Below are 265,147 nucleotides of genomic sequence, written 5' to 3' on the forward strand. Positions count from 1 at the left end.
AAAAAAAGAAAAAAAAGAAGAAATACTACTAAGCCAAACAATGGCTCTTTTCGCCAGCCACAAGGGACAAAAGCAACACTCTTCCACTGTCTACAGGAAACACAGCTCGCTTTGCTGCACGTTGATAACCACTGAACGAGAAAGCTTGCTGAAAGCCATGTGCTTGCTGGAAGGCAAACGTGAGGACGTCGGCCAAAATAAACATTAACGCATGCCCATGGAGCAGCAAATGCCAACAGCAGATGCTGAGCAATGGGTAACAGCCTTGGGTCCTCCTGCATCGTGAGGAGAACTGCTTCTTAGGCAAGAAAGGGTTTGAGGTTCCTGGATAGCAAAGGCTATCTAAGCAAGAAAGCTGACAGAGCACAAGCTCAGCAGAATTCCAAATACAGGCTTTTAGGTTGTGTTTTTTGTTCGCTTTGCCAATACGATGCAGTTTGTATCATTAAACCAAAAACTTGACAAATTGATTTTCTCACTGCTTATTACAGAAACACGGGGAGGCATGAGGAGCAAATACAAAGCAGAGTAATGCACAGCTCTGCACTGAGCACTGGGGTGGGAAAACAAGGCGAAGGCTGCAGGAGCCGGGTCAGCCTGCACAGAGGGGATGCAGGAGGGGCGCAGAGGGAAGGAAGTAAAGCAGGCAGCCGATAAGATCACGCTCTGCACTCAAGAATCTGAAGTGACTCCAGCTTTCAGCCCAACAAGGAACACCTTCAGAAGGCTACGGAGAGAGAACAAGCACAGATCGTGCTACAAGGCTGGCTGTAAGCTCTGCTACTGAGGCAGGAAAATTAACTCTCATCCCCTGCCCACCGCTAGGACCGAAGGTGCCTGCTGAGGCACACTGATGAGATGACAAGTTGCACTTAGGATTTATTTTCCCAGAGCAATTCCAGCGAGCAGTAAATACACTCACTCCATTTCCCAAAAGCCATTTAAGGCAGCAGAAAATACAGAAACATATAATTTCAAATATTAAATTGCCACTCATCTCATCTTTCTGCGGGACCTCATCTTCACTGAGCAGAGCCCACTAGTGATTCTGACAGGGCTGGAAGGGAGCCCATTGCCAGGCAGCTGCTCTGCTGTACTCACGTGTAGGCTCCCAAAGCCTGACAGAAGTTCAGGCCATACAGCAACAGCAGTGGTCCCAAAATCAAGCAGATGGCAGTTCTGGTTGCAGAAAACATGCATTTGCTTTCCTACACATATTAGGATATTCTGTGATTCCAGTTGCTTAATAGGAGTGCGGATGTGCTTTGGTGGAGGTCAGGAGGTCAGATCAGTGGTTGGACTGCGTGTTCTTGAAGTCTTTTCCAACCTAGATGATGCCGTGCTATGAAACATTTCCCATTCCCCTTCTGTAAAGTTAGACTGCTAGCATGCTGTACATTTTTAGCTCATCCACATCATTTTATGACAGACAACACCCCTTACCCTCATTCCACACCTTGGACTCACATAACTTAGTAAATGACTTTTTTTTTTTGCAAAAAAGAAAAGTTCCACCATCTCAAACTCAACAAATACCCATAACGCTGCACAAAAATACCACTGAAGGGATGGGAATCCCCCCCCCCCATCATCCTGGATGTGAAGCATCGTTATTCATACTGTGTTTGCTTCAGTGCTGAACACACTTCAAGAAGTACAGCAGCTACTGTATAGACAAGTAGTATTTTAGCTCCATATTCAAAATTAAACTTCTGTTTACTTTCATAGAGAATTAAAATTGAAAGAAGATTGCCTTTACATGTAAGGGATCTAGGAATCCACAGAGCACACAAAATAGCCAGAAGGCAAATGCTTCTAAGAAGTAGGTCAATCCTGCTGCCTCAAAATTATTTACAATCCCCCAACAACACACTGCAAACGTAGCAGGCATTAATGTTAGAGGCATTATGGTCAAACCAAGCTCGCCTACTTAAGGATAAGAAACAAAAGCATCACATTTCAAAAGCCATTCTCAAATAATGCTGGCTGACTTTAAACAGCTGCTTCTCTGACAGCGCTGCGTGCGCATAACAGCAGTTTGTGTTACATTTCAGCAAGATGCTGGTCAAACAAGCCACAACTGTCACAAGTGCATTATACAGAACATCTGTGTATCTCCATACAAATGTGTTTTATTAGAATTTGGATCAGTGCTTTAGAGAGACTACATTTGACCTCATGCAACTTTGTATTTTACTACTTCTCGGTGTCTTTTAGATGAGAAAAAGCACCTCCTTCCAGCCTCCGCTGTCGAAGAGCTGTGCAGATTCTGCCAGCTCCCAGAGGCTCTGCTGATGCACCCTGCCTCCCCTGCTCCATCAACAGCAGGATGCCAATGCCTGAGCCTTCACTACAACACCTGGCTCCATCTTACCAGGCGGCACTATGCAAAAATCCCTGCTTACAGACAGCCACGACGTGCTGAAGGCTTACTGAAGCCAGTCCTTCCGAAACCTGAAGTAACGCTGATGTAACACCTGGCTCTCATTCAGCCCCTAGTCTTTACTAAGAACACCGAGCAGATACATGGCTCAAAGCAGCAAACCACGATCACCTCACAGAAGACACACGACTTCCTAACATTACATTCACCTGGCAACCCAGAATGCTTATGCAGCTGCAATGCCTTTGGATCTCAGTCACATGCATGTTTCCACTTCCCAGCCAACAAGCAGTATCTTTTCAGGATGTAGTACTAGCAACGAGGAAAAAACATGTCACCAGTAGCATTTATCATAAGTAGGATGTGCACACTGTTACCTGGGATGACCTCTCCTACCACACTCACAGGCACCAGATGGGTTTTAAACACAACACTCTCCTTAGCCTAATACTACTTAAGCATTTCCCACTGTGGAAAACAGATGAAGTGGTACTTGCTAAGAACAGAGGAAACATGGTTCAAGCCAACTCCTTCCTGAAATGGTTTTAAAAAAAAAAAAAAAAAGAAAAAAAACCACCAAAATCCTACGGTTGTACAAAAAGCTAGCGCAGAATCAGTCCACAACAACGGCTTCAAAATAAATCCCTTACTTCATGAAGCAATACTGAACTCACAGCTACAGGAAGCATTAAGAGCAGCTGTGCCCAACCTCAGAGCCTGCATCTGAGCAGTGCTGGGTACTGCTCACCTTGCACCTCCCCCAGCCCCACGCTGTACACAAGGCAGCTGGGCTACACAGCTTCTCACAGCAACAAGTGTGGTTTCAATGCATTCAGACGGCAAGAAACAAAAAGCCTATATATTTTTTTTTAAACATATTTAATAATATATTTAATATATATATAATATATATAATAATATATAATATATGTATATTTAAGCTACCAGAACAAAATCCCAACAAAATGATGTTCTATCAGTCAACTGCTGGCTTAGGCTCCCCCAGCTCCATGTGAAGTCAGGTCTGCCTGTTCCACAATCACAGCTGTGTATTCTATTTAAAGAGCAGTTTTAAGTCCCTGGGATGTCTGTTGTTGTTTGGCTTTGTTTTGTTGGAGGAAGAATTAAGACTTCATTTACTCTTTTGCAGAAGGATTTATTTGCAGCATTAACCAATCAGGTCTTTAAAAAAATTTATCAATTTCGTGTAATTCTTGAGTGAGAACATAAGCAGGAAGGACTATATTTAATGCTGAAGGATGTTAAAGCAGACAGAAAATGCCTGGCACGTTTGAAAGCCAGGTATCCCATTCTTCTCTTCATGGCTGGAGGCAAGAAGGGGAAATGCCCTGACCCACTTCTGTAGAAACCAATATAGCCAATTCATGGCTGAGGCTCGCAAAAACAGAATGCAGTCCTGTTAATTCATTTCTGCAGAACACAGTTGGTTTCCAATTCTCACACGCCATATACACTCAAAGAAGTCAGTTCTGACAAAATACTTTAAGATCAGTGGTGCGAGCAGACAAGAAGTACCACCACACATTTTACTAGAAGAGCCTGGAAGAATAATAACACTCAGAACTGACTTTCAGTCAAGGCTGGCAGGTACAATCCCTGCTAACAGCAGTGCCTGTGCCATCCCCACAGTTACTGCGCTGCAGAAGTAACACAGCACCAGCATACACATGGTGTGCTGTGCTGCTAAGCTTTCATATTCTCAAAAGAAATTATCAGATTAACTAAATTACAATAGGAAAGGCAAGGTACTTACATCTATTTACCCTTTCTTTGCATCCGGCTTTGTCCTTATTCTTTCAGCAACACAAACTGCAGCATTTTTATTTAATTACGATAGCAAGGAGCTACCGACACTCCAGCAACAGGTAGCTCAGCATTCAAGGCAAACATTTCATCTTTGTAAAACCTAATACGTACTAAGTAACAATTCTACTCTGCTCTTTCAGATTACAGATGCTGAGACACACGCACCCTTTAAATACCTTGCATTCATACCAGAGCTTTCTTCTGTCTCAGAAGATTTAAAGCCTGACTCTTTCTTTTAAGGTCAAAAGCCAGAACTGCTTTCCCTGTTCTGTCCGCTGCTGACCCGAAGACTCAACACATACAGACAACTGAGCAGAAACTCCATCCCTCACCTAAACTGATGACCAAAGAAACTTCCCTGGGTCTCCCTTCCCTTCACATACACTGTGCTGTAAGTGTAGATGTGTTTGTGTTTATATATCCCTGAAAGCAGTCTAACCATCTGTATGAAAGGGTAATTGGGAACTCAACTTCAGAGCACCCAAGCATACCGTTCTCAACAGAAACCTATCATCAGATACATGAACACAACATTACCCAAGAGACACGCCAGCACCAGCACAAACCCTCAAGCCAGTCACCACTGCTTTAGGATGGAACACTTCCCATGACCTACACACAAGCAGTACTGCTTTCTGCTATGAACACTTCACATTGCTGACTGGAAAGCTCACAATTAGCAACAGACTTTGAGCAAAAGTAGTTGCTCATCGCTTCTCCTGCACACAAGCTCATAAGAAAAGCATGCCAACAGGTGGAAACAAAAGCTTACTTCACAATTCCTTACCTCTACGCCGTGTTGGTTGTCGAACCTAACACAGGTTACTTCATTTCTCTTCCCACAGTTTGCCTAAAGGCAGAACCAAAACTAACCAGCACTGCACTGCTAAACATGTAATGGCTACAGAAACAGATGCGACCTTTTTCCATCAACACTTTCCTCATCCTTCTGAAGTCATAGAAAGTCCATCACTTCCCATATACTTGTGAGTCTTCCTCTCCCCTTCTAAGAGGATTTTCATTTTCATTAGCTGTTCCAAAACCACAATTTAGCTGTGTATCTCTCCCTGTGTCAGTTCCTGGGTTACAAATGCTAACCCAGGAGCAGTACTCGCTTGCTCAACCAAGCTGCAACAGCCAAGGCTGTTTCAAAGCCGAGGCAAGGCACTGAGAAACTAGAGAAGCAACCAAAAAACTTAAGGAATGTCCTCCCTCTCAGCACACAAATCCTATTACCTACTAAATACTTGTCAGATTAAATGACTAACAGCAAAGAATATTTCGCATATCATCTGGAAAGAGCCGAGCCCCTGAGATCTCATTATCAGGACTGAGTGCCCCAGCTGACATGAATTATTGACTGTAAAGCCATGCTTTTGATTATGCACATGCATTACATGCTGAAGGTGCATCTGTGCCCCAGTTTTAAAACAGTCATGTGAAAACAGCCAGAAACCAAACTAAAATACAACATTCCTTCCACAAAGCGAAATGATGCTCTTGGCTGATAAGCTAAGTTTACGTGTGATAGTAACAGATGCTTTCAATACAACCTGAGGTTAAACAGCAATAGGCTGGAAGATACCAGCATAGTTTCTCCTTTTCTCTTGATGCACTGACAGAAAGCAGAATTCACAGTTGTAAGCACAGGTACCCAAAGCATGGGGCAATGTTTCACTTATCTGAGTCACAGCTTGCAGGGAGACAGTCATTAAAATGCACTCATTCTCATCATGCTCACCTGTTTCTCCCCACTAAAGCATGACTTCAGAAAAAAATCTGCCTGTTACAGACAGACACTGACAGTTTGTGGGCTGCAGCACTGCAACACCAACAGGGCAATTCTGGGTGTCTTCATAGCGCACCTTCATGCCTGTGACAGCCATCAAGGTGATCAACGCATATGGATTTCCTATCTTCCATTTTAGTATTAAATCCATGTCCTCAGCTGAGACAGAGCCACAAATTTCACCTAACGCATTGTAGAATACTTGCAATGCCAAAACAACTCAAGTATATATGGACGCACTGTGAGAAACGGATAACAATTATCAATCACATCAATACCAGGGTGCTCGTTCCAATTACTTTGTTATGCAGACTTCAGGTACCAGAAGCTAAATGGCCATACAACTGAGTTCACTGAAGAAAGTCTCATGAGTTATAGTAATAAGCAAAAGAAATGAGAACCAAGCAAAACCAAGTAGAGGAGGAATGACCTCTAGCCTTCCTGCATCAAAACCTGGTCCTTGGAAGAGAATATTGTTTAGATAGCATGTGAGATTTGAAGAAATGAAGCAGATTAACCCTGCATTTCACAGAATTCAGACTTCTTTTTGCCAGCGCATCCATTCCATTCCCTTTGCTCTTCACAGCAAATGCCCAGAGCTGTGGCACAGGAGATCAGGAGGAGAAAGGAAGCCAGCACTGGCCACACCACAGCTGAGCCAGGAGGACCAGAAGGAACATCTGGTTACTCCCTCACAGCTCCTTACCACAGCTGAGATATTTACAACCATAATACAACAAGGAACAATTATCTTCTTTTATTTTTGTCTCTTCTAGTTCCTACCATTCACTTTTGAAAGCCCTCCCCCCCCAGAACAGCAGCTAACAGCCCCATGTCAAGCCCTTTCCCTTTAGAGGCTGGCATCCCATCCTCTCCTGCTACAGTCACCAACTGTTTCCTTCAAGCCTTCTCCCAGCAGATTCAATTAGCAGCCAGCTCACACTCAAGCACATCTGGAAGGTACACTGCCACAACTGTTCATACGTGAGGCACGGGCTGTCTCTGCCCCAGCTCTACAGGAAAGGAGGAGACTGCTGAGCTCAGCTACTGCATCTGTAACAGCTGTATTTCCGCAGTGAACTACTAGCCTTGGTCAATGTTAAGAACACCCTGTGATTCAAGTGACTGTTTCATTGAGCTTCTCAGCATTGCTACACGTTAATGAGAAATATGATTCTGTTACTGAGCTCCAGAGCCAAGCCAGGACAGAGAGTATTTCTCATCTATTACTGCAAGTTGACAAACAGATTAAACAAGTGCTATTAAAACAGAACTCTCAGAAATACCATTGCTTTCCGTACAAAGTTTACACAAGCAGGAAGTAGAACTTGAGGTTCCTCTGACCATATCAAAATCCACAGCTGAGACACACAACAAGGCTGGTTCCACATAGAAGCTCTCCTTATCAGATCACCAACCCAAACCCACACCACATTCAGGTGTCTGTTATCATTGGGGACTACTTTTCCCTTACCAGCAAACCTCCAAGCCCTAAGAGGCAAAACAAATACAAATGAGCTAATAAAGCTACTGAAGTTTGAAACTGGAATTTCTATGCCAGTTTGAGTTCGGTGTTCAGAAACTTCCATGCATTGAGCTGCTACTGTGTGCACTATTTGGTACAACGTTAAAGAGAAAAGACTTGGCAGGAAAGACTAATTATCTCTTATATTTTTATGGCAACAATGTTCGTTTATTTCTGTCATTCAGGCTCATCTTAAGTAGCTCAAGTGCCAACATGGGAAGCGTTTCCCCTTGAGACTCCTCTTGGGACAGCCAGGACATAAGTGAATTCCACATCAAGATACCCATGCACACACGTGTACCCTGCCACACATCAGCATGCTGAGAGCTACATCCCTAAGTTAGAATCTCATCTTTCCCTATAGAGTGAAATTCATTTGCAAAAACATGCCCAGATGCTGCCTGCACAGTTACCATGGCTCATCTCCAATGGGAACTTTCCACACAGCCATATACAAGTCATGCAAGTCACAGGACCATGTAAACCAGATAGATGGATGGCAGTTCTACTTTTACATACTGAGAGTTAGTACTCACCAATGTAATCCATGACAATTTTAGGCAAATACCATTTCCTTTTCAGGCACGCACTTTTTCTTCACAGAAAGTCTCTGAAGTCACACTCACAAGCATCTCACTAATTAAAACTGGTCTGGGAACATTCAATTCCTTAAACATACAGCTCACTTGCTGTCTGAAATCCCTCTAAAGCCTTGCCCTCTAACAGTAAGTCATACATTCCCTAATGACTCTCATGGAAACAGTTTTAATAGTTGGAGATGGCACTGGAATGTCCCTCCAAAGCATAAATCAGCATCTGTTGCAGGACATCAGTGCTGTACTTAATGCCATTACTTTTCATACCTCTTGGTCATTTTCCAGTAGCTCAAACCCTGTACAATTACACAAAGGGAGTTCAGAATAACCTCAGATTTTCAAATAGAAAATCAGTGGGGCACACGAAAGAGTTTTATGCATTAAAGTATCCTACAGTCCTCTGAAAACCTTCACAAAACTATGCAAGTTAATTGGTTCTTGCAGAATCAATTGAAAGCATCTCCCCAAGACAGAAAGCAGCCACGGAACTGCAACACACCAGCTTAATTTATAGGGTCATCTGCAAAAGTGACTTACAAAGATTGTCCTGATGCCCTTTAAATAAAACCAGCAACACTACAGTGGCACAGCTGCTGTCATCCCCGAGATTAAGAATGTCCTGCTATCAGAGAGAAACGGGGCCATAATTTGATGATTTTTAAGTAAACAAGAGGATATTGTGCTGTAAACCAGTCACAAAGTCTTGTCCCACAAGCTCAGCCTCTTCATACTCAGACATGCAGTCTAAGAGCCTCAACTCTGCTGAACCCAGCTCCTTCCTGTTATCTAATTTTAAGCAGCTGGACAAAACGTTACAAACCAAGAGGCATGCTAGAAAACTGCTGTACAAGAACCAATTCTCACCATGACTCAGAGTTCAAAGAGCTCCAAAACAGAATTACAGCATCTTAATGACCTGCATAAACCAGGAAAGAAGCAGAAGAAAACCTATAAAAATCCACACACACAGCGGGTCGAGTTCAAGCCCTACTAAAAACAAGCCTCAATTTCTTCTCCGAGTCCAGTGAAATGCAGAGTGCCAGTTTCCATGCCTGCTGCACATACACTGCTTCCCTCCTACTCCATCCCACGGGACTGGTTAGATTTAAATATCTCATTACCTCCACCTACCGGTAGGACTCATCACTCGAGTAAGAAAAAAGACTGCGACACTAACAACAGAAAACAAAACAAACAGTGCTATTTCATTTTTAAAAAAAAAAGTTTTTAATTTCAGAAAAAAAATCGACAGTGAACGTAGTAAAAGAGGAGAAGGCAGAAATTGAAATTAAAAAAAAAAAAAATGAAGACCCAGAGAGGTTGTGGATGCCCCTCTGCATCTGCAGGCATTCAAGGCCAGGCTGGATGTGGCTCTGGGCAGCATGGGCTGCTGGTTGGTGACCCTGCACACAGCAGGGGTTGGAACTGGATGAGCATTGTGCTCCTTTTGAACCCAGGCCGTTCTGTGATCCTGTGATATGATAAGATGCACGCTGATACAGCTCACAACACACCTTTCTGAAGCGTGGGATCCACTCACTGCTACCAGTGCAGGAAATTTCTCAGTTGAAGCTTAACAGCAGGGATCAGCCAGATGCTGACTCTATTTGTTCCACAGTTAATGCACACCTTGATTTAAGAGATAGCATTCAGCATTCAGCTTTGCAGCCTTTACCAGTAACACATTAGATGTGTTACTCTCCATATAATGCCACTAATGACGTGGTTCTTTTTACTCAAGAAAGTACCATTAGCCTTCAGTATTCTTATGCCTTATTTTTCTGTGATAACCCACACATAATTCATTGCTTCAGCTCCAAATCCTACATTTTTTTAAACTCATGCCCACATTGAATGCAACAGAATACACTAATGTGCTGGTAATCCAGCAGTACCATACTAAAATGATAGACAACTTCACCACTGTAAAAAAAAAAAGTCATAACCATTATTTTGTTAAGTAGTTATAAGCAGTTATCATATTTACTTACTCTGAATTCAAATCCTAGATTATGCTCAGAATGTCCATTTGCAGTGGTTTCTTTCTACAAAACTGAATGGAAATATTCAATACACATGCAGAGCCTCAGGATTAGACCTATTAGACCCAATCCTCCTGTGCACCTGAAACATTTCTTTATATTTCCAGTATTGCCGACTCCTAATTCACCCTCCTCCCATCCACAACCAATTCCCAGTGCTGTCACTAACCAGAAGGGGGCAACATTTCAAACAGTATATGAAAAAACACTCGTTTTCTCAATGAACACTTACAGAACGAGCATTTTTCCAAGCAGAAGTGTTTCAACTTCCACAGCAAAGTCAGAAACTACCACCTGTGGAAGCCAACAAAGCCAGAACCTTGCTGCAGAACCTTACTGTCTTATGAGCAGCTCCTTCAGCTTATTTATCTTTGTATGTCACGCTCTGCCCAAACCATTTCAGGATGGTACCTTTGGCTGATTCACCAGCTGAGCTGCAAAGGTCACCAGAACACTGCAATGGTTATGTCCCTGGTGCCCAGATGCCCAGCAAAACACTGCAGAGAACAGTGGTGAGAAGCTGCCCTGGTTTGCAAATAGTTTCATGGATTTGAAATAGGAAAGTGAAGTGACGGCAAAAGGACAATGGAGTTTCAGAATCTACAGGCACAAAGAATTTGAACACTATCGCAGACTTTAAGCTAGGGTTCATCATGTTATGTTCCTTGTACCTTCCCCCTCCCCCCCACTTACCCAAAAAATTAATCAGGCTTTACTCTTTCACCTTCAATTTTAGAAAGCATGATAAACAGCAACTGAGAACTTGCAATGGAGCACCGTGTTCACTTTTGAAGGCAAGAATACTACAGCACACACTGATGGTAATCAGTGACTGTTTCAAGCTACTCCCCACGCCTAAAAACAAACCTGTGCCCATGAACTACAGCTCTGCCAGAGCCACAGAGAGCCCAGCTTCAGGACTCCAGCACCACTCAGCTGGTGGCAGCTGTGACAGCACACAGCAGAGCAGCAGAATGAAGTGAGGTGCATGTTTCTCAAGGCTCACGGAATAACTGCAGTCTAGGAGAAACTGACCATTTGGAATTGGGACCTGTGCTAGGCAAGCGGCTGGATGCATTCAGTAACGCTCGCATCTGCTGATAATGGTGTGAGAAAGAAGAAAAACTGACACGCTGAGTTTTAACCCTTCTCAAAGAACTATTTTTAAGGTGCATCATAAGAAAACATGAATTTCATTTCATACTCAGAACATAAGCCAACATGCCAGGGAAGCAGTCCATGTTTCTAGAGCTCAAAGTTCTCCTCCTGGCACAGGGGAAAGAAGGAGGCACCAAATGAGGTCAGAAGCTGAAGCAAACAGGCCACGCTGATTTCCTACTGCTGGTGCGGATGCTCTAGTCCTGCTTTCATCTCTCCCCACTGATCCACTAAGAAATTCAGAATACAAACTGTCCTCTTCCTTTCTGGCATTACACCAGTTCAAAATCACCAGAAGCTGAGGACATGAACTCACATATTTTCCGGTGTGTCTGCATAAGATGTCCCTTAAGGCTGATAAGGAGACAGCTCTTTTAGGGAATAAAAACATCACGAACCAAAACTAAGATCAGAACATCACAGTGGTGTATTTCTATGATCCCTTCCAGCTGTTCTGACAGAGCTGCAGTTCTGCTGCAAACTGCACATGCACTTACAACCAAGAGCAGCAAGAGACTGTTAACGAAATATCAAGCACAGCATCATCTATCATAAATGTAACATCTATCATATTGAATGCTAAACTACAGTCATTATTTTCAGCACAACCAGCGTGTCAGACAGGCACAGGGGGTGTTCGAAATGAAGCCAACACTCCCTAACAGCTTCATCATACAGCTGCCACATTCCCCAGCAATTTTCTCCTGCAAACAGCGCTGTGTCAACAATAAAATAAGTTGTTCCATAAATATTGCTACGCCAGACATCAATCTTGACTTAAAGAGTCCTCCACTAATTTGAATTTTGCAGTTCTCACTATCCACCAGTTCTAGATATTATTCTTCCTTTTTAATTGAAGTATTGATATTATCTTCTGCTTCTTTTGGCCGAGAGATCATCATCAATGTAAAACGAAAGCCTACTAAGAGTAGCCGTCATAAGTTACAAAACCAGTGCTAAGAAATGAATTTCCTTTCTAAAAAATGAATTCAAATGAACGTCAATGTTCAGCTTCACCAAAAAACTCAGCATCTACAGTTTGCATCAGCTGTAGAACCAGCCATCCTGTAGCTATATGATCAGTTTGCATTGTGATACACACCTGAAGTTTGTGAGCAATTCAATTTAGATTGAGGTTTTTAACTTGGTCACACAAACCTGAAAGAGAGTAATGCTGGAGTACACTGAACAACTCACTCTGAGGGAACAAACTTTCCCCTAGAGACCCACCTCCAGTAGCTCAAAGGAATTCTCCAGGATGAGAAATGGATGCTCTGCTGGAAGCCCAGCACCACCGCTCACAACACCCTGTTCAAAGGCTGAAGTTCCCAGCTCCACCAAACACAGCGTAAACTAAAGCTCTAAGAGGTCATCAGAACCAGCTTTTAATCACAGAATAGCAAGCTTGCTGAGGGCACACTCAATCCCATTATCTTTGTCATTGATAAAGATGCTGAAGAGCACCGGTCCCAAGATGGACTCCAGGGAACATCACTCATCAGCAGCTTCCATCTGGATGCAGAGCCATTGACTGCAACCATCTAATTCTTTATCAACCAGATAGGCAACTCTTCAAATCTGTATCTCTCCAGTTCAGAGACGAGGACATGGTGAAGAACCATGTCAAAGGCCTTACACATGTCCTGATAGATGACATCAGTTGCTCTTCTTTTGTCTAATGATTGTCTGTTGCCTATCACAGAAGGCCACCAGATGGGTCAGACATGATCTGAGCCAGCCAGCATGGCTTTACCAAGGGCAGATCATCTCTTCTCCTCACATGTGCCTTAACATCTGTTCCATGAAGACATGCTCCATGTTATTCCCAGGCACAGACACAAGATGTGGCTCTTGATCTACCTTGTCCTAACTCACTTCAGCAGAGACAACCCAAGCAGGGTGCCCAGCACCAATCCAGGTGGCTCTGGAAGATCTCCAAGGACGAGATCGCACAAGTCTCCAGGCAATCTGTGCCAAAGCTCCATCGTTTGTACAGCACAGAAGAGCTGCCTGATGGTAAAAGAGAACCTCCTGTGCTCTCACTTGGGTGTCACCTGCTGACTGAGGGTACGCTCTACCTCACCATCCACATCATGAGCATTTTAAACAGGATGGCACCCAGTATTTTTGTTGGACCTCCTCTAACACGGGGACAGACTACTCCTGAGCTCAGAAAGGTCATTCTTGAACACTAACTACTGAGTATCTCCCTGTAGTACATGCTTAAAAGCCCTCCCCCTCAAGAAAGTCATACTCTTAGCATACTGGGTTATGCTACACTAAAGCAGCAACATTATTCTACATCATATGTATCTAATCTGCTAGAAATCACTAAACTTAAATGTCTGTTTTGGAGAGTGTAGATTAGGAGAGCCACCATAGATGTTGGTTTTATTATGCTATACCTCTATTTAAACAATGACTTGTTTTGTCTTTCTCAATATTCTTAAGTTATTTTGTGCCAGTTTTTGTCATTAGCAGCACAATACCTGAAGGAGCATCCAACCTCAAATGCCTGGTTGAAAGGATTAGTACAACAACAGCTCCACACAGCCAGTCCTTGGTTGAACAGCATGGTGCTTTGAGTTCTCACCTGTATGGATCTGTACACTGAAAATAATGACCTTGAGAAATGATTCAGAAGTGGGTAGCTAGGCATTCTTAATCCACTGTGTTTTAATCATGGCTGAACTAGATAATCTTAGTGGTCTTTACCAACATTAATGATTCTATCTGGATCAGAAAAACTTGTAAAAAAGATTATGAGGCCTGGAGCCAACAGAGAGGGCTGGGGGAGTCCCACCCCACAGACACCCATTAGCAAATTATGTTCCCCAATAGCATGTTGCTGGAATAAGACCTTAACCTCAACTGCTAGTTACTTTTAGAGCTCTACTACAGTCACTCAACAAAGAAAGCCTCTCACCTGAACATTTACCTGCTTCCAAACGACATCAGTACTCTTGGTACAGCAGCTCCTCTTGGACAACCCAGATGCAGTCTTTCTGCATTTGCTAACATACCAATGATTACTGCTAATTATCCCTATTTATAGAAGTTCATGCCTGAGGATACTGGAATAATATGAGTACACAAAGTTCAACTGAAAATAGATGCATGAGCCCTTCTGTTCACTTTCTTAACTGCATAATTAGCACATGTTCCAACAGAAGCAGTGGTAACTGCTATTTAGACAAGGATTTTCACCCTATCGTAGTTCTTCCTCACATAAGAGACACCTCATAAGAGGAATCAATATTTCACCATGAAAGATCACAAGGCACATTTGCCTTCCTAACTGCACAGGCACATAATCTATTAAAGCAGTCTGACCTGCCTTCAGCACATCATACATCTTGCCTCTGTTGTACCACTAGACATTACTTATATATTGTCCAATTAAATAACAAAAAGAGCAGGATGACATTTTGTTAGCAGTATCCTTACAACAAAAATATTAGAAATATTGCTAATCACAGTAGATAACTCCATCCCACCTTTAAGTGCCACATTTCATCTGTAATTAACATGAGCAATGAGTTGATTTTTTTAAAGCATTAAACATAGAAAATTGCATTAAAGCTCTACATTAAAAACTCTGACAATACTGTAATGCTCTGCTGCTCATTAGAGCTCCCTCTTGCCTTAGTTTACTGTGCAGATACCAGTATGCAAGTACCCCCAATTAATCACGGAAGTTCCTGCAGAAATGAAATGCTCCAATTCTTCTGAATAGCCTGAACATCCAGAAGTTCATCAAAATTCCTCTCCCCATTCCCAGAGACAGGATGCTTCTAGCAGCTTGACAATATTCCTTTTGATACAACAAAACTCAAAATTCATTTGTAAATCCACTATTTATACTTGAGACCAGCCCTTAACACCGCCTCATGCTTTCAATCCTAGCAGGCATTTGTAATCTGCACAAGAAAACAAATGAAAAAAAACTATATAACTTTTATATTGCTGTCTCATCATCTAAGCTTCTGAAAGCGAAGAAATTCCTTAGAAGCGTAAAGAACTCTGGCTGTTGAACTGATTTATCATCAAGATAGGAGGTAGCAATGCTGCTGAGAGCTGCAGCGCCAAAAAACTGATATAAAAAAAAAAATCCACAAAATGTTTCATTCCATATCACAGTGACACACCAGCTGACACAATCAGATTATCTAGCCACGCTACCAAACAGAGTAAATAGCATCAGCAAGTACTTACATTCATCCACAGCTCAGCAAAGAACTGATAACAGCATTAGAGCACTGATGGGTTCAAATCTCCCTTTTTCTCTCGCACTGTACCACACAAACATGTTGTTTTGACCAATGTGGCCGAGGGCACGCTGTGCGGATGGTAATCAGTGCTTATTTCTGCCAACAGCAGAAAAATGTGAAAGGTCAGGTTTTGGATTTCTTTGGCATGCTTATTTCTAAAGTTTCCATGTTTGTTGTCACAGAGATGACTTGAAGAAAATACCACGAGAAGTGGTGCATTAGCAGGTCCTGCAGCAGGCTGGAAGTGCTGTTCCATCCTTACTACCCCTGCATTTACTCCCACCAGTCAGTGCTGTGAAGAACCTCTGCACGTGAGGCTTACAGGGCATGTCCTTTGATACCAAAAAGGTACCAAACTAACACGCTGACTTGGATAACTCTTGACAGCAAGTACAAATACCCTGCTGCTGACTGTTGCATAACCTGCTCTACCTCATTTACAGAAACATTCCTTTGTGATACAACCACTGAAATATGTAGAAGACCCAGGGAAGGGACAGCAAAAACAACTTTCCGTTTTTTCCTTCAAATATTTTCAGGAGAATCTTAACTCTAATTGCAGTGCTGCTCTCCTACCACACTACTCCTTACAAACATCCCATTTTTTAGCATTAAATTAGTCTGGGCCAGCCAGGTAGAAACAAACAAATCTTCCACACGTCATTTCACAAGGAATCCAGTGCTGGTGATTTCCCCTCGCTCCTCAACAGATCAGAGTCTGACTGTTCTCTTTCTTTGGTAGCAATCATTGACAGTCTAGGTTTCAGTAACATCTTCCAGTAACTTGGAAGAACAAGGACCTTTTAGCTGCCAACCTGAACAGAAACATCCTACTTCCACTGTTCTGCACGACAAACTACAGACAACCAGTTGTTTATCAGAGCTACCCACAGCAAAGAGATTCTGCTACACAATCATGACTCCATGTTTGGGTAAAGTTCAGAAATACAGCACTATTTAGCTAATACACATCACAGCCACCTGCAATACCAAAAATCAGCCCTTCCCTACAACTGGCTCTACCTGGACACAGCATGCACAGGGTACGCCTTAACAGGGCTTTAAGAGGAGGAAACCTTGCCACATAAAACCAATATTGTTTTCATTACCTCAGAAAGAAATGCTGTGAACAAATGGCACTTCTGAAACATTTCACCAAATTCTGTACTTTTTCTCAAGTTTGATGAGAACACTGACTTCTATATCTTTGTGCAGCTCTTTCTTACCAGAGGTCTGAGTACTTCCCAAGCTGTCCACGCAACGCGATGAAGCCAAGCATCAACTTTATTTTGCTAGAATAAGGAGAGAAAAGGCTAAGGAGCATCAAACAGGAAGCTTAAGGCATCCAGAGTCTGAACACAAGTTCATGATGCCATGATTTCCTCTGAAAGCATCTTGCTTTGAAAACTACTTTGGTCCCCACCTTGGCTGGCATCTGCCTGCGCTAAAAGCCTTTTTGTATGTAAAGTCACGCTGAGGTGGTCTGAACACATTTCAGCACTTGCTCTTCCTAAAGCTGTAAAAATAACTTCTTCGGCAATAAGAATCTCAATAGCATTGAGAAGCAAATCTCTCTGCTTCTTTTCTTCCAAATATGAGCAAAACAAGCACCTGGGCAGAACACGATTCCATTTCAAATCCCTAAAAATCATCTGTTGGACACAGAGCTTTACTGCAGTAAGAAGATAAGGAATCCCCCTAAACTGCCCTCTCAAACCAGGCTCACAGAAATAGGGCAGGCCAGGAGTTTTCTGTAAACTGAATTGTACAAGCCCATCAAATATTAAAGGGCACTGCAGATGTCTGCAGTCATTTCTAAAAGCTTCTTCCAGACAAGCAACAAGGACACATAAATTACACCAACTGCTTCCAAACGCTCCATTTACTTTTCTCCAGATGTTTTTAACTGAAAATAAGAGTGTTTCTCCTGAGTTTTTAAGCTCAGAGCTCTTTTAAAACTGCTAACAATGCATTTACTGTCCAGACTTTCAAAAGGCTCACCCAAGCTTCACAGAAGTCCACTGCTCTCTGCACAATCTTAAGCAATAGATGTATCCCAACAAAGCATTCCTGAAGGCCTCTAGACATCAGCCACATCTTCAGGTTGTCACTTCCACAAGCAAAAGCCTCAATACAAACATAAAATTACACACACTACATGTATTTGATTTGCTATCCTCTTGAAATCCCTCTGCAGAGTTGCATCCTTCCCAATAAGAGCTGCAGAAGTCATCTTGTTCATTACCCGCATGCACATAATGCTGCTTCAAACCCACTGCAAAGACTACAAATGATGCTGTCAGAGAATCACAGAGCTCTTCTAGATTGCAACTTCAGCCACCCAGTATATGCAGCTTCTTTCGCATTTTCCTCTTGCATAAGAAAAAGAATTCCAAGTTATCACAGTTCCTGCCCACGCTCCTGACCATGCAGTCAGTCAGCCAGGTGCTCTGCAGCCTTGCTGCATGCCCACAGTGGCTCACACAAACTGACCTAAAAGCTCAGCAGCTTTCAGACCAAGGCTCTCCAGGGGGTTTTGAAAGCAGAACACAAACTGCTATTGGCATCCATGATCAGCGACGCTGGGTATTGAGCACAAGCCCCACAAAAGGCCTCCTATTTACTTAATCCAGTGATAAGCCAGCTTTACATTGCAGTCAATACCTCTTGGAGAACAGCTGCCTACTATCAGTGTAGTACTCAGCCCGATGACCTGTATGAAAAACGCTTCTCAGCACAGCACTGCATTCCACTTGTCTCTACCTCAAACTTCAGAAGGAAGAAAACTGCGTCAGGCTTCCAGAAGCAGCCTCACAGGTTAAAAAAGGTGCAGGTTCCACTCAAATACCACCCACATCGCTGCCAAGGGTTATCATCACTGCACAGTCCTCACACTGACTTCACATACAATCATTGGTTGACAACTCAAATTGATGTTTTTACACCTATAACCTGAAGTTGTGAATTCAGTTTTCAATTAACCAGACTTATCACCACAGCTGTGAATATACAGTCTTAGGAACCTCACATTTGGACTGTGACCTACTGTTATCTTGCACATTTAATCTGCCAAACAATCCAGTACAAAGTCCAGGTCATTACATCTGCTTAAGCAGAAATCTACATTTGGCAATAAGCCTTCAGCATCTACTTTGTTCAGATGTTGGTTATGCTTCATTCAAGTCATTATAGCTTCTTCCTCTCTGGAATAGCAACTGATACTGCCACGTCTCAAACCTCCGAAGCCTATCAGGTTCCTCAGTGTTCACAGTTTCACAAACAGCAAAGTTAAAAGGTATATACAGCCAGCACCACTGAGGCTTACTATTGTTTAACCAGTCTACACTAAGTGTAATAGGGATATTTCATAAGCACTCATCACCACTGCTTGAGCTTCTTAATACAGGTCAAGCCAATTCCTGTTCTGATCTGTTAGCTTTTATGTTTCACCACCTGTATCCTTGACAGAGAAGTTTAGAGCCACTTTATGTATTTTTACTTTTTTTTCAGTCCTGGCCTCTTGCACATCTCAGATCAGGCAAAGTAGACAAGAGGATCCAGACCTGGACAAGCAAAGCCTATCTCCAAGGGGGCTGTTCAATTTAGGCTAAGTTGAGCTGTTCAATTACTCCATTCCCTACTGAAACCTGCTCTTAATAGCAACAATTCCTAGAGTTTCAGTTATTTATTTCTGCATTTGCTCCCTAGCTAACAACCAATTCACTACCTCTTCTACTAGTGCACAGCTACAGATAGAAAACAACACACTTAGCACGTGTAATGCTATAATGCGATGGAAAGTACAGCAATAATGGCGGGGTGGCACAATCCTAAGCTGCAGCAAATGAAGATAAGCCCAAATGCAGCAGCCATAGATGCAGAAACAAAGGAAGAAAATCTGCTTACCTTTAGAAGGCCTGAGGTAGACCAGGATCTCCAGCAAGATGCCCTTGCATCCACTGCCAACCCTTAAATGAGGTCCGGGAAGGGGTGGAACCTGGCCCAAGCCCTTCCAATCACTCAAATGCATTGCATGCATCTGAGCTCCCCTGGGCTGGCTCTGCCTTCCCACCAGGTGTTCAATCACTGCTTCAAGCCATGACTTAGCATTGCCACTACAGAACATTTGTCTTCAATAATCCATTTTTAAGATCTCACAAGCTTCCATACTTCCCATTCCACCCACCCAGCTTCATTAGCTACAGCACAAAAAAGCCACATCAAATGAAACTCATTCTGAGAGGTGGGTGGATCGATACAATGGCATGGCAATTGGTTGCTTCACCCTTCACAACAGGAAGAATCACTGGCAGCAAAAAGGCACACCACGCCAGTCCCTTAGGAAAAGGTCTCAAGGTTATACCTAAGCCTAAAAATAACCCAAGACATCAAATTCTTACTAACCACCTTAGAACCAATTAGTGCACTGCTCTTAATACCAAACACAAGTTGAAAACACAAACTCAAAGTGGAGCTTCGGTACATTGGCATTTCTCTTAGGTTGTCTTTACCAGTGCTTTAAAAATAACAATCTGACATTCCCCCACAGCAGTTATTATTAATATTAAACTTAAGGAAATGCTTAATTATTAGCCCAATTCTGTCATTCCTGAAAGAAAAAAAACACAGCCATGAAGCTCCCATTAGTTATGGCAGTACAGGAGTCTCCTGATATCTTGAGTTTGAGCAACCTAACTGAGCTGTTAAAAGTCAATGTAAGCTCTTTCCACTGCACAATTACTAATCCAATAATAAAACTCTTCTTCTTCCTGCTCTGTCACAATAACTTGTTCTTCATGCCTCTCCCAGAACGCTATGAATTCAATACATCACATAACAACTGCTCAGAGAATGTAAAGGGATCCGGTTGCTTTGAGATATTTATTATTGCAGCTTTTATTGCCAGCAGTTACAGCCAAGCGTGCCTCTAACAAAGGCTCAGAACATATCACTGTTTTGCTTACAACCTCCTCCTGCAAGCTGCTCAGTCACAAGCAATCATCCTTAGACATCTCTCTCTCAACAAGCAAAGGAGTTCTCTGGATTTGCAGAACCTAATGAAAAAGAATAGCTCTGAGCAGCAGGCAGCAGTAGGGTCACAGCAATGGCTGCCTCTGATCTGCTTGTGTGATCCACACACAGACCTGTAATCACAGGCTAAAAAGGGTCTGAATGTTTCCAAGTAAGTTATGGCTTTGAACAGCAGAACCTGGTGAATGCCTGTAGGGTGGTATTTCAGTTTATAGATAGGTGATAATTCACTACTGTTCCCTATCCAATCTGCCCAGTCCAGAACCAAAGCAGAGTCAGAGTTCCAGCTCTGAATGAAATACCTCCACTAGAAAACGCTGCTGCTTCTGCCTGCCATTCTCTCACACAGCTTAGCTGCTGCTCAGTTCACATTTAAGCCAGGAGAATTGTTTACCCTTCAGATCGTGTCATTACGAAAGCGATCCCACTTCCAAGGCTTCCTGAAAGCAGCTGCTACACCCTTCCAGCTCCTAACCAAAGCAGGGCATGCAGGACTTCCATTCATTCCTCCCACAGCCAGAAGCCCGCATGTAGCAACAGCACACTGCAGAGGGGAGCGCTTGGTGGAAGCAACACTGCTCAGAGCCTGCACAACAGCAGCAAGGGGCTGTAAAACAGCAGAGACCAATTCACACTGTTCTAAAGCCCAAGATCAATAAACTCCCATCAGGGCTAACTACGGTGTCTGCAACCGGCGGCACGCAGCACCAGCCTCAGGGCAGGGCTTCCAAGGAGCTGAGCACATGCAAGGTGCTACAGCTCCCTCTTACAGCGGCACGCAGACACCAGAGCAGACAGCCACCTGTCTCTGGTCTCCATGAACTGCTCTTGACCCTCGATAGCAAGATCATAGACCGCATGCCCAGCTGTTCATCCACTGTGGGACAGCAGCACACAAGTTCATTCTGCAAACATCACCAGCTCCCAGGCATAGCGCAACCAAAAAAGCCCGCACACAAACCACTGTTTTCATCTCACCTAATACCTCATGGCTTGCTCTCACTCTTACACCAAGCGAGGCATATTAAACAAACCTCCTGCAATGCCTCAGAATCCCATAAAGGCTGCAAAACAGACGAACTGTTACAGCCAGCACACACAGAAACCCAGCAGTACCATCACTCCTATTTACAAACTAAGACAGCAGCAACCTGCCATCAGTTTTTCCCGTTGCTGCTCATGACAAATAGAATTCCAATTCTTTTAGTGCAAACAACACAAGTTGTGAAATCAAAGTAAGTTTACAATATGCTAGCTCATCTTTCAGAACATATGCACATATACTAATTCCTACTGCATTTTCATTGAGATGCCGACACAAAACTCGTTTGACACACTGAACCCTTGTCTCCCAGGATCAGTTCTGGCATCTGCTGCACATTCACACACAGTTGTGTTGCCTTCGTGCTGCACAGAAACCTAACAGCAACGCTGTCAAGAATTCCTGAGCATCAACCAAGACAGAATTAAGCAATTCGACACATACACATGCAAAACCAAACCGAAACAACCCCACACCAAGCGTCCAGGGAGTGAAAAGTGCATTTATTTTCAGTTTACTATGCAGCTACTGCTGGAATTTCAAGAACACACATTCTAAAATTAGCAGAAGTGAATAACATGCATTTAAAGAAGGCCCACAGATGCCATCCTTCCCCAGCTGATCCAGCATGCCCAAGTTTCTCATGGAGTGGAAGGAAAGGCAGAACTAGAATTTATCCAGCCTTCAGCTATCTTGGATGCACTGGAACAGGCTGCCCAAGGAGGCTGTGGATGCCCCATCCCTGCAGGCATTCAAGGCCAGGCTGGATGTGGCTCTGGGCAGCATGTTGGTGACCCTGCACACAGCAGGGGGTTGGAGCTGGGTGAGCACTGTGCTCCTTTTCAACCCAGGCCATCCTATGGTCTTCCACAACACAATCACTGCCACATCTGAAATCACCGTGTGTCACATGAATGAAGTCTGACCAATGCCAGTAAGAACACTTGGAACTCTTCCGACTTACTTCAAAAGAAAAGCAGGCATTTTGTCTATAAGAAATCATTTTAGACAAGACAAATTAGATTAGATGGAACTTTGATTTCTTGCTTGCTCTGATTTGATGCGACTCTGCCAAAACACTGACTGGATAACTAAAAAGTATTACATCAAGAAGGCTGGTCTAAGCTGGACCCTTATCTTTTTTCAGCCAGTGAAGTTTTGTGGGTTTTTTTTGGCAAATTGTTGCACGCAATGCATACATTGGCAGAACTCTTCTCTAAAACATGCTATGCCCTTCCATGCTAATTTGCAGGAAAAAAAAACCAGTAGTTCCACAGCAAGCTAGTTCTGTAGTAAAGAGATGGGGGCAGAGGAGGGGCTGTGTGCAAGGAGACCAAGACTAATGCATCTGGTACTCAATCACTCCCCCACTCTGGGATAAATAAGCATTTCCCATGAAATGCTAACAGTCCAATGCATTACAACTGAAAGCTCTGCCCAACAGTTACTCCTGATGGCTGTTAAAAGCACTGCATGGTTTACTACAGTCACCCATCACACAGAAGCCGGCCTGCATTATGCTACACAAAGTAGTCAGCAACAAGCAGTGTTTTCATAACAGTTCAACTTCAGAAAAGCGTCTCTTGCTTCATTCAAGCTTGTACTTGCAAAATGCACGAGCACACAGTACATATTCACCAAGTTTTAGAGACCTTCTGTTCTTCACTGCAGCAGGCATCAAGTTTATTCACCCTGCCTTCTGAAGGGGCCCGCTCCCAGCTCACACATCCCAGACAAACAGCTGCAGATCACCAAGGTCCACCAAGAATTCACAACAACCCAGAAGTACTGAAGACGACCGTTCCTTAATATTTACAAACATTAGCAGATACTTAATGAAGGCAGCAGACGCTCAAGTTAGCAATAACTTCAGCCATGCCCCACTGTGTTCACCTCAATATGTTAAGTATCTAAGTGTGTGTTTTACTGTTTTCTTGGCACTTTCCTGAATGTTAGAGCTCTTCTTGCTGAAAGAAAAACTGTTCAGCTGCATGACTTAGCATCATCATAAGGATGATACATAACATACTAGCCTTTGGGAAGATAAATTGAAACTTTAGACTGTTAGTGATACAGGCAACTCTGGTTCAACACATGATTAGTCACAAAACACACAAATTATTTATTACAAGTTATTTTGTAGCCTGTAGATCAGCTCAGTGGCAATAGCTTCTGTGTAGCATTCAGCTACCTTCCCCACTGCTGCTTAAGGAAAACGAGGCTTAGGCATGGGCTAATGACAAACTGAACAGATCCAGCAGCTCTCCAACACCACAAAATGCTATCCCAAATCTTGCTATGTGATCCCACACCGGTGATAGATCTGAAGCTCACCATTTTTCACATTAAAGCTTTAACCTTTGCAAGAGTAAACACAGACTAAGTTAATTTGGTTAATTCCTTTTTATGCGAGTCAGCTTGGCCACTGCATGAAAGCCATCACGTTAAGGTAAACTTCATAAGTTACCAGGAAAGAGTCTTATATCCAAGTAAGCACTGACTTCTCTGCTCACTTTTAGGCTGGTCTGACAGCACAGGCCTACAAAGTGCACTGCTCCACAGCACAGAGAATGCTTCACCCAGGCTGCAGCAGACTCCCCTGCTGCTTGCCATTAGCTAAGTACTTTACACAGCTCTTCATGCAAACATGCCTGTCACATTTCACTTCAACACAGCATAAATTGCTGTTTTTCTTCCCCCAAAAGTTGCATCACACCCAAAGTCACCAAATCTTTTAAAGCAATTTGTGAAGCACACTGGTTTGAGTACCTCTGATTTATTACAGCAAGTAAAACAACATCTGGCCTCACCCACTGACTAGAATTAAACAAACCTAAATGAAAATACACAAGTAAGGAGGAGCCTTACAAATGTACACAGCTGTGCTATCACCTGTTTGTAAGCACTGCTCTTAGGGCCAGGGACTCCCCAAAACTCAGTGCCACCTCCTCTCAAGATAATAGCATAGCCATACCCAAGCTTCCAACGAGGAGCCACTGAGCAAACCTTCCTACCCACACACTAATTCTGCTCCTCCCCCAAAAAGAAGCTGACACAAAGCCCATAGGCTACCTTGCTGCTCCAGGCTCTTTACAAACCCTGGCAAAACTGATTTCTCCCATTTGCCTACCAAAGTGCTTTAAAAAAAAAGACACCACCTATTAGACTGGCCTAGTGAGCAAATCAAGGGATACATATATTAGTACTTTAATTCTAGTAGCATGCCATTACCTAACATCAAGTAATCCCTAGTGGGGCATACTTGCACTTTTTAGGTCACTGAGGTGCTTTGTCTCTTGCTGTTGACAGCCCCCATTCAAATTACAGTCAAACAGCAGTATTTAAGTGCATTATTTTTCCTTTCAATTAAGTAGTTTCAGCTGTCTGCAGTCTCGTTTTAGTGATTACTGGCTTGTTCCCACAGCAAGCCTCAAATTAGAAAACTTCATACTCATTAGTGTCTAAATCACCTTGGAATATTAAAGTTCAAGGTAGAGGTGATACGTTTTGTCAAACAGATCAGTCAGGGATTTTCAGCAAACACATCCAGATATTTTGATTACACCACAAACATTACCTGACAGAACTACAGGTGCAGAAGAAAGGAGATTCTGTCCAGCTATTTCATACACACAGCCAGCAGCGTGTGCAGCTCTTGACACTAAAGAACCAGCTATTGCACTGCTCTCCTCAACCAGGTCTTTCTTTATTTAGGTGAGAGTTGTCTCTAGATTATCTCTAGACTCCCACTAACCAATTTAACATTGGAAATGGTTTTAAGTTGAAGGAGGGAAGATTGAGGTTGGATGTCAGGGGGAAGTTCCTAACCAAGAGAGTGGTGAGGTGCTGGAACAGCTGCCCAGAGAGCTGTGGATGCCCCGTCCATCCCTGGAGGTGTTCAAGGCCAGGCTGGATGGGGCCCTGGGGCAGCCTGGGCTGCTATGAAATGTGGAGGTTGGTGGCCCTACCTGCAGCAGGGGGTTGGAGATTCATGATCCTTGAAGCCCCTTCCAACCCAAGCCTGAATGTGAACATTCAAATTCCCCCACCGGCCTAGAAATGCAAAGACCTTTCAGCTTAAGAGCTGATTGATTTGCCCAGTGAACAGTTAGCACACACTTCCTTCACCAGAATCAGACACAGCCAACACATTCCGATTGCCTCGACACCACTAAATAAATGAGCCTTGTTTTATTCCCATGTTTTACCCACTGCAGTTTCTGCTGTACTGACTGCCCTATTTGCCTGAAGACAAATTCAAATACAACATCTTGTCTCTTGCTACCCAAAAATGCACAATCGCGTACCATGTGCATTCTATCTTTACTGTAAGGAGAACACAAATAGACAAGTTGAAAAAAGGTACAAAAAGACTTCCAGTTCTTCATGCTGTTTAAACAGCCTCTACTGTAAGGCTGCAAAACCACTTTGCTTTCCCTGAAATGCTACAATGACTAAAATGGACCACATTTCGGCATTTAACAGCTGGTGGTTTTTTGTCTTGCTCATGTTTGTACACTGACCAGATTTACAACACATGTAATGCCTCACTTTAAAAGCTTTTACACAATAATTTGGAGTTGACCAGCAAGCGAGTATTACGTACATGCAGTTCACATCAACTCTCTCCTCAATTAGCATAATAAAGCAACCAGCAACCCTCTAACTGAATTCACTCCATTATGCAGGAAGCAAGATGTTCCAGTAAGCAAAACATAGCCAGAGAAGTTTCATCATTTCATACATGCAAAATAGTCTTATCTAGGTCTCCTGGTGTCAGCTTAAATACCAGCTTGAAATGGCATTACACACTTATCACAGCAGGTGTCAGCTGTAAATATTTGTGCCTCTACCCAGGCTAGCACTGTTACTCAGTGGATTAATGCACATCACTTCCCACCTCCCTTCCCTGGCAGAGAGCACAAGGTCATGCACCTGTGCACCCAATACATCTCTAGCCTCAAGCAAGTTGTGCCCTTTTAGTCAGCTCCACCTTACAACACAGTTTAGCAAGATGAGTCCCACCCATAAGCCAGTGCATCATTGTACATCTCAATGCTATTAAAGGCTGCAATCCCATAGCAGTGAAGTAGCATCAGAAAGCAATGACGCAGATGAGAGGCCAGCAAGGTGCAGGAACAGCTTCCCACAATCTGCCTTCACATACTCACCTCCAATGGTGAGCCTGCAGATTCACACCAAAGTCACAGAACTGCCACAGGAAGATGATAAACATCCATAGGAAAGCTGTAAATGCAGGTTCAGTGTGTATCAGCTTCTCCTGATACTTTGAGGACTGCAGTAACATTGTTGATTTTGACCATTTCACACAAGGCAAAGCAGCTATGCGCTGTTAGCATCCTATGCAAAAGGATCTGATGCTTGCCCAGGAACCCACAGAAGCCTTTCAACCCCAAACTCAAGCAACAGACACACAAATTCTCCAGAGGCTTCTTTCATTGCAACCAAAACAAAAGGAAAAACCCTACTGTAAGACTTGAGGGTACCCTGGAAATACTATCGAAGTTACAAAGCTGGATGCATCACCTAGTGATCACACAGCTCCTGCCCGGTTCTTACAATAGGAGGGTTTTCCAAGAGCATCCCACCTTTGCCTGACCATAAGCATCCCCCAGCTCTATTGGTGCTCCCAGCAGTACAAAGACCACAGGAGCTTACGGAAATATTAGTTATCTCATCTTTGTGAAGCACACACGCCTAACTCATAACATTACATTAGGCTTAAAGAGAAGATCTATCAGTATTTAAGCAGGACATCACATCAGCTGAACTACCCCTTCACACCCTTTCAGAATACCCAAAAGGTTTTGTTTTCAAGAGATCTTTTCTGTGATGTTTTTTCCATCTCCATGACTGATTTTGCATTCTTAGCATTTGCAGTTTGAACAATAGTAATTAAGACAGCAAAGCCCCTGCTTTACAGCTAAATTCAGTTAGTATCATCTTCAGAGAGCACCATCCATTACCTTTTTTAGATCATTTTCTATCTTAGTGCAAATCTTTAGTCCCCAGTTCCACCCATCTGTCCTTCAGGACAAGCATTGCAAGGAGCTGAGCTTCTATCCTCTGCCCCAGGGTAATCCCACTGCATTAAATGATGCTTCCAAGAGCCAAGCACTTTCAAATAATATCTGAAATGTCTCCTTGTGTCTCACTCACAAACCCAGAGAAAGTCTTAGTGTCATCAATTATGGATCTCAAGAATAACACATTAAGCGAGCAGAACAGAACATTGCAACTGCAGTAGTAGGAGGTCATACTGGGTGACACAACCATTCCAGGCTTTTGCTATGGAGGCACCCAATCACCAACAAATGACCAATCTCACAACTGCTTCAGCACTCACCCATGCTACACTTGTCATCCCCTTACCTTCCTTGCTGCCCACAAGATCTGTTTTCCATCACTGCTATTTATTCCTGTGCCAGACTATCATTTCAGTATCCTAAAATCACCAGATTCATTCTTTTTAGACTCTGATGACAACATAAACAATTCCGCACTCAAAGGCAACTACTTTTATGTGTCAATAATGAGGAATGACATCTGCTGTCCAGTTATCCAAGAACTACTATTCTGCATATAAATTATAATATAAACAACTCAGATAAGGCAGCTGAAGTCTAACTAATTTGTCTCATTTTTTTCCACTACACTTATTTTCAACATTAATTAGTACAAATGTCAGTCCTCATCTTATTTAAGAACCTATGACATCTTTTTTGAATTACTGACCAGGTGATGCCTTGCTTTTCATAGAATCATTAAGGTTGGACAGACCAATAAGATCATCTAGTCCAACTGTCAACCCATGCCTGTGACCCCCACACCACAGCACTCAGAGCAACATCTGCCCTTCTCCTGAACACTTCCAGAGATGCTGACACCACCACCTCCCTGGGCAACCTGTTCCAATCACCACCCATCCTGAGAAATGTTTCCCAATACCCAACTTGAACAACTCCTGGTGCAAGTCGAGGCCACTTCCTCTCTTCCTATTGCTTGTTATGTGGGAGAAGAGGCCAACCCCAGCTCACCACAACCTCTTTGCAGGCAGTTGCAGAGCGATGAGGTCTCCCCTGAGCCTCCTCTCCTCCACACTGAACAACCCCAGCTCCCTCAGCCGCTCCCCCTCAGACCCGTGCTGCAGACCATCACAGCTTTGTTGCCTTTCTCTGGACACACTCCAGGTCTCAGCGTCCTTCTTGCAGCGAGGGGCCCAACACTGAGCACAGCACTCCACAAGGGGAGGTCACCTCCTGCTGGCTGCACTAGTGCACATACAAGCTGGGACGGCACCGGCCTTCTTGGCCACCTGGGCACTGCTGGCTCACGGTCAGCCAAGGTTCACAATTAGTTAACTCACATACAAGAACTTGTGAAGATAAGTGGCATAGATTTAAATGGCTGCTGCCTTGGCAGCCAGTGCCATGCTTTTAGCATATTTCCTCTGGAGAAGACAGTTGCCGTGATACCTAAAAGACAGGCTTCCTGGCTTTTCTTCTGAGCATGCTAAGCGGAAGCGGTGAAATAACAGAATTTGTACATTCTCACACTACCAGCTACCAGAAAATTCTGCAACAACGACTACCTTGCTGTGTCTGCTCTCCTGCTGGTTATGTTACTGGGAAACATAGAATCAGAGTGACTTAAAACAGAGAAGAACTTCAAGATCATTAAGTCCAACATCAATCTGGCTTACCAAGCCCCATCACTAACACACATTCCTCAGCAACATATCATACACCTCCTAAACATCTTGCTGCTGGTCATGTGGTTTTGGATACAAGCTGGGATGCCATCAGCCTTCTTGGCTGCACATTCATGTGCGGATGCAAAATACAGACAGAGGTAAAAATTCATAGAAAACATCCTAGCAGGAAGAATAGTTGAATTTAACAGAACATAAGCACTACCAACTTAAAGGCAAAATGGATTTTTCTCCAGGTTTTAATGTTAAATTACATCAAACAGATTTGGTCCAGGCTGTGAACAGTCCTTAAAATAATGCAAAAAAAAAAAAAGAAAACAAACAATCATCCAGTATGAGTCAGAAGCTTCTCATAAACAAATAAAAAGCCCACAGACATACTGCAATACAGCCAAAGCTACACATTCAATTCCAGTAGTGCTAAGAGTCACTTTCCTTGCCTGTATTTACTTTCTTAAGTAAAGGAGGGGAAATTAGCAAATAAAATAGCTGTCTAATGATTAGGCTTACATTCATTATCTGACTATGTAAGCAAATAAAGCTGCTAAACAGGACAATTTATACAGCTCATTCATACCCACCCTGCGTTTCCATACTCGCTTCCACAAGCACTGAAGCAACAGGGAAGAAAAACCCACCAAGTTACTCAGTGTTAGAAATGCACTGTCATTTTAATAACCCTTCATTTGTGGCATTAGACAGGCTCCAGGTATATCACATTCCCACAGTAGCCCAAACGTGTCAAAGTAAGAGCCTGTTGTTATTTTATTCCTAACGTTCATCACAAGATTCGCGCTACATCTATATTCTTACCACAATTAAATCAGAACTACACATTCACTATCAACAACTCTGGTTCAAGAGCCACCCAGAAGCTTAAGAAGTTGTTGGTAAAGTCATTCCATATATATTCTCAATGTTAAGAGCCTTTAAATTCAGTTTAAATCTTTTAACTCTAAAAGCTGTTCATCACACTCTGCTCACAGGCTAGAGAGTTCACAAATACAGCTGAACTTTACCTGCTCATCACATTTAAACACCACATTTTACAGGACAGCAAAAAGGCTTGATATCAGTGTAACGCTACAACGCAATGGAAAGCACAGCAATAGTGAAGCAGCAAAGGCCTATACTGCAGCAAGTGAAAACAAGCCCAAATGGAGCAGTTACTAATACAGAAACAAAGGAAGAAAGCTTGTTTACCTTCAGAAGGCCACAGGTAGGCAGGGATCCCCAGCAAAAGATGCCCTCACCTCCACTGCCAATCTTTAAGTGAGGGCTGGGAAGGGTGGATCCTGGCTACAACCCTTCCAATCACTCAGGTACATCGCTCGCACCTGAGCTCCCTTGGGTTGGCCCTGCCTTCCCACCAGGTGCTCAATCACCACTTCAAGCTGTGACTTACTATTTCCACTACAGTCATGTGCTTTTCTCATTGGTAGAGACAGAAATTCTCTGTTGCAATGCCATAGAAAACTGAATGTTGTTGAGATTTGGAGAATTTTTATTTTATTTTATTTTACTTCTCAGGCACTGTTCCCAAACTCCATCATTCTCCAAAATAGAAAGCGTTGTTTTCCAGTCCCTTCTTCAGCTTCACAGACCTTGTCTGAACTCATCCTTCCTGCAGTGAAAGGCCAAAACTGAACACAATATTTGAGGTGCAGTCTCACCAGATTCCCTACGTCTCATTCATCTGATTTAATTACATTAATTTAATCCCCCAGCACAACAAAGCCCTTGCCCTTGCTCTCACAAATCTGAAGATCACTGTGCTGTGAAACTGTTCCCCAGACACTGTCTCAAGAAGTTACCCTCATGCCATCATCAGCCTCCAAAACCATTCTTAAATGTTTCAGACCCCAAGCGAAGTGATTTTGTATCATTGATTGGAACGTTTGAAGCATTCCTTTTATCACTTCAAATCCCATGGAGCGATTCACAGTTTGAAAAGTCACAACAATAAAAACTCTTCAACCCTGTGAGTGCTACTGAGGTTTAAAGGTGGCACTGTCTTACATAATACTCTCTTCCCCAGGCTTAATTATTTGCTTGCACGGAGATCCATAGATACAACATCTCTTAAGTCTGTTTCAACACAATAGCTAAGTAAAAGCAGTGACTGGTATTTAGTATTGAGCATGACCATAATTGTTTTCAAGCTGCAGCTTTGCTACAGCTCTTAGCAAAAGCTGATTGTAGTACAAGCCTTGGCAGCTTCCCACCAGCTATTCGTAGGCCTGCTGGAAGGCTCAGTTTATTAAAGAGAGCAGACTTTACAGCAGCAATTCACCTCTCCTTATCACCAAGTTGGTAAGTTAATGAAGAGAGTCCATATTTTCAATAAATAATCAGAATCATAGCATTATCTAGGATGGAAAAGACCTCAGAGATCACAAGTCCAACCATCAGTCTGACCTACTGAACCCCACCACCCAACCATGTCCCCAAGTGCCACATCCACACATCTCAGACATCTCTGGCAATGAGGACTCCATCACAGCCATACTCCAGAGAAAATACCACCAAGTCAAAAGGCTGCAAGGAAAGCATGGCCTTGGCAGGTAACAAAACCAGACTGGAGTCCCATGCCAGTCAGTGGCAGATGCTAACTACCATTCACAAAACATTTATCATTTATTTAACAGGAAAGTTAGCAGAAATCTCTGGAACACAGCTCTTCTAGGCTGCATGCTGCTTGCTATGACTTCCTGAAGTTTCAAAGCAACAATCCCCCCAAAAAAGCCTCAAGAGAAAAAGAAAAGAAAAACCAAACAACCCACAACCCACAGACCACAAAGGAGATCTTCAAATCGTTTTCAGGGCACTCTCAAAAGAGTTATCCTGAGTCTGGTCGCTGAGGTTTTGTTTTAGTAGTAGAGATCTGAGATACTACTTGCCCTCTCTCTAGTTAGAAAGATCTGCTCTGACCCCACAGTGCAGCAGGATCTGTTTTGCTGGGCTCACCCCTGTGTGAAAGGATGCAAACTATCCTTGCTCAAAGCCCGAGGTATCAGTATTTGTTAGTAACAAGTATATCAGCAAAAGTATTTTGATGGACTCTCAGACAAGAAAATGTTGACACTTCAACTGTTTTAAAGCCCCCTTGTGAAGGATTAGAAATCAAGTTTTTGCGGCGCTTCACTTCCTTTCTCTGGGTTTGCATCATTCTTTGAACCTCACAACAGCACAGCTCTATCGACGACCTGCCCTTACACATCTGTATGCACAAACCAACAATGCAGCATCTTGAAAACCCAAGAGGTTTCTGTCAGTTTAAAGACCGCTGAAGTCTATTCATGTGTTTGTTTTACACGGTTTCTTCTTCCTCTCCATTCTAAGTACATTCTTCCTTTCCATTCTTAAGTACAATACATATTTGATATAAGAAGCATCAAATTCTGATCAAGTGTTGATGCATCTATTTGTGGAATTCAACTCACAAGCCACAGAACGCATGAAGGCAGTTTTCACTTAAAGGCAACAGCCTAACTGACAGCATCTAAAATGTTTCAACCACTTATTACACGTTTCATACAAAGGAGCCCGTTTTTCTATTTGATTTTGCAGCTCTGAAATGTAAAAGCCTGAAAGTAAGTGCTTTCAGAATTCTTATACGTGGAACAACTAGTGAAGCAGCCCCACACTTCATATGTGCTTTTACCTATCATCACACCTAAGTCAGAATAATACAAGGAAAGAAACCTCTGCGCAAAAAATAACAAATAAAAAATACTCAGGTGTCCATTCAGGACCCAGTTTAGGAACAGTCGGCAGCAGCTGCTCTTTTAAGATTATTACCTACAACTCCTGTATTTGAACAGAAAGAACCACTGCTGTTGTAAGACCCATTTAATGTTGTATTATTTCAACTGCCACTGATCCAGCCAGCGTGCTCAAACACTTCTCTTACAGAGCTCAAATCCTAGAAAGGAGTTTGCACTGCCAATGAAACTTTTTTTCTTTTTTTAAAGGAAGGCCAAATAAGTCGATGACACCGTAATGAAAAAGAAAGGCAGTAAATAAGTAATGTCTTTCCTTCAGCAGAAGTCTCAAACTGCTTGAGATTCCAAGCATGTACTCTTCCAGATCTGTAAAACGTCTCTCAAGCACCGAACTATTACATGAGCTGATCAAGGAGCATATGTTGGTTGGAGTTACAGCTTAAAGCAGCCTGAACTAATGAGGCTACATTCTTTAAAGGGTACGGGTTTTTTCCCCACTGGAAAAAACTGCTTCAGCACTTCGTATTTTCTCATCTCAGCCTGTGCCAACTACACCGCAACTCCTCACTATCAGTGAAAAAAGAGCAATGCCCTGAGCTTAAAGGGCTTTGCACTGCTTGGGAACCAGCACTGCAACATCAAACTCTGCAAATCAGCAAGGACTTCCCAGGCAAAACAAACCCTAACTCCCAAGTTCTTCTCACATGCAATAACAAAGAGGTTTAGCACAGCGTGCAACTTGGTGGAGTTATAACCCAGGAGCGAAGAGGATTTCTGGGGGCTTGTTGAATATATGCAATTTTCACATATTCAGAGTTACTTGAAGAGCTCTCAGAACAAAACAAAACAAAAAAAAAAAAGAGATCTAAAATAGACACTTTTTCTAGATAAATCTTTCCCATGAATCAGATCTACTGGTTCCATGACTCAGTGTACAACGCAAGTTTGACAGCAAATTGTCTACAGAAATTTTACTCATCAGCTTTGCCTTTGAAACACATTTACAGGCTGCTATTTTGGTTTTACAGCCCCTGAAACTGACAAAGGAACCAAGTTACGGTTAGGTAACAAATCAGCAATACATGACAAGGCTGACAGCAGTCACATGCTGTGAAGATAACTACACACAATGCTTCACATTCTCCTCCCACTTCAACACAGACCTGGCTGCACCACTATATCCCATGCACCAACACATCTACAAGCACAAGAACAGGCATTAATTACCACTAAACAGTTTTGGTTATTTGCTGAAGGACATCCTTTAGCCCACAGAAACCCAAACTCCAGGGATGCTAAGAAAGGAACAGCAGTGCCTGTGTTGTACTTCCCACAATATAAAGTTTCCAGCTCCTCAGTGAAAGAGGAGAGGGGCAGGAAGGGCTCCCAAGAGTTGACAGCCGCTCACCATCGTTTCGAGGAAGTAAAAGTACATAGGCAACGTGCATAAACCTCCAATGCCCATTCAGTCCCAGCACAGCGTGCCTCCAGCGCTGCTGTTCAATGTGTGACAGGCACTGCCAGCCTTGCTGACCCGCTGTGTGCGATGCTAAAGAGGATTTCAGCCCCCCTCCCCCCTCCACAAAACGTTGTTGATGGTATTAATGTTTAATACCACGCTGTCTGTTTGTTCGTGCTGCGCTGCTTACCACCAGGATGAATAAAGCAGTCTTTCAAGCAACAATCTCAGCCACTTTTTCGTGACATATGCTCTAAGGACAAGACAGGCCAACAAACCGAGATCGCTTTAACCAGCTCTCCATTTCAGATGTTGTGCATCTTGAACGATGCCTGCTAGCTCGAATACCAGAGCTGGGCAAGCTGGTCTGGTATTAAATGTGGAGGTTGGTGGCCCTGCCTATGGCAGGGGGGTTGGAGATTCACGATCCTTGTGGTCCCTTCCAACCCAGGCCATTCTCAGTTCTGTGAATCCCTTCCAAGCAGCGGCAGGCTACCTCCACACACAACGCACAGCCTTACATTACTATGCAAAACAACTCCAATCCCTTTTTAAAACACGTGCTCCTAGCCAACGCCGTCCACTCTTTTTACCTGCAGCTGTAGTTCAGGAAGACACCCGCACACTGCACAACGCAGGCGATTTATTTCGCACACGCTGAGCAGTTCTTTGGGGACAGACGCACGCAGACCTGAGCTCACGAGGCTGTTGTCTGCCTCCCGCTTTCACAGCCGCCGTTTTGCGCTCTGCAAAGCAGCCGCACACCTCGTTTACCCAACCGACCGAACCGCGGCGCGCGGCTCAGAGCCCAGCACCCGACGGCCCCCGTTTTCTCAGCGCCTTCCGCACCATCCCAACAACTTCGCGCTGCCCATCCCCAGCAGGCCGAGGGCCCCGAGGGAAGGCGGCAGGAGGGCGCACGGCCCGGCCGCCCCCCGACTCACCCTCGATGGCGATGACGTGCTCGCGGATCTGGTTCTGCAGCACGGGCTCCTCGACGCGCTCCAGCAGCTCGTAGATGGAGTAGATGTTGGGGTGCACCGATTCGAAGCGCTGGATCTCGGCGCGGATGGCTGCCGAGTTGGCCAGCTGCTGCTGGTAGTTCATGGTCCCCCCTTCCCTTCCTTTCCTTTCTTTTTCCCCTCCCCTCCCCGCGCCAGACCTCCGCTCGGGCTGCGCCCTCCGCCTCGCGCCCCGCCGAGGGGCTCCGGGGCCGCGCGCGCCGCCGCGCCCCGCCCCCTGTCACTTCACGGCGGCGGCGGGGCAGGGCGAGCCGGCAGCCCCCGGCCCCATGGACGGCGGCGGCGGGGTGGGGCGCCTCGCGGCTCCGGGCCGGCCGCCTCCTCCTCCAACTCCCCTCTCAGCCTCGCCTTCGTGCGCGGCGCCGGAGAACGGCGGCAACGGCGCGCTCCCTCTCCGGGACCGGTTCCCCCACCCCCCCCCGCTCTCGCTCCGCCGCCCCCTACGTCTTTCTCCTCCGCCTGCCTCACGCTCACGCAAGCCGCACCCCTCGCCTTACCTCACCGCGCTGGCCGCACCGCCCCGCGCGCGCGGAGTGAAGGTAGGTGGCTCTGGGAAATGTAGGCGGCAGCCGCCATCTTGGCCTCCCCCCTCTGCCGCGGGGCTGCCCTGAGAAGCGTCAAAGTTGGGCCAAAAAGCGCGTTGGCCTAATTACTGATAGTTACAGTAATTGTTTCCCCGCTGGCGAGGCGCTAATTGGCGCGCTTGCAAAATTATCCTCACACAAGATGCTGTATTGCACCAAAAGCTTCGTCTCGGCCCCAGCAAAAGAGAGAGCGATGTTCAAAACAACAGTGCGCTCAGTCAAAATCACCCTGTAATAGTAATAAATATCCAGTCAGGATCAATTCCGGGGTAACAAAACACTGCTGTCATTAGTGCTAACGAGCTTTAAGTAAAACAAGCAGTATTACTTTCACACAGGCTGTACAGGCAGTTGGGAACACACCTCAGGGAGTTCATTTCTGCGTTCAATGTTTGATGGATTTCAGTCCCAAAGCTGTAAAAATGGAAAGTACAACTATCCACCTGTTTCACCAGCAGTTAACTGAGTAACATCTATAACAGACTTGTTTTTCTCCAAGTGCTCGAGCAAATTATTTGCAGACACGACTCTGCAACAACAGCCTTGCAGAGCTGTTCAGGTTTTCAAGAAAAGTTTTTTGTCTTTGGAACCATCTGTGAATTTGGGCTGAACCTGGTACTTCTGAAACCGCTCTGGATGTAGTGCAATGAAACACTGAGAATTGCTAGTGTCTTTGGTGTCTCCCTCGCATGAATACGACACAAACTGCCCTTATGTCAGCAACCAGTGAAGAGGACAGAGTTGGGGACAGAGAGGAGAGGCCTTGTCCCTGGTACACGGTGGGTGAGGAAGCAGCAACCAGCAAGCTGGTTTGGTAATTTAAACCAATGTTTTCGTTACCAAAGAAAACTTGGTTTCCCTCAAACCATTATATACTGCCAGTTTTCTCATTCTGATACCCAAATAGGGAAGTCTTAAATTCAAGATGAGGGTGTGTTCGCTGCTGCATGAGTTGTCTTCTGCTCATTTGAATAACTGGGGGAAGAGAGAGCATATGTTCATAGCTATCTGTGTTCTCTTCCCTCTTCTTTCTCAATAGAGATTAGTATAATTCTTGTTAGCTTTCTTAGCTCTGTTTTCTAATCCCGGTAGGAAACTCCCACTATTTCAATCAGTTAATGGTTTGCAAAAAGCTACTAAATGCAAGCTGTAACACTCATTTTCTTCCCTCTGTCCAGTTCTGGAGCAGAAGCATTACCTCTTATCTCTTGGTGCTTCCAGAAATGCCAGAGAGCAGAGAAAATAGTGAGACAGCAGCTTCCATTGCATGTGAGGCTGACCATTTCCACCGCAACCATATGTGTGTTCTAACAGCTCTAAAGTGTATGATAGTCTAAGACTTGATTATAAATGAATGCAACGATTACACACAAATAACTGAAACATGAGAATCCTGTGTTAATATCAGTTTTCTAATTGTGTAAAGCAGTGGGTACTATGAAGGTCATAGAATCATTCAGGTTGGAAAAGACCTCTAAGATCACCTAGTCCAGCTGTCAACCCATCCCACTGTTCCCTCTGACCACGTCTGTCAGTGCCACCTCTCCACTGTTCTGGAACACCTCCAAGGTGACCCTACCACCTCCCTGGGCAGCTGTGTCACTGCATCACTGCTCTTTCTGAGAAGAAATTGTTCCTAATATCCAACCTGATTCATAGACCTTCTACGAAGTTTTATGTATCCTGATTTTTTCTTTTTTGCTGCAGAATAATAGCTTGCATATAGTCTGTGTAAAATTAAGGCAATCAGGCTACTACTGCAGTTTACTCGGTAAGAATGCCATAACAGTAAGTGATATTTTCCTATGCTTGTAGCTTGTTTAGCTTTAAATGCTGCTTGTGTTGCGCAGAGTGATGCTGGATACGTTCCTTAGCCATAAAACTCTGCTTTAGGGAGTCTGAGATTTGAAGTTCTCCATCATCCTTCAATGTGGGCTGGGCTTTGGCAGCACTGTGTGAACATTAATAAATCTAGATGTTTTCCTTTGGTCTGGGCCAAGGCTAGCTTGGGTACTTGACAGCTTTTCCTTCCCTGCTTTTGCCAAAGGCAATATAACCACTGAAACTGGGGCTCATCTCTTAATCTGTGGAGATCGTGAAACCCAAATAGTTTTTTTCTTACACGTGTAGAAGGGCCAATGGGCTTTGTGTAAAGAGTACAGAGTACATTTCCAAGGCAGATCAGTGCTACGTGCTGGAGGTGGGGCAGGGCCCAGCTTTCCTTTCTGAGAGTGAAAGCTTCCCAAGGATGGTCTTCCCATTGCACCATGCTCCCACAGAGCTGGCTTTGTGGTTAGATACATGAGCAAGTGCCATCTGTGCCAACCTCCTACTCCTCCTCCCTATCTGACAAATCCAGTCATTGCCGTGACTACAGAAGGCTAAATTGCATGGTTTCGTTATGATTTCAGTGCTGAATACCTTCAAAGAATAACAATAAGCGGAAAGCAGCATTGAATCAACATCTCAAACAGATCTCACTCCTCTCGGATGATTTTGTTTACCCACTTCATTCTATTCCCTGCAGTCTAAACTCTACAAAAAATATAGGAAAAATGTTGAGGAGATGCAATTAGTAAACCTGGTCTTAAAACTTGTGCACAATTAAATTTGGCTTTTGGAAAGGAGCCCAAACATGTTAGTAAAAACCAGCAGCAGTGGGACCTTAATGAAAGTATGGTTGTAGGAAGCCTCTGTAGAGAAGTTACAAATTGGGCTCACAATCCATGAAGCTGATATTTATGTACATGTAATGAAGAATTCTCATGGAATTTCTCATGGCACACTGTTACTCTAACACCGTTACATGTTAACTGAAAAGAGTTGAAGCATCCTGATCTGGTCTGTAACAGGATTTAAAGTACATACACTCAAAAATCACAAATAAATAGAGACAGGGCTGTTTGCAGACCCAGCTGAAGGGGATTTGTTGATAAATGGAGAACAGGAGAACTCCCAGATCATCTGAGGGAGAGTGGCTGTAAGAGAATTCTAGCTGACAGTCAGAAGCAACATTTCAGTTAATTTGGACAGTTTCACAGCTTGCTCATGGTCATACACCCTCACCATTCACGTGATGACCATAGGCATGAGCAGTGTTGTTTTCAGTATGCAGGGTGTGTCAGGAAAAGTATGGGAGATAGGGTGTTAGAGATGCATCATTGTGCCTGCTAACACTGATGCTGCCACAAAGACTGAAATCAAAACCAAACAGAAAGCAAATATGGAAACATCAAGTTTTCCAGAATTATTTTTGTCATATTCCACAGTGAAATGTCAGTATGAAACTTAAATAGGTTAAGCATCCTCTGGTAGTAAATTATGTTATTTTACTGGGTGAAGATTTGGGTTAGTCAGTTACTATTACAGAGTGATTAGATTGCTCAGGAGGCTTTGAAACAAATGTAACTAATGAATTAACCTCATTCAGCGTGCAGAATCTATTCTAGGATAATTGCCAACTAGTTCAAACAATACTAATTATGGGGTAGCAACATCAAGCATTTCTCAAAGCAGTAGCTCATTCCTCAATGTTCCTGTCATAAAGGGGAAAATGCTATTCTACACTAAATCTGCTTGGAAAAAATAAAAATAAAGATGGGATGGCAAATGTAACCTGCATTTCTGAAAGTTGGAGCAGGAATCAAATCAGACAGGACAGAGCCAGGCTCCTGTCAGATGTGCTCAGTGCCAGTACCAGAGGCACTGGGCACAAATTGGAGTGCAGAAGGTTCCATCTGACCATCAGCCAGCACTTCTGTGCTGGTGACAGAGCAGTGGCAGAGCCAGATAGATCTCTGGCTGTCCAGAGAAGCTATGCAGTCTCCTCCTTGGACATGTTCAAGAGCCACCTGGATGTGGTGCTGGGCACCCTGCTCTGGGATTCTCTGCTGGCCAGATGGATCCAGAGGTTCCTACCAACCTCATGTTGTAGGTCATGAGGTTGTGACTATGATTCTCGTTAACCTAAGTTTCATTGTAAAATTAGCTGCAGTATTTACAAGTTCACACAGCTATCATCTGCAACAAATCAAAGACATTGATCTGGAATTGTGCTGTAGCTTCACTCAGGCTGATGATCTCTGTCTTAAAGCAAGGACTTAAAGTGTTCACAGTGAAAATAAATGACTTCTTCAGATAAAGAAAGATATTTATAAGAGCTAAGTTCTACCCATGCTATCTAAAGCATAGACAGCTTCATTTTAGCAAAGACTTAAATTGCATGCAGCAAAAGACTTGTTCAATTGCAGGTTACGTATCAAATGCTATTGATACCTTTTAGTCAGGGCTCCATCAATGTCCTGAGTTTTATACTAGGATGGCTTCAGTGACAGCCTCACATCCCAGTTCCAGGATACTCAGCACACCATAGAGCTTTCATCACTTTATTGAGCTCCTATCGTGGCTAAATATGATTACTCTGGAAGTGTCTGAGTTTGTTCCTGCTGTCACATTTCTTGACAGACAATCAATATTTGATTCACCACATAATTCCATGTTACGCTCAGATCTCACTTCAGTGGTGTATATGCTGACAGGGCTTTAAATGTTAAGGAAACTGTAGGCTCAGCTGTTACCTTTGAACTTTCAAACACGCTACCGACTTCATGCAGAAACAACAGGGGGGAGGTCACTCCCCATGATCTATTAGAAAGCTTTCCTTGATTTTGAGTAGCATGTACATGCATAAGGATGTAACATCATGTCATAAGGTCTCCCTGGCTATCTACCCCTGTGCTCCCATCCCTTTCCAGAAAGGACAGTAGCACAAGAGTCTTCGCAGTCTTTCTACTACCACAAGTATTTATTTTGGTCTGAGGACATGAGAGAACTCAGAACCGCATGCTCTCTTGCCAGTGAAGATCACGTGCAATTTAGCCTATAGAGCATGACACTACGAAAGTGGCTAACTCAGTATTACTTAATATGAAGCCCAGGTGACAGATTGCACATTTTAGATACTAACTTGAAACATACAGCTGCAGAACACAGCTATGCCTCTCAGCATTTGTCATATTCTTTCTGCCCTAGATACTTGCATGTGCTGCTCATCAATATTAATACCAGAAAAACAGCCAGCAATGAACTGAAATTATCAGGCACTTGGCTGCAGCTGTACAACGGGCTGCCTGGCCAAGAAGAGCTCCGTGTCAGGCAACCCCAGGTTCCATGGGAAATCACGATAGATGAGCAGAGACACCCACCTTGGTGCTTGTGCTCTCAGGGTGGCTATGGACTCTGAGCAACAGCACCAGAAATCCACCCTGCTGCGTGTCACAGATGGGTTTGGCCCTGTATGAAAAGCAATAATTTATAGAATAGCTTAGGTTGGAAGGGACCTTAAAGCTCATTCAATTCCAGCTGTGGGCTGGTTGCCCCCCACCAGATCAGGTTACCCAGAGCCCCATCCAGCTTTGAACACCTCCACGGGATGGAGCACCAACAGCTCTGTGCAGCAGTGCCAGGGCCTTGCTGCTCTCTGAGTAAAGAATTTCTTCCTAACATCTAACCTAAATTGCCCCTCTTTTAGTTTAAAGCAATTCCTCTTTGTCCTATCACTACTGGTCAGCCTTCCTCCTGCCAAAAGCACCCTTCAAGCACTGGAATGTTGCAGAGAGGTCTCCCCTGGACTCTTCTGTTCTACAAGTTTTAAAAAAAAAGCCCACATCCCTCAGCCTTTTAATTCTTTTGATGGTATTTATTCCTGTACTTGATGTATGTATTTGACATCAGCATAACTTGCAATAGTCTCTATGTGGAACTTGCCCTTCAAAATCTACCCTGGCAAAATAATTCCAGTTTTCTAGCTTTTAAACTTGAGAAACTCCTTCATGGAATGACCTGCATGCTCTGCAAGTGGCACCTCCTTCCCAGCACTCAACTGGGAGTCAGAATCACAGAGCGGTCCCTCCAGGGCCATCAGCTGTAATCTAGGATGCAGTTGCCACAAAAACTGATGGGATTTACTGTGTGCCTGTCTAAATTCTCTGAGCTGATTAATGGCTCAGTGGTAACTACTCACATTTTGGCTGTGAAAGAGTGTCTTAGCAGAGACAGGGCTCCTGCGGCTTGTTTGCACTGCAGTGCGGTCTGTGCAAAGATCCTGGGAAGAATTCCCTGAGAGGGGGCTGGTATTCACTGCTTGTGTGCACCACCTTACGTGCCCCCCTTTCAGTACCTATCTTTTTCTCAGAAAGACATAATAAAATGTCTTGGCTATTTGTCTAGATACAAGGAAGGGCTGTTGGCACATTTTCACCGTCACATTTTGCTTATGGTTTGAGCAGGTTTGTCTGACCTAGTTCTGGGCTTAACAGGGGAGTCCTGGAAATGTTCCCAGCTGCTCAAGTCAAGCTATTCCTTCAGCAGTAATTAATTGCAGTTCAAAAGTCCTTCACCAGCCACGTATCATAACATTAACATAAAAAACACGTTCTCTGTGATTCTAAGATTTGAGCATCCTACATTTGAGCAAGCTCCTTATGGCAGCAGGACTTATATTCACTGTCACAGTGGCACTATGGGACCCTGGTTGTTGGTTTCTTCCCACTAAGTACATAGTGAACTGGAAAAATCTGTTTCCTGTGTACCCATTACTGAACGTTATCACAGGATAGAAGGAAGCCTCACATCGTTTTTCATCAGCTGGGCAAGATTTTTCATTCTAGTGTAACTTGCCATCATTTACAGCAAAAGTATTTGGGAATGAATTGAAACACATACACAGTAGTAACTTAAAAACCATGACACTCCTGCAGAGTGCTTAGCAATTATTACAGATAGGAAGGTTCATCAGTATGAAACAACTAGCAAAGAAGGAAACTTTGCTTGGAACTAAGGGTACCTAAATCACAATCATTAGATCTAAATCATGTAAAGGATGTGCTACAGAAATGCCCTGTTTTCGACGTAGTGTTGGCTTTATCCAGACCCATACAACTTTCAGTAAGTTCAAACTACACAAGGGACCTCAGGTCCTAAACTTTGACAGATTCCCTTGCTCTTACAGTTTACAACCCAGGTTTTCACACTGCTCTTGCTTGTTAAGAATATTCAACCTGCAATTTAAAATGTTGTGCGATTCCTCTTAATATCTGAACCATCTCAGTATGCCATTTATTACACACATCCTTAACAGACAGCAGGATGCTACTCTAACACCTATTGATTCTACTGCATTATAAATAGCTAGAGGCTTGCCAATGAAATTCTACTGGAGCATGTATGCTTAAATTAGCTACCAGAGAAGTGAACCACAGGGGAACTCCTCTTGGCTCTGTAGGCCCCCTGATGGTTCCTTGGAGACTTTCCTGGACCCGAATTGCATCAGCTGTCCTTGGTTCCAACTTACTGACAGCGACAGAGCCAATACAACAAGCTGACACAGCGCTCAGACTGGAGCTGCTGGTTACCTGCCCTGGTGAGGGCTGATTTTCTGACACTTGCATTTTGAGGAAGGTCAGTTGCTCCTAGCCAAGGTGCACAACCTGAGATGTGTGTTTGGTATAATGGAAGAGCAACTCAATCAGCGCAGTGCCTAGCTTCACAGCAGATGCCAGAAAGCCTGTGTAATGAGCGCTTCTTTATCTGTGAAGAGACTAGGACTGAGATAATTATTTGTTTAAGAAGTCACAATGAATCCTTCCCTTCATAGTTTACATCCCTTTCTTGGAATCAAACAGCTTAATTTCCTTAATGCCCTGGCCTAGCCTCTCAGAAGCCAAATTATTTCCTTCCCAGTTGTTTGCTTGTGTAGAATCAAAGCAGTAAGCTTCAAAATGAAATTTTTAAAGCCTAGTGTTACAAAAGACAGCATTAGCTATAAGACAGCTTTTTTTTTTTTTTTTTTTGAGAAGGTCAGAGCTCTGCCTCATTGTGCCAATGGGCACCAGACATCCTTCACCAGAGAGGCCCTGTGTAAAATGGAGTTGTCCTGCTAGCTAGCTGCTAACAGAAAGGCAAAAAATACAGATGACTTAACAGAGTACTCAAAAGGGTCTTCTGCTTGGATTGAACATGTGTTAAGAGAAACAAATTGGTTAGAAGTTGTAACACTATAATGCAGTGGTAAGGACAGCAACAACAGTAGAATAGCAGAGCCCCAGGCTGCAGCAAGTGAGGATGAGCTCAAGTACAGCACCTATAGGCACAAAAACAAAGTTAAACAAACCAAAACAACCTGCTTACCTTTAGAAGGCTGTAGAAACACAGGGATCTCTAGCAAGATACCCTCATCTCCACTGCTAACCCTTAAATGAGGGCTGGGAAGAGGTGGATCCTGGTTCTACCCCTTCTGATCACACAGGTACACTGCATGCACCTGAGCTCCCTTGGGTTGGCCCTGCCTTCCCACCAGGTGCTCAATCACTGATTCAGGCTGTGACTTAGCATTTCCACTACAGAAGTAAAGAGCAATAGAAAAGTTTGAAAAATAAACAGAACCAGGTACTTAAAGAACTGTTAGCAATTGAAAAAACTACTAACGCTCTATATTTGAAAAAGAAATCTCCCAAAAGATGAACGTTGCTCACAGGGAGTTTCTGTAAATGCTACAATAATCTAATACAGTAATTTGTCAGAATTCAGATGTACAGATTCAGATGTATTCTCTGTGCTGATAAATGTTTCCACTCCTTTGTAGGGACTGACTCGGTCATTTTGGCTGCCCTTCAGTTGTTTGCAAGAACTGCCTTAGTTTCCTTAGAGAAGGTAGGACTTGTCTCCTTTGTCTGCATCTGAAGGTGGCTGGTGAATTAAAAAGAGAGCTCAACTGTAGTCCAGTAGCTGCCAAAAGAGGTCTTAGGTATTTTGGGCACAATGCTTCAGTTAAAGTCAAAAAACATGTGTTACAGCCTTCAAAGAAAGCAGAGTTGTTAATTTTAGAGCAGCTCCCGTGGCTCTATGGTCTTCAAAGTGTTCCTAAGGTGACAAAACTACTACATAACCACAGAGTGAAATGGTTTTATTTAAGGCAATAGAAAGCTGAAAGACCTCAAAGCTTAATTTGGAGGGGACCTGAAAGATCACCTAGTTCCAATCTGCTGTCATGGACTGGGCTGCCACCCACCGGATCAGGCTGACCAGGACCCCATCCAACCTTGTTCAACTTAGCCTTGTTAAGCCTTAGATTCTCACATGCCTACTTTTCAAGCACATCCGGGTCCTTTTGGATGGCATCCCTTCTTTCTGTTTTATCAACTGCACCACTCAGATTGGTGTCATCAGCAAAACTGCTGAGGGTATGCTTGATCCTAACAACTTTGTTGTTGATAAATATATTGAAGAGCACTGGTCCCAAGACAGACCCCTGAGGGACATCATTCATCACCAGCTTCCACCTGAACATAGAGCCATTGAAAACCACCCTCAAGCTGCAACCATCCAATCAATTCTTTATCCAGCTTGTTGGGGAACTGTTAGGCCATGGCTAGAACTGGTGATGAGACACCTGCTGAAGGGGAGTGGCTGGCCCAGGGAGTACAGGCAAATTATTTGCACCTATGCTCCCCACCTGACCAGAAGGGGTGGACCCAGAGGGAAGCTACCCTGAGCTCATGTAAGAGCCAGCCACTGAAGGAAGAGCATCTTGTACAGCTGGGCTGCTTCTTGTAAGGGAGTGTTGTATGGCTTGGGAACTCCTCCACCAGCTGGCTGAGTTTAACTTTTGTTTCTGTATGTAGTTATTGGTTTATGAATGCTTTAGTGCTGCTAAGAATTTGTTAGAAGCAATTTTGTTTCTTTGCAAGTACAATGCACTTAGAGGGTTAGCTTTCTTGATTCTGTTCTTGCCTACCATGAGGCTATCTCTATATCCTTTCTAGGCCACCTTCCTTGTTTCCACTGTTTTGCTTTTCCTTTTCTTCTTTTAGCTACCACTTAATTGCAGCAGTTTCATGCTTTATCTGCCTAATTTCTTATTCTGGGGGTAGAGAACTCTTGTGCTTTCAGAAAGCTATCCTTGGAGAATTACTAGCTCTATTCAGTTCCTTCTTATCTGAGGATGGTTTCCTGGGGGCTCTCATTCACCTATTCCTTAAACAGCCTGAAGTTCAGGGTTCTGATAATATTCTTTGCTAGGTCTATGTTCCTTGAGGTCACAAACTCAACCAAGGTGCTGCTGCAGCCTAGGCTGTTTCTAATCTTAACCTCTTCTATGATCTTTTCTGTGTTGGTGAGAACAAGGTCCAGCAAAGTATCAGTCTAGTGGTCTGTCCAACACCTGAACCAATCATCAGGGGATTCTAGGAGTCTCCTAGATTATTTGCAGATTGTTTTCTTGCTTTCCTGGCAGGTATGTGTGTGGCTGGAAACCCCCTGCTAGGATGAGAGCCTGACTGTGACTCCTCTTGCAGCTGAAGCTCATCAACAGTGTCCCTTGACATCAGGTGGGCTATAGTAGACCCAAACTGCCAGATGTCCTTTATTGTTCCAGTTCCTAATTTCAACCTATGTGCTCCTAGCCTTTCACAACTGTTTCTTAAAGGCAGCTCCTTGCAATTTACCCCCTTCTTAACATAGAGGACAACTCCCTCACCCTTCCTGCCTTGTCTATCTCTTCCAAATATCTCCTAGCCTTTAATCATGGTCTTCTAGTTATGAATGTCATCCCACCATGTTTCTGTGGTAGCCTAGGATCATAGTTTTCCAAGTGCACCACAGTTTCCAGTTCTTCCTGCTTACCTGTGCTGCGTGCATTGGTGGGCTTTCAGCCTCACTGTCTTCTTGGAGGAGCCTTCGCAAAAACCTCTGGAACAAATCTGAAGCTTTCCTAAAGTACCAGTGTTCCCTGGCTCTTTTCTGTTCCTTAGCAGTGTATCCCCATCCCCCACCAAATCTACCTCAAAGCCCTAGTGATGAGCCCTGCCAGCTTGCTGCCCAGTATATTCCTGCTCCTCCTGCTCAGTTGTGCCCCATCCTGTGTTAGCCTTCCTATTTTATCTGTTGTGTTTCGGATCGTAGAAGCCAAAGCTCCAGATGTAACACTATTAATGCTGCCATTCATTTAACTGATCTGTTCTGCTTCTGCCTGGATCCCAGTTTCCAGAGAGGCTGAGGAGAATGCTTCCTGTGCTCCTGAAGCCTTCTGGCTATTCCCATGCGATGTGAAGTCTTTTCTGATATTTCTTATGAAACTTCCTAGCTGTATCTTATCCTGGCTTCCTAGTTTTCTTAGCGTCATCTTGTCTACAGTTTTAATTTGTGCTACTACTCTGAAATGAAAGATCAAGTGTAGACTCGGTCTCCTTGAACTCAACTGGCTTCAGGAAGCTACTGACAAAATGGAGTTGTATTTTGTAGGTGAGGGGCTCGGGACAGATGTGTCTGTGCCATTTGCCCTTACTTCAAAGTAGAATGCATCAGGCTTCTATTGACTCAGATCTTAAGGCTGAAAACCAGTGGAATTCTGGTAGTAGTTCTCAGAACAGTAGATGGGATGAAGTAAGAGAAAAGTATGTTGTGGATTGTTACTTTTTTCAGTCATCTTAACTTACAGATAGCCCAAGGATGGCAATGTGATAACAGCTGAATTCTGATGACCTCCATAGGGAAAGTTTGAAGCTATCACTGCGGGCTCCTCAAAGCTCCTAACAAGGCTGCAAGTCCTGGATCAGAAAGGCTTGAAGTCAAATCAGCCACCATGAAACTTAAAGAGAAAAATATCTCTTGTGGTGTCTAATAGCTTCAGGTGTACTGTCATAAGAACTGTAATCAATTTATCTAGTCAATATTTGATTTTAAAAGGTGCGGGGGACCTTTAGGTATTCCCTGAGCCAATATTTTTTTAGAGATGACTGTACTGTTAAGCCATATGTAAGGTTAAATATGAGATTAGATAATGCAGTAATTCTTTTAGTTCTTAAGACCGGAAGATGGGATTGGAAACCCAGTCTTACAGCTGGTAAACACTTGCACGTTTGCAGGAACTGTGCATGCTAAACAGACCTGAAATTGCTGTTGTCTTGAGAATGTTTAATCTGGATGGTGAATGGTAATCTTATGTAAGATACTTGACTGAAGTCTCAAAACTTAATTTCAGTTTTAAGATAAATAAGTTTTATTGGAAGTAAATGCTTTTGTTAGTAGTACACTGCTCAGAAGGACAAGAAGGTTGCTATTTTCTAGGGTTCCTTAGCTTTAGTAGAAGTGTGACTGATTGGAGTGGGTATATGGTGTGAATCAGAGACCCCTTGTGTTATAAAACCTAGGGGGCACACTGTGCTGCAAATACACTGATTTTTTGAGTCATTGCTTCAGGAGTATGATTGCTCAGCAAGGATCTCTGCAAGATGTCAAGGTGTGCTAAAGTGAAGGAAAATGAAGAGCACTTCTTCAGTGTGGGTTACAGATGCATGGTATCCTGGGTTCTTAGACTGAATCAACTGTTCCTGCATGAGTATTATCTGTAGGTTTGTTGCTGGGATTCATCATCTGTTACAGAACTCATGGCAGCACACTGTTTTTTAGGTGCCAAACATCAAGAAGAAAGCATGATGCACCAACTCTGCATCTTAAGTCTTTTGAAAAGGTACCAAAAAGTCCTTTCCAACCCCTTCAATTCTGTGAAACATGCCTCTAAATGAAAATAGGGAAATAGCTGGGGGGAAGACAGAGTAGAGCAAAGCAACTTCAAAATGGCAGCGTTGTGAAGAAATAAAGGGAAGTGGGAAGCCACTTCCCAGAAAGGAATTCCCTTTGGGGCAGTCAGGCCTTTTACAGGAGTGCGTAATCTTAGATTGACTTGAAGCTTCCCCTGTCAAAGTAACCAAAGCTAAGATAAAGTAGTGTTCCTGCTTCCTCTAAATAGTCTGCTTAGAAACCTTTCAAAGGCATTTTTCAATTATGTTGCAGTAGGGGAATCCCTGCTATCTCTGACCTTATAAGCAAAGTTAGAATCAAGTTGGAAGTGTGGTATTTGGGATCTGGAGCTAATTGTGGTAACTGGTAGCATGGGGCTGTGTGTAACTGTAACTGCTTTTTGGTTGAGACTCTACCAGGTCTGGAGAGATGATCAAAATTTGATCCAGACTTCTGGTTCTGTGTTTAGATATTTGTGGGCATCACTCACAAAATGAAGTGACAGCTGTGCAATACTTGGATCTGTGCTGGCTCTGTAAGGAAAAAGCTTGGTCCATAAAAAAGCATGGCAGTGTTCTGGTGACTATGAATCCTCAACTGCAATGCATGTCTCATGGATCCCCTGGCACAAGTGTGCTGGGAAAGAAGTCTGAGCTGTCGTGGTCCCTTGGACGGAGCTCTGGATGGTGTTTACCTTTGGAGGGCAAGTTGACTTCTATCACTGGACAGCTGAGTGGCAGTAAGTGAATTGCTGTTATTCCCTTTCAATGCAGGGAACGCTGAAATGCTTATAGAGTGTTTTAAAGTGCACCTGACTTCTTGCTGTACAATGTAGTTTGCAGGTATGGTTTTAATAGCACCTATCATATTTGATATATATATAGAAACGTGGCATGGGAATGGGCAATATAAGGCATGAAACAAACAGGAGTGTTATCCAAGGGCGAACACCAACAAGTTTGCTTCTAGCTTTCACCTGTCTACTAGGACAATTGTCTGGAAATAGTTAATGAAATGCTTTTTGGAGGTGTATAAAGGGCTCAATGTCCAAGTTGTGTGGCACCTGGGTGTTATAAATCGACACAATGTGAAAGAATAAACTGTAAACCAGCCAGAAGTGTTGAAAGCTGCTCTCAGCTGCTTCAAAGTATGTGTGTAGTAGCAATAGAAACATGGCTTTGTTGTGGAGGAAAGTGACCAAAACTTGGCTGGTAATGAGAAGAATATATATAAAAAATGGTGCAAAGTGGGGAATAGCATCCCCATGACCTCTTCACCCTGAAGAAATTAATTCTGCTCCAAGAGGTTACTGGCCTCCTGACAATTGGCCTTAAGAGACTGTGTGGGGTCTTCTGTGACTCAAGTTAAGGCTGATGTTAAGGTAATGGCCAACTCTTTTATTCGTGACCCAATGGGCTTTAACAAAACTATGAGTTTGTCATATATTTGAGACTGCAGATTAATCAACTGTGCAATTGTAATGAGTTGCTATAATGTGTGTGAGAGAAGAGCAGCTTTTGTGTCTTGTCAAACTCCTTGTGTGGCTCTAAGTAAGGAGTGTCAGCTGTCACTGTGTGGTACAAGCTTCAGTAGGGTGTCCGGTCAGTTGGCTGCCTTCTGCAGAGTTCTGGCAGTGACATTCACTTCAGTGCTTGTTTCTTTGGAGTAAAGGGTATAAGTGTGTTAAAAGGTGATGGGGCCACTTCTAGGTGAGCTGATGAGATCTTTCAAGAGAGTACTTATCCCCCTGAAGTAGTTTATGCTTGATTCAATTGAAAGAAACATCTCTGTACTTTACCTGAGCTCTTGCTTTGAGACTTTCTGCTTTCTAATGATAAACATCTTTGCAAAGACCAGAAGAATAGAGTTACTTGGATAAGTCAGTTTGGAGTTCAACGTGTTTTGATGTTTTCTATGGGTAGATTTTATTGCCAGTAAGTCTGTTGTGAGGATATAACTTTACAACTGGAAGGAGCAGATTTGGAGAATACCAGAGCTTTGTCAGGAAGCTCTCTGAATATAGCAGAACCTTGTAGAGGTCCTCACTGGTTTTAGTTCAGGCATTATTCTGTGCTTGTCCCTGGCAACTGTACTGCTGTTAGGCCTCAGTGGCACTGGTTGATACTGAAGGCATTCAGCAGCCATCAGGCCAGGAGCCTTCTGAGCTGAGCTGGTACAGTGCTGATCACAGAGCTTCGACCCCAGTGTGGAGATAGCCATATTCTACTGCAGAGTTATTTTGCTTTTCAAATCTGGCTTGATGTCCTTCCTGCTTAAAGATTCTTGACACGTGTAAATCGAGAAGCCAGAGTGACGAATTTGCAGTTCTGTTAGTGAAGTTTATCACTGTATTTTTTTCTACTTGCTTCAGATCACTTGTGAGATTGGGAGAGTGAGAACTGAGGTTAACAGCTGAAGAGCCAGGTTTGCAGCCATGCTGCATGAACAGGAAAACAGACAAAGCAATGCAGTGTGGTTACCTACTTAGTTTTAGTTTCCATGTGCAAGGAGCTCTCTTCAGATGATTTAGCATTCTGAATTGAGCTTATGGTTGGTTCTATGGAAACACTAGCTCTCTGGCAACCAAGCAAAAAGGAATTGAATGGAGAATCATACTGCTTTGCATAAATCATTGTGTGTGTGCATTTCAGTACTGCATCTTGAGACAGGAAGAGAAGTTGCTCAATGAATGGAGCTGTTAATCTACTTCAATATGAGTTTGTTTTTTTTTTAAGTTGGGACTTATGTAAGTTACTAAATACAGAAAACCATATCTGAACTGAAACTGGATGATGGGGGAGTCATGATGTAATTTCTTTGTGTTCTTCCCTAGGCAACTGCTTTTGGCATCAATGAATTTGGATGTTAGAAACAGTGACCTTTTCTGTGGCCTGGCAGGTGTGGACAGTGATGCAATGATATACTCTTGAGAGCACATCTAAGGGTTTAAAACAATAACTCTTTGGTGTTGGTGTTAGGTTGGGTATTGACTAAATTGGGTTGGCTAAAGGAATAGCAGTCATGCCTATTTAAAACCAAGCAAGATGCAGCTTGCCATCACTAGCTAAAAGGACATGCTCATTCTCTGCAGACTTGGGAGAAGGAGGTGGTACTACAGCCATGCACCAAGAGAAATATGCCCTGTATGAAAATGTATGTACTTACTAATGCCCTGATAAACTCATCCAGGCTGATTAAGCATACAGAAACATTTGACTGACCTTGTCTGCTGGAGGGGTGAGTGGATAGAATAAAGGAGATTTAAGTCTCTGAACTGAACGTATTTAATACATTGGATTGGAAGTCAGTATCAGTCATCCTTTCCATTTGCTGGATGACTTGGTCTCTGTAGAGAAATATCCGTCCCTCTGAGGGTTTCAGGAGATGCAGTGATTCTTGTTATTTGAATCCACTTAAAGCTCCTTTCCAAAGGGCTGCCTCTTTCTGTCAGTTTCAGAATGTGATGCAGTGCAAGTAATGTGGGTCCCTACAGAGCAAGGATTTCCCCTTTATGTTATGGCCAGTAGCTGATGGCATTCCTTAATGTGCCACGGATTGCTGCAGCTCAAGATCACCCCTGTCTGGGTTCTGCATCCCAATCGTACAGTTGCTGTCTTGAAGGTACTGTAACCTGCTCCTTAGCTAAATGACAATGCCCTGAGTGTGGGCAGTGGCATGCAGCTGTTGTGCATAATCAAACACTGCATCTGATTGAATGAGACTGCCTGATGCTATGCTAGGCTTGAGGAAGGTAGCGGGCTCAGTGCAGGTTTAGTGCTGCCCAGGTAAGAACAAACTGAGGAGAAACAGTAATCAACTAGCACTGAAAGCATGCCTCAGTGTAATAACCTGCTTCTGAGAAAGGACCCTGAGGAAAAAGTAAGTTGTGGATGTAGATCTCTGTAGGAGTTTAATTAGTAGTTAGTTGTACTAACTAACTTAGAGTCCTTCAGAGAAGCATAGTTGCCTTTTCTCTTTAAAAACTGGGCTTCTGCTTTCAAATTATCTTTTTCTTCCTGACTGGGACTGCTAATGATGATCTAATCCAGGTAAATGAATGCAATGAAGTGATGTTCATAAATGCAATCAGCCACTCATCACTTGGATGAGAAGTGTGGTATATAATAGCACAGGGTCGCAAGAGACTGACAAGAATGTAAGCATGGTACAAATCTTTTTGTAACAAAAAGTCTTTTTACAAACTCTAGCCTAGAAACTAAGTCACCTTTGCCCTGTAAGGTTAGATAGGTACTTTGTGCTTCAGCTGGAGCTTCCAGTGACTTCTAAATGAGCATAGCATCAAGTGAGCAGCAACCTAGTCAGTAATTAATAGATCTAGTTGCATGTCCCTGTCACCTCGCTGTCTCAGATATGCAGACCAGATTGAGGCACTGAGCCCTTAATGCAGCTCCTAAGTAGCTTTAACTGTAGTGCAGGGATGTTGAAGGTTTCATTATGCTGGCGTTTATGGAAGCTGAACACTCCAAGTAGTGTGATAATACAGAGGTCAAAATTCATCCAGCACCCAAACCTTATTAGCTGGCACAGGAAGGCAAAATAGAAGAAGGATGACTGAAGGGTTACTGTATGTAAATAGCTTGTTTTTGTTTCTAGCTGTCTAGACAGCTAGGCAAATGCTAAGGTATTCTCAAGGCACTGGCTGTGAGATGTTCTAACTCTTCCTTCAGCATGTGTGTGATTTTCCCAGACTGCCTTGTAGTTAAGAGTTCTACATCCAACACACTTGAAGGTTTTACAAGGTTGTGTCATTTGATAAAAGGTAAAGATGTCCAAGATTACAGCAGGTTTGGTATGCTTCTAAAGCGGTGCACCACGTGGGGAGGTAACTAAAGTTTTCAAAATAAAAGCACAGTGGATCCCTTGACATATTTGTTTGAATGACTGCTCTAAGTGTGGATTCTACTTCTATTACTGTAAATGTTCTTGGACTTAACTTGGAAACAAAACAGAAGGAGAGTTCAGAAAAATGTGATACCCGTCATTAAGGTACACATACTGTGTTGGGGTGACAGCACAAACACGAGCATATTCTCATAGCTGTGCAACTGTCTTGCTCTTTTCCCTCCCAGTTCCACTGTTCATGTCAGTCTTCTCCAATCTGGTGCATGAAGTGTTTTGTAGGTGTGAGAGCAAACACCAGACTTCACCAATATGTTTTGCCTTGCCTTACGTCTATTGCTTTGATGCCCTGCTTACAGCTAGCTAAGGCAACAATCCTATTTAGGTCTTAGTTTCTGCCCCTGACAGACTCTGCCAGCGTTAGCATAAATGATGACTGAATGCAGAGCTGGTGTAGGGGACAGCTTGGCTTGCTGAAGCATTCAATTGGAAGATGGCACCAGATACTGTGTGCTGCAAGTAGATGATCAGGCTTCATACACAACTAGAAAGTGTTCTACTAAGAGCACTCCACTATCCTTACCCAAAAAGAAAACTACTACTTGAGTACAGAGAAAGTAACCCTAAACAATAACTTCAGTTATTGCCATAGTGCAATACAGGCACAGGAATGCAGCAGCCTGACCTAAATGAAATGACATGCTGAGCTGAAAAGCTTGTCATGTTGTCTGTTCTGTATCTCTCATTGAAACTTTCTGTCCATTTCCTTGCATGGGCTCTGTATTAAGGATCTGTCATGTGAGATGCCAACTGACCTCACTTGTAGGTGTTAACATGTTATATTACTTGATACTCAGCATTCCTTCAGCCTCTGCCCCCATTAATTGCTTCCACTATTTTCAGTGAGCCTAGCTTGCACTTCAGCTGGAGTTTTGTGTTCCAGCTGTATTCCCTGAACTGTTAATAATAGCTGTGTTCTGGATAGGCTGACTTGTAGTGGAGCTGTATGCTTTTGTCAGAGGGAATTTTCTTGCTTGGGGGCACCCAAGAAATTAATTTCTTCCATTCATTTTCATAATCATTGAATAGAGGCTATTCTAAGTAGGATTCTGCAGTGACTTATAGGAGTTCACTTACACTAAGGGAAGTAATGTTTATTACTCAGTCAGGAAACAACTTAATCTCCCATAAAGATGCTTGAGTGATGTGAGCAGAGAATCTAATCTCCTGTATAGGAATGCTATGGTGGTAGCATAGCTTAAATCTGGCTGGCAGGCCTGTCTCATAACCGTATCACGAGTTTCCTTTCAAGAGGGATTAGTAAGTGAAACTACTAAGGGTTTATAAAATGCTCAAAACTGTCTGAGAAATGTCTGTGTCTAAAGAATACATCTGTTATCCACATTGGTTGGCCAGTCTGCCTGACTGAAGTTGCCTTTTCTTTGGCTGTACCTATTTTTAACCAACTTTGCTTGCAGTGGGCATGTCAACTTCAGTCTAACTGAATGCTGAAAGTATTTTGCAGTTATCGGCATCTACTCACAGCTTCATTTGGACCCTTTTTTTACTGCATTAAAAAGACAGTGAACAAAATGGATTGGTTCTAAGTTTTGGTGCACTTAGGAATGTGAGCACAAAACTCTTCCTTTTCCAGCTTTCTTTCCCCTGACATCATCTTTGAATCAACGATTCTTCTCCGAATGGAACCATCCCAGCACAGGCAGGGCTGTCAGCTATCTCTTCAGTGCTCTTGAAATGCTTCTAACTCACTTCCCACAACCATATGGCTGTCTGGAGGCTTTAAGCTCTGTACTCAGTTGCGCTTTCACTTCCACAGGCTGAAGAGAAGCTTGCTGTCTGCTATTCAGGCCAACAAAACAACCGCATCTTCCTAATATCAGAGAAGGGTGCAGGCTGATTTCTCAGAAATGAGCTGACTAAAAGGCTAACTACAGCTTGTGGAAAACAACAAAAGGTTTCAGAAGAAAACTGAAATGCATCTCTTGGCAAGAGCGATGAGGCTTTTCAATCAGTGGTGGAAATACTGGTCAGTAACTACTGTAACAAGTGGCTCCAATGTATGAAGTCAAATGCATCATAGTACCCTGGATCTGCTGCTATCTAGTTTCTTACAGTTCCATATCATTTTTTAAAGAGCATTATCACAGTACAGCTCTGCATGCTGATAGCTAAGCTTTAGCCACTGTAATGGGGGCTTGAGGCACAGATAAGTCGTTTTATATGTTTAATTCTTCAGGCATATGTTTGTTAGGTAACCCTCACGCTGGGATGGCACTAAGGAATATTCTTCCCTCTGTTTGGGGCTGTAGTACAGCAGGAGGCTTTGAGTGTACTGCCAAGTAGGGGTGTCATACCTCTGAGCTCTGTAATTAGTGAACTGCACTGGTACAGAATGCTACAAGGCTAGTACTGCTTAAGGAAAGGCAGCACTAATCTAGGTTTTATGTAGTAGGTTTTCCTTAGTGTTGGAAGTCAGTGAGTTGTAAGAAGTTCTGGGTGTAGCATTTTGCAGCTATCATTGTTGCCACGTAGCTGTGCTGTAAAAGAAGCCACACAACTTTGGGTTTAGGTTCAGGCAGAACCCAGCTAAGTGCTGGCACTGTGTAACACAACAGCGTTCTGCTTTGTCTGCATCATTTATATGGGCTGGGAGGAGTGAGAGCAGCATGTGAGTGGAGAATGCCATATGTTACCTATCAACTGTGGTGTTTGCTCACTGCGTATTTACTGATAACACAAGTTACTTATTGATCAAATGGTAGCCTTGAGTGTGAGATGATCCTAGATGTCACACCAGAGGCTAGCAGCAAGAAGAGCAGTCCAAGCTTTTACCAGTGACTTCCTGCAGTTTAAAATTTATTGTCCAAGACGAGCAAGCATGATATACAGCCACACACAACTGTCAAGGCAAGAAAGCAACTATCCAGAAGGCACTTGATGTAGGAAAGCTGTACTATTCAACAGCACTTAATTGTTCTGTTTTTTAAGCTTTCCACAGCCCTTTTGCAGAGAGAAAGATGAAGTAATGCTTGAGTTTGTCTAGTAATTTCTTTCTTGTGTTGGAAATTATTTTCCCTGTTGCGGTTCCCCTATGTGTGTATAAGTGTATGTTTGTGCATGTTTATTTTTTGATAGTGACACGTGACTCCTGTTGCTACTGTGCTGGGGACCTGCTTCAAGTGATTTCGTGTTGACTTTGTTCAAAGTCAAGCGAATGCTGGAAAGAGCTGCTTGTTGGTACTTGTGCTGTACAGCAGGATCTGCCACTTGCAGAGAAAATGGTATGTAAGATATGGACTAGAAAGGTCAAAGTAGAGATGGCCCACTGAATTGCACCATACTTATTAAGAAGGCAAATTCTATCAGAAGATGTAGCAGAACACCTAAGACTCTGCCTTAGAGGAAATAGAGCAGCTCAGCTTCCCTAGGCTATTTTTCTCTTTGTTATTATCTCACATCAAGAAGCTTGCTGCTAATTATAACTTGAATTCAATCTTTGCTAATTAACATGGGTTCCAGCGTTGCAAGATAATAATGAAAACTTCTCCTTTATGGCTCCGAATTCTTTGCAATTGGCTTTTTGAACCATACCAATTCTACAAAACCAATGTCAGCTATAATATCAGTTAGGAACTGAATCACAACTAGGATTCAGGACAGAATAAATGTGTTATTGAAACTTAAATTTAAGAATAACCAAACAGCACTGGTTAGATTGAAAAAGAAATTATCTGAGCACCCATTTTGTGTTGCCTCCATTAGGAAATTTGACTTCAGATGTGTCTAAGCATAGTATTTTACACAGGGGAACAGCATGATAAATGATTTTCAGATTTGAAATAGCAGTGCTACTCTTCAGCTGCTCTTGGAGTTCCTCACTAGCTTTTCTCTTGAGACTTAATTAAACAGAATTATACTGTCCATCTTCATAGGAAAGTAAAGGTATGCTAGAAAGATCTGTTGGCTTTGCTTTGATTGTTACTTAAAAGGCTGCAGTACTCAGGTGTGACACAATACAAATTGCTATAAGAAATCAGCACTATTCATGACAACTCGTGATTCTTGGCTTCGTAGCCCTGTGGAGCTGAGCTGCAGGAGGTGCAGCCTCAGTTCATGGGCTTGGAAAGCGTATCTACAATAAGTAGTTCAGTGTAGTCGGTCGCTGCAAAGAAATTCCTCTGCCCACTCCTTCCTGTTGCCTTCTGGATGGGAGATGATCCCTGTGAGATGTTGCTCTTAGCTCCTCCTCACAATGTTTTTTCCATCTGCCCTTATGCTATTGCTGTGATACAGATACATGATCTGGTCATGTAGATGCATGAGGCACACTCAGAACTCGGTGTGCCCGTGGGCCGGGCCAGAACTGCCTCTGCAAACATGGTGTGCTGGTGTGGGTGAAGCAATTGGACACCTCAAGCTGTTTTTCAGTCCCAGCTGTGATGCTCTCAGGATACTTCTCACTTTCCTGCTGTGGCTGGGCAGATTGGAAGCTGAAGATGGCCGTATCTGGCAAGTCTGTTCTGCAACTTCCGAGTGCTCGAGGCGTTCAAACCTTATTTCGCCTTAGAGTGTGAGCAAAAGACTTTGTCCATCAGGCTTGGAATTATGAATAATGGTTCACGTGTTCGTGCGTTGAATTGGTCATATTAGGAAGTCCTCAAGTAATCAAAGTCTTTAAACAAAAATTATAAGACTGCCATCTCGGTTGTTGAGTACCTCCATTACTGCTGTGCAGATTTCAAAAGTATTTATAACTACCCCTGTGGGTGGATCTGCAGAAAACCACAGCTTAAACATAGATCATTAACAATGAATTTCTGGCAGTTGTTCACGATATGTTTATTTTTGTAACTTCTGATGCAATCATTGAAAAACTAGACTTTTCATGACCTTTCTTTCCCAGGAAACTGCTTAATCAGCTTTAGTATCAAGTCTTTTTTGCTGGTGGGTGGTGTGAAGGTGTTGTAGTCTGCTTTTAGCTCTTACTGCTCTAGCCTGGTAGTAATAGGCAATAAATTACATTAATCTCCCTGTGCTGAGTCTGTTGCCTCATGATGGCAATTGATGAGTGATTTCTCTATTCTTAATCTACGAGCCTTTTTCATTCTGTTTTTTTCCTCATCCTTTTGAGGATGGGAAGTGAGAGTGTGGTGTGGTGGAGCTTGGCCACCCGTTGGCCTTAAACCACCCCATATAGAAAAGGGAAATGGAATCTAACCTTTCTCAGCGTTCTGCTACCATCTAAACCTGAGTTCAGATGCTGCTCTCAAATAATCTTCTTGTGTTCCAGCTGTGTTCAGAGAGACCTTTTAAAAATCTGTTAAATTGTGGCATTCAATTTCCTCCTTATCTGTGTCAACAGGATTTCTTAGTCACTTTTCTATAGTAGTTATGTTTCTTCCACACTTCAAAATATAATGCAGACCACGATCCAACTTTAGAAGTATATTTCAGAAAGGGGTGAGAAAGTGTATTTTTGCTGTCTGGACAGGACAAGGATGGGCCAGATAAATAAGTGAAAAATACAAAGCAGTCTAAACTTAGCAACCTTTGCTCTTGGTTTGGGTTTCTGGAGCTGAAACTCTGCAACTTGATAGAATGAGAAAGCTGGGCCTCGGGCAGAGCTGTGTAATCCTTCTTACTGTCCTCAGAGGCCTGGCACACTGTAAATAAGCAGACAACTTGCTTGGGTTGTGCATCCCAAAGTAACTTTGTGTTCTTGGCTATCTGAACAGCACAGCTTGTCCTCGCTTGCGCTGAATGGTTTAAAACATGCCATGGATGATGATAGCTCTCTTCAGTTGGCCAGACCCTCAGGTAAAATGGCCAGAGCTTGTTAATCTTTTATCTTAATTACCCTGTGAGACGCATTGTGCAGTTGTTTTCCTGATTCTGTCTGGTCTTCTGAAGGCTCTAAAACTGTGTGACAAAGGTTATGTCATGGACCAAATGTATTTCTTGGGTCAGTGCCCAGGAAGCCAAGTCTGGCACATCCTGCCCTTAATTTGGATGAAGAAATGGAGAAGTTAGTATGAGGAATTGTCTTTTATGTGAGAGACACAGGAATATTCATCCAATATTCATAAAGACTAGAAGAGAATATTCTGATTCATCCTATGTGTGTGGAAGGAGAAAATCAAAAGACAAAAGGGTGGTTTGTGCTGGCCTTATTTTCCTCATGCGGTCAGTGCTGGAACTGGGCTTTGCATTAACAAACCTGTCAATAAAATATTCTGTAACAGCTAGAGCAGCTCATACTTAGTGGGAAAACATGAAATGTTCCATTTGGAAACAACTGCCCTTTATGTAAGACACATTTCTTCTCTTCCCCTTTTGTTCGAGGAATCTTACTTGAAGAATAAAAAAAGGCCTTATCTGTTCAGACATCCTCTGTTCATGCTGCTTATCCCCCAAACCAGGATCATAATCCCTTGTTTGGACAACGTAATCAGTTGCACAAATATCAGTTGAGATAGCACAGACAGATTATAGCTTCCAGCAGGATGATGGAAGATGGGTCAGGCTTTAAATACCTCTGCCTTTATGCAACTGTTTTTTTTCCTAAGGATAAAGTGAGAGGGATGTAAACAAGAATTCTTTAGACAGATGGCCTTTAGTAACCTCTCCATGAGGCACTGGTTGCTTGTAAGTAAGGAGTGGTGTGGAGAGGAAGCCCTGACTGAGAGAGAGGGCTTCCCAGACCTGGGGTAGGAGGTCTTGCTGCATAACCTGGGCGAAGCTTTGAACCTTAGCTGACAGCTGACTCTTGAGGCTCTTTAGTGCAATGGTTGTTAACTTGGGATGATGGAGGGTATTTGTAAGAGCTGTTAACCATAGGTTGCTTTATTTCCTCATTTGACATGGCAGGAGGGTCATCCAGTTGTGAGTTAAGTATGGGGTGCAAAGTAACATGACAAGCATGTGTTTCTAGTCCTGATTCAGGAATAAATCCTTGATGGTCTCTAAAAGTCCAGCCTGTTTTCCTGACAGATCTCTCTCTGGATATGCTTCTTACTTTAAGTGAGAACAAAACCTCTAGATATATCTCTAGAGACTTCACCTGGAGCATGCTGCAGCTGGTATGGCTTTAAGCTAGCTCACTTCAACTACTATCTGTTTGTATAATGGTGCAGTGGGCTGCTATCCTTGTCAGCTCAGCTGCATCACTCACTTCCAGCTTTGTGGTAGAGGTTTGGGGTCAAAAAAAAACTATGAAGATTTCAAATATATTTCCTTTATAGCAGCACTATTAGAAAGCAATCTGCCTTGCTGTGGTTGATGTGAATTTTCTGACAATTGTCTGAAGGACTAATACTGCTGCAACACTTAGTTGAAATGGAATCCAGCTATTCTAGACCATTTGTTTGCTGACTTGAGCTTGATGATGTTTTTTTTTTTAAGGTCCTCCTTTAAACCACAGTTGGTTTAGGGAGGTAGATCAGGGAGTGGGTGTGAACGGGGTGCTGGCTGCATTGCTGCCTCTTGGCAACTCATGCAGTAGGTGTTCAGAATATGATAGATACCATTCTTCAAGATTACCAGGTATCCAGAACTTCCTTCTGTAGTGCAGCTGTTTGACTTGCTACTTCAACTTAAGCTTCTGTAATTGTAGGAGACTGTGGAAGAGATCCTGGTCCTGTGCAGCAGCTGAGAGCAGTGAGTGATTTCAGTGCAGACGCAGCTCAGCTGTGAAAGTGCCCGTGAGCATAGGACAACAGCCAGGAGAACAAGTGAAGTGTGAAACTGAAGCAAGTGGGAGTGTTACAAGAGGTGGGTATGCCATGAGTAGCACAGCATGGGGCAACTTGAATATTCACTCCTTCCCTTATAAGAGGGAAAAAAAGAAGCAGATGGGTCTGACCTTTCGGTTTCCTGTGAGATGACAGATAAAAGCTAGAGTGGCAATGTGAAACTAACCATAATTACAAAATGCTGAAGTAGATATGACTGCTTTGGGAAGTTAGTTGCCAGTGCTTGGCTACAAATGCTTTTAAGATTGTCAACTTAGAGGTAAAGAATATGAGTTGGTAACAGAACTTGCTTTCTAAAGAGTACCTGCCTCTTTCGCCTTGTCCCAGTGCCTGTCTTGCAGTACTGTTTTGTGTTGATGAAACAAGTGTTTTTGAATATAGATGGTGAGCTAAGTGACTCTAAATGCCAAAGAATGGCACCAGCCTAGACATGGCATGCAGAATTACTCTAGGCTGTGAGTAGACTGCTGGTAGGGGAAATAATGTGGAAAGGAGGGGGTTGGTTAGGATGAAGAGTAATGTGTTTAACCCTTCAGAGAACTAGTGTGGGCAGAGCTCTGGAAATGCTTACTCAGCCATCAGCAAATGTGAATGCAAAGCAGGTAGCATGCAAATTATCAGCTGGGTTGCTGTGAACAAATGCCTTGTTATATTCTTAGATATCTTGCTGGAAAAAGGATGCTGTTCTTTGGAACCTAACAATGAATTCATTTGTGTTATGGGTTTCTAGCAGCTGTTAAAGCCATTGGCTTTAGGTACTTGTACAGCAAGCACTGCAGGTAAAATGAAATGTCATTCTTTGGTCTTACTGATAAGCTCATCTCCTAAGCCTCACACAGGAGGCATTGATGGAAGATAGAGGCCAGAAAGAAATAACTTGATTTCACTTGTGCTATCAGACAACTGCTTTTGTATGATCACTGAGGGCCTTTTGCAGAACAGGACTTGGAGACAACTGCTGCATCTTTAACATTGGTGTCTGACATATACACAGCTCTGTATGCTCGCAACTCAGGTGCTTCAGTTAGATAGGAAAAATGCAGCAAGTAACCATTGCCCTGTTGGAATGATTGTCACTGGAAAAGAATTAAATGCATAAATGCATGCAGTTAGTAGATGAGCACTTTTGCAAAGTGCTTCTGTACTCAGTCGAACTATAATGAGTAAAGATACTCATTTTTCCAGGGGGAAAATAAATAAAAATCAACAAAAACATGGTTTGACTGCATTTAGCTAAGTCTTTGTGAGATGTAGTTCTAAACATGCCTTTTTATCTTCAGCATGTCATAATAAAACTGGGCACATGGGGAAGAGATTATGAGCGATGAATTAGGAAACTCGTCTGGCAAAGCGTTTTTTCACCTTTTACCAACACACATGTAAATTGTGTAGGCTGCATGCCCAGTGTGGGTGGAAGGCTTGGAGATGATTCAGCTACATGGAATGTAAATGAAGTCCTCTGTAGTGAAATAAGTGGGAATGTTTTGGGCTTTCTTTAACTTTATGCTGTAAAAAGGTAATTCAAAAGCTGCTTCTAACTCCTGAAATACAGTTCTCAAAAACCTTATTAGGGATGGATGGAGTTGAGGCTTTTGTTAAACCTTCACCACAAAATGTTTGTAAATCCTTGTTGCTAAGCGTGACTTGTGAAGTGAAATCTTGAGTGTCTGAAAGGCATTGCAATACTGAATTTAATGTGGAAAAGTTGCCAGCCCTAAACCAAAGGGCTGTGGGCAGCTGGCTTGTAGTGAATTCAGTATTTGGGTAATGGTGCTTTAATAACTTCAGCTAAGGACTAAAGAGAACAGTGAACAAGACGGATTACTAGAAGTTGAGTGTGAGTCACCTGGGCTAACTTGCTGCCCTTGTAGCTCTGAACTAGTGATAGGAACTCAGCCATGAGATCTACCCAAAGCAACAGTTGGACATCTGTCAGTGTGTACTCAGCAACAACGAAACCATCGGTGTATTAGCAGCACTGCTTTATTCACAAATGCAAAGCACAGCACCGTACAGTTATTATGAAGAAAATGTATTCCATCCCAGGCCAAACCAGTGCAGATGGTTAGGTGAAAGCATAATGAGCAGCTCTGGTTTTGGCTTTCAACATAATAAAATGTTTTGGGTTCCTGTGGGTTGTGCCTATGTAGGAAAAACAATTCAAGCTGGACTAGATGTGATAAACTTCTGCTCAAGGGATCATCATAGTGCATGAACAGGAGAATACCTTTAAGTGAGAGATTGTTTTCTTGCCAACAATGCTGTGTGTTGCAAACTCCTGAAAAATAAAACGGTGGCGTGCAGCTCTGGTGTAGGGTCAGCACTGGGAAGCAAACACATGTCTGCATAGGTGTGCTGTTGCAGTGATCCCCATCGGTCAGTATTCATCCATTTCAGCAGAGCAATGTGGGGAAACAGATCTGGGCAGAGCAGATACAGGAATTGAGCATAAATCCTTGATTCTCATTACAGCAATACCCACAGAACAAATTCGTAGGTCCTTAAAATACGTTATTTTTCACTGTATTTTTCAGTGGTTGATTACTGAAATGTTAAAGCTTCCAGAGTATGAAACTTAAGTAATGTTCACAACATAGTATATGTTCCTTGTGGTATTTTCTTTTGGCACTGAAATAATGTCTTATTCTCCAAAACTGCCCCAATGTTTTCTTCCTGTGGATTTCTGAGAGCAGCTGGATCTGGACATAAAACAATTGCAGCTTTTGAAAAGAGAATGGGTTGGGAGCACCAGTGTCATGAGGCACAGCCGGAAAAGAATTTCTGCAGCAAAAAAGATCTGTTAATGAATTCTGGGTATTTATAGCTCTGCAAGCTTTCCTGCCGAGTTTATCTCCATGGGAAGTTATTAGCTCAAAAGTGAGCTTAGTCACAAGCTGCTTATAGGGAATATTTCTATTTATAATATTCTTATGTCAGTAGATGATGCTTCTATGGATATTTACTAGTCGAGGTGGCCAGCATGGCTCAGGTCAAAATTCATTCCTTTTTACATAACTGTCTTAATGGGGAAAGAGCTCCATGGCCATGCCAGGTGGAGAAACATGTGCCCTGTGAGACTGGGATGCAAGTGAAGAGAGAGATTGAAGCCCTCTTGCTTGCCCAGTAACCCTGTATTTACACTGAGCAGCAAAGCAGGGGGTTCCCATGGCAAAGGGTGCAGAGTAATGGGAAATCTATCAGTGCTGATGTTGTGTGTGTTATTTTCTCATCCATTTACTGCTTTATCTGATTGGTGGTTGGTGGAGCAGATATTCCTTTTGCAAGGCAGAATGACTGGGCTGTCCATATGTCAGCAGAGGAGAATGGCTCAGAGCATGAATTGATATTTAAGGCTGTTCATGCATGAAATAATTTGTTTTGTAATAGCAGTGGAAAGCCTGCTTATGCATCAGTGAGATGCAGCAAGCCTGTAGTTACAGAGGAAATAAAATACAATTGTGACTGTGTATGTTCACAAATATGAATTTAGGCCCAGATGGATTTTGGTGGGTTTCTGTGCGTGCAGAACCTCCCTCCTGAATCCTTAGCTTGTTTTTTGGAAGCATCTTGCAAAAACTTGATTCTTCCATCCTAATTCTAGCTTTAGAGCTCTGCTTCACCTTCCTATCTGCTGGCTCCTTTAGGTATCCTGGTGAGGCTCGACTTAGAGGAAGGCCTTAGGTCAGTGATATCCTGCCTTCCTACAGCATCTCCTGAAAAGAGGTATCAGTGCCTCCCTGCTAAATGCAGTCTGTGACCCAGGCACAGATAGGTGAGACCTCCTAACCCTGAGGGTGTGCCTGATAGGTAAGGCTGGAACCACGTGTAGATTTCCAGTTACCAGGGAGGAACGCTTGTAGTCTGTGTCCCCAAAGCTGTCACAGTTGGCTGCATGTCTGGCTACTTAGCCTCCAATGCACCAAAGCTTTGGAGCCATTTTTCTACTGTTTGTTGAATACCAGATGTAATTTAGAAGGAAGCCTGGTCTCAGGAGGCTTGCCGGGCACTGCCAGCTAGCAGTAGAAAAGCAGCCTAGCAGTTCTAGGAACTAAAACAGGAGAAATAGAGTGGTATTTGGAATGCTATATTACATGTGGCTTTTGATTTGCTAACCAGTCTGACAGATACTGCAGCTGCTCAGCTCTGTGTGGGCAAGCAACTGCTGTGCTAAGCAAGAAAAGTCAACACCTGGCCGCAAAGCCTGGCTTCCAGAACAGCAGTGCATGCTTCAGCACCAAGTCCTGGGCTCCAAACAGTGCAACCCTCTCGGGGAGGACATGCCTCAGGGTTTCAGTACCTCTATAACCAGAAAGTTGAGGTTGTATTGAGGGCACCAGGAATCCTGTACTGGGCAGCAGCTGTTGTGCTGAATTGTACTGAACAGAAGAATCCAATTAGCCCTTCCAGAAGGTGCGATGTCACAGCAGGCTCTCCTCCAGTTCAGCTCATAGCAGTCTCCGTCTGCTGTGGTTAAAGTCATTAGTTGGGCTCCCTTACCAAAACCTCTAGAATGCCACTCATTTACTGTCACTGGTTAGTATTAACTGCTGCTCAGGACTCTGGAGGGTGCATTTTTCTTCTATTGCATATGCTAACTGGCATTCTAGGGAGCCCTTAAGGAAGCTGAGGTTAACTCGAGTTCTTTGCTGGTGATGCAGCACTGTGATTCATGTAACCACAGCAGTTCACCTAAAGCATGCACTACAGTGCCTAAGGTTTATGTCAGCGTGTCTCTCAAAAAGAGATGTGATTCATGAACCTGAGAATCCTGTGCTATTATCTCCCATTTGAATGAGCCCGATTGAAATGTTCACAAGAGCCTGCAAACCCTGCTGCCGGATTGTTGGGCTGTAAAGCATCAACAGTGTGATTTATTTTGGTTTTGATGTAGACTGGGGGCTATGTGGTCTCTTAAGCCTCTTTGAGGACATGATTCAGCCTTATTTCAGCAAGAAGAACTGGAGCTGTAGATGTCTTCATTGCTGAAAAGCCACTGGGAAGCCCTGGCTGCTGTAGACAAACCCTGTCATAAGCTGACCTTACTTGGGATGTCTGTACTGATGAATCCCTGACTCCAAACAAAGCTTGATCTGTGAAGCCATTGCTCTGATGGTCAGCTGGGGTTGATGAGAAATAAGGCTTCTAATCCCCCATTTATCTACTAGGTATTTCCTTCTTTCAAAACCAGAAGAAAGTTGGTACCACATAAATGGTACCCAAACTTCCCTTACCCAAAGTGCTGGGAGATGTCTGTCAATCTGCACCAAGCAATGCTGTGTCAGTCCTGAGAGTGAGGAGCTAACAGCTCCAAACAAAACAAGGCAGTGACAAATTTCTAATGCTGATGTAAACTGCTTTGGAACTAACCATGTCAGTGTGTTATGTGGAAACGTACAGTGATGCAAACAGGACACAGGAGCTGGCAGTATTTCATGCTTTATTACACTCCTCCCGCATGGAGCTGGCTTTAATTCTAGCTGCACATGCAGTTTTTGCCCCCCAGCCTCTCTGGTGTCTCGTGTTGATATCAGTGGGAGCCTTCACCAAATACATTTGTCTTTATAGTGATAGGTTTTATAGAATTTGGCTGTGTGCCACTGAAGGACCTCGTGGTTTCAGAGGAGTTCAAGTGGTTCCTCTGTATAATTACTTCTCCGAAGAGATTAAGAAAAGCTTAAATCTGGCAGCATGAATGCCTTGTTCAAGAAGCAGTGGGTCTTTCTTACCCAATCTGACAGGGGAAAATTAAGGCTCATTCTGGTTTCAGTGGAAACCAGAATGCTGCTAAATATAAATCCGAACTTTAGCTGTCTTCTGCGGAGGAGAAGCATCTCAGTGTCAGCTTTAGATAACCACTGTTATTTGCCCTGTTTAACCCCAGTCTGAATTGGTTTGGACTGCATAAACATGCAAGAGGACTGCAACTTGTTTATTCCCTCTGAAGAGGAAGCTATGAAATGTTCCCTTTCTGAATCACACTGAAGATGTGTGGAGGAGCCCGGGGCAGGCATCATCAGACAACTCATAGTTCTGTTTTTCAGTGGAAATGTAAGTGAATTAAAGTGAAAGTGGTTATCTGTAATCCGTCCAGCCCATGCTGCTAAGTTATCACTTGATGGAAAGGAAAAGGCTTGTACTAGCAGCTGATGTTTCCTAACTATTACCAATGACAAATTAAAGCTGCTTGTAAATGCCTGAGAGGTTAAGTAACTTATCAGCTCTATGATGTTGAATGGTTCATATTAGGGACAATTAGATGCCTCCAGAAACAGACAGTGACATTGAACTTGTCCAAATGTTATCAGAAAGGAAAAAGTATACTTCTGTATTATTCCAATATTCTTGTGCTTTTTGCCTCTTTTTTGGTTGGAACTGGAAACTTAATTAGGGGATTGTCTTTTTTTTTTTTTTTTTTTTTTTTGTTCCCCTGCAGAGATTGTTAAGCTTTTAATTGGTACAGAAGAAAAATAGTCTATGCTGCCACATAGAACTGTTCCAAATAATTCAAGGAAGCGGGGTAATTGTTTGCTTAGCTGACAGCTTGAGGAATGGAACTGGTCTCTCCAAAAGCCAGAGTAGTGCTTCAGGTGGTAAAGGGAGGCCTTAACTGTTTGTAGGCTGGAAGAAAACATCAGAGAAAGGGATAACGGGAAATGGAGCTGGTATTTCAACATAATGTCATATGAACCCCTACAGTGTGTGATTGTCCCTCAAAGGCTGACTCTACTGCACTACTTTACTTGAATAATTTCCTTGACAGACGAGACTATCAATATACCAATCTTGGAAGTGCTGATTTAACTGCAGGACTGTTATCTTGAAGTTCTTAAAGACCAACCTCCTGTCTCGCATTCTCTGATCCTTACATAAAGGCATGCTTTCCTGTGAGCCAGCTGAGAACTAAGCCCCAGACCTACTTTGTAGAGGCACTTTGAGCAGGACTCACTACGTGTTTGTGGCTGAGGATTTGCACTTGCTTTGCTCTAAATTTCCAAGGATTTCAGTGTTTAGAATATATTCAGTTGGAGAGGACCTGCAAGGATCATCAAGTTCAGCTGCCTGACGTCTTTAGGGCTAACCAAAAGTGGAAAGCATATTATTAAGGACATTACCCAAATATCTCTTGTCTGGCATTGGTTCCAGGTGTGGACCCTGACATTTACCCCTGTTGGAACTTCATACCATTGGTGATTACCCAATGCTTCTGTAGGTAATCATCTAATCAAGGTCTCTGCAAGTTCTCTCATCCCTCCAGGGTCTGGGCAGCACATCCCAGTTCAGTATCATTGGCAAACTTCTGAAGGAAGCACTCTGGTCCTGTATCCAGATATTTTATAACGGTGTTGAACAGAACTGGCTCTAGGATAGAGCCTGGGGAACGTTGCTAACTAGATGTAGCCCCGCAGACTACAAGCTTTTGAGGGCTACTGTTGAGCCAGTATAGTGTGGGCCTATTTATCTCACAGTTGGTCAATTTGTCGAGAGGGATGCTGTGAGGGATTGTATCAAAGGCCTCCCTGAAATCCAAAATGATTACACCCACCTCTTGCCCTTTATCCACCTAGATGGTGACCTTATCACAGAAGGAGATAACCTTACTAAGGCAAGACTTTCATTTCATGAACCCTGATAAAAGGCATGCACAGAACAAAGCTTTTAGTATTCCTCAGGATAATTTCTGTGATGTGTCCAGGGTCTGAGATTAAACTGACGTGTTTGTTGTTTCTTGGGTTGTCTACGTGCCCTTCTTGTGGATGAGAATAATGCTGCCTAGCTTCCAGTCAGCAAGGACCTCCAATATCTCCTAAGATACTTGGTAAATTGTTGAGAGGTGTCCAGCTATAACATCTATGAAATCCTTTAGTACTGTGGCATGAATGCCCTGTGGGCTTCTTAAATAATGTGTCCAATACAGCTGCTCTCTCACAACAGCAACCAGTGATGGAAAGTCACTGCTCTACTTGTCATGGACATCCTATGTCATTACGTACATTCTTTGCCAGCTGAGCTCTGGCTTTTCTGGTTTTCTCACAGCAGGTGTGAACTGCAGCTCTGTATTCTTCCTGTCAAGTCTGACCTCGCTTCTGGAGATCATATTTTCTCTTTCAGCCCTACTTCTACCAGGAGTTTCCTGTTCAGAAGGTAGTTCTTGAAGTGACCAGCTCTCATGGACCTCTAAACCTGATTCCCAAGGGACACTGCTAACCAGCTCCCTGTTTGCTCTCGAAGTCCAGCATGTTTACTCTGCTGACCTTTTCTGCTTTCACAGCTGAGATTTTGAGCTCAACTATTTCACAGTCACTGTGCCTGGGACCATCACCTGTCCCACAAGGCCATCCCAGTTCTCAAACAACAGAACTAGGAGAGCACCTTTCCTAGTTGTCTTGCTCAGTACTTGTGACAGGAAATACTCTCCAATATGCTTTAGGAATTTCCCACATTGCTTATTGCAGTGTGGTATTTCTTGTTCATGTGTAAATACACAACATGCTTTTTTATTTTGCATTAGCCCTACCAGCTGGCAGAGGGCATGGCTGTAGGGTGAGCGTCGGTGCTTCCTTGCTGCCACGACAGAATGGTGTTAAATGTGCTGCTGCTGGGTGAGGAGATTCTCAGGGCTGTGGCCTGAGCCTGCTGGTGGCAGAGCAGGCAAGCAGAGAGGCCGTGTCAGAGGGGCAGCTGGGACAGCATCCATAAATCTGAGAGGTAGCACCAGTGCCCTGTCACAAGATGAAGGCCAATTCAGGCCTCGCTGAAGAGTGAGGTTACATTGTACTGCTATGGGAATCAGTTCATAGGCCTTCTTCAAGACTTTGCTGCCTCGCTATTTAAAAAAAGAAAGAAGTGAGCTAAACTGTGCAGAAGTGTAGCTGTAGACAGTGGGACCATTGAGCTGCAGTGCTCAGTCTGTGGCTCAACAAAGTTCAAGCCTGGCTCATTTTGTAACTTGTGTTTTGTCTCTTCTCTCAGAAGAGGTTAAGCTGGTATGTTCTTTTTTTTTGGCATTCAGAGAATGGAATCGAGCAATTTGTGGACTGGGCGGGAAAAGAATCAGTAGCTCAGTTATAGTTCTTTATTGCCAAACACCTTGACAGCAAGAGATCCCCGGACACTCTGGGTTCTTGCTCCATGTCTAAATTTGATCGAATCTGCATAGACTTCAGCATGGCAGCTGGCACCAATGGGGCACACAGGGCACTGCTGTGCCAATGGCCGAGCCCCTGAGTGCAGCTGGACTTCATACAGGTGTAGGGTCTCTGTGGGTCTCTATGGCTCCCAGCAGCCAGGTAGAAGCACAAGCAAATAAAAACATTTGTCCTGGCTTTGATCTATGGCCAGGGAAGGGGAGCAAGACTTTTATTGTCAGTTCAGAGAGTGCGGAAGAGAAGCTATAAAATTTTTGTAGTGAAAATAATACATGGAGCTGTCATGATCTGTGCTGTAAGAAAGCACTCGCTGCACACACAGAGCTGCTGCCTTCCCTTGCCTCATAAAGAGGCTCTTGTTACAGCTCAGGCTCTCTGGGCAGCTCCCTCTCTCTGGGATTCAAAGAAGCTGCTGAGCCATGAACAACACAGGTTAAGGTGACCCTAGGATGAGAAAGTGCCACAGCTCATAGTCCCAACATCTGACCTGCTTTTGTCTTGTTCTCCATCCATGCAATGTGTGTGACTTTCTGGCTGTCCTTGGATGATGTGCTCTGGTGATGCGTTCCATCACTTGAGGGTATCCACTGCATGAATCTGCACTGCCTACAGTACAGCTTGCTATGTGACTCTTTTCCCGTCTGTGGGCATTAGGTTTTAAAAAGGAAAATAAGGGAAAGAAGGAAAAGAAGACAGAAGTACAAGTGTAGTAAAGGATGATGACAGCAAATGGGGGAAAGGAAATGTTAGGTAACTATTGTCCTCTGAAATGGAAGGTAACTAGTCTGCATGGCTTCCATAAGATAATATGGAGCCAACAGTGTGTGCTGCAGCTGGGAGGGCAAGAAAAATGCCAGAACAGAAGCATAAGATTCTTCTGCTTGTTCTCAAAGAAGGCTAGCTGGGATCTCAAGTGTGAACCAGGAATGGAACTTGCTAAAGTGAAGCCACCCCAACTCTTTGAACTGGAATGGATGGTAAATGGAGGGAAAAACCCCAAATGAAACTAAACAGAGTTGCCCAGGTTGGGCTGTGGTCCAAGTTTTTGCTTTTGTCTTCTAGTCCAGATATATTAACAACTCAGAAAACAGATCTAGGAAGGGCACACTGTGCTTTTTGTGTCTGGGGAGGCAAAAATAGGTAGTTATTAGTAGTGAGCTAAGTAGCCTTGCAGTGAGCAGATCAGGTTTAGAGGGGAAATTTTCCTTTTTGAACAGAAATGATTATTTTAACTGTATATCTCAGTTGATTGCACTAAAAACCAGTTCAGTTGCAATGGGGAGTGGCTGGAACATGTCCCCATACTGCTTGCCCTAAGTGACCCCAGGGCCAGTGCGTGGGTTGGTAAGAGCACACTAATTAGCCTCCTGAGTGACAGAAGATGTATGTAGAAAAATCAATTTAGGCTTCTGTGAAAAAGATTTCCATGGTATGGGAGGTAGCAGAAGGCAGAGGTGTAGCTGGAGGATAAGGGCAGGCAGAGAATCATCGGTATGAGGATGGCAGACAAGCAGCAGAGATGGGTTTCCTGAACTGCAGACTTATGTGGCTTTGCTAAATGCAAATTTGCATGCTTTGCTGCTGAGAGATCAGTTTGGTTGTTACAGGCTTTTTTTTCTGGACAGGAGGAGGAGATGACTGTAAAGCAGTTTGAGGGACAGAGGATGGAAGGCAGGTCAGAGCAGGTCATGGGTAAAATCTGCAGACCAACTGAGACTGAGCAGAGGAGAGCCGGGGAAAAGAGAACAACCAACAGGAAATGAAGCTACAACAATAAACCTTATCCTGAAAAATGCCAGATTGTTTTTCATTCCAGAAAGAATATCTGTCTCCGTTCTCAGGGTAGGACTTCATTTGGTGGGATAGTAGAGAAAACAGCTAGTTCACTGGGGAAAATGAGACGTGCCAGATGTCCAGATGCTGGTGAAGTGCTGTGCTCATCCTGCTGAAGTCAGATTTAGCATACGTGAAAGTTAGATTTCTGGGACTAAAGATCTGAGGTAATAAATGATTTCTGCAGACAAAAGGATATGCTAGTCACTGCCCTATGCCTGTGAAGCTGGATAGGCTGGAGCCCAGCCCCCTTTGCACGCACTGTTCTGCAGGCTCGGTTATACAGGGAGCAGCATTTGCTTCACCCAGATGTGCATGTTGTAGCAAGAACTATCCCTGTGTGCACTCAGAAGGAAAATACTTGCTAGAGGAATACAGTCATGAAGCTGAAGAGTGAGAGAACTGCTGGTAGTTCCCACAGCTCTCTTGAGACTGAGGTTTACTTGCTTCCTGTCTTGATGTAGCAGCCCTGTGGTTTCGTTGGGCTGGTTTTGGTGCAACATATGCCTTTCTGAGGAATAAATAGTTATGTGTTAGCTTGTGTATAACACAATAGTAACGGCTCAGTGGATTTTAACAGCCTTGTCAGCTGGAGCACAAAGCCCTTTAAACTCCACATTCTAATTCTAAGAACTTTTCAGAAATGACCTTGTTACCTCACTTACAGCAGGAAAAACACAAGATTCAGCAGTAATGATTTATAGCACAGCAGTGTTTTTAGGCGCTGCCTGGCTTCGTGCTTAATGCTTTCTTTCATTCAGAGGGACTAAGACAACTGATGTCTTAGCGTGGTCTTTGATGGTCTTCCCATGAGTTGTAAGGATTACATTTTGATCACAGTGTTGGATTAGGGACTGAGGTTTGTGTGTGAAGATGTTCTGGTGGATTTAATAAGAAGTAGAACCAGTAATTCATACTATGTAATATGGTCATGGCAAGACTTAAAGGCTCTGAAAGCTTTGCCAAGTCAAGCTTTGCCTTGACAAGGTTGATGTACTTGCTGGTAGGTGACTCCTTTTTGTTTCAAGATTTGCTTCTGGAGAAAGGGGAGATGGAGCGACTCACGTAGTGGGTCAAGCCTCCTTTACCCATTTGGTTGTTGTCACTAATGTAAAATAAGGACACTTGAACTCCCAGGCTGACAAATGATTTAACTATCTGCCCTTTAGACAGAGGGCTGTTTGTTCTGCTTTGCCAGCTATCTGTACATTACAGATGCAAAACATTGTGTGACTTACAGAAATGTTGAGTCATTTCTCTTTGCTGGTCAGCTTTGGTGACTTTATAGCCTTTGCAGTCATGGTGTGACACTGGGAGGACTGCATCTTGATTTGCCAATCTTTGGACCCAGCCTAAAATGTATGACTTTTGGGATTGAGGCTTAAAGGGTGTCATGCCAGGACAAAGGAGCTCTAGGAAAGATGAAAATACTTGTGGTTTTATGAAGAAACGTAAGGAATGTGGAGTATTTCGCTTCGATTAATGTCAGTCTCCAGCTGCCAGCTCCCAACAATTTCCTCTAACCTGAGCAGAAGTCTGGCAGGATAGCAACCAAACTAGCAAATGTTGGCTCTCAGCCTCTGTCATGATGTTATGTGTTGTTTTTTCTTCCTAGAAATTCCATCATCTTTGAGATAAACTGGTTAGTAGTATAAGATAAAGGTGACTTAGCCTTTCATAGTCCAAACCTCACCCTTAACCCCGAGATAATGTACAGTGCCACAGAATCTTTTCTACAGATGGTCAATGGCAAAATATACAAAAAAGGGCCCAAACTGCAACTGCAAAGCATAAGAAATTTCTGCAGAAGAGCGAGCTGGGGCCAAATTGGTTGGAAGAAAGGATAAGGTTGAAAAGGAAAGAAAGAGCAGCAGAGGGATGTCAGCAGAGGTGAGCTGCCACCCCTTCCCTGCTGATATCTTCAGCCACAATGTTGAGTGCTTGTCCTTGAGGAGCCAGAAGGATATTTCCCTAGGTCATGGTGCCCTTCCCTAGCTGCTCATTGGGAAGTTTTTTTTGTATTTATCGTCCGTTGCCAGAATTAATTCCCATCATCTGTTCTCAGTGCTTACCTACTGCTGGCTGTCAGAGCCAAATATCTCCTGCGTGCCTATGGGACTTGGGAATGGGGAGGTGCCTCTGTAGTCCTGTGTGTTGCAGAAGTAGCTGCCCTGCCAGAGCACTTGGGGTTTTGGCTTTCCATGGCAGTCAACTAGGAGTTGCCACTCTGTGGTCAAATGGTACCCAGACGGTGAAGGACGTTTTAATACCAAATCCACGAACAAATCAATTTGCTGCAGTAAGCTACTTAGTGGGCCCATCTGGTAGTTGCTAATTTACAGACTGGGCCATCTGCCACTGTCACAAGCTGGTAAGACTAGGAAAGTTACCCAACACAGCCAACAGTTTAGCTTTGTTTTCGTTTTTTATTCTCCCCAGCGCTGTGTTCTGTTTCACTGCTGGCTGATGGGAATGGCAGTGGTTTCTGTTCTGAAATTGGATTTCTCAGACCTCGGATAATCTCGTGCAGCGGGGAACCGCTGCTGCTGTGACTCAGCAGCTGCTGCTGATGTGTTTGTGCAGCATTCAAGCTGCTGACAGTGGAGTGCAGTGGTTTAGGAAGCTGTGTCTCTATGCAGTGCCAGCATATTTCAGCTTGCTGTGACAGGATATGTGGAAAACTTACTTTAAATGCGTGTTATTAAAGCTGGAGTCTTCTCAGCCACAGAGTAACTTCTGCTCTAATGGAAACAAAGAGATAAGGCTGCTGTGATGTGGAGAGCAAACGAATTAAAAGCTGTAGATGTGATCTCCAAGTTGGTTTTGAATATGTGTGAGGAGTGAGAGATGGAAGTGCGTTGTAAATTCTTCAGTAAAGGTCAGCTCTGAAGGGAGACGTCCCTGCAAAACATGCTATGGCATCACAGGACCAAGTGCTGCTGGTGCTTTGGAGGCTGCAACAACTTCAGAGAACAGCTGACCATGCCTGGAGTAGGGTTGTTTCTCCTGGCTCTGTGCGTATTGCCATTCGTTTTCCACAAGGTAGTCAGCACTTGGCTAGTTTTCCTTCAGATAAGAATGCAAAGCAAACACCAGCTGTTGGGTGTTAGCATTTCTCTGATGTTGTGCCTGTGCAATACTTAGTTAAGGCCAGCTGATGGGCGCTTTCCACTATGGGAGTGAACTAGTGGTCATTTTTGCTCGAGGTCTGCCTGGCTAGGTCTTGGCAGATGCTGACTCTTACAGTGCTTACAACTTGGATTTAATTTTCCATCTGAAGATGACATGGTGAAGCTCAGCTAAGTCTCTAATTGCAGTAGGTTAGGGTTAAGGTTAGCCTTAGTCTGAAAACCATTTTCCTTTGAGAACATCTTGAAGTGCCCTTCAGGAAGGATCAGAATTTAATCCACACTTGTTTCATTCTAATTAACTAACATTCTAGACTCTGACAATCTGAGTGGTAGAACTGGAGGTGCACAGGATTTACAGTCATCAGCCGTTAGCTGTTACAGACGGTGGAAAGTGAGGCAGTGCAACAGACCAAACACTGATTTTCTGAAGGTTTGACCCTGGGAACTCCTTTGAGCTTCCTTGGATTAGGATGGTAACTCATCCTAGAAGGGAAAAGCCCTCAGCAACAACAGAGCTTGCAAACCCAGCTGTTCTATTGACAAGGTGAAGACACAAAGCCTTTCCTTACTGCCAGAAACTAATGATACTCTCCCTACTGGGACAAAAGCTTTCTACTTTGGAGCTGGGATTTGTTTTTCATCTGAGCGTGTTTTTCGTCACTTACTGTTATTGAACGAGTTATCCTTGGGGGGAATATTAATTGAATTCTCTGTCAGCCTCTGCTTTAAGAACTGGGAGGACCCAGAGGAAAGATTGCCAATAGGGTTCCTATGTCTAATGTGATTAAAAAATATTTGGCTGCAGAAGAGAGAATATTGTTGTTCTTGCATTGTATTTCTCTGCGAGGAGATAACGTGGATGCTGACTGCTGAAGAGACAGGTCATACATGTTTAATTTGAACAGCTATAAAAAGTAGCTTGCAGTAGGGCTGCCTATTGGAAATTTAATAAAGAAAAGTTATTACTATGGCTCAGTATAATCCCAAGGATATCTCTTCATGTACTCTTCTTGGAAACTAAGCTGTCAAAGAAGTTAAGCTAGGAAGTTGTTGTGTGAATAACACATTAGATCTGAGAGGCAGAATAATCTTTTTCATGAAGGGATTTGGGAGCCAAGCACTGATCTTTGCCGTATTCACAAAGCTCACATATCAGTGCTGCTGGACTGTTTCATGGCTGGGGACTACAGGCTCCAATGAAGCGACCAGCCCAAGGCTACCACAGCTCCTTGCTGTGGTTGTGATGGGTGCAGTGATCATTAAGCCCTCCTTATCTCCTGATACTTTCCTACTAAAGACATAATAAACAGCTGTAAGACTACTAAATGCCTTTCAAGGCTTTAGCTTGTGTTTCTTTTTGAAGCCAGGGATATGTTTTGGCCAGAAACTTGCCCCTGGGAGAGGCACCATGCTTCCAGCAGCACCTGAATCTGAGGAGATCAGCCATAGCACCAGAAGCTGTGATGTCCTCTCCTTGTGATTTTTCCACCTCTGACTGTATGTTGAGAGCATGCCATTGAGGCTGTGGGCAGTTTGGAAATGATGCGACAGGGGCTTCAATCTCATTTGCGTGTATTCTGCTTGCTTCCTTCAGTGAGAGTGTATCAACATATGGCCCTGCATTTCTTGCTCTGGAAGATGCAAAAATGCTTAACAGTACTCCTTTGTCTTCAGATTAACTTAATCATTGACTTATTTTTGTGGTTATTACTGCCTTGTTGTAAGACTGTTTTCTCAGTAGAATTTCAGGTGTGTCTTTAACCGATGTTTTTCACTTATAATTTCCAAGAGGTAAAATCTTGGCGTGTTTAGAGTATCCTCAAAAGTTCTGAGGGGAGGCGTATGCAAGCTGTGCAAGCTTTTGTCATTGCTGCTGTGTGTGAATAGCTTGCACGTGCCTCTTTTACAGTGGCTTGTAAAATAACCAGATAGAAGCTCAAGCGATAGGCAGTTAAAATCAGTCTATGAATACATTCCAGGATATTCTTGAAGCTAAAAAGTTGGGAGGACCTGAACACTTGGTTGGGTGTCGGGTAATAGGTAAGCTCCATGGCAAAGCTCCATGGATGGGAATGGAAGTCCTAGACACAGACCCAGGTGAGAGGTGCCTTGTTCAAAGGCTGGAGTGGTGGTGAAATGGTGTGCTTTGTTGGAGACGAAGCAATGGAAGGTTCAAAAGTCAGCTGAGTCTGAAAGAGGGAGCAGGGAAAATCTGAGGTAGTTTCTTATCTTTCTGAGTTGACACTGGGTTCATACACCAGCATTGGGAGGTAGAGCCTTAAGAACTGGGAATACCCCATCTTCTCTCAATTGGGTACTTTGAGACATTTGGCATGCCTTTCTACAGGGTGGAGTGATGCTGTGCAGCCCATAGTAGAGCTGGGCAAGGATGAATAGGGGACAGGGCTTAGCTGAGAACAGCCAATTTGGGAAGCTGTCACTGTATTTGTCCAATAATATTTTAGAAATAAACCTGTTATGACATAGCTTTTCAGATTTCTAAATACAGACACCTCCTGGGAGTCACAAGGCTGTTTTTCAGAGGCAAAGAGCAATGAACTATTAACTTCAGTCATGTTTAGACATTAGAAAACATTTCACCCAATGTAGTATAAAAACATCTATGTAAGAAATTGACTTATCTTTGGGTTTATGTAGAACTTGAAGTGAAATTATTCAGCCTAATGAAGCGATGTAATGCTTTGATAGAGGTGCCAAGTAGGAAGTGAGGACTGTGTTTGTATCTGTTTTTGCATTGAATACATCTCCACAGCTCCCTGCAGAAACAGGGGCAGAATAGAAGACAAGCTGACTATTTCTTGGCTCAAGGCTTTAAGACTGGCTGCTGCTTGCAGCCTCAAAAAAGGCCTCTTGAAAGGTGAATGGGACTGTGGCTGGTGGCATTTAATGCGTTTCACATGGCAGGCTCATTAAGATGCCACACAGCAATGCAGATGTTTGCTGTGCATCTTGTTGTATTACAAAAAGGTACGTCCCTGAGCAGTGGTAGGAAGGATGCACCTACTGTGAGAGCAGTGCCTTTCTTTGCAGTGCAAAGCTGCAGTTCATAGGGACGGCAGGCAGGTCTTTGGGGTGAGAAGGACTTTGCCTGACAGCTTGCCAGAACTTGGGCTTGCATCTGAAATCTGATATGTAGCAGCATGCAGCGACGAGGTTCTGCTAACGTTAAACACACAGTTGGTAATGAACATGGTTGTGCTTCAGGGAAGTGCAGCAGCAAGGGAGAGCAATGCTTCTGTAGCACAAAGCAAAACCCTTCTCTGTCTGCTAAAAATGGTCATCTTTGTGTGTGGTCACTAAACAGAAGTGCTGATCCTGTCAATATAAGGCAGAAGGCCCTTGGGATGCACCTTCCTGGCATCAAAGCCCAGCACTGCAAACCAGCCAACCTTCCCTGTTTTATCTCCGTATTAAACCTGACAAAATCATGAGGTTGGTTTAAGGGCTGTGTCTGCAGATCTAACATCCTCCTTCAGGAACCTGTAAGTCTCCTCACTGGGAGGATGATAATGCTAGAGTGGTTTTCTGTGTGTCCTCCTCATTCTGTTTCCTCTTTTAATGGCTTTCTCACTAGTGCCTTTTCCTACAAGAAAGTGTTATGCTCCCCAGCAAACAAGATCAATGGATGGCCATGATATTTTTTTATGCGGGGGAAGGAAACATTGCTTGCCTGGTTGACAAGGCTCTCCTTTCCTGCTCTGCTCTCTCATCAGCTTAGCCTGTAAATTGGCAGCCCTCCAGGCTTTAATTTCTATTTAGCTACTGTGTTTTGACATTGCCGTGCAGTGACAAATGTTGTGCTCCTTGTGAAGCTGGTGGCTTCTGATGAACTCTTTCAAGTCCTACATTGACAGGTGGGTTCCTGGGGTTTAACTTGCCCATCAGTTTTCCCTTTGTTAACTACCAGATGGCACTAGAAAACACAGAGGAAAAGCATGATGGAACATCTAATGACCTGTAATGTCACTGAAAGTACCAGAGAGTGATGTTAGTATAGGGCTGCCTCAATGACTAACACATTTGTGCTAGGATTGAAGCTTAAATCAGTGTGCTAGCCCTTAGGAGGGCATATGTGCACCATGCAATGTTGAGCAGGCTTTCCTGAGCAAAGCCTCGCTCCTCTCCCTTTGCAGAGCTGCTTGCTGCCTGCAGCCAGGTGCGGGCAGCAGAAAGGGGGTAGGCCTGAAGGCTGAGGGCTGTAGCCTGAATTCTTGCTAACCTGTCCCAGCCAAGTGCTTTTATGTACTTACGGCTTCTAATCATGTCTCGGAGACAGAGCTTTAAAGGTAGAGTCGGCTATTTCCAAACTGCAGTTTGAAAGCAGTGTTATATGTAGCTGTTTTTTTATTACTAGCAACTTCAGCAGCTGAAATTGGACCCCAGAGCTTCAAAGCAGCTGCTCAGCTGAGGAAGTGCTGCTGAATAAAAGCTCCCCGCTCTGCTACCCTCCCCCTGCTTTTCTACACTACCAGCTGTGTGAGCCCAGCAGCAAGGAAGAGAGTTTGGCCTTGAAGTGAATCTAAAGAGGAAAGAGAGAAGAGGAGAGGTGGAGTTAGCAACAGCAGCCTGCAGCATGGGAAGATGAGAAAGCAGAAGCAAAGAGACAGATGCTTGAATCTCTGTGTGGGTGAGCTCTGAGGAGCAAGGTCTGAATAGAGGGGAGGGCCAAGGAGTTTAAAGAGTGAACACACTCAGTGCAAAGGCAGGGATTGTGTTCCTTTCTCTTTCTGGAGGATCAATCGAAGGCAAAAGGTAAGGGGGACAAGGAGGAAGCGAGTGAAATCAGTGCCAAATTCCAGTTACAATATGAACATTTAACAAACAAGGACTGTGAAGTGGGAAGAAATGCTGACATCTTCCAGTGTAATGCAGAAAGTAAGGAAAAATAAAGAGGTACATTAGAGTATGGTAGGCACGATAGTCCCATTTTGTGACAACCTGGTTGTGTAGCTCTGTGCAGCTCTCACTGGCAATACTTCTCTTAACCCCTAATGCAGCTATTAGTGCAGTGTCAAGCATTATGGTCTTTCAGAGGATGAAACTAGCTGGCAAATACAAATACATTTTTTTACTTTTTTTTTTTTCTTTTGAACATGGATTTAGCAAAAACCTGGAGACAAGAGGATGGTATTTACCTTTGATAGCACTGCTGGCTTCTGCTGAGAAATGTGGCTTTTAGCTAGGTTTAAGAGATTCAGGTTGAAGCTTGAGGCAAACAAATCAGAACCATCTCTTAAATACACGGAGTAAAAACCATCAGTTCCCTTTGAGATGCTGCAAATGACTGGATTGCTTCTTGTCCTGAAGTCCCAGAGGGGATGGAAATTAGGGAGCAATCTTGTTACCTCTTAGGGTAATGCCATAGCCAGTCTGCAATCCCATTCTGTCAGAAGTGCTGCTGTGATACAGGCAACTGCTCCCCTGCTCCTACTTTTCCTTTTCATCCTACTTTTCATAGAGCAGTATTTGCCCCCGTGGGAACTGGGGAACACAGAAGCAGCTGGCTCAGCTTTTCCATGGTGGTGAAGCAAGCACTCAGCGTGGGGTCCTGTGCCTCAGCCAGCATCTTACCACGAAGACATTTTTATCTGATGCTTGTAAGGCTAGTAATAGGTTTGGGGTTGAGTGGTTGTTGGAAGTGAGTGCTCAGGGGGCTGGGGCCACTCTCTTGTCATGCTGTGGAGCAGCCATGAATACAGCCCCTCCAGTCCAGCTGTATCAAGCTGGGGTTACCAAACCCATGACTGCTTTGGTAATTCTGGGTAACCACGGTGCTCTGCTTACCCTTTCTTTCCTTTGGCAATGGCAACAGACCAGTGACTCACTGAAAGAAAATACCAGTGTTTCTTTAAGGATTTTGAGGATTTAATGTGTCTCTGGATTATTTTGTTCTGTCAGGCAGGTACTCCTGAGGTGTTAATAGGAAGGGGCTAAACCTCTCTCTTATTATTTTAGTGTTTTAACTGAGGAGTAGAGAGACAAGTTAGTGTTGAGAAGTCAAAGATAATGGGACTTTAAGGTGCACAGTGCTAGCGAAGCCATGAGCATCCTTTTGGAAGAAGGTTAGCTTTTTACTAGCTTGGTAGTGGGGTGGGAGAGCCTGGGGAGATCTGAACAGCATGAATGGCCTCAAGTTACACCAGGGGAGATTCAGGCTGGACGTTGGGAGGAATTTCTTCTCTCAAAAAGTGGTCAGGTGTTGGGTGGCACTGCCTGGGGATGTGCTGGAGTTGCCTGGAGGTGTTTAAGAAATGTTTAGATGTTGTACTGAGGGACATGGTTTAGTAGGAGAATATTGGTGATAGGTAGATCGTCGGACTGGGTGATCTTGGAGGTCTTTCCACCCTTGGTGATTCTCTGATTCTATGAGCTGGTCCTGGGAGGTGGACTCCAGACTGCAAAGCTGCCAGCTGGAGGGTGTGAGGAATGTGGACGGATCTCTGCATTAGCAGAAGGAAGCAAAGCCGTTCCTTCGTCTAGGTACAGCTGTATATTTTCCCCTTTTTAGCAGTGAGTTCTATTTTCAGAAAGGCTTGCTGTCCCTTGTGGTTTATCTGTTTGGTAGGTGGTAGACACAATAAACCAAAACATATTACTTTCTTCTCGCTTCCTGGAGCCTGTGTATTACAGTCTCCGGGAGCAGAGTAACTAAGCTGTAAGATCTGCTTTCAACATACTGAAACTGTAGGCTTACTTTTAATGTGGCTGGCTTAAAAGCAGCACAGTTTTCTTTCTGCCTTGTCTAGTGGCAGGACGCCAGGCCCTCCCAGATTCTGACTGTGGTTGTGGTGGCTTTTGGAATTACAGAATAAATCTCCATTTTTCCTTTCCAGCTCTTCCTTGGGGAACTCCTGAAAACTCTGCTCTCTGAAAGGCATGTTAGAAGCCTTAAAATGCCCCCATAAGAGTATCAAAGTGTGACGTGAGAGAATAATCTGCATAATCAGATTTTTGGTTTTGTCTGGGCTTTTTGTTCAGAAAAGGCCGCGTCCTTTGCTGAAATCTGGACTCTGACCTCTTACACCCCTTCTTCTGTTTATTTAACGTGCAAAAACAGTCTCACGCCCAAACAATCTGTGAAACCTTGTGGATTCTTGAAGTTGTGAGGGCCTGAAATAATTGATTTTAAGGCAGAGGTACTGAACGGGAAAAGCAATAATTCAATTTGACTGAAAAGGATTCAGGAGTCACTGGATTGTCTGGGTGAGGTGTTCTCTCTCCTGTGACTTCTTGTTTCTGCCAATATGTGCCATAGGTGGGTTTGCGTCATCTCTTGGTTTGCTTTGGCAGCTCACAGCTCCCTCCTTCTTTCCCCCGGTTTTATTGCTCAGTATGATGCCGTGTCCCTTCCCAGCCCATTTTACACCCCCAGCTCCTTGCTAGCAAAGCAGTATGAGAAGCAGCAAAGTCACTGGCATGGTGTAAGCACTGCTCAGCAAAGCCGAACCATTTCTGTGTTAGCAGTGCTGTTCTCGCTACAAATCAAAATCATGGTGCTGTATGAGCTACTGCAGAGAAAACGAGCTCAATCCCAACCGAAATAGAGCCCTGGGATGGAGAAAGTGGGTGATAACGGATGTTAGCAGGCTTGGTTGATAGCAGATTGTGGTAGATTCCACTAGAGGCTTTATGGGAGGTGGGCAGAGGGTACAGACCTGTGAAATATGGGTACATACAGCGTGCAGCTGAGACTGAGCCTTGCAGTTCTTTGCCCGTGAGATCTCAAAAGGCAGGTGGTGACAAGGTGATCCTGGTTCCCCACAAAAGCAGTTTGGAAATAAAACTGCAGTGTGATTGGACACAAAATTTAAGAAGCAGTAACAACGTTTTGTGCCATCTGTGGCGTGTTAGGTAATACAGTGAAAAGGGCAACCAGTATTTGACAGCTTATTGTCTCAGAGAGCCTGGGAAATGGTAAATCCAAGTTCATACTGCTGTGCTTTGCTTTGGGAGCATCGTGGAAGGTGTATGTCTTCAGAAGGAGTAGCAAAAGAGTACACAGTGCTTTCTGTAGTTGAGCATGTTTGTGAAAGTATGGCTTTTTGGAAGCCTGGCCCTGAACACAGCTCAGCTTTGAAGCTCACCCTCTGCTGCAGGTTCAGCTCTGCTTCAGTTGCAAAAACAGCATTTACTCTTTAGCTCTCTGGAGCCACGTATTTTCTTGAGAAATGTGGAGTGAGTCCTACTTACAGTAGTAACTCTGATGTGTATTAGTATAATATAAAACTTAGGCTGTCCAAAGGTTTGCCGAGGGGCGAAGCCTCCTTCTTGCTGTTACAGCTTTTTAACAAATGACCTTGGGAGGTACACCCATAAAGATTGGGTTTCCACCGCTGCAAACACCGTGCAATAGGATTTACACAGGCATCCCAATTCTGGCTGAGTTCAGTTTCCTTGTTGTAGAAGTGACCTACTTGAATATACACTGAGTAATGTAATTACCATCTGGAAACAGCTCACCTTCTGTTGCTTAATTATGTTTTCCAAGTATACTTAAGTCGATTTCAAAGGAACTGTGTTGGTTGACATACTGGGTTTCCTCTTCACTGTTGTATGAAAATTGCCATGTAATTACACTCTAATATAACGTGCGTGTATTATTATGGGGCTGTGATTTGGGTAATGTCAGTATATTTTATAAGTGTTATGTATGTTCTCCACAGAGAATCAGCAATGCCTTTAATGACAGCAGTCTTTTACAGCTATTCATTACTTTGATTCTCATACGCTTAAGGTCCATAATACTCCTTCAATCATCTTGTTAATTTTCTGGAAATTGCTCTGCTGGTTGAGGTGAGGTGTCTAATGATTGTCATCATGCTTGCAAAATAAAATTGTGCTGGTGCAGAAGCAAGGCAAGCACACTAATAACCAGCTGAAAAACTTCAGGTAGTGGCATTCTGGTACTTAAATGTGCTTCAAGGTGTTTGCTATATGTTGGTTAAAAGAAGAAATTGTCAGTAATCCCATTACTGAGTTGATACAGGTTCAATTAAATATGTTAGAGCTCCACCGGTGCACGCAGGAGCAGCAGCTCTTTATGTAATCTGTTTCTTCTGTTAGGCTTACATGAGAGGCTTGCCAGGGCACTTCTCAAAATTAAATCTAGCCTAAAAGGATGAAGCACCTCTGGAGATTACCTTTGTGTGGATTACTTTCCTAAATAGGCAGTGACCCCAGAGGGGCAATGGGAGGAGCTCTTCAGTCCTCTGCTGTGATGAAAATGTGTGGCACTAAAAACCTTACGTGTAATTTTTGCATTGCTAATCTTGGTGCCAGACTTAAAGGAGAGTTTTGTCTTTTTTTTTTTTCCCTCCTCCATGATGCTTAACCTGCTATGTGATTTCCCTGCTCTTAACATGTTGCATATCAGCCCCTTTTCCTGGTGAGCAGATTGCTTTTTTCCTCTGTGCTTTATTTCTCAGCAGTGTGTCACTGCCTGCTTTGGTGCAGGTGTGGAGCCAGCTGTGATCCTTACTTGATTCAGCTTAGGTGCTTATGTATTGTCATCTTCTGTATGCTCATATTTCAATACAGTTCTGTGCTGAATTCCTTTGCCTCTCTGCGTCTGGGAGAAGAACACAGTGGCAATGCAGTACCAGCAAGATTCTACAGTGAAGAAGGCGATGAATTTTAATGTAACACAGAAAGAAAAGTATTACAGAAAACAGAACCTCTAATTCATTAGAGGATTTGCATTTCTTTTTAATATGCTTTTTGACTTGCTGGACCACTGCACTGTAGAGATAACTAAAAACTGTACTGTAGCGTGTCTAAGTGCTGCTCATTGAGATAGCAGTGCTAGCTCTTGCTGTCCTGTCCTCTCTGAGTCCCAGAGATCCATGGCTGAAGAAATAAGTTGCAAAGAGAGAGATGGGGATTTGCCAAGACCTTTTGCAGCAACTACTATGTGATGACTGATAGTGAATTGCCTGGGAAGGGCTTTCTGAGCAGCACAGTTCCTGGAATTTAGAACTGTACTGTCTTATTTTCATCCTTCCAGATTTCTGTGGCACATCTTGTGTAAATGAAGATGTTCTTGGAAAAATAAATCTCTAGTTATGTCTTTGTGCTAATGAAAAAATGCTACTCTTGCCATATATTCCTGAATTTAGCCAAACTGAAGTGACTGGACACAACAACCTCATCTGCTTCTGAGCTGTGCAGAGCCAAAGAAGATGAAACTGAGTAGGACTGAGCCATGCAGAAAGTGCATTTTTATCATGAATTGAAACATCTGTATGTGGCTTTGGCTCAGTGCTATGCAGACAGAATGAAACTGGCTGTGAAGAGGACAAAGAGCTTGTCACAAACACGTGTGATTGTTTTGTGATGCTGCACAGCAAGGGCAATGGCTTTGCTGACACTGGGCCAGACAGCTGCGTCAGTTGCTTTTCTGCAAACATGCAGCTAATATCATTAATGTCATAATATCATTACAAGCTTCTGTGTGGTTGCACTGCTGTTTTTATACTGTTCTAGTCACAGTTCAGGCACCAGGCAGATGCAAGTCAGACGTTCATTGTCTTGCTGGCTGCACACAGCTGTGTGCCTGTTTGGAGCTGGGCAGAATATAGCAAGGGATCCTTGGCAGCATTGTCATTATTTTCCTGCCTCTTACTCCTGTAAGGCCAGTTACTGTCTGTCTTGCATCTTCTCTGTACCAATTTCATCTCTCATAAGACTGCAAAGATTGGTTAATTAATATCTTTTAGTCTTAAATCTCTTGGGAAACTGTCCTTAGGGACACAGGAACAGAATTGAGCTGGCAGTTCTTTAAAGGACATGCTCTGAGAGCACAGCAACTCTCCATCTTCCACCAAAGAAATCACATAGAAGAGGCTTCCCTTGCTGGGAAACCAGCAAGGCTGAACAAAGACCTGCTGGTCAAACTGGGGGATAAGAAGGAAATGCAGAGGCAGTGGATGCAGGGATGTGGTGCCTGGTAAGAATACAGGGATGCCGTCTGTATGTGCAGAGATGGATGCAGGAAAGCCAGAGTGCAAATGGAACTGAACTTGGTGAGTTATGTGAAAAATAACAAGAAAATATTCTATGGGTATGTTGAGAAGAGACAGGGAAATGTATTCTCTCTGATAAATGAGAAGGGAGAAAACGCTTCTACAGACATGGAGAAGACTGAGATACTCAACGAATTCTTTGCTGGGGAAGATCATGGAGCAGATCCTCCTGGAAGAGATGTCAGTGCACATGTGAGATGAGGAGGTGAGACAGTCTGCACAGCTTCATGGAGAGCAGATTGTGCCTGGCCAATCTGGTGCCTTCTACAATGCTGTAACAGCATCAGCATACATAGGCTGGGCAGGGGAGATGTTCTCTGCCTGGATTTGTGCAAGGCTTTTGACTTCTATTAATGGGAAAGAGATGGGTTTGAAGGCTGGACTGTTAGGTGAATAAAGAGTTGGTTGGATGGTCGCAGCCAAAGGGTTGTTGTCAATGGCTCTATGTCCAGGTGGAGGCAGGTTACAAATGGTGTCCCTCGGGGCTCCATCTTAGGATTGATGCATTTCAATATCCTTATCAGTGACCTAAGCAGTGGGATTGAGTGCACCTTCAGCAAGTTTGCTAGATGACATCTAGCTGAGTGGTGCAGCTGATACAACTAAAGGAAGGACATCATTCAGGGTCTGGATGAGCAAGTTATTGCACTTGATTCGAGGCAATCCCAGATATATGCACTGAGTGGGAGAACTCCTTGAGAGCCCTGCAGACAAGGATTTAGGGGTTCTGGTGGATAGTAAGCTGGACATAGCCAGCAGTGTGTGCTCTTGCAGCCCAGAAGGCCAACAGCATCAACAGAGGGGGTGACAGCAGAGAGTGGGAGAAGATTGTCCTCTACTCTGCTCTTGTGAGGCCCCATCTGGAGTACTACAGCCCGGATGGGGCCCTGAGCAGCTTAATTTGGTGCGTGGCAACCCTGCCCGTGGCAACGAGTTGTACCTAGATGATGTTTAAGGTATTTTCTAACCTAAGCCATTCTATGATTACATGTACACAGTATCATGACTTTCCTCCTGGGCAGAGTACAGAAAAAAACCATCTGAGCTTCTGTTTATTTGGTGCCTTATTATTAAGGCAATCCTTAAAAATAGAGCAAACCTTAAAATCCTTTAGCGATCCTTCTTCCCTGGGGAAAACTGCTTTCTTTCAAGCCATTCATCTTCTAAAATATTTGCCTTCTCTGTTTCTGACTAGAGCGTTGTTTTCCCTTGGGGAGCATTAACCACTGCTGGCTGCCAGGAGCCACCAACCTGCTGTCTCACTCCCCCCCAGCAGGACAGGTGGAGGAAACAAGATGGAAAAGCTTGCTGGTCGAGGTAAAGACAGGGAGATCCCTCACCACTTGCCATCATGCTTTGGTCTGCATGTCTCCTCTGATATCTCCCCCGCGTCTCCCTTGCCACCAAAATCTTGCCATGTCAACCTATCTGATCTTAGTATTAATGTAGCATCCTGGTAGGGATGTTTTTCATGTCCTTGGTCAGAAGGTATGGAAACAGTTTCTTAAATTCTTTCCTGCTAGGAAGGACCACTTTGAGCCCCCACAGGCACAAACACCTCATGCTATGTCTCTATGTACTTCTATCTGAGATGATTGTCTCTTCTACAGTCATCTCTATTTCTGTAGAGCGGATGTTTTGCCAATGCTGGGACAGTCATGGCTTCCCTAATGACTGTTTTCTGTGCTGCAATTATGTCAGCTTGTGTAGGAGTAGCAGAAAATAACAGCTATTTAACATGAGATGATCCATTCAGCTGCAGTGTCAAGAAGTCTTAGTGGTGGGCTCAAGTTGATGAAAAAGGAGGTTTTCACAGAGAGATGAAATGGGTAGGAAGGTGGGGGGTAAATAGCATTTTCCAAATAATCATTTGACTGTTCCCTTTTAGAAACTGAACACTTGGCTTAAATAGCATCCCTCCCACAACATATTTGCAGTAGTAAATACTATGCCATGAAATCTTATGCCTTCAGAGATGGTCGCTAATGCTATTGTGATTGCAGGAACTTGACTGTTCTGGTCAGCTGTCTTGAAGTGAGGCTGCAGTCTATGCTGCTCCTTGCTAACAGTCTTAATCTTCTGTTTACAGTATGAGCTCAATCATCTGTCACAGAAATAAAAATAGAGTTGAGAGGAGCAGGAAAGAAACAGCTGTTGGCTTTGCACTTGCCCTTTCGTGCTCGTTTTGATCCTCATATCCTGCTGTTCTTCATGATCCCACCCCTCCCAAACAAGTATCAGGCTTTCTCAGACTCACACATGCAGATTATTTCAATAGATTCCCCATGTAGTTTGCAAATATTTGTGGATGTTGGAATGAGCCTATAAAACTGAAGTCTTTTACTCCTCTTGCAGAATTGCAAGTTGCAGTTTCTGAATCTTGTAGTTTATACTATTAAGTATAGAATTTACTGTAGAATTTGGGATCTCAAAGCACGTTTTTGACTTGTGAAATTACCCTTAGGTGCTGTCTTCTGTATGATAGGTGATAGGCAGTTTTATCTCCACAGTGGCAAGGTACCTTACCTGGCTGAGGTTGCTTTCTTAGTATCCAAAAGTTCCTGTAATAGCCTTCTAGAATGTTGCTAGTGGTTTCATACGATCTGTGCTGGCATAACTTAAATACTTAACTTTTGGAAACCGTGAGGGTAGTTGCCTTGCAGTGAAATAAATGGGGAGAATAAGACTCCAGGTAGAGTCTGGCAGCAAAGAAAGAACATGGGAGGCCTGGTTCTCTTGAGTGTCCTAGACCAGTCTGAAATCTGAGGTTAATGCAGCTCAGTTAGACTTCTGGAAATATTTTTTTTCTTTACCTGAGAATAGGAAAGATGAGATCAAAACAGATCCTTTAACGAAAAGCATTATCCTTGAGTTGTCTATCTAGAAGAGTGGTATAAAAAATTAAAACAAATCTACTGTACTTGTGTTCTGATGTATAGTGTTTGTAAATAGAAGTAGCTGTGCTTTAATCAGATTGTACAGCACTCTCTTCCTGGTGCTGGAGCAGGGATTGGTGCATAACCATCAGTGTGCTCTGAACAGGCTTTTATGCCATTAGGGCTAGATGCCAGAACTCTACAATGAGCCATATAAACCCAACAGGAGAAGCTGTTCCACTGTACTGCACCCCAAATGGCTGCCAACTGGTGGCTTTATAAAGCAGCCATCGCGATGTAGTTAGTGTGGTTGGCTCAAACAGGCTATTTGGGCAAATGGATGTGAGAATTTGATTTAAATGCAGGCTGCAAATAAGGATTAAGCCACTCAGACCTTCCGAGTGGTCTCCAAATCACCTCGGTTTCAGTGCATTTTAAATGAGCATCATCAGTTCAGTAGGAAGAGCTGAGTCCCCATCGTTCAGCAACGCAAATAGCTCTAACCTCTGTCACCTTTCCCTGTTGGGATGTACTTCTGTTTTTTAAATCCACATGGCTGTTTCATTTAAACTTATGGTCGTGAGTTCACTTTTATGGTCTGAATGTTCTTTGGGGATTTTGTTTATGTTTTCTCATGAGGAAAGACATAGCTTGTTGGATAGCTAAGATGAGAACCTACAGGGAGAGCCATGCTTTGAAGAAGGAGCTGCGATGAGATCAGCATATAAATGTTGAGATGAGAATATTTGGCGTTTGAGGTTAGGATACTTGTTATAATGCCAAACAAAGCAGACTGTGCCTGGGATTGCAGAGGTAATGGCACTGACTAACCTTAGCTCATGTCTTTCTGTGCAGAATTGCTTGGGGATTTATATTACATCTGCTATTTGATCAGCTTTTGTATTGAATGATGTCTGGGCTAGGTCAGACAAAGGTACTTCTGTGGCTCAGTGGGTCTGAAATTCCTCACTGGGTCTTCCTCCTCTGTGCTGAACCTGGAGACTGACTTTCCCTAAGGGTCAGCTGGCTCAGAAGGATTGTGACAGCACTGCTCAGCTCTTGTTTGGAGTGCAGCAGTAAGAAATCAGATTCTAAGTGCTGTGTCAGACATGCTTTGAGTGGGGCTCCATACTGTATCACTTCTGGACCCAGGCGAGCATAAATCCACTTCCTTATCTTTTATGGGCTTCAATAGTTATAAATAATGGTGACCAAGCTGAGCAGTTTTTTCTTGTACTTGCACTAATGGATAATATAAAGCAGGCTGGGGGAAGTGAGCAATACTCAATATTGCTATGCCCAAACCAGGGAGAAACTAAAACATTTAACCTGCTTTTTAGCTGTTCAGTTCCAGAGATAAAAAGAAAACGACAAAACAACAAAGAACCAGTTGCTAACCTTCTTTCCCTGGTATGCATTGGACGCTTGATCCTTCAGCCTGCAGCTCTGGAGTGTTCAGTATGACTGATCATAGAATCTTAGAACGGCCTGGGTTGAAAGGAGCACAGTGCTCATCCAGTTCCAACCCCTGCTGTGTGCAGGTCACCAACCAGCAGCCCAGGCTGCCCAGAGCCACATCCAGCCTGGCCTTGAATGCCTGCAGGGATGGGGCTTTAAAATAAAATAGGTGCTAGGTTAATGGGGACTACTGTGTCCTCTATGACTTAATTGCATGCGATTTAAGGTGGGTGTTTGTGAGTTTTCTTTTCCTTCAAATGTGAATGAACCGTCTGGCCTTGTGTACGTCTCTACAGTAGGAGAAGCAGAGTTCAATTCCTCGTTTCAACCAGGGCGCATTGAATAGGATGGTTGTATCAAGGTTTTTAACCAGCTTTGGCACACTCTCTAGTGGCATGGCTAAGCACGATTTACTGCTTTTAATGTAGCAACTTTGCTGAGTAATTGCTGTGCGAGCTGGACTCAGAGTCGATAGGTTTGATGCCTCACGGGCAAATGCTTCCACGAATGCCATCCTCGGAGTGTGAATCCTAAGCAGCTGGAAGGCTACACCATCAATAAATCATGTCATAATAAAGCTGGCATGGTTCAGTCTTGGTGAACTGCAAGCTTGCTGCCAACTAGGTAATCTGTGCTGTTTGGTGTGCATCTGATGAAATGTCTGCCCATCTGCTGAGTGGGTCCTCCAAAAGGCTAAGGGTAAGATGGAGGATTAGAAAGAAATGCAAGTGGACTTTCATCCCGATTTATTGTGGCTTTCTTGTGTGGTGTTCCTGGAAAGATTTATAGAGGAGAAATGTAATTGGATTTCCAAAGAAGGCAGAGGATAAGGCAAGCAGGAAAAGCCTGTCTGGGAGTGTTATATTGCTAGGGGAACTGGAGGCAGTCTGGGTGAAGACACAAGGGGGTAAGTTCTCTTCTAAGACCTCGATTCAGGATTTGGCATTTACAAAGTAAGCATCTTTCCTGTTGGCAAATACTCTGGACCTAAAGGCTCACAGTGGAGAAGAAAATATCTTAAGAATGTTCAGAAGTTGCCTCTGGCAATGCTTCGTAAGCAGGTTCTCAATTCAAGCTGTAAGCACATTGATATAGGTGGCAACTACTCATTCCTTAAGGCAGATGTGTGGCACATGCTTCGTCCAAAATGTTGACTGGCTAAAATATCAGCAACTCAGTGAAGGAAAGCAAAGAATGGCAGCTGTGTGAAAGGGAATTTAGGCTTTCCTAACGACTGCCTGTCATTACAGTGTGATGGTATGTGAGCAGATATCAATCCAGAATATTCTGGGCTCGCTTGCTGCCTCAGAGCAGGCTCTGAAGTTGTGATCCACTCACGGAGTGTTGAATAGCTCAGAGCCTAAGATTTCTTCTTTTTGGACTGAAAGACCATTCTCTGCCAGTAACATCCTCTGCAATTATCATCCTATGCTCAGCTCGGTGAGGTAAGTGGCATAGGAAGCCTTGTGATGCCAGGAAAGTGCAAGTGCTCTGTAGATGTAGGCTCTTTTAAATCAGGTCTAAGCTACTGAGCCCATTAGTAGGAGGATGGCAATGCCATTCCAGGTAGCAAATAAGGATATGAATTACAAATGAGGATATGACTCAAAGGGCAGATGCACCTGGAGGGTTCTGGGCTTCTGAGGGGCCACTGCCTTGTGATGTGCTTTGCCCTGTAGAGGATGCTCTCTGGAAGAATAACAGAATGCTACAGATAAAATTTCAATCTCTACGAACATGCACCTGGCACTGGGCTTAAATATGTATTTTCCACAAACTGCATTTACTTTTGGAATGTGTTAAAACAGGAGGTCTTGACTTCTCACGTTTCCAAAGAAGAGATAAGATCATCCATGCAGATATATTGTGTTCTGTGGGAAGTACCGGGCTGCTCTCTAGCTGCAGTGGCAGTTTCCCTGAAGTTGCAATCCTCCCTTTATCTTTCTTCAGTCCTCACTCAGGCCTGTCTGTTGTATGTTGCTGTGTTCTACAGAAATAGGCTTGCTTCCTCCAGTCTTAGGTCTGATGAGTTGGATGACTCTGCTGACAGCAGCGTTGTCAGCTGGCTTGCAGTCAGGCTTCAATAAGCCAAGGCACTGCGACCCTTTCATTTATCTGTTTGGCTGCACAGGAAAGGCTTAAAACAGCAGGCTCCTAAGATCTGCACTGGAATTGTTTGCAGATGTAGAGACTTAATGGTGAAAAATAGTAAACCATCCCTTTAGAGCCTGAAGAGTGGTATCTAAAGCCGTGCCCTCAGCACTTTCAAGCCATAAATAAGAGTTCAGGCATGTTTGACTAAGGAAGATTATTAGCTTGGCAGGGGAGGGAGGTTGTTTTCTCTGTAATTTAAAAGATTGATTCCTAATTACCTGGTTGAACATTTGCTGTCATGCATGCTGAGTGCCTGAATGCAGTGGCTGAAGACAGAATAGTTCCCTTTGGGAGAGTCATCACAATTGCTTGGCCAGCAAAGTGCCTGATCTCATCACCTTTTGCTGCAGGGAAACATTCGAGTCCTGGAGATCAAAACATCTTTTCCACAGCGTGGGAAGGAAATGAAAAGCAAAACTGTTTGTTTCACACATTCCTGGCCTGTGCTTGCTTCTGCAGTATCCCAGCACTGTCCAGCAGTATGTTAGGTGACGTGGGGAATGTTTGTCACGTGCTGTTTGTTCTGTCATCTTTTTCCCAGGGGTGAGTGCATGCTTTAAGTGTGTAAAGACAGGGAGCTTAAGGAAGTGCATGTTTTATCCATAGACATAGCCATGCTGGGCACACTGAATGGTGCTGCTGTTACAGAAGGAGGACGGTTTTGTGGCTACTTTCACTATAACATGATTTAATTTTGCCTAAGTTTAGTTTGTGGTGCTGTATAGTAAAGAACTTATTAAAAGGTTTGGTGGGGGGGTTAAAGAAACCAAATTGAAGTGAGCTTTATTTCACTATAGTGATGGAAAGCCCTTCTTCTGGTGTCTGCTGTCAGATCCACTTTCTTTGTCCTTAGCCTATCAGAGCCAGCCTGGCACTGGTGCCTCTTGCTCCACAACCATCATATTAATGGGATGGCAAGATATTACAGCAAATCCCTGTTGGACAGGCAGCTTGTCTGGCAGCTGACCCCAGCCTGAAGGAACGCTGTCCTGGGGATTTCAATTGTGTGTGGCACCACAGTGGTTGTCAGGCAACATCGATCATATTGAGCTGCAGAGTTCAGCAGTTCATCCTGAAAGGGCGTCCATGAAGGTGTGCTAATGCAGCCACGCTCTGCTTCAGGTGCTAAAATGCTTCCTGGGAAGAGTTCCTCAAGCAGCCGTCCTGAACTTTGGCCCCACCAGCATGTGGGGGAAATGTTTGGTGATGCTGACAGTAGAGCCTAGCGTTTTTCAGATGGATGCTTTAGTCCGTGCGTGACTCTGTGCAGCAAACAGAAGTGTTTCATTTAGAGATGGTGTGAGGCAGTGCCTGTTCTACTAAACTGCATCTTAAACTAAAGAAATTCTGCCTGAAGCTCACTGAGGTTGAAAGGTTTGTTCAGTGAGAGCAGGAGATGAACTGAGAGACAAGGAACACTCCAAAGAGGCTGTGCCCTAAGCCGCAGGCTGGAGTCCCACAATCCCTGCACATGGCACATCTGCAAACACACCTGTTAACAGCACTACTGAGGAGCTAGCAGGTCCCTGGCAGCCCTATGTAAGGTTAGGGAGAGAAATAGGGAGATCCAAGAGCAAGGGAGCTGGAGTTCTGCTGGGTAACGGGTTGGCCATGAGCCATCAGTGTGCTGTTGTGGCCAGGAAGGCCAATGGCATCCTGAGTCACATTACAAAGAGGGTGGCCAGCAGATTGAGAGAGGTGATCCTCCCACTCTGCTTTGCCCTGGTGAGGCCACATCTGGAGCACTGGGATCAGTTCTGGGCTTTCCAGTTCAAAAAAGACAGAGATTTCCTAGAAGCAACCCAGCAGAGGTTCACAAAGGTGATTAAGGGCTTGGAGCATCTCTCTTACGAAGAAAGACTGAGTGATCTGGGACTGTTCAGTCTGGAGAAGAGAAGGATTAGGTGGAGTCTTATCACTGTTCATAAATTTCTAGTGGGTGAGAGTCAAGTGAATGAAACCAGATTCTTCAGTGGTGTGCAGTGATGGTCTTTGGCCATGGGGAATGGACTCACCTTTCAGTGCAAAGAAATATCTTATTTAAACAAGTTCACTTACTGTAGAAATTACATCCTTCCATGTAGGTGTTTGGCTGAACTTGATATCAGTTAATTCTTGCTTCCTGGAATATTTTGGTGGAGAGTGGGGTGTGCATGTTTTCAACACATCTTGTATGCTGACTCTGCTAGTTGGCCTTTGCTAGATGATGTATTAGAAATGGATAAGGCACGAAGTGTAGTTTGAGGTTACTGCTTCACAGCTGAATGGCAAAGTGTTTTGCTCGTCTTTTCAGGTCTTTGCTCATCATTTCAGGTCTTTGCTCAGAGCAGAAAGCGAAGTTTACTCGTGTCAGCACTGTGTTGATTTGCCTTGCTTGCTAATGCCTGCTTACATTTTTTCCACTTGCATGAAAAAGCAGCCTCATAAATTAGAAGCGCTCAGTAGACAATATGCTGCTCCTAATTATGTGGAAGCACAGACAACAGTCAAAACAGTAACAGGAAAACTACCAAAGCAAATGCAGCAGGCTGCTAACTGCCAAATTAAGGTCTCAGCTCTTCATTGTAACTAAATTTGCATGTTGATGAGATTTGGTGGCACGCTTCTGGATTACTGTCCTCCCCATGGAAGAGGTGGACTGCTCCTGCTGTGTCAGACCTGCGCAGAAGTGTCAGCCTGTAGGACACGCAGAAGGACAGTTTTGAGGTTGCTGTTAGCACACAAAAATAAGCTCAAATTCACATTCCGTTTGCTTAGTTCTATGTCTGCAGTCTGAAATGGCATGCCATTGCTGGTTGCTACACATCTGTGCTACAAATCCTTTTTAGGATCAAGTCGAGGAGCTCAAGAAACGTTTGGATGTGGGTGGGTTGAACTGAGTGATCTTGTAGGTCTTTTCCAACCTTGGTGATTCTGTGTGGCATCTTTATTTTTCCCATGAGAAAACACGTTCCTTGCTCTTCAAGTACTGCTAGACAACAAAAGCCAGGATTTAAACTGAGACAGGGGAGGTTTGGATTGGATATGAGGAGGAAGTCTTTCACCCAGAGGGTGGTGAGGCACAGGAACAGGTTGCCCAAGGAGGCTGTGGATGCCCCATCCCTGCAGGCATTCAGGGCCAGGCTGGATGTGGCTCTGAGCAGCCTGGTCTGCTGGTTGGCAACCCTGCACACAGCAGGGGGTTGGAACCAGATGATCATTGTTGTCCTTTTCAACCCAGGCCATTCTATGACTTATCCTCTTGAGTTTCTTTTTCTCTGTATTACAGCTGCATTGTGACTCCAGCTTACTGAACTGTACTTCTTGCAGTTTTAGATTGGCCCAAGCCCTAGGGATTGCTCCTTGCGAGTGCAATTTCCAAGGTTTGCAGCTCAGAAATGTTGGGAACTGAGGGGAGTGCCAGCAAAGTGCTCATGAATAAACATTCATGGTGTGTGAGAGACCCAGGAGTTTAGGAGAAAGCAATCACTGCACAGCATCTTTGCACGAGCTGTTTGGGTTGTATCATTTCTGATTGATATGTTTGTTCCTCCTGTAACACTTAGGCTAATACTTAGTGATGATGATGATGGGTTGGCAGTTGGGCTGGATGGAGTTCTTTTCCAACCTTCATGGTTCTACACTTCTGTGATTAGTACATCTCCCTTAAAGCCTAGTAGGTGTGAAAGCTTTCAATCCCAGAGCGAGGGCTCAATGCGTCCTTGCTGCTCTGTGTCAAGGATTACTTGGCTATGGCACTACAGCAGCCACTTATTCTATTTTCTCTGTACAGCCATGGCACACATTTTCTCATTCAGCACTGTGGGCTCTGTTTTCATTTTGTGGCTGAGATCTGTAGCAGAGTACTGCCTGGACAAGGTCCTGGAGGAAATTTATTCTCATTGCAGTGGTCCTTGCCAGGATTTCTTAGCATGAGGTTCCACAGTAGAATGTACATTTTTCATTACGTATCTATAATGAGACTTAAGGTATGGATTAAATGAGACTTTAATTGAAATGCTAAAATGTCCCAGGGCAAAGTAGTAGCATAATTAGAATTGAGGCACATACGTCTCTTCTATGTCGCTGGGCATTGCAACAAAGCAGGAACCAAGATGTTTTGAATGGAAACCACAAAGCGTCTTGTTGTCATTTGAAGACCATAGCTGTGATAATGCTAAATGCCCTGCTTGCTGTTCTTTATGTACCAAGGCATGTGTATAATTGCAGACCCCTGTGGGCGTTAGTTACGGTGGGTTCAGTCCTGAGCACGGCGCACTTGGTTTGTACTTACTGCATGGGGCACTGGATCATTCAGCACTGATTGCACAAAGCTCCTCTGACAGATGGAGGAGCTCTGCCACCAGGTATGCAGGGGAGGATTTCCTCTGTGGAAAGCAAGCCTTATTTTTAGCATTGGAAATGCTATGTTTCTTAAATCTCCCTCTTTGAGATGGAGACTCCTGTGGTCTGGCAGAAGGTAACTGTACACCTGCCCAATTCCTCCACGGCTGGCCAGGAATGCTGACTCAAGGAGACCAGATTAAGTGATATGGTGCTGGGTGGCTGAAATCAGCTGTGCCTGTTTCCACAGGGTCAGCTCGCTGTATTCTGTGTGCCTGAAGTATCCCCTAACACTGGGTGTGAGCTTCCAGCTCTGAGCTCTGGTTTCATTTCATCTCAGACTGTCAGGCTCCTGATGTGAGCAGCTGTAACATGGGCTTCAAAGAAAACGGGTGTGATGGCATCTATTTTGGTCTCCACTAATGTCATGTTACTACTGGATTTTTAAGCAACTCCTAAGGAAAGGGTATGGCTGTATGGACCTACATTTTCTTATTTCCTAATCCCAGACAAAGGGAATAAAAAATTACAAAGCAGAAAAACTCCTTGCTGCGTGGAAGGAGAAAGCTCTACATAAATCCCTTTGGCCCTTCAGAGATGGAAGCAGATGGGAAGGCTTTTAGTTTTGGATTTAGAGGGAGAGCACTAACAAAGACATGGTTACTACTACGCTTCTTTGCATGTATTTTTTTTCCTTCTAGTTTTGGTTATTGGTGCCGTACATGCATGAAAATTCCCTTATATTTAAGAAGCATAGATGGGAGGCAGTTGTCAAACTACTTCGTTGTGCTTTGGAACGTGTCCATGTCAAGCTTGAATGGCTCAGAAAGGACTTAGTTGTGCTCTCAGAGCCTTATACCTCCTTACTTATGACCATCCTAAGCGCTGGTATTTTGATTACTTATTAGCTCCCTGTAGAGTGAGATGGGAGAGTTAAAAGAATCTGATGTTGGCTCTGTATGGACACAGAGCTCTTATTGCTCGAGCTGTAGCTGCCTCCGAATGGACAAAATTACATCTTGCTGTAGTCTGAGTTTTCTAGAAAAAATAAAATGCTGCTCTCTTTGGCACTTCTCCATCTGTTGCATTGCCTCTTTTCCCCACCTGGAGGGTATGTTTGTCATTGCTGCTGCTACATCAGCACGAGTGTTTCTCTGTGGCACTGGGTGAGGTGTTAAGGAGGACACTGACATCTCTGCGTCTGTGCTGAAATGCTTTGGCAAAACTGTGCATTTCCTCTTTTTAGTGAAATAAATGGCTGGTCTCCCTCTCCTGCTTTGCTTACCCTGAGGAAGGCTGCTATTCTGCTGACATAACGTCTGTTCTGTGGTGTTTGTCAGCTGTTCCCTCCTCTGCTGCTTCATGTATTGAAGCACTTGTTTGGGTTTATTAGGAGTTGAGTGGTCGTGTAGCATTGCTTAGCGCGTGTTTGCTGGACAGAAAACCCTGCTGCTTAATTACCTGTGAGTGTGGAAATGCTCTGCTTGTTTTCTATGGAGGTGAGACCTGCTAGCATTTCTGCTGGGACGTGGATTGCAGCGAGTGACTTCAGCCAGCAATTGCCACCTGCCTGCAGGATCTCATCGTAATGTCTAGAGCCAATTCAGGGAGGTTCTAACAGTGCTGTGAATGACAGAGAACCCCAGGCAGGGCAGTTGTGTATATGAGGGGCTGCTCCCAAAGTAATGCCTCCTATTTTATGATATCAGCCCGCGACGTCAGAGGTAAATGCTGGTGGGATGGCAGTAGAGGAATGGCACTACAAGCCAAAGTCAAAACAGCAGGCAATCCAGGGGCCCCGTGTGAATTCTGCAAAGCTGCATTGCAAGCACATGTTGTGCCTGAAGGTGGCAGAGTAGAAGGTTTTGCAATTACTGTGCTGGGAAGTTAGCGCTCGTCCCCAAATTAATTTGACTCTCAGCCAAGTCAGGTGTTGGGCAAATCAGAAGAAAACAGATTTGGGCCTTATAGGTTCAACTGAATTACGCCTAAGGACTGCCAAGTCGGTGACCTTCCCCAGCACACAGTGCTATCATAGAATCCCTGATCATCTAGTCCAACTCCTTGCAATGAACATGGACACACACAGCTCTTATCAATGGAGGGAAACTAATCCACCGAAGGCATTACATTTTTTTGTTATAATACAATGTCTGTGTGTGTGGAAGTGAGAAATGCACGCAAGACTTTTGGAACTTTAGCCAAAGCACTTAATTTGAATAACACTATGCAGAGTAATTCAACAAGCCAATTTGTGTTCTTATTTTAATTCATAAGGAAGTGATAATGGAAAGTTCCTTTTCCTGTTTAAATGCTTCATCAGATTGTGCTGGGACAATCTCTCAAGTATTTGTCCAAATATGCACTGCCTAACTCTTTACACTTTGTAGAGCTGGCAAGAGAAGCCAAAATATATATTCAGTCTGTTCCCCTTTCTAAATACTTTTTTTTGTCTGTAAGGCAGGCAGTGATCTAACAAGTGCTTGAGGTGATGCTTGTCACAGATGCAGCTGCTTTGGCATAACAAATACAGAGGTCCTCCTGCTGTGCCTTTCTCCTGTGGGCTGGTTGAGGTCTGTGAGCTGGTTCATGTTGTGCTTCAAGGGGAAAAGTGCACCTGCAAGTCATGTCAGACATAGGTGGTGTACGTGCAGTCAACCCTGGATACAGCTCATGGCTGCCCATTAGGCAAGGCAGAGTCTGCACATGGCGAAGTTAAACAGTCATGCATGAACCATGAGCAAAGCTGCTTCCGATGACACTGGCAGATGGCTCTCAGGAGAGCATTTTGGTGATGACAGTGAGCGTATTTGCATGTCAGCAAAGGAGGAGGGTGCTGTGCTGGCTGTGGACAGGGTACGATGGGATTCCCTTAGGGATTTCAGTATTTGGAAGGCTTGAGGCTATAGGCAAGGTCCAAGGATGGGTCTGTAGCCCTGGGGGGGACTGCAGCTGGATGCTCCTGGTAGGTCTGCTCAGGGCTGTTCAGGGCCCTGGTAGCCCTTAATATGATGGTCTTTGTGGTTGAGTACTTTGTGGTTAGTATTTCTTGTTCTTCACTCAGTGTCTTTATCGATTTTTTTCGCCATGCTGATGCTACCTGGAAAGCTTGCTGCTGCAATAGCTTCGTAAGAGCGGGAAATGTTTTCAGAGGCAGATATTGACTGGGTCACGAAGTCCTGGTTTCTGACTATTCACGTTCAAGCAAAGTTCCCAGTATCACTTTGAAAAGCAGAGACAAAATAGGCCAGGCAGCCTTTTCTGTTCCTCACATAGGTCAGCAGTGAAATCTATGATTGCTCTGATCTAAACTGCTGTTTTAGCAATAGGTGGTCTTCTGAGGGCTAAGCTGCTTAACTGAAGATGCTTTTGAATGGTGGGGTTTGTGTGTGTGTGTGTTTTGTTTTAATGCACTATGACTAGGGCTGTCAGCTGAGGATTCTGTTGCAGAAACAAATTCAGGCTTGTGCCTTGTGCAGATGTGGAGTTTGTAACATAGGCAGTCTGCTCCTTTTGCAACTCCAGTTGTAGTATCAGCTCTACCCTCGCTCCTCCTTGTGGCCATTTAAAAACATTGTACTTTTTTAGTTTTCAGTGTGAATATAGTTATTTTCCCCCCAAATTAGGCTTCTGTCCCTGGATATGTGTGCCTGAGTTTGTGACCTGGCAGCCAGCTGCTTGGTGTAATGGTAGTCTTGCACAACAACAAGTTTCTGGGCATCGTTTGGCTTCTTCTTTTCTATGTAAGGATTGTAACAACAGTGGGATGTTTTATCTTATTTTTTTTTTAATTATTTTTTTAAATTTTATTTTACTTAAATGAGTAGAAGCCCTATGCAGGTAGTCTTCTGTGATGGAGTTGGAAGGACTAATCTGAGTTTTCAGCTCTATAGCAGAATTAGGTTTCTAGAATGAAGTGGCTGGCTTTAAATCTCTGCTTTAATGATGTGCTTTATATCACCTTTCTGATACATGACCTTTCAAGTTGTTTCACTGTGCTTTTTTTTCCTCTCCATTAACAGCACAGAATCCATTTAGAAAGTACATTGATATCCCTTTGACCCCAAGGTTTGGGGGTTTAGGTAATAGGATCCTGTAATGGAAAGATTAGCTGAAGTACAAACACAGTAGGTGTCTGTACTACTGCAAATTGTGAAGAAGCTTACGGTTCTTCCCCTTGGAACCAGCACGTGCAGCACTGAAGCACCACTAAACATGGGCTGATGTGCACTTAGATGCTGGGCAGTCTCTTCAGAATGATCACTCTCTATCTCCCACAAGCAGGCAGATGCCCAGCCAGTCTCCAACAGGGATAACTTTCCCCACCAATACCCCTACCCCCTGTATTACTGAGCACGACACTCCACAGCATGGTATATCCCTTGGGTCAGTTTAGCTCAGTTGGCCTGGATGTGTCCCCTCCTTATCTCTTACGTGCTCCAAATGTACTCTTGGGAGTCAGAAAAAGAGAAAACCTCGACTCTGTGTGAGCGCTGCTTAGTGACAGCCACAACACCACTGTGTTTGTTATAAACACAAATTCAGAACACGACAGAACATGGGCAAAACAAGTTGGAGCAACAATTACGTGCCCGTCCATTCTTCTTGCCTTCTTCCTGTACTGAAAGATGGGGGTTAGAGAAAGCAATTGTAGGAGGTGGACAGAAGTTGTCTGAGGGGGAAAGGGGGAAATCGCATGTAGGAAAGATGTGTGTTGGGGAAAGAGCAGGCTTACAAGAGAAGGAATTGTTTGAGGCCGTGTGAGAACTATGCAATGCATTTCTACTTCAGTAGGTGTCTTCCTGGTACTTGAACTGTTTTTTTATCATGGGGATGGTCAAACACTGGAATAGGCTTCTGAGGGAGTCAGCAGCACGTTCTAGTTTAGTATCATCAGCAATCTTGCTGAGGTACCTCTCCAGTCCTGCATCCAGATCATTGATAAAGATGTTGAGCAGAACTGGCCCTAGAATCGACCTCTGGGGAACGCTGCTGGTCACCAGCCATTCACTACAACCCTTGGAGTGCTGCTATGGAGTCAGTTTATCACCCAGTGCAGCACAAATTTGTTCAAATTACAGTTGGATAGTTTTTCCAGGTGGGTGCCATGGAGGACGGTATCAAAGGCCTTGCTGAAACCCAGAATGATTACATCCACTGCCTTCCCTTCACTGCCAAGTGGGTGATGTCGTTGTGGAAGGAGATCACATTACTAGGCACTTTCTCATATTGACTATGCCAGATAACAGCTTTATGCTTTAAGCATCTTTCAATATCCCTCAGGAAAGTTTTCTTCATTACTTTTCCAGGAACGGAGCTCAAGCTAACATCTCTGTAGTTTTCTGGGTCTTCTCTTATGCTCTTTTTTTATGGCGTGGGATAGTGCACCCTCAGCAAATTTGGATAGGGATTGAGTGCACCCTCAGCAAATTTGCAGATGACACCAGGAAGAGCAGTGCTGTCAATATTTAGAGAGCTGGGTTGCCCTTCTGGTCAAGCTAGCAGTTGGACTTCATGAAGTTCAGCAGGACCGTGTGCAAGGTCCTGGGGCAATTCCAAATATCAGCATACAGGGGGTGATGAGTGGATCAAGAGCGGTTGGCAGTACTGGTATATGAAAAACTGGAACACCTTTCCTATGAAGGAAAGCTGAAACAGTTGGGTTGTTCAGCCTAGAGAATAGAAGGCTCTGGGGAGACCTCACTGTGGTCTTCTGATACGTAAAGAAGGGCTAATTAAAAACAAACAAAAAAAAAAATCCACAACAACTCACAGACTTTTTGCTAGGGTCTATGGGGGCAGGACAAGGGACAATAGTTGGAAAGTAGATTCATATTGGAGAGAATGCAGAAGTTTTTGTGGTGAGGATGATGATGAGACCCTGCAATAGGTTGCCCAGCCAAGATGGGAATGTCCTATCATTCCAAGTGTTCTAAACTGTGTTGTCTGGGACAACCTGGTCTAGTTGAAGACGTCCCTGCCTGTGGCTTCGGGGTTGCACAGGTGATCTTTAAGGGCTCCTTCCGACACAAACAATTCTATATTGCTGTGGTTCAGTGATTTTTGAATTAGAGGAGACACTTCTTTTCATTGAGACTTTCACAGTGAGCATTTCTTCCTTTCATAAGCCTGTGGTGAACTGTTCCTCTCTGTTGTCCATAGGAAAACTAGGATAAAAGCAGCTTTCTGCCTGTCTGAGGGGAGTAGGCTGTCTTCTCCTTTAATGTTTCAGAAGCAAATGTCACACCGCTGCCTGGATAAAGAATCTTTGCTCCTCTACACACCTCCTTTTCTGCAAAAATATCTACTAGGTAATGCCTATAAATATGTGTAATTTCCAAGGCTTCATGTCTTTCAGTAGCCGTCTTTCTATAGAGAAGAATCATTGCAGACTGGCTTGATGTACAGTTCTTTTTTCCCATCCTTAAAGCTTTTGAGCCTACAACTGTCCTTGTACACCTCTAGCAACTGGTGAAGGAAAAGGTGTTATCTTCTGACACAACCATGAAGCAGAGTGCTCAGAGCTGCTGGAGCAAACCCTGGGCTGGAGAACTGTTGGACTTGATGCAATAGAGTCAATTTATTTTAACTGTAAAAACAGCCCTGTTGAAAATCTGTTCAGCCCTACAGTTCTGATAACGGGACAGGTTTGTAGAGCAGCTTAAGGGCTCTGTGAGAGGAGGAAGCAGTCTTTCTGGTCCTGGAAATCCAAACTCCTGCGAGGACAAATGCCTGCCTCTCCCATCTTCTGGTGTCTTTCCCTGTGTTTATGGTGAATCAGCTCCACATGGGTATGTTTGTTTGCTCTTGGTTCTCCTCCCTTGCCCTTAACACTGTGACAATGGGAGCGGGTTTAGAATTAGATTAGAAAGGGAATTTCCAGGACTGACAGCTCAGGAGGCAGCCCAGGGGCAGGGTGATGCTTAGAGCTGGCTGCTGGGAAGAGGGCAGAGAGCATGGAAGGGATTTGAGTAACAGAGGTCAGCGCTGCTGCTGCTGTAGAGATGGATTTCATTTTCTGACACCGAGTGTTGATCTAGCTCCTTCGCATTTAACCCTGCTTTCTATGAGGTGGAAAATGATTGCCCTCTTATTCTTGCTTTGTTCTGTTGCAATGCTGAATACTCTGAGAGCTGCTTCTCTGTGCTGATAATGTGTGGTAATGGGATTGCTATTTTAAAAAATCGATACAAATATCACACTAAAAAAAGAAGGGTTTATCAATTAGTCTGTCAAGGGCTGTTTTAGTAGATCTGTCTGACACTTGAGACACTTTCCCTAAAAGTATGCTTTCAGTTTCAAATTACTTTTTAAATGCTGTTGGTTGCAGATTCCAGGCTAGCTAATACAAACTGTTAATGGTGAAAAACTTTCTCAGCAGTTCCAGAGAAGCTGGAAATCATAAATGCTTTCATGATTTTTTTCGATTGATCAAGAATGTGTTCTCTCACAGTGCAGGGAGTGGCAGCTCCTAACACATGCCTTATTTTTGTGGCTTCAGCTTTCTGGTAGACCAGAGAAGCTGGAAAATTGAAGCTGATGTGAAAGTTTAGAACGGATCTTTCTGAAGCTTGCATTTGCAGTATGAAAGGTTGAATGATGCTGGCTTGATTGAGGCTCTTTTGAGATGCAAAATAATTTGCTGGCAGCTGCATTTGTAAGTTAGATGTTTGAAGTTGTCTTTATGTCCATTTTGGTCCATGTGCTGTTCATTATTTGGGAAAGTATTCCACTTTTACAGACCTTTAAATCAGTTGTGGAGAGGTAAGATTGTGTTAGGATCCATCTGTTCCCTCATCTTTTATATGGCATTTCTGGGTCAGTGAATGGCTGAAGTCTTGGATGAGGAGGCGGTTAATTGTTTTACTTAAGTCTGTACTTGAGGCTTGTGGGGCTGGACCAGGTGAAAAGGATTGATTTGTATGACTATTTTGCTGCTGGTCTTCTATAATTCTTAGAGCATCGTTTATTTGTAGCATTTACTGAAATCTTAGAAGAAATAGGTGTTACAGTGGGAAGAGTAATGACAGCCTCTCAAAGAATGCCCAAGAGGGCAGTGTTTGAAACAGAGCTTGTTCCACAAGGAGGAAACTGTATTTGAAATGCTTGGCTCCCTGCAGAAAAAGAAGGGAAGACCATGCCCATACCCTCTGTAAAACATAAAATCCACAACAGCCAGTTTAAAACATCGTAACTCTGCAGCGTTCATTGGGGAACATGCAGTTCAGAGAGAGACACCATCGTACTGCCCTCCCAAAACAGGTTTTGGTGGATCTTACCTCTCCCAGGCAGATGCTGATCTGCAAATAGGAGAAACCAAACGGTTTTAGAAGCCCTGTTGAGCTCTGTGCCGTCTCAGCAAACAGTTGCTGACCTTCCTCACCAGTGCCCTCCTCACACATTTCCCCCTCAACTTCTGGATTGAGAACCTCCCCATGCCCTCACTACACTCCCCATGGTTTGCAGTCAGTCAGGTGGCTCAGGTCCTTGAAACAATGGTATATCTTCAACTTGGAGGGTGGTCAACTTCTGTTGGAGTCTATTCCAGGCACAGAGGTAGGAAACATCAAGGAGGCAATGAAGGGAACAGTGTTATCTTTAAGGTTGTAGTGGACAGAAATGACTGTTATTTTAATGGTGGGTGTGAAGATAATGTTTGCCTTTTGTTAGCCTTGTTCTTTACCAGAAAATGATACCTCCTTCATTACTGTGACTGTACTGTGAAACTGTTTTCTGTAGGGAATGCTTCCAGCTGGCACCAAGATTGGCAGAGTTCAGAAGCTGGAGAACTGTTCCTCACACTGCTGCAGCTGAATGATGGACCAGGGACTCGTGGCATTCCCAGGGAGAAGGTATCCAACATAGATACAGTGCAGAATAAGTGTAGCACCCAACTACATCACTTGCTGCTCTTAGGAAGAGGCTTCTGGTTCTGGGGCTGAATCATTTTTTAAGCTTGTGGATATGGCATCTTGGAGGAAAGAATGAGTGCATGCCTTGTGCTGCTGAACTGCTGAAGATATACCAGTTGTGATGCAAGTGTGCCCAGTCGTGGGGAGATTACAAAACCTAACAGAAGTTTGAATTCTGTATGCAAGACCAGTATGTTCTAGAGAGTCATTTGTTGTCAGGATCGATGGCAGCGTGGTGTTTTTTAAGCACAGAGGCTTGGTAGTGGCAGCTGATGAATAATTAACAGAAAATTATGGTCAATGAAAGAAATATATCTTTGCTAATTTATAATGACTTGGTAACTTCTGCATATGTTTTCCATGAGTGTCTTTTCCTTGGAGGAGTCTGAAAAAGGGTTTTTAGGGTTTGCTTGCTTTCAGCTATGGTTTTCAGTGGATAATGACTGAAACTGTGTCCTGATCAGTCTGACCATCCCCAAGGAGTTGCATTCCTTTAACTGTCTCTGTCTCCTTGCCTCTCTCTCTGCGTGCTCAAATTCTTGGCGCAGCTGGTTGCTCTCTCTATTAATGCTGCCTTTAATGCTTCATATTTTATGACCGTCCTTAGCTCAAAACTTTTCTCAACAGTCTCATCTAGGATGGCAGTTCTCGCTCAGCTTGACCTCAGCTACATTTTCTTGAAAAGTTTCCTCCCATCAGTGGGGAGAAGGAATTGGTCCTACTTTTCTCAAACCGACTTTCCAGTGACAGTAGAGAATGAAGGATTTTAGTATTTTACAGGGCTCCAGGAGTCAGATCCTCTGTGTGGCCACAGACAATTCAGTCAGATTTTCCCACCTTAATTCTGGAGTGTGGCTATTATTATTATTCCTTTTTTTCCATGGACTTGGCAAGAGCTCCTGCATCCTCTGTGTTCCGTGCCACCTGAGTTTCTGTGACTTTCTATTTCACCAGGTTTGATTGAACCCAGCTTCTATATTACAAGAGGTAAAGGTGTCCTTGCCCTGGGACATGGTTTAGTGGGCATGGGTTGACGGTTGGACTAGATGATCTTTAGTGGTCTTTTCCAACCTTAGTGATTCTGTGACTCCTTCTCTAGTAAATCTTATTCTAGGTTAATGAAAGTGTCATTAGCTGTATCTGACTAGGAGCTAGCAGTAGGAGAGACAATTGTATTTTGTTGATGGCAGTTGAGATGTAGATATTAGTTGGTACAACAGAACTTCTCTTGTGACTTGTGGAAACTTTGCTTGCGAGAACTGTGCTTAGACCTGGGAAAATGTGTACATTGCCTCTTCTGCCCTTGGAATCGATTATTTTTATTGCTTGAATAAACCTGTGTAGAGTTGGTTCTCGGTGATGGAGCCACTTGAAAGTGTCTGTAACTGCCCAACACGGAAAGAATGAATGGGAAACATACCCAGGCTGTTCTCCGAGGTGTGTAGGAACAGGGCAAAATGCAGTGGACAAAAACTGGAAGTCAGAAAGTCGCAGTTAGATACTAGGAAACAAATTTTAGCGTGAGTGAGCTCAGATGCTGGAAAGGGAGTCTAGAAAGGTTGTGATACCTCTTGCCTTTATGCCGTATAATTGTACGCATGTGATCTCATGCAAAATCTTTCCTTTCCCTCTTCTCTCCCTCTTCTCAACATTTCTATCAAATTAAGTGCCTAAAAGCCTGAGGTGCACAATCACCAATCACTCTGAATGTTCATAAGCTGAAAATGACATAATTTTTTTGTGGATTTATTTCATTTTTAAGGCTTTTACAGAAAGAATCTGATAGTGTTCTGTTCATACCTATTAATATTTCACACAAAAATGTGCTTTTAAAGCTTTCTGGGCTAACATGCACATCAGTGATTTCACCCATTTTTTTCTCCAAATGCGCCGCGCTCTCACACTATAAATAAATATCAATGTCTGCATTTAGGAATTGTTAAAAAGGATTTTAAATGCTTGTAGAACAACAGAATAAGTAATGAGAGAGGGCAGATCTACAGCTTTCTGTTTTGTCATAGCCACATTTTCATATTCTGCTGTCAAGAAGTCTTTGTATCCTTGCAAAGGAACACCTGGAGTTATCCAGGAGAGCTGCCCCATTTCGGTGATCCCAGCAGCACGCTTGGAAGAGGGATTCTAATAATGTTGTGCACTGTTAGTAATCCCTTTTTGAACTGCTCTAGTATCTGTGATTGTCACAGCACTGTAATTTTGCACTGGTGTGTCATTTATGTCACTGTAAACTTGATGAACCACTGTGTTGCATCTGGGAAAAACAGTGGGTTAAAAAATAACAAAATTGCTTTTGGTAATTAATATGAAATCCTAGTGACTTGAGCAGCCAGCTGGATATATGACTTTCCACTGGAAAGAAATAAGAATCACTGGAGCTTCGAATCCTTTATACAGCTTTGAGTGATCTCCAACAGTGCACTTGCCTTCCTGAACGCAGGGAGGAATGAGCAAGTTCGTTCACAGAGCTGTATCTTTACTATATCTACTTCTTTGCTATGAGAGTGGTGAGGTGCTGGAACAGCTGCCCAGAGAGGCTGTGGATGCTCCATTCCCTGGAGGTGTTCAAAGTCAGCTTGGATGGGGCCCTGGGCAGCCTGGGCTGGTAGTAAATGTGGAGGTTGGTGGCCCTGCATGTGGCAGGGGGCTTGGAGATTCGTGATCCTTAAGGTCCCTTCCAACCCTGGCCATTCTGTGATTCTGTATCTCTGGAGCAATGCTCTCTGCAGGAGCAGCTTCAGCTCTTTACGCTTTCCAAGATCCATAAAGACCCCAACCTATTAGAGTTTAAATAGTTTAACTGACTTTTCTTGGAAAAAAGCCACCTTCTGCTGCTGCTCATTTTACTGAGCCTTAATATATATTAAGCCTTAATAATTAAAGATTAACCTCAAGAAACATAATTAGACTGTAAGACCCAGTTAAGTATAATTTCTGGTTATAAATAAGAATTGAAGCCAACAAATTGCCTGCAGTGTCCAAAAGCAAAGAGAGTTATGGTTGTGGCTGGTAGGTGCGCAGAGCATCCAAGTGCTTAGCTTGGAGGTGCCTCATTTCCACACTACTTGTTTTGACTTCCTATCCAGAAGCTTAAGGTTTTAAGCTCTTATATTGCACTGGTGGCCAAGAGAAGTGCAATCCATGCACACAGGAAGGATTCAGATCTCTCTTGGTCACAAGTGGGGCGTGGTTTTGGGGAAATCCATCCTTGTCCATTTGTTTAATCTGAAGAGTTGACTTTATTTCAAAGCATTTGTGGGATACTTGTTGCTGTTATATTGATCTTTCTCCTTTCAGCATCTTAAGAAGTTCTCCTTAGCCACCAGTAGAAGAGGTGCAGGGGATGAAACTGAAATGACAGTTTATCCTTCTTTCTCCTCAGGTCTGTCGTGTAGTTCGTGCCAATTATATCCAGCATGCTTTTGAGAAAGTGCTCAAGTCCTGTCTCATACTTTACATGAAACAATTTTAATTGCTTTCTCTCCCTCTCTCACAACACTTCAGAAATGCTGTGTCTGAATTGGAGATGTGATGAAACAGATTTGTTTTCCCCAGAGGAGACGGGGCTGTTTTCTCCTCCAGGCTCATGCTATTAAAAGGGTAGAGTCATGCAGGCTGTTACCCCTGCTAAAGGTGAATTTCTGCTGTTTGGATAAAAAGGGAAGAAGCAGGTCATTATAGAAAGCCATCAAAGAGGGAGGGATGCAGAGGGCAAGTCACACGCAGTAAATGAGCTTCTATGTGAAACTGTATCAGCAGAAATGCATTAGCCGAGGCAAAATAAATCCAAAGGGGATTTCTGTGATAGAAATATATGGATGTATATTTTGTGAATCTCCATGTAACCCTTTGTTTTTGTTTCTGTAATTAGAAAGTGACGTGGCTGTTCCACAAGAGTGGCTGGCATCTTGTTCTCTCTGCTGATCCGTGGGGATAATTTAGATGAGGAAAGCATGATGATGACATAGAACCTTTTTGTCCATTTGATCCATCGTGCCTGGATAGTGCTGCAAAGCCCATCTGTATGGTTGTTTGAGCTCTGCTGTGAGTTTTGGGCGAGAACGGGTGACCTCAGTCTGTATAGCCACTGAATGCTGCAGCACCAGTGTCAAAACCTCCAGAGATATTGTTCTTAAACAGTGCTGATTGCATGTGGCTCAGAGCTTAGCTGAAACAATCTTCTCCCTAATGTGGCTTTCATGGCCAATGCTTGGTAATTTTAATGCTGTCAGCCTGTGATACTTGTTGACATAAAAAAATTGAACTCTGCGCGGTGAAATGAGGCTAACTGTGTTAAAACCTACAAAAATAGAATTAATATTTTGCTCAGCTTCACAGGTGCATTGCCAATTCTGCCTTTGGCAGTAAAAAGCCCCATGAAGCTCTGATAGGTCCTGGGTTGGAAGATGATTTACTGTTGAGCTACTGAACCTCGTAGCACCAGACTTTCTGCACAATAGAGACTGCAGGGTTCAGAAATCAGGCAATTTTCTTCAGGCACCATTTGCCTTAGATCTGCTCCTTGCTTTTTTGCTCTTTGCTCTTTTTTGCACTTTGCTCTTTTTTTTTTTTTTTCTGTTTTAAAGAATCAGAAGGTTCATTTGTGTATAGAGATCTTTCTTCCTTACAGTCTTTGGAGCAATGGAAAATACTTTTATACTTCTGTTTCTCTTTGTGTTTTAGTGATTTAAGTGCTTGCCTCCTTCATAGATAGTGGCATAGGTAGTCTTTAAATGCTGATCCTGAGGATGAGAGATTTTATCTCTTTGGTCATAGCAGCACAGTTCTTTAGCCAGGGTCTGAAGAAGAATCCATAGTAGCACCTCTTTTGTTGCTCAGAAATACCTTAATTTAGTCCAAAATAGGAGTTATCTTGAAATACTCCTCGGTACATTCTGTGGAGTGGGAAGGACAGCAAACTCTACGGAGTTTAGCATGCTTCCATTGAAGTCTCTGGTGGAAATAGAGACCTGTTTTACTGGAATACAGTAAATATTAACATATTTGCTACTACTTGAAATAATTGGTGTGGGTTTAGAATATTTAGATGTGTATTCTTGGATAAAGAATGCAGAAATACTGGGAAGTACAAATTGTTGTCAGGGAAGTAGTTCTTGTCTTTGCTTAATATTGTCTGTCTTATGCTTGGGGCCTGCTCCCTTATTTAAGGTACAGATACATTTACTACATTTGAGAACCATAAAGTCTTCCTAAAACCTCTTCACCAATTTTCCTATACCTAGGACCAGACCAAAGAGTTTGTTTCCCAATTCTGAAGTTGCTTTTTAAAACAAAGGATTGAGCTCCCCATTTATCTACTCATTCGTTCTTCATCTCGAGAGCTATCAGTCAGCTGGGCTGCTTTCTCAGGGCTGTGGCTAAGGGACTCAATGCAGGTATAAGCCACAGGTCAAGATGCATCTTCAGTGCTACCCTATTATGGGTTCATGACCACGTTGCTTCTGGCTGCCTCTGAAAACTGTGTTCCTGTGAAATGTGATTGTGAATACAGAACATCACCAGGAATTGCTTTGAGAGCCATTCTTCCCAGGCAGAAGATGTACAGAAGTGTTGTAGCTCCCTCTGAGAGTTAGCTGCAAGTCTTTGATTTGTTTTCTTATGCTTCTGAAGGGTAGTGGATCATGATGAATTATGTCTTCGAGCTGAGTGCACACGTAGAGCAAGCAGCCTTAACTCCCTCCTGACTTGAATAGAAGGTCGGTGGTCAGTGCTATTCTAAGGGAAGTTTCTCTCATGGATGGTGAAACTGCATCCTACATTTCTGGTAGGAAATGAAACAAAGGAAACTTTTTCCTTCAGTCTGACATTGCTCAGAACAAAAACTGCAAACTGTAGTTGCCTCCAATGGTTTGAACTCTGAATCATTTTTTTACTACCAGCTTTGGATAGACTTCATGGGGTAACAAGTCTTAAAAGAGGTGAAGTAGCATGCATATGTCATGATTACAGGCTGTATGGCTTTGGTGAGGACCTGGAGTTCCACGTGGTCATCATTTTGTGATCCTAGCAGCTTTTAGTGTCTAAATGTTTAGTTTCTCCTTCTCTTTTGTTCCTTGTTTTGTGGGTGAACTAATTGGATACCAAGTCAAGAAGGAAAGAAAATGGAGTAATGAAGTCCATGGTAGCTGCCTGTTTGAGGCCAGGTTGGATGGGGCTCTGGACAAACCTGATCTGTACCTGATTTTGTGGTTAGCTATGCTGCCCATGGTAGGGGGATTGGAAAGAGATCATCGTTGAGATCATCCCTTCCAAGCCAAGCTGTTCTGTGGTTCTGTGATATGATTCTATGAAACTGCAGAGTGAAGTTAAGCCTCTAAATGAAGACCTCTGCAAATGTGCCGAGGTAACACGAAATGTTGGATAAACAAATCTCCATCGCAGATTGCTCTGGGGCCAGGCAGCAGAGTGGAAAAAGCAGATTTGTTCCCTCTTCTGCTGCTGCCTCCTGCCAGTCAGTTTGCTTCCTCCTGCTGCACATCCTCATCGTCACCACACGACCGCTCCCCACCATTACATCTGTCCTAAGCGAGTGGTTAAATGGGTGCACTGGGGAGCTCTGCCTACTGCAGAGAGAGCAGATCGGGAGCAACCTGGCTTTCCAAGCAGTTGCTGTGAATTTCATGCCAGTAGAAATGACTTCTACCAAAGTGGATGGTTTCATGGATGTTGATTTTAGAACTGTGTTTTATCTTTTGATACACTAACATCTGATTATTTATTCTTACACCTCTGGCTTTGTAGTAGTGCTGTTGGTAGGATAAATCAGCTGCAGTACTGTTTTCAGTTTCTAGAGTACATTGGCAGCAGGTGGAACAGAAACAGCTCTCCACTTCCTGCAAATAACCTGCAGCAGTTATTTATTTCCTGCATCCTGCTGCAAGTATGCCTTTCTTCATTATTTATTGGTGAATGAATAGGTAAGTAATCCTGCCATTGATTATTCCTATGCATTTTCTTGTTGTCTGTGCTCTCCCTTAAAAGGAAAGCATGACACAGATTAAAAAAGGTGGGGCTTTGCAAGCTGAAGTATATCAAAACCTTCCTCTTTGAGTAATGATTTCAGTAGAATTGCTGGGGCACATTCTGGAGACTCTGGTAAGTGCTCTGCACCCGTACATGGTGAGGCTTTGTTTTTCCTTTGCTTAAGAGTGTGTGCTTTTTATATGCTGAAACTGAGGTTGCTGCACCTCTGAAGTTCAGCACTACTCTTTCCTGTTTGGAAGACTTTGCTTAAAGCCCGCTGTTAGGATTCTGTTGCTGCAAATAGTGGTTAGATTGATCTGAAACCTTCCTGAAAACAGAAACGAGTCTTTTCAATTGCAGGCAATATTTTTAAAAGCCTGTTTATTAAAACCTCTATTAAAAATTATTGTTTACCACTTCTGTTCTATTTTTTCCATTGGTTGCTTCCAGGCTAGAGATTTCCTTCGATAATGCTCCTTTACGAGCTGAGGAAGCCATATACTTAGCTGTACAGCTTAGAAGATGATTCTAATTTTTATTTAAGGGCTATTATTCTCTGGAACATGCTGGTTCCAAACAGTTACACTTTGATGCAGTAGTCTGTGCTGTAAAAAAATGTCTTCCTATCTATTTAGTGGATTGGAAGCATGATGAAAAGTGAATTGTGTTTGCCTGTTGCAGAGGCTATAGCTGTCACATCTCTTGCAGTATGTACAACTGCTGTTATTTCTGACACTCGTGGAGTTAACAAGTCTCTCTCCCAAATATCAGCTGAACACTGTGCTATCAGCACAGCTCTTCAGTACATAAACTTACAAGCAAATCCATTTTGCTTGTCTCTGGTTTTCAGGGTTCTTTTGCACCATCGCTAACTTTTCTCACTTTGTTTGCAGCGCGTTCCTTCTTGTCAATTATTTACAAATGCAGCGAGACAAACTTGAAATTCTTTAGTGCTCCAAATGAATAATTTAATACCCTTGTTTCTATTTAATCTTCTCTGCTTACAGTTATGCCCATGGTCCATTTTCCAATGTTAACTTACAAGGCAAATCAACAAGTGAAGTAAAGCTCGGCCAATAAATGCTTCACAAATCCAGACCAACACTCATTTCTCCCCGTGGATCTTTTGTCTTGAATTTTGCCCTTATAAACATTTTTCATCAAAAATAAATCACGTGCAGTAACGAGAATTGCACGGTGGATTCTTTATAACTATGCCTCCCATTGCAATCATCAGGCACACAGCTAAATAAGTGAGGTGGTGTGCATTTGCAGTTGCTTTAGACAATCCAGTTTTGTGTTATCTGCTTTTTTATAATGATAGTGAAGTACAAATGTTTCTGTGAAAACTTGCCTTTTTCTTGCTTTGGGAGTTGCTCTAATGATCACTGCTGCTTCCAGCTGTCCTTGACTGGTAGTCAAGGTAGTTCTGCTTTTGGATAAAATCTGTGAGTAAATGGTTTATTTTCCACTGGGTTGTTTCTGGTGCTCAGAAATGATCTATTCTCACTCAGGGGTGATTTTTTAGAGCTGGAGGATGAGTGCTGCTGCACCTGGGGCCAGCTTTTCTCCTTGTGGTATCACCTGAGACACAAACCCAGTGTACACAGTGGGAGCAGAGGCAGGAGAAAAGGCAGCATTGAAAGCAGTGAGATTGCAGCTCTGTGCCTTAGCTGAGGCTGCTCCACAGAGGGAAGCCAGCACCCTTACATGCTCTAGAGGGTAACTGCAGTGTGTTTGGTACTGAGACTGACGTGTTAATGAACTTTAAATTCTTACTCTCCTTCTGGTTGCATCCTTTGGCTGTCATTAGTGGAGCAGTTGACAGATGTGAGGGCTCTGAATTGAGGTGCTGTGGTGCTGCATCTGCTCTAAGTTTCTGGTGTCCTCCCGGCCCAACTTCTTTTTACATGATGGCTCATTTTCTGTGATTGGAAGTGTTACTTATTAATATCACACACCAAACTAAGAGAGTGCTCATTGTATATGAGCACTCAACAGCGTAGTGTGCCCATCTGAGATGGCAGGGAAAGAGAGAAATGTTGGGATGAAGTGAGATGTATGTGACGGAATATACATTCCTTTCTCAAAGCATGTTGACTTGGAATTCTTTCTGGGTGGGGAAAGAAAGACGAAAGTCTTCTTGTGGAATGAAATAGGAGAAAAGATTTCCTCTGAGTGCTAGTTTCACATTTTAGCAATCAATTCAATGTAAAATTTTTATGTTGAATTTGAATAAGCCCTCCCTTTACCCCCTCCCAGGACACCTTGTCCTTGCTGATCCTATCTGTTGAAGGAAATGACCATGGCAGTGAGCCTTTCCCCTCTGCCATGCCATTCCAGGTTTCTGCAGGCACCATGAGGCACCGAAGAAATGGCAATTTTGAGAGTTCCAGACTCCTCAATTCCAGCATGTCTCGCAGCATAGATGTGTCGTGCAATGACAGCGTGAGTATCAGGACATGGCTGATAAACTTGGGAGATGTTTCATCGATGTGTCAGCTTTGCTTTCGTGGAGGTTTCCCAGTCAGACGGACCAGAGTTAACCAGAGTTTGGAAAGTATCATCAGGTTTAACCTCTGTAACCATCCATGCAAATGGAGTTGTTCTCTAGTCTACAGCTGACTGCATGGTGCCACTGAATTCAAGTAAGATGTTTTCTATGTGGGTCTTCTGGATTACAACTGCTGAAATTCAAGTAAGCTTTTCATGGCAATTCGTAGGGTTTAAATTCTGCTTTGGTGTTCAAGTTTTTTATGGGGGGAAGCCCCACGTTCTGTTATATTGTGCTTGATAGAAAAGTATTGATATCACTCTTTCATTTGAGTGCCTGTTTGTGATGTTTAGCTGTCTTCTGTGTTTTGTCTGTTTCCCTCAATGCTTTCTCTTTCCTCCCTGCCAACCACTTTGAGAAGGCAGACTTGAAAATCACACCAATTTCACTTTGTGCTTGAACTGACCGTGCTGTTACTGAAGTCTGTGCTGTTTCATAACCTGCTGAAAGTAATTCTTTTTTCCCCCCAAGGATTTGGTCAACTTCATTCGAGAAAACTTTAAGAAGAGAGAATGTGTCTTCTTTACAAAAGACAGCAAGTCAGTGTAAGCAGCCATTTTCCTCTGGTGTTGCAGATGTTGGGTGTCAGGAGCTGAGGGTATTGCTTCTTGCTAAGCCACGTGGCAGGGGTGTTTGGGAAGCAGACTCAGGAGTCTGAATCTAGCAGTGCAACCTCACCTCAGTCTTGCTTGTACAAGTCCTCTGGTTGTCATTGCTTGTTTGGTCTGTTAGCGTATGTCTGGGATATTGTTCAGTCGTGGTCAGAAGAACTGGAATTCTAATGGTAGGATAGGTACCCTGGGGTGCTTCTCCCAGCCCTACAAAGTGTTTTGATCACACACTCTCTATATTGTAATTTATAAATTACATAAATTTAATGCTGTGCAAATATAACATACATTATAAGATTCATTTTTATGAAAGGAATCTACAGAGAAGATCAGATCCAACTGCCTGCCTGCTTCTGGGTTATCAGAAATTGAAAGCACGTCGTTGAGGGCATTATCCAAATGCCTTTTGAACACTGGCAGGCACGGGGCATCGACCACCTTGCTAGGAAGTGTGTTCCAGTGTTTGACCACACCTGAGCCATATCCCTGTAATCTGCCCACTGTTGTTTATGTCCCTGCCTCCATGTCTATACTTTTCCTTTTTGCACTACCTTTGACTGAGAGGAGTAAGAAGTGTATTACCTGTGCTCCCAAACTGTCATCATTGTGTGGAGGGATATGTTGGTGATTCTGAGTTGCCTTGTTGCTACTCAGCAGTGAAAGAGCAGAAGCAGATGTCCTTTCCCTCTCGATTTGACCATGTATTAGACCAGTCAGACCCTGGATTTACATTGAAAATGATTATAATGGACAGAACAGTAACTTTTTACTTTTCCTACCTGCTTAAGAGCGCAGAAAGGAGAAGAAACTATTTGTACCCTTAAGTTTAGTGGCTGATAAGGTTATCTGATGGTGTCCGATGCTGAAACCTGCTCTGACTCTGAGTGTCCTGTAGGCTTTCAAATTAAGCTGCTGATGTTTTAACTTGGGTTAAGGTAAGGAAAGAAGTCACATAGGCCCATTCACTCTTCTTCCAGGGGCAATTTGTGTAAGTGCGGATACCCTGAAAGTCAACATATAGAGGGCACTCAGATCAATGATGATGAAAAGTGGAATTATAAGCAGCACACCAAGGAACTTCCTACCGATGCCTTTGGGGATGTTCACTTCGAAAATATAGAAAGGAGAGGAAAGGTAAGTCATCTTCTTGAAGGGCAAATGTCAGGCCCCATGGGAGTCCTGAATCCAATGCCAGTGGGGGTTCCTAAAAACAGGGAAGGTGAAGCTGAAGTAGATTTTATTCGTAAAGAAATGGGAAGAGTTAGGCTAGAAAGGAGCTGAGATGGTTTCTTTAGCTGTGATAGCTGGAACAGTGTACAGTTTCTTCTGTGTTATTTGTTTTATAGACTGGTGTGTGCATGTGTGTGTGAAGGTGTTTCCAGGTGTAACAGAAGAATTTGTTTGGAGTCTGGAGGAAATAGTTTCAGCTTGACCTGTGATGTCTGTGATGAAGTGTATCTGTGTGCTGTTGCACTGCCCACTCTGTGCTTCTCACTGCTACTGAAAAGTGATGGTGTTGAGGCACAACTTAGCACCCTTTTACCCATCTTTACTAGTGAACCCAGCACAGTAAGCTTAAGTGCCTGAATGACTGAGCTCCTGATAAAGGTGCTTTTTTTCCTGACTTTCTGACTTTAACATTAAGGCAGGGTTGTTTCTTAGAATGCTGCTCCTTTTCAGTGCAGATAAACTTATACTTTAGAAAGAAAATGGTGGGAGACTGCGCATCAGTGTGACTCCTGGGGCAGGAGCATGGCTAACATGCTTTGCTGTTGAAGCTGCAACAGGATTCGGGAGATAATAATCATAGAGATTTCACATCTGGAAGGACGTAAGACCTTTTTTCTGAGGATCTGTGCTCTTCAGTACAGAAGCTGCATGCACGTACCTGGTTGGTGTTCTCCAAAATCATCACTTGTGTTTTTAATGGCGTTACCATTGCATGGCATGTCATTGCTGCCTGCAGAGCTTTCTGACCACTCACCTTTTTCTCCCCTCCCCCTTTCCTTTTTCTCCTCCTCCCTTGCACCTTTTTCTCCTTGCCCCTATCCCCCAAATCCGAGGTAATTGAAGACCCTCTTCAGTGAGGGGCAGGAAGATTTACGCTCTGCATCCCACTCCCAAGGTCACACCAATACTGTGGTAGAGATGCCAGATGTGAACAGGCCAATAAAAAGTCTACCTTTACTAAGTCCTCCTTCAGCTCGTTTATTTCTGCAGTACTGCTCAGAAGCTGTGCCATCCAAGAACATGCAGTTTCTGTATTTAATGTTCTGGCAGCCTTCAGCCTGGATAAAAGCTTGCTTTGTCGAATACCTGTCTGAATTGAGCTGCAGAGACGCCTGTTAGCAGTAACAGTAACTGTGTGTGATGGTCCTCGAGTCTGTGGGCATGCACTAGCTGGGTGCATCAGGCAGATGGCACTGTTGGATTTTGGAAGAAGCAAGCTGCGTTCAGCTGAGCGGGTTACAGCCTGGCATGGACTGGAGGTGGAAAGAGCCAGGTGGATGGTGGGGTTCAGAGCCTTGTACAGGGGAAATGCCTTCTACTACAGAGCTAATAGGAGTTGCATTGGCTGTTCTGAACCATTTGCAGGAACTAGGCTTGGGAACCTTCCTAGAACGTAGGAGTGTGTTGTTTGATTCAATTTGAATGCCTTTCAAGGTGTTTTTTTAGCATAGAAAAAATGGATCTGAGCTTTTTTTACATAAATGGAGAGATGGTACGACTATCTGAGACCAGTTATCTATGTTCTTTATGGCATCCTAATAGACTGTTCAGACTTTGTTGTGAGTTTGATGCAGTTAGTTTTGTTACAGTTAGAACTGCTGTACCACAGACTTGCTTGGTGTTCATCCTGTGGATCCAAGGTCTATGAGTGGAAGGTTTGGGAAGCCTTACAGTGACTCTTCAGGCCTCTGAAGGGAGGATTTCAGTATTGGTCAGGGGGATCCTTTCCTCCTTGGGCGTGAGATGCTAGGAGTTGTTTCTGTAGATCTTTTTCAAGGCTTTTGCTTGTGCTCTTTCTTCTCAATGCTTCTGAATTATGCAGTTATTTCCATTGGATTTCTCACTTCTAAAACTATTTTTACCTGCCTCACGCATTTACACTCAAACATTGATTGTTATTGCCCATTGATTTCTTTTTACAGACACCTGTGCCATCTGGTGTCAGCATTCTTCCACACCACCCTCATTCTGGTCATACATCGTTCAGTCTCCACAGAATAGCTACTTGTCATCATTATGAGCTAAAGCTAAGACAAACACAGACAGTGCTTGCCAGATTGCCAGACGGCTGCTGTCACGGCTGTAATCAGTTCACACCAAACTGATTCTTAGGATGTCGATTCGTTACAGAGACAGTGAACTTCAGGTTGGATGTTAGAGAAATTTCTTCTCTGGAAGAGTGATTAGGTGCTGGAATGGGCTGCCCAGAGAGGTGCTGGAGTCACCAACCCTGGAGGTGTTCAAGAAACTTTTAGATGTGTTTTAGTGGGAAATACTGGTGGTAGGTGAATGGTTGGACTGGGTGATCATGGAGGTCTTTTCCAACCTTGGTGATTCTATAACTCAATGACTTTCACTAGTAGTGGCAAATGTTTCCTGTGTCATGCAGTTTATCTTCTGTGCAGTTGAAGATGTATGTGGCAGAACACAGGGTACAGACACGGCACTGCAGCTCACCCAAGTTGCAGTTTTGGGACTGAAAAGGCAGAGCTGGGAGACTTGAGATGAGCAGTCGTGTTCTTCACTATGCTGCTGGTTGTAAGCTACCACTCAGTGCTCCGCTTTAAGACCATCCCTTATCTCTAGACCTGATCTACAAGTAGAGGAAAGTACCTCAGAAATACCATGCTGTAGGTTGTAGGGAGAATATAAAGATGCCTTAGAGGAAGAAATAAATACTTAAGCTCCGATTGTTCATCAGTTCACTCGCTGCCCACCAGCTGTTGCAATGAGAGTGTACGATAGAGAAGAAAATACAATTCCTGGTCTGTTTCCAGCTATCAGTGTTTATCTCTTGTTATTTTTCTCTTATTTTTTCTCACTGAAGTACATCCGTTTGTCATGTGACACAGACCCTGAAACACTCTATGACCTCATGACACAGCACTGGCACCTGAAAACCCCTAACCTTGTCATCTCTGTCACTGGAGGGGCAAAGAACTTCGCGCTCAAGCCCCGAATGCGCAAGATATTCAGCAGGCTGATCTACATTGCCCAGTCCAAAGGTAAAGACCTGCACGTGGATTTGTATTGCTACACCTGCATAAGGCTGACGGAGAGAAAGCAGCTAAGAGGGTCAGCAGGGAAGCAGAGTGTTCGTGTTGTTTCTGCTTGGCTGGTGCACGTGGGACAAATGTTATCTATCAGTTTGTAAGTTAGAGAGTTGAGAACTAGTCCTTCGGATGCCCATGGCAACGTAAGGTAGGCTGTGTGGCATGTATTTTATGTTTAACTGAAGGATAAATGCCTCAAAGTGTCAAGTTTTGAGTGGGAGTGGGATTGTGGTCTTTGAAAGGGAAGGTATTCCACTGTATCCTCCCATGTTATCCCTCCACATTGTCCCCAGGGGCCTGGATTTTCACAGGAGGTACACATTATGGGCTGATGAAGTACATTGGGGAAGTGGTCAGAGATAACACCATCAGTCTGAGCTCCGAGGAGAATGTGGTGGCTATTGGCATAGCAGCCTGGGGCATGATTTCCAACCGAGAAAGCCTGATTCGCAGTGGTGATAATGAGGTAAGAAGCATGAACAGTCAGTGGGGAAATAATGACAGGGCTCTGCTCTAAATTATGCAGATTACATCCTTGACTGCTGCTCTGAGCAGTGATGGGCTCAGCTGATGCTATCAGTTATGTGATGACTGACTTGAGCAATTAGCAAAGAGGTCTTCTTATTATGTTATGGTAGACCTGAGCTTGCTGGACTTTTTTGTCCAATGAAATGTTTGTGTAGAAACACAACAACAAACTTAGCAACACAACAGTTAGCTTTTGTGTACCTGAAACAATTCAACTTGGGTCCAGCTTTTCTTCAGCATGTGTTGCAGGGAGATGAAATACCAAGTGCTCTTTCCAAATCAGAAAGGTGCTAAGGTGTTCTCGTATGCAAGATGGTCTCAAACATCAGGTCTGGTGGGAGGGAGGATCAGCTAGTGATTCCAGCTGTGGGCTTAGCGCTCCTGCATGCAAGTTCAGCTGCTCTAACTTCATGTCTGACAGTTATGGAATACCTCTTCCACACTTACTCTAGCTGTGAAATCCTTGCGTAGTTGCCCAGAGTGGGGATTCCCATTAACTAAGACACCCTGTGCCACCTGTCCCTGTTGAGGCAGTCCCATCAGTCAGATACACTGGCACATCTCCTTTTATATCTTGTATAAGCTAGCTCTTACAAGCATATCTAAAATTCATCCAGCTAGATAAGAAAACTGATGAGTATACTGAGGGCTCTGAGATGATTTGGGGATTGGACTAGATGATCTCAACAGGACCCTCCCAGAATTTTCGAGTCCCTCAAATTCTGCAATTCTCTGATGTGTTGAAAGTAAGTTTTCTGCAGATTTAATGTTTCCAGTGGCTGAAGGAAGCATACTTGCCTCCTGCATTGCTTGACAGAACTTCTGAAAGGACTAAGCTGTTTAAACTAATTTCTTTCTGTTCCATTACCTGAAATGAAGTTATGGGAAGATCATCTCAAAACTGTACTTGTAAAGAAAACAAGATATTTCTACTGTGCTCTTCTATGATGTTTCTCTCACAATCTTTTGTTGCTGTTGGGACTGTTAGTGTCTGGAGTCAGGACTCCTAAATGATAAAGAATAACTGGTGTTTGGAGGTTCAGCTGCCACAGGTTTGACCTTCAAAACTTGTGCATGCTTTGTCCTTGCTTTTCTGTTAAACACTGTGCTTGTGATTCTAGGGGTACAACTTGGCTCATTACATAATGGATGATCTCAAGAGAGATCCCCTCTATTGCCTGGATAATAATCACACCCATCTCTTACTGGTTGACAATGGCACCCACGGGCACCCAACAATAGAGACAGAAGTACGAACTCAGTTAGAAAAGTACATTTCGGAGCGAGTTATCCCAGGTAGGTGTGGATGTCAGGTTGCAGACCTCCTCCTCCTTGGAACTTGCTTGCTCTGGGGCTCAGTGCTCATTCCAAGGAATGAAAAAGCAGTAGAATCATCCCTTGAATGATAAGTGGGAGGAGTGTGTTATCTGCATTTCATCTCGAGCACTTTCAAGAACAAGCAGTCTTCTTCAGAGCCATCTCTTTCCCCTCACTGCCATTTTTTATGTGACAGTAGTCCTCTGTAGGACACAACAAATAATCTGCTTTAGCAATGCAGCCCTTCTTACTCTTCCTTCTCTTGGAAGCTGACTACTGACTTCTGCGTGTGGCCCAACTGGCACTGAGTTCCAGGTTGCTGAAGCACAGCTACACAGGAGCTGATATTATGCTTTTTAAAAAAATATCAGTGATGATCCATCTGCATCCAGCTTATAAACAGTTTCTTCTTTGGCCCCTTCTTTGCTAAGAAGGAAAAAGACAAAGGCCTTGGCAGCTGCTCTTGACTTTGTGTCTCTTAAAAACCAGCTGGAGTCGTGTGGTTCTTAGCTTTCCTTTACCATTGAAAATGTGGAAAATCAACAGTAAACTGGTATCAAAATGAGTGCACGAACAACTCAGAAATGATGTTGTTGAACAGGTTGGTCAAACTGCACTAACAGGTTGAATCTTTTTTTCTGTTGGCCTGTTCCACAGAATCAAATTACGGTGGGAAGATTCCAATTGTATGTTTTGCTCAAGGAGGAGGGAAAGAGACTTTGAAAGTGAGTTTACTTCTTTCATTTGCTTCTTTCACATTTTCCAGGAGTGACATAGGAACGTTGCTCTTGTATATCAGAAGAGTCTTTGTCAGCCATGTCACTATTGACCTTTAGTTTATCTGATGGTTTGGTTTGCCAAAATTTGCCTTGCACTTGTTCAGTGGAGGTCAGTATTTTCATTTCATACACTGAGAAGATCAGCTTATGTTGGAGATACTCCAGTTTAAAGCCTGCAAAAGCTGACCTTATTGCTGATCCTGTGAACCGTGGGCCACATCTAGTTTAAACCTAGAGAGCTGAACAAGTGAGCTAATACTGAGGCTAGTCAAACTGGGTGACAAAAAATGTTCCTAGTAATTCTAAGCACAGTCTCTGTTACCATTTCATTGCTAACATTAATCAAGTAGTCTGTATCGCTCTGTGAAATTGTTACCCCAGCCTTTCTGTGTTTCCTGGTGTTTGATTCTACTTGTGTGATTAATTTAGTTTTGCCCACAAGCATATTGTAGATGAATGCAGATGCAGAGTTCAATATGCTAATCAGAAGTCCAAAGATAAAGACGAGATGAAAGCATCCATTCAAGTTTTAGAGTGAAGCTTTGCTGTAACTGCTATCTTCTTTTAGTTTCAAGCAGCCAACTTTTAAGAGAGGATTTTACTACAACTGAAGGAGTTGTACTGAATGCTGTATAAGAACAGCTGGTTGAGAAGCATTGTGATTGCCTGTATGGAGAGACATCAAACCACCATGATGCATAACATATTTACTAGCTATCTAATCAGTATGATAAAAGCCACGTCAAATTAAATGCTTCGTTCATGGAAGGAGGATCCTCTGAAATGTTATTGGATGATGCTTCAAGGATGGGTTCATGCGAACCATAGGGTTTACTCATTAGTGTTAATAATACACTCAGACATCTTTGTCTGCCATCTTGCTCATTTATAGATAAAATCAAAACCTGTCTTCTGCAGGAGTGAACTGAGTCTCTGACCAGCTCGAAGTGATCAGCAGGTTTCATGCTGCAGAAGTCTGTTTGTGTAAGACTATTGGCTTTTCCTCTAACAAATAAAGCTGGAGCCCTTGTACTCACCTTCAGTGTTATTTAAGCAACACTTGTCCATAGAAGAGAAGTGACTGTTGGTTTAAGTCGGATGTTGAGAAAAACATCTTCACAGAAGGGGTGGTCTATACTAAAATTACTAGGCTTTCTTCCTGAATAGTATTCTTTGAATAGCACAGTGGTGCTGCAAGTTGTCATCTTTCCTCTTTGCTCCCTAGTCCATCCATGTGGCCATCAAAAGTAAAATTCCCTGCGTTGTTGTGGAAGGCTCTGGACGGATAGCTGATGTTATAGCTAGCTTGATGGAAGCAGAAGACACTCTTACTTCCTTGTGTGTCAAGGAGAGCTTGCTGAGGCACCTGCCTCGCACCATTTCAAGGCTCTCAGAAGAGGAGACTGAAAGCTGGATCAAATGGGTAAGTAGTATGTGCTGTTGTAGAGAGCTGGTGAGGCTGAAAGCAGCAGAAAGGTAGAAAGGAAACGAGGTCAGGAGCAGCCAGGTTTTGGGGGAGCAGCATGTACTGCATACACGTAACACAGCTGAAGATGTAACAGTGCACATACACCAGCAAATTCGTTTGCCTTTTTTTTTTTAATCTTTGACCACAGATGGAACCCTCAGAATTCAGCTACCATGCTGACTGTTTATTACAAGAGCTTTTTTGGAGACTGGGGAGACTGGAGGACTAAGGAGAGCATCTCCTATATTGCTCAGGCCAAACTCAGGAAACTGTTTTGACTTTCCATTTACCTGATCTTCTGACTGACCTGGTTTTAGATATACTTCTGCCCTCCTAAATAGGGACAAAAAAATGGAGCTGTAGGAAAATCTTGATGTTTTTCTGAAGTCTTTGTTCCAACAACACTTCTGCCCTGTAGTCCGTTAACTTAGGTTAATTGACTTCCTCAATTAAAAGCCAGTGCTTTATCATAGGGTCTGACTCAGTTTTCCTCTTCTGTTTAATTATCTCCTGCCTTCATGGGAGGAGCAGAAGGTGGGAAGTGATTGCATGTTCGTAATGGGGGTGGAAAATGATGGGTTGCTTCTTATAAGTCCCCTTCACTCACTTTTTCCCCCTCTTTATTTAATATTAGTTATTTCTTATGTATGTACCATTGTAAGTTGTTTGCAAGCTCCAGATAGAGATTCAGTCGGTCATACTTTAAGAGTAGTTCCTTATTACTGATACTGTGTTTTTTGGGATGTTTGCTGTATTCAGAGGAAAACTAATCTTAGACTTCGGCAGCTTAAACCTCATCTGCTCCTGTCTGGACTTGTGTAAATTTTAACAACTGTACTTGGAAACAGGACTGATGAGAAGGAAGTTGGCTACAGTGTGATGGAAGATTTCTTTTAAAGAGGCTCTAGGAGATCAGCTGCTAAACATTCTATATTGCTTTGAGTTGAAACTTCTTTTTGTAGATCAAAGAAGTCCTTGAGAACCCTCATTTACTGACAGTTATCAAAACAGAAGAAGCTGGAGATGAAATTGTGAGCAATGCCATTTCTTTTGCTCTGTACAAAGGCAAGTAATTGTCTTTCTGTTCTGTCATTTTGTGTGTGTGTGGTATTTTTGTGTGCTGCTTTTTAAACAGGCGGACAAAGATGGGTTACTCTGGGATTCTGAATAGTGGGGTTTTGCCCTGTGCAAACGTATTTTCATAAACTGAGTGTTCTGCTGAACCTGGAAACCATCAGTCCTTTTGCATGCAACATTTTCTTAAACTTGAAGTAACTGTCCCAGTGGGAGGTGGGTTTGGTTTAGCATTTGGTTTTACTTGTGCTCGTTTAATTTTCTCCTGCGAAATTCCCTATTGAAATTAGCATTGAGGGCATAAATGAGTTTAAAGCAAATAATAAAAATAACAAAATAGTACCATTTTCTGCATGGTGTGTGAAACTGAAGGTGTGATATGCATGCATGAGGCACTAGGTGTGTCTGTAAGCTTTGAGAATCCTCTAAAACCCAATCAGGAAGATATAGATGAGTCTGGGGAAAGATGCCTGGTACAGGGCTCTTGTTGAGCAGAGCGTGAAATCAGAGATGAATAAGTATGCCAAGAAGCTCTTCTGTCTCTGGTCTTTTACCTAGAGGATTGTTCCTCCTCAGCAGCTTTCAGCACCAATGAACATAACAGAGATAACTGGAATGGGCAGCTGAAGCTGCTGCTGGAGTGGAACCAGTTGGACCTGGCCAGTGATGAGATCTTCACCAATGACCGAAACTGGGAGGTACAGATGGTTTCTGAGTACGGTGATATGGGCCAGGGGAGAAGGGGGAAGAGAGACATGGTAACAGCAGCCAGTGTCTCAGCGTCCCACCCTCTGTGGTGATACTTAAGACCACCTTTTCCTCCTTGCACTGGTATCGTAGACAGGTCGTGCCAGAAGTGCTCGAGGCCATCCAACAAGTGCAATTACATATGTGAAAAACTGTTTCTCATGAAAGCGTGCCAGCCTGAAGGAAAATGTGGCAGTTAGCTACAGGTATCAGTCCCCTTAGGTAAGCTTTTCACATCCCATACGACCCCTGATATTTACTCTTCCATTTCTTCCCAGTCTGCTGACCTGCAGGATGTCATGTTCACAGCCCTAGTGAAAGACAGGCCCAAATTTGTTCGTCTCTTTCTGGAAAATGGTCTGAATCTGAGGAAATTCCTTACCACAGAGGTCCTTAGAGAGCTGTACACCAACAACTTCAGCAGCTTGGTGTTCAAGAACCTGCAAATCGCCAAGAACTCCTATAATGATGCACTCCTCACGTTTGTGTGGAAGATGGTTGAAGACTTTCGGAGAGGTCTCAAAAGAGATGATAAAAATAACAAGCATGAGCTGGAGATACATCTTTCAGTGAGTGATTTCCATTGTGCATCCCTGAAAAGGAGGGGAAAAAGAAAAAGGAAAAGCTATGTTTTATTTCTAGTATAGCAGGATTTACTTTTAACAATCTCAGCCTTATTTTTAACTTAACATATGGTCCCATTTTACCAATACATGTAGGGATTGTTTAGCTATGAGCAAAATGGGTGGATGTATTTGGATGTTGAGTTAAAATAATTTCTATTGCAATCATAATCATGACATGTCAATGTCATAACTATACTTGTAATTGAAACCAACATAAATGCAGAGTCCAGTGCAGAGGTGCTAGCTGGGCATGAGTAATCAGAACTTATAACCTGGTACAGACCATGGTATTTTGTACCAATCTGCTCTAGAGCAAAGAAGTTGATGGTGTAGAACTTTAAGGACTTGTTCCAGAAAGCGGTTTAGTTGAACTTTGGTCTGAAGAATTGTTGCTTTTTCTTTTTTCTTCAGACTGAGTGTCCTATCACAAGACATCCATTGCAAGCTCTGTTTATCTGGTCTGTTCTTCAGAACAAGAAAGAGTTATCCAAAGTCATCTGGGAACAAGTGAGTTGAGTTGTTCTTAGCTCCTGTTTGTAAACAGCACAGTGATGCTCCTCGTCTTCAGGTTGTTGGCCGTAGAACTGTGGTAGACAATTGCAAGGTGATTCAGTAAGTAGGTTTACTGTTATACATTTTGTGTTTGGGCCTGGATTTCATACTTTCCTTCCATAATGCTGGATACATGTCAGCAGTCCAAACTAGTACTTACACATAGCTACATTTTCTTGTCTGTTTTCAATCTTGAATGCTAAGTGCCCCCCATTCTGCAATATGAAAGCGTTGTGATCCCAGTTATTTGATTGAAATCCGTTTCTAAATTTGATTAGACATTTAGATATAATTGCATCAAATGCATAATTCACAGACTGCAACTGTGATGCTAATGCATGCAAAGCTAATGGATGCTCCTGCTCACGTTGGTCTGTGTCTCCAAAGCAGAGCACTTCCTCCCTGGAATATACTAACATAGTCAACTGGTCCAGATGGGTGTACTGTGAATACAGGATTGTAGTTCCTGGCAGAGCAGACCCTCTTCTGTGCATCTTCAGCCAGAGATGCAAAGCTGATATCTGACTGAAAAACAAAAGAACTTTTCAGACTGGTCACAAAGTTGTTACCAACCCAGTACAGAGATAGTTACCATTTGTGTCATGGAACTAGATCTTCATTTGCCAGTCTTGACTGGGAACAAAAAGAGGGGGTAATGTTTAAAGAATACATCGCTTTCCCTCTTCAGAGGGGTTTGCATGACTTAACTCTCTCTCCACAGACCAGAGGTTGTACTTTGGCAGCTCTTGGGGCCAGCAAGCTCCTGAAAAGCATGGCGAAAGTGAAGAATGATATAAATGCTGCTGGTGAGTCTGAGGAACTTGCTAATGAGTATGAGACAAGAGCAGTAGGTAAGTGCCTTCTTTTAAGCCCTTTAGAAATTTAATAGACGGGTCAGAGATCAGGAAACTGTTCAGTTTCTTTGAATGTTACTGGCTTTAGCGATCTCCAGATCTGATGTACAGCAGTGCTTGCCAAACAGTGTTTTTATTTTGTGCACATAACGCAAAATGAAAGCAGAATGCAAGGAATGTAGTTCATTCAGTTTGCTGCAATACTTCCCAGAAGGCTAGCCTGATTTGTAAAGAAGAGTATGACGTTTCAGGAAGAAGTAGAAAAACCCTTCATTTAGAAAACTAGTTATCCAGCATGAAATCATAGAAATATAGAACGGTTTGGGTTGGAGAAGGGACCTTTGAAGATCACATAGCCCGAGCCATCCCACACTATCTTTCACTAGATCAGGTTGCTCAGAGCCCTGCCCAACCTGGCTTTGAACACTTCTAATGATGAGGCACCCACAGCTTCTCTGGGCCACCTGTTCCATTAGCATTGTGATTTTCACTGCTTAGAACTGTTTTCCACACCATCTGTTCCCATTAGAAACTGTTCTGTCTGAACAGCTTGCCTCCAAATATGAGTGTTCAGGGATTTTTTCTTTTTTTTTTTTTGGTGGAGAATTTCTTTCCTTAGGAAGAAGAGTTACCTGGCTGTAATGGCAAGGCTGAAATAGCAAGGACAATATAGAGTAAGAGAAGCATTCTTCATGAGAGCTGGTAATGTTTGGGTTGAGAGGAGTCATCCTTCAATTTTGCAGTAGTACTGCAAAGTAGGAGTGAGAATAAATTGCAGATAAAAAGTATATTGAATTCCTGAATTCTAAACAACAGCATCCTAAGCCTTTGTTATTCTGAAAAGAAAAGCACTGCTGCCACTCATTGAGAATGCAGATCTAGATCATGCATTCTAGGTCAGTCATTTTTCTTTTTATGACCTCTGGTTTCTCCTGTTAAAAGGGTTGTCAGTGGTTCAGAATTGAGTTCTGCATCTCATGAGCTGGAGTAACGAGTGTTTCTTATTTAAAGAGGCTAATTGGTGTCAGATAGTTGGGGTAGGGCCCATCATCCCATAACTTGGAGCAAAATACAATACACTGTTGCCTTTAAAGACTTTATTACAGGTTATGGCCTTGTTCTCTTGACTGATCTGCTTATACAAATGGCAAGTCTGTAATTGCATTGTCAAGCAATTTGCTGTCATATCCACAAATCAGATTAGATAATGGTTAACGTGTAACAGCCTATGTTAAGCAAACATTGCTGTGCATCAGATCTGGAGATCAGATCTGAAAATGTCTTGCTTGTTACCAGAAAGTATCTCATGCTTCACAAGGTGAAAACCACTTAGACTTTCTTAAAGGTATCCAGGTCTCTTGGGTCTGATACAGAGAAATGACCACTGAAGTCTGTTTTTAGGACTGACCTGGTAATACCAGCTGAAGGTATTGCTGTATGTATGCATCCTTGCAGTTATGGTTAAAAGCTGTTTGAAAAACACCTAGGGAAATATGTTGCTGGAGAGGAGCACTTCCTTAGTTTTTAGTGTAGAATGCACCTTAACACCATCCCTGTGTAAGGTGACTTTTATATTACAGTTTTTCATCCCAACCTGAATTCTGCATGAAAGCTTAATGTGTGCAAGTCTATTATGTGTAGAGTGTGTGCATATGTTGTTTTATCATGCTGAAAATTTGGAAAGAAGTCTTCAGTCTGCATGGTTTAATGTTCCATTTTTTTAGTCAGTGAGGGAAATTGCATCCCAGTTGGTGGAATACTGAGTCTGAAGTTGGAGCTCAGTGTGTGGTTGTGCTGGAAAGTCTATGTACAAGTATGCAGCAAGTGCCGTATGAACAAGTGTTAATGCTGCAGGACAGGATAATTCCTGCTCTTTGAGCTCTGCAACTGTTTCCAAATGGGGAAGAGGCTTGGAAGAGGTTCCTTCTCTCCTTATGGACCTGCCTGTTTCCTCCAGAGCTGTTCACCGAGTGCTACAGCAATGATGAAAACCTAGCTGAGCAGCTGCTGACCTATTCCTGTGAAGCCTGGGGAGGGAGCAATTGCCTGGAACTAGCAGTGGAAGCAAAAGACCAGCAATTCATTGCACAGCCAGGGGTGCAGGTAGTATCAGTGCAAAGGTGGTGCACATATCACTGTAACTCTTGTGATCTGGGTGACTTTAGGAAGAAAAGCAAATATTCTTGCTGTCAAAATGCTGCATCCACATGAATAGCCTGTGGAAACTCCACTGCTCAGGCACTGTCCTCATGCAAGTCAGAACCTATGGGAGTGCTGTGAAATGCATCCCTTCTTGTGGCTTCCATCCCTCCTGGAAATGGCTGAATTATCAAGAGGGGACGATTATTTAGAGCAGTAGATCATAAAGTAAAATAAGAAAAAAACCCTGATGATAAAGACTGCCCAAAGTGGCTTCTTTGGCACAGCTTCTGTGTTCACACAGTTGTGGATATACTGCCTAGTATAAAGTGCCTCATAAATCAGTTCAAGGCCTGTTTAGGCTCACATTCAATTCCTTGTCAGATAAACTAAAGGATGACTGGATTAAGGAACCAGCACGCTGTTACTGATGCTGCTGTATTGTTGATACAGGAATAATTGTTATTTTGTTTTTAATCTGAAGGTTTTTTTTCTTCTAAATCAAACTTGCTGTGATAGCATTCCTAAGTTATTTTGTTGTTCTTGAAACAAATGAGAGTATTTTCCTTTTCCCTGCAGAATTTCCTTTCCAAGCAGTGGTATGGAGAGATTTCAAGAGATACTAAGAATTGGAAGATTATACTGTGTCTATTTTTTTTCCCTTTAATAGGCTGTGGTTTCATTTCATTCAGGTAATCAATTGGATTCTCATTAATTTAACAGAGTTAAAGCAAGTCAATTAATCATAGAATCACAGGGCAATTCAGGCTGGTAGAGATCTCTCAAGATCATCCCCTTGCTACAGCAAATTGCCCAGGATTGTGTCCAGTTGAGTACTGAATAGGAGCTGTGATGGTCTGCAGCACGGGTCTGATGGGGAGCAGCTGAGGGAACTGGGGTTGTTCAGTGTGGAGGAGAGGAGGCTCAGGGAAGACCTCATTACTCTGCAACTGCCTGCAAAGAGGTTGTGGTGAGCTGGGGTCGGCCTCTTCTGCTGGATAACAGCAATAGGACGAGGAGTAATGGCCTGAAGTTGCACCAGGGGAGGTTCAGGTTGGATGTTAGGAACAATTTATTCTCAGAAAGAGCAGTGCTGCAGTGGCACAGCTGCCCAGGGGGTGGGGGGTCACCGTTCCTGGACGTGTTCACAAACCGTGGAAGTGTGGCACTGAGGGATGTGGTCAGTGGGAATGGTGGGGTGGGTTGAGGTTGGACTTGGGGATCTTAGAGGTCTTTTCCAACCTGAGTGATTCTGTGATTACCTTGACACTGCTATCCTGTGCTAGACTTTGCAAGCTTTCTAATTTTCACTTTGATAAAGAGCGCAAATATTTCCAGGCATAAAAGCTGTGCTTTGAGACCTTTTCCTTCTTTTAATTCCTCAGGAAAAAACCTGTGGAGAAGAGTAAGAAACTCTTCTTGTATTACGTGTCGTTCTTCACCTCGCCCTTTGTAGTCTTCTCATGGAATGTTATCTTCTACATTGTTTTCCTGTTGCTCTTCGCCTACGTGTTGCTCATGGATTTTCAGAAGGAACCTACCATCCTGGAGATCATCCTTTATGTGCTGGTCTTCATCCTGCTTTGTGATGAAGTGAGACAAGTAGGCAGCTCTTGAAAACCAAAAATGTTTAATGCTAGATTTAAAGCCTTGCCTTGATGGTTTCCTCCCTCATTCATAGCTTAAGGCAGTGCAGTCTGCTTTAAAGTTAGAGAGTAACTGCTTCCTGGGTTGTACATTATGTCCAATGTCTGATTCCTATTTACGTCCCAATGGCTGCAGGCTTTGGGGCTGTTGAGCTATTTTACACACAGCTTTGGGGCTGTGTGGGTACGTTGGTGCCACTGGAGATGCTTCTTAAGGGCTGCTTGATTGAGGTTGCCAAAGCAGTTGAGAACTTGGAGACTAGATTTAACAGAAGATTGACCTAGATACACACCAACACGCACTGGTTTTCAAGCAAATTCAGTATTTTGGGGACCTGAATCACAAGGTGCTGGAAATGTCAGTGTGGTTTCAGTGTACAGCTGCCTTCTGCTTGCCCTATGAAGCAAACAAGAGCTTCTGAGTGATGTGTGAATCAGACCACTCTCCAACCAGATCTCTCCCACGAACCTAAATGACTTGACTTAGTGTTGATGCTACAATGCTTAAATTTCTATGTAGTCTTTTTCCTTTTTAATACTCATGGTAGTACCTTATTTAAGCCAGCTTTACTTGCTAAGGAAAATGGGATGAAAGTGAAAGACTGTCACAATGAAAACACCGATGGTGTTTGTTTCTGCTGGTTTAGGTTCTGGTGTCTCTGGACCTGTCAATGCATTTCCTGTGTGGACCCAGCAAAAATCCAGGGGAAAGGCTTAGGGGTAGAAACCTTTCTTCTTCCCGATGCCACTATTTCTCACTAACCTGAGCAGATAGAACAGCTTCAGATCCCAGTGGTTTCTTTAATAGCTAGCAGCCAGACTGTATCAGCTTTATTATGGGAGTGGAGGCAGCTAAAACAGAGACTTTACTGAGGATTTAAACTTGAAGCTCATATCCTCACTTCAAAGCTATTTTGCTAAAGAGCAGAAGGCAGAACAGAGTCCCAGCCCTACTGGCTTCTTGGGATACTTTCTCCCTAGCTTCCTCTGAGATTGAGTGGACAAGTATGGGTCCAATTCTGCTATCAAAATATTATCTGTGTCCTTAATAATTACAAAATAGTTTTGTGTCAGATTTTGCTTTCATATCAAAGGAAAAGTCAGAGTAATGTTGCATGTGGTCCAAATGTAGATGCTGCAGTCAGATAACTATATGGAGGAGAAAATTGGTCCTTTGATAAGTAATGTGACCATGGAGTTACCAACTACTAGAAACATTCCCTTCCTGCTGTCTTCTTTGCCTCCTGGATGTAGCCTCCATCCAGGTGAGTGGGCAGATGGAGGCGTCAGGCTGCAGCCTGCTACATTTAATACAGCTATAGGGCAGCGCTGTGCTCATTTCTTTGTGAAAGACATTTGGACCCTGTGCATCATGTAAAACATCAGTTCACTGTCATTTCTAGTTGTTTTTTTGCCTTACTGAAAGCAAAGCAACTTATGTTTGGTGTAGGAAATTCTTAGAGTCAACCCAGTGTCACAGGATTGCCGTCCTCCCTCTGCGCTCAACCTTTGGTACCTTAAATAGTAAGAAAGGGGTGCGTATGGGTCCCGAGATGCTGAAATAGTATCTGGTAACATCTTGAGCCTTGCAACCTGCTAGCTGCCAAATACTTGTCTATCTTTAGCAATGCATGAGCCACCAAGTGTCAGAATTCTGCCTTATGAAGGGCTGATGGTCCCCCAGGAGTCAGGAGACTATGCTCCACATAGGCTGCAGCATTGTAAGCACTTGTTGAACCTCCAGTTATCTGCCACTGCATGGAATTACTTTCAACAACTGCATGTGAATTAGGGGGTTGGAGTTGATTTTGTTGATTACACAAGTCAGATCATTCCAAACATGAATAAGGTTATGGAGCTAACATTCTGTGGAGCCTTTGTAATGGAATTTTTTTAATAATCAGAGCTCAGGACTAGTGGCTTAAACTATCTCTGATTTGAATCCAGAAGTTGGTTGCACACATTTTCAATCCAGGATGCACTACCAGTCATTCAGTCTGGGAAACAGTAGAGATTCTTACTAGCATGGTAATTTAGAATTAGAGAGTCTGGTAGTTAGAAGAATTAATTACATCAGCATCTTTGTTCTAAAGCACATGCATGTAGCTAGGGACAGGTTACTTGAATGAGCTCTGATGAAAGAGAAGCCTGAATGCTTCAGTTGCCCTGAAGCAGTGACCCCACCTCCCCACATTGTTTCAGCTGATGCTGTTAGGTCAAAGCAAGACTCCTTTGACCCAAATGGCAGCAGCTTGCTGGAGCATACTATGATCTACTCAAAAGCTCCCCGAGGAGCATTTGTGTTCATTCATGTGATCCCTAAGCACATTGGTCTCAGCCTTCATCAGGAGCATTCATTGTAGCAGCATCCATGTGATTGGGTTGTGTCCTCTGAGCACAGGAACCCACATTGTGGTGCAGTGTCTGTGGTCCACTGCAAGAGCATTAAGTCGATGAGCTCTAGACATAGAAAATCCTGACGTGTAAGCAGTGAAAAACATGTTGCCAGTAACTTCTGGCATTGCTGGGTTCCTAAAAAACTCTTTGGGTAAATTGGAAACAATCTGGTGTACGTATTGTGTCTTAGAAAGTATTACCTGAGCAAGGAAACAAACCTTACTGTTGCATTGGCAGAAGATTTACCCATCCAGTGGGAGAGATGGGGGGAGGAAGTACTCGTGTATGAGCACCTCAGGTAACTGGCCAGTGCTGTGTGACTGTTGCTTTCTGCTCTTTTTCCATTCTAGTGGTATATGAATGGCAGTAAGTACCTCTCAGATCTGTGGAATGTTATGGATACCCTAGCAATCTTCTACTTCGTAGCAGGGATTGTGCTCAGGTGAGTGGCGTCTTCTCTTGTGGCCGTTCTGTGACATCCCTTTCTTTCCAACTTTTGACTGTAACTTGTCACGAGATTTTGGGAAACATGTTCCTGAAACTCCCTGTTCTTTACGAAGGCAACAAATACAACGACGTCTTGACTCTAAATTGTTAAAATCAATTAAAGAAATAATAAGGTGATTGGAGGAGCACCTGCATGAAACATTTTCTCTTTTGTTTAATGGAGGTTGAGTCTTTCCCTTGAATCAAAGTCAACTTCCCTAAACTCAGATCTTTCTGAGCCATTGGGACAACCATTCTTAGTCTGGATTTGCATAAGCATGTTTACAAGAAGATGGCTTAAATGGACATAGATTTAAAGACAGTGCCTTCAAGTCTGGCAATACAAAGCATAATAAGCTTTCAGGATAAAATGATGAATGTCCCAGATAGTCAGAAGTACTTTGGGATTTTTCCTGGCTCCTGTTATTGACTATTCAGTATGGTAAACTGGACTCTGACCTGTAGTGTGTTGTGTTTAAGTGAACTGTAATTTTACTTACAGTAGTGTAACAGAATGTCCTCGGTTCACATAAGCTGCTTTACACGAATGGGTGGGTTAACAACCATGACAAAGATATGATGGTATTGTAATTGTTTAGTCAGCTATAACTTAGCTCTTGTTACCTCAGTGCAGCAGAGTGGTTGTTGCACTGTGATGAGGCTTAAGGATTACCTAAAGGTGCCTTGCTGTTAATATTAGAAAGAGACAGGAGAAGGCAGTGGTATAGCCAAGAGAGAATGTGTGTAAACATAGCAGGAGTTAACAAGTTTGATGATAAATACCAAGTGGGACTGGGTCAGAGTGGGCTTGAGACCCCGGGTAGCTGTGTTGTTTTCCAGTGATTCGCTTTTCACTTCCCATTTCAGTTGTTCCAGTGTGTTTCTATGTGACTTCTGTATGCTTTAGCCAATGCTCTTCTTCGCTTTCTTTTGCTGTCTCCATCAGGCTTCACTCATCTGATGAAAGCTGTTGGTATTCTGGGAGAGTCATTTTCTGTTTGGACTACATAGTTTTTACTCTGAGACTGATCCATATTTTCACCGTTAGCAGGAATCTAGGACCCAAAATTATTATGCTGCAGAGGATGGTAAGATTCTGGCAGCTGTTCAAGAGCGTTTAAATAAATGATATGACAAGGTGTCATATCAGCACTGTTCTGCTGATGGCAGCAAGTTCACTCCTTCTGTTAAATCTGCTAAACAGAATTAATTAAGATTTGAATAGGACCTAATTAAGAGCAAGGCCTTTTCCTCTGTGCAAGATTGAATTTCAGACTAAAAAAAGATTAAAGAACAGAAGAGAAATTTTTCTTCCTCGTAGCCTTTTGTCTTACGTGTTTCAAATGTTTCAGTGGCATATTTCGGTCACTGGAGGAAGGTTGGTCTGCAACAACAGGAAGGCTTAACTAGGATATTGCTAGTCTTCACATATCTGTCTGCCACTGAAAGCTGGAAATGTATGAAACCACTAGCTGGAGTGCTGGGAATATTAATGCCAGCTTTAAGCCACCTGAGATGGCGTTTACAGAAGTGGTGGCTGCTTTCACCTGGCACTTGGCTGCAAGGCTTACTGGTGTAATTGTTCCACAAATAGCTTTTACATGTGGATCTGTTTTCTTGTGGAATGAAGCCTGTCTGATGATGGTGGGCCAATCTGTATTCTGAAATTTCTTGTTTTTATGGTTCTGTAAACGTTTTTGAAGTTCCCTCGTGGGAATAGTCAGTTATTTCTGTACGTGCATGTTGGTGGCTGTGAATTTGCATGAAAATGATGCTAACCTCATAGACTTTTCTGGTACGTGCTCTCCACTCTCACATCATATCAGGGAGAAAAATGAAATGTGGGACGCCGACACATTTGCTTGTTGTCCTTTTTCAGATGATAGATGTCTTCTTCTTCCTCTTCCTCTTTGCTGTGTGGATGGTGGCCTTTGGTGTGGCCAGGCAAGGCATCCTGAGGAAGAATGAGCACCGCTGGGAGTGGATATTTCGATCAGTCATCTATGAGCCATACCTGGCTATGTTCGGCCAGTACCCTGATGATGTTGATGGTAGCTATCTTCTCTGATTGGTGGAAGGTTCTGTCCTTTCAGTGGTTGTCCAGTCCGTTGTTTGAGTGGGAGAGGAATAATTCTGTCATCTGTGGTCTTCAGGGGGTCAGCAGCTGACTCATTTCCCAGGCTGAGGCCTTTGAAGCAAGGCCTAATATGAGAAATTAATTCCATGTCTAATAGTTTCCAGCTGTTCAGTTCTCCTGAGTGCCAGCCTTCTTTTCTGCCTAGATAGCCAAAGTAGCTGTAATAGTAGCTGTAATATTTGGGGCACAGCATCTGCCCTTTTGTCCCCTTTTCTCCCAAGAGCAACAAGGAAGGTTTTATGTTTGATGGAGGGGGGGGGAGGGGAAGAGGACGCAACACATGTTGTGTTCAGTTGCAATATGTGGGGCTGAACCAACAGAAAGAGAGGGAGAAGTTTCACTGTTTGTTCTCCTCTCTTGCCCTTTGAGGTACCACCTACAACTTTGACCGCTGCACCTTTTCTGGGAATGAGTCCAAGCCCTTGTGCGTGGAACTGGATGCCAACAACCAACCCCGCTTCCCAGAGTGGATTACTATTCCCCTTGTGTGCATATACATGCTCTCAACTAACATCCTCCTTGTGAACCTACTCGTGGCCATGTTTGGGTACGTAATAAAGGAGTGATCATCCAGCATTCTTGTTGAACCTCATCTCACTGGTTTCAGACCAGTGATCCAGCCTGTCCAGATCCCTCTGTAGAGCCTTGCTACCCCCAGGCAGATCAACCCTTCCTAATAACTTGGTGTCATGTGCAAACTATTAAACAGCTCTTAGTAATCACCAGCTGGAAGGGGTCACCATGAAGCCTCCCCTCAGCCTCCTCTGCTCCAGGCTGAACAAACCAAGGGACCTCAGGCACTCCTCACACATCATACAGCAGTTCCAGTTAATAACACCACATCTTTATTATCATAAAAAGATTGCTGTAATAAGTCATCCATTTGGTCTAACACGACTGATAGTTTGGAAATTTGGGATTGCTCTTATGATGTAAAACAACAGATAATTTTCTTGCCAGTTAAGGTCCTACATTATCTCGTGGAAGGGTCCATGAAGATCTCAACACAGGCATTCTGAAAACACCCACTTAACATTTAATGACAGCAATAGAAGTTCAGGCACTCTGTGAATTGTTTGCTCTCATGGCTTTGGCTGTGTTGGGATCATGCAGTACTTGAGTACAGTAGGTCTGATCCATGCCAAAAACCCTAATATCTCTAACAAAAACTTCAATAGCTTTTTTTTTTTTTTTAAGTGACCTATTTTTGGGGTTTCTTTTTTTGCTTAGAAATGTTAGCTGGTGAATTAATGAGATATAGTATCTTGTAGTGAAGCATTCTGTTCTCATGTGTTTCATGTGTTTAGACTGAAAGAAAATTGCCTAGAGCTAAGATAGTGAAAACACATGGAGTATTTTCTCCCTTTTTCTAATTTTTGAGTTTATTTTTTACTTTATCTTTTTTTTTTTTCCTCCTCTACTGTCTTAGTTCCATACGTTTGAAGGATTACACAACGAAGGATTGCATGAAAATGATGCTAACCTCATAAACTTTTCTGATACATGCTCTCCACTCTCACATCATATCAGAGAGAAAAATGGAATGTGGGACGCCGACACAACAAAGGATTACACAAACTTGTAACCAGGGAAAATGACTGGCTCCAGGATGACCTTACAAAAACACGTCCTAGTACGATAAAGAGAAATATTGTAACTTGCCTCTGATTGAGTTCCTTGCTGAATAGCTAATGATACCTGTGCTTTCTCCTCCTTTGCCTGTCAGTTACACTGTTGGATCAGTGCAAGAGAACAATGACCAGGTGTGGAAGTTCCAGCGTTACTTCTTGGTCCAGGAGTACTGCAGTCGCTTGACCATCCCCTTCCCTTTTGTCATCTTTGCCTACATATTCATGGTGATGAGGAAATGTTTTAAATGCTGCTGTAAGAATGAAAGTAAAGAGCCATCTATTTGTTGTGAGTAGGACGGTTTCTTCCTCCTTGAAAGTCAGCTCAGGGGCAGATGTGTTGCAATTCTTTCATGATGTGCTGTGTTTAAGCCACATACTTTGGGCAGGACATACTCAAGGGCACTGTAGAACCTCAAGGAGGTAGATGGAGTGGTAACGGAGAGCAGCTCATTTGTGTTCTCCATCAAATGCAAAGCCACTGGAGATCTTTTTGACAAGATACAAATCAAAGCCTCAGTTTCTTCTCAACTCTGATCTTCATTCAGCCCAAAGTTGTGCTCTGTTTAGGATATGGGAAATTATACTGCTAACATGCTAAAATTCTAACAGGAGGTTTCAAAAATGTTGCTTTTGTTGTGATTCTTAATCACTGTCCCTCCATAGCTTTGGGTTTGGTCTGGTTAGAGAGCTTTTGAGTTCTACCATGATACCTGCTCCACTTGAGTACTGTGCAGTTATCCAGTGCTTTCCTGTCTTCTGGGGCGGAATTACTTAATGTGCATCAGTTAAGATCAATTAAGTCTTCGAATTATTTGTATCCTTTTAGGACTGCTTGTGATACTTGCTAGCTTCAAAAGTTGTTTGTGTGTGTGTGTGTGTGTGTGTATTAGAGCACTGAATAAATTCATTCAGAGGCTGCAGCTGCTGAAAGTCATCTGCATGTTCTGCACAAAGAAATTAAAATAAACTTTTTCTGATCAGCTTCTGGTAGGGCATTCCTCCTGCACCGTTCCCAAGTGCACTGATGCCTGGCTTGGTATGCTCTAAATGTTGAGGTAACTTGTACAGGAGGTGGCCTTAGTCTCTGATTACCACTCTGCATCCTGGAATTTCTTTTTCCCTTTCTACCTACCAGCTGATACAGCTATTAGCTGCAAGGGCAGCCTGACAGCTGTTTTCTTCATGGGCTCTTCCATCTGCTAGCATGTGATTGAATGAACTACAGAGACTTTCCTGGCCCTCTGGCAAGTGGACAAACCACCTCAAAAGCAGAGGAATGGTTTAGTCCCCTAGCAATCCCCTTATTTCCTTTATCAGAGAGCACAGATATGAATTTTTTTAACAAGCTTTTTTCCCCCAACTAGTGGAATGTCTTCAATTATTAAGTGCCATTTAGAAGCAGAGGAGAGATAAGTTGAGCTAATTGACAGACTTATTTCCCTCCATCAGCATCCTGACTTTTGCCGTGCAGCACAGGCAAGATTTGTTACTTCATTAGGACAAAGGCTATATATCTTAGGGCTATAAAATTCCTTAGTGCTGACTAAAATGGTCTTGGCTGTCCACTTCCCTTTCTGGGAAGGTTGTTTAACAGATATTTCTGCACAGATGATGCACAGTTGTGCATCTTGTAGTGACAGCAAATATAAGAATTAATTAAAGCCAGAATGTCACTTTAGTTGACATGTTGATGGGAACTGAGAACTTCACAGAGAAAGCACTGAATTGACTTGCACTGTGTAGAGGAATCAGGGCTGAAATCATTTGTTGGCTCTTGGCTGCACACCTCTGTGACTGAATTAATTGCTCCTGAGGTTACATCAACCTTGGTGCTTCTTTAGAGAGCTGCAGTTGGTCTGGAGTTGCAAACAGATAAGGGTGTCTGTAATTGATGTACAGGCCTTATGCTGGCTTTTGAAGGGGAAAACTTAGCTGAATTTTGTCGTTATTAGGACCCATATGGTTTGGGCTAATCCAGTTGGAACAAGATAAAGTGCAGAAATATTATCCTAGAGGACTTTGATGCCTCCAAGTTTGTCTTGCTCTTTGTCATTGTTTAATTTACAGCATCAGCAGGAGATGCTTTTTAAGAGAAGTCAGTATTACAGCATTTTGAAATGTTTGAATTGAATGGTAGGTTATACACAGTCCTAACAGATGTTTTCTTAACAATCCACTATAGGAAAATGCAGAAGCAGTGAATACAAAGAGAAAGGTGACACCCACGTAGGAACTTTCCTATGCCTGGTGGAATGGCTGCAGTTTCACAAAGCACAAACAAAGACTCAAAAAAAAATCAGAGAGACTTTTGTTTGTTTTTGTTGCTGTTGCTGTTTTTAACCAATTATGATTGCCAGGAGCATGCACTATAATGCATTAGGGTCATGTTGATCAGAACGTTCTCAGGTGGAAGCAGGGCTGTGAATGTTCTCTATGCAGGGAAGGTAATAGCAAGCACTAAGCCAGTCTTTGTGCATCTCGTCAGTAGGGACACAAATGGACCGAATCTGATGTTTTCTCTGTATTTTTGTTTTTTTACATACATTCCCCAGGCTCAAAAAATGAAGACAATGAAATTCTGTCATGGGAAGCTGTTATGAAGGAAAATTACCTGGTCAAAATCAATACCAAAGCCAGCGATACCTCAGAAGAGTATGTCTGGCCTTCTTTGTCTTCATTCCGTTAATGTTCTGTTGAGCATTTTTAGTGATCCCAAGTTTTCAGCAGCTCTACATTTTTACAAACTATTGTGTATATGATAAACCCAGGATGAACTCGATAAATAAACCCAGTATAAAGCTGCCTTGTGGTTTTTTTAATAAGATGATTCTTTTTTATTTCTTTTTCTTTTTCTTCTTTTTTTTTTTCCTCTCTATTAGTTGCTGCACGTTGGCTTCAGAAATAGTTGATTGGGCTGGTTGGTAAAATGCTTAGACTACCAAATTGTGATGCACTGATTATCTTTGGGATCAATCCCAGCATTTTCAGACTAATAGTATAAGGGGAATGATAAAGCTAGAAAACAGCTAGAAAACATTACCTGCTATGTGTGATGGCTTAATTTTGTAGCCAGCTTCCAAGAGCTTCAGAATTTCTCCAAATCAAATGTAAGAGAAGAGCTGATAAGAATAGATGGGGAAAAAACAGAGCCTTCCATACTCTATCCCTGCTGTGGATATTGCCATTTATGAACATGTTAAGTCTACACAGAAAGACTCAGCACTGGATAACGTGTTAAAAACAACAGGTCATGTTTTAAATTTGAAGAGTCTTGACGAGAAAGATGTAAAAGTGCAGCGTTAAGAATAATTTGTATGTAGTAATTTAGTAGTAGTAATGTAGTAAAATAATTTGCAGTAAAAGCTTACTAAGGGTAGGTAAACACTTTTTGTCCAGTGAGGAGTAGATGGGGTGGTTAGCCAAGACTTCTTTAGTATCTGGATTCAGCCCTCTCTTCTGTGTCTCTTTCTGTTCTCAGGATGGTGCATCGATTCAGACAACTGGATGCAAAGGTACTTGTTTTTCATTCTGCTCTGGGGGATGTGCCTGTGTCTGATAAAGCAGATAGTGGCTCACTTGGAAAATGAATCATTTGTTGTCTTTGTTGCTACCACCAGGATCCCATTTTCATGGTGCTTTTTTAACCTGCTCCTCTGCACCCTTGATTCTGTATGTAGCTTCATATTGTGCTGGAGAATGAAGTAGAAAGATGCTTACATAGCGTTGGAGAAGTGTTCTGCAGTACCTTTGATTGGATGGGAAGCAGTAAAGCCAACTACCCACAAAACTGCAGCATTCAGCTGTTTATATGACCCTTGAAACACTGATGGGAAGAAGCAGCATTACACAGAATACATCCTTCTCAAATACATCTTGTATCAAGTTCAGCCTCTAGGCCAGATTGCAGCAGGGATCTCTGCCAAAGGCCTTGGTCAGGGTTATCTAATGAATACCACTTCTGGGGCTGTTCAAGATGGCCTTTATGCTGTTGTTTCTCTGACAGTGCATCTGCATTGCTGTAGAATTTGAAGGCAGCTGCGTGTGTGAGAATGTTTTCTCCAAAGTGGTTTTTTTTTTTCCCATGAAACATCCCAATGACTTCCCAAAGGAATAAGATCTTACTCTCCCTGAATTGTGGTGCTAGAAACTATTCCTTGGCTTGGCATCTCTGCAAATTTATATTGCAGGTGTTAAAGGAAAGGGATATTAAAAAAAACACAACAATTTGGGGTCCACAAAAATACACTTATCAGCCATCTCTGCTTTGGAGGAGCAAAAGGAGATGGGAGATAGTTTGGAGCTTTTAGCTGCTTGATGCCTGCTTGTTAAATAACTAAATTACATATGTATTAGGGCTCACTGCATTAACTGAATAGCTGAAAACTGTAATTGGAAGAGTCTTTTCAAGTATTATTGTATTTGAGATAATATTTTGCAAGGCAGTTGCTTGTATCTCATATTACTTATTAGCATTACTTTTGTGTGAAAAGCAATATTAACAGTGCTTCATTTGCTGCCATGGTGTGACTACTGAATACGAAGAGCAGTCAGTTACTGCTATCTAACTAGTGGCTGGCACCTGCAGGGTAGCCAGGTAAGCAGGAGTTCAGATGAGGGGTTTTATGCTCGTTGTTGCTGATGTTGTATGGCATTTTCTCGGGCATGTTTGTTCTATGTTGTTTAAAGGTAATTAAAACTGCTTGCTTTTCCTGTTCACTTTCTACCAACCTGAGCTGCAGTCATCTGCTGGAATGAATTAGACTGACTTGTTTTTTTAATTCTTAAGCTCTCTGATTTGAAAGGCCTCCTAAAAGAGATTTCCAGCAAAATCAAATGAATGTGACTGAAAAGCAGCTATCTGAGCAGGGTAAGCTCTCTTTAAATCCATTCTCTGACTTGAATGATTTATCTGTGACATTAAACTAATGTGCTTTTGGAAGTCCAACTAGAATTAATCAATTAAAAACATAATTTTCTTCCATGGTTTCTAACAATTTTTGGGGAGGTTTAGAGTAGTTATTCTGCTTTCTTGGTTGTAGAATAGCAGACTTTTGGTGATCATCTCATCCAAGCTGCTCAAACAGCACCAGGTCAGATCAAAGTTAACTGCAGTTTGGGACATTAGATACATACGACATCCAGGGCTAGCACTAAGCTTCAAGGATGATGATAGAGTGGCTGGGAGAGTGTTTGAAAGAGTGATGAGTGACTGGAAGTCTTAACAGCATAATCTAGAAAGGAGGGAATTAATTAGCCTAGGAAAGAACTGAGAAGATGACCGTTATCTTCAGCTGCTGTAGTATCATAGGATAGTTGTGGTTGGAAGGAACACTTTGATCAAAACCCTGCTTAAAACTGGGCTAGCTCAGATCAAAGTTTCAGGAGGAAGGAAACCATACATTCTTCATACACACAACAGGCTTAATTCACAGCGGGGCATTTCTAAGTTAAGTGACAGGAGATGTTTTTGAGCAGTAGCACTTGTGATGCCATGAAGCAGTCTGCTTTGGGAGCTTTGGAAACCCAGTTTGGCTAAAAGCTGCCTACAGTGTTTTAGGTATATTTAGTCTTGTCTTCAGAATGGTGGACAGAACCGGTCTCTGTGGAGGCCCTTCCAACCTGTTTATGTCAGAGCTAATGAGAGTGATCTCTGGTTGTTACTAGTCAGTGTCTTGAAAAGATGGAGTCCCTTTCCAGCTCATGCCCACTAAAATGTCTACGTGACATCCTGGATGTGAGCATCTGCAAAGACATAACAAGTGAGGCACTGGCACAGGTTGCTCAGAGAGCTGCTGGATGCCCTGTCCCTGGAGACGGCCAAGGTCAGGCTGGATGGGGCTCTGAGCACCTGATGGAGCTGTGGGTGTTTCTATTCATTGCAGGAGAGCTGGACCAGGTGGCCTTTAGGGGTGCCTTCCATCAAATGATTCTATGATGTTAGGTGATGCAGAGAGTTCATTGATTCAAAGTGTTTTTGCAAGACATCCAAGGTTCCAAGTGGATGAAATGAGGGTGAAAGCAAACCTACGATCTCAACTCTAAAATTTGTCTTTTGCTCACACAGGTTCCAATTCACCAAGAATCTCAAAGCTGACAGAAACCACCACGCAAACAGTCACCAACTCACCAGAGTGTCAGTGTCTCAGTTCTGTTTTTAACAAGACAACCCCTTCACCTTGTTGGATGACGATGGTAAAACGTTAAGACTGTTTCTCTCCTGTCAGAACTCCTGCATTACTCAAGCTCGTTTTCCCTTGCATTCCCAGAAACTCAGTGACAGAAGACAGTTCTTATCAGCTTCTGTTAAAATTCGCTCTTATTTCCAAGCGTACTGCTGCTGCTGTAGTCACTCTGCTTTTGAATTTCACTTGAAGGAATCTATTCATGGGTTTCCTTTAGCGACTAATTGCTTGTCTTAATAAATCTCCCTTTCCTCTCCTTCATGTAGTAGCCATCTTTTCATGTACAGCCTATCTGCTGAAGTCTGTAATGCTGGCATCTCAGGTCCAACAACCTTACCTTGGACTGCAGATGAACATCCCTCTTCTACCTGTAACTGTGTAGCTAGCAATGCAGAAAATCAACTGTTACAATCCTGCGTGAAAAGGATGTAATTCATACAGAAATACTTTGGAAATGCCTCATGTATAATCCTTACTTGTTTCTATGGGTGGGATTGGAGCATTGTAATTTGTTTTTTCTTTCAAGCATCTGTTTGCAGATGTTTGCATTGTGGATTTCAAGTTGCAAAGAGGTTGTTGGTAGCTTCAAATTTTGTTATACTTGCTATGCTCTGGCTGCTCTTGCTGTTTTCTTTCTGAAATAGCAGCTGATTTGTGTGGCATCTGTGTGATATAACTGGGCGCATTACCAGCTGTAGGGAAACCACTCCAAATGCCCCTCATTTACCTCGCAATATGTATCCATCTTCATCTCCAGCATCTAGGAGCAATCACCCAGTACGTTTGATTCTGAAGACTTAGTTTTCCTTATCTCACTATGGCACCTTTAGTCCATGTGCTTTACCATGGCATACAGCTGGTTTGAGGGGCATCAGGCAGAATATATGAAGGCAGGACATATACAGATAGGTGGAGAGAGAATTTCTCTGGAAGCAGAACATTTCCTATGGCAAATCAACCCATCTAGTGCAAAGAGAACCATTTACTGCCTGGCTAAAAAGCACAACAGGGCAACAGAAGGATACAAAGCATGGATGTTTTGGGGGAATGTTTCTACCTCTGAGATGCAGCTGACTGAGGTACAGCAAGCTGATCAAAGAGGCCAGTACACGCATGCATTCTGCAGGTAGACCTTTAAATCTGACCCCTTTTTCTTACATACCAGAAAACACTCCAGATCATCCTGCTTCATTGTTTGCAGAAGCTGCTCTGTTTTTTTCTGTAAAAGCAATCGTTTTCCAGGGAAAACTGATGAGGCCTTGACAGAATGGTTACTAATTATTTTCTTGCTGCTTGACCTTTCCTGATGGTACTGTACAGCCTGCTTTGTCCCGGGGTATAGAGCATTACAAACAGTAGTGTTCCTGATTTTTATATATATGGAAATTTCAGTATTTTCCTGTAAAAAGGATTAGGAAGAACTCAGCAAGACCTTCATAGTACTCTGTGGTATGTAGAATCACATTATAAATAATTAACATCGATTTACTTTCTAGAAATTATTTCTTGTGTGATGTTTGCATATCTAGGATGTGAAAAATATGCTTTCTGTACATAACTTTAATTTATAAAACCTGCAGGATACATGCCAGGACTCATAGTGAATAATTCCTTTGTGAAATGGTGAATGTAACATCGAGATGAAGTCTGAAAGAACAAAATGCTTGGGATACCTATTCCTGCTTCTCCACCTTGTGTGTGTGCGTGCCTTTCCTTTGTGGCAATGAATCCTTGGACAACTCAAGCCTTGAGCTTGGCTCCCTTCAGCCATGGCCCCCAGCTGAGGACTGGGAGGAGTGGGGATCTCCTTCAGAGACAGGAGGGGAAGGAAGGAAGGAGCCCGCCTGGCTCCCTGCTGCCTTGCAGAAAGGAGATGGATGTGGCTGAAAGAGGTCTGTGGGCTTTGCATGGATGGATGGATGCCACAGTGCCCAGTAGACTTCCTTGCTGGTTAAACTTCTCCAGAAAAGAAAGAGGAGGGGGTTGGCTTGGTGTTTTTTATATTGTTGGTCGTTTGGTTGTGGGTTTTTTTGAGGAGTGTTAAGAGAGAGAGCAGGGATTAACAGCAAATCAAGGTTCTCCTGAGAGTCCAGGATTCAGCTGGGACAGCCGCTGCAACAACAGCAGGTTGTCTTCTGAGAATACATTCAATGGACACAACAGCACAGGACCAGTGCAAGCAAACTTCAGTCTCCCCCCCCTACATGGGATGAAACAATTGCTGTGACAGCTTGTTTAGTAAGCCCTAGCATTTGTGCTCAAGTGAAACTGCAAAACTTAATGCACTAACACACAGTACCATGTGGGCTGCAGTGAAGAACACCAACTCTATCTCAGACAGACCCAGTATAGTAAGATGTGATTTGGAACAGCGTGCTGCACATTAAAATAAACTTGATGAGATAGTCATGCACCTAGAAGAGCTTGCAAGTGATGAAACACAGAATTCACTTGGAAATATTTGCTCAGCTGTGCTGGAAGCTGATGATGAACTGATGGGCAGATATTTGCAGGTGAACGCTTATGTACAATGTTTGGGATAAGGAAAAAAGCCTTGAAAATTATCAGTATGGTCAGCAAAATGTAAAAAACAAAACAAAAACCAGGAAGATGTATCTCTCTTTCTTTGGCTTTCCAGGTAATGGTCTTTGAGGCTGGAGGTAAAGTTTGTCTTGCATCAACTACAGCATTTTACCAGTGACCCCATAAGAACTATTACTGCTGAGCTGGCAGAAACAGGAAATATAAATATTTAATGTTTCAAAGGCTCAAGGGAACGAAGAGAGACCTCTGAAGTTCTGCTGCAGGCTGTGATGTTTAAGAGCAGCCACCCAGTGTGCAGTGTTGAGATTTTGTTTGCTGCAATGTGTGCTTTCTATTGCTTCACTCTCAAAGTCCACAGCAACGACAGTAAGAACCACGCAGGTTTAGGCTGCATTTCTTAGACCAGCATGGATGGTGCACCTTAGGATTACAGTGCAAAGGGGTTTGGGCACTGCCTCTACACGCTCATTGAATTTAATCTTTGTAAATTGTTGTGATGAGCTCAGTTTCCTACAGCTTTCAGTCCTAAGATAGAACAGCTCAGTGAGTTCCCTGGAACTACAGCAGATATTGCAAAACACGAAACTTCCAGAGTACAAAATCTGAACATACAAGATGGATCTGTTTCCGTCCTTTCCGTTCCCACTATGGGTGTGGGAAGCTGAGGTGTCACTATGTTCATTTGTTTTCACTTCACTGTCCTTTTGGCCATCAAATCTTTCAGTCTTGCTAGTGCTTTAAGAGAAAGCTGAGAATGGCACTGAGAAATGCAGCCAGCGTGGCATAGGGTACCATTTCAGGAGGGTATGTGGGCAATTAGAGAAATTGGAAAAAAGAAAGACTTGTTCTCCTCCATCCCAGCTGACCCACGTGGGCAAGAGCTGAATAACTTCTGACAACCCATGGACTGTGCACTGGTGTACCATTGCCTCCTAGTTTCTCCAGGGGCAAACAAGATCCAAAGGGAGTTGAAGTTGAGTCTCTGTTGGTGTCTGTGAACGATGGCTCAGGTCTCAAAGTCTTTGTTAGTTTGAGCAAAATCTGGAAGACTTTTTCCTGTTGCTGTCGCCTATAGTCAATACAGCAAATAGGCTTCTGCATAATAAGAAACAAGTTAACCACAGAGAAGAACTTTTAGGGAGCCTTTTGATTTTGCCAGTGCCAGAGCTAGGAAAGGAAAAAAAAAAATGCAAATAGCCAGCTTTTCTTTTACCTCGAGAGACATCATTAACTTTTATCTGCCAGGAAACAAGCCATGGGGAGTAGTTTCTGGGTGGCTGATATGGTGTTTGGACTGTTTTCAAGAGTACAGATGTAGCAGCGCTGCACAATTTACATTTTTAATGAAAATGTATATTGCAATAATCAGAATTTCGGAATGATTGTTCTCCCAGTAGTCTGGGAACAGCTGGGAGTGAAAGTGGTCTGAAAACAGTCATGTAGGAGAAGTTTAATAACTCTGATGTTCTCTTTTCTTAACTGGTGCGTAACTGTTTTCAGTGTGCGCTAAGTTGGATGTATCTCCCTGCCCTAAGGTGCTTGGCAAGCCTGTAGCGTTGCCTGGTGTTGTTGTGACCAAAGTGCAGGACCTGGCACTTGGTCTTGTTGAAACTTACACAGCTGACCTCATCCCACAGTCCAGTTTATCCAGGTCCTTCTGTTCGGCCTTTCTACCTTCTGGCAGAACAGCAATTACTCCCAGCTTGGTGTCATCTGCAAACTTTCTGAGAGTGCACTCAATCCCATCATCCTGATCATCCACTGATCTCTACCCTCTGGAGATATGTCCAGCTTGTTTTCAACCCCCCTGCCCACTTTGTTTTCAACACTCTCTGCCCAGTTGGACAGGACACAGCAGGCTCTCTTAAGAATCTTGAATCTCCAGCTCAGTTTAAATCTTCAGCATTGTGGTGCCTTGTCCTGGCTGTAGGGGGAGGAATATTATTGGCCTTCCTATGGCACAGAGAGCAGTTAAGGAGATCTGAAAAAGAAGAAGGGCAGGCTTTGCTACAGATGAGTGTGTCCAAGAGCTTGGAGGGAATCTCTGTAGCTTCAGTGAACAAGGAGAATGAATGTACAGAGGAGGCTCTGACTTCTGATGAAGTTTCAGTCAGTATTTTGATCATGTTCCCAATGCTGAAATTTAAGTTGGCTGGCAAACAAATCAACTTCATTTTGGAAGATGCACTCACATCACAGCTTGGGTGGGATGGCACACACGTCTAGTGTGGCACTACCCTGTAACGTGGCTCTGATAAGCTTCCCTTTTTACACTCTCTGCTTATCCCCCTCCCCCCCCCCCCCCACGCAGGCATGGCTTTTTTTTCTACACGGTCTCTGTTTTCATGTGCACTTTTAGCAAGTGCCACATGAGCCCTTTCCTTGTTTGTAGCATGACTTTTGAATTCAGTGACATTCAAGGCCCACACGTGGGCAGCTGTTTATTATCATGTCTTACAACTACATGGCCTTTACGAGTCTTTGTCCAAAAGTACTTTCAGTATTAGTGCTGCCTACCAGAATCCACCCATCCCTCCAGCATGCAGCCTTCCAGTTGTCTGCCATCCTGCAATCTGGCCTCTTGTGAGAAGGAAGGAGCTCCTGACAACTGTGTCCTTCATCCAGGAAAGATGAATAAACTGTGGCAACGCTCTGAAGTAAGAGCTGGTGTTGGATTATGAGCACTGTTGAACTGTCACAGCTGTGAACTGCATTTGGCTCATCTGGAAGATATCCCTGGTGAGAGCCAGGGACAGGAGGAACTCTTCTGATGACTTTGCTTGGCTTAGCTTTGCAACATCGTTATTTATCACTTTTGGAGTGCAAAGCCCAGACTGAGGAGGAGATGAATTGCTTGTTCTTTCAGCATTGCTTGGAACATGACTTGCTTTGAATAAAGATGGAAGTAGCTTTCCTTTTTTGACTGCAAGTACTTGGAGGTTTTTCCTCAAAATAAGAATATGTAGCCACCACTACAGCACAAGTTATGAATGCAGCAATGAGGAATGGCAGGGAGGTGTGATATTGGCATTGCTGAGTATTGATAGGATGCTGAAGGCTACCTTAATCCTAATGTAGTCCACCAAGGACAAGCAAGTAGACACAGTAGTCTCAAAGGGGCAACCTGTAGTCAAGAAAGTATAAGCAATCAATCACAAATATGGGGAAAATCGAGCAAAAAAGCAAACAAGGGAGGATGAGGAATGGCCCTATAAGTGATGTTCATTAAGGCCTGACTGCGTATTAAAAAATGCACTCATCAGTATTGAGGTGAGGCTAAAATGAGACAGCAGCAACCTCATCCCAAATCTAGAATCTTTGAGCCCCATAATAAACACATGCAGCAAAGTTGCAGTAGAGGAAGCGATTAGAAAAGGGAAATTGTTCTGTAAACAGCACTATATAAATAACTGCACTTTTGTTTGGGGTGTGCTTGCTTTGTGAAGGATCGCCAAGCGCCTGACTCCACTCAGAATTAAAATAGAGGCTTTGCATGGATTCTGAATCTTCTTATTGACTATGTGCATTGGGCCTGAACCCCACTAGGAAGAACAATTCTTGGTGCCCCATGTGGGGCTCCCAAAGCAGCCTTTTCCAGTCTTCTCATTGGTGTTGGCAGTGGAGGACAGAATGTCTGGTAGAGCCATTAGATATGTTGCCTGCACTTGGAAAGTGAGACCAGCAAGTGCTGAATGCCTTGTGTTGGACAGGATACAGAGAACAACTTGCAGCTCGGCATTAGTTAGCTAAATGCTAAGGTGTCAAGTCTGCCCTGTCCCTGTGATTCTTTACAAAGCTTTCCACACTGAAGAAACTTTGTGATTTTTCAAAAATCCCATTCATCTATGTGCAGAGAGTGAGTGCTGAGCATTTGGAGGATCTGATGGGGGAAACCAAGTGGTCTCAGGCACTTGCTTGGTTAGCTGGGCTCTGGTTTGGCAAAAGAGGTCAGGGCAATGTGGGACTTCTTCAGGTGTGTGCTAATTAGCAAAGGGCTTATAAGGTGAATGGGCCTGGAGTCTGCTCTGTGCCTTGTGACTGGAGGATGTGTTCAGTGCTTAGTCCTGATGGGTCATGGCATCAGCCGTGTCCTGGTGCGTGGATTCCCATTCTGTTCCTAGGAAATCAGGGGGTTCCAGTTCCAAAGTCCTTTCTGTTGTGCCTCGGACACAAAAGTGTTGGTAATGGACTAAGGAAAGTGTTGTCTCACCCGCTTTCAGGCTAAAACTCATGGCTAAAAGTGAAAAAAATGACTACATCTGCCACTGCCTGTGGAGCTATCAGGTATCTAGCGCTTCTTTTTAACCACAGTGCTAAGGAAAAATACTGCAGTCCATCTCTTATCAGAGAACTACTGCTAAATGGAGAAAAGCTGACAACAAATATTTACTCTCAGATCAATTCTGTTTAAAGTGCAATGTTTGTAGCAGAGCTTGAACGCAGGAAGGTCAGATGTAGTATCAAGGCTGCCTGCATATAAAGACAGGAATATGCAGTGGACACTCTTGCTTAGATGGGGAAAACGCGAGAGGATTTTGAGAGGCACACTATGAGGAGCTTGATTTTTGTCCTCACTCTGAGCGTTTTCTCATGTTCAGGTAAGCTGTTCAGAATTTTTCAGTCCTTTTTCATATGGCTTAGTTGAGAAAAACAGTGAGTTCTAATGGAACTGTGTGTCTGCCTCAGGGTTTCCAGTGTACGATTATGAACTCCCTGTCACAGAAGAGGCTCTCAATGCTTCTATTGCAAGGATCAATTCTCAGTCTTGGGGGCCAAACCTGTATGGTGTTGTCAGGAGCCACGTTAGACATGTGAGTGCACAGACAACACAGATCCTTTACCTTAAATATGCTTTGCTGACTTGGAAAACTGTTTGGTGGTTTGTTTTTTGTGTGTTTTTTTTTTTTTTCCTAATCTTGGAAATGCAAATTTAGTTGGAGTTCTCTGATGCATCTTGGAAGAGTGTGGTCTGAGGCACTGTACAAAGCTATGGCTTTAAATATTCTTTGTACGTGCAGTTTTAATCAAAAGCATGTTTGGAGCTCAAATTGACCATCCCTAGAATAGAAGACTTCGATGGATAAAGATGGATAAAGATGGATAAAGATTTAGCACAAAAATTAATTTAGAAAAGAGCTGGTGTTTCTCAAATACCTCCAGCTGACTGTTTTGCTTTGGGCATAAAATAATGTGGATTCCATCTGATGGAGGTATTCAGTGCAACTGAACATCTGCCCTCTGGGCGAGCACTCTGCATATGGAGCTGACAAATAGTGACTCTACAAGCTGCACCAACTCAATGTTCTGCAGTTTTGTGATTTGCTTTCCAGGCTCTGCTTGATTTGGCCTTTCTCTTACCAGGTTGACATGTGGAACAGCAATGATTATAGACTAGAGCTGCAGCTCAGTATTCGTGAAACAGAATGCACAAAAGCTTCAGGAAGAGATCCATTTACATGTGGCTTCAAAGTAGGGCCTTTTGTGGTAAGTGCCTCTGGTGTAAGTGGGAAACTCCCCTCAGTGCAGAGTGATCTCTGGACAGGTTGAAACACTACTGATTGGCTCTCAGAAAAAAAAAGCTCAAATACAACCTGCAGAATAGAGTGGATATTACATGGGAAGGGGCTATGTTGAGAAACTCTTATTTCTGACCAGTGAGGAATACATGAGCTGCTCTGAGCTGAAACAAGAGGATGCTTGCCTTAGAATGGCATGAGATAAAAGCGTCTGTGTGCTGTGCGAACAAATCCTGGAAGGAAAGCATAGCTGCTTTTACAAGTTAGAGGATGGTAAAACTGGTACTTGACCTGATTTATTTTCTACCATGCATGTAGGCAAGAAGTCAGGAACAAGGAGATGAGAACAGAGTTGGCAGTCTGTATAGGATGGTGTGCAGCATCCTCACAGCTTTGTGCTGCAGCATGTGGTAAGGCATGTTGATGTGAGGTAGGGATGTTATGCTGTTTGGAAGGTTGCAACAAGGAAGGGTTTGGCGACTAACCACAGTTCTTTTACTCTCCGAATTCTTGACTCTTTTCCTCTGTGAATGACTGCCAAGTTCACCTATTCTTCCTGGGCACAGAGTTTAGGGAAGAGGAAGGATTTTGGGAAGGCACTGAAAAGGTGGAACAAAGGCTTTTCTGGTAGAGAATGAGTTATGCTACCAGCCATTGGAGGCAGTTTATGCACCAGAGAGAGAGGCAGATGTCTCTTTGGGTATTGCTACTCCTGAGTTGAGTGGCTTTTGTGTGCATAGAAGGAACAACACAAAACTGATGAATGTTCTTAAGTTTTCTTCCAAATCAGAGGGATTGGTGGCTGTGAAGTTATTACTGCGTCCTAAATGGACACTATCCCATAGCTCCCTCAAATCCCAATCAGAGGGCACCTGATTAGATCTACCTGTTTTAGATTAGATTAAATTTGAGTGAAGGCCTGGAATTGGTTCATCTTGATGTGTATGTTGAACATATTCATAAAGATTGAATGTAAAGGGAGGTGGCCCCACCTTAGGCACGACAGTTGGGTGATTGAGAAGACACGTCTTGTTTCTCTTCTTGTTGGTGCAATGCAGCATGAAAGATGTGAGGATGTCAGATTTCCATGCTTGGGTGCAGGCTCTGCCAGAGTTTGTGTAAAATCAGAGAGACAGCTTCTTTAATGGTTGTTCACCTTCTAGAGGTGGAGCTGCCATCAGCATCGCCCTGGGTAGATTTTCTGTTCGTGATAGGTGATGCTACAGCCATGAAAAGGTTTGGGAGAACATTTTTCCTAACACTAGCAGGTTCAAAGCTTCATGCAGGTAACATGCAATTATGGATCAATAAACTGTGTGAAGTTATACACCGCTAGAATATATTGACCTGGCTGCCAGAATTTGTTAGGCATGTCGCTTCAATTTTGTCTTCTTGGAATTTGATTAATAACCCCCTGTGAAGATTTCCCACTTAAACTCCTGTGGAGTGCTTTGCACTGTAGCTTTGTTCCACCAGATTCACTCTATTTTTATCTGTTACAGCCAACTGCAGTCTGCAAAAGTGTTGTGGAAGTCTCCAGTGAGCAGATTGTGAATGTTATTGTGCGATGCCATCAGAGCACATTCAGCTCTGAATCGATGAGCAGTGAGGAGGTAAGGAAGTGAAAAACTGCTTTTTTGCTACCTGGGAACATAAAAATTCTGCTTATCCTCTTTCAAGGAGAAGTCAGGTATTTAAGTGTCAAGTGAATCTTTACAACTGGCTTTGACACTCTGAAGCAGCAATTCAAGGACTTTCACATGTCATATCACTTAGCAGTGTTCCCACGTTGACAGTGGAAAAACTGAGGCGTGAGGGAGCATGGAATTTGCCCATAGTTTATCATTGTGTCCCACCCAAAGTGTAACAGTCATTTAAGTCCTGAGTATTTTTTCTGTGTGCTGTCACGTTGCCAGAGGGCACTCCATCCCAATGGTGGCATGTGCCAAGGAGTCTTTATCCTGTTCTTACTCAGATGTCTGGTAACCTCCTTGTTCTGTGCTTTCTGTGATGTGGAAGCTTCTGACATCTATTTAGAGGCAACTGGAAGTTTACAGCATAAAGCTGTTTGTCATTTGAAATCCAACTTCACGTTCCTTCCTGTGAGAGGCTTCACCTTGCTCGATGGATGCCTGAATGGAGCGTGAATCTCTGTGACAGTCTGGCACATCCACCAAACGTGACACTCTTTCTCCATTGAAATATACACCATGCCTGTGCCTGGAAAATAGTGATTGGCACATCTTACAGACAGAAACAAATTCTGGCTCTGTTATCAAATCCCTCAGCTGAGCATGTAATCATAGTATAGGTGAAGAGAGTTTGCTCCTCTGAGATTGATGATCCACTCATCTTTACTTTTGAGCTCTCATCCAGTTTCTAAGATATGATTAAATGCTGACCCAATCAGTAAATCCTTGCTAGCTGCTTTCAGATTGTACCAGTATCCAATTTTTCCTTGAACTTATTCTTGAAATTGTATGCCTGCACTTACAACACAGGCCTGCAATGAATACTGTGCTTGAGGATTATATTCAAGGAGCGAAGCTAGTTTCACAGGCAAGGTGGCAGAGGATCTGTGGGCAGCATTTTCGGTTTTGGAAGCTGCACGTGGCGAAGGATTCCATATCATGTTCTCTTTATTTGAACTGCCAGCTTTTGTTCAGAATCTCTTCTCAGATGGAGATAGTAAATGCACCACAGGAATTCTTGATTTGCAGAGCAGGAAGACAGTGTGTGAAGTACTGAAATATGTACAGCAGTTTTGCATGTTCAGTCTGTCCTCTGTGTTAAGCGTAACTCTCATTTAATTGGGCACTAACTATAAACACTTGCTTATATAAGCAGAGCTCTTCCTGCAAGTCTTCTTTAACCGTCACTTAAAATTCAGTGCTGCTGCCAATATTCCTGCTGGGGGATGTATTTCCTACAAATTTAATAAGGAATAAATGCTAAGGAGAATTATTGCACATGAAAAAGAAAGTCTTTCTGAACAGGGCTGCACTGCAGCTCTTGGTCTGTGGGTTGAAACTCAGTTAAAGGGATCTCAGGTTGGCTCACTGTGAATGATGTTGATGTAGTGCTGGTGGTATTTGGGTAGGAGAGGAGCTGTGATTGAGGTTGAGGTCATACTACTGCAATAGGAACCTATACAAAAAGAATATAAAGAGCTTTAAAAACAGTATTTTGATGAGTCAAAGAGATGCCCTGTGTAGCTAGAACAAACTAATTTGGCTCTCTGAGTCCTGTTCTCTTGGCTGTATCTGCACTAAAGGTCAGGTAAGGTATTGGGTACCAATTTCTTTTTGAAGAAACTGCTTTAATTTACAGATGATGCATATGCTGATGACGGGCCCAAGCAAGCGAGGCAGCAGTCGCTCTGAAGGTAAGCCCTTTCTGCCATGCTGGACACTCCTGGCACAGGTTGGTTTGCCATTTGCATTGGCCATGTGGAGGTCATCTGTCTGAGAAAGAGGAAAATACGAAAGGCCAGCTGTTTGCTCAGGTCACATCCAGCTTCTGTTACTGTGGAAGGGTGCTTCTCACTGAGAAAGTGGTGAAGGCATGGGGCTGCAAGACAGGGCAATGCTGAAGCTATAAGCTTGCAGCCGTTTTCAGAATTGATGGATTTGTGTTTTCATAACCTGTACTTGTGTGCCAACTTACGGTTGCCTTGATGTGCAGAATGCTGAAGAAACTTGCTTGACAGCATGCAGCACTCATGCACTATGTTCTTTCCATTTTTGTTTCTGAAGCCTTCTCATCCAGGGGAAGAGGCCGCATCAACGGTGACTGGAATAAACCTGATCGTGTTAGCCCTGGCAAGATCGAATAATGCAATTTAGGTGAGTATCATATAATCACAGAATGGCCTGAGTTGAAAAGGACCACAATGATCATCTAGTTTCAAACCCCCTGCCATGAGCAGGGTCACCAACCACCAGACCAGGCTGCCCAGAGCCACATCCAGCCTGGCCTTGAATGCTTCCAGGGATGGGGCATCCACAAAACAGTACACTTGGAGTACAGCTCCAAGTGAAGACTTTATGCACGCTAAGTTTGCAGGTTTTGAGGCAGAGTGGGAAGGAGACTGCTCAGGATAAAAGACTCCTTTGGGAACATACTTCTTGACTGGGAGCATGTTAAAAGCCATTGCACCGGAGGCTTGCTTATGGGGGAAATCATGGTGTGTCACTTGGCAGTGGGAGCTTGAACAGGGCATTAACACAGATAGAGATGAGCAAGTCACCTGCCATCTTTGTGCCAGTACTATCTTCCCACCTACAGCTTGTTCCCAGCTTCAAATGTCTTTGAGCTGAAACTAACTTAACAGGGCCTTGAGGCTGCATAGTTCAGAAAAAAAAGAAGAAAAAAAATTAGTAGTAAGGTATCCAAAAGAACAGAGAAGCAGTTTGCCCAGGGCGAGTGTTTGTTGTAGAAAAGCTGTGATGGAGGTGTTTGGAGCTCAGGTAATGGAATAATAGTGAAAGGTACACAAGATTCAGTGAAGCTCGCAAAGCTTAACCTACAGAAACCACTTTAGCTGACCCACTTCTGAAGCTCTGTGTGGGAGAAGCTCTCATTTCTGCTGGTGTGTTACCGACCATTTAATGGAGTGAAAAAAAAGGCAAGTGTCTTTGAAAGCATTTTAGCAGTAGAGAATGAATGTCATGCTCGGGCATGCTAAGGTGATTTAAAATAGTTGGAAAAGGGAGAGGAATTATTGGGCACTATGTCTGTGCAATCAAAAGGGTTTCACACACTCACTAGCAGGTGTTTGTCCCTGTAGAAACTGACTACAGAATGGAATGCTGCATGTGTGGAGCTCAATTCAGGCCCTCTGCCTTTGAAACAACAGTTTTAGATGTTATTTAGCAGTGGTGACTCACCAACAGCATGTTATTCATAAACGTATCTGTGGCAAATCTGCGTGTGCTGAAGGAGACGTGCCCCTACTCTCATAGAAAATAGACATGAAAGGAAAACACAGTCATTTTGTTAAGTCAGGTCTTTGTAAAAATGCTTTCATTAAATCCGTATGCTATTTTGGTTTAGCCGTGAGCCTGCAAAGGTGCTGGTTTTATTCCTCTTAGAGGGATCTTTTCTGAATGCTTTTGGACTTCCTCAATGATATGCAGTGGCGTTCTGGCACACGCTCTGCGTCCAACACATATCAAAATTATTTCACGTGTTTGAGGTCAAGGGAAGTTATTCATGACTTTTTTTTTCCTTGTGTTTCAGTAACTGTGAACATGGCAGGCAATATTGCAAGCCCATCTATGATGGCCATGTTTGCTAGGTCACAGGAAATACGTGCTGTGCTTTGAGATAGCAGTAGCTCATCTGGTGTGTTCTCTCAGATGAGAATATTTTGGAGGAGGCTGGGGAAATGGATTTAATAATAGAAGGCTTTCATCTCTTGCTCAATAAACCTGCTGTTGACAGGCAAAGCTAGACAAGTTCAGGTAAGAAATGAAATGTGATTCTTTTTTATGCAATGGTGTGGGTAACTGACCGCTGCAAGAATTGCTAAGGCAAGCTGCTGAAAGAACGTTTCAAGCTGGAGTTATCATTTTCTGAAGTACATCGTCTCTTCTTTTTGGCTACAGGAATTGTTTCAGGAGAATCCTGTGTCAGATTGTACGCAGGAAGCTAGGCTGAATGGTCTCACAGGTGCTTTCTGTCTCTCTGTTTCTATTTATTTGAATGTGCCAAATATTCAAGAGGAAAAAAAATCAATGCAACTGTTCTATAAAGGATGTTTTCAGGTCTGCAGTGTTCAGACCTACCGACCTGCTGCTGCCAGCCAGGAGTTATCAAATTGCATATGAAAGAACCACACCAATGACTAAAGAGCTTATTTCATTGACAAGTGCTAATCAGATTTTCTGGATTAATTTCTTAGTGCATCTCTGGAACTGGGGAGGCTGTGAATATTACTTGTCGTGCTGTGGACTGGCCTCTCCAACAAATAACTCAGGCACATGAGCAAGTGACAGCAGGAGAGCCAGCTGCTGTGCAAAGCTATTGCAGCTTAACAACCTGAGCCTGCAACAAGTGTTAAGGTCGCTGATTAGATATAGCACACATCTAGCTCTGCCAGCCATGAGCCTTTAGTGCAAGGTGCAGTCCAATCTGTGCCTTATATCTGCAGTCACCAGCAGTGCTTGGTTTCCTTGAGCAGAAAAATAAAGCATGTCATTGCTTGCATTAGATGTGTGGGTTGTGAAGAGTTCTCTTGCTGTCGTTAACCACACAGGGAAAGTGTTTTGTTTGTTTTAACATACAGCGGGATTCCTTCTGCACAAAGACAAAGGGCTGTGATTTCTTCCTGGAGTTTTCTGCATCTTCTTAAAATGATCCTCTGGCTGAGTTCTCATGTGACATAGCTGGCTGGAATGTGATGGTGGCAGTTGGCCTGGCAGAAGCCAAAGTCAATAGACTGTCATCCTTGGCTGTTAGGGCTCTTTCAGTGAAAGAATGACTGGTAATATTGGGCCTCTTCCACTCATACCCAAGAAATCCAGGCTCCCAGTCTCAGAGCGAACTGGATCCTTGTTTCTCCTACTTCCAGAAAAGCAGCAGTGCAGCAGCATGCATAGCTCTACTGGGGCACAGAACTAGAAGCTTTTATCCCCCGTGTTATTACAAAGCCATCAGAGGGAAGGGAAATCCCTGCAGAAGGGAATCTTTTGTGTAATGCATGAGCTCCACATCCCGATCAGCTCTGAGAGCAAAAGCTAGAGCCCATTTACCTCCTAATGACAGGCAGCCATTGTATTCCTTTTGCCTTGGAGCCTGTGATTGCAGAGCTCTGGGTGTTACCTGGCATTTATGACAGGCGGTAGGAGAGAAGACAGCATGCCCTCATATGTTCTGACCCTTTGTCACTACCACATGTGTGAACATTTGTTTCTGGCACCAATCTGACCTGTAGAATTGACTTCCAGAGAATTTTCACATTGCCATGGTTACAAACATGATGCAGATACAGTGCAGGCACTCATGTGTCCTCTTAGAAAAACAGATCTCAGATTCCTTTGTGCATGTTTAATTCAAATGCATTTCTCAGAAGACCATACACCTGCTTATAACCTCAACCACCTCTGCTTTTGAGACTCTCCAATCTGAGTTGGTTTGTATCCACTATGTTGCTTATGCTTTTTCTAAACCCCAGAGCCTGGGTTTATCTCTCTCTCTCTCTCTCTCTCTTTTTTTTAAAACGCTAATTAGTAATTAATGTGACTTTAAATGACATTAAAATGACTTTTTTGGACACGTGGTGTTTTGCGTATGCAAAACAGATTCCTCATTATATGATTGTGATGATAAATAATAAGCAATTCAGTAAAGTTGAATATCCTTTTTTCCTGGGCTGTTTGGTTAATTCTGCTAAGCAAGCAAATTTTGAGCTATGACTTTTCTCCCCCGCCTCCTTTTCTTGGATGAGATTGGAGAATGAGGAATATCAAGATTCAAGGATCATGGAATGAATCATAGAATGGCTTGGGTTGAAAAGGACCACAATGATCATCTAGTTTCGACCCCCTGCTAAATGCAACCCCTGCTAGGATGCAACATGTGAAAAGCAAACCTGATGCAATTTCCTTCTCTTTTTCAGGAAAAACTATTCTGTGATGAAGTGAGTCTTTCCTTAAAATCTCCTTCTCCTTTACAGCCATCTGGCCATTGGATGAGTTCGTCAGGTGCTGAATGGGTGCTCAGTCAGTAACGTTCTGACATATTGCAGCTCATCAGGAGGACTGTCTCAGACACCTAATATAACTCTGTCCAGTATGTGTTGTACTATCTCATAGCAATGATATTAAAGGATCAAAGGATCGCTGTTGCATCTTTGTGTTCTGCATTGCTCTCCAGGTACTTATAATTTTCTGCAATGCTTGCAGCTTATTATGGATTACTCCAATGTATCTCTCTTCTGGAAAACAAGTCTTTTCAGCCTTGTCCCTTTCTCTGCACTCTGTGCATGTGTCCCCCATCTGCAGTCCTTTAGGAAGGGACTGTGCATCTTGGCTTTTTTTTTTTTTTTCAGTCTTTGCCATGAAGAATGAAAATCTAGTTTGCTCTCTGGTTACAATTAGGACAGAAACATCACTGGCAGGGATTTGTCCATCACTCGTGGGATATACTGCCAGTACGCTGTTACTGCGATGCATAGGATATTTAGATTATAAATACACAGTTATTGTCTGAGCTAAAAAGTCCTTCAAGATGTTCAAGAATGAAAAGTAGGGTTGCCTTTGACCTCCAGATGTGACCCTCATGATGAATGAGTAGGAAAGGTCTTCTGATCCGTTAGCATTGATGTTATGGGTGTCATAGAGTCATAAAGCCATGAAGGTTGGAAAAGGATCACCCAATCCAACCACCAGCCCACCCCCACCATGCCCACTGACCACATCCCTCAGTGCCACATCGCCATGGTTCTTGAACACCTCCAGGGACGATGACCTCACCATGAGCAAGAGCTTCTCCAAAGGGAGGACTCTGTAGTCATGTCTCTTGGTCACGAGGGCAGGATCTGTAGTCAGGCATCATGGTAGCACATGCAGGGGCTGTAATATTTCTTCTTGACTGATTATAAACTGCAGTGAAAGGCCACCCCTCTCCACTGCACATGGGTCACCCATATGCTAATCATCTACGTGCACCTCGCTGCAAAGTTTGCAAAGCAAACACTTTTTTTATTTTCCCCAGAAAAATGAATTACAGGTACTTTAATCTCCTTGCTGTATGTACACAAATACCTTCACAGCCAGAAGCTGATGTGACATCTGCTGTGCAAATGTTGCTCTGGGGCTGCGGAGTAATATTTTGTCTGCATTACTCAAGTCTTCTGTGGTCTCAGTGCTGACTCAAGCACTTGTTATTCCAACACACTAATGATAGTTGCTATGGGTGTTCCCTTCCAACTCTGCGTGTCTGTTCTGAGAAGCATCATCCATGTCCAAGAGCAAATCTCACTGGGACTGGTACATGAAACCATATCAGCGTCCTGATTCTGTTTGCATTCAGTCATGTCTTCACTCTCATGGGCTGCAAGTACAGTGAAAGACTCCAAAAAATGCCCATGTCAGAGGGAGCCAGCCCTTTTTGCACTCTTGCACCAAGAAATATTTTGACATACTGTCCAAATCTCTGTTCTGCATCTGCATGCTCTGTTCTCCACGGCCCCTCTCCGCGGCATCTCATTTTATCCCCGTGGAAGAAGGAAATCTGTTGACTTTTTATTCTCAATGAAAATCTGATTAAACCTTCACTCGTGGCAGTTGGTTCTTTTAGAATTGCAGAATGTCAGGGATTAGAAGGGACCTTGAAAGATCATCAGTTCCCCTGCCAGAGCAGGAACAGCTGGATCAGGTCACACAGGAACATGTGTATTATCCTATGTAATAATAGGCTTAGAGCATGTTACCCTTAAATCCATGTTTATGAGCAAAGAGAAAATATACACAAAAACAAAAAATTGTTACTGTTATTGAAATCTTAACAGTTTAAGAATTTGTTCTCATTCAATTGTTATAGAAGGGGAAATATATATATATGTGTATACATGCATACACATATAATGTTTTAATGAAACAGTTAAAATATTATAGTCACACTTCCTAGCACCTTCCCCTTTTCTTGCTTCTATGCTCACTTTTCCACTGCTTCTCTGGGCCCTTAGGTTGCTGTCTTCAGCCTGGTAACAGGCATGTTTAGGCCATTTGCCAGCATCTGGGGGCATTTACTAGGATGACTGTTGGCTGCTGCTGCTTTACCACACTGTGATTCATCTGGGTCTTTGCATGATTTTTGCTTTTGCAAACCATGTATTCTGTGTATGATGTACTCTACACATGTTACTTGGGAGGGGGAGGGGGGAAGGGGTCTCAATGTCCTTCTTGCCCTTCCATCAACATGTGGGGAAACATGATGTAGTGGGCATGGTGGTAATGGGTTGACGGTTGGACAAGTTGATCTTAGTGGTCTATTCCCACCTTAGTGATGCTGTGATTCTATGAGATACCTGGGGATTTGTGCTCCAGGGCAGCACAGCATTTCATTTCCTGGATCTTCTCTTTGCCATCATGTGCTAGAATTACTGGCAATTGTCAAGCGTTTGGTGCTACGTGAAAATAGTCTAGAAGTGTTCTCAAGGGTGGAGATCATCTCGAGCAACAGCTGGGGGAAATAAGCCCATGCTCAGAAGAAGCTTATTTCTCATCGTGGAGGAATGTGAAGATTTCCTGGCATACACCTTACTGTCAGCAGCTTAATCTCAGGTGAGTGACAAACTAGGCTGACCTTTGGACGATCCCTCTGAAATGAAGGATAGGCCTTCATAGTTGAGCCTGTTTCCTAATCTGGGGCAGTGAGACGTCGGGACTTGAGCAATTTTCAGCCTCAACTCTACCACAGAATGCGCACTTCTCAATACATTTACAAGTGCAGATTCAGCACGGAGGCTCAGGAATTCTTAAGGAAGCACAGCTGTGCTGAGGATGGAGTACATCCCTTGCAGCAGCCAATTGGTAGATGATGCTGAGCTGCTGAGGATGTTTGTGAGCCCAGCTCTCTGCTTCCACATCCCACTGGTAGCAGTGCCCACTAGGTGTCAGGATTAAACAAACGCAAGGCTGATGCAGTGGAGAAAGAAATTCTTCTGATTCTTAGCATTTTTAAAAAAATTCCTGACTTCTACCCTGCTGCGCCATAAAATAATTGTGGGGAAGAAGAAATAACTTGTGGGGATAGACCTGTTTGTTTGAAGGCTGGAGAGAACAGGGGAAGAGAAAGGAGACATGCAAAAGAGTCATGGCCTACCCAGAGTGCTTGCATTATATGAGCTTATATTCTGCTCCAGGCACAAAGTTAATTTTACTTTTTAATGCTGAAGTCAGTAGCCTGTTCTCTTTCCTCCATGATAAACTGCTGCTTTTTGATGAAATGGTCATTTGTCACATTATCCATCCGTGAGTTGCCTTGGACTAAGGCTGTAAGATGCCTTTGGTGGGAGCAGGATGCTGGTTGTAGAAAGGGAGTGACTGTAGAGCTGCAATTTCTAGAGGCTCAGGTTTGATAAAGGGCTGTGGGACCTGGAGATTTTCTGGGCCATTTGATGGAGTTTTCTGCAGCTGATTCTAATGGATTCATGGGTCAGGGAGTACTTAGACACAGCCTCTCCACAGCCTTCAAGTACTGCTTGTTTTTCAGACCTTCATGCTGAAACCAGATGCAGCTGCATGTACCCACCTTGACCACCAACATGTGGTTCTAGGGATTCATCTGGATGTTCATTGCAGAGTATGTCAGGAGGAGGTGAAACTGGAACCAACAGGGAGAAAGTTGGAAACTGGGATGTTCTGTTGGCTTCCAGAGTCTGGAGAGGTTCATGGCATTAGCTGGCTACAAGATCTGGGGCTGCAGCAAAAGGCAACCTGAAAAACTGAGTCTGGCAGGATCCCAGGGACCACAAACAGTGATTAATGACAATTTTAAAAGGATCTTGTGTGTTTTCTTGAGAGTGAATCTTTTTGTAGGCAGTTGGGTAGGTGCTGCTGCTGGCTGAGCCTCCAGATCTGGAATAAATACTGAAGAGAAAGAAACAGCCTCCAAAAGTGAAGGCTATTAATTTAAATGGGGAAAAAAAAAAGTGAAACAAAAAAACAGAAACCAGCCCGTAATCTCATTAAAAATAGGTGCTGAGCAAAGGTGATCAGAAATATTTAATCCTGGAAATTAAAGCATCCAGCCTTGCGTCCACACTGAGCATACTGACTGAAATGATCTAGGAAGTACATTTGGCACATGGCAACATCATGAAGTCTTGCCAGTGTTGTTTTTGCAGAGAAAATTTTGGATGCATCAGGAAAGCAGAAGCCTGATGTGGAGTTCCCAAAAGCCTTCTGACAGGCCTTTGTGGAGAGAATGCCAGAGGAGTGACATAGGCGTGATCTAATGAAGCATCATGGCTCAAAAACAGGCATGTTTCTGATGAAACAAAATTACGAAGTGAGTGGATGGCACCTGACAAGTGCAGCTGGGGCAGAGTTGGTGGTTGTAGATAACCTCTGGGAATGCAGTGGATGGCTGTTGGGTGCCTCCACAAGCATCGTGTTTGTTTACAAAAGGGCTACGCCTGTGGGCAGCAAAAGCCTCAACACCAACCATGAAGGATGTTGAAACTAGATGAGTTTTGAGGTCCTTTCTAACTTAAGCCATTCTGTGACTCCACGTTTTCCTTGTGTGTCTTAAAGGTTTCTAATTTTCCTTGGTATTTGTATATTGAAGGTGGTTTTGTTCAAAAGTGAGACGTTGTCAGGTATTTTGTGAAATATGGAGGAGAAAAGAAAATGGAAAAATCTCTGGTGTGGTCACTGATGCAGGGGCTACAAAGGAATATCTTACACTGTTCCTGCTTAGCACAATGGCCTTAAAGAGTATTTTGAGGGGAAGAAACACTGAATTTATGAAATGTTAGAACTGATAACAAGAGCTTTTGATTTGATTGGTTTTCCAAGCTAGTTTAAAAATGGTATTTTATGAACTGTAACCCTTTTATCTTGTTGGAAGGAAATGAAACGAACGCTTTTCCATCAAACTGTTTCACCATCTCGAGTTCCCTAAATTTTAAAAGGTGTACCAGCCCTGATGGTGGATGGCCAAAGCAATGCCATTCTCTTTCTGTCATTGGAGCAAGGCAGCAATCATTTTTCAACATGTGAGCATAACCAGAGCACTTTGAGCTAGGCTAGGGGACAGTATCTGTTGAACCCTACGTAGCCAATAAAGTAGAAAGATGGGAGCATTGCCAGGGCTTGTATGGCAAGGGCACAACTGACCTCACAGAGGTGTGTGAGCATATATAAGAGATTCTTCTTGGATGCTGTCCACCTGTAGTTCAAAGAGTGTCACAGATTTAGTTCTTTCGCTACAAGAGAGTGGAAAAGGGCCTTAGCTTTCTGCTTCAGAATCCTTAAGAATCTCCTTAAGAATAACTGTTCATTGTGACTGTGTCATAGTAAAAGGACTTTCTCATTGCTATCTCTGATTTTACAACAGGCAGCGTTCTGACTCTTCTGAATTTCTTGTCCTTCTCTGGCTGCAACAACTCTCCTAGAAGTTGCCAGTGATCTTGTTTCCCTAAAAATCCCATCTTGGGGATAGCCTAGTATATACCGAGAATATTGCACGGTCCCACTGTGAACAAAAGCAGAGATACTCAGTGTGGTGCTCCTGCCTGCCATTGGCTGACATTTGCAGTGCTGGCTCTGCTGGAGAGCAGCTTGGAGCAGGAGACTGGAGTTCCACTGGGACGCACTGGTGGGCTGCAGCCTGCCATGCTTTGAATGCGAATGCTGCCAGTGATTCAGGAAGCTCCATCTGTTTTGTATTTGCACCCATGCTTGGTTTATGCAGCATGGCTCAGGGCTTCAGAGGCCGCTCTGCCCAAAAGCGTGGCTTGTGAACTCCTGGAGGAACTGCAAGACTTGGATCTGGATCTTAAATCCCTGGAATTTAAATCTCTTTTCCAAGGATAATTGATGCATCAAGGAATCAGTGCGTCAGGAATATTGGGTCTTTTGGCCTGCCTGGTGCTTTCTGGAACCTCGAGGTTCAGATCCTGTTCTGCTTTGATGCCAAGGCATAGAATCACAGAGTGGAAAGATGTGTTCTGAATGGCTGAGTTCTAGCGTGGGCCAACGCTCCACCAGTTTCCCTTACGTGAATCCCACCCATATAATGTAACCCCACGACATGGTGTTGCATGAAAATTCTGCTTCATGCAGCAAACAAATGCTTTGCAGTTATTAGAGAGCCATACTTACTCGCCAGCAGGGATTGCTGCCCAGTTGGCACCTACTTGTTCTTTTGAGCTCACTTTTAGAATAGAATTGAGCAAGTCAGTCACCATCTGGTTCCAAGACACTAAGTTTTGTGGAAAAAAAAAAAATAAAAGAAATCCTGGCTCCCCTCCTTTCCCCCCCCTCGTCCTGCTCTTCACTGATTCACAGCCAGTTCAAATGTGCAAGTGAAATGCAAGCTGAACACACAAAAGGCAGGGAGACGAGGCAGTTCTGAAACTAGGTTAGAGATGAAATGAGCCTGATATTTGGCAGTTGTAGGCAAGGTTGGATTACCCTGGGGAAAGGGCTTGAAATGATTAATGGAATGGTGTTATTAGCCTATCATGGGATTGCATTACTGTTTCAATTCTGAAGACAGAAATTGAGAGGAGCTGTGTGGGTGTGAATGATGTGCTGTGGAAGAGAGAGCACAAGAACAGTGCTTCCCAGAAGGCAAGTACATCCCTTATGGCAACCTCATGTTTGCTTTGTTGCACCCGGTGGGGTCTAAAATATGCCCTTCTCTACTACTTCATTAGTGATTCATCATTTAGTATTGGGTAAATCCATTTGCACAGCTCTTCTTTCTCATTCTAGGTGGCTCGGAAAGCAAAGAAGGCATTTCATTTTACGGACTGATATTTGCTCTTAGCTTTGTTGCCATCCAGAGAACACCTGAACAGAGCAGATCTTTTATTTTTTAATCGGGTCTGCTGGTCTTCCTACTGCCTTCTGGAACCTCAGGGTTCAGATCTTGTTCTGCTTTTTTTTTTTTTTCTGGCAGATTCTTATTTCAATAAAGCAGAATGTTGGTGTAAGTTGTTCAAATAGCAGCTAATGCTGTTAAGTGGTGTTGTGATCCAGTAAGAGATTGATCTTTGCTTATAACTGCTGTCAACCTCTTGGAGAGGGAAGCTTGGAGAGCAGCTTGCAAGAACTCTTGGTGTCTGCTGTTAGATTAATAGATTGGGGCTTGGAATGACTTAACTGTGCTTTTAAGGGTTTTCGTTTTGTTTTGTTTTTGTTTTTCACAGTTAAATATGCAAATACAGCACTGCTGATTAAGTCCAAATGTTTACAATACTCTTCAAACTCTTGTTCAGCAGGAGTTAGTTTGAAGAACCAGTTTCTTTGTTCCCATCAAATGACTTCCATATTTTCAGAACTAGAGACTCATGCATGAGATTTCTGGGGCTCCTGTGCCCTAACAAGTGCTTGCCTCCTGTTGCACAACCCTATAGCTTGAATTACATCATGAAGATGCAGTCTCCCAGAAGTTGCAGCTGATGGGAGCAGCTGGAGGCTGAGTATGCGTGCTCATGTACGTGTATATGGTCATAGATATAAAGGTGGCTGCCTTTAGAAAATTTGCTTTTCCATTTTTGCTCTGAAGTTCTTCATCTGTTGTCAATTAGGAGGATGATGGACCTTCTGCAGAGCACTGGCAGCACCATTCCGATTAGACAACTGAGATGGCCTTTGCACTTGAAGTTCTGTTGGAGAGATACAGCTCATTTTTCAATGTAAGGTTTGTCTTGCCTTCTTTGTACTCCAATGATAGCATGAACAAAGTTGGTTATTTCAAAGTCCTCTGTCAGGTATGTTAATGACTGTCACCCCTCACCCCCCCCCCCAAAAAAAAAAACCACAGCAAAACAAAACAGTGCTATTTCCAGGATTGTTTCCAGATGCAAAGATGTTAACATTTTCTTTGATGATCTATATTACATCTCCTTCTAATCAAGATCCCAATGATCTTTTGATTAGGAGAAAAGGATATACAGAAGTATTACTTGAGCTGGAAAAGAGCTATTTCTTTTGTTAAGTGGAGCTCCTTCAAATAAAACACCTTTTGATGGCATGGGATGCCAGTCACAAGGAGACACCTCCTACCCCAACAGGAGAGAGAAGAGTAATGGAGAACAGCTTCAGAGCTGCCTGCTCAGTGTAGGAGGACAGCTATGGCCATCCTTGCCTTCTAACAGCATAAGAACCCTGTGTAACCCTGGTGTTTACCCATGGGAAACAGCTGTACTTGCATTCATGGCACAGAAAGAAAGTAGTGAAATTTGCGTTTGCTTTAGAGATAAACTTCTGGAGCAGAAAAAATGCATTTGTTTCCAGCCTTCCATTGGATAGGGTCTTTTCTGTATTGAATAATGTGGAGTCCAGTACATTAAATTCAATATTTATCTTGGGCTTTTGGTTTTTAGCAATAGGCCGCAGACAGAGGAGCTCTCTGATGGAAGGAGCTGGTGGCTCAAAGCCTTCCTGTGAAGGGCAAACTCTTGTAGCACAGGTAATAAGCTAAGCCAGGGAAAAGGGCTACTGAGTGAGCCCTGTGGTCTGCACCCACCTCTCCTGACCCAAGAGATGATTCCCAGTCTACAGGAGTCCTATGGCATGAATGAGGTCTGAAAGGCCTTAGTGCTGCCTTTTTGTCTCCCACCAAGCTGTGTTAAACTACAAATTCCCACAGCTGGAGGAGAGAAGATAACAGCAAGAGAAATTACCTCTAATTCTTAAACTGAGTGAGATCTTTACCTGCTTCCAGAGGTCCTGCTCTCCTAAGCACTTCCCAGCTACAGAGAGCAGTGAGTCTGTACTTGAAAGGAAGACTGCAGAATGGGCAGCCAGCTGGGCTGACTTCATGCACACAGCCTGCCCAAGGCTGCTATTCATGCTGTCCAGACAGATCTTCTCCTGTCTGCTGTCAGCAGTGCTGTGAGTTCCAGAGCCTGCCTGTGGCACTGACAACAGATGTCTCTAGCAGTTCAAAAGCTTACACGATGCTCTGAGTTTCCCTCTCTGTGGTGTAAGCGGAAGCACAGGAAGATGCTGCTAAAAATATGTGATAAATCTTCTTCTCTGTGTTTTAATACGTTGCCTAAAAAAATCCACTTGGCAGCTTCTCAGCAGTGGAAGAAACCCCAGCAGCCTTAATACCAGATAGGACAGCACAGAAAGGCAGAGGCACAGCTAGAGCCGAGCTGTCACTTTAAGCAGGGATCTGACACGAGCTGGGTCCTCCCTCACAGACTGCTCACAGCAGTGTTCCCTAATGCTTTTTTGGTAAGATTACAAATCCTTTGCCTGCAATTTTTAATCTAGGGTTTAAGATTTCTAGCGCTCATTCCTGTAGGGTAGTGAAAATCTCACTGGTATTCTCTTCTCTGATGCTTAAATATAGGCAGTGAACTGAAGGTCTCCCATAAAATAGTTTTTTAATTATAATGGAAAGCACTGTGTTTGGTGACCTGACTTGTAGCCCAGCCAGGTCCAGTGGTGTGTTCAAGCCAGAATCAAGCCAATGCTACAGCCAGCTGAGATTCAGCTCTGCTTCCCACTTGCTTCCTACAGTGAAGCCTCTACAGAGTGACAGATTGCTGTCACGTCTGAAAGAAGCAGCAGGAAAGTCAGAAGCAAGTTTGGGTTGGTGTTAAAGCGGAGCTCCTGCAATGCATATTGTTCCTATGCAAAATAATGATCTTACAGTGCAACTGGTTCTGAAGAAGCAGTAGCAAAATCATGGTTGTGGACCATGAATTGACATTGCCCAATGCTTTTTGGGGATGCATATGTGTAAGCATGCAGCTCCCACTGGCACTTAGAGTAGCATACATGAGGTGGCAAGTTTGTCCTGCTTGCCAGGTTATCACCATAAAGATAGATAGTGCAGCTACAAAAAGCAAGTTTTTGAAAGCAGCATTTCTTTTTTTCTTTAAGAAAAAAATCTAATGTCTCAGGCAGGTTTTACGACTTCACTCATGCAAAGGATTCCTAGCAAATCAAAGATGATGACAAGATTGAGCCCTGCAGAATCTAAGTTCCCACAATTACTGCTGCAAAGAAAGCTTCCAAAATGCTGTCCAAGTGGATTTTATTGCCTTGGCTGACAAGTGACAGGCAGCAAACTGACTCAATTCCAGAGTTAGTCAGGTTTGAACTCTGGAACTTTTTTTTTATTTTCACTTCCTGGGAAAATGGCATTCAGTCATGTAACTCAAAATGAGTGACAAAAGTGGTTTGCTTTAAGAAAGCTGAAGTGGAACTGGGCCTGTAAATGTAATGGGGTGTTTGACAGTCGCTCTTCAACCCCATTTTCCAAACTGGAGTAATAATGAGTATTACAGCTCATTAGAGCTCAGCCTGACTCATGCTTGAGAGTCCACCAAAGCTGGGATGGTATTGGCTTTATCCATAGCAATCAGCATTTCTACTGCTGCAACAGCATTACTGACTCGCATGCATAAATCCCAGCAATTCTTAGTTTATATAGAGGGAGACAAGTTCAGTTTTGCAGAAGTAAATTGCAGTTGGGTGGTGCTTTTGTCACATAATAGGTGTGTTGCTCCTGGTGCTCAGGGCAGCATGTACAGCTCTCAGCAGAGGCAAAGCCACAGGTTCCTAGTTCCAGGAGAACAGCAAACTCTTTCTCTCCTTCCAGAGCTGCAGAAAGGCCACACAACAGCCATTTGTGATGGTTTTATCAGCAGGTGACTGAAAAGAAAGAGCAATGACTCAGATTGTGTGGGTTTGCTTGAATTGTTAAGGATGCAAAAGATTTGCAGTACATGACTTAAAAAAACAAAAATTATCTTCAGGCAGAAAAATCAGAAGGTTGCAGAAGACAGGCCATACACTTGGTAGATCAAGTGATCATTTTGCATCAGGTCCAGCTGTGTCCCAGCTATTAGCTAAAGTTACAGCAGTTACAGCAGCCACTATCACCCGCTCCTAAGAGTTGGAGACATGAGCACTATTTGAATTGACTGTTCATCCAACAGAGAATTTGGAGAAAATTAACTGCAGATGGAAATTTCTAGGGACTCCTTAATCCCTCTGCTGGGAAATGGAGACCAGAAGACTAGGTTCAAGTTGAAGGGTCTGCTCCTGCCAAAAGCACGTTGGTGCCACTTCTTTATTCACTGCTTTATTCCAAGGGCAAGGTATATGTTCCCCAGAAGGACTACTGATCTGTTCTTCTGATCTTACTGAGGGATCTGCTATTTTGGTGTGCAGAATGCTTGAACCTGACTAGCGAGGCTGGCTGTACTAGGTTAGATCCGAGACCTATCCATTTCTGTACATCTTTTGTGACAGAAAGCTGGCAATGCATACAGCATGGGACATTCCTATGCTGTGGTCCCTCTGACTTGGCCTTGGTAGTTTTCCTTGCATAGTGTGTTCAGTTACAGAATCATAGGAAAAGACCTCTAAGATCATCTAGTCCAACCTACCACCAGTGTTGCCCACTAAACCACGTCCCTAAGTGCTACATCATTAATCAGTTTCTGCAGTATATCCAACATCTCTCACCACACAGTCAAGGCCAGCCCCTCCTGCTGAAAGCTAGGAACACCTTACTACTCCTGCCTACACAGCAAACTCTTTCTCAAGTTGCAGCCTGGTGAGATAAATACTGGAGAAAGCGACTTCTGAGAATGGCCCTAGTTGGCAAGGCAGCAGTAAATGCCACCATTCACACTGTTAGAGGAATTAGAGGAATATTCCTATTGTTCGTGCTTGAAGAAGGATAGCAGGAAGAGAGGTTTTTTTCTCTCCACTAATGGCTCAAGCAATTAGCAAGATTTCCACTTTCATTGAGGGAATGATCACTTTTCCGTTCTGCTGAATTTCAGAATATAGCTTATCAGGGAGAGCAATACCAGAAGGAAGGTCAACAAAGTTCTTTACTCCAGAGTGCCAACTGAAATACTTTGATGTTCCAGAGCCATGGAGCTTTTGTTCAGTGAGCCGTCCAGCTCAACTTGGTGTGATGTGGCATGGGGTATTTAACAGAGATTGGCCCAGGCTTTTCTCTTTTGGAACAAGATCTCAGCTGGCTGAGCTGAAGCAGCAGCTCCTATAGCTGAGGCCCATAAACAGCTGTTACTGCTGTAGTATCTGCCAAGAGAGAAGGGAAGTGTGAGGACCATGGACTTGAGTTTGTTGCAGATATACTACCCTGGCTGAGCAAAAAAGCATCCTATTTTTATCAGCACAGAGAACATTCCTGCCCACCTCACAGGAAAATCGACCCTGCTACAGATTTCTTTTGCTGCTTTCCATTCCTGGGTGAGGCAAGAAAACAGAACTTCTGCAATGCCTTCGGGTTAAGTGCTAAAATCATGAATGCAGTTATGCAAATGTTGAAGTAACACGTACTCAAAGTGACAGCCTATTAAGCTGTTTTAATTCTCCGTGTTGTAAAGGATTTAGTAAACATGACAATGCAAAACCAGAATGAATAGGTGGTCAAAAAGTCTTAGGGATTCCCAAGGCATTCTGGAACAGATATGGGATATATTGACTGGAAAAGGTTACTGTTTAGCATGGTATTTCTTCATGCAATATGGTGATTTTTGCAGACAATTACGCTCTGCTAGAAGAATAAATTTCAGTGAACAGTTGATAAAATTCATAATTAATGAACTTGGCTACCACAGTTCTTACACTGTTCAAAAAGAAGACAGCATTTCACACTTGTTTTTCTAAATACTAACGAGTTTGCCATTAATAGAATAAAATGGCATTTAGACATATATTGCCTAGGGGGAAGCACACTCTTCAGCTTTTTAGTGTCTGTACCAGTCTGTTTTCAGAGATAAGTCAAATTTGGCCTTCTGGGCAAGAAGAAGTAGGAAGACTAACAACAACTTCCTCCTCTATTCTAGTTTATCCAGAATGTAATTTCGAGAGCAAGACAAACTTATGCCAGGTGAATACCCACAGCAAAAAATGAGTGGAACTCTCTGTGTGAAACAGCTGTCTCCTCTGAGATCAGTAGTCTGTATGCCTCCCATGACTGTTCTCCTGGAGAAAATAGACCTTTGCTGTGGTTTGTCTGGAGATAAGCCCTGTCCCATTCAGGTAGCAATGTGGGTGTTGGTTTGCAAGCTTCAGAAAGGCTCTGACTTTCCCGTGTAATGGCAGAGAGGAGTTTTGAAAAATGTTCCACCGTAAAAGCTTTGGTGGCTTTGTACCCACAGAAATACCTGGCTGGTGACGACAAGAAGGAAAAGCAGTAAGGAGAAGAACAGGGCACCTACTATCAGTGAAAGATCATCACCTCTCCTCTTTCTGCTGTGGTGATGAGGGGAGAGCAGCAAATATTGTCAGCCTGGACTTCAGCTAAGGCCTTTGTAACTGTCCACTGTAAGATCCTTACAGACAAGCTGTTGATGTAGTGTCACTGTGTTCAAGAAATGATTTGGATGTTTGGATGAGGTACTAACGGACATGATTTAGGGGGGAAATATGGACTGGGTGATCTTGGAGGTCTTTTCCAACTTTGGTGATTCTATGATGGGTTGAAAATTGGCTGAACAACTGAGCACAGAAGGTGGTGGTCAGTAGCGCAAAACACCACCTGAGGGCAAGAAACTAGCAGTGTGTGCACATCAGTGTAGCTTGGTTCAACTCTTTGCACTGTGCTTTCTGAAAAGAGGCCCATGCAGCGTCCTGCAAAAGGTGAGCTCAAACATTGGTGCAAAGCTCCTCGTCCAAAGAGAGCTTGCTGTCTCACCGAGTACAAGTTTGAGTTTCTCTTGTTTGGCTAACACCAGGAAAATGGAATGGGATGGAATAATGGAATGGCACATGGAATAATGTATGAGCTTTAAAATGGCAACAATAAAGACTTGGGCTATAGCTTGACAGCATGGATAGAGCTTTGTGAGATTGCACTGAGGTCAGACAGATTACATGCAAGGTTGTAGAGTGAGACTAAAGGGAACTGAGTCAAAGCCACTAAGTTGACCAGCACAAAATTAATTTCTGTAAGACTTTACCTCCTGTCTACCACCCTAGGGTTAGAGACAAGCCCTGTCAACGGCTGCCTACCCTTCACAAGACATCTGCAAGGTAAAGCACCGTGCCCTCTTTCTCACTGTGTAGAAGCAGCATCATGTGGGGGCCAGTGGGAGAAGGGGAGGCTGCATTCATGGAAGGAGTGTTGGAATATTGGCAGAAAAAGGAGCTCTTGCAAACCCATATTTCTGGCTAGGCTTCCTAGGCTTCCAAGGAAAATACTGAGCTTTATCAAATTTATAGTTTGCAGAAGAACTCATGCATCAAGCAAGCCACTCTTACAGACAGCATTTTGGAATAGGTTTGTTTTCTTGCTGGCAGGTTCAGTGATCCAAGTAGGTGTGTTTGGAGGATAAGCAGTGGAGCCAGTAATTTGCTGCAGGGAACTTCTACCTGGCTGAACAGTCACTTGGAGTACTACAGTGCTGTCCAGTTTTTGCCTCTCTTGATTTCTCAGGCTAGCATTAATGGATTCAGTGCTTACTGAAAACCACAGAAGGCTATAAATTAGCTCTGGCTGCTCAGGAATCCAGGAGAATGTTAATGAAACAATCAAAGCTGAGAAAAGGTGACCTGGGAAAGTTTAATTAGTGAAAATGAAGGAAATTTCAGAAGCCAGCTCAAGTAGGGTAAAGAATCGTAATGTGATTAGATGCTCACATCTGTCAAGCCAGAGCAGGGTTTTTAATCTTCAAGCCAGCCTTCAGATTAGCTATGCCTTGGCAGGGATATCATAATTTATTATTTTTCATCTAATTGAGTGAGATGGTTGCCTAAAGTTTGGCAAGTATATATCACCCAGGGACCTATCAGGGAGATCAGAGCATTTTCCTTGCCTTCAGATCTTAGGGTCTGCGTCTCAGAGGAAATAAACCTGTCTAAGGAGGCTCAATTTTTTCTAATAAAAATTACTTCACTTCTTCCCCACTGTATCTGCTGTACTTGTCTATCTTGCTCCCTGTTGTGCTGAAAGAAGATGGCTATGCAGTTTTGCACAGCAGCATGTAGGAGCCAAATAAACTCAGGTGCTGGGTCATGCCCTGTGTAGATGCACGTGCTACCAATCTCAGGAAGACCTGGTTGTGCTCACTGAGGTGCTGTAACTTCCATTTACTGAGCTGTGAGACCAGGCCAGGACTAGTAAGAGGAAAGAGAAACAAAGGAGCTGCCTCATAGGTGGGGGCATCTAATGCACCTGGTTACCTCCCTCAGATCTACATATGTTGGCATAAGGTTTAATATTCCTCTAGTATCCTGATCCTCTTACAGCCTAATGCAGTTTGCAAGGCATAAAGGAAAAAAAAGCAGGATTCAAAGGAAAAAGAATGACTCATGGACCATTTCAAGTAATTGAAAGATTCAGATATGTAGAGCTCTATCAAGAGGTTGGAAGGAGTAATACGACACTGTCAAATTTGTTTTAGAGCTGGAGTTTGAGCAGCCTCATATAAAATTACAACCTATGAATTAAGCCCCAAAAAGATAACACTAACTAGGTCAAGTCCACATCTCAACTTCCAAAAAACTTCAGCTTCATTCAGCTTTTTTTTAGGCTTATATTTAATTCCACTGCCTCAGGGAAGGAAATATTATTTCATTTTTTAAAAAGCCTTTTTTTTTTTTTCCAGTTTGTCTTTAAATTCTTTTCCCTGTCACTCTCTTTCTCTCTCTTTTATTTTTAATGCAGAGAGCTTTTATCTTTGAAAAGAAAAAACTATTTGCCCAGCACTGCCTGTATTAAGAGTCTGGTAGAGAAGATGCTTTGCTGGACAGCCACTATCATATCTGAAAAGTCATGGCAGTCTGCTCGTTGAATAGCAGAGTGGCACTGAACACATTGCTAAGCCAACAACAGTAGAAGGTTCCTCACTCCTAGGCCAAGACTTACTTGTGGCAGCTTTCTTTACCATATATGTAGCATTACCCTTGATCTTACATTTCTGACACAGGCCTATGAAATGTATTGGCTAGTTGTACAGCTTCTCTGGTTCTCAGAGCAATGAGTGCCTGCCTTATTTTCAATACTATTCTAGCTTACACAAGCAAAGCTTGTGAGATTATGGAGGTGTTGGTTTGGTTTGGTATACATGATCTGCTAACCACAGACCATGTATATTCATATACATTAGTTTCTCATCACACAGGCTTATGCCCAGAGATGTAGAAACAACAGCATTGTCTTGCAACTGTTTTGTTCATCTTCATGTAATGAGCACATCCTATCTAGTGCAAATTCTGAGGTTAGGGCTTTGAAGAGCACTAGCTGTAATTGGATAGATGATCAGATTAGCTTCTGAGGCTCAAACTGGTTGACAGTGGACAGAGCTGAAGCAAGTCATGAGCAGAAGTTTCCATCCTACCCTCCCTCAGTGACTGTGTGGCTATGCATGATGCTATAAACCCAGACCATTGCAGGATTCTGATGACTGTACACTGCAGTGGAGCAGTGGGCAGTGCCAGTCATCTAGACTGCTCGTATCCTCTGATGGTCCCAATTTTCCCACATAAATGGTTTAAACCATTCACTGCCCATTGAATTCACACTTAGGTTTGATGCCCAGCTAGAAGAGCATGAAGCACATTTGTGTTGTATGACTGAAAATAGCAGAGCCACAGTCCTTATGGCCATATGCAAGTTGCCTATTGCACAATGTATTGTGGGGTTTCTGTTTTCAGACACTTGCATCTGCCAAACAGCAAGAGCCCTTTGTCCTTTGTCTGTTGCTGGTCTGCCAGAAGCCTGCTCCTGTCCAGGGCTTTTTGTGCTTTCCTGCTGCAGTTCTGCAAGGCATTGCAGGTGTAACAGCCAGTGGCCACCTGGCAGTGAGAAATTTGTACATTGTCTTTTTGGGCTGTTTCTTGGACTCCTTGCACTCAATTGCCCATTAGTAAACAAGGAAATGAGGTGTTTCTGCAGGGTGCCAGGTGTCACAGCTCCAAGACACACAGCTGATTAGGTGATACTGCACATCTACTGGAATTTCACCCTGGATTGACTGATCCTCCTCCTCCTCCCCTGCTGCCCTGAGATTTTCCTTAAGCAAACAGCTGAATTTGAATAGTTTTCTCCTTTACGAGGCTGCTACAGCCTTGCAGAAAATAGACACTTCTGTTCCACAGGCCTCCATTGGCCATGTATCCATCTTCTGCATACTGCTGCAGTGAGCTGGAAAGGACAGATACAGATTGTTCTGTGCCTCTCCTCATTATTTCTTTGCATTTGCCAGGAAAGATTAATTTCCTCCCGTCTCTTATGGATCTCTGTTTGCTCTCTATTTTGGTAATTCCAGACTCTAAACTTTTCTTTTTTAAGCGGTAATGCTGCAGAAAACAAAAACAAAAGACACAAACACACAAGACTTAGGAAAATGGGATGTATTTCTGTCCTGCTTCTAACCATATTACTTATAACTGGCTGCACTAAAACACTGACTTAAAATACCTCTTTATTTTTACTGTTTCCAGAGATTGCAATTTGAGACAGGCTCTAAATTTATCCGATTGCTCTACCTTGCCTTAAACTTGATCTCTTTGCATCAGGGTTTGTTTCAGCTTGCTGATCAGTGCAATGAGGCCTGAACCTTTCCCTCTCAAAACATTCTCATCTTGTTCCATGATGCAGTGACAGAGCACATTGCTCATTGGGAGTCCAGGCACAGCCCCTGTCCTTTCCTGAAGCTGCTGGCAAGTGCAGGCATAGGCTGCACTTCCTTACCACCTTTCCATTCTGATTTTGCTTTCCCCGGTGACATGCATTCTCTTGCTGCAACCAAGAAAGCACATTTACTTTTGAAGTTTCAGCTAAGCTGGCAGCAGAGTAACAGCTTTTCAGCTCTCACTTGATGTAATTATAGAAATAACTAACTGCTCTCCCTTTCTAGGCCCAGGAATATTTGCACTTCCTATGACCTTTCAGTAGAATTTGTGTTGTAAGTAGTTGTAGCCACACATTGTTTGCCTCTGGCCTGAAGGCAACAGTGAGCTTTTTATTGTTCTGGAGTGATAGCTACAAAGGAAAAATGAAACCTCTGAAGTACAAGTCCCAGTTAATCCCCTGTCTCAGCACAAAGGCATTGCAGAGTTTTTCTTCTGCAGCGAAAGTGAGAACTAGGGAGACCTCATGGGTACAAGGAAGCTGCAGAAAGCCCAGGGTGTGAACAGGGGAGTTGGGATGTACGTGAGGCAGGAAGGAAAAAGCAGTGCCTGTTTCTGCTCCCTCTGACCTGGGGCAGTAACAGAGGAGCTCATCATGGTAGTGCTGGCTGTGGTTGGTACTAACAGAAGGAAAAGTGGAGGCTGGGTGTGCAGTCAGGGAAATACCTGAGGCAGGGACTTGCTTTGGCCAGTAGCTGAAATTTTTAGCAGGTTTGGTCATAGCATTAGTGAATGGAGTGAAAAACCACGTGGTTGGGGATGAAAGAAAGATGTAAAGTGTGGCTTGCTAGCAGGAAGATAGTTTCAAGTTTAAAGATAAATGTTGAAGCAGTGGGAGGATCTAGCAGTCTAGAAGCAGTGGGGAATCTGGCAGTCAATGAAGAGGTTGCAGCCAGATCTTTCAATCCCCAGAGGCTGACAGGGAAACTTCCCAGTATGTTCTGCTTTCCAGGCAACTTGGGAAACTGCAGGAAAGAGGGAAAATTAGAGTGGAAAGGAAGTTCTTAGAAAAGGGCACAAAAAGCTCCCTTCCCCCTTAGTGATGGAGCTGTGGCCTCTGGCTGCCCCAGTTTGCTGCCTCTCAAACGGAATGCTGCTCATCTCTCGGGTTGTAGCAACACCACTGAAGGAGCAGCTGGCTTCTCCACATTCCATGCTCCCTTACTGCTGCCCCTCTCTGATCTGCTCCACCAACGTGGTGTAAGGGAAGAAAACCATCATTTCCCCCTTCCAGACCTCTCTGCTGGAGCTGTTCAGTGTGGACTACCTCCACTTAATGAAACAGGAGGCAAGTGGCCTTTTTGACTGCGTTTTCCAGCAGATTTCTGGGATTTTTCTTTCTCATCCCTCCCAAGGCTTCCTACATGGACAATAACCCTTCCAACATGCAGATAGCAGCTTCCTATGGAGAGCAGCAGGCATGTGCAGAAGGCTGTATTTTACTTTATTCATGGAACATATGTATATGTCATTTGCAGGGTGTTACTCTCAGTATTATATTAAAAATAACCTCAGTGTTAGAGTTTTGATTTTCATCATTTTCTAGCCTGATTTCAGAGTCATTTTTATAGTGTTTCACAGCATAAAACTGTAGTTGAGAGAGCTAGTCTGGCTTTCTATGAAACGTATAAAATCAGACTCTGTGTTTCAAGTTGATCATTAAAATCACAAATAGACTTGACTGATTCTCAAACTGCTGGAGTAGGCACTGGACAGTCACATCCTGGGTTGAGTTGGTGCCTAAAGCACACCTAGTCTGCAATGAACGGTAATGCTGCTACTCAGGTCATAAGTGGCAAAATCTGTCAGCAGAACATCAAACTGCTGAAAGTAGGCAAAAATGTTAGGAAAAAAAATATGTATTTTTAAAGGTTCTTGTTTTTCTTCCACTGTTTTATGTGACAGCCTTCTGCCCAGAGTGCTGCAACACTTGGAAGGGCTGCACATCACGACTGCCAGCCTATAGGGGGTAAAAATGAAATGGGAGGGAGAACAGAAAGAAAAATGAGCTTTTTGAAGCCCTTCATGGTGGCAATCAACTGGATTCCAGTTCATGGTCAACGGCTCAATGGCTCAATGGCTCAACTGGCAGCTTGGCATCTAGCTGGCGAGCATTGAGACCCCATGGTAACAGGGTCTTGTGTGTCATGGAATCATAGAATCATTTCAGTTAAAAGGGACCTTTAAAGGTCATCAAGTCCTGATATCAGGGTGCTTGAAGGCCCCCAGCAGGTTGGAAGCCTGTGATTGCAATGCCTCTTGTAGGTGGATGAAGAACGCTTCTTGCCAGGTGCCCTGGCACCCTGGTTAGCTGGGGCAATGCTATCTGGATTCCCAGAGCCAACAAGGCACCCAGGTGCTGTCTTTGTGGCTATCATGTCAAAGAATATATAAATTCTAGCATCAACTTTACCGTGGAGTTATTAATGAAAATTATCACACTCATTTAGTAGCTGCCATCACTTAGTAGATTAACCTTTATCATGCAGCTTTGCCATGCCAGCAAAATAATTACTTTTATTAGAAGCTGCCCTTGATCTAAAGCCATGGGGGAAGCAATTAAATTTAACAAAAAGCAAAAGCCGTGACTTCTAAATGAAGATGGATGGCTTTTGTTATCTGTTTCATAAATTTTATTGTGTACAAGTATTAGAAAATAGTCATCTCGTGTGTGTTTGGCTTTTTAACATGATATTAGACTTTTCCACTCTAGGGCTCAGTTGAATGTCAGCAGTGCTTGCTCAGGGACTCAGCTCAGAAATAAAGCTTAGTATCACTTAAGCTTATCACAGATGTCTTGCATGGGGCTTGGAACTTGAGCTGCCATTTGCTTCTCAAACCTTTGACACTTGTGCTCAGCATGAAGCTGAACACTTGTGGTTTCTTGGATCGCCCGATCTGTTTCTATGTCCAGCTGATTAGGTGGTGTTTTACTTTAAACCAAGATGCACTTTTCCTAATTAAGGTTATATAAGTGAAAGGGTTAGTCAGCGGATATTGTATGAACTTGTATGATGACTGCATGTTGGTTTGCAAGCAGTTCACAAACAGCAGGTACCAAGCAGATATCAAATGTGTATCTATTCTCAAATTGCTGCAGAGTCGGAGCTCTTGAGGAGAAAATCCATCCCAGTTCTATTGTGTGTGCTTGGGAAGATTGACATGAATATGGATTGGCACTGTGACTGCTGAGATCACTGCTGTGAGCAACAAAAGGTTTTTTTTTAGTCAGATACACGTATCTGCTGGGGAATCATTTCTTCTGTAATGGAGATCCATGGTTGTTGGAGTCTTTGTGGACTTGCATGGTGTGATGGATCGCACAAAAACGTACATCAGGCTGCCAAACCAATTTAAACTCAGGCTGTAATGGTGGTACAAGGACAGCAGAGCGCTGCAGTGACTCCAGGCTGATTCCTACAACCCAAGCACTGCACTGAGGTAGCTGGCATGCAAAAGTGCACACGCAGCCTTTGCATAAACAAATTGCCCTGTGTGATCTGTCAGCACAAGTTTGGGAACATCAGTCCTCAAAGAGCACTGTTCCTTGGAGTGTGTACCAGACAATTAGCTTCAGGTTCTCCTAAGACAGGTAAGGGTGTCCAATTGACTGTGACACTGCTGGAGGGGGAACAGGACAGAGCTTTGTATTACTTTGTTTTCATCTCTGCCACAGAACACAGAGTGTTTGCTGTCCTTATTTTTGATCCGGTGGTGTCATTCTTCGTGGGGAGGTTGATTGAAATGGCAAGGATGCTCCTTTACTTGTGGAGTCAGTTGTTTCAAATCAGAGAGCACTTCAGGCTGCTTTTGTAGCTATCTTTTGTGGAAAAGGTGATAAACAAGTTTCTGAGCAGCTCCGCAAAGCAGCCATAGCGCGGCAGTGAGCAGCTGGCTGCACATATGCAAGGACTCTTAGGGCTCAGCTCTGCTTCAGAGCTTGCATTTCCCTTTAAAACAGACTTCTCAAAAGCAAGAGAAAAACGTGTTTAGCATCGAAGGGGCTGGAGGTAGGATGCAGCCTGTCTGCAAGTTCTTGGCACCTAGGAAAGACTTGGAAGTGTTGTGTAATGTGGAGAAATAATGGCCTTTACCATGCTTATGTTGATAAAGATATTTTTACTAACTGGGGCAATATATTGACGTAAGAATATTATAATTTATGTATACAGTGAAAATTAATCTGGATTAATTTAGAAACTAAATATGAGTAAAGTCACTTGTTTGGAATCAGAGTGGCTTTTTATTTGATTTAGCTTAATGGGCTTACAGAGTTAAGTGGCTGTTCTCAGAGAGATGTTCATGCCAATAGTGTCTGTGGAAGCACGCTCTGAATGAATGCTCCACTCTCTGTCCTTGCTGTTGATGAGCCCTTTGGACTCGACCGTGAACAGAACAGTTTGTTTTAACAATGTTATACCATGTAGGTAAAGGGAAGTGACCTCTGGGCTTGCTCTCACCTAGAACGCTGTAAGTGGTGACCACTGTGGGTGACAGCATCCACTGCATCAGGTGATGGGAGTGCAGGAGTTGCTCTCAGCCCTGCGATGCACTGAGGTCATCTCCTCTATGCCTTCAGTTTAAAGAGTGGGGGAAAAGACTGGCTCAGTCTGAATGGTGTGAGGAAAAGGGCAAGAGAATCCCTTGTTTGCTTCCCCTCTGCTGAGAGAACAAGAGACAAACAGCAATGCTGGAAGCTGGCAGATACCCCTGATCAAACGAACTTCTGCATTGTATAACCAGCCCCTGGGATTTATCATTGTAAGACTCTGACAAGCCAGGGCTTCAAGATTCCCAAGAGGATTATGTGCATAAACAGCAATAATATCCCTTGGAATAAATATTAAAGTGAACTGGGGATTTGAGAGGGATATAAGCATTCATGTCTGAGGCACTGCACCTTCAGCTACTCGTGCTTAAGCAGCCAGATGGGAATTCTTCTCCCAGAGACACCAGCCTCTTCAAACACAGGGGCTGCAGAAAGCTGTGGCTGCTGGAGGGGCTGGGACCACATGGCTGGTATCTCTGAGCCCAGATGGCACTGTCTGTGCATCAGCACATCTAGTGCTGGATCTTACCCCAAAGAGCCATTCCTAGCCTGAAGGGATGGATGGCCCTTCAGGTCGTGGTCTGTTGCAATCTTGAAGGGGAAAAGAAACAAATCTGATCAGCACCCAATATAAGGACTGAAACACCTCTGTAGAAAGTATCACAGACCCTGAACAAGGGAACCCATGTAAACAGGACTCTATGAATGAAAGAACTGAAAGGTCAGATCTCAAGGTTGCACTCAAGCTGGATCCCTTTGAGATCCAACCAATTGTAACTCAAAGAACAAAAAAAGCCCACAAGATAGAATGGTGCGGGTAGCCTCCCACCCTACATTACATGTAATTCCTATACAGGGCAGCTGAACTTATGGATATGGTGCAGTGGTTTAGACAAAAACCAAGAGAAAGCGTACCAGCATGGCTGCTCTGGTTATGGGATATGGGGGCAGAAAGTGTTGTAGTAAATGGACCAGAAATTTTAAAACTGGCATCCATTGCCACTCACCCTGCCCTTAGGCAAATATTATACACAACAGTCCAACATAATGAGGAAATTCATTCATTAATTCAACAGCTGATGGCCACATGTTGAATAAAAACGATAGAACTTTAAACACAATTTTATGGTCATCTACAGAAGACTTACAAAAATGTACTGGAGAATTAGGTATGAAAGTGGCAATCTATGAGGATGCCTTTGAAAGTCTAGATCTGATAAAATTTTCAGTGGGAATGAGAGACTTCATCCTGCAACAAGATCCACCACACCAGTATGGTACTTTGTTATCTGTCCATACTGAACTTCCTAGTGGCCTTGGAGGCCATAATACAACAGGGGGATCTGGGGGAGACAGGGTGCCTATGGGCCAGGTGCAATGTCTGAATAGTGGTGGACAGACAGGTCAGAGGTCCATCCATGACCACGACCTCGGAGACCAGCCCCTGAAGTAATCCTACCTGGACCTGCTAGGGTCTCAAGATAGTAAATGTTCTATGACCTGATTAGGGCAGGAGTTCAATTTAAAACTATTGACAGACAGCCTAATCAGTTTTTTATATTACCATTATAGAGACAATTGACAAACAAACATTTCAGCTGTCCCCTAAAATGGATTCCACAAGAAACGTGGAATTTCATAGTCCCATCAAAAAAGTTTAAACTCCTCAAGTGGCCAGGGCAGCCGTGGCCAAGCCATCAAAGGAAAAAGACTCGGGGATTGGCAATCCAATGGCTTGATGGGAGGGCCAAAATCCCCTGGGACAGGGGCTCTAGAGGGGACCTGTGTTGAAATGACAACTCATAGGTCTGAAAGAATATTCAATGGGTTATGGCACTAGTGGATAATAGATCAGAAACATCAGCAGGTTGTGGCAACCCAAATAAATTTCCAGGCACTAAGGCAATGATCAGTTTGCATTCACATGGGAGGCCAGGCAGTGGACTTCTCAAGTCCTTCCTCAGAGGTATAAGCAGTTGCCTAACTTTTGTCTTAAACTGGTGGCGTATGACCTGGCAAATTGGAACAAACTGTCTACCACCAAAATGTTCCACTATATTGATGATCTGATGTTAACATCTGACTCCACGGAGACTAATAAGAGAAGGCAGTAACCTCACTAATTGCCCATTTACAAAGGATGGGCTAGGAACCCATGGAAAGTACAAGGACTGGGGCTATCAGTCAGATAGGTTTCTAGGTGCTGTCTGGTCGAGTAAGACCAAGGTCTTAGCTAGTGCTGTCATAGATAAAGTCCAAGCATTCCCAGTCCCCATAACACCAAAAAAGTTGCAAGAGTTTTGGAGTGTATTAGGATACTGGTGATCCTTTATACCCCACTTAGTGCAACTGTTAAAACCTCTATGTTGACTAACAAGAGAAGGCCAAGTATAAGACGGGGAAGAAGGAAACAAGAGGCTTTCCAAAGCAAAAATAGCCATTAAACAGGCCAGCTGCTGGATATATTCAGTCCAACCCTTCCAGCTGAATTAGATATCTATGCAACTCATCTCCATTAAGAGAAAAATTGCATAAGATACTTGGACCAGTAAATGTATCACAGTGAGAAACCTGAGGACATGATGGTCACTCATCTGAAGAAGAGTCCCATACAGGAAGGGAAATATCCTGTTCCAGAAGACACCTGGTATATAGATGGATCCACCAGAGGGACCCCAAGCAGGGGGCAGCTGTCATATACCATCCCTCAACTGAAACATTGTGGTTTGAAGAGGAGAATGGAGTGGATGGTTATAACTCAAGAGCCGGGTGAAAACACACTGAACATCTGCACAGGTAGTTGGGCAGTCTGCTGAGGGCTCACACTGTGGGTAGCACAGTGGGCCACTCAGGATTGGACAGTCCACCTATCTGGGCAAAGATATGTTGGTTGATATATGGAATGTGGCAGATTCTTTCTGGGCTGAGATCATATGCCTGTTGGGCTGTTACTGGTCATGGGAGGAGGTGAGTCTATTTTTCTTCTTTGTTATATGCTATTGCTCTGTAGTGGTTGTATCCCATTAGAAAGCACTGCCATTGCCTTCTTTTGCCATACACGGATGAATGACTGTGATTAAGACTGTGGACACAGCATGTCTTTGTAGGAAAATACCTGCTAAGCTCTCCATGAGTTGACATCTTTAGTATTGTTACTGAAATACAATTTAAAGCAATCTGGAGTGGGAGAGATAAGAGTGCTTTAAACAAGCTTATATATGAAACAATCAAGCTCATAGACAACCTGCATAATACAAATTGGGTAGTCAAGTACATGTGTGATAAATCTTTCTCTGCGAGTCATTAAAATAATAGACCTCCTTCATGTCATCTCCTTTTTATGCGAAGGAACAATATACAGTCTTTCTGGAGATGAGCAATGAAGCCCTGGGCATGCAGTTGAATTAACAGTGTATTGGGGAAGAACTAAAGTGAAAAATATCTATGTTGTAGTTTCTTTCTCTGCTTCTTGGGAGCTGAGCAAATAACCTTTTGCTTGTGCTTAAGTCTGTCCTAGTATGATGTGGACAATATGATGGTACACACTGGAAATGGCTGCATGTGAGACAAGTTATTTTAGGATGAGCATTGAGCACTATTTTCTGAAATGTGGGATCTTTTGAGATTGTGTGGGTTTTTTTGTTCTTCTCTTCTCTTCTCTTCTCTTCTCTTCTCTTCTCTTCTCTTCTCTTGTTTCTTTTCTTTTTTCAGCAAACTATGTGCTCTGTGCACTCCAAACCTCATCAGTCTTACATATAACTTCATTGAGACAATAATATTTTTGGAGAGTGTGTACGAAGGACTCTCTCTAATGTTGTCTATATGTGAAATGACTTAAAACTTTTTTAGCTTGATTTTGGTGGTCAACTTATTGGTTGTCTACTTATTCTCTTGTTTCAGAAGCTGGGACAGTTGTTCTGTTTGTTCAGAGTCTGTTTTTCTAGATCCTAGATAGGAGTTTATCTGAACATGCTGCTGTCTAGCAATTTGAGTCTTTAACATTATTTTTTCATTCACTATTTGGATTATTAATTACCTGCAAAACTTTGTTTTGATTAGCATAGCACAGCTTAACCCCACATAATTTTCTAGATATATGTCATCCAATAACTGATTCCCTATTGGTAATTAAATGTTGAGACCCGTTGATTGACTATTAAGTTTAATCCATAGCTCATGTTATTAGTATTTTAGCACAAAAGTAACTCATATGGTGATACCCAGCTCTGCACCACTCTTTCAAGATCTTGAATGTTTAGCACAGCATGAGCTCTCTGAACTAAATTTATAATTAGAAACTAGTAGAAATTGAGTTATCCTAATGAACCTACTGTAATTAATGTCATTGCTACCCTTTAAATGCTTTTAATTGGGTTTCGTCCTCTACAGTGTGGCATCCAGGATCGATACTGAGAGTCTGTAGAACAGTGAACTGGAGACTGGGTAAAAAGTGTAAGGTATCCTTAAGTTACCTTGAGACTACTTTCGGTCAAAGATTTTTTCAAGAGTCAAACTGAGCAGTCTGGGGGTTCTTTAAAAAAGGAACTTCAATATTATCAGATCTTAGTAGTTGGCATTTGACCTTAGAATGGAAAGGTTGTCAGCATAACTTCAATGCTTCCTTAAGCTTGGTTTTCTAAGCAAATGAGATACATAATTAAGTTGTCCCTTCTCCTTATACTTCAATAGCTTTCAAACTCAAATTGAGTTGAAATTTACTAGAAAAGTTATTTTCTCTGACATGAATCTTGTGAATACAGGCTTCTGTGTGGAGGATAAAAAGCTCATCAAGTATCTCTACAGGAGGGCACTGTGGTGTGGGCTCACCACTGACATCTACTTTCCTGCCAAAAAGCTCACTTTTTTGGGGACAGGAATGAATGAATGGCTGGGAGATGGGGCTCGGACAAAAAGCATTACTGGATCTTAGATATGCCTCAGTGCTGGGGGGCATTCCTTGTGGGCTTTCTTGAAATGCCTTCTGGGGTGCAAGAGCTGGGAGTGTTTGTGTGGCTCCAGAATTAGGCAGAAAATCAATGACTGTTCAGACAGTGAAAAAGGTATTTATCACATTAGCTATTTGCAGTGATGTCGGCCACAAGGATGCAGAAAGCAATTCCTCTCTTCATTATTCTTAGCAGCGTTATTTTTGGTATGCCATTGTGAAGATTCTTTAGGCTCTTGTGAACTCTGCTGGATACTGAATTATCTGAGTCCCTCTATTGTCAATCAATATAAATCAGGAATGAAATAACTGATTGCATCAAATCCCTCCTTGCTTTTCTTTTGCCTCATGAAGACCACGTCTTACCACTGGTATTTCACCCCAAACTTCTCAAACCAGTCTCTTCTTGACTATGTTCAGTCTGAAACTTCCCCCGTCGACCATGCAAGTCATTACTTTGGCTTTTGCTTTGTCTGTGCATTAAAAGATCAGTGTGATTGCTTGCGTGGAAGAACAGGATTTCATTTCAGTTGTCTTTTCATATTTCCTGCCCAGATGATGGTCTCAGTCAGCATGGCTCTGCAGGGAACTCAGCTTTGGAGGCACTTTGGGTAAATTCTTTAAGATAAGACTTACAGTCCTGGGAAAGCTTTGGAAATGTCAGGATGAATCACACAGACTGCTCTCCTGGTAAGAATTTATTTCACATTTTATAGGAGAGGAGCTCAACAGCCATCCTGTCAGACACTCGTCATTCAAGAGCAGGCAGCACGCATGCTGGAGATAACAGCCCTTCAGCCCTCCGTGTCTCACAAAGATAATGCCATTTCAGGATACCCCCCTTCCCAAACAGGTTATGAGCTCTGATTTCTGTATCCTAATCATGCAAATTCCTCCCAGAGGGTTTCAGTGATATCAGCTAGGTCAAATTTTTGTTCTGTAAATGAGCAATTCCCATTTCTCTTGTTTGTTATCCAGGCTTCTCACATTGGTGGAGAAGAAATTTACAGGATTTTTGTCTCCTCCCTCAGTGACTTAATTAATATTATTCTTGACATCTTGGCTTCAATGTACAAAATGAAGAGTCATCTGTTGTCTCTTCTTTTTCCCCTTTGCTCTTTGTTTCTCCCCATTTAAAGGCTTCCTTCCCTGTGCAACTTGACAGTTTACCAGAGGAGTGGAGGTGCAGCTGTTTTGGCCAGACTTGCTTCTCAGTGTCCACAAACTCAATTTCATGCCCACAGGTCTTTGTAACAGCAGTTACCAGCTGGCTGCTAGAACTTCCCTATTGATTTTTCGTAACACCTCCCACTGATTTCAGGGTTTCCAACTGCTTTGATGGGAATTCACCCAGATTTTGGTGTGTGCTTGATCAGAATTAAAAAGTATTTTTATTTTGATGTTTTGTGACCTGGTGATTGAGTTTTTTATATGTCAGCTGGTTTCTGACCCATGTGAACTACTGCTTTTAAAGGTTCCTCTAGAGAAATTCTCTCTCTTTAAATACATACAGGTAGCCAAAGCAGCCTTGATCTCATGCACTACTGAATTGTGATTAGAAACTAGGGCAAGCACAGAAATAGGATCTCTTGCTTTAGCCAGTCAGCACTGAACCTGACTGGAGGCTATCTTGCTTTGAGTGCTGTGCAGGTGTAAGTGCAGAGATGAGTAACCTCCACTGACTGATGCTTGAAGGACATTCTCAGCACCCCACTGTGGCTATGATATGGTGATGGACAGCAAGATGAGGATAACGTGGTCTTGCAGCTGGTTTCCATTTCAGCTGATAGCATGACTAGGGCTCTTGTGGGGAAGAACAGATTTAAGGGAAGGAGGTAGCATTTGTGAATCCAAGGTGAAACTGCCCAAAATAGCTGCTTTTGATGCATCTGGCTACAGACTTGCCTGGACACTGTCTGGAAAAGAGAAACTAAGGCTGAGGTTGTTCAGTCTGGAGAAGAGTAGGCTTGGGGAGATCTCATCTTTTGGTAGTGAAGGGGGCTTTGTAAGAAAGGTGGGGAGAGACTTTTTATTAGGACCTGCAGTGATAGGACAAGGGATCATGGTTTAAACTGAAAGAGAGGAGGTTTCTGTTAGACATTAGGAAGAAATTCTTTACTCAGAGGGCTGTGAGGCCTCTGGCACTGCTGACCAGAGCTGTGGGTGCCCCATCCCTAATAGCGCTCAAAGCAAGGCTGGATGGGGCTTGGGGCAGTCTGGTCTAGTGGGTTGCAGTCCTGTCCTTCACAAGGGGGTTGGACTACATGACCTTTAAAGTGCCTTCTAACCCAAACCATTCTACAATTCTATGATTCTATAAAACAGTGATGTCCTGGGACTCATGAGCCAGAGCAGTCAGAAGGGAGAAAGCATCACAGGATTCATATTAGACAACCAGGTTTTGCAGTTTTGTTTTGAAAGGAATGCTTATCAGGAGAGAGGGATTGGTTTTGCTACCTATTCTGGGTCAGCTGCACTGGAAGACTTGTAGGATTCAGTTATCTTCTGTAGAAAAGTGACTGGAATGGGCATTTGGGTGTTACGGAAGTCCTATGGACTGAAAATCTCCCAAATGTCTGTCTTGCTCCCCAACAATGTATGATCTGTCTTGTGTCCTCCACTTCAGTGAGGAGAGCTGTTCTTTTGTGTCAAAAAACCCCAACTCAGTACTGCTGTTCTGCCTCCCCAAAACACAAAGTGAGGATTCTCTATGTGCTGCTCTGTGTCTGGATGTCTGCTCAGGAGGCTTCCCATTGTGTTCCTGCCCTTTAAAGTAGCCTCCATGTGTAAGAGATGAAGCCCTTGAAGAGAATGGATTGGCTCCTTTGCTGTAGAAACAGAAATACTTCCTAGCATTAAAGACTGTGGCTTTCTTGCAAGAGGGTGTATAATTTTCATTCCTATAATGCAATTCAGCCAAAGTAGTGTCAGGCAATCCAACTCAAAAGTGAAAAAGTTTATTTTCCCCCTCTCTGGCTTTGATGGATGTTGTATATTAGTTGCAAGCTAATACAAGGCTTGTCAGGCACCCTGAGGTCTCAACATCTGGGTGTAAATTTCAAACAGAAGTTTCTAGCCAATAAATATAAACCTCTCCTGAAGTGATTTCTTCTGAGCTACAAACACAAATTTCAAGACATCACTTTTAGTGCTCAGTGTCTGGTTTTATGTAACATTTCATAACTGGTACTTGAGTGCTGGCTGCACTATACTTAAGTCCTAAAAAAGAGCTATGCTCAGAGCTCAGCATCTGATGTGAAATTCATAGAGTCATAGAAGCGTGGAATGGCTTTGATTGGAAAAGACCTCAAAGATCATCTAGTTCCAACCCCCCCACAAAGGGAAGATTGCAACCACTAACTCAGGTACTGGATCAGGCTGCCCAGGGACCCATCCAGCCTGGCCCTGAACACCTCCAGGGCAGGGGCATCCACAACTTCTCTAGGCAGCAGTTCCAGGGCCTCATATTTACATGTGTGTTGTGCTGACATGCTACATATGTCTTAAAGATGTCTCAGAAGGCTGAGATTGCCTCAGTGTGGACATATGGGCAGGGTGCCTCCCTACTCTGCTGCCTCTCCTCGAAGGAGAAGGAAAGATGGAAGTTGAGGTGGTGGAAGCTCCTCCTTTTATGCCTACTGTTTTCCCCAAAGATGGGAGAAGACAGTGAGAGATGACACCACTGGTGCTTGCTAATGTGTGGAAGAGAGTTGTTGACTTGTGGCATCATCCAGGACTGTGGGGAGATGGGAAGAAGAGTAGACTTTTGGGTCAGACTCGTGGCCTGGTAGCTGTTGAACACCACCTTGTTCACCTCCACCCTTGTGCTTAGATGCAGCAGAAGATGGGGAAGCTCCTATCCAGGTACAGCACCAGGCTGCAGGTCTCAGCCTATACATGTCTATCCAGTGTAAGCCTGAATAAACAAGCACTCGCTTTGCACAGTTGAGAAACCTGGACCCTGCAGCTGAATGCTCCAGGTTTTTCCCAGGTTAGGTGAACGTTCTGCAGTGTAACAAGGGCTGAAACAGCCCAGAAATAACAAGCCATAACAATGACACGTTTTCTCTCATGTCCTCTTTATTTTTCATAAACAAAATGTATAATCTCAAAACTGAGAGCAAGCCTGTTTGAATAGGGCTGTTATTTACTCAAGGGGACTAAGGAGAGCTCTTCTCCCAAGGTCTCTTTCCAGGTTTTCATACTGTGGTTAGCTGACTGTTCTTTTCCCATGTGGCTTCAGACCTTCAGAGGGCACAAGCTCTCAGATTTGACTGGTGTCACCATTCAGATTATAATATACTTTCTTTTTGATTATTAGAGTTGGTGGCTTCTCTTACTGTTTCCAGTTTACTAGGAATCGCTAACATGTACAGTTTTTCCTGCTGTATACATGTAATTCTGCCATCTTTACCTGTGTTGTATGTAGTAGTCATCCAGCAGTATTTTCCATTTACCACACGAATGCCTAGAATCATTGCAGATTGTAGTTCTTCACATAGCTGAACAGGATGCTCAGTTAATATGGATGAAGTAGCACTTGGGAAATAATAGGGACATGACAAAGTTTTCATCTCTGCTGAGGACTTCTGTAGCTACTTAAGTGTTTCTGTGTCACTTACTGGTTCTGAACTGGGCTAGAAAGAAATAACACACCCATTTGCAGTTCCCCTAAATCCACCTCAAAGCTCTGGTACCACTGCAGCACCAGTTTATGCTTCCAGCTCTGGATAGTAGTTCCTTTCCCATTGGTTGCACTGGCTATTAGGGCGGGAGGAATGGATCCTGATGCTTTCTTAGGTGTCTTTGTATCCCCATATTGCTCCCTGCTGGTTTAGCAGTCCACTGGACAACCATTGATACTGGACTTGTTCCCAAGCAGTTCCTATATGCACACACATGTTTTGAAGGGAAAATGCTGGGGTTCAATGTAAGTGTAGTGGATGAGGGAAATGCAGAACACAAAGGGCAGCAATCAACCAAGCACATTCCAAAATTCACTTGAGAAACCATTCTGCAAATTACAGTCCTGAAATATCCTAATTAGGAGTTCCAAACTATCTCAGGAGGATCACAATTAAAATATTCATGATAACTAGGAAAGCAAGCATGTCTTCCTTTCAGCAAGCCTGGCTTTTTTCTTTTTCTTTGTAACACTTCAAAGGCATTTTGTTCCTGAAATACAGGATGCTTGTTCCCAAAGGGATACACTTATATTTTGGTGTCCTCCCAGGTTGTCCTGGTTAATTACAGACAGCAGATTTCCCACATTTCTGTGTGGTTCAGAGGCCCATATGTAATCATGTGGCGAGCTCTTTATCTGTCCTGATGCTCTTAAGGACAACAAAAATGAATGCTGTATAATCAAGGCAGGAAGCAGAAATTCCTTGGAGGGAAGCTATCCAGGGATGTGTTATCCAGCAAGGGGCTGCAGTGGAGGATGGACGGATGAAGGCATGCACACAAGGTGCAAATCCATCAGTTTGCCATTGGTTCTTTGCTGCAGACAGTGCTTTTGTCCACTCAAAGAAGTGGATGATGTCTGTAGTGACAAAGATTGGGGAAAAAAAGCTTGATCAGCCAATTTGTTCTGCATTTGAAGTGTTACTTCATGTTTTGTCTCATTTTTCTTTGTAAAAATGCTGATTTCCCACAGCAGGAAAACTGAATCCAACATATGTCTTTACAGGAATGTTACAGAAATCATCCTGCTGCAGCACAGATCCTGCCAAGGCATGAGTGCCTGTAAAAACCTAACTTTTTTTTTCATGGACTTTTTCCCCTCTGCCCCAGGTGGTGACAGTGGTGTCACAGATCACAACCTCTGACTGCCCTCAGTAGAGATGTCACTGAGTTTCTCTTGCAGAAGGGACTGATTCCTGGTAGCATGCATGGAGCCATTTTGCTTCCAGTTTCCTTCCAATGTTTATGTGCACTTGCTCATCCCTGTCTAATTAGAGGCCACATCTTCAATATCTCTCTTATTAAAAAAAAGAAAACACCAGAGAAACACAGGCCCTGTATTAAAAAATGGGTCCAGCTTTATGTTCTGAAATGGCTTTGTCTTTTTCCAGTGAAAACGTCTCCTGTGCCCAGTCTGTGTTAAGGGGAACAGTTTTTCCTAGTCCTTTTTCTAGAGGACACCAATATGTTAGTAAAGTCCCAGTGCTCATGAGCAAGAGGGAAGCTTCACCTCTGCATGTGTCACTGAAGAAAGGTGGATTTGCTAAAATGGATGGGGTCTATATGAGATTATATTGGGCCCACCATGGTGCACTGGGAGGAGGATCATTGTGATAGGACCTCAGGAGGGTTTGAAGACCAATGTGATACACTGCAGTTCAGCTCAAAAGCATGGAAGACTCTATAGCCCTCTCAATAGAGCTCAAGACAGAATCTCATTTTTCTTTTAAGTGCTACTCCTTTTTCACCTCCTTTTCATTAACCATGTCCTCTACAGGTAGCAAAATCCTTAAGCCAAACACCTACTGCAATTCAAGTGCTTTTATGCATGTCTGTCAGCACCTTTCCAGATAGCCTTTGCTTCCAAAGCATGGTTCATCTTCTGACTAAGGTCAGAGATGCTGTTTAGCTATTAACTGCTTTGAGGCAATCCTTTTCTCACATTCTGGTGTCAATCAGAGTCAATGTCCTTTGCTCTCTTAGCCTACATTTTTTCAAAGGTCAGAGGTAAGCTGTAGAAGTTTTGTTCCAGGATGCAGGGTTGCTCACCTGGAAATGCTGTGTTTTGAGTTCACCTTCCAAGGTGCTCTGAAGGGATCTAGTTCCAGCCTGAGAACTCGAGCGTCTCAGAGTGCTTCATTTCCTAGAGTCTTTTCATGGTTAATTTAATGCGAGCCACTCAACTGAAAACTAGAAAATGACTTTTTCACTGGGTTTATTTTACTTGGTCCATTGAGCCTGCCTACTGTAGTCAGAACTCACCTGGCCAGGATATTTCTAATCCCATTTCGGCACAATAGGAACTTGGAAAGGATTTCAAAAGCACCAAATATTTCTTGCTGCTTTTTCTTTCCAAATGAATGATGGGCTTTGACACATTGCATCCTGGAAGACTCTGAAGAGACGTGCATGGATCCACAGCGTCTTAGCCTCATCTCTATAGCAAAGCAGATTGCCTACTTGGGGAAGATGGCAAACTAACTTGTTTGCTTTAGAAAATACCTAGTGGATTTATTTGCCGGCAGATGGTGCTCAAGAACACGCGCCAGCCGGGACATGGAGGTATGCAGGAGCAGAACCCTGCTTGTGCTGTCCCTTCAGCAGCTCCTGCTTTCCTGGAAGGCTTTCCCTCCCCGTGAACGTGTTTCTGTGGATCTGTGCAGAGGGCAAGAGACTCAGCTGTAGTTTTATCCTTTGCTAAATTCCAGGAGCTGCTTTGCAGAGCCATTGGCATCATGCTGCTGGGCTCCTGGCAACTCCGTGAGCTCCACGTTTGAAGTTTGCTGCTTATTTTGGTTGGTTTGTTTGTTTCATTAGGAAAAAAAAAAAAAAAAGAGAGAGAGAGAGAAATAAACTGTGCTTCCAGAAATGTTATTCCAAGGGATTAATGTTGCAGATAAAATACTGCAGGGTTGCTTGCTATCAGTAATCCTAATCTGCCCTGGTGGCGGCTGCTTCCTGCCCTTAAAGTCTTGGAGATCAGATGTTACTCTTTGCTGTGGACTTCTGGTGCACTTGTCCAACTGAGGGACACACCAAGGTGATTGTCACCACAAGAAGACTGAGCAGGGAGGTGGAACCTTACATCAATGATTTTGGGAGAGGTATTGAGTATGGGGAGCAGCTGAGGAACTGGAATTGTTCAGTGTGCAGAAGAGGAGGCTCAGGGGAGACCCTATGGCTCTTTATGATTCCCTGATGGCAGACTGTGGTGAGGTGGGGCTTGGCCTCTTCTCCACCATAACTAGCTGTAGAGCTAGAGGGAATGGCCTCAAGTTGCATCAGGATAGATTCAGGCTTGATATTAGCAAAAATTTCTTCTCAGAGCAGTGAGGCATTGGAACAGGTTGCTCAGGGAAGTGGTTGAGTCACCATCCCTCGAGGTGTTTGAGAAACATTTAGGTGTTGTACCAAGGGATGTGGTTCAGTGGAGAAATATTGGTGGTAGGAGAATGGTTGGACTGGGTGATCTTGAAGGTCTTCTCCAACCATGATAATTCCATGTTCTATTCTATGATGCAACTCCACCTTTCCCCTCTCTGTGCCCCCACCTCTTTTTCATGCCCAGGGAGGGCACTGTACCTTTTGTGGTGTTGAAAGTATTGATGTTTAAGATGTGAGAGGTCTGGCTAAGATAAGAAGTTTATCCTAACAAAAGGAACACACCTTTCAACCAAAAGCTGCAATTTATTCAAGTTGGGATCGTGGCTACTGCAATGCCTGTAGAGAGGGGATGAAATGACATGACTGTAACCCACCTGCTCTGAGCCACAGAAGGATGTTGCCAAGCCAGGAGCTGTACTCCAGCCACTGGTATTAGATTTGGGCTGAAAGATCCTCAAGGCTTTTTTCTTTCCTTGAGAAACTCTGAAGCTAACTCACAAAGCAAAGATAAGCTTCATGAGAATTGAGTGGCAAACACAAGCCTGTCAGATCAATATTTCTTCTTTTAGGTGTAAATTACTGTCTGAAGTGAAATCTAAATGGAGAAGGTGACAGGTGAGCCTTGGAGGTGCATTGTCAGGGTGGTGGCTGACAGGGTGAATGCCAGTGATGGCAGCTGGGAAGCACTGTGCCTGGCACTTCTGTGTTTGTACACAACAGTTCTGGAAGGAACAGCTTGTTAACTCTTCCCTAGATTTTGGGAGACCCGGAGTTGTGCCTTGAGTTCGCAGATGCTGGTGACAAGGACTCAAGGCTCTTGTGCTGCTTGTTGACTGAATGTGTAGCCATGTCCTGGAGCAGATAGGGGAAATGATGTGCTACTAATCAACCATCCTGTCCTCTCTTACCACTGTTACCTGCTTGTTGGTGGCTTTTGGAACACACCTGCCAGAAAAGTGGCTGAATAAGTGCAGCACAGGTGACAACCAGTACCATCATTAACGGGTCCCAAGCCCACTGCCCAGTGCTGTGCCCTCTAACATTGCATGCAAGTCTGGAGAGGAGATGCAATATGCAATTCAGTTGTGCCAGGGAAGGATCAGGTTGGATATTAGGAAAAATTTCTTCTCAGAAAGAATGGTCAGGCAGTGGCACAGGCTGCACAGGGACTGGTGGGGTCAGCATCCCTGGAGGAGTTCCAGAACCGTGGGAGTGTGGCACTGAGGGATGTGGTGTTGTGGGCATGGTGGGGATGGGTCGATGGTTAGACTAAATGATCTTAGAGGTCTTTTCCAACCTCAGTGATTCTGTGAAGTCTGCGGTAACTGCCCACAACACCAATGTGTGCCAGTTCTGCATTTAACTAGTGATAAATTCTCTTCCCACATTTCTGTGCTCCTTGGAAGCATAGAGCTGCAAACGTGTGCGTGTGGATATTTGAGTGTGCATAGCTGTACTGGTGGTACTGGGTCTGCAGAGATCTCATGCTGGCCCAAATAGGGAGAGAAAGATTTACTTGGAGTGAGGATCACGTCTTGTGACTTAGGAAGGACTTTGGTAAGCATTGCTCTGCTAACTCATTAGTTTCACTCCCCTGGAATACTTTGATGGAGGAGAGAAGTAAAAAAGACATTTTGATACTGACAAAGGGCAAGATTTTGAAGTGACAGACTGCATTGACTTTGACGTTTGAAGTAAATGAATGGCTGTGGTTTGTTATGATCACAAAACACATCATGCCTGGTACCTTGACTGGAAAGTCAGCTTGGATTCCTCCTTATTAGCTCCCAAAATGACAGCTAAGGTGCCAGCTCTTGCAGTAAAACAGAAGGTAGGTAGCAATGCCAGCCGTGAGAAAGCAGAAGGACCGAAATGCTTGTGGAGATTCCACAGTGTTGTAGAAAGAAGCTGCATGTGGAAGCTCCACTTCCCCAGTGATGAGATGCCTGTAGCAGTAGTTTCTGTGTGGTTTGGGCTGCTGGCAGGTGGCTGTGTTGTGTTTGAGCAAGATAGAGTTTAGCCATAGCTGCATTAGCTGTGACAGACCTGATAGGAGAGTTCATATACAGCATTAGTTGAACGCGCTGATCTGTCAGCTCTAGGCAGTCTGTTCTTCCACTAGAAAGCCTCCAAATAGTTAATGTGCTGTTTCTGTCTCCAATCTTATACTCTTTGATGGTTTAGCAAATTTTCTAAATATATATATAAGCTTTTCTGTGTGCATATTGAGATGGGAGGGGAGAGGGAACCTAAATCACAGCAGGTATCTGTAAAGCATTGCTGCCTGCAGTGGGTGGTAAAATCAAAACCATCCAGGAGGCCAATTGAAGATGAGAGGAATCAGTGGAAATAGACCTGCAGCTCTCTTTGCAAATGTGCCCAGATATGCTTGGATGATAGGTTTGCTTTGGCAATTACAAGCCACAGGAGGTAACTGCTAAATTTCCTGATAGCATTGTCCTTTGGATTCCGTGTCTCAAGCAAACCTTCAGGAAATGGGGACTTGCAGCAAACAACAATGTAGAACTCATGCAATAGCTTTCTTCAAGCACCCTTGAGCCAGGTTCACACAGAGCTGATCCCATGTCAAGGGCTTGCACTGAACATCTGTGCATTAAGTTGCTGCAACATATAGCACCCAGTAGCCCACATATCATTCATAAAATCTAGCTTAATTTGAAGCCAGAAGCAAAGAAGAGTTGAGTTTCTTAGGACACAGGTTCTAGAATGCAATGGTTGTCTTTGCCATGGGCAGCTGTTGGCAGACAAAGTGCTGAGGCAGTAATCTTCCCATTAGGACCTTCAGGAGAGTAAACCCAAAGGCTCTGCAGAAGTGAGAGTCTGATACTTCATACAGGGCAACCCCGAGTGGCTCATGAGAGAGAATCAGAGAGTTGGAGAATCATTTGAGTTGGAAGAGACCTTTATAAAGTCATCTGGTCCCACTCCCTTGCAGTGAACAGGGACACCTACAGCTCCATCAGGTGCTCAGAGCCCATTCAGCCTGACCTTGGGTGTCTCCAGGACAGGGCATCCACCACCTCTCTGGGCAACCTGTGCCAGTGCTTTACCACCTGCATTGTAGAAAACTGCTTCCTTATATCCAGTCTAAATGTCCCCTATTTTGTTTTGAAACCATTTCCACTTGCCCTATCAGAACAGACCCATCTATCTATCTATATCCACACACACACCCCAGCCTGCAAAACCCCCTTGACAACAAAGACAGGAGCATCCCTTATGTGAGGTTTATTTCTGTGCGCATCAAATCTTCTCTGGGAGCAGTAGATTTTGGATATAGTTTGACAGCTATTAGCCTGTCTTCATTAACGTGACACGGAATGCAGGAAGCGCTGCATTCAGACCCTGGTTTAAGTATGTAATGCACATTCAGGAAATGAATTGTAATTTATGATGAATCCTGTACAACCCAGCAGGACTGCACCATTTGGCTGCTTTTCTATGTATTCATCTCCTAGAGTTTCTTTATAACTTCTCAATGTTTTATTTCACACTCCACGTTTCCCTGCTGAGCCCGCCAACCTGGAAATTAGACTCCAAGGAGGCTTACCCAACCAGGGTCTATTGATGCTATTCCTAGCCCATTTCAAACAGTCTGCTCGTTACTGCACACTTTTACTACATCACTCATGAACGTCTGTCTTGTCTACATCTCCTCCTTGGACTAGGAGTTAAGTGAGAGAGCCTATCTCTGTCACTTGGCTGTGACAAAATGAAGGTGAAGCTCCCATTCTCCTTTGTACTTCTGCCTCTATTTGTGCTAGGTCCTTGCTCTGGCAGGCTATCTGTCTTGTTATCTGGCCTGTAATAGTCATGGGCCAACTTCGTCTCTCTTAAGACAGACCAGAATCTGGGTCACCTCTTCTTGGCTGATGTGTGGAATTAAGCAGCATTTTTTTTTTTTTTTTTTTTTATAAGCTTGCTCCCTGTAATGAGAAAACTAGTGTGAAGCAAAAGGTGCCTTTGAAGCCTCAAGAGATCCTGGAGAGAGGGAAAGGCAGAAAAAATCCAATCCAGAATTTAATTGACATTAAGAACTTGCCTTTTGTGTATTAAAATTCTGCCACCTTGGCTGCTCTCCTGTGATTATTACTGGAATGAGCAAGAATCCCTGTATGTTCAATTTGCTATTAGCTAAGGATGCTGGTGTCGGTTTTCTAAAATGACACAGATCAGTAGTTTTCCCTCAAAAATAATCATATTTCAACATAAAGCCATGCAAAGTCTCCCTGCCAGTGAGGAGCTGGAGGTGCACAAGATGCTGAGAGAGGACAGAACCAGGACAGCTGACTCCATATGGCCAAAGGGATGTCCTGTACCAAATGGCACCATGCCCAGCCACAGAAGTGGAGATTCCTTTGAGTGATGGTGTTTATTTTCCCAGTAAACCATTACACGTGATGAGCTCTGTGTTCCTGCAAGTGGCTGAACATCTGCCTGCCAATGGCAGCAGTGAATTCCGTATTTTGATTTGCTTATGCATGTTTTTGCCCTACACACTCTACTACCTTTATTTCAACCCAAGAGTACTCACACTTTTGCTATTCCAGTTGTCGTCTTCATCCTCCTTTGACGAGGATAAGTGAGCAACTGTGTGGTGCTGAGCTGTTTACCAGGGTTGAACCTCAACTCTGTCATTCATGGGCTCATTTCAAGAAGTTATAAACTCTGTGGGGTGTTTAAGGTTGCTTCAATTCTCTTTTATGCTGCATTCCACTTCATTCCAGAACACTAAGTTTATTGACTACTAGAATCAAAATCTTCCATTTCCAAGATGATCTCCCTTCTTTTTGAAACCTGCATCATTTTTCTTTCTTTGTAAGAGTTTGCAGTTTCAGGTAAGCTGGATGTAATCTCTTCAGGTGTTCCAGACAGTGCTTCATAGAGATGTGTGAACAAAGAGTGTATCAGTTTGAGTACATCAGAGTTCATAAAACACTTACAAATCCTAAACTAAAGGCCAGGTTTTCAAACCTTGCATGTGCAAGAAATAGTATTCCTGTTTGACCGTCATATCTGACGGCTGAGTTTTTATTCAAAGGGGAAAAAAAGCTATCTTGTATATCCAGCTGTAGCAAATAGTAGCTCTGACTCCAGGGCAGGGTAGCCTTACAGTATCAGCACTTTTTTGTTTCTGTGCTGTAAGTCTTGGAGGGGTTACAGCGATGAATGTATTTTGTGACTCTGCACAGTGTAGAAGCTGAATGCAATGAGAAGAAGGCTCAATTATGGATGGTCACTTTGCAAGTTCTTCCCTTGCCCTATTTCCTGAAGAGATCTGAAAATATCACTGCCATCCCCCAGCGTGTGCAAATGGCCTTTTGCTCAAATCACCTTTGCAATGCCCTCCACGTGGCAGTTTCCTTCAGACTCTGCAGGCCTTTCCTGAGCAGGGCTCTCTGCAGATCCTAATATATGAGGCTCTGCAGCTTAGTGCTTCAGTAGATTTTCCTGTACTGTATATAACAGTGATACATCTGTATCAAGGAGGAGGCCCCACATCACTTGTCTTGAGCTCTCTTTGAACCATGGTGCCTTCCTGTTGCTGTCTTTCAACTGCACCCCCAGATTACTTTCAGTACATAAGAAATACAGCTTCAAAGAGTGAGGCTACTCTAAGTCTTGTTAAACTAGCTACAGTTTTAGTCAGTGATGATACTTTCATTGATTTTACCATATATTTTATCACAAAGCACTGCAGGCTACACACATTAAGCAGCACTCTCTAAAATAAAGCATTTGAAGGTAGAAACAGATATGCACATCCTAAGTGAACATCCATCTGAGAAGGAGGTGAAGTAGAAATTTGTTCTGGTTGTTTTCTTATGCTGGCAGCAAGAAGAAGGGTGGTACTGGACTTCAGCTAAATACAGAGCCTTGCTGCATCAGGCACTGTGACAGTAAAGAGCACATACCTCCAATATAATGCGTTATATTGCTTTGTGCCAGCCTTGGGTCTGCCGGACCCAAATCCAGAGCATGCTGCAGTGTTGTGGGCTCCATGTGATACCACTGCTCCACTCTACAGCTTCTCCTCTTGTCCCTTGCTGTCAGGTGTCCCATTTGCCCATCCATCCTCCTGGGCCAGCCTCCATAGCTGCTGCCTGACTTCTCATGGGAGTAAAACAGGCTTGCTGCCTCCTGGGCATCCTTTGGCCAGCCATAAAACCCTCTGCAGTCCTGCTGTGCAAGCAGACATTAACAGCAAGGACTTCTGCAGGGTCGTGCCACTGCCTACCCCAGTGTTTCTGTCCAGCATGAAGCTCTGGGGGACTTCTATTGTATTTCTGCTCCAGTGAGTTCAAACAAAACGAGCCTTGTGTTTGTGTCTCGTGTCTTAGTTTTAATGAAGGCATGTTTTTGCCTGTGCTGCATCAGTGTAGCAAAGAGCAAGCACAGTAAGAACAAATGGGCCAGGTCCTCCCTTCTGAATCACATTTAAGTGCAATAAATAAACAGTGGCTGTTAAATGCTTAACGCACCAGAGAGCATCTTGCCAGCTTGGCTCTGGAAGAATCTTGCCTTCCTGCGGGTCTGGGGAGTCAGCTGAGGGGATGGAAAAGTTTCACAGCAGTGCTTACAAGCTTTAAATGCTAACAGCGATGCCACTGCTGTGCTTACATGGGGATCTTAGTAATGAGATGGAGCCAGGGTTCCTGCAGACAGGTGGTTGTCTTTGTGCTACAAAACCACTGTGCTTTGTTAGATCGATGACAAAGCCTGACCTGGGGGGACTTGTGTCCTTGCTGAGATGATTCATGGTCTCCTCAAGCCCGTGCACATGCAGCTTGGCACTGAGATGTCACGGGTTTGACATCTCATTGGTATTTCAGCAGGATTAACTTTTTTATTGTGGGGTACTTACCAGTTAAAACCTTTCAATTAAAACGAAATGCGTGATGTGACTTGAATCGGATGTTATAGCAGATCACTTACATTTTTACATCAAGTGCTGAGCTGTGAAGAAGCACTACTCACTGTTATATGGAATGCAGTCCATTAGCTCTGGCATGAATGAGACGGATGGTGGAATTGAGCCAACAGAGGGAAAAGGGGAGGGGAAGAATTCACATGAAGTGAATACGGCTTGAGGCATGGCCTGGCTGGGAAGTTTTTGTCAGTACTTGCAAGAACTGGGTGTCTTAACAGAACTAAAATTCTGAGAACAGCTGAGGAGGATGCTCCAGAGCACAGATAGATGTAACTTTGGCCTTGGGTGACGTATATTCCGTATTTGTTCTGCTGGACCATTGGCTGAAGGCTGTAAATCTTTCAGCTTGGCTCTATTTTTGCAAGGTCGTGGACAGATGTAGCATGGATGCACGTATACAATTAGTTGCAGTAATTGTGAAATGTAGGTGGTCCAAGCAGAGCTCAGGCACAGACATTGCTTCTTACTGAAACAGCAAGTAAGCCGCTGTCTTTGCAGGCTCTGAGGCAACATCTCCCAGACGTATCAAAGCCACAGAAAACAATGGGCCGTGTTTGGTGTTGGCTTCTCAAGTAAAACCACTTCAGACGTGTCCATGTTTCTTGGTGCTAAAAAAAGAAAGGCAGATCAGCATCTTCTTGCCAGTTGCGAATTATGGACTTTGTGCTGGGGGCCAGGCTGCCAGACCACCATGTTCTATTTATTTCCCATAGCAATTTCCTTGGCTTTTAAGAAACAAGATGGGCAGGCTGAACACTGTAATTACTCCTTAGGTTACCAAGGCACTTTCTCCACCCTGCTGAAAACTGTTACCACACGTGTACTGTACCCAAATCTTGCAACAGCCAGGCTAAAATGTTTTTAGAGGTGATAGTACATCCACCGTGCTTCTGCTTGAAGGTCAGCCATGAATTCTGTTGACCTCTGCTAATAAATAGTAGAACTAAGGAGACTCCCTTATCAAAGGTAGGCTGGTTCTGAAGGTTCTGAAATGCAATCACAGATGCACCTCAGTATTTGTAGCTTGCTCCAAGCTGCAACTAAATAAACTGAATAAGCTGCCTGCATACAAAGAATATTCTTTGGTGCTACGTAGTGATGACTGAGGGATTGAGCAAGCCCAGAGGCACTTGAATTTCTTCTCCCATAGGCACTGTTTCATCCTTCCTCCTCCTTACACTGCATGTTGCCCCAGCAGCATCATTCTCATGTACTATCCCAGGCTCCCTGAAGGCAGGGAGAGTGTTTCCTCTTAAGTGTGCTGAAGAAACAATGCATGGTGCTTACTATCATTCTGCAAAAGATGAGTCATTACAAGAGTCTCCTTATGATAACTGGGGAGAGGGAGCTGCTGCTGCTGCTGCTGCTGAAATATAGGTCAGACTGTCTGTGGATAGAGAGATGAGAACTTGAAAGACAAAGATGGTGTCAGGGAATGTGAGTTGGGTCCAGCTCTCTTTGTCCAAAGCAAAAAGGTGCCTTCATCCCCAGCCAAAGGCTTTCCTGTTGCAGGCCTCATGGTGCTGATAACTTCCTGATGCTGGCTGCAGAATGTGCAGGACACATCTGCTCCCCTTCCTTGGGCGGGTGCATCAAAGCATGGGCGTAGAGCTCTGCTTGTGTGCACGTGGGATAAATCAGTGCTGAGTGCGTGCGTGCAGTGAGATGCTCAGCAAAGTGTTCAGCTTTCTCCCTGCCACGTGGGGACAGCTCTCTCTGTTGTGGCGTTGCTCTGCATGCAGATGACACAGATGTGGTGGGGAAAATTCATTTGTGAAGCGCCTTTCCTTCACTGCCACAAAGCAGCAGCTTCTGGGACACATTTTGTGGGGGAATTCAATCCATCAGGGAGACAACAAAGTTAACCTAAAGAGGGGCTTGAGAGAGAGAGAAGACAACATCTCATTAACAGTCAGCTGGAAAAATCTGCCCAAGATTAGCTGTATATTTTGCAGGTCAGCTTGTTGTCATTAAGCCTGCTTGAAGCCAAAGTACAGGCAAAGGTCTCTCAGTCACAGAGAGGGGAAACAGATACTTGTACATATTTAAATACATTCTGTATGTATATATATGTGTGTGTGTGTGTGTATAGATACCCAAAAGTGAGGTCTAGTTGTCTGTGAACATCTCCAGCAAGAGGAAGAGCTACTTGCAGGTTTTATCGACTCCTGTGCCTTCCTTGGCACTTGGTCCTCACTGGAAAACTATTTGTGATGGTAGTCAGGGCAGGAAGCAGCAAGAAGCCTAATTTAACAGCCTAGTTTTCTAGGAAAGGGGTGAGACACGTGCTCATACAAGAGAGGAAGGACAGAGTGCATTTCCATCGCACCATATCATGTTCGTGCAGAGCAATGGTGGGAACCAGCAGGCAGAGCAGCTGGAATGCAGAAACAGCAGATCAAGCAGAACAGGCTTCAGAGATGGCTTATGTTTGCTTCAAAGTGCTCTCCTGCCTCCCTGCTGGGGATCTAAATATCAGCAGTGTGGGAGATCTAGCGGAGCTCCTTAGTGACACTTGCTGGCAGGAAACCTTCAAGCCCACTTCCCTCTGCCTTTCTGGAGTCCTCTGTAGCTACAGGCTCTCACTTTTTGTCACAGTCCACAGGTGTGCCCCAGCTCCAGCGTCACGGGTTGAGAACAGTGGTGACATGCTGCAAATGGCTCATGCTGAGCTCTTTCACGAGTGTGAGACCGGCCTCCTGCTTGCAGGGACTCTGCTGACATCTTACTGAGCCCTACCTCCACGTTGCGGTGTCTTGGAGTGTTGCTCTCAGCTGTTCTTTGTAAGTTGAGTGTTCAGCATTTTCAGGATTTCAGGTGTGTGTTTGTGTGTTTTCAGAATAGAACAGGCCTGAAGGAAGGGAAAATAAAATGAAACATGTATTGTTTCATTTCCTTCCTGCCACTCTCCATGCGACACCATCCCCTTAGCTAAATAAGCCATAGATGAAAGTTGCTCCAAGCTAAGCAGGGAAGTTTTAAGAATTTTCAAACCTGAGGAGAGGATTACAGGTGTCTTTTGAGTTCTCGGGATTTGGGAACTGGATCTGTCATCTCCCTCTGAACAGACCTTCATTTTGACCCTTGTGCACACTGTATTTGTAAGTCTCTTTGGGTGTACCAGCACAAACCTGTAATTATTGAGCTGAAGAATGAATTGTGCTGATGTTTCACACATAAACTGGTACTGAGGAAAGAGCTGGAATGGTTCCCACAGTTTAGAGATGGTGCCAGTATTTCAACTGCTGGTGGACTGGGGCCTTCCAAGTAGTGCTCTTTTTAAAGGGGCTAAGTACCCTATTTTTGTCCTGGATGCAAGAAATCACATTTAGTTCAGTGCAAGGAAAGGGCTGTGGACTAGCTCATCCTATCTCAAGATGACGTGAGCCCCTATAGCTATGGAGCTCTTGTTTTCTTTTGCCATTCCAGCTCACTTGTTTGATTGCCTGAAGGGATGTGGCAGTAACAGTCCCTATAAGTGAATCTAAAAAGCAAGGTTGGAAGGCCTTAGCTGCATCAGAATTTAATGGATGATTTCCATTTTTGGGGAAAAGAAGGGTAGCTTGGGATCCCTTCCATTGTGCAAAGATGAAAGCCTCCTGGTCCCATGGAGACAGAAAATCTGCATGAACTTAAGAAGAAACAGTCTGGAAAAGCAAACACTTCTTATGTTGAAAATGGATGCCTTGGAGGAGTCATTTTGTATAATGGAGTATGTAGAATTATGCAGAGGAACAGTGGCAAGGTTGAACTGAGAGTGTGGGCTGATGTATCACATCTGCATGCTGCCCCATTCATGGTTACTCCTTGGAGAACAAAGCTATTGCCCTTCTTGTACCGCCCTGGTTATAGATTGGCAGCTTTATCACAGGGTCTGAAAGCTCAGAGCAAAACGTAATTGGTTTCTGATGCAGAGAATAATACTGCATGTTTGTATTTGGGATACAGATGATCCCTTGTGGTGCAAGATTGCATTTTTAATTGTCACAGTAGCCACATGGTGATGAAATATCTGCAGTTCAGAGACTCAGCTCTCAGATGGTGTAAATTAGCAATAACTGATAACAGCTTAAGGACTGGCTTGTATGCTGCTTGCATGTCTACAGGAAATAAGTAAGAAACATTATTCTTTGAAAACAGGAGTGGGCATGGTTGAGAAGGCATGGTGCTGTCTCATCTGTTTGTATGTTGAAGGCTTATTTGAGTCCTGTTACCTGTGGCAGAATTAAAACAGGACACTGTTTGTGGCACTTAGGGACAAGGTTTAGTGGGTGTCATAGTGATGAGCTGGCAGTTGGACTAGGTGATCTCAGAGGTCTTCTCCAACCTTAATGACGTATGGTTCTACGGTTTGTGTCCAACAGAGAATCCCCCAAAGTCCCTGAAAGTGATCCCTAAGAGAAAAGGCTGCTGGTCAAGTACTCAGCAGGAGGAGGCCACCGCATTTCATGCAGCTATACAGAAATCCTCTGCCGTGGCTGAGCAGGCCAGTGATGTTGCACTACTGCTATCAGTGCCAAGATTGTTAAGGACAGCTTTGGGGTTGTGCTGGGAGCAAGAGCTTTGGTATCTCCACAAGTAGAACAAAAACCATCCAGCTGCAGGTGTGAAAGGTCATGGTCATAGGTGGTAGGCTCACTTTGTTCCAGGAACTGCAAGCGTGGCAGCGAAAGAACCAGTTTCTGCTTTATTGCTGTCTGCTGGCATGTAGCAGTGTGGCTTTACTTTTAAACTGGTTTCTCTAAGGGTTTCTCTCCACTGCCAGTAGGTTCATCTCTAACTACTGCTGAATTCTTTGTTGTCATTGCTGTTGAAAGAAAACATTGTTAACAGAAATCAAATGAGCCTGAACTGCACCTGTTCATAAGAGCACTAAGCAGAGGAGCAGAGCTTAGCAGGTCTGGCTGCAGGAATGCTCTTGCATTGCTGAACAAGATCAAGTGAGCTGTCCATCAGGGAGCTGTCTGCGTGTGATGAGTTCCCTACAAAGATACACGGTGGTGGTGGTGGCTGGAGAACATGCTGAGGAAGAAATATCCCTGGGGGTGTGTGCAAAAGCCTTGGGACATCAAGTGAGGTGAGAATCTGAACTGGCTCTGGATAGGTTGCTCAGTGCAGAAGGTAGTCCCTGAGCAGCCCCACGGAGCAGGCAGGAGCAGGCAGGAGACTGTGCCCTATGTTGCCTTTGTTGTGTGCTTTAATCCTGTGCTAACAACACTCATTGAGAGGGCTGAGTGCTCCCCAAACAGCCCGGCTCAGTGTCTGCAGTTGTGTTTTTTTGTCCTTCACCCTCTGCAGAGCAGTGCTAAGCAAATGTGAGTTAGAGGTTATGAGGAAGTGGCACCTCTTTACACAATGAAAAGCCTTCATTTCAAAGTCTGCATAAGGAAAACTCAAACCTTCAGGCTGTTCTTCTTTCCAAACCCCTTCCTGTCTCTCCCCACCCCTGCCTTCATCTCCATCCCTCTACTGAGGGATGTAAATCTGCTAAAACATTCATGAAGATGACTGCAGCTTTCCGCTAAAAAGCATGGCCCAGAGAGAGGTCATGTCTGCAGATAGTTAAATCAATACGTTGTTGAGTCATTGCAAATTGAATCGGTTGCTGGAGAGAGGGAGCCCTCTCAGGTCTTACTGATGCTTGATGGCTTAGAGCAGGCAGCACTGATCTGCAGCTGGCCAGCTGCTTTGGGGGACCCTGCATGAGGAGGAAGAGCTGGGAGAGTCCTAAAAGCAGTATGTCTACTCAATTGCTGATGTCCTGCTGCTCTCCAGCTCATCACAGGAATGCCTAGCTTCTGTCCTCGATGTCTTCATCCAATATGCAGCTCTCCTGGGGCTGAACAGCAGGTCACCCCTGGCTTGGCCATTTTGCTTTGCCTCTTGGGTCACGCACTCTCCTGTGAACATTGCTGTGGTATGCGTGTTTAATCCTCAGCACTGCTGAGCCTAGTACAGGGTCACCCTGATACACAGCAAATTTCATTATCTCTAGGCTTTCAGGCCTTATTAGACCCCAAGTTAACCTCTGGGCACTCCCACAATGATGGGTCATCAGATTTTTAACCCACAGGTATTTCCAGACTGTTATCTCCTTTAATCATCACTCGGCTGAACAAGCCTTATTGAACCCTTGTGAGTCCCTCCGCATCAATCAATCCCTCCAGACCCCCGTTGTTTGTTGTTAATCAGCTTTGAGCTTGCTGTGGTTTGTCAGCCTTTCTGGGAATGGCCTGCCTCGAGCTCAATGCAATCCAGATGCAATTACCAGGGTCCTATGGAGAGGAGGGATTACTTCCCCACTCCACAGGTCAGGGCCTGTCTTTGCACAACTGCTCTGACTTTTTTTTTTCCCTGCCATATTGCTTAGCTGTGTGACAGATCCAGGCTAATCTGTCAGTGATTCGTGCTTCACGTGGAACAGAAGTAATACTCAGAGGTGGTTCAAAGAGAAGGAACTGTCTGCCCTGTACAGCTGGGCAGCAGAAGGTAGGCAGCAAGGCTGGCCTTGGTTGATGCTGCTAATGGATCTTCCTCAGGTGGTTCTCGTGACAACTAGGTCCACCTCACAAAAAGGACATCAAGCTATTGGATAGCCTCCAAAGGAGGGCTGCAAAGATGGGGAAGGGTCTGCAGGGCAAGGTGTGTGAGGAGTGGGTGAGGTCCCTTGGTTCGTTCAGCCTGGAGAAGAGGGAGCCGAGGGAAGGAATCATGGTGTGCAGCTCTTCATAGCTAATACGTTTTGCTCCAGACAAAATGTTCTGCCTCACTAAAACAATGTCTCTAACGTGTGTCCTGTGTACAGCCAGGCCCAACGGGCGTCTTCAGGTCCAGGGTACCCAGCAAAGGAAGGAATCTGCTGAGACACAACAGGCTCACCAAAATCTCCCCACCAGCAGGTGGGTCCGAGGACTTGGACAACAGTCCAAGTGAAAAGTCCTCAGAAATGGCTACCTGGGGTGGTAAACAGGGAACCTGTGGAGGAGATGGGAGCACTGGAGAAAGGTGAAGGAGGTCATCAGGTTAACTGACCCTTATCTCATACCCTCCTGCAGCCTCTTCCTGACTCCAGGCACTCCTCCACCCCAAACCTGCCACCCTATCAAGCTTTCACAGATCCTTTGCCACCCTGTCTAGATTTTCAGCATAATATCTTTACAGACTGAAGTGCTCAGAACATGAAGGACTAAAGGCCCCTCTTCAGCCAGAGTCCTTCTTTGCTGTCACCTGGTTCATTTAGATCGACACAGCTGTTTGCTATCTGATCTGACATGGCTGAGCCTTTAAACTGGTGGTGCTGTCTGACAAGGTAGGCTCTGTAGATAGGCAGATGCTTTTCCTCTCTTGTGGAGATAAGCAACGTAACTAAAGCTTCCCAGCATCTAATTAGTTTTCATTGACTCCCTGTGAGCAGTTGTTAGTGGTGCAGAAGGCTGTTAACTTTATCTCTGATTGAAGAGCTGACAAAGTGAACATGAGCCTCTCCTTTCTGCAGGCTGAGTCTGGCCATTGAAATCAAGCATGTATTTTAGCATCTGGACTTGTGGATTTTCTCACTGCACAACTAGGCATTGTGCATGTTACCATTCACATGTCCCAGTCATGTTTCACCCACCTATTTATACTCTGTCTAAGCTTTGTTTCTGCTTCCTGAGATACTTTTAAAGGGAGAGAGTACCTTCACTCTTTTGTTGCACGAGGAGTTGAATTTCTCTAATCAGAGTTTGCTTTTATTTGCCCCTTGGAACAAGACTCACTACAGGTCTGAAATCCCTCCCTTCATTCAAACCATCCTTGCAGCCAGGGTGCATTTACAGCTTAGTTCAGGCAGCAAGACGAAAACCTCAGTGAATTGTTTTCCAGAACAAGTTTGGCATTTTTGTGGTTGAGCACCTGAAAATTCAGGTAAATCCTGTTCCCAGTAAAGCAAAGCCTGCACAAAGTAGCAGAGAGGCACCTTGCACAGTCCTGCTCACATGCACAGATGGAGGTGAGCAAAGGACAGGATTCTGGGGGCAGTTTGAATCTCTGGAGGTGCTCAAGACTGAGCTGGATGGGATCCTGACCTAGCAGTTGGCAACCCTGCCCATGTCAGGGGGGTGATATTTAAGGTCCCCTCCAAACTAAGCCATTCTGTGATTCTTTGATTCTCTGACTTACTTAAAGGTGCTCTGTTGCTGCATCACCCACTGTGGAGATGCTTCCTTTGCAGGCACAGCCACACTCTCAGAGGAGTGCCTGTCAGCATTCAGTGTCCTTGCTGTCTCCTCTGATTATGTTGTCAAAGGCAGGAGCTGGGTAAAGGCAGCCTGCTCGCAGGAACAGCCAGCAAAGAGACATGGACAAGAGAGCCTAACTGTGCTCATCACCACTTCCAGGGCTGGTGCTCCCTGAGACTGCCCTGAGCTCTATAGATTTTGCAGCTCCATCCTGATAGTGTTATTATCAACTCATGGCCTCACAGACCTTGGTGCCTGTGACCAAGGACATCTCTACCTCAGGGTGCCAAGGCAGTGCAGGGCACTATAGATGGGTTGGGCCCTCGTGAGTTAGGGGAAGAGGTGGCTGTTATCAGCCCCTTTGTCTGGGACCTCATACCTTGCTTCTTGTCCAAATCAAGCCTGTGCCCAGAGCAGCACAAATCCAGTTCTCAGGACTGGGAAATGTTTAACCAGAAACAATAAGGCACGGGCTCTGTGTCTCCAGCCCTCCAAAAAGCACAGCTGCTGTGTGCGTGAGGGTTCAGGCTCAGGATGGAGCTGGAAACCAGAGCTGGTGCAGTGTGTTTGCTCTATTCAACAGGCAGGAAGCTCACATCCAGAGCACTGAGCAGACAGCACGTATGGAGCTGGAATGGCAATTTCCATGCAAGTAATGCATGTTTTAGGAGGAGAAGCAAGAGAGAGATTATGGAGAGAGATTGCAGTACCTCTATCAGTATCTTTAGAAGTCCTTACATTTTCATTTGGAGGGGGGGGGGAATGTGGAAGGTAAGGAATGCCACAAGTCTGTAAATGAGCTTAAATCGGGACAGAAGAGTTTTCATCCGTTGCCACTTACTTGTCACCTTGTCTGCAGCAAAGATGGAATCTGCCAGCCCCCTCACCCAGACTTCACACTGGCCTGTAGGACGTGCAGTGCTGGGATGCTGTATGCATTAGAGATGTCTCATTGAGGCTACACTGCCATCAGGATCTGCTCTGACTTGCTCTCCAAAATCAGAATGGGTATAAACCTATCTGCTGATGATGCCTGCTTACATTATCCCAACATAAAGAGATGATTTTTCTTTTTTATTTTCCCCTCTTTTTTTTTTTTTTCTGGGTGGTGTTGGCATTCCCCCAAGCACAGGAGACCCAGATGGAGTGCTAACACAGGGAAAACTTGGGAGAAAGGAGGGGATGGGAAAGGTGCATCCGTGAAGAAGCTGATTTGAAAATAGGATAATGCAAAACAGCGCTGAAAAACATTTTCATTCCAGAAAAGGACAGTATGGGGACTGATAAATAAAAATATTCCTGAAGGCCAGATGTATTTAGGTTGCGCTTTGAAAGGTTAGCAGGTCTCACCTAGAAATGCTGAGAGGTGTTGTGGGGGGCTGCGTGCTGAGCAGTGCGAAAGCTCTCTGCCTGCTTTTCTCATGGGCGCTGCTCTGGGCTACTTTATGGAGGCTCAGAGAGGCAGAGAGTTCATCCCGAAGCCTTCAAACCTCAGCACTGAGAATTTCTCCTGACACATCTCCCACAGGGCGTTAGGCAAACCAGCTCTCCAGCGTATCCATTCCCTGTGATGCAGATAGGGGAAGACATGTAATTAGGTAACCATTTCTATGTGACTTGACATGGGCTCGCCTTGCTTTGAGGTTTCACAGCTGTGAAAGCCCCAGTGGCATCACCAGTGCCTGGCCATTTACCTAGGTACCTGCTGCATTGCTCTCGTCTAGCTGAACAGCCAGCAGGGTATGTGGCCTCTTACACCCCATATTATCGTCCGACTAAGGCAGCTGTTTGCTTCTGCAGATTGCTGTGAAGAGGGAGGACAGTGTGATAGATACTGCACAAACAAAATGAGACACTCTGTGTCCTAAACGACCCTGTAGAAACTCAGCAATTGCATGCTCTGAAAGGCATCCCAGGCACGGAACTCCCGTGAACAGCATCAGATAGAGGGCTGCTCCTCAGTGCTTTGAAAACTGATCTCACTCTTAGGAGTGGTGAAAGGGGGGGAGAGGAAAAGTCAGTAGGAGAGTAGGATTAAGTGTGTGCAGGGAGCTGTTCCTGCACACGGGGGACAGGAATGCAAGCAGCCTAGTTACACAAATACGCTCTGATGTGGTCCCTTCCACTGCTGCAGAAGCCCAGCAGAATTCATTTTCCTTTCTGCAATACACTGATATGTTTTATGCAGAGCTGGCTATGACCATGCAGCAGGAAACTTCAGATTCATGGCAGCTTCCAGCCATGATGCCAGGAGGAACATGGGCTCAGTGCGGATGTGAAGGACACTGTTTTCCCTCTGAGCAGGCATAACAACCCAGCAGATCACATATACAGTGGGAAAAGCTTACATGCACGACACACAGCTTATGCAATTATGCTGTGATAGCCATTGGCACAGAAGCATGGATTTATGTTCCAGCCAATGTCTAAAACAGTGAGTGCAGGAATTCAGTCTCCTTGGTGATAAAACCAACCAACAGAAAGCATAAAAAAGGAGCTAAAACCTTCCATGGGACCTACTTTTATGCTCAGAGCAGAGGACCATGAATTAGCATGTCTCTTATCTGCTTTCTTACCCACAGAAGTGGGTGAAAAGCAGAGGATACTTTGATTTTTTGGTTGTACAGGATGGACAACCACGTATCCGTGATACCTGTCTTTATGGTATCCATATTTTGTGGTATCCATAAAAAAAAGAGAGGACTTTTGATTGCTGTAGACAAAGATGAGTGAGAAATCTGGGCTAGGGGGAGAAGTAACAAAGCAGCCCTTCAGCTTTTGGTCACCGAGTCCTTGTTTGATGAATGCCCACAGATGCAGTCATTATCAGTGGGAAGTCACTTGATGACCTGGGTGAAACGAGTTGCCTTTTTCCTTTCAAACCAGATGGCTGCTTTCATCAGAGATTGTGCTATTAGCTGACATTAATGGGAAACCCTCAGGGGACTTCAGAGCAGGAGGAAGTGAATGGCAGACGGAGTGGAAAGGCTGATTTCCCCGCCTGTCCATCTGGAACAACTCCTTGCAGCCCACCAGTGTCTGACCACCATGGGCATCCTCTGGCTAAGAGCAAGCCTGGCATAGCTCCTGCCTGCTCTTGTATTTCGGCTGTGTCAATAAGCAACACAAGGCATCCCAAAACACACCAAGGTAGCATCCCTGCAGGTGTTTAAAGTGGTTTTAAATCACCAGTTAGCTGTAGTGATAGACCTCATCAGGGAAAAAGATGCCAGCGTAGCCCCCATGCGAGCAAGGAAAAGAAACTTGGAAATGTTCTGCATGTTCAGCTCCCACCTGCAGCTCCTTGAAGCTCTCTGAGTGTCCTTGGGCACCATCCTTACCATGCAGTCTTTACCTCTAACCTCACAAGGAAGACGAGTTTTGCTATAAAGAACCATTTGCCCTTCTTACAGAGCCCTAAATTAAAACTAGCACTAATTTGAGAATCTCTGATGAGAATACAGACCGTCCATGTTGACACACAAGGCAGGGAAAACGGTTTCCACTTGTGTAACAGCATCCCCCTCCAGAAACAAGAGAGCCATCCAGCCCATGCCAGAGCCCTTCAGAGCACAGGGAACATAACATAGCAAAAGTCATCACAGGTTGTTTATTACATTAGCACTCATTCCAGTTGATCACTGGAGGGGGGGGAATTTCATGCTCCTTTTCACCTGCTTAGAGTTCTCAGGAGGGAAACACATTCCCAGCATGGTGCAGTCATCTGGGGTCACTCCAGACCTGGCTTTGGGCTGTTGCAATATAGGATGGGCAGCAAAGCCAGCATTTGCTGAGTGGTGGTGGCCATCCTTACCAGCAGAGACTTTCACTAACAGTAGTGAGAGGGATCTGACATTTACCCACTGCTTAACCACATCTTACCATGAATGTCTGGTGCAAGGTGCCACTTGATGGAGGCACGTGGTTGAACCACATGGGGCAGCTGTTATTGCCTCCCAAGAGGAAAGCACCCCAACAGCAGTTTTGTTGCTTATATCCCAGTCTTGGGACATGGCCCATGTGTGGGCTTTGTGCTCTTACACTGTGAGAGCAGTCCTGCTCTTCTCAGTGCTTTTTGGAGGTGGCCATAGACTCAGCCCTCTGCTGACAGCTACCTGCACCCAGAGAGCTGCACCACGTCCTCAGCAAGCTTTCCTGCAGAACAAATACCTTGACAATGCTAATTGTTTTTGCTTTAGTTCAACAAGCTGGAAAGAAAAATTAGTTTTCCCAGGTGGGAAATTTTCCATAGAAAATGTTGGAGCCCTGTGTAGTGTGTTTTCTTTTCCCAGTAATGACTGCTGTGACCCTTCCCTCCCTGACTTATTCTAGTAATGCCCCAGGATCCTAATTAAGACTGAGCCCAGCGGCTCTTGGTATTGTGCAAACACATGGGAAGGCTCCAGCCCTTCTCTAGAAGGCTTCTCATCTAGTTTGGTTTAGGCAAATGCACCCATTGATACTTTCTTTACTTTTTCAACAGTGCTACAATGGAGGCTTTCATCTCTATCACTTCTGTGTATTCCAGTGTCATGCCCTCTGCTTTCAAAGGCTTAGGTTTGCCTTTAATTGTGTTGAGAACTTTTGTTTCTAAGCCTTTATTAATGGATTTTTCTCCTCTGCCAAAAGAGGAATTTTGTTTCTTTACTGGCTTGTCTTCTAAAGCTGAAGTGACAGTTCCCTCTTCTCTGCGAGATTTACAAAGCTTATCTTTTAATTTCAAGAGCCAAAAAGCAGAAAAAGGAGGGAGGGAGGGGGCTGGGGATGAAGCATCAGCATGCCTTTCAAATGCTGTCGCTAGGAGAAGGCTTAATGATCTAGAAATATATAAACTGTGCTTTCAGGGTTGCTTCATTCAGTTAAGAGGCTGCTCGTGACGGACTCCTGCTAAAGGATGGAGCTGGGAGGGGGCAAAGCCACTGATTTCAGGAAGCCCCATTTTGCCATTTGAGAGTACCCAGCAGGCAGTCCTGCCCCAAACCCATTGCCATCATGCCTTAGCGCCAGGGGCACAGCAGGGCTGCCAGTGTCTCACCTCTCTGAGACTCTGGATGTAGTCAGGGACAGAGCATGAACTCATGCACCGGTATTTTTGGAGGAAGGATTTGCAAGTGCTCAGTGTGGGGTGTAGGTCACAGTCCAGCAGGTCTTCAGTCCCGTTAGACATGATGCATTCAAGGATCAGAAATCAGAAAGCAAGTATGGTTCCCATATTCCTTTTTCTTTAAATTGCAACCCTGGAAGCAGCTGCTGTTGTGCTGCATCTCATGACTCAGAGGATTTGGCTCAGTATGGGGAGAAAGAGCAGTTGAGACTTTTCCAGGGCTCTGTAGAATAAGCTGGATCAAGATGCTGTTGACTGAAGTGGACACTTACAGTGCAGTGTCCCTAAAGACACTGCAGGATGTCTTTCCTTCCTTGGCAAATGTCTGTCAAACCTAAGACTCCATGAAAGAAACCTTTCAGGCTGAACCATGCAATGCTTTCTACCGATGCTCTAGTTTGGACCTGTGCCTGTCTCTGGACCATGCTGCAGGGCTGTGTAAGTCTAGTGTACATCTTCAAGTGGGTCACAGCAAGCATCCTTAATACAAGTCCAAGCAGCATTACATGCCAAGAAACCATTGAATCCCTCAGGTTGGAAAAGACCTCTCAGATTCCCAGGTCCAACCCCAGCCCACTGACCACATCCCTCAGGGGCACATCTCCACCATTCTGGAACACCTTTCAGATGTCCAGTCCTCAGCCCTAGCAATGAAGGACAGGAGGTGCAGAGGCCCCTGACTTGGAGTGTATTAAGGAGTCCTGGGCTGAATCACAGAGGCTCCATTCCATGCAGCAGAAGGAAAATGGCTGATTTCCTGCGTACAGCTTGTTTTAACATCATGTGCAGCTGGTAAATGCAGTTCATCTCCTTCAGCAAGGCCTTCCATCCTCTCTCGACTCTATCTAGGCTCTGATACTTCATTGAGCAGCATTGCATAAATCTTTAGGCAAACAGTTGAATGTTGTAACCTCATTTGGTAAATTGGGGGATGTGGAGGGGGGGAGCTTCAATTTAATTATTAAATAAATAGGAAAACAGCCTTCTGTCTAGCTCAGCTGGCAGGTTCTGAAGAGACTCAAGCAAAGCAAAGCTGATCAGCTAGCTCCTCGCTGTCGGCTTTCCAGCCTGTTGGCTCCTTCTCTGGAGCACCCTGATGTGTGTTGGGAGCTGGGCTTCCTGCAGGGCTGGGGGACTCATTGCCTTGGGGAAGGAAGCAGAGACCCTCCTGGAGTAGCACACTGCTGTGCCTCCAGGGCAGTAGAGCTGAGTTCCAGGCAGTACCATATCCCTGTCCTTCCTTTCTTGAAAAGGATTTAGATTTGAATCCCAAAGTAGGGCATTTCAACAGAATTCCTTTTTTTTTTTTTTTGCAAACATCCAAAAGATGCAGCTTTCATTTCAGGCAGTGGAAACTCATTTGAAATCTCAAGAGCTGCCATGAAATGGGATCATCATTTGCCAGGGAGCTCCGATGCCTTTTGTGCCTTACAGCAATCATAATGAAATCTCATCCCAGCCTGGCATTTGAGCTATATAGTGCCATTTGTGAATATTGGGATGCTAGCTGAAGTCCTCATTTAGTGGAGCAGGCTGCATTTGCAACTCTGTGATGACTTCGTGGTGGGTTTAATGCCAAAGATGATAACTCTAAAATCAGATAGCAATGTTTAGCAGAAAATGTGCATTCCCAACCAAGGCTTGTCTTACTTTTTCTGATCTTGCTGTGCACTATTTTTCTTTCTGTTTTACTTTCCCTTCTCCCCACACCTGTCTCATTTTGCTTCCATTCCCCTGAGCAGGAAGGCCAGCAGAAGATCAGCCTTTGGTCTTCTCCAGCAGCAGTTCTAGACCCAGACACTATCAGTGCACATCGGTATAAGGATTGCTCCACTCCATAGCCATCTTCTCATACTTTTGTGGGCTCCAATAAGCCTGAAACACCCTGTTCCCAATTGCCTGCCCTCCCCTTCTATGCTAAATGAGGAGGAGAAGGGAAGTCTGAATGAAGCAGCTCATTCAGCAGCTCAGGCAGACTTTTGCTGCAGGGCGGTGCATCGGCTTACACTGCAGTTCTCCCAAAGATAAAACGTTGCATCTGAGCCAAGCGGCTTGTACTAATCCAGACTTCCAGCTTTTGAAACTATAAAAATCTCACTGAAAATGAAATGATCAGAAACCAACAGCTGCTGTAATTCATCCAATTCAGCTCCCAGTCTCTGTGTTCTCTAGGTTCCCAGTGGAAACTACAGACATCAGAGAAGCATGACTCGTGCTGAAAACAGGTCGGTTCCCAGGTAGGGAACTCAGTGATTTCAGGGGCTTGAGGTGAATAGTTATTTACAGTTACACACATTGGTAAAAACCAACATCTTAGCTCCACACCATTCAAACAAATAAGTTATGCTTCTGGATAGATTTCCTTCTCGTGCTGTGCCTCTTCTTCAGCCTTTGCAGAATAGCAAGCTGTTCTCACTCTTAGCCCTTGTGTTCTATCACTACGGGTGCTGCTGATGTGGACAAGGACACAGCAATTGCATCAGCTGCACAGAGCTGGCCATCATTCAGGGACACTGTGATGCTCTGTGGGTATGGCAGGTAACCACTTCTCGAGGAGAACTTGGAGATCCTACACTGGATCTTGTTGCAATGTCAGCCTGTATCACATCAGGACAGATCAAACAGCATCTGACTGGCTTACAAGGCCAGCACCCCCTCTTGGCATAATCCATCCCCCTGGCCATGCATATGAATGAGAAAAGGAAATGTTATTTCTATAGTGACACATCCCTGAGAGCACCGAATCTGGATTTATTGAGGTCACAAAACTGACTTAGCACTGTGCTACCCAGACTGTAGGATAAACAGAAGTCTTCTATTTATAATGCTGCCAATCTGACGCGGCTCGCAAGCACTAAAAATAAAACTTAGTAAAAAATAAGTTGAATTAATGGATGTTCTTTTTGCACTGTCTATGAACTTGCTCCTGAACCTGCAGCATGCTGTGTGCTATCAGTGTTTGGCAGAAATCCTGCACAGCAATGCTGAAATGCCCTCTTTTGAGGGCAGGACAGCAGTGCCCCTACTCCTCTGATTCTCTTGCCATGCACAGAACCTGACCTGTCCTTGTGTCTGGAATGAGGAGCCCTGATGCTCTCTCCCAGCACCTGATTCACAGCAGTGCAGGTGGTCCCACTGTGTCCCCATCCCTGTTATCTCTGCAAGTCTGGGGCAGCAACTGTTAGTCCTGATAATTGAACTACACAGAGGAAGCCTAGCAAAAAGGCAGTTTTTTCCTGTCATGTGCTTCTGGTTTGCCTGCATGAGGCCAGATCAATGCAAGCTAGCACAAGTCACACCCTCTTCTCATTACCCTTGCACAGGCTTGCAGCTGGAGCACATTGCAGGGTGGTTGCAGCTGGAGGCAATTCATTTACAGCTGAGCTGGAATTCAAGTGGCTGTTTCCCCAGAGTCTTCATAGTGATGTTTTCCTCTCTCCTCCTGCTGGGTTTCAAAAAGTGGTGGGGTCCATCCTGGTCCGTGTGTGTTGGTAGGGCTTGGACTGAGCTGGAGATTTGGGCAGCTCCAAGAACAAGATCTTGTAGCAGGGCACCCTGGGAGAACTGTAGCAAGCTGCACCTTCCAACTACATTGAATTCGATACCAAACCCTTTTTTGTTGTTGTATGAACACTTCATAGAATCATAGAATCATAGAATCATAGAATGGCCTGGGTTGAAAAGGAGCACAGTGCTCATCCAGTTCCAACCCCCTGCTGTGTGCAGGTCACCAACCAGCAGCCCAGGCTGCCAGAGCCACATCCAGCCTGGCCTTGAATGCCTGCAGGGATGGGGCATCCACAGCCTCCTTGGGCAACCTGTTCCAGTGCATCACCACCCTCTGGGGGAAGAACTTCCTCCTAATATCCAACCTAAACTTCCCCTGTCTCAGTTTAAAACCATTCCCCCTGGTCCTATCAAAGCTGTGTTTAACTCACTTGTGTAAAATATGTATTTCTAGTGGGTATAGTTTAACTTTCCACATCAGCCTGCTCCCAGACCTTGTGACCCACTTGGGTTATAATGTTTAATTCAGCTTCTCAATCTCCTTCTCTTTTGTAGGAAAGCAGAGACCTTGATTTTGTCATTGACACTGTTTTAGACAAGTTCATAGTGCAGATAACCTGTTGCTGTGCTTTAGCACCAGCCTGGGTTCCTCTACAATGTTTTCTGGTTTTGCATTTATATTCAAAGCTGACAGGGCTCATCTATCCTGCAGTTCCCAGCTGTTGAGGCCTATGAACATCACACAGTTAGATATTCCTATGGCTCTGCTGGAAAGGCAGCAGGGGTACAGATGCCAGGGCTAGCTCTCCATCAGCCCTCCTCTCAAAATGTCTGGCTTTAAGAAGTGACTTAACCAAGACCATCAGCTTCTTGCTGACCAGTGGCCACCCAGGACTGCTTGCCATGGGCTGCCAGAGCCCTGCCACACAGGACAAGTCCTGAGCATCAAAACCTCCCATTTAGTGCTCACTTGTACCTGAAGGACGGGCTGAGTGCTTCTGCTTGGAAGAGCAGCAGTATGCAGCCCTTGGAGCTGGGAGGCAGCAGGGCTCTGGCTTCATTCCCAAATGCAGCAGAGGGAGGCGGATGTCAGGTTTTCGGGTAGGTCTCCCTCTGAGGGACATGCTTTGTGCATAATAGAAGTAAGCCATCACATTTTCCAGTTTCAGTGTCAATAACAAACCACAGCTCACAAAGTCAGTTACTCCCGTGAGTTTCCAATATCTTGGGATTCCCAAGGGTGAAGCGATCTGATAGAAGCCTGCTTAGAGCTGGGTCCACATTTCAGATGCCTTGAACCCCCTGAGACTCATCCGTCTTACAGTCAGCTGTCAAGCCTTTGAAACTTGTCCACCCTCCAAGAAGGGATGATTTCCTCAGCTACAGTTTCTTCCCACAGGAAATCTATACGGTAGTGCTGGCACAAAGAGATCTAGGGTGTGTGCATCAGGTATGGTGCAGCATGGTGAGAAAGTAACAGATCTTGACATTCCCATACACTCATGATCAGGTTTGTTGGCTTTCTGTTTTGTCCTTTTTGATCTGTGACTTCATCATTTTGCAGAGCGCACATGCCAGATACATGTAGGGGAAAACTCATAGCCAACTGAACTTGTCCCAGATGGGTTCTCATGCAATTGCAAGACCTCCCAGAGAAATACCTAACACAAAGAGATTGTCTTTGACTCATCCTTGCTAAAGATAATGGTAGAGGCATGTTCCAGGACTTAGCCAGGATCTTAGGATCAGCACTGCAGATCCCAACATTGGGAAAGCATGGAATCAACACATTTGTGCTGTGGTAATGGGCACGTGGCATTGCTGTGGCCAGGCAGAGGTGGGTTTTCTGCTATTTTTTGGCCCTGAGCTCCTCAGTAGGTTCTCGTAACACTGATAGAAAGAACCCATTGAGGAAAAGCTCAGTTGTCTCCTTTCTGACGTTCTTCCCCCAGTCAGTGTCCCAGCTGAAGGTGAAGGATGCTGCATCTGATGTTAAGCAGCTGCTCTTTCAGTAATCTCAGCTCTCATTGGTATTTGACACTGCTGTTTCTAAGGCTTACAGGAGAAACAGAGTGCCCCAGCATCACCCTACAGACCACCCTGCCCGTAATCGTTTTGTGTGAGCGTTCGTTATGCACACACTGCTCTTTTGTGAGGCCACAGATAGGGAATTTTGAGACCATTCTTAGGGTGCTATCACCAGGTTCCCGTTTAGATCCGAATCTTGAAGATCTGCATCTGATGAGCCTAACTGTTGATGCAGGCATGGGTAAGACAGTAAAACCTGAGGTGAGATAAAAGCAGCAATCCCAGACTGCATTTATTTCAAAATGGAGTCCCTTGCAGGAGTTTCAAGCCCAGTGAGTGGGGCAGTGCTCACCAGGCTGGTAGGTGGCAGCTTGATGCCAATTGCACAGTCATACATGTCATACAGTCACCTAGCAAGGCTGGGCAGCACCAAGAAAATATAAGGATTTTCTGCTTCATTTAATGAATAATTCTGTGCCCAGTGCTCCCACTAGCTAGACAAACTTAACCCTTGCACTTCCACTAACCCCACTGGCATGCATGAGGGGCACCAACGAGTACAGAAACTTAGCTTGCTCAGTTACATCTCTGTGCAGTCTGCTCAGGGAATGAGAGAAAATAGGAGCCCAGAGGACTAAAGGTCAGGGAAGGAGTAAGCTTTGCAAGTGCTTGATCCTCAGAGCTCATTTCTTAGCTGAAATGAGAAGGGTGTCTGGGGGAAGCTCTTTTGCAAGAAGAACATTCGTCCTGTGCTGCAGCGTGAGGAAGGATGTATCTGTAGCAGGGAGACAGCTGGTGGGTGGGTGGAGGGAAGATGTGGAGCTTTGCAGCAGAGCAGGGCACCAGTTTGCAGGGTGGGAATTTTCAGGGCTCTGTGAAGGATTTCACTTATTTGTGTTGAGTGGGATTTCACTGGCGAGGAAGATTTCTTTTCCCCCTGCCAGGTCTCTTCCTTAACCAAAACCCAGCACTGCTAATAGTCCATTCCGTGTGCTCTTCTTCTTTGGCCTTTGCTTGTCATCTGGTCTGCTGTCACACCCAAGGCAGGGCTTCAATTCAACACAGCTCGGCTGTAATCTCACCAAGGCGCTGTGCTGTCCTTTCTGTTTTCACAGTCCCCGGGTATCTTCTCTGCCCTGAAGCCATGGGAGCAGGAAACCCACCAGCTTCTTAATCCAAACCCAAGGTGACAGAGCAGGGACCTGAGGGGAGAGATGGCTCTGGGATTTCTGGTGGCATGATCACAAAGAAAATGCATTTCTGACAGCAGTCAGGCACAGTCTAACAGGGTTTGCCAGCAAAAAAAAACAACCTTTCTTGTAGGACTCAGTGGCTTTCTGTGCTGTTGACCTATTCATTAGTGGTGTTGGTAATTATAGGGGAGCCCCCAAGCAAACTGCAGGGAAGGCCCAGCTGGAGCTATATTGGGCAAGTTTTCCCTCTTAAATTGTCCCCTGTGAGGTATGCTTAAAGCCAAGGGAGAACTGCAATAAGCAGTTTGGTAGCTAGAGCATGAGGTGTCCTTGTATCTGCATGTTTATGTCCTTCTGTGCTATGGATTGGCAAGGCTCTTCAAAGGCATAGGGCAGAACCCTGCAAGTGTAAATTGTGCTGCCAGTATATGCTGTATATGGTGGAAAGAAAGAGCAGATGATCTGTCTGCTCATCTGAAGGGACATCTGAATATCATCTGAAGGGCACAAAAATAGGCCTGTCCAGGCTACTGGATGTTGTAGCATTTACTCCCTGGTCATGCCTGACTTTTCTCCTGTCAGCAGTGCACTGCTGAGTTTTCTGATTGCCATAGAGGAGCAGGCAGTCTATTCTGGAGGAGAATGCACTCAGGCATGCAGTTTGGTTTTTGGATGGTGCTGTGTGGAACCCAGAGCTGGACTCAATGATCCTAATGGGTCCCTTCCAACTTGAGATATTCTGTGGTTCTATGATTCATTGAAGACCACAACAATCAGTTTATCTTTCCCTGTTTTTTTTTTTTATTGACACTGATATAAGTGATACTGATATAATCTGTCGTGGGTGCTAGGGGTTGGTTTTTTTTGCATCACATTCTGGTTCCAGGTGATTTCTGTGCATATAAGCAAGCACTACACGAACTAAACAAACAGAAAGGAGGAAGAAGGAATGTCAAACCCCCAAGCTGGGGTCACAGGAGGTCAGCCCTGCCAGTGGCATGCAGCAAAATGAGGTCTTCACCCAAGGCTTGTTGGTGGGGCAGCAGGGATGGCTTTAGTCGTGTCCCTGCTCAGATCTCTGTGAACTCTAGACATAATTGCAGCGCCAGGTTTTTGGGTGACAGTCCCAGACAGAGCACAGTGATGATCCAAGCAATGCCCAAAGGAGTGTCTCCTTGCCAGGATGAGGCACTGAGTGCAGTATTCGTCTGATCTACAAGTACAGCTCAGAGCCCCATTGATGTCCCATACAGGTTGGGGTGTTCTCTGAGTTCCCTGTCCCACCTGAGCGTGCATTTTACACAACTGAGATCTCCATCAATATGTTTTCCCTCGAGCTTTCTGTCCTTTGCTTAGTGGAGGAAGGGAGACCTTCACTGCCACCTCTGTCTTGCAGATGATGGAGTGAGTTTTGTTTCTCAGGAGAGATCAGGTTGCAGTCAGCACAAACATCACCCTTCGTCTCCCAACAGATGGTGGGTTCCTTGTTCAGAGCTGGGAGGGCAAAGCAGGGAGGGCCCATCCCTCATACCCCTTGCCCCACCCTTGCCATCCATCATTAAGAATCCATCATTCAGTTCCTGTGTGGTTTCTTTGGATGGAAACAGATGATGCAAAGCCAAAGGCTATGCGGGCAATTTCACTCAACGTTGTCACAGGGGCATGCTGGTGCCTGTGCTTTGCAGATGTGTTATTAATGTGACCAACCTTCAAAACTTGCTGCTCTGCTCCAGGTGCTCTTTGCTAGTAGGAGCTGCTTCAAATCCATGTTGCTTTTCTCTATAGCCTCTGGCCACGTATCTTCTGTGAATTGGATCCTCCCTTTCCTAAAGCACAGAGCCTCCCTGCAAACTCAAACACTGGAATTCCATAGCAACAGCTTCGTTTTCTGTCCTGCTGGGCGGATGCTCGCAGAGCCTGCTCCTAGAAGCCATCTCCTACACCGCTCCAGATGTGCCCAGGCAAGCAGCAGCTAGGACGAGCCCACCCCCAGCAGAAGGTGCACTGGGTTTTGGGGCTGCCTTCTCTGGCAGCGGCCAGGCATCCAAACACAACGCTTGGCTAGTTCTCCTGTGAATAACTGTGTAATGGATGGTGCCATCACAAAAATAGATCTCGCAGATAATCGTCTTCCATGGTGGAAATATTCCACTTATTTTTATCCTTGCTTCCTGCCTGTTAGCCGGTTAATTATCCCTTACAGGACTTTCTCTGAGCCTCTTTTGGGAAGGAAACTTGGCGAATGCTGCCTGAATGTCCTTGTCCATTTAAATGAGAACAGAGGATTCAATTTTAGCATCTTCTGGAAAGAAAAAAAAAAACCAAAAAAAAATCAACCAAAAGCTTTTTTTTTTTGTGAAACTGGTTGTTTTTAAATCCGACTGTGATAAGCTGCCAGTAATGCAGCTTTCCTCTCTGGATCTTCTTTCCATGCACAAGCAGGGCTCTCTGCAGAAGGGACATGAAGAGTAGGCACTTGTACTCCAGCATAGCTCTGCACTGAATGATGGACACCTGGGCTTGCTGCAGAGCTGCTTGTCCTGTGCTGAAGCCATCATTCAGCCCCACATGGGCAGGGTGCTGTCGCATCCCTCTGTTCTCCCAGTCATTATGCTCTCTAATGGATGTCCTCGTGGAAGCATTTAAAAATGCAAACCATCTCTGTTGCCATAGAAACAACTCTGCTGGATAAGGGAAAAAGCCCTGGGAGGTCAGAGATGATTTTGAGCAACTGGGGATAGCACAGGGTGTGGACAGCAGAGTGCAGGTGGCAGCCAGGATCCCCATATACCACTGCTGTAGGGCTGTTGCAGCCATAGAATCAGGTGTAGGGAAATTCCTGGATCAATTCTAGCAGCTGGAGCTGATGCAGGTGGCTCTCCTGTGCTTGAGGAATAGCCACAACATTATGTAGAGCCATCTACTTAGGGCCTTTTAAAGTCTAGGAGTTGGACTCTGTGATCCCTATGGGCCCTTCCATATTCTGTGATTGCTGCAGTTGGTCAAAAGCGGAAACTGCTAACAGGGCATCCTGCCCATCCTCACAGGCTTCTATGCTGTAAGGGCTAACGGAGGAGACAGAAGCTTCCCCCACGTAAAATCAAGTATCTCAGTTGGAGAGACTGTTATAAAAGCCTGTAGTCCAGGTAGTGGTGCAGCCCTGGCACAGGTTGCCCAAAGAACTGTGGATGCCCCATCCCTGGAGGCGTTCAAGGCGAGGCTGGATGGGCCCTGGGCAGCCTGAGCTGGCGGGAGGCAACCAGCTGATGGCAGGGGTTGGAACTGGACAGGCAGTAAGGTCTCTTCCAGCCCGTGTCACTGTGTGAATCTGTGAAAAGTGGGACAACTGGTGCAAGCCTCCCATCCACAAAAAGGTTTAGGTTAAGTGTCCATAGCCCTCTGAAACTGCAGAAACCAAGAAGGCATCCTCCTTCTCCTGCTCTACACTTGCCTCCCTCTCTTCTACTCTGATCTCTGCAGGAGAACAACTTTCCTGAGGGGCTCAGAGAGAGCCTGGGGCTGCCATGTGAAAACACCGGGCACAGAGGCTGCCTTCTCCCCACTGTCACCCATCCCTTTGCCATAAGCTTGCAGGGATTGACTTTCAGACTTGCCAGTTCTCCACTTGTAGACTGACCCCATTAACTCAGACAGGGGGACTCACAGGGTACTGCTCCCCATGCTATGCTGGGGATGAGACCTGCCAAATATCTTGTCTAACATTGCCACCATGGCAGGGGAGCCTGTCCAACCTCCTGAAGCCATAGAATCAAGTGGGAACACCTGCTTCCAAAACCACAGCTGGCAGACGGCAGAGATCAGCCGGATTAATCTCAAGCAGCTTGTGCATGTGGTTTTTATGCAAATACATAAGGAAAGGTGGGTTATCCTTTTAGGCTGCTGGCACTGCAATAGGAAGCTCTGCTGATGGAGTCTGGGATGAGGCACAGTTGCCGAGCCTGTAGATTTCCTTCTGTGCTAGAGCTTTGTGTTAGAACGGGTTGGGGAGGGAGAGCATGTTTCAAAACTACAAGTCCATGCCAGGTGAGACAGCTACTGTGTGAAGTGCAACCTCTGCAGTCTCCGTATCATGAACTCAAATGGCCTCTTTGGATCAAACCCAAGGGAAAAGCTGCCAAGGCTGGAAATGTTCTGCTGGAATTGCCCTCCTCTGTCTGATTGCTGCCTGTTCAAAATGCACTGCAGAGGCAAACTTTCAGACCCGAGCATTGCCTTAGTGCTTGCTTGAGCTCTGTTCAGCCTCCCCACCCTGGTGTAAAGCAGAGGTAGTTTCTCTGTCTCTGAGGCACCCGCAGTGCTGGCTTTTGGGACTCAGCCCTCCACTCTGACTCTCCTCTATTGCTTCTTAAGAAGAGATGGTCTAGATGAGTGAGTCTATAGAGTGTGTGCCTCGCCCAGGGGAGTCTCTGAAGTGCACTCTGAGCACAGCCATGGGGGAAAAAATACCTTTTCAGCAGTAACTCAGGCAGTAATTTTCCATACAGTAGGCACTTAGAGAGCATGTGCTTTCTGTGGCTGTGATATACCAAGAGCAAGCATGCAGGTTGGTGAGGCTTCACATATGGCTAAGAGAGACATCAGTCCTTGATAAGATTAATATGATAGGATTGTTTTGATGGGAGATTGTTTCCAGTGTTACTCGCCATCAAGGTACTTTTAGGCAGCGCCTGGAAGCCAACCAAGTTACTGCACCTTCACAGATTAGGGAGTGTAACTGAATCACAACAGCAAGAAGCATGCTTGCTGCAAGGCTGTGGGATGTGTGAGGGAGAAAGTGCTCATTTGAACCAAGTTCATAAAGCTTGTTTTACCCTGTACTGCAAAAGGGTATGGACACAAGCACAGCCAGCACTGTCAGAAGACCTAATGCTCCACTGCCACTTGATCTTTCATCCACACTGTCAGATCAGACTTGCATGGAGCAAAGCAGTCATATATACATCTTAGAGAGCTTGTGCAAAGTGCTGTAGAAAAGAGGAATGGGCATTTCTAAAGGGTCATCATCTCTCCTTTGCCTGCAGTATGTTGAATTAGCACCTCTCGGTCTGGTAGAAGCTTCTGCCAAGAGCTGCGAGCAATCCCAACAGAACAGTAAAAGATGCTTGTTGAAGGACTCAGCAGTGACCCTTTTGGGGTATGTGCTGTTGGGGTGGAAGCAGTGTGACAGCATGCATTGCTCATAATGCATTCGTGGGAGTTGTTCTCTTAGCAAGAATGTGAAAGGTCTTGCACTTCTTGGGCCTGTCTGAAATCTAACAGTCCTTCAGTATTTAGTCATGCTTCTCTCCCTGCCCTCTGCCTGCACTGCTTATACGGTCAAGTATTCTGTCAATAGGAGGGCAGTGTGAACTCCCAGACTGAACTGCTTATTTAGCAGTGTTCTTCATGTTCCTGCGGGTTTCACTCTGCGCTTGTGGTCAAATATCTTAGCTTCAGTTAGTTGTTATTATTTCATTTTGAGGTGAGGAGTTAGGGAGAATTCTGGTTCTATGGAAATCGGTGCTGTTGTCCAAATGGTCAAGATCCTGCTTCTTTTCTCCCTTGAAGGACCACCCTGTCCATGCAACAGAGGTCCAGTTTTCCTGAAAACAGTAAATCATGTTATTGCTCATCACTGCTATCACCAACGTGGGTCAGATTTGGTTTAGTTTTCACTTCAGACTTTCAGTGTAGGTTTGAACCCATTCTCATTTCAGTGAGGTGATGTTGGCTGTGCCAGAGATGTTCTTCACACAGTGATGTGTCATTGGGTATCTGTATCGAAGGAATAAGACCCATTAATTTTCTTTCCATGCACAGACACATCTGCATGCTCATCTTCTAAAAGAAAAGAGCTAATTAATGTAGAATTTTCTTCTGCAAATGTAGAAGCATCACTGACTCCTACACATAGTTCAACATAGAATTGCTTCCACCCATCTCCACAGACTGAGGGCAGTTGCTCTGTTCTGGACCCAGTCCCTTGTTTCTAGCTCCTCTGATCTACTGACCAGACTGCTTAAATTGAAGAATCCATTTTAGTCACGGAAGGCTACAGTAATGTTTTGAGCAAGTGATCGTGTGACCAGCTCAGCTCAAACTCCTTACTTTTTTATTGATGGGCGATTTTTCTTTCTAATGAAGTAGGCAAACCCAAGCATTACTACAAAAAAATCGAGTGGGTGGGAAGCAGTTCAAAAAGGGAGTCAACAGGATGTGCTCAGAAGCAAACAGCACTGCTCAGGGCTTCGCTTTGGAACCCATCTTCAATAATATCTTCGTTAATGAGCTGAGCACACATGGAGGAGTGAATGGATCACTTCTGCAGATGAGATAGCTGAGAGCATTGCCAACATGGAAAAGAATCTCATTGTCACGCAGGAAGGATGGAGAGACCTTGGAGACTGGCAGAAGCAGTATGAGATATTGTAACTCATGGTGCATTTGGATCTATTAATAAAAACTTCTCTCATTAGCTAGATGCTCATAATTGCTAGAGGAAGAGGAAGTTGGATAGTAACTAATTGCAGGATAACTATAGGCACAGGCGGATGTTACTAATGCAATCCTGAGAGATGTATTTTGCAGAGGGAGATGTATTGCTGCCTCTGTGTGAGGCTGATTAGACCTTCTCCAGCATGTTGGCTATAGCTCAGGAAGAGTATAGGGAGTAGAGAGCCTGTCCTACAAAGGGACAGTGGGCTCCATGCAGGTACAGTTCTGTCCCTCACTTGCACCTCTCTTGGGATATCATTGAGAGGGAAAGGTCCACACATTGGGATGGCATGACTCGGGACAGGTGGACGTGGACTGGATACGGATCAGGCATGAGCTGGGATCTCACTATGGTTCAGAGCTGTATGGGAAGGAGAGAGTTCCTGGATAAATATTCAGTCCCATCCTAAGGGGTAACACGATGTAACTACGAAGAAGGATCTGTTGTCTTCACTCCATGACAACAGGAACTTGGATGACCCCTGATGTCCTTTTCACCTCAGTTTGTCCAGGCACCAGTAACTAGGGCATTCATTAGCAAATTGCTCTGATGTTTATTCAGCAACCACAGAGCTCTGCTTGGAATGGAAATGTGCATCAAGCTCCCTTTTTACATTTCAATGGAAAAAACAGAGATCTCTCTAATATCATATCTTCCTTCTCCATGGGTGCCTATTCTGTGATTGCATCCCTTCTGAGAATGGGAGTTCTGGCAGATGGTGCACTTTTTCTCTGTGTCCAGAAAAGAGAAAAGAGAAAAGTAAGCAATATCACAGGCTTGCCCCTTTGGCTGTGTTTTGTTGACACTCTGCCTACAAAATGTCACCCTACAACCTGCACAGGGGCAGACATCTGCTGCCATATATATTGAATGGATAGGAACACAGCAGCCACTCGTGATATTTAAGACATTCTTGGACGAAATAGACATTCTCTAATGATTTTTCATCCAGTCATTTGGACCTGCTTTTGCTTTATATGTATAATATTTATGCTTAGGATGAATATATTCTCTTTCCTGTCCTCCAACTGAGGACGTAGATATTGCTCTGGAAGTGCTGTACCTATGTACAGCTATTCCCACCCAGGAAAACTTCTGTCCTAGTGTGAAGGCATGCCTAGGGCAGACTGAAAACTGGCAAGAAACAGAAGATTGCATTCTAATGGTCTCACCTTACCAATGCAGCATCTCTGCCAGCATGCGTGTACTTGCCTGTGAGCACGTATATCTCTAACCATCTTAGCTGGCTCCATTTTCAGCCTTCCTAAACCCGTAAATTCTCTGTTAGCTGCCTTCCCAGCTTACCACACAGAAACACCATTAAGGCTCTCTAGGCAAGGAAATGATCCCCCATGGTTTTTGCATATCTGTTTGATACCAGAGTGCCTAACTCACTTAACCCTTAGTAAGAGTGCTCCCAGTGCCAGAAGTAAGCACCTCTGTAGTCTAACATCCCACCAGCACTGCACCAGTTGAGTTGCTCTCCAGAGGCGGGTTAGGCCTGGGGCTGCTCAGCAGTATTGCTTTTGCTGCCCTTAGGAGGGAGTGGATAGGAGCAGGGTAAGAAGTGCACTCTCAGCAGGTGTCTTACTTGAGAACTGTGTAATTGCAGCTTCACAAATCCCTCTGCCCCGTGGGACTTCCTGAGCCTTGCCCAGGACGTGCCCTGGCACAGGGCTCCCTCCAGATGCCAAGTCCTGAGTGCAGATGATTTTCTAGCAGAGCAATGAGTTCTCTGGTCTTAACGTACAGAGGAAGTCTTATCTTTCCAGGAGGCTGTTCTGCCCTGGAACAGGACATCCTAATTGTCACTGCTCTTCAGCACATCTTCACAGCTTTGTATTTAGCCCCCAGACCTCAACTGCAACAGCCAAGGATAACACTGGCAAGCAAAGACATCCTTGATGTGTTTGCAGAATGGTTACAGGCAGGCAATATCCAATAAATCTATACAGAAAGATTTTTTTCAGTAAAACTAAGTGAACTCTTGCTGAGAGCTCACAGAGAAGGGTCGTGGTTCTCATTGCCTCCCAGTGCTTAGAGGGGGGAATCTATTTTTCACAATATGCAGGCACCAGAGAGTGTACCCAGTTCAAAGGCTGTAACGTAAATCTCTTTTTCCTCTGAGGTTGTTAACATAATGAAATATTCATTTATAGCACATATTGGCAAATAAAGGCTTGACATAAAGTAATTCACCCCCAGCGCGTTCCATTTAACGTGATTATTCTTCAGAGTAATCAAGACTCCTTTGCCTAAGCTGAACTGAATTGTGCCCATGCACACCTGCAGTGGATATTGATTTACTGGGGAGCTGCATCTCACAAGCGTGCTTGTTTTCGACCCCTTTTCCCTGCTCTGTGTGCTTTCCTCATGGGACAGGATGATGGAGGGATAGCTGCAATGTGTATTCTCTGCACAGCTGTGCCCTTGAGTTCAAGCTGACACGCTCCACAGACTGCCCTCAGCAGCTTTTATAGGCAGTTTCAGAACAAGCATGTGGACCCTCTCATGTCCTGAAATAAGAGCGATGCTTCCCCCCTCAGCAGATCCGCTCTGAGAGGCTTTATTATTCAGAAATAATGTGGGTTATACAGAAAGTGACTGCCAAGAGCCTGACCTCCCTGTCCTCTGTCCCCGATGGACACCCTCAGCCTTCTCCTGGTCCTGCCCATGCAAAGAGAAGTTCTTTCCTGCAGATGATAATCCATTATGGCCCTGCTCCAATCTGTCTTATCAGCAAGCCTTGCTCAAGGCCCTGATAAGCTGCTGCAGTCAGCAAGACACCAATGGTCCCAGCATGTGGCAGAGCTGTGGGCAGGACTGATCTCCATCTGCATTAAGGACCGCAAGGGCACGGAGGAACACAGCTGATGTTTCAGATGTTCATCTCTTGCCCAATGCTCGCTTTGCCTGCCTGTTGTGCCACGCTGGCCCAGCTTCTCTCCCATTTCCCTGCAGGGAAGGGTCACAGCGGTGACAGCTGCACGAAAGCAAGCTTGTGACTGTGACACATTTTTTGTTAGTCAGCAACAACCGGCTCATGTTTCAAACTGGCCAAAACAATGAGTCTCAGCCTCTAAATATTTACTGGGGAGGCAGGAAATGGGAGCAAAGCCAGCTAAAAGGACAGGCTTAGATAGGACTTTGGGGTGTGCGGGGGTGTTGTAGGGAGATTTTAAGCATGTTCAGGGGATGCTGAGAGCTGGGAGCCAGGTGGGAGGGTGGGAGGGGAGGCCTGGTCCTGTCAGGTGGGAGAAGCCTGGGCCCTGATCAGCCTGATCAGCCCTGCCAGCATATTTCCCATGCTCTTTTTGCAACAAGCAGTGATCGAGCCACTGTAAAACATGCAAATCATGTGGAGTGATTTAAATGACTTAAAATGTGTAAAATGTGTAAATTACTTTTCCTGTCTCTGTTTGAGAACTCATCTCAATGAATACCCTGACCTGCATAAATATGGAGAAATAATGTCTCCAAATCCACCTCTGTTTCTAGTGATTTTCAGTGCAAAACTTTCACCATCCCCCTTTTCGGGCTGCTCAGAGGCAGCCAAATGGCTTGACAGAAAAGGTGGGAATGTAGCAGGGAGACCCTCAGAAGTGAATTATAGAGAAGTAAACTTGGGCTGATGCACACAAGGGGCTACATGGTGCTTTGGGAAGACCTATCACTCACATCCTGTGTAGGTAAAGGTGGTTATTCCTTTCCCCATAATGATAAAGGATCCACTCTGACCCACAGGGCTGTATATATGGAGAGCTTAGCAGGGGTGAGGGTGAATCACCTGTGCTTTTTTTCTCTTCTTTATGCTACTTCTCTCTTGAGACTTCCAGCACCGACCAATGAACCGAATCTTCCCTCATCATCATTTTCTTTAGTGCTATTGGAAACTGTTTGAGTTCACTTCAGACTTAGCTGAAGTTTTGAGAGCAGCTGAGGGTTGGAGGCAGTAGCAGACTTCAAGTTAACTTGTACTGTCCCCATGTCTTGGGTATGCTCATGGTTCTTATCCAAGAGAGTGCACAGAAAGCTTGTAGGAAATTGAACCTCCCAAAGGAAGCGTGTAGGGCTTGTGTGCAATGGGACTGGACAAAAGTGTGCAACCATTGTAATGACCTGAGGTTGCAAGATAATAATGGGGAGCACTCAACTGATCTCTGTGAACGAAGCTAACTCCAAGCTGGACCAACTGCTGAAACCACAACACCTGAGACACCAAAACTTGGCCAGCTTCACTTTTGCACCTTGTCTGTTGCAAGATTTTCATCCTGCAAACCTTGCTGAGATGCAAAGCAGGAAGAGCCTCTGCCAGGCACTTTGGTGCTCTGGCCCTCGGAGTTGCTGTCTCCTGGCTTTTGGCTTCTGGCACAGCTTGAATTTACTCCTGAGCAGACCTCATGTCTCTGACTTGAGTTTATCCAGCTGTTATCAACAAATGTGCTTCCTTGGTGACTCATGCTCTGTTCCCTAACCACATCCCCTTCCCTCTCATGCCCCCACCCACCACAACTGAGTCACTTGGACTCCTGTCACAAGGCAGGAACCTCTTTCTTCAGTCATGCATGTAGAAATCTCTTGCTAAGTCTAACGTAAGCATCTTCCTTTTTCAGTGCAGGCTACAGAGAGCTTGCTGGCCTTTTGTGGGCTGATCCTGACCTGCCCACGTTCATTCTGCTCTTCCTAGTCCAGATATAGCCAAAACCTATTGCTCCCTATTCATGCAAAGGTTCTTTCAGGACACTGAGCAGTCTGTCCTGCAAAGGCCTCTTACCCTTTCAGATCCAAAACCTCTCCCACCTTCCAGCTCTTCCGTAGCCCTTAGGAAGCGACTTCGTGGCTGTGTTCCAAGACCACAGTCCGGTAGCTGAAGAGCAGCTCAGTCTATTTCCCACCAAAACTAATTTTTTACCAGCTTCACTTCCCAAGTGCCATTTTTATGCACTGTATGAAATGCAGCCACAGCTAGCTTGCTTTGAAGGTATGCCATGCAGCCAGAAGGGTTTGAGTCTGTGGTTAATAAGGCCAAGTTGCTATTCGAGCTGAGTGTGTACTGGATGCTATTTTCCTTACTCTTTTCTGTTTATGATCAGTTACTCCATCTATCATATTAAGCTTCTGCTAGATATTTTTCTTTGTCAACTGACAAACTTACAGGGTTTTAACCACCATCTTCTCTTTATGGCAAAGCTTGTTCATTTCTAACCTGAGGTAACTCACCGGGGGCTGAGATTATTATGAAGTGTAAACTTGTGGCAGAGAACCTGTATTCTTACTTTTTTCCCTGTAGATCATTACCTGGCTTGTTTCTCAGTTCATCATCTTCAATTAAATTGCACTTAGGTCTGCTCATAGAAGACATTTTAGCACGAAGATCATTGAAAACTGTGGTATACGTTTCCTTTTGCCCACTGATGAGGGAACTGCTGTTGGGAACCTTAATTTAGGGTTTCTATCTGTCTCTGGTTTAATTACATTGCTATAATGTTTCATCTTAACAGCATCTCTGTGGAGCAACACAGTGTAACTTTCCAGATAGAAACAGTCAAGATAAAAACATAAACTTGTCTCTATAGGAAAGTTGCAATGGCATAAAATGAGATGAATCCCGGGATGTATATACCTAAGAGACATGTGGAATTGGCATGGGGGGACATAGTTTAGTGATGCACCTCAGCAGGTCAAGTTGACAGTTGGACTTTGTGACCTTTGGAGGTCTTTTCCAACCTAGATGATTCTATCCTTCTATTTTTACATGGGTATCGCTGTGATAACTCTATTCCTGGGTGACTGATCTTGATTTTGAGTAAGGTGTACTGGCAACAACCAACTCTTAGGTGGTTTATTTGGAAAAGATACACAGTGTAGGGGCATTCCTGGGCTGATGAAAGCCAGATTAAGTGCTGGACCATCTGATTTAGTCATCCTTGGAGAGCAGACTTGGCTGCTGCCTATCCTGAGGTCAGACATGGTGGAGGAGGAAGATGGCTATCTTGTTGGCCATGATACCGATGACTAAAATGTAATGATACCCCCACACTTCTCTCTCAGACTGGAAGGGCTTACCAGATGTGTGACACGACATGAATACCTCCCCAGTGCTACCAGAAACCTTTATATTGACCTTCGTGCAGAAAAGGAAAGAAGAAATGCAGTGTTTCCTGCTGGAGGAAGATAGTGCTGTACTCTTCCCAAAAGCAGTTGTTTAACTCCAGAAACTGCTTAAGATGAAAAAGGAGTGGGATGTTCCAAATTTTTTGGAGACGTGATGGTGATGCGGTTGTAGGAAACTAACCATCGCTCAGAAATGCCTTTTGTTTTACTGGTGATTTTTTTTTTCTTTCTCTCTCGACAGCTTCCCTTATGTAATTATAAGGGCAGTGCAGGCTCAAAAGGCATGGCTTGATTGCAGCAATCACTGTGCAGCATTCAGCACAGGTTCTGAATGACTGAATGTGAGCTCAGGCCCATCTCATGCCTGCTGCAGGTGACTAGACTGTTTGCTGGCCTTCAGCAGTGAGCCTCACCTCACACCCAGCACGCAGGGAGGGATGCTTGGTCCCCATCACCAGCAGAGGACAATGCTCAGATGCAAACACCAAGTTCCACTAAGTGCCCTCAGACTTCCCTTTCTCCTCAAAAGCAGACACAGGGCAGCCCTTTGCTCTGGGCATGGTGAGCTGTGCTGGGAGGCCCATGCATGCCTGGAGCACAACTCTGTGAAAGCAAGGTGGGGGCAAGGATGAGCAGGAGCCTGCAAGGCAGGTCAGCATCCCATTTGCCTGCCCACCCCTTTCTTCCTTAAGGACAGGAAGAAAGCTGTTCAAAGCAAGGAGCAATGAAGTCCATCTGTGCCACGTCTGAGCTGGGAGTATTTTTGGTCACCTGGACCCAGCGGTGTGGCAACACCTGCAATGTTCAGTAGTGCTGGGAGGATTCACAGATGGGTTTGGGTGGAATGGCTCTGCTAGGAAAGGCAGAAGTGCTGCAACACATGTATGGCTGGAGGAAGCAGAAGCTGTTTTTGGGAACAGAACTTACTTTCAGGGTCAGTCTGGGGATTTTGAAGCTGAGAACTCCCTGCTGATGTTCTGCATCTGCTGGGTGTAACTGCACATGCAATTTCCCTGTAAAAAAAAAGAAAGAAGGAAGAATCTTTCCTGATGCTTTGCAGACCAAGTCAATGAGGCCTGGATTACAGGACATCACTAGATTCTTTCTTTACCTAGGATTGCCTACAAGAGAGTAAATATTTTGAGGTGATTTCCCACAGATGCACAGGGCAGGCCAGGCAGCAGCTTGGACTAAAAGGTTTGGGGAGATGCATGTCTGCCCATGTCTGCATCCTCCTGTCTCTGAGTTACCCTCCACTGCCAGGGAGGTCTGCCTTTGCAGTCAGCTCTGCAGTAGTAAAGCAGCTGTGCACCCATGTATTTGGTGTGTTTGCCTATTGGTGTTTGCCTTGGAGAAGCTGTACCTGGGGCTCTTCTCCTGCCCGGGGCTGTGACGATGGGCTGGGGAGACAGGCACCCACAAATGGGATCTCCACGTGGCCAGGATGCTTAGTGGGGTGTCAGGACTTCTCCCTCTGGGCTGTGAGTTCTTGCTGAAGCACTGGGGAGCAGAGCAGGATGCCTCCCAGCCTGCCTTTCTCCCTGCATCAGGACTTTGTGCATCCCAGACTCTCTCAGAGCTCCCTTACAAAGCTCCCTTTCACCATGGAGCATCCGGAAAATATAATGGGGCAGCAATTACTGGGGTGGGTGCAGGCTTGGCCCTAGGAGATACATGGCAGAGAGCCAATTATTGTTAATTAGGCATGTTGCTGTTAGCTAGCCCAGGCTCTTGCTGCTCGCTGTGCAGAAATTTGTTTGCACCAGTGGAGCTTTGTGGCTGACTGAGCCCTGAGAGGCTGCTGGGACTGAGTTCAGGTGTGCTTAGATCGGGGTCAGGCCAGAAAGGCTCCGATCAAAACCTCATGCTGGGCCAATCCCAGACAGATCTCAGAGCATGCTTAGCCTTCATGCTTCCCCCAGGAAGGGGATGAGGCCTCAGCCAGGGCAGCAGCAAGCAAAGCAGCTGGCGGCTGGGAGATCTGAGCACTGCAGTGGATGCGTGCTGAGATCCTCCTGAGCTGAAACTTCTGCACTGTCTGCTGGACCCCAAATAGACTGCTTTGTGGTTTCCATGCCCTGTCGTTTCTGCACAGAGCTAGGGAGCATGCAGGACAACCAGATTGACACAGTAAGATGAGGAGAGCCCTTTTCAACCACCAGAACAACATGTCTTTTGATTTGGCTCCGGTCTGGAGCAAAGCTGCATATCAAACCTGTTTTTCACTACAGATGGCTGCTTATCTATGACAGGGACTGCCATCAGGTCTCTGAAGGCACTGGGATTTCAGTGTGAGGGGAGCTGCCCAAAGAAATAAGATAAATAGGACAAACCAGGGGTGAAAGAACACCAAACTGCCCATCTGTTGCAGATCAGGAGCACGAGGGCCAGGTTGCCAGCCTGGGAAGCAGCCAGCCAGCCAGCCCTGTGGCCAGCTCGGGAAATGGCCATTACGTTAGGCAGCTCCACGCAGCTCTAATTAAATTATGGGATTAGAGCCATCTCATTCCTCACTCATCTGGTGCCAAGCGCTTGTTCCAAGGGAGTGCTCTCCATTAAAGGGAAAACTGCCCACATAGCACTCCGCACGATCTCATCAAGAGTCTGGGCTGCCACAGAGTCATCCCTCTGTCGCGCCGCATTGCAGACCGGCTGCTTGGAGCACTGTGACCACGTTTCACTGGGTGGCAGGCCAAAGCTCTCTGCTTCCTTGTTGCAGGAACCCCAAGCACTTCTTTGCTGGATTTTCTGAGCAGAGCTCCCCTCAGCACTTGCAGAAAGGAGAGAATGAGACACCTTGTCATTTTCCTAAAGAGAATTCATGTGTGACCTCCATCTCCCTCTCCACACTCTGCTACTTGCCTATGGGTTCTTCAGAAAGCTCAGAGTAGCCAGCGAAAGAGGAACTTCCAGGATGCACAACAGAGTTGCCTTGTATTTGCTTTTGTTGCACTTAATTCTTGGTTATGTACATTTCCTGCCAAAGGACAGACTTCTCGCTACGCTCTGCTTTGTGATTAAAGATTTGGGCAGTTTCTCAACTTACATTTTGGCACTGGTTTTCTTTTGTTGCTTTGCACAGATGTTGCCAGGGAGACCTGGCACTAAAGGAAGGGCTCTTCTCCTTTCTTCTCCTTTCTTCCACCACGCTCCCATGCAGCATGGCCCCAGTTATCATGATTTATCGCCACGCTTTGAGGAGTCAGGCAATCTGCAGCTCAGCGAAGCAAGACCCCTTGGCATGGCCCATGTGCAGGAAAGCAGGGGCTCTCCTACACACTGGTGCCTCTGTGCTTTCCAACTTATTAAGCATAAACACAGCCATAATTAAAGCTTATTCCTTTAACCAGTGTAGGTGATCAGGTCATGAAAACCTTGAGGATAGTGGGATGACGGACAGTAAACATGGCATGGATTGATGGAGTTTGAAGGGAGTAAAAGGTGTACAGAATCTGGTTGGTTTTTTTTGTTTTTGTTTTTCCAGTAATTCCTACAGAATTGGGTGGAAAAATACAGCTTTTATACAACTATACAGAATATTATAATTTTATTTTGAAGGTGGAGGGGATTCAACACCACTGGCTTGGTTTCTGTCCAGGTTGACTCCAAATGAGCTCTCTTATGGTCTTCTTTCTCAAGTTCCTGTGAATGTGCTGGGTTCACCAGCCAGATAGTGCCTCTCCTGTAGTGTCCTTCAGTCTGCCCCAAGCCCACTCTGGGGCTGCATGCGCAGCCAGAGATGGAGTTCTGGATGAGACAAGAAAGGGCACAGGACACTTCAAGAAGAAGTCCCAGAGGAAGCCTGGAGGTGGACACCAAATAGGAGCCACATAAACTGACACATTGGGAAATTCTCTTGTGATTTAGAGACAAGTGAAAACAAGCCAGGGCATCTAACTGGTGTTCTGGGTAAACTCAAGACAGCCCAAACAGCATGAGGGCGGTTATCCCTGCCTGCACCACCAAGGGAAAGCAGGCTGTCTGTGACACAGCACAAAGGGCATCAACATGGTGGTAGGGAACGTTAACAGGAGGACTGCATCTCTTTGTAAGATTTCTGCTACATTATTTGCTAACCCTTACTTCCTCAGGGGTTCCAATAGGAAGGCCCTTTGCTGCCACACAGAGCGCACAACCCAGCTGGAGAGAAAGACTTCAGGCTTCTTCCAGCAGTAGGAATTGGCTGTTTGCAAGCCACACACTAAATTTCTTATGCTCTTTGCAATGTGGCATTTTCTCCTGCTGCTGTCTGCACGTGGCCATTTTGGCTGGGTCACTGGAATACATAAAACTCTAGCTTCTTTTCCTTGTCCAGCACAGAACCCCACAAGAAGTCTGTTGCCAGAGCGTCCATAGCATGAATTTAACTTCAGCTGTCTCCTTTATTCAGTCGCTAAGCTGCATAATTGCTTTTGGAAAAGTCATTTTTCCTATCTTTTGCCCTTTCTTGGCTGGAGGCGTAGCATGTCTTAATTTTAACACACTAACTTCTCTCCTGGACAAGCTCTCAATCTCTTCTGTTTTTGCAGAGTTAGGTAAGGCAGTGAAAATCCTGCCTGAAATGAAGCATCTTCCCACAAATCGAGTTTGTTCTTCAAGGCACTCAAAGCTCAGTTGCACACAGCCCTGAGCAAAAGTCCTCGCTGGACCTGCTTTGAGCGGGGGCTTGGACCACTGCCCTCCAGAAGTCCTTTCAAACTAACTTACTCTATTGCTGTGATTCCAGTTTCCCACGGAGCCATTTTCCTCCTTTTTTTCCCCCTTACCCTGCTCAAGAACGACCCAACTCAGGGGAATCTGTTTGCTGCAGTTGCCCAGTGTGGGTGAGGGCATCCTCCCAGTGCTGCTGAGATCCCAATCGTGGCTGCAGCTCTTGTGTCTGAGCACAGTGAGCAGGAGGGGAGCCTTCAAGCTTCGGTGCCAGGACCAAATATTTACCCTCTGCACAGTATGTCACAGGCAATTAAGGTAGCTGAGCTGAAAGCAGAGTGATGAGAGAAGCTGTTTGCTTTTCCAACCGGACCAGCAAGTGCATATTAAATTATCTGTACTCCATATAATATTTAGCTATAAATCTTATTAACAGTAGTCTGCAGTAACGCAGATCTGAAGGAAGGGAAGTAAAAGGAAATTAAATGAGTTTGGAATAGTAAAGAAGGAAGGGGACAAACCCTGGCTGATAGCTCAGGAAACGATTTGCAGCTGACGGTTTTATAGGAAAGGTTTCAGCTCCATGAGGAAATCAACTGGAACAGCTCTGGCAGGATAGCTCTCCGCGTGCGAGCTCTTCTCACAGAATACCAATGACTTGAATCCAAAGCAAAGCTGCTTTGGAATAGAAGAAGCTATTTCAGGAGCTATCCCTGCACTACGACAGGAACACAGAGGGGAGGGAGCAAGGACCAGCCAACACTGCGCTTGCAGAAGAGGATAAATCTGAAGTCAGATATCCATGCCAGCTTGCCTTTGTGTCAGAATAGTTGACATCCGTTTGTTGCTTTGCTTTATTTCCCTTCCTACAATATAGGTACAGACTGCCATGAGTATAAAATACTCTTAGGGTGGAGAGGGGGGTATTTTGCTAACTTGCAAATCTGTGAGAATGAATCCAGATCAGTTCATGACTCATTTGGAAAGTGCCCTGTGGAGGGCACTGGACAGGGCTGGAAGCAAGAAGAAAGTGAAACCACTGTTTGCAGAGAGCTGTCAGTTCCACAAGCTGTCTGTGTCTGTGCAGGGGCTCTCCCAGGTATGACCTTTTGCTGATGCTTTGTGATATTACTGCTGGTAGCCAGAAACAATTAACTAGCAAATGGAGTGAGCACAAAGGCTAGTATGAAATACTGACTCACAGGAGGATGCCCACAGCCCTTCTGTTTCCCAGAGAAGAGCCTGGCTCTGGGTTTCATTCTCATTCCATGCACCAGTCCCTTGCTGCACTGCAGCACTTGTGAGTGCCATCCCTTCCAGTCACACCATTTCCTTCTTCAGGCTCAGATGATGTGAGAAATCACACCTCAGGCATGCTCTTTCCCAAGAGGTGTGGGAAGAAGGTTTTGCAGACAGCAAGGCAGCGCTCTGAGACATGTTTCCAGCTCCACACAATTGCTTCCCAATGATGCAGATTCCCCAGGCACCTTTGGTGCCATTGCCCCAGCAGCCTCAGAACTGCCCTTCCTGCACCTTCATCACCTCTCAGCTTGGCCATGGACTGTCTGTGCTTGCTTCAGGGGAAAACATGCAGGCCACAGTTTAATCTCCCCTAAAATAGGGAAAATGGGGATGCACAAATTGCTGCTTCAAGTGATGTTTTACCTGGGTTGAAGTACAACAGAGAGGTCCCATATCATCACCCCCTTTTTCCCCATCACACTTTCCAGCAGTCTGGTTTTGGAACCTGCAATGAGGGCCCTGTGCTGTCAGTGCTCAGCAGGTATTTCCCTCTCCATGGCCACATGGGTCTTCCCCTCCATGCTATGCAAAGAGGATTTCAAAAGCCTGCTTGCAGCTCCATCCCAGGCTTTGCAAGAGAATCGTCAAGGGCAATCCATTCTTGCCAGGAGAGTACCTGGACAAAGCAACAGCCAGGAGTACTTTAAATGAACCGAGAACATGCCTATATCCAACCCAGCCATCTGTTACATACAGGACCAAATATCAGCTCAGGGCACTGGAAGACACTGCCACATCAGTCCCTTTGATTCTGGTTATCAGCTGGTGAAAGGGCTGGTGGCAGGAGGAAAGCCAGGATCTAAAAGCTGTGATCCAAACCCTGCTCTGCTGCTTGTTTCTGGGTCACACACGCGGCCACACAGAGCTTATTTTTAGATTCTGGCTTAAGGATGGCTGAAATCTGATTGATTTATACCTGGGGAAGCTGCAGATCACAGCTGTTACGGCTTCAACTCTGGAGGAATTTAGGGATGCAGCAGGGAAGTCTATTTTGCTCTTGAGTTTTCTTTCCAGATATAGTGAAACATCAGCCTTACTTTATTAGCAACTGCTAGAAAATATTTCAGAAAGCTTTTCTTATCAGCATGCTGTTCCTTCCCGAGCCCTGCATCAGCCAGGTGTGCACATCGCCTGCAATGAAGCAAATCCAACCTGAAGTCTCCAAGATATCCCAGAATAAAGCTGGTGTGACCCTAGCTGGCTTTGTCTGGAAGCACAAAGGCATGAATGACAGCATGCACAGATAAATCTTGGTCGTATCTGTGCTCCTTGGGGATGGCAGCAGCTATGCTATTTCTCTGCCACGCTCTCCATTGCACTCCTGACGCAGCAGCCAAGCTCAATGGGTGCCAGGTGTTTCTTCTTTGGGTTGGATTTTCCAATATTGAGGGCTTGGGAATTAGTTCCCTGCCCTGAAAGCCACTGGGTCTGGGCAGAGGGCAAGTTAGGAAAACATCTTTTAAAGTGTTTTGTTGACATGTTTACCATGTTGTTGTTAAGCCTCAGGGAGCTGATACACAACTTAGAAACAGTTTCAGCTTTTTATGTTCGTCAAGGGCCACTCTGAGCAGGCACCTTCAGTGAGTTGATTTGAATTGACACTGACTTAGAGTGATTAAACCAACTGAAGTCTGGGGGAAGAGTGCCTGGGAGGATGATGGACTCACGCAGGGTAATTGTACCAGGGCAGCTCTCGTGCTGTGGTCATGAGGAGACAATTTGCCATGCTGTGTACGAGGGCAGTCCTCTGGGACCAAGCTTGCTATTGCATGCCTATTTCTCTGTGCTTAGTGAGAATCTGTGGGCTCCTGTTCCCAGGGTCTGGGAAAGACAACAAAGAAATACCAGTCTGTGCAGGTCATACTGCAACTGTATAACCACATCCTTCAGAAGAAGTCTGTGTCTCCTGTGCAAAGCTTCTTAGTGGTCTGAAGACAGAAAGTAAGCAGGCTTGCAGAGAGGATATGTTTAACAAGGCATTTGGAGGGAAGTTTCCCCAGCCACTCCAATGTTCATCCCATCCCAAGCTCCAGTGCCTCAAGATCAGAGCTTGCCTGGTGCTCAGAAGATCACTTTTGTGTCATGCTGATTTGAATTGGGATTATATGAGAAGTGGCTAAAATAGAGCCAGACTGGTATCGATGTCAGTCTGCTTTGGCCTGAGTTCTAGATCTGCAACCTGAATGCATGGAGGCAAGTGTTGCATTGCCAGTGTGATATGAAGATGGAGCACTGATCCAGAGGCAGGTAATACGTGGCTGGGAGCAAAGTTGAAGGCCTTCTGATACTGCACATTCCAAGTGTCGACTTTTCCGCTCATCAAAAACAGAAGCCAGCTTTGCAGTCTCAGAGCTTCAGGCAGTACAGATCTGCAAGCTGACCCAGAGCAGAGCAAGGAGAAAAAAGTACTGAATGGGGTGAGAACTGCCGCGTTCAAAATTACTGAGATATTTCAATACTGAATTGAAATATTTCCCAGGGACAGGGAAAAAAATCAAAGTGGAGTTGTTCCTCCCAACTTTGACCTGGCATTCAGCCATTGCATCTGTCCTAGGGGATTTTCCTGTTCCTCTGACCAGATCCTCATCTTTCTCAAAGAGGTCTTCTGCCCCAGAAGAGAAAAGTGCTCTTCTACAGATGTGGTGCTCAGGGACGTGATTTAGTGGAGGGTTTTTAGTAAGGGAGATGGGGTAGTATAGTTAGGTCATGGTTGGACTCGATGATCTTTAAGGTCTTTTCCAACCTGAGTGATTCTGTGATTCTGTTATTCCTCTTGCCTTTGCCATGGTTGCTTTCCTCTTGGCATCCTCTGAGTGTCCAAGAAGAACAGCTATGAGAGGGGTGGAGGGAAAGGAATATAAAGCCTGGCTGCACATGGCAGCTGTGGACACTTCAGAGCCACCACCACTCACATGGGTCTGAAAGGAAAGCTCTCAACGTGCTCTGCTTGCAGGGATGTTCAAAAAGGGGCAGGTGAAATAGTTTGGCATGCGGTCACATTGGCTTTTGAAGCCTTGGGCTTTGCTGGAGAACTCCCAGTGGACTTCATAGAGTGGGTTTGCAGAATGGACAGTGGGCACAGGCTGGAGGCCAAACATTTTTATTTTTCCTCTATTTTTATCCAGCTCTGAAGCCCCCTCCCAAGTCCTCGCACTGCTGCTTTGCGGGGTTTGTTTTGCCAGACTTTCACTGCTGCTATTCTGGGGTAGAAATGTGATAAAAGGGAAGAGGGAGGAAAGGTTTATTTTCCTTTTTTTTTTTTTCCTTAAAGCTAGAAAGGAGAAAATGGAAAATAGAAAATATGAAAATGTCCCAATTCTTTCAGAATTACTCCTTGGTGATATCCACTCTCAATTACAGATTTTGTGCATCAGCAAAAAAAAAAACTAAACTAAAAGCGTGTAGCTCCTGTAGCAATGGAGGGGCTTGGTCCACTCTGCCTGGGTTGCTGACCTAGATGCACAGGAAGAGTGTGGTCTGACTACAGCTGCTTTGAAAGACCCATTGTTCCTTAACGGTGATCATTTATGCTGACATAGACATTTTGTGTGTATCTGTCAACAGGGGAGGGGGAAATATTGAAATGGGTAATAAAGGAGATGAAAACAATCCATGCTGCTCTCTCGGTAATAACCAGCTGACATTAAGCTTAAGCCCAGCCGATTACGGTTAATAATAAATGATCATTAATTAAAGCTAAATTACAGGGGGAGGTGCAGGCTTGGCTCTTGAGCCAATTAGAGCCCTGTAATTCATAATGGACAGAATCTATCCAGACAGTGAATAAAGGCTAGCAAAGTCAACAGCAAGGCTGTGTAATGGTTAAAATGCTGCACCGATAGGGAAGAGGCCAAAAAAGGTTGAATGGGCCAGACATCTCGCTTGGTCTGTATTATGCCAGCAAGATATGCTGCAGTGTGAGTGTGCGTGTGTGTGTGTGCACGTAAGGGCCCAGTGCTGAGCACAGCCTGGCTCCAGAACACTTTGGGATCAACCCCAAAAGGAGGTACGGACAAGATGGATGGAGGATGGTCTGATTATTAATTGGGTGGTCCCATATGGGACCAGGAGTTGGACTTGATGATCCTCATGCATCCCTTCCAACTTATAGTATTCAATGGCTCTATGATTCTACGATATTCATTCACTGTGAGCCCTTCATGGTGCCAGCTTGAGGGCAAAGGTTCTAGGAAAGTTGGTTGGATCTCCAGAAAGAGGGCAAGAGGCAACAAAGAGCAAGCAAGGTGTTGATAGCTATGTTCCAATGCATCCACTGCATCTCAGAAGAAGTTGTGAACCTTACTGATTTTTACTTTGGCATTTACACAAAGGGATAAGACAGGGTTACCTTGGGGATGTCTTCCACCCAGACTCACCATTCAGCTCCCAGTCACAGGCACACCGTCTGGAGTCCAGCACAAAGCCAGGAGATGGAGCCAAGTCAAAATAGTCTTGAGGGCTCAGGAATCATAACTGTGCAAATGCGGTTTTAATCAGAGCTGAAGGCTCACACTTACACTCCTCCACTCTCCCTGGTCCACTTGGGGTCCATTGTGCAGCAATGTCACCTCAGAGAGTTTGCACCACAGTGTTGTGCAGGACTCACGTTGTGCCTGAAGCAGAGGGAGATGATGACAGCTGCTTGCTTCGCTTTCAGAAGCCAAACTGAAGCTGGCACAAGCTTGGACCTGATTCTGATGTGTCATGTGTGCGAGGACGGAGAGTCAGAGGAGACATTCATGCTCATTGACGTGATTGTTGGCAAGGGAGAGGCTGTTCACTGAGAGATGAGAATGTGATCCAGAAAGGGGCTGCCAGTGGAGCAGAACGTGCCACCACCTCTGGCAGTATCAGTGGTGCTGATAAAGCAGGGAAGACAGGGTACATTCATTGGAAGTATTAGGGATAAGCAGGTGAGTTACAGAGGCACCCAGACAGCTGCAGAGTACGTGAAGCTAAATAATTCCCATTGTAATTCAGTCTTCTGCCAAAAGTCTGGGAACCAAATCCACTGCTCAGACTCTGAGAAGGAGATGGAAGCCCCTCTGCTTGCATGAGTGGCACTCAGGGAACCTTGCTCACCCTCAGTTTGCTCAAAGTGCTGGAATTGCTACCACTTCGTGTAACTCTGATGGATTTGGAGAGCAATAGCAACTTCAAGCAAACCAAGAGCCCCAAGGTGTTTGCGCACATCAGCACAGCGACAATCAGGCGTGGATCCTGGGGACAAAATATTCCTTGTTAAACTTCCTGGTGGTACAGAGAAGACTTAGAGTACCCGAAGGCCCCCAGACTGCCAACTATGAGGAAAAATAAAACATTTTGAAAGCTTGGTGTGTTTAAGGCACACTCAGACCTTCAGATGTGTCTGCCGAATTATCTTCAAATAACGTGTAGCATCAGTGATGCTCTGAAAGCGTTGTTCTGGTCCAAAGAAATTCCACCCGCCTGTTTTCTGCCTATTTCTTCTGTGTCTTACCTGCACAGCAACTGATCCAGATGTGCTAGACTAAATCAAACTGAATGTTCCCATTTAGGAATAAATACAGGTTCTGTTTCTAGTTTAATACCGTGAAGAAAAAGCCTTCTTGCATTTTGGTTCGACACTGCGAGCATCCACGCAGGTAATTCGGAAAGATGCTCTAGTTCAGACTTGCATGCTGTGTAATTACCACCAGGTGCAGAGCAATCGCTGTGGCACCATGGTGTGAGCTGCAGGATGGCTGACACAGCTGAGGTGTCGGGGCTTGCTGGCCCAGATAAATGCCAGCTCGTGCCAGCACTGGGTATGGGGTGGTAGGAGGCAGGGAAGAGGAGCTGGCAAAGCTTGGTTTCCTTTGCACAGCTTTGTCAGAAGCAGGCAGTTACTGACTTAGGGCAAGATTTCCTAAATTGCACTGCTCGTGTTTTCTGGGCCAGCATGTGCATGTACTTGCGTGCAGAACAGCCATGGATGGAGGGTTCCAGGTCTACAACGCACAGCGTGCCAGTAGCTGTGGTTGTCTTAAGAAGAAGCAAGAGGGAACCTGATCCTGCAGCCAGCCAAACAGCAGTGCAATCAAAAAGAATGAGCTGAGCCTGGAAATATTTTCATCATCATTTTCCAAACAAATCTGTTTTTGCAGAGACTTGATTTTTCCCATTTTTCTGGGCTCCGGATCCGAGCGCACAGACAGCAAGAGCAATTTTTGGGGTATTCACAATGGCCGAACCTACCCCACTGCTCCCACGTTGGATCAGCATCTTTGGCACCACTCCTGATGGGAATGCCTGATGCAGCATTGAAGGCCCTGTTCTGATACAAATTTCCTTCTAACTGTAGCTTCTAAAGACTTCTATCCAATAATAAGGTATTTCTTTCCCTTCCTCATCTCCACAGGTTATTCTGGAAAATCAATTCTCAAGATGCTGTGGCAGGAAGAATAAAAACAGCCAAACACAATTACTTCCAAGCACCTACAGTGAAGAGACAATGAAGCCCGTAGGAGGAAACAGAGGGAATCCCTATACAAAAGAAGGAAATTTGGGAAGAATGACTAATCTAAGCGAGAAAATTAGATGCTGTGTTGTTAGCAAGACAAAAGTGTCTCAAAATGTCAAGCTGATGTCTCTGTCCTGTGCAGAGTGCCAGGACGTAACACTGCAGTACTGGAACTTACTGGTGGAGCAGGAGGTTGGGATCTCACAAGGTTTTCAGGGACAGGCTCTGAGAAGCCCACCATCTGAGCACTGAGCGGCGCGGGGTGACATTTGAAAATGCATCTAAAATGCTAGCTTGCAAACTGCTTAAAACTGAATGCTGTCAAGCTGATTTAGAAGGATGACCCAATTTGATCTTCCAGTGCTGGAAGCTGTTGCTTTTGGCAAAAAGTGTGATGACTGAGACAGAGCTGGCTGGCTTAGGCTCCTGAGCTCTGCTGTGGGTGTCTGTTGTGCAACATGTGTGCAAGAAATGCCTCTCAGAGACAACAAAGAGCACACACCAAGAAAATATGTTTCTAATCCATTTTGACCCTTTCCATCCTGTGTTATCAGAGCTGCTCTCCTTTCCCAGGGCTCTGCCCTCAGGAATTCCTGGGGAAGGGAGATGCAGGCATTCTGCTTTGGCTGTAGCCATTAGCTACTAAGATTATGCTGGGGTACATTTTGACCTTTTAGTGAATGTGGGCTCATACTTTAGAGATGCCTTGAATACAGCACTCACAGGGTTTTGGAGAAGTGAGAGAAAAGATAAGAGAATAAGGAGGAGCTGAATACCAGATAAGGCCCAGAAAATCCCTCAATATCAGTTTTACCTAGAATAAAAGACCTGGCACCATTGCTTGAGGTATGGATGAGGAGAGACTAAAAATAAGCCACTGAGGTTTTTGTGACCCGTGTTTTTTTTCTTGTGAAATGTGAATTCCACAAATTCTTAAGAACACCCCCCCTCCCCACAGCCTATGTATGACTTCACAGCTTTTAAAAGCAGGGCTTTGGAGGTTCAGTGTGTATCACACTCCTGATCACAGGCCCTGGAGGACTGGTGGAGGTACGGACACCTCCCCATGGCCTTACACAGCACTGGTGACCCACTATGCTGCTACCAGCTTTGTCACTGCCAGCTCCTTCCCTTAGCACTTTTCCCATGCACACTGCTGGTCTGAATCCATTTCACCCAAAGCTTGCTGTGATTGCCTCCGGGTTGAACTCAGTCGCTTCAACAGAGCCCTACAGCACAAGTCAACAGTCTCAGACCTGGTCACCCTGCCATACGTTGTCCTGTGACACATTCAAAGACCTCAGCAGCCCTGGGATCCATAAGGCAGGGCTGTTGCACAGTATGTGAAAACTCAAGGCAGGTCCTGACAGGCTCTGTGGCTTCAATTCAGTGATGGATGGATGTGTGCCATACCCCATGGCAGGGGTTATCTAGAGCATTTAGGTTATTCTTGGCATCCGCTTTATCTCAGTATTCAGTGCCCGGCCCCTCTGGGATCCCAGATAGTGGAAAACTGGCAGATAGTTTCACCCCCACAGCTTTGACACTTCAGTTTTTAGCCATCCTTTTCTCTTGACCAAATTGGCATACCTTGGTTAATTTCACCGTATTCACCCTGAAGTGGTATAAAATGTTCACTTCTTTGGTCCCCTGGATTATCACAGCAAAGTGCTCACAGTGCTCAGGATGTTTTGTTTAACCTCTTGCAAAAGCTCAGAGCGGCATGTTTGTGATACCCATTCCTCTCTCTTCCATTTCACACATCCTAAAGCCATTTCCCTTGCGGCTGTGCAAGGCTGGTAGGCTTAAGGAGGTGCGACTCTTCAGGCTTTTACAAGTAGAAGCCCTTGTGAGTAAGGTCAGCAGCCTCAAAGGGAGATGTTATCTCTTTTCAGACAGAAAGAGATGCTTCCCAAAGGGATGGATGCCCCCTTCCCAACCAAAGGTCCTGCAGATGCACAAAGGCTGTCCAGGTCCTCATGGATTTTGCCACCGTGGTTGGAATTTTTGCTATCTGGTAAGAAGTGATTCATGCTTGGGGCCGTCTTTGTGGCAGGGGTTTTTGTAACAGCATTTTCCTAGGTATGGTAAGAACTGAGTGAGTGATGAGTTCTTCCCTCACTCAGGATATTTATAGTGGCTTTCTTTCTTCTCAGGCGAGTCACCTATTTTCGCAAAGCTTGTAGGCGCTTTATGTCAGCAAGATTTCAACTCCTCTGCCAAAGCTAGGGGAGATCGGCCAAAGGGTTCTAAGGTTTCTTGGAGTGGGGTTGCTGGATTGGCTGTGATACCCCTTAAACCACGCTGCACAAGCCTTGCATCTTAAGAGACATAGCTAAGAGCCATGAGTCTATATATTTCAGCCTTTATTTTTGGAGGTACCTAGGGTTGCATTTTCCATCTGTTTCTCCACAGCTGAGCTGGCTAACATTTTGTTTCTCAGTTTGCACTGGAGCTGGGTTCTCAGCATTTTTGCTATGGAGATTGGAATCAGTAGCATCTCTTCCTGAGTACATCAGCTCTGACCATACCAGGTGGGATGAGACCCACAGCATCTGCTGTGAGTTTATTATAGCTCTGCTTGTTTACACAGAATGGATGTAGACCGGCATGTATTTAACTTCACCAAGGGCCTATTCTGGATAACCAAGTATAGTTGCCTATTTTTCTGTCACAAAAACATGCATCTGAATTCATGTTTTCACCTGGAGGGCTCAAGAAAGGGGGAGAGCAGGCCGACCTGACCAGATGAGTTGTCAAGATGTCCATCTGTCTCCCCTAAGCCACAGTTTTGTAGGCTTACACACAGAACTGGAGCTGCAGGAATGAATGCTTGCACAATGCAGATTCAAGCCTGGGGGAGGTTTCCTGTCTAAACAGGGAAAAAAAAAAAAAAAAAAAAAAAAAAAAGTTTAAAAAATATTTTCTATGTATTTGTAACTTTGTTTTTTTTTCTGTGCTCTGCAATATGAAAAAGATGGTAAGGTCTTTGAATGCACTGAGTTTGTCTAGTTGGAAGTAGACAAGGCTGAGAGACAACCCTAGGTTAATGCTCCTGTGCCACCTCCCTCTGGGAAGGCTGTGTTGCACCATCCTCCAGCAGCTCTGCACACTTGTGCCCCCCTCCTTTTCCCACAACCTGATTTATTGACATTTTCTTTCCCTTTTACTTGCTTTGCTGCACCTGATTTCAGTGACCTCCAGTCCCTGCATAGCTTGCATTCCTCTGGGGAGGGGTGCAGGCTGGCAGGAAGGGCTTTCTCCTTCCCTGAGCCAGTCCAGATGAGCTCAGTGATGCTGGAAGCCAGCCCTATGCTTTCTGTGCCCCAAGTACTTGTCCTGGGAGAAGGCCAAGTTGCTGGAGGATGCAGCGGGTCTCCAGGGAGTGTGAGAGCTAATGTTGCACAGGGTAGGCAAAGACACAGTGGTTTACCTCTGCCCTAAGAAGATGCTACTGCTCCTGTCCAGCTGTGTCCTGCACACCTTGAAACCCCATCTCTCTTTGATGCTGTACCCCCTGGGGCTGGACCATGTGCTAGGGATAGGGAGAGGGTATTTCTCTCCAATCAAGGCAGTTATCTTTGTTTTGATGCCTAGCCAGGCCTTCTCTTTCCTCTTCCAGCTCCTGTTTAGGAGCTGAAGAAGCAGAAGGGGTTGCTGAATGTGGGGATCACACCATACAAAGTGTGAGCCAAGGCTATCAGTCAGAGCCCTTTGATTTCCCACCAAAATCAGGATTCCTGAATCTACACAGCCCTCAGGCAGCAGATAACAGGGGGCTGGTGTTTGTCCTGAAGTGCTGACAGGGGTTGTGCTCATTAATGTGTATTGGCACCTATAGCCCGGGCAGAAGCCTTCTTCCACCCTTCCCAATAGGGCAGTGGCTCCTCAGAACAAGCCACATATAGCCATAGCCCTGCACACAGCCCTGCTGTGGCTGTGGCTGAGCCAGAGAGACAGCATGGGCATTCAGTGTGGATGCTCACTCTCCAGCTCACAGGGAATGAGGCCTGCCGGGGATGGTGCCCAAGGCCCTGCCATCAAGGGTAGACCTTAGCAGTGGAATCAGGCTCACGAGCAGGGCTGTGAGAGGAGGCTGGGCTACCCCTCTGCTCCAAGCAGTGAGTTGTACCTGCTCTGGGAGGCCTTTGGCTGCTCGTGGCACTGGAACCAAAGAGCCACGACCATGTGTTAAAGCTCATTGACTGAGGAATCATCCAGGCATTGCTGCTGGCTGGAGTTTGAGCTCACAGTCGTCAGACCTGAACATGTCCATGAATGCTGGGGCACTTCATAGCTCACGTCAAATTACTCCTCTTTTACCAAGCTGATGTCTGATGTCTTTAAAAAAAAAAAAAAAAAAAGCAGTCTGTTACCAGACCCACTTCTAAGATGGATTTCCAACCAGCCTCTTACCCTCTGTTTTAAGGTCATCTGAGGGCTTGGACTCCTTTTTTCCTTGGAAAAGGAGAACAAGTTACCTGCAGCTGTGATGTCTGATTCTCCAGTATTAACTTGGCTTTTCTGGAGTTTCCTGGCTCTCCTTCTCATCCTATGGACAGCCACAGTTACTTATTATAGGCACAATCCTGTGATGCATTTCTGCATTTGGAAGCAAGGTGATTCAGAATAGGGACCAGACTTGAGCTTTGTGAGTGCTGAGATTTTGTTTTGCTGTGGGTGGAAAACCCCAGCCCTCAGGGCTCTGGTCACTGCAGCCTTCCTCTATTTTCTCCACGTGACTTCGCTCTCCGTACTCACGTATGACATGAGGAAAGCTTTCACATGCAACTTCTGCAGAAATGACTGTTAAAAGGGAGAAAACCAATCCCAACAGGCAGAATTAACCTCCCAGAGATTTACAGCCTCCCACATCCTCCAGCCAGACGGCCTAATCCATGCTGACTGCAGGAACGCTTTGTGCCAGGGACCAGAAGCAACTTGCCACATCCAAAGGGATGCAGACGCTTTCAGAGTGCTGGGATGCCACATCTCCACACAACACGTGAGCGCAGATGGACGGCTTGCAGAACAGCTAGGAGGTTCAGTGTTTCTGTAAAGATAACGCTGTGACTGCTCCAAGAGTGTGCAGGCAGAAGAGGCTTCTTTAAATGCTCGTATTTAAAAATAAAAATAGAAGGAAAAAAAAAGAAATAAAAACAAATCCAACGAGCCAGGCTGTTTCAAAATCCGGAGACTGGCACGAAACTCACAGGTTGCTTTCATTTAACGCTAAGCACCAGCTCCTTTTCATCTGCAATCTCAGCTCCTCTTTCCTTCTGATGTCGCAGAGAGGTGGGGCCTTTTGGGGAAAAGCTCCCCCAGGATGCAGAGCTTTTGCTTAACCACCAAATATCACCAAGTTCCAGGTAGAACAACCTAGAGTGGCAATAATGTGGATGAGCTGGAATCGCTCATAAGGGGAGGGAAGCAGCAGACTGCTGTGAAAGCAAGGGATTGCTGCACAGAACTGGGTTGGATTCATGCACAGTCACGTCAGTTTCTCGTGGCCAAGGATATATGAATTCTCTGCACTGCCCAGAAAACAGCACCCTGCGTCAGCACTGCGTTGTACCCGCTGTACTTCTGGGAAGTTTTTGCTCCATGAATCAACCTTCAGGGCTTTACAGGAGAGGATCTTGCTGGAGGTGTTAAAACAGGAACGGAGCACGAAGTGCTTGAAACGCTGGAAATTACATCTGAAGATTTAGATTTTAGCTTACATTTAGATTACCTTAAATATTCGGATTTGAAGTCACTGGCAGCCAGGTTGTGAGACGATCCAGTCTACGTGACTGATACGCAGTGATAATTGATTGCAAACTGCATTGCTAGACCTTTTCACTACGCGTAATTATATATCAGCACGTACCCTCAAGAGATTAATTACTGCCTGATGTGCTTTTGGAGCAGAGGTAAGCTCAGGGAGGCCCACCTCTCCCTCCCCCAACCTTGCATTTTCCTAGGAAGGAGCTTTGTTTGTAATAGGGGGTGTTTGAGTCAATATTAGCAGAATACCATCTTCTGAGCATTGTGTCTGCATACAGCTGTGCAACAGGTGTGGCACACACACACACTCACACTCACACACATCCCCTGCTAGATCCTCACCTCCCTCCTGCCCATGTGCAGATACAGAGGTGGTGAGAAGGGAGAGGAGCAGGGGAGAAAGGCTGGGATGGAAACTGTCACCTTTCCCAGATGGTTTCTACCTTTGTTTTCTTCTAATAGAGCAAATTTATTGGGATAGGAGAACCACCAGACTGATTCAGACATGCCTCTATTTTGGATCACAGAATCATAGCATTGTTAGGTTTGGAAAAGACCTGTGAGATCATCTAGTGCAACCATGCTGGCGCAACAACCCTTGTGAATGGAATTAAACACCTCCCAGCTCCTGTTGGCTGTCCTGCTGCCCCAAAGCAAGACCTTGCACCATCAGGTCAAAAACTGGAAAATGAGAAACCCTGGAGCATTTCAGCAGAAGCTCCACAAGCTTTGGCTAGTCAAGAGGTAGACAACAAGGGAGAGCTTTGAGGTCAGACCTGCAAGGGATGGGATTTAAATGATCTGCTGACTCCATTGCAGTTTATATGTGTCCAGAGCTTGTTCATGAGCAATTAATGTGGTTGTCTTAAGCAGAGCCGTGGAGAGCACAATTAAGTAATTAATAGTAATTAAAGGCACATTATCCATGTTGTCCATGTTGTCCATGTTTATCCTGCAGAGTCCTCCACTAGTGACTGTCCTACACCTAGGGCAGAAGTCAAGGTGACCAGTGTGAGACCCTCCCCACCCTCCTTCAATCAGTTAAGGCTTAACCCGTAAGAGTCTTAGTTGTTTTTGCCACTCATCTGAGATTGCCTTAAGGGGAAATTTCAAGCAGGAGCAGTACATCAGCCCCACTCCCACCCGACCCGATCTGAGCACACCTCTGCTAAGGACAGATGTTGAGGACTGGGAGGAGAAAAAGCCTTGTGGCCTTGTGTTTTGGTCTTTTTTTGTTTTTCCAAACGATCCAATCGACAGCAAAGTCGGAACAAGGGAATTAAAAACAACGTGTGGATGAATATCTCCTGATATTTCATATATTAAACCTATTGAAATGGCCCTTTTTTGTTTTTTTCACAAGCTATGTATTTACCCTTGCTAGGACTCCTCAAAAAACATGTCAGGGCTTCTGGCTTATGCCAGCACAGTGAGTTTCTTGGAATGACTCACTGCATTTGCAAGGTTTGGGTTTGGACTGGAAGGTAGATTTCCACACTGGTTCTGGAGACTTGCCTACAGGGAAAAGCTACTCCAGGGTATGCAAGGGTGCCAGGGAATACAGATCTATGGTTAACTGGAAGTGAAAAGTATTCCCCTCAGTTAGCAATTGCATCCACAGTGGACTGCATTAAAGCAGAAAAGGAGGTTCTGCTTACTACAAGCAGACTAGTCCAAGGAAGGTCCCCACACAAGTCAGACTACCTGGGACAATCAGGAATTGCTATTTGAGTTCAGCATCACCTCAGGAACAGTGCTGAGGAGAACGAAAGACAAACTGCTTTCTCCTCATGCGCTCTCTCATTATTATCTGCACATAAATTATTCACATTCTTTGCAAGCTGAGTCCTGTCTTGACTGAAGGAGTTCAGATCATTAGAACCCAACAATTTTCTGCATATTTCATGATAAAAGAAGCTCCATCAGGACAGGAGATGGGGAGCAGGGGAGGGTAAAGGGATAGGATTTCTTCTGCTGCAGTTTCCATTCCTGAGATTGCCATACCAGAGACTCCTGGATACTCAGCCAGAAAAAGGCAATGGCATGGAAAGGATGGAAGCACATTCGTTTTTGGACAGAGAGGAAGGAGGAGAACCAGGTGGTTTGCAAGGACTTCCATTACCTTGCAAACATTTTGGATGTGGCACTGAAAGCCATGGGTTAGTGGAGGACTGGGTAGTGTCAGGTGATGGTTGGACTCGGTGACCTTGGGGGTCATTTTCAACCTAAATATTTTTGTGATTCTATGACATTTCTCCTAGCCCCCAGGCCTTCTCCCAGGCTATCCTTTATCCAGGGCTAAGCCAAATTTAGCATAAAACGAGCCAGTAAAGCTCTGTTCTTCCTAGCTAGAGCATCCTCAGAGGTTACAAACCTTCAGACCGCAGTGATAAACCTCCAGCAGAGCCCTCATTCCTCAGAGCAGCCCCTTTGGTGACCTCCCAACAGGTTTATGGCCTCATGCTCCACTGCCCCCTTCAAACACATTGTCACATCAGCATCTTGCTGTCTGCAATCAAGCTCCAGTTTTCACCCATTACATCCTAGCAATTACTACAGACACAAAGCAGACAAGCTGAAAAGAAATGCTGATGTTAAGGTTCAGTAAAACAGTTTTTCTCCTCTACCTTCTTTGCTCTAATTGAGTATTACAGGGAGGGGGAGGGAGGAAGGGGCCCCAGATGAGTTATTTGTCCTGCACGAGGTTTTGTGGCCGTGTGGAGGTGAGTCATCATGGAAATATTTCATCCCTTTCCAGCCTGGACTTACTCTTTCCATCACACCCTTGTGATGAAAAGAAGATGGGCAGCACCTTCAGAGAGGCTGGTCTGCGAAGGAAGACAGATGGGTTCCGTGCCAGAAGCTGCAGCAACAATGGAAAGGGATGGGGTTAACCTACCCTTGCCCCATTCCTAGGCTGAGATGCTCTGAGGCTGCTGTAAATCTCACAAGAAATGCAGCAATCCCATGGCTGGGCTGAGCCCCAGGAGACAGCCCCTCCTCTCCTTTCATCTTCCTTGTGCTGAGGTTTGCAAAGAGAACGTCAGCAAGATCTCCATCTCTCTGAGACCACCAGATGCAACCTCTTGGCCATGTGCTGGAAACAGACCTGTGCAGCTGCACTGTGAAGGTCATTTCTCCTGCAGTCACTAGCTACAGAGGCTGAATGGGGAGCAACCAGTGCACGTGACAAGAATGGTGTGAGGGTGGGTTATCATTTTTCCAGTTTTCCCCACAACCCATTGTCATCTGGGCATCGACTGTGCTCTAACAAAGTCCCCTTTCTAAGTAAGTTGATTTGTAAGTCTGGCTAGGAAATAGCACAGTCCATCCTGGGAGGACGCAGTGGGCAAGCAAACATTTTGAAGTCACAGCACTGCCATTCCTCCTCCTCCTGCCTTTGGAGATTTGAAATGGGCAGCAGAAGCTGGAGGATGGGGAAGTTGCCAAAGAGTTGAAAGGGTCCCCTTGTTAGAAGGGGTAGAGAGGGCAAGCAACAAGGGAGGGGGCTTTCCAAGAGCTGTTTAAACATTAGCCAGCCCAACAATTGCCCTGTGTTTGCATTTCCCGTTGCCGCAGTTTTTTTCACCTCTGTGCTCTCTCAAACCCACAGCAGAGCTGAACAAGCACAGATCACCCAGCCAAACACAAACTGGGAATGTTGTATTCAGTGTCACGAGCCAGAGACGCAGAATGGGACAGGAGCACTTGCACCAATGGGGCTGGCATAGCAGAAAAGGTTGGAGGGGGGGCTGCAGCTGCTGGGAGCAGATTTGAGCTCACAAAGGGGAGTGGGGGAAATCTGGATCCCCTGGCTCCTCCAGCCCTGCAGATGTGTCCAGGGCATAGCTGGTATAGCACTGTGCTGGCAACGGGAGCCTCTGTGCCATCCTCTCTGACACACAGCACTTGGAGCTGACCCCTGTCCCTGCAGTTGCAGGGCAGCCACGGCTCTAAAATGGGTTATTAACTGTCCTCTTGCAGTCATAACTCGGAGTGTATGGCTGAAGGGTTTCAGAGAGCCACTGCTCATTAAGTCAGTGTGGCATGGAGATGCTGAGGCTGAATGGAGGCACTGAAGTAGCCCTGCCACGTGCAAGCAGGAATAACTGCAGCAATCTCCTACTGAACCTAGCACCATTCAAACCCTTTTTCTGATGTATCAGAGCTAATCCTGTGAATTCAGCATCTTTAAGATGGAGATCCAAGCATGCCAACACCATTCTGTAGCCTTAGGAATACGAAAAATGCTAGCAACCCTCTTATACGTGTGAAGCGGTCTGGGGCATCTGAAAGAATGTGACCAGGATTAGGAGTCCCAGATCTCATCACAAACATCCTGAAGTAGTCTGCAAGCAGGATGACACTCTTCTGTGAAGTGCTTTGTGTCCTGCAGACCTGACTCACACCAGCAACTTCTGCTGCTCAGAAAAAAAGTGCACGTGATTTGAGGGTAATTCTCATTGAAGATGAATGAGAACAAGCAAACACAACAGTTTGTAGCCTATTTAAAAGAGATAGTCATCCACATGCTGCCCAAATCTTGAGCAAAAGCACCTGGTGCTGTGCAAAGAAATAGCTCTCTGCATTGCACTGTGCTTCAGGGATTCTGTGCTCTAGGAATTACTTTAACCAAGATGATCCCTTTAAAGATACTTGCTTGGGAGCAAATCCCATTTGAAATAAAGCAGAGGGATTTAGCATAACAAAGCAAATTGGGGAGAGAGGATCTGTTCAGTCAGAAGGCAGGGCACAGGCAGAACTACAGAAGAGGGGCTGCAGGGCTCTTGGGAGCTTGTGTTTGAGCAAAGCCTCAAAGATGCAATATCCTTTGCAGTTTCTTGCACTTCAAATGGTAAAAGGCTGCAGGTCTCTCTTACCTGCTTAGTGCTGGCAGAGATCTGGTGCAGCTGGTGTTGTACATGGTTTTCTTCATGCAGGGATATCATCCCTTGCACTGCCTGGTGTTCCAGGCTCTAGACACCATGAGAGTCCCAACACGTTGGGCTGGGGACCCCAGCTCAGCACTGCTCAGTTTACCTGAGCTCAGGGAGATGATGTGGCAGCATAAATCATGGCCAGCTCCAGAGCACAGTGAGGTCAGATTGCTCCTTGTGAAACAGTTTCATGACAGCTGGCCCAAACATACCAATACCCTGCTGGTAAAAGCACTCTCCAACCAGAAGTAGCTGTGGCTTGCAGGAGGATGTCTGCCCTTGCAGCTCAAGGCACAAGGAGCTTTGCTGGCAAGAGGACGCAACCCCCTGCTTGCAGCCCTGAGGGCAGGTCTGATGGCACAGTAACATGCAAAGTCACAGCCTCTCCAAACCTCCAGCTTCCTGGCTGTTCCCCGGTCTGTACCACCAGACACCACACCGCTGGAAACAACGTGGGCAGCAGAGATGAGCCCAGAGCAAACCTCTCCAAGTGCTCCGAGCCCATCAAATCGAACTGCCACCGGTTTGACTCGTTTCCTCACCAGATGCAACGTCATCATTAAAACCCGAAAATTTAAAAAATCAGTTACCACCCGCTCTAGCTTTCACCTCTGAAATGTCACCCAAGTTTCCTGTGTCAGCAGCCACCCGGGAGCAGCAGCATCCTGTCCTGGTGCTTTAACCCCTACAGGCCCGGCTCTGCCACTGCATTGCACATCACTTAGAAAAGCTTCGGCCACATCCATCAAACGTCACAGCCAGGGAAGGCAGCAGCCACATGCACAGGGAAGCAACTGTAAAACACAGCACTAGTAAAGAGAAAGAAGCAGAGGAACACGTTTTGTTTTGGGTTTTGTTTTTTTTTTTTATCAGGCCCTTTCACTGTATAAATAATTTATTTCAGTTCACAGCATTATGTCTGCATTTTTTAGAAAAAGAGGAAAGACAGGAAGGACAGAGACTGGTGGTCAGCGGCAGGGCTGAGACATGGGCAGTGGGATTTCAGACACTGTTGGGAACACGGCAAGGTACCCCACGAAACCACAGCGGTACCCCCAAAACGTCTGCTAAAAAAAAAAAGGGTCATTCCAACGTATTCAGAGAAGACACAACCCGGCAAAAGGCTCAGAGCAACAACACAGGCAATTTCCTTCAACTGTCATTTTGTTGAAGCACCTCTTCCAGCCCACCTTAGGCGACACTCATTGTCATTCAGGAAAATCAGCACACAGTTGTGAAACGTTAGGGTAATGCCACAGAAGCCATTAGCAACTAATTGGAGAAGTGATTTTAATTATTGCAGAAAGCAGAACTGGTGGGAATGGCACCATGACAGCGTCCCACCTGAGCTTTCAGGTCTTGAGCCTTGAGGCAGGCACTGTAAGGTGAGCACATGCCTAAAGGCCAGCTGGAAGGCAGATGCTTCTCAATGGGGTTGCTCAGCAGAGCGCGGTCCCTGGGAAGGACCGAGCTCAGCAGACACACACCTCATAACTTCAGTGCTGGTGTCTGCAGAACCAAGACCCACCTCTTGCCAGCGAGGAGGCAAAGCACACAGCTAACACCTGCTCTGTTTCAAACCTGCTCGCTTTTGAGACAGTGGGAAAAAGGAGTTCTTTACTTCACCAATGAAGGTTAAAGCATTTGGCTTCCGTGGCATCAAAAAATAAATACTGTTTTCTTTCCCAGCACCAAGTACCAAAGTATTCGGGGTGAAGACTGAGCAAAGCAAACCTAAGGAAGCAGGAACAGAGCCTCCTGAAGGGATGGGACCAGCCCACTCGCTCAACGCACAAGTCAGGACTCGTAGGGACTCAAACCCTGCAAAAGAAGGGCCACGCTGCCCGGCTGCAGCGTTTGCTTTTCCAACGAAACGCTGCGAAAGGTACCGTGCTCATCCGCTCGTGGCTGCAAGGGGAGAATCAACTCCCTGAAACCCGAGGGCATTTTTTCTTTGTCTGCTCGGTGGTTTCCTTGGCTGCTTTGGGGAGGGTTTTCTAACAGTAAAACCACTGCAGAATCCTGCCCAACTGCGGCTTGAAATTCAGCACGTTCGGCCCTGAGGGCTGCCTGGGCCTCCCCCATTCTTTCAGTGGGAAGCGCGGGAAGCGGGGCCCCTGCCTTTGTCCTGCAGGGCGACGGTTCCAGGCTGGAGCGCTCCCACCCTGCTACCAAACCTCCACCTGCAGAAGGAAACCACGGGGCCTGCCCCTGCCCCGAGCACTCAGCCCTCCAGGAAACCAGGAACGAACCTGCTGGCAACTGGGGGCTCTCTGCTTTCAGTGGGTTTAAATCTTGATAAAAAAATAACCTCCCTTCTGCCCCATGCTTCCCACCCCCCTCTCCCAACTCTTTACATTTTCCCGGCGCTGCCGAGTCCCTTTTCCTGCTGGATTTTGCAACCTTCTGGCAGGACTGGGCAAGCTCTGCCCATTGCACCGCGCAGTGCTGGCAGCCGCCCGTCCTGCCTTCTGCTGCCACAGACCCCCCGCCCCACCCGGCCCCCCGCCGCGCAGAGCAGCACGGGGACCAATCCACGCGGTGGTGTACAAAGCTTTTGTTTTTTTTTTTTTCCTTTTTCAAAGTAATCCGTATTTTGGATCACCCCGATCGGAGCAGATTAGCACCCTGGAGCATGCCTTTGCCTGGGCACGATAAAGACCTCCTGTGGCTTTGCTGCAGGAGATGCCACAACCAAGCTTTAGAAAACAGGGGCTCCTGGACCCCGTGCCGCTTCCCCCCTCCCTCCTCCTTTTTCTTTTTTTTTTTTTTTTAAGCAAACAGCTTAAAGCTCAGCACCAGTCACCAGCTGATATGCACCTCCAGCTGCTCCGGCATTGCATGAAAGCTGTCTGTCCTCTTCATCCACTTCCTAAAACACCAGCCTGCAGAAGGGCTGTGTTGTCCTTTTGGAGGGGTATTTGTCCTCTTGGCCAGGCTCTGTCCTTCTTTTTGTCCTTTTGGCCACATTCTGCCCCCTTCAGAGGGTTTCGTCCCCTTCGCAGGGTTCTGTCACCATGCTGGGGTTCTGTCCCGGCGGTCACGTTTCATCCCTCGGTCGTCTCCCCCACACTGTGCTGCTCCAAGCCTCCGTTGGCTGACCTTGCACAGCTGTAGCCTCACCTTTGGCCTCTCTCAAATGCACAGGGTCCTGCCCTGTTCACCCCTAGGTTTGACCCCCAGCAGCAGTCAGACCCCCAGGCACGGAGGAGAGCTGGGGGGCTGCCCCAGCTCCGTGGGCTCTCGGCCGCCCGCGGCGTCTCGCCCCGCTCAGAGCATCTCCAGCCCGGCCATGGGGCTCAGGGGTTTGGGAGCAGTGCCCTACCCCTGCTCCATGCTGCCCTATGGCCGGGGATAGGGCGGCGGGCAAAGGGGAGAGCAGGAGGAGGAGATCCTGCAGTCAGGATCTGGGCTTGGCTTGCAGGAGTGGCATTGTTATCACCGCTATTGTAGTCGTTTCAATCGGAAAGGGACAAAAAAATTAAAAAATAAAAAAAAAAAACACACACACCGGAATAAAAAGGGGAAGAAAAAAAAACCAACAAAAAAAAACCCATCAACCAACAAAAAAAGGATCGCTTTGGTTCTCTCTCCTCCTCTGTTCCTTTGTTTGCTCTCCCAGCCGTCCGCACATCTGCGGGCTTCTACCGTTTCTTCTTCTGCTTAAGGGACTTCCTCCGCTTGAGGATCATCTCGTAGAGCTTGTCCATGCCCTCGGTCAGCCCCTCGCCGATGATGGCGCAGGCCGGCTGGATGTGGTAGGTGGTGGAAGGGGTCAGCTCGTGCAGCGCCAGCTGCTTCTCGATCTCGGCCACGGGCAGCGACTTGGGCAGGTCCTGCTTGTTGGCGATGACCAGCAGCGGCGTGCCCTGGTTCTCGGCGAACTTGGTCACCTTATGCAGCTCCGTCTTGGCTTCTTCCAGCCGGTCCACGTCCACCGAGTCCACCACGTAGATGATGCCGTCGGTGCAGCGGCTGTAGGACTTCCAGAGCGGGCGCAGCTTCTCCTGGCCGCCCACGTCCCAGAAGTGGCAGCTGATGCCCTTGGCCGTGCCGTTGCTCAGACGGATCTTCTCCGTGTTGAAGCCGATGGTGGGCACGGTGTTGACGAACTCGTTGAACTTCAGCCGGTAAAGCACCGTGGTCTTCCCGGCCGAATCCAGGCCCAGCATGACGATGTGCAGGGACTGAAAGGCGGAGATGTTGGAGGAGATGTTCCCCATGGCCGCCCCCGGCTCCGCCGCCCTCACAGCCCCGCACCCATCCCCGCGCCGGCCCGGCCCGCCTCGGCTCGGTTCGTCCCGGCTCGGCCCCTGACGGAGCGGCGGGCAGCGACGCTCCCACGCCGCGCCGGGGCTCGGGGACTGCCGGCCGCCCCGCCCGGGAGGAGGGACCGCGCCGCCGCCACTTCCCTCCTCCTCCTCCTCCTTCCCGCCTTCCCACCGCCTCATGGCGGCACGCCCCTCGCGCGCGGTCCCGGGGCAGCCCCCGGGCGTGGGGCCGGGCTGCGAGCGCCGGCTGGGGAAGGGCGGATGCTGAGGTGCTGCCGTCACGGTGACCTCCCAGCGATCCCCACCGCACAGCCGCCCCAGCTCCGAGACCTTTTGTGCTTTATAAACGCCCTCTCTCCGTGTTTTGGCCCCCGAGGGTCCCACACTCTGCCCCGCTCCTCGCTCTGGCAGTTGCTTTTGCTATCGCTCCCAAGAACAGAGGCAGAGCTGCTCCTGCACTGTTATCCACCTCCTCCTTCAGAGCGTCGGTAAAATGACAATCCACCACATCTGACAGCTTAACCGGAAAGCCCCGGAGAAAGAAGTATACCGCAGGAGACGGATACTGCTTTTAATATAAGATGCTCTTCCCATGCAGCGTGCAGTGGGGATTGTCGGGATGGAGTGGGATCGTTTCTCATCTTCATATTTCATTCTGTGGATGCGTGTTTGCTGCTTTACGGGGAGATAAGACTACCTGCTAACACATGCAGTCATTAAAAATACAGGCAGCTTGCTGTGACACTGCGGAGGTGACAGCAGGTGCAGTTTTTGTGGAGAACACCAGGTGGTGACGATGTGAGAAGCGCAGGGAGCTCCGTGAGCACAGTGTGCAGGAGGAACGTGGCTTGACCCAGCATCACCGCTCACAAGGCAGGGCACAGGCACAGGGCTGGCTGGAAAATCAAACAGCCATAGGATCATAAAGGTTGGAAAAGACCTCTCAGATCATCCAGTCCAACCCCAGCCCACCCAACCACGCCCACTGCCCACGTCCTTCAGTGCCACATCCCCAATGTTACGGAACCCTCCAGGAATGGTGATTTCACCACCTCCATGGGCAGCCGTGCCACTGCATCACCGCTCTTTCTGAGCACAGAATCACAGAATGGCCAGGATTGGAAGGGATCTCAAGCATCATGGATCACCAACCCTCCTGCCACATGCAGGGCCACCAACCTCCCCATTTAACACTAGACCAGGCTGCCCAGGGCCCCATCCAACCTGGGCTTGAACACCTCTAGGGACAGGGCACACACAGTCTCTCTGGGCAGCCTGTTCCAGCACCTCCCCACTCTCTCTGCAAAGAACTTGGAGCACTTGGAAGCCCTTTTCCCTCCTATCACTTCTCATGCAGAAGCCAAAGCTTCCCCTCCCTTCCTCCTCTTTCACCCCTGCTGCTGAAGATGGCTTTGAGCCTCCAGTTGAAAGGCTTCCTTTTTGAAAGAGGCCACCAAAATCTCTTACTGAAGTGGAAGGGAAAGGTGCCCCTCCTATTTTCACCCCAGCATTGATTGCGAGTTATAAATAAAGTCGAGATTAGATAGACAGCCTGATCAAACCTAGGGGATGTTCTAAAAAATGGCCTTATATCAAATGATCCCAAGGGGACAGAGATAAACAGGAGCATTGCAGTGGTGAATTATGCTGCAGCTAATGCCAGCTATCCATAAATAAGCTGTTAAAACCTCTGCTGAATATTAAGTGCAGGAATAACAGCGTTAATCGCAGTGAGGGGAGTATGCCAAGTCAATTCAGTGGCAAATTTAGGGAGAGGAAACCCATCTTTTCCATAAGCTCTCCCCTCCCCTACTTTCCTTCGGGCGGGCGGGGGGGGGAGGTGGGGGGGGGGGGGGGGGGGGGTGCGGGGGGGGCGGTGGGGGGTGCACTTAATATTCAGCAGAG

The 265,147-nt window shown here is 44.6% G+C and overlaps 4 protein-coding genes and 2 long non-coding RNA genes across 18 annotated transcripts in view; 4 read left to right on the plus strand and 2 right to left on the minus strand.

Moving 5' to 3' along the window:
* Window positions 1-35,715, minus strand: part of AGAP1 (ArfGAP with GTPase domain, ankyrin repeat and PH domain 1) — a 287,855-nt gene extending 252,140 nt beyond the window's left edge. For all 6 annotated transcript variants that reach the window (XM_042874292.1, XM_042874293.1, XM_042874289.1 and 3 more), the window contains exon 1: window positions 35,525-35,715. In XM_042874292.1, coding sequence (XP_042730226.1) covers window positions 35,525-35,687 — 163 coding nt within the window. In that variant the 5' untranslated portion in view covers window positions 35,688-35,715. The remainder of the gene's footprint in view (window positions 1-35,524) is intronic.
* A 79,884-nt stretch (window positions 35,716-115,599) lies between these two features.
* On the plus strand, window positions 115,600-145,689 carry TRPM8 (transient receptor potential cation channel subfamily M member 8). Of its 5 annotated transcripts, none has more exons than XM_042874668.1 (25): window positions 115,600-115,716; window positions 116,294-116,367; window positions 117,411-117,567; window positions 120,491-120,668; window positions 121,010-121,182; window positions 122,366-122,540; window positions 123,219-123,286; window positions 124,566-124,763; window positions 125,771-125,873; window positions 126,462-126,580; window positions 126,908-127,198; window positions 127,667-127,762; window positions 128,529-128,658; window positions 130,619-130,764; window positions 131,380-131,492; window positions 132,186-132,402; window positions 135,194-135,285; window positions 136,276-136,417; window positions 137,209-137,380; window positions 137,836-138,013; window positions 139,193-139,383; window positions 141,650-141,749; window positions 142,576-142,609; window positions 143,884-143,964; window positions 145,162-145,689. In XM_042874668.1, exons 1-24 carry the CDS (start codon window positions 115,600-115,602, stop codon window positions 143,932-143,934), a joined length of 3,315 nt encoding a protein of 1,104 aa, XP_042730602.1. In that variant the 3' UTR covers window positions 143,935-143,964; window positions 145,162-145,689. The 5 variants fall into 5 exon arrangements, with proteins under 5 accessions (XP_042730602.1, XP_042730603.1, XP_042730604.1 ...); XM_042874669.1 differs by having other exon boundaries at window positions 115,637-115,716; window positions 132,186-132,393; XM_042874670.1 differs by lacking the exons at window positions 141,650-141,749; window positions 145,162-145,689 and having other exon boundaries at window positions 115,637-115,716; window positions 143,884-143,939.
* A 6,590-nt stretch (window positions 145,690-152,279) lies between these two features.
* On the plus strand, window positions 152,280-161,181 carry SPP2 (secreted phosphoprotein 2). 3 transcript variants are annotated; one of them, XM_042874894.1, is made up of 7 exons: window positions 152,280-152,421; window positions 152,510-152,634; window positions 153,185-153,307; window positions 154,842-154,952; window positions 156,670-156,724; window positions 157,095-157,184; window positions 159,245-159,549. In XM_042874894.1, exons 1-6 carry the CDS (start codon window positions 152,337-152,339, stop codon window positions 157,172-157,174), a joined length of 579 nt encoding a protein of 192 aa, XP_042730828.1. In that variant the 5' UTR covers window positions 152,280-152,336; the 3' UTR covers window positions 157,175-157,184; window positions 159,245-159,549. The 3 variants fall into 3 exon arrangements, with proteins under 3 accessions (XP_042730828.1, XP_042730827.1, XP_042730826.1); XM_042874893.1 differs by lacking the exon at window positions 159,245-159,549 and adding an exon at window positions 160,961-161,181 and having other exon boundaries at window positions 152,281-152,421; XM_042874892.1 differs by lacking the exon at window positions 159,245-159,549 and adding an exon at window positions 161,018-161,181 and having other exon boundaries at window positions 152,281-152,421.
* A 2,093-nt stretch (window positions 161,182-163,274) lies between these two features.
* LOC122181664 lies at window positions 163,275-239,354 on the plus strand. Its single transcript, XR_006179538.1, has 3 exons — window positions 163,275-163,628; window positions 168,608-168,720; window positions 238,552-239,354. It is a non-coding gene; the product is annotated as an uncharacterized LOC122181664 (long non-coding RNA).
* Window positions 239,355-244,060: 4,706 nt separating this feature from the next.
* Window positions 244,061-261,747, plus strand: LOC122181663. Of its 2 annotated transcripts, XR_006179536.1 has the most exons (3): window positions 244,061-250,282; window positions 256,793-257,240; window positions 260,661-261,747. It is a non-coding gene; the product is annotated as an uncharacterized LOC122181663 (long non-coding RNA). The 2 variants fall into 2 exon arrangements; XR_006179537.1 differs by lacking the exon at window positions 256,793-257,240.
* A 370-nt stretch (window positions 261,748-262,117) lies between these two features.
* Window positions 262,118-263,220, minus strand: ARL4C (ADP ribosylation factor like GTPase 4C). The gene has a single exon (XM_042874235.1). It carries the CDS (start codon window positions 263,192-263,194, stop codon window positions 262,616-262,618), a length of 579 nt encoding a protein of 192 aa, XP_042730169.1. The 5' UTR covers window positions 263,195-263,220; the 3' UTR covers window positions 262,118-262,615.
* Between the last annotated feature and the right edge of the window lie 1,927 nt (window positions 263,221-265,147).

This window comes from Lagopus leucura, unplaced genomic scaffold, assembly GCF_019238085.1.
Source record: "Lagopus leucura isolate 7727_CA_CO unplaced genomic scaffold, USGS_WTPT01 Super-Scaffold_100012, whole genome shotgun sequence".
Taxonomy (NCBI): Eukaryota; Metazoa; Chordata; class Aves; order Galliformes; family Phasianidae; genus Lagopus; species Lagopus leucura.

Excerpts from the sequence above, each read along its gene's own strand:
- ARL4C (XM_042874235.1), bottom strand. The coding sequence starts at position 263,194 with ATGGGGAACATCTCCTCCAACATCTCCGCCTTTCAGTCCCTGCACATC.
- TRPM8 (XM_042874668.1), top strand. The coding sequence starts at position 115,600 with ATGCCATTCCAGGTTTCTGCAGGCACCATGAGGCACCGAAGAAATGGC. Across the intron at positions 130,765-131,379 it reads TTGCACAGCCAGGGGTGCAG|AATTTCCTTTCCAAGCAGTG; the intron begins GTAGTATCAGTG and ends TTTTCCCTGCAG. Across the intron at positions 138,014-139,192 it reads CTACTCGTGGCCATGTTTGG|TTACACTGTTGGATCAGTGC; the intron begins GTACGTAATAAA and ends TTTGCCTGTCAG.
- SPP2 (XM_042874894.1), top strand. The coding sequence starts at position 152,337 with ATGGGGAAAACGCGAGAGGATTTTGAGAGGCACACTATGAGGAGCTTG. Across the intron at positions 152,422-152,509 it reads GAGCGTTTTCTCATGTTCAG|GGTTTCCAGTGTACGATTAT; the intron begins GTAAGCTGTTCA and ends TGTCTGCCTCAG. Across the intron at positions 153,308-154,841 it reads TCAAAGTAGGGCCTTTTGTG|CCAACTGCAGTCTGCAAAAG; the intron begins GTAAGTGCCTCT and ends TATCTGTTACAG.